The sequence below is a fragment of the Oncorhynchus masou genome, chromosome 18 (genome assembly GCF_036934945.1).
Source record: "Oncorhynchus masou masou isolate Uvic2021 chromosome 18, UVic_Omas_1.1, whole genome shotgun sequence".
NCBI classification, from domain to species: Eukaryota; Metazoa; Chordata; class Actinopteri; order Salmoniformes; family Salmonidae; genus Oncorhynchus; species Oncorhynchus masou.
Genome location: NC_088229.1, coordinates 21133016 through 21405515, shown reverse-complemented (window position 1 = coordinate 21405515; position 272500 = coordinate 21133016). Strand labels below are relative to the sequence as shown.

Below are 272500 nucleotides of genomic sequence, written 5' to 3'. Positions count from 1 at the left end.
AAAAACACACACACTCACATATGAACCCACTGTGATATCACACTCTGTGCACAGCTTACTAGAGATTAATTACAAAAATATTATCAAAAGGCTAGGAACACATTGGCTTCAAATATGTAGACCTATCGAATTCCCTTGTCCTAGAAGAGGCCTCATTAACACAAAAAAAGTGGTTAAATTGTGTGTCTATGTGTGTCATCTACATCCAAAGCAGAGGAACCTTGCACATAATTTATTAGGGGACACTGAGGGCCCAAAGTCAATATATTTTATAATGTGTAAAATGAACTGTATCGGGATCAGATTGAGGAGGCACTGGAGGCACTCCCCCATGGTCAAAGAAGCACTAAAATAACCACAGCACACAATCACTACTAAAAAAGTAGGTAAATTGGAGATATGGTTTGAGAGAGGCCTTGTTGCAGAATCATCAACATCAAAAGCAGTCTTTATTATAATGCCTTGTCCTTTTTATATTAAGGGGGAAATCTGCTTCATCCATTTTTGGACATCTGAATTTATGAAATGTATCCATTTATTCTTGAAGAATATTTGTTTTACCTTTATTTAACTAGGCTAGTCAGTTAAGAACAAATTCTTATTTTCAATGACAGCCTAGGAACAGTGGGTTAACTGCCTTGTTCAGGGGCAGAACGACATATTTTTACATTGTCATCTTGCAACCTTTCAACTAGTCCAACGCTCTAACCACTAGGCAACCTGCCACCCCATGATATTAACCTATAAATGTTTCATGAGCTTAGTTCAACTGTCGTTCCCCATCAGAACCCAAAAAATAAACTTATTTCACTCCAAGGTTTGATACAAAGCAAATGCAAACAAACATTATATAGCCTCAAAACATGGTTAAAGCTATAATTTTGATATACAGTATATCATGGATGGCCAATCCTTGCATCCATAGTTAAGTCTATGAATTTGAGAGTGGTTACATTTCTCCAGCCCTATCCCTCAGCTTTCTACAGAAACAGGGGTGGGGAGAACACTTTATTATTGTTTCAACTGCCGATTGCCGCTTTAAGGTCAATTCTCCCCCATCTCGCCAGGTGTGGTGAAGTGGTGTTTTTGGGTAAAGTATTCAGCATTTGGTGTAGACTTAATAACCCATGTGCCAACCCATAGAGACTAAACAAGAGGGATAAAACAATGGCGAGATTATGCTGGAGTTGTGCCATGCAAAACTGTTAGCATTAATGCAAATGTTGTTGAATGAAAGGAGCACTATTCTTTTGACTCCGTGCCCTTCTAACAGAGGGGAGCTCTCAGGAGAAGTAGAATAATTAATCAGATAATAATGATGATGTTCATGCTCCATTTTGATGGCAGAAAACAAATATTTTGTACTTAATTTCCGTTCCATGTCTGCCTCAGAGGGGGGACATACTCAACTACTCCAACACCGCTCAGCCTTTTCTTTCTGTTGTCTTTCATTAAGTTACAATAATATATTCACTGGTTTACAGCTCACTGGGTTACAGGATTACAGAGCGTTTAAGACGTCAATTAACCCTTTATGTCCTTTATGACAGCACTTCCTACAACCTTAGTCTCAACACGGGTAGCTTACATATGGAGTCCCATGCCTAAGGCTGTGCTGTTTGTGGTGAGAAAGTCCTACCAAACCCAGACTGTGAATGAGGAATATAGATATTTACAGGTTGCTGTTGGCATGGCAACAAAAAGCAACAGCTCTCATCCATTAAAAAAAATTCACTGCCATACTCTGAGCAACAAAAGAGAAATTAACACAACATTCCTCTTTGAAATGGAGGGCACACCTATTGCTGAATAAATGATTATAGGTGCAAACCAGATTAGTGTTAGACTATACTATATAGGGTGGCAGAGTATTTTATATCTGCTAATAATAATGTACAACTAAAATTAACAGGCCGGTATGAATTAATGAAGTAATAGTGGTGTGTGAATGACCACTACAGTGTGCATGTCTACAGTAGTGTATGACTGCAGAGCATCTCACCGTGCCATGGTCTATCTATTGTTTTATTCACCTCCTCTCTGCTTGGGCTCTAATTACGACATAATGAGAGTTAAACGAAGTTGCATCCCCACACTGGGTCCTGCTGGATTCTCTAAGCACGGGCTGTTCTGCTGCATTCACGACATTTTAGTTTTTTATTTAAACTTTATTTAACTAGGCAAGTCAGTTAAGAACAAATTCTTATTTACAATGTCGGCCTACCAAAAGGCAAAAGGCCTCTTATGGGGACAGGGACTGGGATTAAAAATAAAAATAAATGAAATAAAAATATAGGACAAAACACACATCATGACACGAGAGCCAACACAACACTACATATTTCGGAATCTCGGAACTACCGAGTTAAAACAAACGTAACTTATTTGCTAGAGCTTCTTATTGGTTGATTCTAAAACTTCCCAAGTTGGAAACTCGGGTATCATCGTTCTACAATTAGTAACCAATTCAGAGATGTCTCAGTTTCCGACATGACTTGAATGCAGCATTAGTCATACAGAAGGAGAGCAAGAGAGAGGACTGGGATATAGGCAGAGACAGAGAGTGTGAAAGAGAGATAGAGATTCCATACAATCCCATCAACTGTCTGAAATTAAGATTACACTAGGCCCATGCTGCAAAACTGTTCAAATCCACAATTCCCTTTAGTCAGTATCTGTCTCCTTCCTTCCACTCCTGGGCAATCCTGTATAACTATCTCTGTGTTTACACCAACTGAAAACAGGTTCCTTTCTGCCCATCAACTACCATGCCATCCCCACTCACACCCCCACCCCCTCGTTTAGACCCCACAGTGAAACTTGGCAGACCCCAGGAGCAGCTGCAGAGAGGCCACCAACGCACATGCTGTGGAAACACACCCCCACCACACAGGAGTGGTCCCGGGGGGCATTGGGCATTGTGGTTTTGTACTCTCTGTCTGTGTGTGTGTGTGTGTGTGTGTGTGTGCGCGCGCGTGTGTGTGTGTGTGTGTGTGTGTGTGTGTGTGTGTGTGTGTGTGTGTGTGTGTGTGTGTGTGTGTGTGTGAGACAGAGACAGAGACAGAGACAGAGACAGAGACAGAGACAGAGACAGAGACAGACAGAGAGAGAGAGAGAGAGAGAGAGAGAGAGAAAAAGAAAGAGGGCAGGTCTAGGCGTACCTTTTTCTGTATCTTGTGTGTGTTTATTTAGTTGGCACATGGCGTAGGCCTGAAGCAGACCGAGTGAGAGAATGAAGAAGAGAAGGAGATCTGAGGACTGATAGCACATGACCGTTAAATTGACTAATACACTATCAACCACTCAGTAAGGGAACAGTCCAGGATGACATGCCACTGGCTGACAAACAAGAGAACAGACACAAAAAAAACTCCACACTCACATTGATACACATGGACCTTTCTCACGTCTAATTGCACCTCAACTTCACTATTTGACCTTCTACTTCCCACTTTAATTAATGATTTAATTAATGCTGTAATTACTGCCTTGTGTTTGCTTATGTTTTTCTCTTTGTTGTGGAGTTTTGCACAGGTGGGGGCTGGACATGGGGGAGTCCACTGCTTTTTCCCATCAACAATTACATATGTGATATTCAGGAATACTCTCATTTAGTAGGACTGGAAATCCCACATAGTCCTCTATAACATCATTTGCATGCTCTTCTCACTCATGCATGGAGTAAAAAATTGTTCCCTGCCCAGGCTCCAACCTTGTATTCCTGTAGATCAAGTTACTGTACATTTACAAACTTAGCCCTTACAGATTGACTTCAGTTTAGCCATTTCTGGGTTTGTTCCTTGGACATCAATCTGTGTCAAAATAAAAGGCTGTGGCCCACAAGCAATGTAAGATTGATAAAGTGTTGAAAAAAGGGACATTTAATCACTATAATGTGACATAATGACACGTAAAGTGTAGACTGATTCCTGTGGGTAATAAATTTTGTTGCTCAAAAATCTATCATGTCATCGATAACAAACACAAAAGAAAAAGGTAATGTGACGCTCCATCATCAAAAGGTAATGTAACGCTCCATCATCAAAAGGTAATGATGGAGGTACACCAGCAGCATACCACCCTGCATACCACTGCTGGCTTGCTTCTGAAGCTAAGCAGGATTGGTACTGGTCAGTTCCTGGATGGGAGACCAGATCCTCTGGAAGTGGTGTTGGAGGGCCAGTAGGAGACACTCTTTCCTCTGGTCTAAATTTTTTTAAATATATATCCAAATTCCCCAGGGCAGTGATTGGGGACACTGCCCTGTGTAGGGTGCTGTCTTTCGGATGGGACGTTAAACAGGTATCCTGACTCTCTTAGGTCATTAAAGATCCCACTTATCGTAGGGGTGTTAACCCCAGTGTCCTGGATAAAATTCCCAACCTGGCCCTCAAACCATCACGGGCACCTAATAATCCCCAGTTTACAATTGGCTCTTTCATCCCTCAACTCTCCCCTGTAACTATTACCCAGGTCGTTGCTGCAAATGAGAACGTCAACTCACCTGGTAAAATAACAGATAAATGAAAACAGTCCATCATCAAAAGCTAATGTAACGCTCCATCATCAAAAGGTCATGTAACACTCCATCATCAAAGACAGAAAAAAAGAAAGACAAACAAAACGAAATCTCAGACTCTAGATGCACCTGCCAAGAGGCTTTATCATGAAAACAATATAACCTATTGGAAATAAGTGTTTAATTAAGCAGAAAAATAAAGGCTATGCATTTACACAGGTAACACACCTGAGGAAGAATCGGTTGAATAATCCACACCTTAGTGGTACTGATATTGTAATTTGAGTCTTTTGTTCACACTAGTCTTAAGGGTCCTTGGAGAGCTTGACCCAACACCATGGTGGGGGTTGGTGTGATTCCCTGAAGGCATCATTTAAAATGGTGGCAATCTCAATTGACACTAAACACACACGGAACCTCTACTATACTGTGCCTAAATGGTGTATGTATTCTTAACCTTTGGTCCATCATCCTAGACAATCACTGTATCAGAATGGCTATCCATCCATCTCCAACCCTAAAATAGCCTACCTAAATAAATCATTTAGATTATCACCTTAGATTAACACAGGATGAACAAAATCCAAATCAATGTCTATTGTATGAGATGATCAAATGGTGAAATCATTTGAATGTAAATCCTAAACAGAAGTGGTTTTAACTTTAATGGAGGGAGGATGCCATTATACTGATGCTGAATAGCCTACACTTTTGTTCCTGCCTGAGACCCTCAAAGACCAAATACACACGGTTACTGCGCTCATGTCAAACACTGTACAAATGCAATATCACTGTTATCTACCTATAAGATAACATCAGAATAGAATGTTTTATGAATGTGAATAAATGCACTAAGGGGGAGAAAGTCATAAAAATACATGCAATGTAGTGTACCAGCGCAAGGAGTGCATGTGGACCGATCTGCATCTATCCTGCACAGGAAAATGCTAAGTGGTGGGGTGCACACATATCCTACTATATCCTACTGTAACTATAGCTAGTTTTGCTTTTCATAGCATGACCATCTTGTCAATAGAAATTAATGTTTGTCAATTAGTTCAAGACATTCAAACTAAAAAAATATGCTAATGTTTACAATACATTTAGGTTAGGATGTTCAAGGCTTATGGTGCACAATTAGCCATCCCCATTGAAAATAGGATGGCTTTTGTGGATTTATGCTATCATACGAGGTAAAGGTGAACATGATCAAATATTTGGATAATCTATAAACCCTCACCTCCACCTTCCATACAACGCCCTCCTTCCTCCAAGGGACATACCAACCCCCGACATCCCCCATTTGGGCATGCTGCTGGCACCCAAAGTATGCCCGTTCACTCAATTGTCCTACATGGCAGGAGTCTGGACCAGACATAGGCTACTAGGCATATACCTACTTTTTATCATTGTTTTGTGAATGGGCTATTAACTCATAAATACTGCTTAGTAGCATAACGCACTGCATCTCAGTGCTACATACACCCTGGTTCGAATCCAGGCTGTATCACAACCGGCCGTTATTGGGAGTCCCATAGGGCGGCGCACAATTGGTCCAGCGTCGTCCGGGTTCGGCCGGTGTAGGCCGCCATTGTAAATAAGAATTTGTTCTTAAATTAACTGACTTGCCTAGTTACATAAAGGTTACATTTAAAAAATAATAATAATAAATAAAATAATGATAACGATTCGTTAACAGAACATTAACCAAGTCATTCGCGAGACGAGCACAGAAAGATACCACACACTGGCGATTTTGCCTCTTTATGCACCAGCGTTGCTATGGCAGCTTATGGGGATGGGAGTATGACTGCTCTGTTCAGAGGATGAGAGTCGGAATAGGTTAGAGTCTGTGAATAGGTTAGGGTGAGGAGGGAAAACCAAACACTGAAAAGTTGTAATCAAATAGCCTATGACAGGTACATGTGGTTGTGGTGAAATCAAATAGCCTAGGTTTAACTGATAGCATGGGACGTGTCATGCGACCGCGCGCATACACACACAAACACGCACACTTTACCGTTGACTTGACCGGGACATATAGGACCGGCTTCCCTGACGCTCCTTTCTTGTGCTCCCCGAGGATGTTGCTCCCGACCTGAAACCCTTTCGACTTCACCCAGAATTTGAATTTAGCATTGATGTGACTATTGTCGACATACATGCTGTCCGACTCTTCGTTTTGCAACAATGTCTGCATGATTTTGTTGTATTTTCGCCGGGTGACGGTCTTTGTTTTACCGGAGTCCCCATATGTCCGGAGGCACCAGTCCTGAAATTCACGGAACATCTCAACCTCTAAAACGACGGGACTCTGGCTCCTTTTCGTTATATCAGTGCATGATGATTTTTTTGTTGCCATAGCGTTCGCTCTTGTAACACGTTTGTCCCTTCAAATAATAGGCTATAATAGCTAGGCTACTAAAATGCAGATTTACCCCTCCTCTGCCCGTCCCGCGTCGAGGAGGATGGTTCCGCAAATGGGATGGCTTTCTGCCTTTCCTTAAACTGGATTAAAGGCGTAGGAAACTGATTCGGGCAGCAGCTGCACACCTGTTTGCAGAGACGCGTTGCCTGCTGTCCCGAACCGCCACGGCAAAATGTCACTTGCTCACATATTCCGATGAGGAATTGAGGGAGGGGGCTGTCCTATAGAGCGGGTATTTCCCACCTGTGCGTAAACGGTATCTTGACTGGAAGCTGAGATATGGATAAAAAAAACACAGTGCTCACTAAACAATAAAGAACAAAGGATGAGGGAAAACCTTGGACTGTGGTTTTCTAATGACCTATATTGGGCATCCGAGCTGATGCAGACTCAAGTGAAAACCGTGACAATTCTCAAACATTTAGGCTACTCGGTATTGAGCCATGTAGGCTATCCTATCATCACAACCAGTCACGCGCACCGGGGATGTTTCCCTGCTTCCCACCTGTTTGAATGGGACCTGCGCGTGCACCATCCCGAACCGCCTATCCGTAGAAATTATATTCTCAAAGAAGCAATAGGATATAAAGGCAACCTGTAAAACCAAGCATTTTAGGTTGATTTAAAGGCGTTATCTGTAAGGGAATTACAAGGTGCATTATAGGCAGCAGCCTAATCGTAGAATGTCCGATACACCGACGACGCCTCTGCATCAATAAAGACCTATGATTCTTTGAAGAATTTCCTCAAATATGAATAAGACATCTTAAATATACACTGTTAATTTGGTGGTCATGAGAAAACAGTCTCTTATCTTCACTCACAAAAATAGACTGATATCAGATCTGGTCCGGACAGAAGATTGAATTATAGACCTATAGGAAATATAAATTGTGCATCTGTCCCACCCAAAAATTATAACTATCGCACATAGCCTACAGTGAGAGATTCACGAGCATGTAAAGTATCAACTCTGTCTGTCTATGTGTTATTCCACCCACATTGACCAGAAGAAAATCCATGGAGTTCAATAGACTCCGATCTGAGGTAAAAATGCTCTTAATGCTCTCTATGTTTTGGCATTCGCCTGGCTAGTGTCCTATAATGTTCCAGTGTGTTCTCTGTGTCCATATGTGTGTGAGGCCTCTGTAGAACCATGCTGGGACTGCTGCTGGTGGTGACTGCTCCTGTTGCCATGACAGCAGGGCAGCAGAGGTGGGATGCCCCATCCTCATCTCTCCATCCTCCCTCCCTGACTCACACCAACACACAATGGAATTCTGGACAATAATACCACCCCTCTGCTCTCGCCTCCTTATCCTAACACTGAATAATGAACAGCTTCAACTCAATCAATAGGTCCCTGACCAAATAACAACGTGTGTGAGAGAGAGTGAGTGAGAGAGAGAGAGAGAGAGAGAGAGAGAGAGAGAGAGAGAGAGAGAGAGAGAGGGAGAGTTTTATCCAGCCACACACAGATGAGACTATTTCTTTTAGTTTGTTCATGTGGTATTATTTTGATACACATCTCTCTGGCAGGACTGGCCTGCATTAGTAAAGGTTGAGTGGATTAGCCAGCCCACTGGATGGCCCGGCTCAAGGCTACATAAGTCCCAGCATCTGCTAGGGACCTGGTTTGAGATGCCACCGGAGTAGGAATGTTGTTATTTCACAGTTTTTCTTGTTTGTTAACTCTTGATGTCACAGGAACACTGATGTAAAGGCTGCTCAATCTGATAAATCACATAACCAAAGGCAGTGTGTGTGGGTTTGGTATACTTGAACCTGAAATGAATTTGGATTAAACATAGACACACCATCACTGAGCACAGACATGGGCGAGGATACATGGCACAAGCACACACGCACGTGCGCACACAAGACAAGACCTCTGACTGAGAGGACCTTTAACCTGGTCCAGCACCCCATTCCACAATCAAATGAGGTTCAGCTGGTGGCAAGTCACACTTTCTCACTCCTAATGAGGCGATATAGTGCTGGAATTATTGCCACGATCCCCCACTACAATTCTCCACCCCAGGGGTGGCCAGGGGTGACTCTGGTACTGACAGGCTGAGCTTACAGTGTGTCAGGCAGTGAGGGAGAGAGACAGAGACAGAGAGAGAGAAACATAGAGACAGAGAGAGAGAGAGAGAGAGACAGAGCGAGAGCGAGAGCGATGGGGAGAGAAAGAGAGAGAGAAAGACACAGAGAGAGAACAAAAGAGAAAGAGACACAGAGAGAGAGAGACAGAGAGACAGAGAGACAGAGAGAGAGAGAGAGAGAACAAGAATGAAAGAGGAGAGAGAGTGTGGCTGAGATGGATGGAGAGACAGTGTGAGACTGAATGAGAGAATAAGAGGCTGCTGAATCAGTTTCAGTTAGAATGACAAGTTAACCTTGCTCTGCGCCGCTGATCCCAAACATACTGGTAACTGCACCTTCTTCTTTCTGTGCTGATCTTCTCCATATGATACTCCACTCTCAGAGAGACGATCTGTTGACTGCTGCCACCTGGAGGTCATTCTTTAGGACTCCTGCTGTCAGATTGGTGGGGGAGATTGGGTTACCTGTTTATTCAGACATGGTATCATGGACCAGAAATTAGTAATCTAACTTCTGGACCACCAGAATTTAGATTACTGATCTGGAATGTGGGTGAGCTCAGGGTTGCGAAATCAAACAAACAATCTCAGTTCATCTAATTATGTTTTTAAATGTACTTATTTCTATAAAATATACAGTATGAGTCAAAAGTTTGGACACGCCTCCTCATTCACGGGGTTTTCTATATTTGACTATTTTCTACATTGTAGAATAATAGTGAAGACATCAAAACTAGGAAATAACACATATGGAATCATGTAGTAAACAAAAAAGTGTTAAACAAATAAAAATATATTATATATCTGAGATTCTTCAAAGTAGCCACCCTTTGCCTTGATGATAGCTTTGCACACTCTTGGCATTCTCTCAACCAGCTTCACCTGGAATGCTTTTCCAACAGTCCTGAAGGAGCTCCTACATATGCTTCACTCTGCGTCCAACTCATCCCAAACCAGGACAGCAAAGCCAGTATGCAGCCTGGAGACAACAGAATGGGCACAGTTACCATGGAAACACAAACGGCCCAGGCAAATCATGGCAACTGGTAACTAAGTAACAGGAAATGACAGACCATAGTGGCCGATAGGCCTGGTTAATCATGGAGGGCAAAGAGGTATGGGAGAGAGGGAGATATAGACAATTATGCTTGCATATTTCTTTTCATGCTTTAGAACAAAATTAAATATTGAATACCTTTGAGCATAGTCTGGTAATTGTTTGTGTGTGTGTGTGTGTGTTGTGCTTGTTCTTGCGTGTGTGTGTGTGTGTGTGTGTGTGTGTGTGTGTGTGTGTGTGTGTGTGTGTGTGTGTGTGTGTGTGTGTGTGTGTGTGACAAAGAGCTAGAGCATATACCGCAGGCCAATTATTTCTCCCCCAACCCCATTGCAGCTGTTTATGGGCTGGGCTCTGATTGTTTAAGAGACTCTTATAGGCTGATTAACTCTGGGTCTGTTTACTCAACTCTAATTGTGCTCCCAGAGAGAGGCTGATAACACAAAGAGGGGGCCTTAGCTTTGCTCTATAGACTACAGAAGAATCTTCAGTTGGAAACCACACGGTATTAATACGCAGGAAGCACTTTGTGGAGAGGAGAGAAAGGAGTAAGCAATAGGTGTCATAGGCTGTTGAATTGGAAGAGCTACACTTTTCAAACTGATAAAACCCCACAAACACATACAGTCATTCTATTTATATCCATGCAGCAAACACTTAGCCAATAACACCTGCATTGAGATTCTCCAGTTTCTTCTGGCCATTAGAGAAATAGAATTTCCACTTATAGTATTTGGACATTACAGATAATCTTTCTGATTTATTCTGCCAAATGTGTGAAATAAAAGGTTATAGAATAGCAAAAGATAAAAATGGATAGATAATACATTTGATAATAAATATTATATTTTCTATCATCTGTATTATATATTTAATTGATCTATATATAACCATGGGTATCACAATTCTTAAAACATCTGTGATTTTATTTCACCATGGGGGGAAAACCTACAATACTGTGTAAATACAACAACGTGGGTTTCATTGAATTAAGTGAGTCAGAACCCAAGACGATAGATGGCGCTGTTCAACAATCCGAAAGTCTTAGTGAAGTCTACAATGTGAGGACTGTGTGTCCAAGTGCATGCATGTGCATGTGTGCAGACTGTAATTTTTTGGGGACTTGTGTGGTTCCCATTGTAACTGAGACTCAGAGCCAAGGAGGTATTTGAGGTGTGCATCAAGTCCCTCTCCAGGCTGCAAAGCTATGTCCTCAGGAGGCTGCAGACATTCGGCTTGGCCCCTAAGACCCTCACAAACTTTTACAGATACACCATTGAGAGAATCCTGTCGGGCTGTATCGCCGTCTGGAGAGCCCACAATCGTACGGCTCTCCAGAGGTTGATGCAGTTTGCCCAAAGTATCACCGGGACACTTACAGCACCTGATGTCAGTATCCGGCCTGTTCACCCTGCTATCATCCAGAAGGCGATGTCAGTATAGGTGCGTCAAATCTGGGGCCGAGAGACTGAAAACAGCTTATCTTTCAAGGCCAGCAGACTGTTAAATAGCCATCACTAGCTGGCCTCCACCCAGTACCCAGCCCTAAACTTAGTCACTGTCACTAGTCGGCTACCACCCGGTTACTCAACCCTGCAGCTGAGAGGCTGCTGCCCTATGTACATAGACATGGAATATCCAGTCTCTTTAATAATGGAACACTGGTCACTTTAATAATGTTTACATATTGTTATACTAATTTCATATTTATATACTGTACTCTACTGTATTCTAGTCAATGCCACTCCAACATTGCTCATCCTAATATGTATATATTTCTTAATGAAAAATTTTTACTTTGAGATTTGTGTGTGTTGTTTTGAATTGTTAGATACTACTGCACGGCGACCCAAAAAAACGACTTCATAAAAGAGGGAAACGTAGCGGTCTTCTGGTCAGACTCCGGAGACGGGCACATCGCGCACCACTCCCTAGCATATTTCTCGCCAATGTCCAGTCTCTTGACAACAAGGTTGATGAAATCCGAGCAAGGGTAGCATTCCAGAGGGACGTCAGGGACTGTAACGTTCTTTGCTTCACGGAAACATGGCTCACTCGAGAGACGCTATCGGAGTCGGTGCAGCCAGCTGGTTTCTCCACGCATCGCGCCGACAGAAACAAACATCTTTCTGGTAAGAAGAGGGGCGGGGGCATATGCTTTATGGTTAACGAGACGTGGTGTGGTCACAACAACATACAGGAACTCAAGTCCTTCTGTTCACCTGATTTAGAATTCCTCACAATCAAATGTTGACCTCATTATCTACCAAGGGAATTCTCTTCGGTTATAATCACAGCCGTATATATTCCCCCCAAGCAGACACATCGATGGTTCCGTGGATTGATGGCAGCATTCATGTGAAACTGAAAGCGCGAACCACTGCTTTTAATCAGGGCAAGGTGACCGGGAACATGACCGAATACAAACAGTGTAGCTATTCCCTCCGCAAGGCAATCAAACAAGCTAAGCGTCAGTATAGAGACCAAGTAGAATCGCAATTCAACGGCTCAGACACAAGAGGTATGTGGCAGGGTCTACAGCCAATCACGGATTACAAAAAGAAAACCAGCCCAGTCACGGACCAGGATGTCTTGCTACCAGGCAGACTAAATAACTTTTTTGTCCGCATTGAGGACAATACAGTGCCACTGACACGGCCCGCAACCAAAACATGCGGACTCTCCTTCACTGCAGCCGAGGTGAGTAAAACATTTAAACTTGTTAACCCTCGCAAGGCTGCAGGCCCAGACGGCATCCCCAGCCGCGCCCTCAGAGCATGCGCAGACCAGCTGGCTGGTGTGTTTATGGACATATTCCATCAATCACTATCCCAGTCTGCTGTTCCCACATGCTTCAAGAGGGCCACCATTGTTCCTGTTCCCAAGAAAGCTAAGGTAACTGAGCTAAATGACTACCGCCCCGTAGCACTCACTTCCGTCATCATGAAGTGCTTTGAGAGACTAGTCAAGGACCATATCACCTCCACCCTACCTGACACCCTAGACCCACTCCAATTTGCTTACCGCCCAAATAGGTCCACAGACGATGCAATCTCAACCACACTGCACACTGCCTTAACCCATCTGGACAATAGGAATACCCATGTGAGAATGCTGTTCATCGACTACAGCTCAGCATTTAACACCATAGTACCCTCCAAGCTCATCATCAAGCTCGAGACCCTGGGTCTCGACCCCACCCTGTGCAACTGGGTACTGGACTTCCTGACGGGCCGCCCCCAGGTGGTGAGGGTAGGTAACAACATCTCCACCCCGCTGATCCTCAACACTGGGGCCCCACAAGGGTGCGTTCTGAGCCCTCTCCTGTACTCCCTGTTCACCCACGACTGCGTGGCCATGCACGCCTCCAACTCAATCATCAAGTTTGCGGACGACACAACAGTAGGCTTGATTACCAACAACGACGAGACGGCCTACAGGGAGGAGGTGAGGGCCCTCGGAGTGTGGTGTCAGGAAAATAACCTCACACTCAACGTCAACAAAACTAAGGAGATGATTGTGGACTTCAGGAAACAGCAGAGGGAACACCCCCCTATCGACATCGATGGAACAGTAGTGGAGAGGGTAGTAAGTTTTAAGTTCCTCGGCGTACACATCACAGACAAACTGAATTGGTCCACCCACACAGACAGCATCGTGAAGAAGGCGCAGCAGCGCCTCTTCAATCTCAGGAGGCTGAAGAAATTTGGCTTGTCACCAAAAGCACTCGCAAACTTCTACAGATGCACAATCGAGAGCATCCTATCGGGCTGTATCACCGCCTGGTACGGCAACTGCTCCGCCCACAACCGTAAGGCTCCCCAGAGGGTAGTGAGGTCTGCACAACGTATCACCGGGGGCAAACTACCTGCTCTCCAGGACACCTACACCTACACCTACACTATGTCACAGGAAGGCCATAAAGATCATCTAGGACAACAACCACCCGAGCCACTGCCTGTTCACCCCGCTATCATCCAGAAGGCGAGGTCAGTACAGGTGCATCAAAGCTGGGACCGAGAGACTGAAAAACAGCTTCTATCTCAAGGCCATCAGACTGTTAAACAGTCACCACTAACATTGAGTGGCTGCTGCCAACACACTGACTCAACTCCAGCCACTATAATAATGGGAATTGATGGGAAATTATGTAAAATATATCACTAGCCACTTTAAACAATGCTACTTAATATGTTTACATACCCTACATTATTTATCTCATATGTATACGTATATACTGTACTCGATACCATCTACTGCATCTTGCCTATGCCGCTCTGTACCATCACTCATTCATATCTTTATGTACATATTCTTTATCCCTTTACGCTTGTGTGTATAAGGTAGTAGTTTTGGAATTGTTTGTTAGATTACTCGTTGGTTATTACTGCATTGTCGGAACTAGAAGCACAAGCATTTCGCTACACTCGCATTAACATCTGCTAACCATGTGTATGTGACAAATAAAATTGGATTTGATTTGACCATCTGTTAAATATGCCTTTGTGACCTATATCATTTGATTTAATGTGATTTGATTTATATACAAATGTTCATGATCTGAAAAATTGTGTTTCAGTTTGTAGAAGTTTTCCTGCTTCTGACCCCTCTGAACCCCATCCCAGTGGAAAGACAGGTGTTTGCTCAAGTCCAATGTTTTACAACCCGTCACATACCATACCTTCCACACTTCCTGTGAAGCCAAATCCAACCCCTTACACTCTCGTTGCACTGCCATTGTGAAGGGTATAATGCACAACATATTATAAGTGTGTGTGTGACCCTGGTGACCCTGCCCTCACTTACCAGAGCACATTAAACTTTGACATAACATCTGGTAGAAAGGGTTGGCAAGCTCAAGACAATAAATCACAAATCCTGTTGGACAAGAAATAGTCTTCCTGGTCAGTTAGAAGGCCTACCAGAAAACATTTATACTATACCTATGTGTACTTCCTGTGAAAAAATATTTACCAAAGAAAATTTTCCAATTCTGTCAGATGCGTGAAGGGTTCATTGCATTTACTCACTACTCGTTTGTTCATAATATTGTTTTTAATAAGAAGTTATTTCTTTACTCTACCAACATGACACAAACATGATGCAAATGCCACAAACTTTCCCTTCCTCTTACCTAATCTCATACATACAAAAAGCCACTTAGATGTCCATACATCTGCTTGTCTTACATACACAGGTACACTTTCACACTTTATCATGGCTGTCTTTTTCAACTGTTGCAGCCACCTGTGTTTGTCCCTTCTCCCCTGTCAATCCCAGCTCTGATCCGTGGCAATAACAAGTTCACTGTGGTGGGGACACAAACACTCCCTGCACCCCTAATCTAGCTCCCTGATTGGTTGTGACATGCTTATAGTGACCCCCCATGGTCACACTAACAACCACTTTGGCCTGGACATGTGACATGTCTGATCGCACCTGACAGTGCTTATCCTTAAAGCATTATCCTACACCACAACCCTTCCTTCTCTCTGACTCCTGTCTCTGTTTTCTCTCCTTTTAAGACTCCCCTTTCCCTTCCCTTTTTCTCGCACTAACGAATACAACCCATTCTCTCCCACCTCCCTCTCTATTTAACTGAGAGTTTGAAAGAAGTTATTACCTAGGTCCACCTACTTACCTCTGTTTCTTAAAGGGATATTGCACGATTCTGACAATTAATCTGTTTTTCTTCTTACCCAGAATGGTATCCACCAGTTCATCTGACTCTGGGTAAGTATAAAAATGTCTTAATTACCAGAATCTCGCAGTATCCCTTTAAAGCTCACTCTTTGATGGTATGCATTAGCAATGTCTACAGTAACACTGCTAATTCAAACTTTTCCTACAGACTATTGCCTTAGAAGCCTACCACAGCCAAGCAAACAAACTGTGTTTGGGCACCATGTGTTTGTCTCAAAGTCAAATCATTTACAACAGGGGTGTCAAAGTCAAATGGACGGAGGGCCAAATAAAAAATTTAGCTACAAGCCGAGGGCCGGACTGTTCGAATGTTCATTGAAAATTTTTTAAATGACGCATATAGTCTAGTGAACCTAATTGAACCTACTGAAAACCTAACAAATATATTCCAATATGATCAGATAAATAAAGCAATATTTTCTTATGGCTCTGTCAGTAATCTTTAATTTTCAACAGACACAAAAGACAAATTTCCTTTATATAAAAATCCCCATAACATGAACATTAAATGAAAGAAACCGGTATTCAAGGCACCATCAGTAGCCTATATTTTCTATTTTAGCAAAAGTGGGCTAAATTTACTTCAAAGAAAAAAACAATAATAGCAATTTTCTATCATCCACTCAACTGAAATATTTTTAAAATATAATTGGATTGAAATACAATAAAATAAAGTGCAAAAATCTATTAATCAAAAACAACACTTTGTTTAAGGAGAAGTAACATGCAGTGAAAACAAATATTAAACTTTAACTTTTAAACTTGAACTGAGTAAAAACTCTAAATATGTGATTGCACAGTAATGTTCACTTGTTTGAGGTTGAGGGTGATACTTGGTGGTGTCCCATCTTTTCCACAAGTTCATCAATGTTCGGGGTAAGGCTCTGAGCTGAGGAAATCCTCAGAATTGAGTGGAGGTGTTCAGCAGTAAGTCGACTTCTGTGTGATGTTTTGTTCAGGTTCATCAAAGAAAAAGTTGTTCACACAGGTATGTGCTGCCAAACATAGACAACGTTTGAGTTAACATGAAAAAAATGTATATTTCAGCCTGGATGCGCAGCTGGGGCATTGTGTCGGGGAGGAAACGGGCGAACTCCGCAGCACCCACTGCCGCATATTTTGCCCTCAGTGCATCATTGCATTGGAGGTCAATCAACTCCATTTGGAGGTTTGGTGGTGAGCTTTCACGTCAACAGCAAATGGGTTACCGAGCAGTTCCAACCTGCTTTTTTGTGCTTCAAAGTCAGCAAATCGGCGTCGAAAGTCAGCGGCAAGCATACCTATTTTATCAGCCAACTGTGCGCTCGGGAACGCACTGGTAGAGAGCTTCTCTTTCATGGTCTGGCAGCTGGGAAAGTGGCTCAAATTTTCTTTCCGCATCTGCGTCTCCCACAGAGTCAGTTTGGTTTTAAATGCCTTCACTGTACTGTACATATCAGAGATGACATGATCCCGACCCTGCAGCTGCAAGTTCATTGCATTCAGATGACTCGTAATGTCACACAGAAAAGCCATTTCACACAGAAACATTTCGTCTCGGAGTTGTGTTGTGTCTTTCCCTTTGCTGTCCAAGAACAGACAAATCTCCTCACGAAGCTCGAAACATCTTTGAAGCACCTTTCCCTGGCTTAGCCATCGCACCTCTGTGTGATAAGGCAAATCACCATGCTCCGTTTCTAACTCCGTCAGAAATGCCTTGAACTGGCGGTGATTCAAACCTTTGGCTCTGATAAAGTTAACTGTGCGCGTGATGATGCTCATTACATGCTCCATTTTCAAGGCTTTACCGCACAACGCTTCCTGGTGTATGATACAATGATAAGCTGTCAGCTCACCTGTCGCGTTTTCCTCTTGCATCTTTTCCCGTATCTTCGCCACCAGTCCGCTCCTGTGTCCACACATCGCAGGTGCTCCGTCGGTTGTCAAACCCACGAGTTTTTCCCAAGGCAGCTCCATCTCATTTACACATCTTGACACCTCTTCATACAAATCATGCCCCGTAGTTGTGCCATGCATAGGACGTAAAGCCAAAAACTCCTCTGTCACGCTTAGGCTGGAGTCCACTCCGCGGATGAAAATTGACAACTGGGCAATGTCAGAAATGTCGGTGCTCTCATCCACAGCCAAGGAATATGCAATGAAATCTTTTCCCTTTTTCACAAGCTGCTCTTTTAGATTGATGGACAACTGGTCTACTCTCTCGGCAATGGTGTTTCTGCTCAGACTCACATTTAAAAAGAGTTGCCTTTTTTCTGGGCAAACTTCGTCACAAACTTTAATCATGCAGTTTTTGATGAAATCCCCCTCCGTAAATGGCCGGGCTGATTTAGCGATCTCTTCTGCCAAAATAAAACTGGCCTTGACAGCAGCCTGGCCTTGTGATTTGGCTTTTTTGAACAGAGCCTGTCGAGATTTGAGGCCTCGTTTTAATTCCTCTGCCTTTTGTAGCCTTTGTTCCATGTCCATATTCTTGTTTTTGTCCGCGTGTTTCGTTTCATAATGTCGTCTCAGATTATAATCTTTCAGTACCGCCACACTTTCTCCACACAGAAGACACACAGGTTTTCCAGCTACCTCCGTGAACATATACTCCGACTCCCACCTTGTTTGAAACCCCGGTTCTCAGTGTCCACCTTCCGTTTTGCCATTTTTGATGGGTATCTGAAAGTTAATTTTACTGTGATGCTGACGACTGCTGTGCCAATAAATATTGAAATGAAGCAGCCTACTGCTCGGTGCGTCACCGTTGCATTGTGGGAAATGTAGTATTGGTGCGTGTAAAAGATCTGCGGGCTGCCGGCTTGCTGCGGTCTGCGGGCCGGTTCTAATAATAAATCAAGATCATCCCAGGGGCCGTAAAAAACCTTCTCGCGGGCCGGATGTGGCCCGCGGGCCTTGACTCTGACATATGTGATTTACAACAATGGCTAAACGCACATTTATTAAGTCTCTGTGGGTTAACACACTCAGGTTGTGTTGGACAGGGGAGCTGCATGCGCAGTTTGGGTAGTGATAAGCCACCTTCTGTAGTGTTTAATAAACTGGTAATTGTTGTGGCACTGTTTTAATTTTAAAAACACTCTGACAAAGACTGTTGCAGCCACATCATATTAGTGTCCTCCTTTCCAAATGCATGAAAATGGATCTCACCTTGCTTACTCTTCATGGTGTGCAAATCTTCCTCCTTCTGTGTGACTCCTTTATGTTTGTGTGAATCTACACTTTCTGACTGATTTCATCTCTGTGTTAGAAATGAAAACACCACCCACATCTTGTATTAGGAGGAAACTTACAAGAAAAATAATTTCTAACATCTTCCACTTGTCTGCAAGACAATAATATTCAATCATCCTATTGGCAAGGTAATCATTCACAGAGTCCTTTAAGATTGACCGGCTGTTCCACACCGGTATCAGTCATAGATAACTATTAGAGAGTATGTTCTGACAGCCGGCCGGTAGTGAGGAATTCTTCTTCTGTTCCACTGGTTGATAAGGACATCTCTAACAAACACTTCACCGGTGACCTTGTATCATTTTAGGTACAGGCCTCGGGTCAGGGGATATTGCTGCAGCCTCAGAAGGTAGATACTCGTAATCTGTAACAGAGGGAAAAAGAGTGAAAGTTTACATGTCCTGGTATCAGGAAAAATGTATATTTCACTTAGATCTCCATAAGTAAGCATGTCCCGATTCTTTGGAAGATATCCCTAACATGATGACTGTGGTGTACAACATAAAAGCTTATCAGGTTCTGATTGGCTTACTATACCTTTTCACCCGAGATCGGCCCCCGACAGCTAATCAATTAGTATTTTATTCTCCAGGCTCCACTTTGTGATCAAAATGGACAACCTTGCAATGAGTGCCATGTATCCATTGTGACTTGCCCTGTACTTTCACTGCTGACCTCGGTATGAGCAAACCTTGATAAGGACCTTCCCATTTTGTCCCTAATGTTTCTGTTACGTATTTGTTTACCATCACCCACTGTCCTGGCACTATGGCATGTCTCCCCTCGAGCGTATTTCCCCATGCCTTTTTCACTTCTCTGTCTGCATCCCCTACTGCATTAGAAAGTTGCATGCAGTAGTTAAGCATTGTGTCACTCACAATGTGTGCGTCTGCCTTTCTAAAATCAGATGAGCCTGGTAGTGACATGGGTCGACCTGTGACAACCTCAAATGGACTCAAACCTGCGGTTTTGTTGTGAGTGCCCTGTATACTACATAAGACCGTAGGCAATGCATCCAGCCACGCTATCCCTTCTTGATGTATATTTGACAGTCTTTCTTTCAAAACCCGGTTTGTGTGTTCTACCTGACCACTTGATTGAGGATGGTAATGGCAGTGTAATTGCCTGTCTATGTTCAGAAGTCGAGCTACCTCCTGACACACTGTTCCTGTGAAATGAGTGCCTTGGTCTGAATCTAGTTGGTCCGGAAATCCCCATCTGGGAATTACTTCTCGAATCAGGATTTTGGCTGTGTGTTGTGCGGTTCCTTTCCTAGTAGGATAGGTTTCAACCCATTGTGAGAAACAATCAACAACAACCAGCACATCTCCCGGCCCTTTATATTTGGGCAGTGTGATGTAGTAGTAGTCTGAAGGAACTGATAGAGACATACCCCAAGCGACTTACAGCTGTAATCGCAGCAAAAGGTGGCGCTACAAAGTATTAACTTTAGGGGGCTGAATAATTTTGCACGCCCAATTTTTCAGTTTTTGATTTGTTAAAAAAGTTTGAAATATCCAATAAATGTTGTTCCACTTCATGATTGTGTCCCACTTGTTGTTGATTCTTCACAAAAAAATACAGTTTTATATCTTTATGTTTGAAGCCTGAAATGTGGCAAAAGGTCGCAAAGTTCAAGGGGGCCGAATACTTTCGCAAGGCACTGTAGTTTGGACCAATGAGAACTTGCCACACATAGCTATGAGTCCAAATTAGAACCCCTACACAGATTCTAAACAGATGTTGAACTAAAAAACAACTACTTCCATTGATCTCTAGTTCTCTATTAGAGAAAAACAACTAGTTCTATTGATATTTAGTTCTCTTGATCTCTAGTTCTCTGCGTTGTATATTTATCTTTGAATGTTCTTACAGCAGTAAGACTCTACAAAAATATAAATGCAAACTTCCAACAATTTCAAAGATTTTACAAATAGTGTAACCACTATTTGCCTCATGCAGTGCGACACGTCTCCTTCGCATAGAGTTGATCAGGCTGTTGGTTGTGGCCTGTGGAATGTTGTCGCACTCCTCTTCAATGGCTGTGTGAACTTCGTGGGAAATGGAACACGCTGTCGTACACGTAGATCCAGAGCATCCCAAACATGCTCAACAAGTGACATGTCTGGTGAGTATGCAGGCCATTGGACATTTTCAGTTTACAGATCTTGTGTACAGATTCTTGCGACATGGGGCCGTGTATTATCATGCTGAAACATGAGGTGATGGTAGTGGATGAATTGCACGACAATGGGCCTCGGGATCTCGTCACGGTATCGCTGTGCATTCAAATTGCCATCAATAAAATGCAATTGTGTTCGTTGTCCGTAGCTTATCCAAGCCCATACCATAACCCCCCCCCCATAGGGCACTCTGTTCACAACATCTACCATCTGCCCAGTACAGTTGAAACCAGGATTCATCCATGAAGAGCACACTTCTTCAGTGTGTCAGTGGCCATTGAAGGTGAGCATTTTTCCACTGAAATCAGTTACGATGCTGAACTGCAGTCAGGTCAAGACCCTGGTGAGGACGAAATATTTATATTTCACCAAATAATTGATTGATATCCATTGTTTTGCAGTGAATGTATACACTAACTTCAAAAGCACTGTCTGGGGTAGCACCATGGTGTAGCCTGGAGGACAGCTAGCTTCCATCCTCCTCTGGCTCGTAGGCCTCACCCGCTTCCATAGACATACATGGTAATTATGACAACTTCAGGAGGACGTCCTCCAATCAATGAAAGAGTTTGCAGTATTAACTGACATGTTGTCCATCCAATCATAAAATTAGGATCAGATAATGAACCTAGTGTGTTGTATTGGGATTGTGCCACAGAGTATTATGGGGGTTCTATGTGTTGAGAATCTTGGTGACATTGTTGGATAGAGATTAAGAGTGAATAGTGATAGGTGAGAATTTTTGGGATATTATTCAATTCAAATTAGTTTTTTTAAATACAGGAGATGGAAGAGGTATATTATAAATTGTTTTCTTGGTTTTAGAACTTTATTTTTGTGTCCAGTTAGCGCAATTTATTTACATTTTCCTTCATTAGCTAACGTTAGATAGCTACCAGCGCGAGTGTGCAGTTTTCTCCGCCAGAATAGTAGAATGGCCAACACTAGAAAATGTTGTAAACTTTTTGTTGAAGAACACAGAAAAGGTGCAGAAAAGGTGCGAATTAAAAGCGAGGGTCAACCTCTGCGTGTCCATCTGGTCAGGGTAAACTAATTGGTAACGTAATGTATTTATAGTCCATTTGTGTGTCAGAAGAAAATGTGAATGTGATCAAATTTAGTTTATAATTCAAAATTGGGCTGGCTAGGCTGCCTATATGTTTTTAATCCAATATTATTAATTGGAATTAATCAATCAACATAATAGTGATGACAGACGTGAGTAAATATTTTATAAGGTCTACCGTTGCATAGGCCTGCATGATGCAAACATGCATAAAGAAAGCTCAGCCATGTGAATTATATTGTCTACCGGTTGTTGTCTATGTGTCTGGGTAGAGGAAATCCCCCTTTTAATCTAGTCTAAATATAATTTATATGAACAAATATAAGGTAGTTACAGTGTGACAGGGGTTTCATCCCCCCAGGGCCAGGAGTTTTCTTAAAACCATGTTACCTGACTAGGAAAAACTGGTCCCATCATAGCCCATATAAAACATTTCACTGTCATACCTCATAGGGTGCAGAGTTCTCCTAGTTAGGTTAACAGGAAAAACTAAAGGCCCCAGGGGGTAAAAATTGCCCCACTGCTCTCGGACCTATGGTGCCATCAGGCTACTTGCAGTTGTTAGTTATTGTCAGGTAACGTTTCTTGGGCTACTTTGATGTGTCAAGTGGGCAAGATACGCAGTCTGTGTTTGACTTTATGAATTTTGAGTTGTCTTGAGTTAACCTTCATAGAGAAACTCATTGTCCAAACCTACGATGGCTCAGCTGTAATGGAATGTATCTGCTATTTGTATTTACAGCTAAGCCCCCTCCTATTCCCTGATTAAGAGGTGATGACCACTCCACTCCACTAGTATTGTCAACTCTCTCCTGACATGAACTGAAGCCACGTCTCATGTGCCCCCTCATCCACTGGCACATTGAATGTTTCCTCTCCAAGCACTGTGAGTACCCTTATCAATTTTATGTCAATCACATACACAAAAACAATCACATTATTATACATCAATGATTTTACTCCTTGCTAAGACTAACTCATTCTTAGCTCTTTTGTCTAACTGTGTAGTGTGTTGTGTTATTGTTTTTTGTCTTCCCAGTCAAATCCTGTCCTGCACTGGTCAAGCCTCTGAAAACCTCAACTCATGCCTCATACCCTCTTCCAATCACTGCTGTGATCCCTTTCCAACACGGTATAAGTAGCCCTCTCATTCCCATTCCCCATAATATTGTACTATACATGTACATGTCTTTATCAAATGCTTTAGGTTAAAATAAGGACAAATCATAAATGTTATGCTGAGAAGTAGATGTTCATTCTTCCCTGTCCTCAGTTTTTCTCCACAGAACAAAGGGACAGGATGTAATTTATAACCCCCAACCCTAGTCTGTGGTTGACCAATTAGAATTCCTTGCAGTAAAATTGGGTCTGACATTCCTACAGATTCTAAACAGATGTTGAACTGAAAACCAACTATTTCCATTGATCGTTAATTCCTTATTGACTGAACTCTGCATTGTGTATTATCTTAAAATATTCTTACTGTTGCATGCTGTCAGGGAGAGGTCTGAGGTGCTACTTGAGGCCAAGCAGGAGCTAAAACAGATTGAGCATTGGATGGAACAGCTCATGAGTTCACTAGCCAAACCACACCCACAACCAGATGAACTTCCAAGAGGAGCTACCAGAGCTCACCCTGGGAAAGCACCCTACCACTGTGCTCCAGCCGACACCCGTTGTGGAGTCCATCACAGTGACCAAAGAGCCTTCTTCAGGGACGAAGGAGCTAACAGAGCTCACCCTGGGGGAGAACCCTACCACTGTGCTCAAGTGGACACCTGCTCTAGTGTCCCTCAAGTGGTCCTACAGCCTTCAACAGGGACAGAAGAGCTACCAGAGCTCACCCTAAGAGAGCACCCTACTCCTACACCAGTCGACACCTCAGAATGTCAGTTTGTCCATACTGTGGGGGCTCTGCCTGCAGCAGCTGTACATGCAAAGTCCAGCTCATCACTCAGACCTCTTTGGACCTAGGATGGTGGGATCTGTCTAGTCCTACCTTTGACGTCCAGCCTGCTCTTGTTCAAAGACGTCTCCAAGCTCCTCCCTGGGAGCCCCTTCAAGTCTCTGCTGCAGTGTTTAAGTCCATGTCAGCTGTCCAGGCCCTGTCAGCCCCTGCTTGGTGGGACCTGCCTGTCTAAGGCTTGGGGTTCATGGTAGCCCCTCTGAACTCCCTGTAAGCTCCAGCCTTGGGAGACCCTCCTGACGTCCTAGTGAGGGACCCGCCTGACGTCTCTGTGGGGACCCTCCTGACGTCCCCATGGGGGACCCTCCTGAGGTCCTAGTGGGGGACCCTCCTCTCCGAGGTGTTCAATGTCCTATCGTAATTGCCCTACTAGGTCCTCAGTCTATAGTCCCTATAGATCCAGTAGGTCCAGAGCATCTTAGCCCTCAGTTCCCTGATCTAGTGGTTTCAGTTTCCTGCTATGCTAGGCCCACGTTTCCTATCCCAATAGGCACAGAGCTTTCTGTCCTGGTATGTGTAACATCCCCTAGATCATAGTCTGTAGACCAGCCAGGCCCCAAGTCACTAGCTCTGTCAGGCCCCAAGTCACTAACATCTGGGCACTCAATCAGTTTCTCCTGGACCAGGGGTCCAGTTTCAAGTGTGCAGCCATGTCCTGTCCCGGGGGGCTCTCCTGTCGCTGGTGTGGGGATCGTGCCATCTGCTGTTCTGAGATCACCGCTTGTCCTTTCTGTGGCGATCCAGCCAACCTCAACTCCAATCTTGGAGCACTCTCCTGTCGTCGCTGTGGGGCCCCAGCTCTGCCCTCCTGCTGCGGCCTGGCCTCGGGATCCAGGGCCTTTGTCTGGTTGTCCTGCTGTGGCCTGGTCTCCGGATCCGAGGCCTTCACCCGGTCCCTCTGTCTGAGTTCGCCGCCTGTTGCTGCTTCCTTGGTCCAGCCACCAAAGTATCCAGTCTTTAGAACGTCGTCAAGCTCTGCTGCTGCGACCCTGATGTCTCCAGTCCCTGTGTCCTCAGCTGGCTCCTCCTTTTGGGGCCCTTACCAGCCCTCATTTCCGAGGAACAATTTTCTACCGTGAGCTTATTTTCTGCCCTTAATAAGCGCATTCATACTGAGACTGTCTCTCTGTTGCCTTAGGAGATGATTGAAGAAACATCATGTAATTGGATTAAGTATTTCAAAGACCCCTGGCCCTAACATGATTATATAGGTCTGTTGACCAAAAATGTTGGACTGTAACAAACTGAAGTTAAACCATGACATATCATCAGAACAATTATCTGTAAATAACTGACCAGATAAATGCAATACCCTTTCAATGATTACTTATTGATTTAATACTGTAGACCTAGCTCTAGTTTAGATCCCTGTAATAATGGATATTTTCCATATAGGGTTCTAGTGCAATGCACCCAGAAGAGTGTAATGCCACTACATGAGTTACTTTATAAGTCGATACTTGTAAGAATGTACATTCTTTAATGTTTTCCTTCTATCTATGTTTGTCCTGTGTAAATAGAGCTTTTCTTTGGGTGCTGAAATAAAAATAAATTAAAACGTCACATTGAGTGACGTCTGTCAAACTGCTCCTTGTAATCTACTGTTTTACAATGGAGTAGGAAGTTACGACTTCAAGCGTGCACTACCATTCAATACTTTTATAAATATCCATTCGTACACGCTTAGGGTCTTCTGTGTACCTGTGCTTGTCCTGATTGTTATAGAGTTGTCACTTGGATTTGGAATACATAATTTCTTATGTAAAAAATATATTCTATGCATCCCCTGCCCAAACTAAAATATCTGCTGTACAATTATGGGCTGCTCCTCTGTTAACAAACAATGGCTACCTTGGCAGGAGTCGCATAAAATGCTATTTTTTTAATCAACAACTTCAGATTTCAGCACACAAAGAAAATCTTGCATTACACAGCACAAACATAAGCACAAGGGAAGCATGAATTTTTTTTTTTACAAGTATCTACAGATGGCGAACTGGATGTAGTTGGAGGTAGTTGCCCAGACTCACTGCAACTCAACTCTATTAAGGTGCAATATATCATGGAGTTGAGTATACTACTCTGAATAATTAGGGTCTACTTTCTGCCAATTAGTGACTGACAAAAGTTTTTAATTTATCAATAAAAAATGGCTGGTCCATCCATATGATTTAATGATCCATCCCAAAATTGACCATTTGTAGCCCACATGCAAGAACCCGGGCCAACTCCCCGAGCACGCACTGCCATCTTCTAAACCACGGGATGGACATGTCAATAATGCCTGGCTTTGCAATTTAGCCTAGGTGGTGTACATTTTACAATGCTCAAAGAACTGCTTCAATTTAGTTAGTCTGTTTGATTTCCTTTTATTTCATGGTAGTCTGGTCTTTTATGCTAGGCCTAGGCTGTATGTTGACCTTTGTGATATCGAGTGCTTGACTTAGACAGGAGATCACCAGAGCCGAGTACCAACACCTCAAATGTTCTACTGATTGAGCTCCTGTTCCTCTTATAGAATGTTAGCTCAAAAGTACTGTGGAGCTCCTGCGTCTAAATATAATCAGTACCAGCACCCAAAATTAGTTCAGGAATTTTTCTTTTTTTTCTTTTGGAAAAGTTGTATTGTTGCATTTCCTTTAAAAACAGCTCAAATATATTTTTGTATGTCATTTCATCACACAACTTCCTCACCATCTTAAATAAGTGTACCCTTTAAAAAAAATGTAGAATGAAGAACAGATATAGCCCTTGGTTCACTCCAGAGTTGACTGCTCTTAACCTGCACAAAAACATCCTGTGGCGCACTGCACTAGCTTCGAATAGTCCCTGCGATATGCAACTTTTCAGGGAAGTCAGGAACCAATATACACAGTCAGTGTACACAGCACCTCCTCTCAGCTGCCCACTGCGCTGAGGCTAGGAAACACTGTCACCACCGATAAATCCACGATAATGGAGAATTTTAATAAGCATTTCTCTACGGCTGGCCACTCTTTCCACCTGGCTACCTCAACCCCGGCCAACAGCTTTGCACCCCCAGCAGCAACTGGCCCAAGACTCCCCTTCTCCTTCACCCAAATCCAGACAGATGATGTCCTGAAAGAGCTGCAAAATCTGGATCTCTACAAATCAGCTGGGCAAGACAATCTGGACCCTCTCTTCCTAAAACTATCCACCGCCATTGTCGCAACCCCTATTACTAGTCTGTTCAACCTCTCTTTCGTATAGTCTGAGATGCCTAAAGATTGAAAAGCGGCCGCGGTCATGCCCCTCTTCAAAGTGGGAGACACTCTAGACCCAAACTGTTACACACCTATATCCATCCTGCCCTGCCTTTCTAAAGTCTTCGAAAGTCAAGTGAACAAACAGATCACCGACCATTTCGAATTCCCACGGTACCTTCTCCACTATGCAATCCGGTTTCCGAGCTGGTCAAGAGTGCACCTCAGCCACGCTCAAGGTCCTAAACGATATCATAACCACCATCGATAAAAGGAGGTACTGTGCAGCCGTCTTCATCGACCTGGCCAAGGATTTCGACTCTGTCAATCACCGTATTCTTATCGGCAGACTCAACAGCCTTGGTTTCTCTAATGACTGCCTCGCCTAGTTCACAAACTACTTCTCAGACAGAGTTTACTGTGTCAAATCGGAGGGCCTGTTGTCCGGACCTCTGGCAGTCTCTATGGTGGTGCCACAGGATTCAATTCTCGGGCCGACTCTTTTCTCTGTATATATCAATGATGTCGCACTTGCTGCGGGTGATTCTTTGATCCACCTCTACGCAGACGACACCATTGTGTATACTGTACATCTGGCCCTTCTTTGGACACTGTGTTAATCAACCTCCAAACAAGCGTCAATGCCATACAACTCTCCTTCCGTGGCCTCCAAATGCTCTTAAACGCTAGTAAAACTAAATGCATGCTCTTCAACCAATCGCTGCCCGCACCCGCCTAGCATCACTACTCTGGACGGTTCTGACTTATAATATGTGGACAACTATAAGTACCTAGTTGTCTGTCTAGACTGTAAACTCTCCTTCCAGACTCATATCAAGCATCTCCAATCCAAAATTAAATCTAGAATCGGCATCCAATTTTGCAACAAAGCCTTCCCTCACGCATGCTGCCAAACATACCCTCGTAAAACTGACTATCCTACCGATCCTTGACTTCGGCGATGTCATTTACAAAATAGCCTCCAAATTGGATGCAGTCTATCACAGTGCCATTCATTTTGTCACCAAAGCTCCATATACTACCCACCATTGTGACCTATATGCTCTCGTTGGTTGGTCCTCGCTACATATTTGTCCCCAAACCCACTGGCTCCAGGTCATCTATAAAAGTCTTTGCTAGGTAAAACTCTGCCTTGTCCCAGCTCACATGGTCACCATAGCAACACCCACCCATAGCACGCACTTCAGCAGGTATATTTCACTGGTCATCCCCAAAGCCAACACCTCTTAGGCAGCCTTTCCTTCCAGTTCTCTGCTGCAAATGACTGGAACAAATTGCAAAAATTACTGAAGTTGGAGACATATCTCCCTCACTAACTTCAAGCATCGGCTGTCAGAGCAGCTTACCGATCCCTGCAGCAGTATACAGCCCATCTGTAAATAACCCATACCAACCAACTACCTACCTCATCCCCATATGTGTTTTTGCTTTTTTCTGCACTTTTGCACACCAGTATTTCTACATGCACATCCTCATCTGCACATCTATCACTCCAGTGTTAATTGCTAATTTGTAATTACTTCGCCACTATTGGCCTATTTATTGCCTTACCTCCTTACTTCATTTGCACACACTGTATACAGATTTTCTATTGTGTTATTGACTGTACATTTGTTAATCCCATGTGTAACTCTGTGTTGTTGCTTTTGTTGCACTGCTTTGCTTTATCTTGGCCAGGTCACAGTTGTAAATGAGAACTTGTTCTCAACTAGCCTACCTGGTTAAATAAAGGTGAAATAAAAAAAGACAAAATGGCATAAAAGCATAAAACACAGCAGTTGAATATTACATTTACATTTGTTAAAAATTACAATAGAAAACAATAGACACAATAGAATAGAAAACAATAGAAACAACCATGAATAAAAGTATTTTTCTTGTAAAACATCCAAACTGTAAAAGCCATTTAAAATGTGTACAAATGTCTTCGGTCCTTTGTACAAGCTCCCTCCTGCTCTTCCGAATCAATAACCGTCCTGTCCCTCGGGCCAAGAGGAGATCACTCCCCTAGGCGCTGCAAGGCTGTCAGGCCGTGGCCGCCGGTACCTTGGGTGTTGTAGGGGACCCTTCTCCTGGGGTCGAGGCCCCCTTTCTTCTGTACCACCCCAGGGCTTACATGGGTACCATGGCTACGGCCTGGGGGATGGTCTCTACTCGAATTTATTTCAGATCAAGTCTAGCAATGGTGATATCCATATGGTCAGGAGGTTTTTCAGTCGTACTCGAGGCCCTTTATAGCCCACGACTGGTTTTCCCTGGTCGGCCAACTTAGTCAAGAACTGGCAATAAAGTTTGCGCCGATCAATCGGTCGCCAACGGGACATTACGCACAAGCTTTTAACAGTGTTTCCATAAATCGTCGAGCAAACGCGAATAAAATACAATTGTATCATTTTGCACAATTTCAACATCCGGGCCTTGTCTTTTTTTCTAACTCGAGCTGCGGTTGTATGGTACAGCCATACCGGACGTCCCCTTTTCGTACAGTCCGCCAATCAGAATAGCCAGGTTGGGGAGACGTCATCAGAGAGTATTGGGGAAGTAGCCCGTGGTTCTCCATCCCGGTGGCAGTCTACCATGAGGAAGGACAACAAAGGTAGGTAACCCATGATTCATATTTTAAAGCCACTAGTTATCATTCTCCACTGTACGACTTCGCATGCGACACGAATGGTGACGCTATGATTAAGTGTATATTTATTGCTTATAGCCAACATTGTGTATGCCAATTAGTCTACTACCACCTATTAACAAAAGCGCAAAGCCTGGTTGACGACACAAAAGACAAGTCAACAGCCTAGGAACTGGCATGCGTACCCCGATGTTACTGTAGCCTACTGTATTTGATCATACAATGTCAGTAGAAGTAATGCCCTGTATTTTAGAATGAATAGGCCTACAGTATTTGTTTACATGTCTGTTAGGGAATATTAGATTAGAGGGCAATGCTGAAGAACAAGGTAAGATTAAAAAAGTACAGTGTTTATAGTGTCATAATGTCTTGGATTACCCACCAGTATAAAGGCAACAGCTTTGTTGACAATAGAAGCTAGGCTACAGTATTACCAAATCCTGAGCTGCAGTGTGCATGTCTGGCAGTAACCTGTATCGGAGAAAAGATCAAGAAAAGACTCCTGCTCTTCCTTTGCATGGAACATTCGCGGCAAAAATTACCCCGCGAGAGTTCTTTATACACATAGGAAGGGGGAGAAATGAAACCAGCTGGCGGTTATCATTAGTTGCCACAAAGCTAAATGGGCTATATCTTTAAAAATGGGTGGTTCGGGCCAGGGTTAGGTTTAAAATCCAATTTTAAGAAGATCAATTGTTGAAAGAGGCGGTGTTTAGCCAAAATTAGGACTGTGGCTATGGTAACTAGTGATGACCCAGCGTGTCGAACTCAGAACTAACAGACAGGGAAAGCAATGTGGGTTGCACGTTTTGCAAACGTATGCCTGCAATATTCTCCCATGGATCTGATCATTTGAATTCGCCTATGTAACACACCCATATACTTACACAATAATTAAACCTAATAAACTACCTGTTGCATTGGCAGTTTCCCTTTTCCGAGTCCTTCAGTCAGTCTTATGATGAACCCCTAAAGGGGTCTGTTTAATGTTGTACAACCATTATGACTTTATAAAGGATAGCCTAATATTACTGAAATATGTTGTGTAAAATAGTAGGATTGATTTGGAGAAGAACTGTCCTTTGACTATTGCCACACAACAACAAAAAGTCAAGCAGCCCTTTGTCTGTAGAACAAAAGATTGAGTGGCCCCATCCATTGGTCTGTTGTCTACCCCAATACCCCATGCTGCCCCCTGAAGGGGAACCGGGTTGGTTTAATTATGGAATAGGTATGATAGTTGATATGACAACATAGAGCTTTGGACCTTCCTATGAAAGAGTGGTCCCCATCTTCTTTTTGCCTGATTGGGGGCTGTTATGGCTTCAGATGACAGATATACTGTTGTCAATAAATCAAAATGTGACACTGGTAATTACAAATTTGACCCAAGAAAATATAGGCTTAAATACAGAAGGATTGTCATTTTGTTGTTGGTGTATAACATTTGAAACCAGTACTTTTATTTAAAAAATATTACAGAGGTTCAAATTTTATATTTTGAAAGAAATGCTATGATGTCCATGTGAAACGTCTCTGTTTTTATGTCAGTTTTTAAATAACAGAAAAAATGGCGACAAATGTGGACCTGGACCAGACCCCAGATGCCACTGCAGAGAAATGCAGCAGTTTTGAACTGCTGGACTGGCTCAATAAGACCCTGGACATCAAATTCACCCGGGTGGAGCACATATGCTCAGGTACTGTCTCACTAGGTCACACAGCTTCATTGCTATGCTACAACAAGAATCATAGAGCCGTCTACAATGCTTTTATCATACAGAACAAACGTAGACTCCTGACGCTTAGTGGACAGGTACTTTTCTCTCTAATGTCTGATGAAAAGCACACGTTTCACTATAGCAGAGGTCTCCAACCTTTTCTAGCATGAGAGCTACTTTAAAAAATAATTAAACCTGTTGTAATCTAGTCATTATTTTCTAGCTTTTAAATAGGCACGTTATTTTCTCTTCCTTTCCCCTGCAAACTCTTCCCCGGGTCCTTAGTGTGCAAGAGAAAGTAGTGCACCATGTTCTCTGCCATTTAATTGGCGGATATTGTGTTCGGTTTGTCTTTTTAAGCCAATAGTGACTAATCAGGAGTGGGATAATGTCAGTGTTACATTAATTAGAAAGTAGCTGGGAGCTTGCAGTGTCTGATACTTGTGAGATTTGATTATGACAGTTTGCGGTGGAAAATGTGAAAATTGCATGTACTTTCAGAATTGTTACTCTGGTAGCTCGTGATTAACCTGTTGGAGACTACATGCTATTCTGTCCTGCTGTCCCTGGTTACTAAAGGGTCTTAATATATAATAATATATCCCATTTAGCAGACGCTTTTGTCCAAAGCGACTTACAAGTCAGCTGGGGCCACTACTTTTACATATGGGTGGCCCCAGCGGGAATCGAACCCACAACGCTTGGCGTTGCAAGCGCCATGCTCTACCGACTGAGCCACACGACTGAACCTCTTTTGTGTGGCTGTGGTGTGAAGGTTCCTGCTACTGCCAGCTGATGGACTGGATCTTCCCTGGGTGCATCGACCTCAGCACAGTGAAGTTCCAGGCCCAGGACACGTCAGACTTCCTCCACAACTACAATATGCTCCAAGCTGGCTTCAACAAGACTGGTGTCACCAAGGTTTGACTACACCCCATTTTGTTTCCGTAAATAAATGACTTACACCCATAGCTTTTTGTCCATCACATTTAAGTCAAGGATCTTTTTTATTGTATGTTAATATTTTATATATGAGCAGAGGGATTCTCCCTTAGTTTATTTGTGGTATCTGCTTATTGTTCTAAATCCCTCCCCTTTAGACTGTTCCAGTGGAGGAGCTGATAAACGGAAAGTTCCAGCCCAACTTCATATTCCTGAAGTGGTTCAAGAGGTTTTTCCAGGCTAACCTGGCAGGGCAGGTGTATAACCCTGTAGAGGCTCGCCAAGGCCAGTACATCCAGCCTGCCAGATTCCACTTACATTCTCCTCAGAGACTTCACCTCAAGGGCCACAATTCTGCCAGCCACAGTCCCAGTCAATCAGGTGTTCAGTATTTTACATATCATGGGTTGAAATATTATTTGTGCTGTTTCTAACCTTATACTCAAGATAGATTATTGTTGATCTTTTTGTGTTAATCAATTTGTGTTTTCCTTTTTTCGACAGGGGTGTTGGAAACCGACACGGAGGAAGAAGCTTTAGGGAAGTATCAAAGGAAAAGTATTATTTATGAGGATATATGGAGGGAGACTTACTCCTGGGTGGGGGCCAGCACTCTGGGAGAGATCTATGCCTACTGCAGTCTGTGCGATCTTAACCTCAACATCTATCACTCAGGTCTGTTTGACCTGAAGCGTCACTCACAGTCCAAGAAGCACTGCAAGCTTTCCCTGGCTGCCAGTGATGGCACCCTAACGCCAGAGCCAGGGAAAAGCAGTCAGGGCAGCTGCAGTGACCTTCCACCCTGTAGTGAGTTGGTCTTTCGCTTCATTCAAGCCAACTGTGTCTCTGGTCCCTCCGCGGCTGAGGACCAAGTGTCTAACAGATACGGCCAGTATGTCCTGGGACTACAGTACCCAGAGGACATAGTGTCTGCCTGCCAAAAGACTCCTTACTGCATATACATGTACGGAGGAGTGGTGCTAGGGCAGACTGACATGGCTTCTGTAGTTCTAGTGGGGTATTTTGATGTAAAGGAAGCCAGGCACTGCATCAGGCTGTTGGATGTTCTGCAGCCTCCAGATGATGACAATGCTGGAGAGAAAACAGCTGCAGCTCTGGTGGAGACCTTGGAGAGGTTTGGGCTTCCTGCAGCTAACCTCGCTGCTCTCTACTCAGATGGTAATGGTTCTGCCTCAGAGCCAATATGCTCACAACTCAGGGAACTCAACACCAACATGTTGGTGCTAAGTGGGCTGTATGGAGTGGCTGATGCAGCCTGCCATGCTGGGGTGTCGGAGCTCTCCACTCAGGCCCAGGAGCTTATTGTAGATATCTACTCCCACTACTCCTCCTGCTCCACCAAGGATGACAACCTGAAGGAACTGTTTTCCAGCATTAGCGGTACTGATGGCCTCACCCTTCCCCTCACCACCTGCTGCCTTAACTTCTGCATGTTAGTCAGGAAGGTTTTGGGAATGTGGACCGATCTCACCTCCCACTTCAGCTCCTGTAATGAAGAGGATAACATAGATAATAAGGCTAAGCTGATCTGCACACAGCTGCAGGACCCCAAACTCAGGGCAATCTTCATGTTTCTGGACCAGGCCCTAGAGCCCCTCCGTGTCTTCCAGGAGCGACTGCATCACCATGAGGGCTCAGCCCGGGCTGACTTGGTGCAGATCCTACAGGATGCCAGCGGCCTCCTGCGCTCCTATGCCTCCAGTTTCCTCCGTCCTCAAGCCGTCGTGCTCTTCCTCAAGGAACGTGACACCTTTCTCCTCAAGACCACAAAGTTCCACCTGCCAGGGGCAGAGCTGAACGTGGGTGGGGCTGTAGTGGAGGACTTCCTGTGTGAGTCATCAGAGACAGGAAGTGAAGCACTCCAGTTATTACAGGAACAGGCTCTGTCCTTCTACACAGCGCTCACAGCCCGCGTGGCGGAGGGGCTGCCTCTTAGTGACGGTGTGTTGAGGAGCATGGCTCAGCTACTGAGCCCTCAGGGCAGGCTGAAAGTGACGGGGAAGGCTGTGGGAGAGCTGGGGGCCAAACTGGGGCTCTGCAGCTCACCTGAGGAAATCAGCCAGCTGAACAAGGAGTTCCTGGAATACCAGCTGGCAGAGGAGGGAGAGGGGGAAGAGGTAGAAAAAAGATGTGATGGAGGGGTCCAGAATGACTCAGCAGCACCTTCGCTGGAGCAACATTGGAGCACTGTGCTGAAGGCTTCTGGGTCGACCACCATCTTCAGGAAACTTGTTTTGACCCTCTTAGCCATGCCCTGCCCCCCACTTGAAGCTCAGAAAGTCTTCACACAGGTATGTGAAAGATAAAAAGCATCACACACGTGTGTGTCACTGCATGCCTGCATGGAATTTATTGCGTTGGTACTGTCCCATTTATGTACTTACAGTGCCTTTGGAAAGTATTCAGACCCCTGGACCTTTTCCACGTTATATTACATTACAGCCTTAATCTAAAATGGATTAAATAAAAACATTTCAGAATGACAAAGCCAAAACAGGGTTTTAGATTTTTTTAGATACGTTATTTACAGTATTCAGACCCTTTGCTATGACACTCCTGGAAACCTGGCACCATCCCTACGATGAAGCATGGTTGTGGCATGGACTGGGAGAATAGTCAGGATCGAGGCAAAGATGAATGGAGCAAAGTACAGAGAGATCCTTGATGCAAACCTACTCCAGAGCGCTCAGGACCTCAGACTGGGCCGAAGGTACACCTAAGCACACAACAACCCTAAGCACACAGTCAAGACAATGCAGGAGTGACTTCGGAACAAGTCTCTGAATGTCCTTGAGTGGCCCAGCCAGAGCCCGGACTTGAACCCGATCGAACATCTCTGGAGAGACCTGAAAATAGCTGTGCAGCAACGCTCCCCATCCAACCTGACAGAGCTTGAGAGGATCTGCAAAGAAGAATGGGAGAAACTCCCACAATACAGGTGTGCCAAGCTTGTAGCGTCATACCCAAGAAGATTCGAGGCTGTAATCGCTGCCAAAGGTGCTTCAACAAAGCACTGAGTAAAGGGTCTGAATACTTATGTAAATGTGACATTTCGGGTTTTATTTTTATTTTTTATTAGCAAAAAATTCTAAAACCCTGTTTTTGCTTTGTCATTATGGGCTATTGTGTGTAGATTGATGTGGGGGGAAAATGTAACCACTTTTAGATTAAGTGACCTAACAAAATGTGGAAAAAGTCAAGAGGTCTGTCCAAAAGCTGTGTGTCAGTCAGTCAGTCAGTCTCTGCATCTATATTATTTGTGTCTGTGTTCTCAGGCTGTGGAGAATGGGGATGCTGACCAGTTCGCTGACAGTGTGACAGAGAGTGAGCTGGACTCCATTCGGGAAGTAGACCTTACCAATGATAGCACTCTCTCAGACAACAACAGTGTCAACGGGGTTGGCAGAAAGAAGGAAAGTCGAGGTCGTTCCAGAAAGATTCCATCAGGTACGTTATTTCATTAGGGGACTGGGATAGGAATATAATAGAATGTGATATAATTATAATAATTAAGTATATTAATAATGTGTTGAGTTGCACCCACAAGAGCACTCAAATGCTTTTTTAAAGGTACAGTTCCATTTTGGTTTAGCATTAGTTTGTGTGTGTGTACCGGCAAGCAGCTTATCACGTGGATTAACACATGAAAGGGTTAGCTTTAATGGGTTGAGATGCTCAGGACGTTGCCAGCTCTCCATTGTTGGGGTAGGTTAGTGTAGCATGAGCATGCTTCAGGTTTACATTTCTGGACAGTCTTATAGAAGTTGTTGTGTATGTTTAACAGACTGAATAGACAGATGTATATATTTTTGTGAGAACTCATTATTATTATTTAAAGGGGATGGTATTATCATAGAGGGGATGCTATCAACATACCATACCATTGGTTGAGTTCGCTATAATTGTATGCCTCTCATATGAATTTCAAAACGTGTGCATGCAAATACCCTGACATGGGCACTGTCACATATTAGAAACCATTTGTCATCATCTCTGCATGTGTGTGGTGCCCTTAGCATTGTCTGATATGCACAAGCCCTGAGAGCAAAAGTGCATTTTGACATGACACCCTACACAGCACCAAAACAGCTACTCATCTTGTCATCTAATATTGTAGTCATGATGGCAGAATTCAGTATTATATGGGTTGTAATCTTACACTGTCCATTGATTCAGTGTTTCACATACTTCTATTACAGGATCCCTGTTAATAATGGAAGCATCAATGTTTTGTTTTCCAGGGGTGAATTACCTTAATGGGACAGTGAAGCCATGCACAGTGCGGCTGCAGAAGATAATCAGTAAGATAAGCTATTGACATTTACAGAAGATGATCATTGGTAATCATCTAGATCACTTAAAGGGGAAATCAGCAGTTGCTACATCCACATTTGGACTTATAAATGAATGATATGTACCCATTGATTCCTGAAGAATATAACTTCTAAATGCCTCATGAGCTTATTTCAACTGTCTTTTCCTGTCAGAACCTAAAATATAAGCTTGTTTTACTCCAATGTTTGTAAACAAAGTAAATGTAAGCAAACACTTTAAAGCCTTAAAATGATACTGTTGATATCATGGATGGTCAGTCCTTGAATCCATAGACTTGTCTATGAATTTGAAAGTGGTTACATTTCTCCAGCTCCGTCCCTGTTATTGTTTCAACTGCTGATTGACCCCTTTAAAGCCCAGTGCAGTGATTATTTTTCCCTGTTTTCTATGTATTTCCATGCTATAAGGTTGAAATTATATTGCGAAATTGTGAAAATGATAATACTGCCCTTTTAGTTTAAGAGCTGTTTGAAAAGACTGCCTGAAAATTCAGCCTGTTTTGGTTGGATGGAGTTTTGGCCTGCTGCTTCTTCTTCTTGACCATTTTAATTGAAAACAATCACTCTAGGGTACTTAAGAAATTATTTGTTATTGAGATAAAAACCGCTGTATTGGACCTTTTATACTCGATTTAAGCAGTGTACCGGTGACACATTACCAGAGAATGCTTCACAATCCGCGTTTTGCTCTTCCCATGGTTGGGGTTAATTTCATTTCAATTCAGTCAATGTAAACTGAAATTAAAATTTCTCTCAATGCTTTTCAATGAAACCCTGTCTCTTTAGTTGTCTATGCGCTGTCTTTTCACCTTTAGACAATTTCAGGCAAAAATAAATAAATAAAATGTTATTTGGTTTAAAACAATTTCTGTTTGTAGATGGACCAAAGAATGAGGAACATACTGTGTTCGTTGAGGATGATGTCATTTGGACAAATACTATGGAGGTAATGTTTAGTATTCTTTTTCTTTCTTTTTTTTTTACCATATTTCATGTCTGGCAGTATTGGGTGAACCAATTCGATGTATATGGTAATGTAAGATTTAGCTAAGCGTGACGTTATTGTTTTCTTGGGACTCATAATCAACTTCGCATAACAGAGCTTCCCAGTAGAAAACAGACATAGATATTGGAGCCTATGCTTGTTTTTACCTTGCTGAAGTGGGGGGGATGTGTGACAAATTAAACCCCAAGTAAACTGCATGTGACAACACCTGACAATGGAAACAATATAATTATTTCAAATCAAACAAAGCAAAGTGTTCATGAATCTTTTGTGTACATGGATGTCTCCAAATCTTGACATTATGGTAAACTTTTCTCTACAGGCCTTTTTAAATAGAGGTCAGCAGTATGCTTAACTCTGCTGTTGCTTGTCCAATCAACCATTCTCTAAGATTTGACATTCTTTGAATTCAAAACCTTAAACTATTCCTAGGACAAGTGCATGCCAGCCTTTCACCCTTGTCTCACAAACTAACCTCATCAGTAGATTTCTTTATCTTCTTCTTTTTCTTTTCAATTTTTTTCACGTGATCTGCTTTATGGTTTGTAGTAGTGGGCTAGTTATTGGATGTGAGAAGGTGAGTGTGTGTGAGTGCTTGAATGCGTAAATGTGTGTGCTCGATGTGTTTAATATGTGTGTGTGCATGTGTGTTGTCCCTCAGGGCAACATTAAGGGCATTTATGGCTGGGAGAGCAGCTTACGCCAGAAGCCACAGGCGAGAGCTGTATTTCAGGCTGGTGCTGGTGCCTGGGCCAAGCCACAGGTTCTTGACAACTACAGCAAAAAGGACCAGGAGTCTGAGGCTGTGACGGTAGGTACTCTCACCTGTGCTCCTACCTGTGATGGCTGGTGGGCAGAGATACCTGAGGACAGGCTCATTGTAATGGCTACAGTATCAAACACATGGATTAATTCCATTCCAACCATAAGAATGAGCCTGTCCTCCTATATCTTCACCCACCAGCCTGTAGGAGAGCCCCTCTGGCGAATGGGACAGTGAAAGGCGCAGTACTGTCAAAACAACAGAACATGTATATTTCGTTATAAAGGTGTGCTTGGCTGTCATTGGCACATCATAATTTTTTTGCATGGCTCTTGTGATTCGGATTCTAACGTTCTGACTTCCCTTCTAACACTTTTTATGGACATGGTAGTCTCCAATTTCCTCACCTTTATCATTCTCAATTGTGCACCATGGTCAGCTGGATTGGGTCGCTTAAATAAATGCTGACAAACCAACTACCAGAGTAGCGTATTACATGTAAAAAAAAACGGATATTTACAATTGCAGTCACCCATTAGACACCCTTTCAAATGTCTTTGTTTACATTTTTCAGGTTAATCTGTGAATGTGTTTGTCATTGTCTTCAGACTATTTTATCTGTGTATTCAAGCATAAATATTTTTGATTTTCAGCCCCTGAAGAATGAGAATCAAACATCAACATCCAATGTGTCTACTCCGAGTCGCAGGGCAGCAAAGAAGGGAGTTGATTACCAGGTTCCTACTTTCATGACAATTAGTATCACAAATATTTGCTATGCATGGCAAAATACTTCCTTATCATGTAAACCCATGTGAATAACCCTCCATCTCCTGGGGTCTCACCCTGTAGGATGGGAAGGGTTTCCCCACTGGAGAGCTGGTGTGGGGAAAGGTGAAGGGCTTCTCCTGGTGGCCTGGAGTGGTGGTGCTCTGGAAGTCCAACAAAACACCGCCTGATTCCATGCGCCGGGTAGAGTGTTTTGGAGACGGCATGTTTTCCGAGGTGAGGACTTGACTTGACTCGTTGTAAATAACAAGACTGATCTGCAGAACAGATTGATGTTTGATCTGAATCCTTCCTTCGTTTTGTGTTTCAGATCTGTACAGAGAAGCTTCTGTGTTTTGCAGCTTTTGCAAAGGGCTTCTGCAAGAATTCCTATGCCAGCTTGCCCACCTACAAAGATGCCATCTACCAGGTCCTTGAGGTAGGGCTGGAATTATTTTATCACTGTATAACATTCCATTGTAAAGCTCTGTACATCCCTGTTTGTTACCTTAACATATATATCACAATATTCCATACTGTATAATACCACCAAGCACCACATTACTCACCACTCATATTTCATGTCTGTGCAGTTGGCTGGTGAACGCTGTGAGAAGTCCTTTCTTGCAGCGGGGAATAAACAAGAGGAGCTTAAGTTGATGCTGGACTGGGCCCACAGTGGATTCCAGCCCACTGGACCAGATGGGTTCAACCCCCCAGCCCCTGCAGGTATGTGTGGTTTAGAGTGAAGTTGCTCCTAGACGGTGATCTCCCCACAAATGGTTAAAGTTAGGATTGGGGGAGGGGAAGCTGACCGAGCTCTGTACCTAGGTGAAACTTCACCCCGTAGTGCTTTGCGTTGCTTCTATTATATTTCCACAACAGGGTAACACTTATTCCTGTGTAGTAACACTGTAGTTACACTTCTATTAGCAGGTCATCTCAGTTCCTTTTTGTTTTGTTTCATTCCCAAAGATTTGAAGGCAGAATCTTCAGACTCAGCTCTGTCAGACTACAAACCCCCAGCTAAGAAGAAGTATGTGAAAAAGAACAGACCATCCTCTGGGAATCAGGGCTACAGCAGAGGTAAGTGCTAATCCCACCGTAATCCATATTCATTAATGAGGGCAGTTTTTCTAATTACTCTGTCACTAAATAATTATATTTACATCAATTCAATTCCTTTTTTGTTGTTCATAGGGGCAATGCTACAAGAGGTTATGAAAGGCAAGAAAATTGAAGGTATTTTGATTTCTTTACCACTGTAATTGTATTTTCTTGCTCTGTATTTCTCTGCGCTTTTGAAATATGGCATATAATGGAATCAGTAATTTTACTATACTAATGTATACAATTAATGATTGTATCACCTCAGAATTCTGTTTATCATGTGGAACCCCCCACATCCACACCTTCCACCCACTGTTTGAAGGGAGTCTCTGCCAGAAGTGTAAGGTAAACCAACTACGTCCTTTAATGACTGTTCAGTTTATTTATGTAAACGTAGACATGTTAGATCATGTCTGCTTATCATTTGAAAGATTGTTGTCATTAATTAACCTCATCCCCATGGTAAAGCTGTTCCCTTGTAACCTTTACAGGAGAACTTTATTGAGACTTTGTACAGATACGACAAAGATGGCTACCAGTCCTACTGCACTGTTTGTTGTGCTGGCCAAGAGGTCATTCTGTGTGGCAATGCCAGCTGTTGCAGGTAAGCACGGCTCAAGAGTACATTTTCCCCTCTTTTCTTTCACTCCCATTTCCTCTTTTACATGCATATCCTCTCTGTCATTCTCTCTCTCTCAGGTGTTTCTGTAAGGACTGCCTGAACTTTTTGGTTGGCGATGGAACCTTTAACCAACTGAAGGACGTGGACCCGTGGAGCTGCTTCATGTGCTTACCATCCCAGTGCAACGGATCACTCAAGCTACGGCCTGACTGGAGCGTGCGTGTTCAACAGTTCTTCGTCAACAACAGTGCCCTCAAATTTGAACCCCACAGGATATATCCCTCTGTCCCTACACATCAACGCAGACCCATCCGGGTATTGTCTCTCTTTGATGGGATTGCCACAGGTTTGTACATTCTCAATATGGGCTTTCATTCTTCTTGGGAAGATTGTTACAGATGAGTGATTGTGATGTGTTGTATGAGGATGTATGCAATGGCAGGTGTTTCTTCTGTTATCTGACAGGTTACTGTGTGCAGAAAGGTTAGGGTTTGGTCTTTTTTAGGTGTGGTTAATGGTGTTGGATGGCTATGTATGATCATTGTGCTCCTGCAGGGTACCTGGTGCTCAAAGACCTAGGCTTCATCATAAAACGCTACATTGCCTCTGAGATCTGCGGGAAGTCAATTGCTGTGGGTATGATCAAACACCAGGGCCAGATAGAGCATATCAACGACGTACGCACCATCACCAGGAAACATGTGAGTTCAGCATACACACACACACACACATTCATGTTAGAACACATTACAACACACACACACACACACACACACACACTCCTATGGTCATTCTCTACAAAAAATGTGCTATCTAGAACCTAAATGGGTTCGACAGCTGTCCCCATAGGAGAACCCGTTGAAGAACCCTTTTTGATTCCAGGTAGAACCCTATTGGGGTCCATGTACAACCCTTTCCTTTTGGAACCCTTTTTTTCTAAGAGGGTAACCTTTGTGTGTCTGTGTGTTTGCTTTAGCTGGCTGAATGGGGTCCTTTTGACCTCCTGATTGGAGGAAGCCCCTGCAATGATCTGGCCTGCGTCAACCCTGCTCAGAAGGGCTTATTTGGTAAGGAACCTCCTGACTTCAAAGTAAAAAGAGTGCTTCTACGAGACAATGTAGAGAGCAAATGTCTGAAGCACTTTATCCAGTCCGTTTTCACATTGTTTTATCAGCAGTTAACAGAGTAGCCTACTGTTACATGTACATGCTTACCTTTCCATTGGCCTAGTAAACGTGTTTTAATGAAGTTTCATTGGTTTTCTCTGTCTCTGTTTCCAGAGGGCACAGGCAGGCTGTTCTTTGAATATTACAGGATGCTGACCATGATGAGGCCAAGGGAAGATGATGATCGGCCATTCTTTTGGCTCTTTGAAAATGTGGTGGCCATGAGCGGTCATGACAAGGCTGACATCTGTCGCTTCCTTGAGGTAAAGATACTAGGTATTTCTATAAGAATACGCTAATCCATGGTCAATGAGGCCTGTCTCTCTCTCCTTCTTTCACTCTCTGGATCTTTCTCACTCTCTCTGGTCAATACATTTGGCTGTATGTTTGCGTATTCATTTCATAATGACTAATAATCTCATCTGTGTCCAGTGCAATCCCATCCTGATCGATGCAGTAAAAGTGAGCCCAGCTCACAGAGCTCGCTACTTCTGGGGAAACCTCCCGGGCATGAACAGGTAAACATACAGTTGAAGTCAGAAGTTTACATACACTTAGGTTGGAGTCATTAAAACTTGCTTTTCAACCACTCCGCAAATTTCTTGTTAACAAACTAGTTTTGGCAAGTCAGTTAGGACATCTACTTTGTGCATGACACAAGTAATTTTTCCAACAATTGTTTACAGACAGGTTATTTCACTTATAATTCACTGTATCACAATTCCAGTGGGTCAGAAGTTTACATACACTAAATTGACTGTGCCTTTAAACAGCTTGGAAAATTCCAGAAAATTATGTCATGACTTTAGAAGCTTCTGATAGGCAAATTGACATCATTTGAGTCAATTGGAGGTGTACCTGTGGATGTATTTCAAGGCCTACCTTCAAACTCAGTGCCTCTTTGCTTGACATAATGGGAAAATCAAAATAAATATGAAATCAGCCAGGACCTCAAAAAAAAAATGTGTAGACCTCCACAAGTCTGGTTCATCCTTGGGAGCAATTTCCAAACGCCTAAAGGTACCATGTTCATCTGTACAAACAATAGTATGCAAGTCCATGGGACCATGCAGCCGTCATACCGCTCAGGAAGGAGAAGCGTTCTGTCTCCTAGAGATGAATGTACTTTGGTGCGAAAAGTGCAAATCGATCCCAGAACAACAGCAAAGGACCTTGTGAAGATGCTAGAGGAAACAAAAGTATCTATATCTATACAACATTATCTATATCCACAGTAAAACGAGTCCTATATCGACATAACCTGAAAGGCCGCTCAGCAAGGAAGAAGCCACTGCTCCAAAACCACCATTAAAAAAGCCCGACTACTGTTTTCAACTGCACATGGGGACAAAGATCCTACCTTTTGGAGAAATGTCCTCTGGCCATAATGACCATTGTTATGTTTGGAGGAAAAAGGGGGAGGCTTGCAAGCCGAGGAACACCATCCCAACCGTGAAGCACGGGGGTCGCAGCATCATGTTGTGGGGTGCTTTGCTGCAAGAGGGACTGGTGCACTTCACAAAATAGATGACATCATGAGGTAGGAAAATTATGTGGATATATTGAAGCAACATCTCAAGACATTAGTCAGGAAGTTAAAGGTTGGTCGTAAATTAGTCTTCCAAATGTACAATGACCCCAAGCATACTTCCAAAGTTGTGGCAAAATGGCTTAACAACAACAAAGTCAAGGTATTGGAGTGGCCATCACAGAGCCCTGATCTCAATCCAATAGAACATTTGTAGGCAGAACTGAAAAAGCATGTGCGAGCAAGGAGGCCTACAAACCGGACTCAGTTTCACCAGCTCTGTCAGGAGGAATGGGCCAAAATTCACCCACCTTATTGTGGGAAGCTTGTGGAAGGCTACCTGAAATGTTTGACCCAAGTTAAACAATTTAAAGGCAATGCTACCAAATACTAATTGAGTGTATGTAAACTTCTGACCCACTGGGAATGTGATGAAAGAAATAAAAGCTGAAATAAATAACTCTACTATTATTCTGACATTTCACTCTCTTAAAATAAAGTGGTGATCCTAACTGACCTAAGACAGGGAATTTTTACCCTGATTAAATGTCAGGAATTGTGAAAAACGGAGTTTAAATGTATTTGGCTAAGGTGTATGTAAACTTCTGACTTCAACTGTATATACAACTAACACATAGACACATCCCCATACATCTACACACACGCCTACTGATAAACACTAACACATGCACTCAATATCATGTTGATTTTCTTATATTCAAGTCATCTATATGAAGTAAAATTACTTTAAGATGGTTTGGCAGAGAGTTCACTCATCTGTATGTGTTTATCTCCTTAGACCTCTAGCTACCTCTCTGGATGACAAGGTGAACCTGCAAGATTGTCTGGAGCTTGGACGCACGGCCAAGGTAACACTAATAAGCTTTTCTAGATGGTTTTAGCCATCAGTACTTCACTGGCAAGAGAGGTTGAAGTTAAAAGTTTGAAGTTCAGATTAATTCTAATGCATATTTTCAAATGTATGAATGAGTTTCTAGCATCAGATGGGATGTCCATATTTGAAACATGGTTAAAGCTGTGATTGTTATCCGTCTGTTCTTTCCCTTATAGTATAACAAAGTTCGTACCATCACCACCAAGTCCAACTCCATCAGACAGGGGAAGATGGGACGGCTACCCGTCGACTTTAATGGCAAGGAGGACTCCCTTTGGTGCACAGAGATGGAGAAGTAAGCCTTTATTATTGAGTGAAGTGATTACAGTGTAATTACATTGTTTATAAGTTGTTATAGTTACCATTATTCTAATACCATAACTGTTCATGGATACGGCTCTCACTTGTCTAAGTGATGGTCTTATAGTGTGGTAGTTAAGTGAATGTCATCTGTATTTTCTGCTACAAATACACTTACACTCAGGTTGTTTTTACATTGTTCTAACATTTTCCACGTTATATGATTGACCTTCCTGCAGGATCTTTGGCTTTCCCAAGCATTACACTGATGTCAACAATATGGGTCAGAGCCAGCGGCAACACGTGCTGGGCCGATCATGGAGTGTGCCAGTCATCAGGCACCTCTTCGCTCCACTCAGGGACTACTTTGCCTGTGAGTAGGAACCTCACATTCCTGTATGCTGCACTGTCAACAACAGCAACATGAAATGGCAGATTGTTGGAGAGGGGAGGATAAAAACAGTATACTTATCCTTCCCTGCTTTTCAGTGAATGAAACTATCCTGTGTTTATCAGACTGACCTCAATCATATTAGTCTTTTTGTACTACTGTCTGTTTTATTCCTTTTCAGTTAATGAGCAGCTGTTTCAATGCATTGTGGTCATGTGATCACAGTATTCCCAGAATGCACTGACACTTTTTGGTTATTTCGGTTTGTCTGGAGTAGTTCAAGTTTGTCAATCATGTATTTGATGTTTTGTTTACATTTGGTCAATGATGGTGAGATCAGACCTCAAACCCTGCCCACTATCTACCTCAATACTGATCTGTGTCTTAAATCTGCAGTTTTCTGTATTTAATTGGATTTTATAAATAGTCATAAAATCATATTCACTTGTAAATATGACTGAACCTTCTAATGTTTTGTTACTTGTTTGGAAAAAAAGATCCTCTGAGAATTGAAAATCTGAAATTCACGGCAGAAAATGTGCCTTGTTTGTTTGTATTTTAACTTGCCCAATATTCACCATTTTTACTCTCTCTGTGGTGCTAGAGTATGTTTAGGTTTTTAATGATAGTTGGTCACAGGACACACATTTTGACTTACATTGTCTCACTTGCCATTTATAGACTTTAATTTGGGTGATATAGTCAAGCATGTGAATGCTATATAAACCTGCATGCTTATTTTCTTCAAAGAAAAAATTGCTGAAAGCCAGTCCTAACAGCTTTGATTTAATTAGTAAGATGTGTACATTCTCCCTCTCTCTTGGAGCAGTGGGCAGAGGAACGGTTTTAATTGCAAGTGCCTACTAAACAATTGTTTTAAACCCAGGAACAACACGTCAAACTATTTTTCTCCTGTAATTATTATGAATTCTTTAATATTTCAAAGGGAGCTGGACAAAGCTCTGAGGAAAGGAATACATCATAAACGTTGTCTCAATCCTTTCAGTAAATCAGACAGGCAGCGTGTAAGTTTGTGAAAGCAACTATTTTAAAATTCCCTTGTATGTTCTTAGGGTGTTGATGAAGGTCACATGGAGGGCCTACTCATAAAATACCCACTTCGGTTTCATGCCTGTGTTTGACGTGTGCTGTTATGACCAGTAAACTGTGTGTTAAGTTGAAGTGATGGTTTTAACTTCAGTGTTCTGTTCACCTCTCTCAGCAAGTTTGTTGAAATATACCACAACCATCTCTCATAGAACAACTTACTCTACTCTCTCTTACTCTCTCTCATAGAACAACTTACTCTACTCTCTCTCATAGAACAACTTACTCTACTCTCTCTTACTCTCTCTCATAGAACAACTTACTCTACTCTCTCTTACTCTCTCTCATAGAACAACTTACTCTACTCTCTCTTACTCTCTCTCATAGAACAACTTACTCTACTCTCTCTTACTCTCTCTCATAGAACAACTTACTCTACTCTCTCTTACTCTCTCTCATAGAACAACTTACTCTACATTCTGAAATCATAAGTACTGTTTATCATTTGGGGTTATTGAGATTCTTAACTAATAATTAAGTTTTGAACCCTTGTTCCCCTCCAGCATCCATACCTTCCTCTCATGCTGTCTGTCAGTTCCATACCTTCCTTTCGTGAAGTGTGTCAGTGTGGTGACTGACGTCAAACTTCTCTTAACTCAGAGACCGAACACATACTCGATACCAAATGGGGTTTTTCTTACCATCTGTTTTTAATAAGCACCATCAGTTGAACACCTTCTGGACTGTGATTTACGTACATAAGATGCTGGCCTTTTTAATTTGTTTGTTTTTTAATAACACAAAGGGAATTCACAATATCGTTCTGTGTACTGTATGTTTTGATAACATTTGAGGTATTGGTATAAAAGTATTATGTTATTAGGGTCTTCACTAGACTCCTGTTGGTGCTATATTATTCAACTGTTTTCTTATTTTCTTGCATGGTATGTTTTAATATTGGTCAGGTTGTATAAAACATGTGTAGTTGTCCACAGACTAGTTTAATGTATAGTTGTCACAGTCTCATAACTGCATGTAAAGCTTTTGTCCCACATCTACAGTCATGTTAGATTAGAAATAAACTTCCCAAATTGTATTATTTGTACTTTGTCCTTGTCAGTCGGTTAATTTATTGATTTTATATTATAGTGTGTGTGCACTTAACTTATAGGTGGTTGTGAGGACGTTGGTGAATGGAAAAATGCAGAGTCAGGCGCAGGAGACCGATATGAGTAATAGTCCAAAATGTACTCAAATAAGTAAGATTCCAACAAGGAACAAACACAATAATCCAGAGAACTAACAACGAGAACCCACATGACAAACAATAACGCACAAAACAGAGAGGGAAGTCGGAGGGTTTAATAAGGAACATAATTAATGGAATGGAAACCAGGTGTGTTTGATCAAGACGAAACAAAATGAAAATGAAACATGGATCGGTGGTGTCTAAAAAGCCGGTGAGGCCGAACGCCGCCCGAAGAAGGAGAGGGACCAACTTCGGCCGAAGTCGTGACAGTGGTCTCTGGGACCATAGCCTGTTGTGTACACTCCAAGCCTGTAGGTGAAATGTGTGGATATGCAGGAGCAGCTTGGTAGAGGAGAGGTTAAAACATTGATCTGAAAGACAGGGTTGGATTGCTGGCAGAGGCAATAGGATGCAAGTTCTAAGGGGATACATTTTTATAGTACAAGGAAATCTGTATGGGCGGTAAACTAGTGCCATGTAATGGGAACAGAAGGGAGGAAGTTACGTTGAGTAGGATGTTATTAGGGCATATGGGATTGAATTCTTCTTTGAAATTGACATGGTACTGGAATGTGTGATGGGTGTATGGTAGAGGAAATGGTTGAGCATGTATTATTAGTCTATTGTGAACTGAATGATGTATAAAGGGAGAGTTTGTTTGATAGGGTCAGGGGTTGGGGGGGGGTTAGGGAGGTTTGTATGGAGCACAACACTGGAGCTCCCCAGGGGTGCATGCTTAGTCCCCTCCTGTACTCCCTGTTCACCCACAACTGCATGGCCAGGCACGACTCCACAACACCATCATTAAGTTTACAGACGACACAACAGTGGTAGGCCTGATCACCGACAACGACGAGACAGCCTATAGGGAGGAGGTCAGAGACCTGGACGGGTGGTGCCAGAATAACAACCTATGCCTCAACGCAAAGACTAAGGAGTTGATTGTGGACTACAGGAAAAGGAGGACCGAGCACGCCCCCTGTCTCATCGACAGGGGCTGTAGTGAAGCAGGTTGAGAGCTTCAAGTTCCTTGGTGTCCACATCAACAACAAACTAGAACGGTCCGAACACACCAAGACAGTCGTGAAGAGGGCACGACAAAGCTAATTCCCCCTCAGGAAACTAAAAAGATTTGGCATGGGTCCTGAGATCCTCAAAAGGTTCTACAGCTGCAACATCGAGAGCATGACTGGTTGCATCACTGCCTGGTACGGCAATTGCTCGGCCTCTGACCTCAAGGCACTACAGAGGGTAGTACATACGGCCCAGTACATCACTGGGGCTAAGCTGCCTGCCACCCAGGACCTCTAGACCAGGCGGTGTCAGAGGAAGGCCCTAAAACTTATCAAAGATCCCAGCCACCCCGGTCACAGACTGTTCTCTCTACTACCGCATGGCAAGCGGTACCAGAGTGCCAAGTCTAGGACAAAAAGGCTTCTCAACAGTTTTTACCCCCAAGCCTTAAGACTCCTGAACAGGTAATCAAATGGCTACCCGGACAATTTGAATTGTGTGCCACCCCCAACCCCTCTTTTTACACTGCTGCTACTCTCTGTTTACCATATATGCATAGTCACTTTAACTATACATTCATGTACATACTATTTCAATTGGGCCGACCAACAAGTGCTCCCGCACGTTTGCAAACTGGGCTATCTGCATTGTGTCCCACCCACCACCCGCCAACCCCACTTTTACGCTACTGCTACTCTCTGTTAATCATATATGCATAGTCACTTTAAACATATCTACATGTACATACAGTGGGGCAAAAAGTATTTAGTCAGCCACCAATTGTGCAAGTTCTCCCACTTAAAAATATGAGAGAGGCTTGTAATTTTCATCATAGGTACACTTCAACTATGACAGACAAAATGAGGAAAAAAATCACTGTAGGATTTTTAATGAATTTATTTGCAAATTATTGGTGGAAAATAAGTATTTGGTCACTTACAAACAAGCAAGATTTCTGGCTCTCACAGACCTGTAACTTCTACTTTAAGAGGCTTCTCTGTCCTCCACTCGTTACCTGTATTAATGGCACCTGTTTGAACTTGTTATCAGTATAAAAGACACCTGTCCACAACCTCAAACAGTCACACTCCAAACTCCACTATGGCCAAGACCAAAGAGCTGTCAAAGGACACCAGAAACAAAATTGTAGACCTGCACCAGGCTGGGAAGACTGAATCTGCAATAGGTAAGCAGCTTGATTTGAAGAAATCAACTGTGGGAGCAATTATTAGGAAATGGAAGACATACAAGACAACTGATTATCTCCCTCGATCTTGGGCTCCACGCAAGATCTCACCCCGTGGGGTCAAAATGATCACAAGAACGGTGAGCTAAAATCCCAGAACCACACGGGGGGACCTAGTGAATGACCTGCAGAGAGCTGGGACCAAAGTAACAAAGCCTACCATCAGTAACACACTATGCCGCCAGGGACTCAAATCCTGCAGTGCCAGATGTGTCCCCCAGCTTAAGCCAGTACATGTCCAGGCCCGTCTGAAGTTTGCTGGAGAGCATTTGGATGATCCAGAAGAAGATTGGGAGATTGTCATATGGTCAGATGAAACCAAAATATAACTTTTTGGTAAAAACTCAACTCGTCGTGTTTGGAGGACAAAGAATGCTGAGTTGCATCCAAAGAACACCATACCTACTGTGAAGCATGGGGGTGGAAACAACATGCTTTGGGGCTGTTTTTCTGCAAATGGACCAGGGCGACTGATCCGTGTAAAGGAAAGAATGAATGGGGCCATGTATCGTGAGATTTTGAGTGAAAACCTCCTTCCATCAGCAAGGGCATTGAAGATGAAACGTGGCTGGGTCTTTCAGCATGACAATGATACCAAACACACCGCCTGGGCAACGAAGGAGTGGCTTCGTAAGAAGCATTTCAAGGTCCTGGAGTGGCCTAGCCAGTCTCCAGATCTCAACCCCATAGAAAATCTTTGGAGGGAGTTGAAAGTCCGTGTTGCCCAGCAACAACCCCAAAACATCACTGCTCTAGAGGACATCTGCATGGAGGAATAGGCCAAAATACCAGCAACAGTGTGTGAAAACCTTGTGAAGACTTACAGAAAACGTTTGACCTCTGTCATTGCCAACAAAGGGTATATAACAAAGTATTGAGATAAACTTTTGTTATTGACCAAATACTTATTTTTCACCATAATTTGCAAATAAATTCATAAAAAATCCTACAATGTGATTTTCTGGATTTTTTTTCTCATTTTGTCTGTCATAGTTGAAGTGTACCTATGATGAAAATTACAGGCCTCATCTTTTTAAGTGGGAGAACTTGCACAATTGGTGGCTGACTAAATATTCTTTTGCCCCACTGTACTACTTCAATCAGCCTGACTAACCAGTGTCTATGTAGCCTCACTACTGTATATAGCCTGTCTTTTTACTGTTTTATTTCTTTACCTACCTATTGTTCACGTAATACATTTTTTGCACTATTTGTTAGAACCTGTAAGCATTTCACTGTAAGGTCTACACCTGTTGTATTCGGCGCACGTGAGAAATAAACTTTGATTTGATTTATTTTATTATAAATGCAGGGTTAGGTAGCTAAGAGTTCGACTTCTGAGTGGCGCAGCGGTCTAAGGCACTGCATCTCAGTGCTAGATGTGTGACTACAGACCCTGGTTTGATCCCGGGCTGTATCACAACTGGCCGTGAATCGGGAGTCCCATAGGGCAGCACACAATTGGCCCAGCGTCGTCCAGGTTAGGGGAGGGTTTAGCCGGGGTAGGCCGTCATTGCAAAATAAGAATTTGTTCTTACTTGCCTAGTTAGCAGAGTCAATCACCACCCTCCGGAGACACCTGAAACCCCACCTCTTTAAGGAATACCTAGGATAGGATAAAGCAATCCTTCTCACCCCCTCCCCCCCTTAAATGATTTAGATGCACTATTGTAAAGTGGCTGTTCCACTGGATGTCATAAGGTGAATTCACCAATTTGTAAGTCGCTCTGGATAAGAGCGTCTGCCAAATGACTTAAATGTAATGTAAATGTTAAATAAAGGTAAAATAAATAGAATATACAGGTAACTGCCCAAATAAAGGAAACGCTTGAGTAAACGAGGGACACAAAGTATATTGAAAGCAGGTGCTTGCACACAGGTGTGGAATTAACTTCCCATCATGCTTAGGGTCATTTAAAAAAAAATGTGTGCCCATTATTTTGTTTACCAGGCTAGAAAAAGAGATCTGTGACTTTTGAAAGAGGGGTGATTGTTCGCACACATTTGGCAGGAGCTTCAGTGACGAAGACTGCTCAACTTGCTGATGTAACACGATTTGCCATGGCCTTCTCAGTCCCCAGGTGTCAACCCAATTGAACACTTAGGGGGAGATTCTGGTACGATGCCTGAAACAGAGTTTTCCACCACCATTAACAAAACACCAAATTATGGAATTTCTTGTGGAAGAATGGTGTCACATCCCTCCAATAGAGTTGCTGACACTTTTCTTGTGGCTCGTGGTGGCCAAATGACCTATTAAGACACTATTGGTGATTCCGTTATTTTGGTAGTTACCTGTAGTAGTAGTATAGGCAAAGATTTGTATAACTAACTCAAGATAGACCAGAGCCCGTCCTTTCCAATGGGAGCAAATGAATCATAGAGGGCAGAACAAGTGAGGAGGTGGGCAGAGCCAAGCACGAGCTAGTGAGATGCTATTCGTGTTATAGCATTTATTTGCATATTTCCGTTAGGGAACGCCTACTCTGAAGTGCGCGTATGCAATAACTTAATTCGCCCTTGCGCTCCTTCCAAACAACGCAATTGTTCGGCAAATGGTAAAGTCAACAAAACGCAGTCCACTCTGTTTGTTACAGATTCTAGTTTTGGAAACAGAAAACTGTATGGAGATCAAATATTTCACACTCCTGTACCATAGGTGGCAGTGTATGCACCTTTCAGTTAGTTGCGATCTTTTTACAGTCTATGGTTGCGATCCCTTAATACATTTTAAAGAATAAGACGAGTTCGTGGGGAAGATCTCATTTGTATCCTCCTCGCGTCCTCTCTCGGCTCTCAAACTCATTGGAGGAGAAAGCCAGAGGCACCGCCCCTCTGACCTTCTCCTCCAATGGGTTTTGAGAAGGAGACGAGGATGCGAGGTGTTCAATTTGAGATATTCCAATGTTCAGGCTAGCTAGCTACATCACAACTGTGCAAGAGCCAAGACACTAACGAAATAAGCCGCCGGGGAACGGCGAGAAAGTATCTACAAGTTTTAACCTTTTTGTATTTTTGAGTAATTTGATATCTGTTGGAAAATTAAGACAATGTAAGTTCAAAAGCATGTGTCTTAAATGGTTAATTGTCAGTAAAACTAGCTAGATAGCTAACGTTAGCGATGATGTCGTTGAATGATGGGTGTGTTTGATTGCTAGCTCGCTGTTGTATCGGTAGCTAACAGTTCCGGATTAGCTGAAATGAAACTCGAATTTTTTTTTTATACCAACGTTAGCGGTATAACGTGTTAACATAATAGCTATAACTAATGTTAGCTCGTACTTAACTCACTGTCAACGATGGCCAACTCGTTTAATATAATGATAGCTAGTTTAGCTAACCCGATAATTTAGCAGGGCGTAACGTTAGCTAAAGCTTTGACTAGCGAGCTAATGTGCGTGTCTTAGCTAAAATGTAACGGGTTTCTAACTTGCTTATTTTACATTACCTAGATGTCTTTGTCTCCTTCCTTAACGTAACTTACATTCTCATGTCTTCCCTTACCAAGTTAACGTTAGAAGATGGCTGTGAACGTTTACTCTACATCTGTGACCGGCGACAACCTTAGTCGCCATGATATGCTTTCTTGGATCAACGAGTCTGTACAGATGAACTACTCCAAGATTGAGCAGTTGTGCTCAGGTCAGTAAGATGACGTCTGGGTCAAACCAGAAGTACGTTCATTGGCATGGCTAACTAGCTTGTGATGGCTGTTGATCCGATGGCTCATTCAAAGTGTGGTACAGTTATTTTCGACCAACCTTTTACTTGGAGATACTTCATTCGTTTTAGATTCTGAAGGCACCAGTGATTTATAAATTCATGTTTTCAGTTGCAGGTGGAACTCTAAAAAACGGAATATTCAGAAAATGTATAAATAGTATTTTTGCTACATGTGAAGTTATAAGCCGACATAGCGACCAGACATCTCGTATTTCCCATCTTTGCAGGAGCTTGTCATTTCTAAGCAAAGCAGCGGTAGCTTCATGTCGAACAAGATGACAGCACTTGACCCAAACAAATATTTGCACACATGCGATAGGCCATTTCTCACTTGATAGAAAAAGTGAATTGAATCTTTCTGAATGTTCATTTTTTTTTTTTAAGTTCCACCTGCAACTGGAAACTGAATTTTAAGACACCGGTGCCCTCAGAATCGAGAACAAAGACAGTATCACCAGGTGAAGGTTGGTTGAAAGTAGTGGTACCGTATTATCAATGGACCCTCTGCTCGACCGCTAGTTATGCGCTGGAAGTTTGAGCCTGCTTGGCCGCTAACTACACCACCATGGGCCACAGGTGGCTGGTGTCACCTTAATTGGGGAGGATGGGTTCAAAGTAATGGCTGGAATGATATCAAACACATGGTTTCCATGTATTAGATACCACTCCATTCCAGCCATAATTAGCTGTCCTTCCCTCATCAACCTTCTGTGCAATACCCCATATATGTATAGGCCTATATTTTAATCTACCACCATTTTAGAAACTACTCACCATCTAGGGAAATTGTACTCCCCACAGTAGCTTGGGCCATCACGGGGAATGTACTCTCTTGTGGCTGAATGGAAGCAAGTCCCTGCAGCAATGTTCCAACATCTAGTGGAAAGCCTTCCCAGATGAGTGGAGGCTGTTATAGCAGCAAGGGGGACGAGCTCCATATTAATATCTGATTTTGGAAGATGTTCGATGAACAGGTGTCCACATACTTTTGGTCACGTAGTGTACCTTGCAGTGGGTTGGGGAAAGGTAATGGCAGGAGCAGAGTATTATAGCCTATAGAAGTTGAAACCTGATTAGCTGGTAATTGAATTATGTTATCACATTCACACAGGTGCTGCTTACTGTCAGTTCATGGACATGCTTTTCCCTGGATGCATACCATTGAAGAAGGTTAAATTCCAGGCCAAACTAGAGACTGAGTTCCTCCACAACTTCAAACTTCTACAGACCAGTTTTAAGAAGATTGGGGTTGACAAGGTGAGCGCATAGTTTTTTTTTTTACCTCGGTGTACTGTTGGCTATTCAGCTATTCCTACATTTCAGCCATTGAGATTGTGACACTTTTTAATATATTTCCAGATCATTCCTGTTGATAAATTGATAAAAGGCAAGTTCCAGGACAACTTTGAGTTTGTGCAGTGGTTCAAGAAATTATTTGATGCCAACTACGATGGGAAGGAGTATGACCCGGTCAGTGCTCGCCAAGGCCAGGACACTGCTCCTACTCCCAACCCAGGGCAGGTCGCACCCAAGCCCAGGAAGCCCAGCACTGGTGAGGGAGACACATTTATAATTTCTACCATTTTGATTGTATTCTAAATACCTAATTGAAAATATAGCTGCAAGCAGCAATGAGGGGTCAAAGTCACGTTATAATCCAAGTTACTCTGTCAGCTGGTGGAACAAAAAAAATATTGATCCAGTGTCTTTGATGCTTGGACCCGTAAATGCATACTGTATGCATTTCTATTTCAGTACAGCCCCACAGCTCCCCACCTGTTATCAAACCAGCTGCGAGAGTCGGTAAGGTGGTTTAATGGTCAAACGGATCTCCAATGGGCACCTATGGTGGGCTGTCATGGTCACTGTGGAAAGGAATATTGCTGTAAGGCTAGACACTGGAGTCAGTAGGTGTTAATGTGCAGTTGTGTGTCTAAGGTTGAGGGCATACACAGTCCACAGCAATATTATTCTCTTCTATTTTTTTAACTGATTTGTGTTTGATCTAGCTCCCATGAGGTCTACAACAACGGTGACCAAACCCCCGCCCAAGTCAGCAGGGAGTGCCTTGCGTAGGCCCGGAGCAGCAGGGGATGTGGAGAGGGAGGAGCTATCCCAAGAGGTAGGATCTTTCGGGGTGTCAAAGCTAACATAAGTTGTTTTGATGAGACGGTGAGATTTTCCCTCAATCTCCTGTATGGCTTTTTGTGTGCTAGTTGAATAGTTTATTGAAATTGAAGCTTGTTTAGTTGTAACGTGAATATCATGACAGCCCCACCCATTCATTCTCCTATCACTCTATCACTCTGCTGCTCTCACTTCAGGTCAGTTCCCTGAAAGCCACTGTCCAGGACATGGAGAAAGAGAGAGACTTTTATTTTGGAAAGCTGAGGTCCATTGAGGTCATCTGCCAAGAAGTGGATGGAGAGGCAGATACAACTATGCAGAAGATTATGGATGTTCTATATGCCACTGATGTGAGTGACACCTCACCAGAATACTCTCTTTGACACACACACAAACAGCTGAGAGGCTCAGTGTTCATTTTCATATAATTTTTTCATAACCAATGATTCCGTAGTAGGAAACTAATGTAGTTTTGTATTTGAATATTTAAATAAAAATTGTTTCCTGCTTACAGGAGGGGTTTGTTATTCCTGATTCTGATGCTGAAGGAGAAGAACCAGAAGAGTTCTGATGAAAAATGGACACAACTCTAGTCCATGCCATAATCTCTCTCTCTCACACACACACACACACACACACACACACACACACACACACACACACACAGGTTAGTGAACACATGTTTGCGTGTGCTCTAAATGAACATGCACTTACTCACACATACTGCCACTGTGGATTAAGTTGCCTTTGGATCATACACTGGCTGCCCCCTTGGTCCAAGTCTTTGTTGGTCCAAGTGTTTTTTGGACCATAATACTTTTCAGAGAGCCTGCTGATCCAGCCGCCAGAGAAGAAGAACCCTGGATGAAATTCTAATAGGGCCATTCCTTTCTGGTTTCTTTTCTGCCTTGTTCTTATTCTGGCCTCTGCTGTGCCTTTCAACTTTGGCCTGTTACTTTTGAAATATGTTCAGGTCTTCCTATTCCTGATTTCCAATTGACCTAAACAAAACTGTACTAGGTGATTTTGATATATTTGCAAATATGATTAATTATTAAAGATATATGAATATGTTTACTCTGCCAATGGAAATTATTGTAATTTTTATGGTATGTTTACGCATATTCATTATACTTGAGTTCAAATTTGTGGTTTAGGCGATCAGCATTTGTATTTAGTTTCCTGTTTATCTGGGGAGGTATTCATCACATTACTTTTTTTGAAGTTAAAAAAGTAATGTTTTATTGATAACCTTTAAATAAAATACTGTACTTTTTACTGAAATGCTAAATTATAGACTCATTCTGACATTTGTGTGTTTGTATGTAGGCTAGTTTTACATTAGGTCGGTAGATGCTAGTCTCTATGTTCTAATTTACTTCCTCATGTAAGGCAAAGACCGGATGTATGGTTGCCTGTCCACACTGAAGAAATACTTCCTTCTAGTCTACAATAAGAGCAGAACTATACGCTCTTAGCAGAAGAACTGAGAGCTGTCTTTTAGACCTCGGAAGTCTGTTTTAAACTTGGGAGCAATATAAGGTTTCCATAAGCATCTCTTGTCTTTAGAAATAAAGTATTGATTGGAGAAATTAAATGTTTTTAGGTTGAAGGAATAACTTGTTTTGACAAGTTTTATGTTATTAAAAACTCAAATGTATACATTTTTCTAATTCAATTTATTTATCCATTAAAATGTCCTGACAGACTTCTGCATTGCTATTGGCAGTTGGTTCTTGGTAGAGTAACTGCAGAAATCAAAACCGAAATAGTGATATTGGCTGATCATTACATATAAATGTAAACACACCCAGAGTAAATGGCCATAAAAACAATAAAGGTCTAGAGCCCCACTGCGTGATGGGGGACCCAAGCAGAGACGTTGGTAGCAGGGTGTTTTTTTTGGGTGGTGTTGATGCTGCCATCATTGAGCAACAGGGCAGCCCTTTGGATGGGCCGGATGCTGTTCCTGAAGGGGCTCCCTGCCTGGTCTCTGGGGGTCCGCAATAGGGAGAACCTGCCTTGTGGCTGCCACTCTGAGACAGAGGACCTATTCGTGTCTTGATTCTGGTATGTTTCATTGAGAATCGCCAGCTCCATTGGCATCTTCATGTTTTCTTTCCCTCTGCTGTAAGCACCAGGATTCTCCTGACCTTCAACGGTTTCCTCATTCTGGCGTGTTCTGCCTTGTCATTCACACTGGTCAGTACGTACAGGTCATTGTCTAGATCTTCCATGCTGGGTTTGCCTCTTCATTCTGTTGTCCTTTACTGACCCCCATTCTTGCATTTTGATCTGGCTTCCGGTTTCTGCTTCCGTCTGCTTGGCCCAGGCCTTGGGCAACTGCAGAGGTTGTTTGTCTACAAGGCTATTCACTGGGTCATTGGACATGTTTTTCTGCATCTCTTTGTCCAGAAGCTTCTGTGTGTGTCAAGATGCAAAACAGATTTGGAAAACTGGTCAACTTCTTTTTGTGTAACAATTGTGTCAAATAGTAAGGAATTCTCCATCTCCGCTTCCTTTCTGTCTCCTGACTGTCATCTTTGTGCCATCAAGAGTAGGGTGTTTTTATAAACAGAAAAAAGCTTGGAAAACAACTTTTTTTATATCCCCCACATTTTGATTGCTGTAGTCAGAATTAGGTTGAATTGTTGTTGAAAAAGAAAAACTTCCTCTAGATACCATTGAGTACAATGTTATGAAGACCAAAAGAGCTTTACTCTTCTGTGAGAATTTGAGCCAGTGTCAAAGGTGTACAGCCATGGCCAGTGTGAGCTTGTGGACTCTCACAGGGGCACTGTGAAGAAGGTCAGACGGTAATATCAATTTAGGTTTAAACTGTAAATGCATGTGTTTGATCACAAAATCACATTTGGAATCCCTTGACTATTCATTGAATAAAATTGCCTGTGTAATCAAAACCTGTCACAGCTCCGCCTCTGATGACAAGCAGAAACACACCACAGCTCAGGTAAATCCAGAACAAAATAAATCTACATACTGGTGTGCTCCCCAAAGTGCTCTTTTTTTATTGGCACAGACAACATTTCCATTCTAATTTGGTTTTTGTGACCTTGTCACCCACATTTTGTTCACAGTTTTTTAAATTAATCTCCCATTCCTAAGACATTTTCAAGTGAAAAATGATCCAAGAAAATGTTGATATCAAATGTGGACTTAATCCTGACTGAGGTCCTCTATATGCTCCCTCTGCAGGGTATGGCGGGGGAGACGGAGCATTCGGGAAGAACAGTGACCTCGGGGAGGAGGACATGCAGGCTCAGGGGGGAGTGGAGAATCAGATCAACAAACAGCAACTTCGCCACATCGAAAGCATATTCAGAGAGTCTGACACGGATGGAGGAGGGGGGTGAGTGACCTGACCATATTTTTCCCCTTCCCCATAACTAGTGGTCTACCCAAGTATCAATTTTAGCCCCTAGTGGATCCCTGCCAGTTTCACCCACCAGCTGCACATTTTTACATAGTGTTGTCATACAAACACGCATAACATTGAGTCCTTCTCATTCTCTCTGTCAGGGTTGGATATGGATCAGTTTCGGGATGCGATGTGGATGATGAGGATCTGGACATTATCTTTATGAAGGTGGACACCAACTGTGATGGCAGTGTGGACTGGGTGAGAGAGGAAAACAAGACAATGGGAGTGCTGTTTTGTCATCAGTTGACCAACTCCTCTGGTATGTGAAAAACATGTTAACACATTTAAATTCTTACTCTCTTTAACAAAAGCTTTGTGTTGTTTATACAGGATGAATATCTAAACTACATGCTTTTAGAGTACAGACCACTCTACCTTCCCAAACCACTCAAGATTGTGCCTGTATAAGTGGCATTTAATAGGCTATATTTTACAGGTTCCTAAGTAGTGTGTGTGTGCACTGTGTGCATCCTTGAAATATTTGTGCCTGTGTAGTGCACACTGTGAGGTCATTGTCAGGCTGAAGTTCTACCCATTCAAGTCCCCAGCCAAAAAAAGAAGACAGACAGACTCTGGGGATCATGGCCGGACCTCAGGGGTCCTAAGGGCCGTGCCCACAATGGACGCTACCTGTCAATCAACCACGATGGTGTACTCAACTACTGGAACGAGAGGTTCTCGCTGCTGAGCACTGTCAATGTTAGAAATTTCTTCTTTTTTTACAGGGGCAGCAGTTAGCCTAGTGGTTAGAGAGTTGGGCCAGTAACCGAAAGGTTGCTGGATCGAATCTCCAAGCTGACATTGTAAAAATCTGTCGTTCTGGCCCTGAGAAAGGCAGTTAACCCACTGTCCCCTGGGCGCTGAAGGAGTGGATGTCGATTATGAGAGCCCCCCGCACCTCTCTGATTCAGAAGGTTGGGTTAAATACGGAAGACATATTTCAGTTGAATGCATCCAGTTGTACAACTGACTAGGTATCCCGTTTCCCTTTCCCTAATACATGATAACAGAAATGGAGAACAACCAGTATTAGGGAAAGGGAAATGGGGATACCTAGTCAGTTGTACAACTGGATGCATTCAACTGAAAGCCAACAAGTGCTCAGCATATGTGGGAACTCCATAAAGACTATTGGAAAAGCATTCCAGGTGAAGCTGGTTGAGAGAATGCCAAGAGTGTGCAAAGCTGTCATCAAGGCAAAGGGTCTCAAATATAAAATATATTTTGATTTGTTTATATATACACTGCTCAAAAAAATAAAGGGAACACTTATGTAACTCCAAGTCAATCACACTTCTGTGAAATCAAACTGTCCACTTAGGAAGCAACACTGATTGACAATAAATTTCAAATGCTGTTGTGCAAATGGAATAGACAACAGGTGGAAATTATAGGCAATTAGTAAGACACCCCCAATAAAGGAGTGGTTCTGCAGGTGGTGACCACAGACCACTTCTCAGTTCCTATGGCTGATGTTTTGGTCACTTTTGAATGCTGCCGGTGCATTCACTCTAGTAGTAGCTTCCTGGCCTGTCAAAGCAAGGGCTGATTTCAAGGTTTTACTGCTAACCTACAAAGCATTGCATGGGCTTGCTCCTACCTATCTCTCTGATTTGGTCCTGCCTACACCTACACGTACGCTACGGTCACTGACGTTCATCCAATTGTCCCTAGAATTTCTAAGCAAACAGCTGGAGGCAGGGCTTTCTCCTATAGAGCTCCATTTTTATGGAACGGTCCCGCCTACCCATGTCAGAAAAACTCGGTCTCAACCTTTAAGTCTTTACTGAAGACTCATCTCTTCAGTGGGTCATATGATTGAGTGTAGTCTGGCCCAGGAGTGGGAAGGTGACGGAAAGGCTCTGGAGCAATCACCACCCTTGCTGTCTCTGCCTGGCCGGTTCCCCTCTTTCCACTGGGATTCTCTGCCTCTAACCCTATTACAGGGGCTGAGTCACTGGCTTGCTGGGGCTCTCTCATGCCGTCCCTGAGGGGGTGCGTCACCTGAGTGGGTTGATTCACTGATGTGGTCATCCTGTCTGGGTTGGCGCCCCCTTGGGTTGTGCCGTGGCGGAGATCTTTGCGGGCTATACTCAGCTTTGTCTCAGGATGGTAAGTTGGTGGTTGAAGATATCCCTCCAGTGGTGTGGGGGCTGTGCTTTGGCATAGTGGGTGGGGTTATATCCTTCCTGTTTGGCCCTGTCCGGGGGTGTCCTCGGGTGGGGCCACAGTGTCTCCTGACCCCTCCTGTCTCAGCCTTCAGTATTTATGCTGCAGTAGTTTATGTGTCGGGGGGCTGGGGTCAGTTTGTTATATCTGGAGTACTTCTCCTGTCCAATATATGTCCTGTGTGAATCTAAGTGTGCGTTCTTAATTCTCTCCTTCTCTCTCTCGGAGGACCTGAGCCCTAGGACCATGCCCCAGGACTACCTGACATGATGACTCCTTGCTGTCCCCAGTCCACCTGGCACTGCTGCTCCAGTTTCAACTGAACCCGGCCCTAGGACCATGCCCCAGGACTACTTGACATGATGACTCCTTGCTGTCCCCAGTCCACCTGGCCGTGCTGCTGCTCCAGTTTCAACTGTTCTGCCTTATTATTATTCGACCATGCTGGTCATTTATGAACATTTGAACATCTTGGCCATGTTCTGTTATAATCTCTACCCGGCACAGCCAGAAGAGGACTGGCCACCCCACATAGCCTGGTTCCTCTCTAGGTTTCTTCCTAGGTTTTGGCTTTTCTAGGGAGTTTTTCCTAGCCACCGTGCTTCTACACCTGCATTGCTTGCTGTTTGGGGTTTTAGGCTGGGTTTCTGTACAGCACTTTGAGATATCAGCTGATGTACGAAGGGCTATATAAATAAATTTGATTTGATTTGATTTGAGTAGCATGAGACGGAGTCTACAACCCACACAAGTGGCTCAGGTAGTGCAGCTCATCCAGGATGGAACATCAATGCGAGCTGTGGCAAGGTTTGCTGTGTCTGTCAGCGTAGTGTCCAGAGCATGGAGGCGCTACCAGGAGAAAGGCCAGTACACCGGGAGACGTGGACAAGGCCGTAGGAGGGCAACAACCCAGCAACAGGACCGCTACCTCCGCCTTTGTGCAAGGAGGAGCAGGAGGAGAACTGCCAGAGCCCTGCAAAATTACCTCCAGCAGGCCACAATGTGCATCTGTCTGCTCAAACGGTCAGAAACAAACTCCATGAGGGCCCGACGTCCACAGGTGGGGGTTGTGCTTACAGCCCAACACCGTGCAGGATGTTTGGCATTTGCCAGAGAACACCAAGATTGGCAAATTCGCCACTGGCACCCTGTGCTCTTCACAGATGAAAGCAGGTTCACACTGAGCACATGTGACAGTCTGGAGACGCCGTGGAGAACGTTCTGCTGCTTGCAACATCCTCCAGCATGACCGGTTTGGCGGTGGGTCAGTCATGGTGTGGGGTGGCATTTCTTTGGGGGGGGGCGCACAGCCCTCCATGTGCTCGCCAGAGGTAGCCTGACTGCCATTAGGTACCGAGATGAGATCCTCAGACCCCTTGTGAGACCATATGCTGGTGCGGTTGGACCTAGGTTCCTCCTAATGAAAGACAATACTAGACCTCATGTAGCTGGAGTGTGTCAGCAGTTCCTGCAAGAGGAAGGCATTGATGCTATGAACTGGCCCGCCCGTTCCCCAGACCTGAATCCAATTGAGCACATCTGGGACATCATGTCTCGCTCCATTCACCAATGCCACATTGCACCACAGACTGTCCAGGAGTTGGCAGATGCTTTAGTCCAGGTCTGGGAGGAGATCCCTCAGGAGACCATCCACCACCTCATCAGGAGCATGCCCAGGCATTGTAAGGAGGTCATACAGGCACGTGGAGGCCACACACACTACTGAGCCTCATTTTGACTTGTTTTAAGAACATTACATCAAAGTTGGATCAGCCTGTCGTGTGGTTTTCCACTTTAATTTTGAGTGACTCCAAATCCAGACTTCCATGGGTTGATAAATTTGATTTCCATTGATAATTTTTGTGTGATTTTGTTGTCAGCACATTCAACTATGTAAAGAAAAATGTATTTAATAAGAATATTTCATTCATTCAGATCTAGGATGTGTTATTTTAGTGTTCCCTTTATTTTTTGAGCAGTGTATATTTCTACTATCGTTCAAAATTTTGGGGTCACTTAAAAACATCCTTGTTTTTGAATGAAAAGCACGTTTTTTTGTCCACTAAAATAACATCAAATTGATCAGAAATAAAGTGTAGACATTGTTAATGACTATTGTAGGTGGAAACGGCCATTTAAAAAAAAATGGAATTATCAGCAACCATCACTCCTGTGTTCCAATGGCATGCTCTTTTAGCTCATCCAAGTTTATAATTTTAAAAGGCTAATTGATCATTAAAAAACCCGTTTGCAATTATGTTAGCACACCTGAAAACTGTTGTTCTGATTAAAGAAGCAATAAAACTGGCCTTTAGATTGGTTGAGTGTCTGGAGCATCAGCATTTGTGCATTAGATTACAGGCTCAAAATGGCCAGAAACAAAGTACTTTCTTCTGAAACTCGTCGGTATATTCTTGTTCTGAGAAATGAAGGCTATTCCATGCGAGAAATTGACAAGAAACTGAAGATCTCGTGCAACGCTGTGTACTACTCCCTTCACAGAACAGCGCAAACTAGCCCTAACCAGAATAGAAAGAATGGCCCCGGTGCACAACTTAGCAAGAGGACAAGTACATTAGTGACTAGTTTGAGAAACAGACGACTCACAAGTCCTCAATTAGCAGCTTCATTAAATAGTACTCGCAAAACACCAGTCTCAACATCAACAGTGAAGAGGCAACTCTGGGATGCCTTCTAGGCAGAGCTGCAAAGAAAAAGCCATATCTCAGACTGGCCAATAAAGATCAAGATGGGCAAAATAACACAGACACTGGACAGAGGAAGATTGGGGAAAAAAAGTGTTATGGACAGACAAATCTAAGTTTGAAGTGTTCGGATCACAAAGAAGAACATTAGTGAGACACAGAAAAAAATGGAAAAGGTGCTTGAGGAGTGCTTGACGCCATCTGTCAAGCATGGTGGAGGCAATGTGATGGTTTGGGAGTGCTTTGGTGGTGGTAACGTGGGAGATTTGTACAGGGTAAAAGGGATCTTGAAGAAGGAAGGCTATCACTCCATTTTGCAATGCCATGCCATACCCTGTGGACAACTTGTGGGAGGTGCTTCAGGAAGCATGGGGTGAAACCTCTTCAGATTACCTCAACAAATTGACAACTAGAATGCCCAAAGTCTGCAAGGCTGTAATTGCTGCAAATGGAGGATTGTTGGACAAAAGCAAAGTTTGAAGGACACAATTATTATTTAAATTAGAAATCATTATTTATAACCTTGTCAACGTCTTGACTATATTTCCTATTCATTTTGCAACTCATTTCATGTATGTTTTCAAGGAAAACAAGGACATTTCTAAGTGACCCCAAACTTTTGAACTGTAGTGTAGATACTGTAAAGTAATGAGTAATCATTTTTAGAAAATCATGGGGCATATAGTCTTTGGTTGCATGCTATTTTATGTCAATCATATTGCTGCTTGTAGCCTATAACTGATGCTTTGTGGTCTTATGTATGCCATCTATTGGCATTATTTAGCAATTAAAAGTTATTATTTCATAGCAGACCATAAAGACATTGGAGAGGCATCTGAGAAATCAAGTGTATTTTTCTTATTAATTCCAAAGATTAGTCCGGCCGGCCATGTAGGTAGGTCCGGATAGGGTCTGCTGGCCAGATGGGCCCTGCTGGCGGTCCGGCCAGATAGGACCAGTCATAGTAATCTGTTACTTTTTCAGTCCTTCATATTGCGTTAGCGGTGTGGAAAGGGACAGAAAAAAGCATGCACGGGCGGTTTCCTGTGACCGCAAGCTGGCTGCTGATGAAGGGGTGTATCTAGGGAGAAAACTCATCTTCCTCAATGTCATTCGTGATCTTATGCTGCTATCTATTGGAATTATTTAGCAATTGCACTTCATTTTTTGGAACTGTCGATCAGATCAAAAAGTTTCAAACCTAAAGTCACTGAATTAAGTGTATATCCTTACTGAAGTAGTAATTACTTGATTTTATCACTTACAACCATAATATAACAATTTAGAGCATAACAATGAAACTGACTGGCTTTGCTCATAAATGGAAAACACCATACATTTAATTATAAAAATGTTTATATTTCTTTACATGGATAACATAACAAGTAATACCCCCTTAACATATAAACACAGACACTGGACACAGACATTGAAAATGAGCTTTTAAAATAAATCTGGTAGCTTTCAAAAAAATACTTTGCTTTGCTGAGCAGTTTGTTTTCAGAAGTGTGCTGACTGCCTGTCATCAGAGGAGTCTGCCTGCCTATCATCAGAGGAGTCTGCCTGCCTGTCATCAGAGGAGTCTGCCTGCCATGTCATCAGAGGAGTCTGCCTGCCATGTCATCAGAGGAGTCTGCCTGCCTATCATCAGAGGAGTCTGCTTGCCATGTCATCAGAGGAGTCTGCCTGCCTATCATCAGAGGAGTCTGCCTGCCATGTCATCAGAGGAGTCTGCCTGCCATGTCATCAGAGGAGTCTGCCTGCCATGTCATCAGAGGAGTCTGCCTGCCATGTCATCAGAAAATCTGCCTGCCATGTCATCAGAGGAGTCTGCCTGCCATGTCATCAGAGGAGTCTGCCTGCCATGTCATCAGAGGAGTCTGCCTGCCATGTCATCAGAGGAGTCTGCCTGCCATGTCATCAGAGGAGTCTGCCTGCCTATCATCAGAGGAGTCTGCCTGCCTATCATCAGAGGAGTCTGCCTGCCATGTCATCAGAGGAGTCTGCCTGCCATGTCATCAGAGGAGTCTGCCTGCCATGTCATCAGAGGAGTCTGCCTGCCATGTCATCAGAGGAGTCTGCCTGCCATGTCATCAGAGGAGTCTGCCTGCCATGTCATCAGAGGAGTCTGCCTGCCATGTCATCAGAGGAGTCTGCCTGCCATGTCATCAGAGGAGTCTGCCTGCCATGTCATCAGAGGAGTCTGCCTGCCATGTCATCAGAGGAGTCTGCCTGCCATGTCATCAGAGGAGTCTGCCTGCCATGTCATCAGAGGAGTCTGCCTGCCATGTCATCAGAGGAGTCTGCCTGCCATGTCATCAGAGGAGTCTGCCTGCCATGTCATCAGAGGAGTCTGCCTGCCATGTCATCAGAGGAGTCTGCCTGCCATGTCATCAGAGGAGTCTGCCTGCCATGTCATCAGAGGAGTCTGCCTGCCATGTCATCAGAGGAGTCTGCCTGCCATGTCATCAGAGGAGTCTGCTTGCCATGTCATCAGAGGAGTCTGCCTGCCATGTCATCAGAGGAGTCTGCCTGCCATGTCATCAGAGGAGTCTGCCTGCCATGTCATCAGAGGAGTCTGCCTGCCATGTCATCAGAGGAGTCTGCCTGCCATGTCATCAGAGGAGTCTGCCTGCCATGTCATCAGAGGAGTCTGCCTGCCATGTCATCAGAGGAGTCTGCCTGCCATGTCATCAGAGGAGTCTGCCTGCCATGTCATCAGAGGAGTCTGCCTGCCATGTCATCAGAGGAGTCTGCCTGCCATGTCATCAGAGGAGTCTGCCTGCCATGTGATCAGAGGAGTCTGCCTGCCATGTCATCAGAGGAGTCTGCCTGCCATGTCATCAGAGGAGTCTGCATGCCATGTCATCAGAGGAGTCTGCCTGCCATGTCATCAGAGGAGTCTGCCTGCCATGTCATCAGAGTAGATTTGTGAATAATGAAAAATTAATAAGTTATTTCCACACTCACATTGAGGCCTAGTTCAAACTACAAATTTAAACACTAAAAAGCAAATGGTAGCAGATAAATGGTAAGCCGGTTAAATAAAAGACTGCTCTTAGAACTTTCAGACTGCCGTTGTTTTGGGGAAATAGGGACATGTCTTTCTATTTTGCAAAATATCTCAAAATGTATGTGATGTTTTGAAGTTCTACACCATTTTAATCAGGATAATCTCTTTCTTATGACATACATTTGGGCAGCATACTCTGCTGTCATCGATTGCTAGATCCGAAATAGAAGTTATCATTTTTTCCTACTTCCTCATTACGCAGACATAAGCACACTTGACACCGAGGTGTGGATGTTTACTTTCTACACAAGTTTTATTTTTCCGTTTCGTACAAGTTTTATTTTTCCGTTTCGTCCTAAGAACGGATTATAGAGGTAAAATATGAAGGAACACATTTTTTGGTGCCATTTAGGGAAAATTGAATTCTAAGCATCAATCAAGTCCGAAGAGGCTCAGCAAAGGTTAGTTTCAATTCAATTTGCTATGGCCTCGCACTAGTGTTCCAGCTCAGCTAATGCTCTTGGCCATTTTTCAGATTTGGGTGAATTTTGACTCCTTCTATTGTTCCGCCTACTATTAGTGATGACATTGGCTGTAGCTGAGCATCTAGTTAAATCCAACTCTTTTTTTCAAATCCTCTTTGCTATATTCTGTTTGAAACATATATGGTTGAATGTCACCATGTAGCTAAAAAACTGCTCCATCTTCAAATTCGTGTTTAATCACTTGAAGCCATTGTGATAAACCTCCTGGCATTGACAACTTAGATGGAAAGCTACTGAGGATGGAAGCTGACTATTACCACTCCTATCTCTCATCTTTAATCTGAGCCTAGAGGAAAGTCTTTGTCGTCAGGCCTGGAGGGAAGTCAAAGTCATTCTGCTACCCGAGAGTGGTAAAGCAGCCTTTACTGGTTCTAACAGCAGATCTATCAGCTTGCTGCCAGCTCTTTGCAAACTGTTGGAAAAAATGGTGTTTTACCGAATACAATGCTATTTCTTTGTAAACAAATGAACAACATACTTTCAGCATGCTTATAGAGAAGGACACTCAACATGTACTGCACTGACACAAATGACTGATGATTGGCTGAAAGACAGTGATCATAAAATTATGGGAGCTGCACTGTTAGATTTCAATGCAGCTTTTGATATTATTTACCATAACCTGTTGTTGAGAAAACGTTTATGTTATGGCTTTTCAACCTCTGTCATATTGTGAATTCAGAGCTAATATAACTCAGAGGGTTTCATTTAATGGAAGGTTTTAATGTAAAACATATAAAGTGATGTACCGCACCAGCTCTCTTGGCCCTTTACTCTTTTCTATTTTTACCAATGACCTGCCACTGGCATTAAACAAAGCCTGTGTGTCCATGTATTCTGATGATTCAACCACATACACATCAGCAACCACCTCTAATGAAGTCACTGAAACCCTTAACAAAGAGTTGCAGTCAGTTTTGGGAAAAAAAGAAAACAGAAACCGCTCGGTTGGCGAGGCCATCAGAAGATAGATAGATAGATAGATAGGCATCTGCCGTTCAACTGTATTAGGGCAACATTTTGGAGTGTCAGTGTAATCAACCAATTACATTTTTACTTGAAATGGGTGGGACCGTTTTTACAAAAAATGTGGACATTTCTGTCTTCTCAAAGGCCAACAGGTCACTGCACAACAGCAGTTTTTCTCAAGGTCTAGCTAGCTATCCTTTGTTGTAGGCTCGTTTGCAGCGGCTGTGGCAGGTGTTATTGAAGAGGATGTTGTGGCTAATTTCTCATCATCATCTGGTGAGTGGTACTGTGTTTTTTTATTGGAGTTTGCTTGCTGTTGTTATCCATCTCTTTGAAAATAACTTGTGTGAAACATTGTTGCTGAGGAGTATTTTTGTAATAATAATGTATTCTTTTTTTGTTTTTGCTCAATCTTCCTATGCCCCTGATACAAACAGGCATGATGACTGAATTGGGCATCACAAATAGCCTACTAACAAAGACTTCGGACCAAACGTTTTCAATACCTGGTTTGCATACCCATTGTTGTCTTAGTTAGCATTTACTCTTAGATATAAGTTTGGTAGGTCTTTCCTACCTACCCTACCGCCTACCAATGTCATTCTTCTGTGAGCTGCTCCATCACCAGTTGAGAGCTGTTGCTATTGCTGCCTGCAGATGATATTCTGCTGAAACTAAGCTATGTGTGAGGTGTGCATGTGAATATATTTCACACGCTTTGTGATTGTTTAGGCTAATTTGTGCATGGGGGAGGCATACCTGCGTATAGCCTCCACTATGGCACTGGCCCTTTGTGTTTTACAAAAAGTGCACTCTCCTACATGAGTGCGCTGGTATTACTGTTGTTGTCCTTTCACCATCACGAACCTGTCACACATTGAAGGCCTAGGTTCAATAGGTTATCCACTGAGCAAAGATGGCTCTAATAGATATAAAGTCTGCAGGTATTAATGTTTCAAGAAAGGAGTGTATATATTTGGCCTGGTGAAGCGGTTTAATGGGCTTTCTGAATGGAAGCTGATAATTATTTGTTTTTACTCCACTGGTCTCGGCTAGTCTCCGGAAGAAATTAGGAGTCCTGGAGACCCAGTCAAGACCAAGTACAAATGTATCCAACACTGAGACGACCGAGAAACTCAAAATGTGGTCGAGACCGGAGTCTGGTCTTGAGTATGGTCTGAGTCCTGTCTTGAGTAATACAACACTGCATATGGTCAAATTCTGCAAAGAAATACCAAGTTAAGTTGCAGCTGGCCCAGAACAGAGCCGCACCTCTTTCTCTTCATTGGCTGTAATGACCTTCAAGGTCATCACACCATTGATATAGCACGGACGCTAATAGTTTATCAAATCCCATTGTGATGTAGGGGGACACACTATTTGTCCGGGGGACATTATTTGGCATGACAGGCCCAGCAAAAGCTTATCACCACTCCCATCCTCTCCAATCCCATTAACAGTACCATCATCTCCACAAACAAGTCTCCCCTATCCGACCTGCCCGTCTTCACACTGCTCAACACTGCAGCCGGATCAGAGTAGATCACCACTGAGTGTTTTCACCTCCTCCACCCATCTCAGACCTGTAATCATGGCCATCAACTCGGCTGCATACACTGTCACATAATCAGTTAACCCCTTACATACTCTGAAATCTGGGATATACACCCCTGTCCCCACCCTACCACTGACTGGATCTTTTCAACCATCTACAGTGGGGCAAAAAAGTATTTAGTCAGCCAGCAATTGTGCAAGTTCTCCCACTTAAAAAGATGAGGGCCTCACGGGTGGCGCAGTGGTTAAGGGCGCTGTACTGCAGCTGTGCCATCAGAGTCCCTGGTTTCGCGCCCAGGCTCTGTCGTAATCGGCCGCGACCGGGAGGCGACGCACAATTGGCCTAGCGTCGTCCGGGTTAGGGAGGGCTTGTTCGGTAGGGATGTCCTTGTCTCATCGCGCACCAGAGACTCCTGTGGCGGGCCGGGCGCAGTGCGCGCTAACCAAGGTTGCCAGGTAATTATTTGGTCACCTACAAACAAGCAAGATTTCTGGCTCTCACAGACCTGTAACTTCTTCTTTAAGAGGAACCGCTGTCCTCCAATCGTTACCTGTATTAATGGCACCTGTTTGAACTTGTTATCAGTATAAAAGACACCTGTCCACAACCTCAAACAGTCACACTACAAACTCCACTATGGCCAAGACCAAAGAGCTGTCAAAGGACACCAGAAAAAAATGTAGACCTACACCAGGCTGGAAAGACTGAATCTGCAATAGGTAAGCAGCTTGGTTTGAATAAATCAACTGTGGGAGCAATTATTAGGAAATGGAAGAAATACAAGACCACTGATAATCTCCCTCGATCTTGGGCTCCACGCAAGATCTCACCCCGTGGGGTCAAAATAATCACAAGAACGGTGAGCAAAAATCCAAGAGCCACACAGGGGGACCTAGTGGATGAACTGCAGAAAGCTGGGACCAAAGTAACAAAGCCTACCATCAGCAAGGGCATTGAAGATGAAACGTGGCTGGGTCTTTTAGCATGACAATGATCCCAAACACAGCGCCCGGGCAAAGAAGGAGTGGATTCGTAAGAAACATTTCAAGGTCCTGAAGTGGCCTAACCAGTCTCCAGATCTCAACCCCATAGAAAATCTTTGGAGGGAGTTGAAATTCTGTGTTGCCCAGCAACAGCCCCAAAACAGTTCTGCTCTAGAGGAGATATGCATGGAGGAATGGGCCAAAATACCAGCAACAGTGTGTGAAAACCTTGTGAAGACTTACAGAAAACGTTTGACCTCTGCCATTGCCAACAAAGGGTATATAACAAAGTATTGAGATAAACTTTTGTTATTGACCAAATACTTATTTTCCACCATAATTTGTAAATAAATTCATTAAAAATCCTACAATGTGATTTTCTGGATTTTTCCCCTCATTTTGTCTGTCATAAGTGTACCTACGATGAAAATTACAGGCCTCTCTCATATTTTTAAGTGGGAGAACATGCACAATTGGTGGCTGACGAAATACTTTTTTTGCCCCACTGTATATATATCCTTAAAAAGAAAGAAAAAAAACGATTATCTATATATCTCTACACACACCCTCTCACGTCCTCACCCCATTCTCTCCTACCCACAATCATATCTACACCTGGTTTCGGAAAGGGAGGAATGTTCTCCAATGCAATTGAAGGCCCCATCTTTCTCTCCCCCGGTCCATATTCTACCACTTTCTGCCCGATTGTCCACCCTGCTTACCCACTCCTCCCTCCCAGCGTTCCCCAGTTGCCGTGACCGCAGGATGTCCTTCTGAACTCCCTTTCAACCTTGCCCAGTACGCTAATGCAAGTTTGGCCCGCTTTATCCTCAGTGGCAGTTCCCCACTATCCACCTACAATGCCTCAACAGGTGTTGTCCTGAAGGCACCCACACACAATCTCAGGGCCTTGACTGTATCGTATCCATGCACTGGAGTACCGTTTTGGCCACCAATCCATATACAAAGCACCCATAATCCACAGATGACCTGATCAATGCCTGATACATATATAACAGTGTTTGTCTATCCGACCCCCAATCATATCCTGCCACTGCTCTTATGAGGTTCAGCACCTTCATATCTGTTATGGGTGTAAGATGGCACAGTGATGCCATCTGTTGGTAAATGTTCATTACTGCAACTCATGTGTTTTACCGGTGTGCTTGAGATACCCGGATGTATTGTGATGTACTGAACAAGACTGGTTACTCCCGTCAATGCCTCTGTCTCATCATTTAACATTCAAACAATATCCTTAATTTCAATATACTCAATATGTCGCTTCCATGTAAGCTTTTCATCAAACCACCTTCCTAAATACTTCAACTCACACACCCTACCTATATCCTGACTGTATATTTGCAGCCTAACATCTTTAACCTTCCTCCTAGAAAACACCATAAAGCAGAACTTGGCCACAGACATCCTAAACCCCCATGTTAGAGACCAATCTTCCACAACTCCCACAGCTTCTTGCGTCTTCCTCATCACATATTTCACATTCCCACCTCTCTTCCATACAGCCCCATCATCACCATACAAGGCCACACCCACTCCCTGTCCCACCTCCTTAAATATGTGATCTATCATCAGGGTGAACAACACCAGACTAACCACTTCCCAGAGGAGTACCATTGTCCACTTCAAACCACATTGACAATTCTGACCCCACTCTCACCCATATGACTCGATTGAACAGGAAGTCCATAATCCAGTTATACAGACGTCCCCCAATGCACTCAACATGCTCAACAACCCTTCAAAACTCATCACCTCTTTTATTGGCATCTAGGGAAATACTCCCATTGTTGTTTTTAATGCATACTTACTCAGATTTTGTAATGGGCATTAAAATCACCACACCATATTACCTTCCTACCCCTACACGTCTTATCAATCTGTTCTAACTGTAAAGGAGTGTTGTTAGTGTCCGCCTCCCTTTTAAAAAAAATGCCTGCCTTAGGGGAGTGACGGGGCCAGAGCACGAAGCAATGGCTCTATCGAACAAGGGCAACCATATCTACACACACAAAAACATATAGTGCGATGAGTATCACATAGAGCCTTCACAAAGCAGGACTACATTATTAAAGATCTATAGCAACAAATGGGACCTAAAAGACACACACCATTCTCATGACCGGTACTTTGGTATACCTAAAGATCTTGATCCTTTTTTGGGGGAAAATAAACGCAAGATGTCAATGTAATTTCACATATTTTACACACCGTTTTTTTATTAGCCCTTATTGTATGTGCAACAGACATGTAAAGCGTTTACTCTGCAACGCTGCCCACCCTCGAGCATTTGCTTTACACAGAAAAGTTCAGATTGATCCGTCTTCCCTCATGCCCCTTCAGTCACCCTCCTCCAAACTTGAGCAATGATTCTACACAGTTTCCAGACAGATGTAAGTTATAAGCTATAAATGTTCATATCTGGTGCCAAATAAAATAATAATATATCTGTCAGTGAGATATTTGATTTTTCAGGTTTGGTTAGCAGTCCTACGTTTACTGATGCTTCTAACTTCAGTGTGGATGGCTGCTTGATTTAACAGTGGGCTGTATAAACCATTTAGCTTGACAAGACCTTGGTTGACAAGTTTCATTATTATTTTCATGAATAGACATTTACACAGCAAATAAAATGAAGAACTACAGATCTCTGTGGATGGGAGCAGGTGATTTACCGTGTAAAATCTGAAGCTTCTGACAGCACTATTTTCAAGACCAAGGTCAAACCATCCTCGAGGGTTACTGACAAGCCTCACAACACCTGGCTGGCTGTTAAAAATGATGGGAAGATAAAAGCTGCTCACTGTGACAGCATGGCAGGGTAAGCAAAAAACAGAAACTACATACCTTTAAAGTGCACTTAAATTCAGAAAATATTAAAAGTTGACTTCATGTTGGGGGTCAATGCCATTTAAATTCCAAAAATGTACTTACTGAAAGAGCAGTACTTTTTCAGCATTGGAATCTGGATTGGTGGAAATGAAATGGAATTGGTAGCATAATTGACAGCCTTCATCTATTCTTTAGACTAGGGAAAGCTGTTCAAAAGTTGCTGCTGTCCTGTTGCAAGTTGGAAGCCTCTGTCTGCCTGGGTTACACAAGCATGGCATGTACTAGCATCGCTTGTGCCTGGTATCCACCTAAACAGTAGAAGAAAAAAAATTAACTAAGTATGGTGGAAAGTTTCAAGACTATGTTATAATACTTTTATTGCATCAAATTGTTGTTTTATTTAACAGAATATAGTATTCTCTTAACTATTGTGTGTGTGTGTTCAACTGAGGATGGGCCTCTGGGAGATAACACTGACAGACAAGATTTACAATGTATTTTGGGTGATAAAACCTAAAGAGCATTCCAGAGCATGAGTTAATGTTTCTGTTCTATACTGTACCAGGAAGCGATGGTTCCAGTTTGGAGTCGGAGGGCCAGACACTGGTCTCTACACAATAAAACTATTGACACATCAGATACTGTCAGCTATGTATTATAGGTATCTTTCATACAAATCTTAACCTTGTGACCCATTCAATATATCTGTTGTTCGTCATGTAGGTTGAAAGGGGTGTATCTTGGCTATAAAAGACCTTTGTACTTTTGTCTCAGGGATCTCAACAAATCATCTGAGCGTGAATCATCGGCCAGCTATGACCAGCCATCATAATCGTAGAGCACTCAATCGATTCACTTTATATGTTTGCGTTGTATTGACCGGCTCCCTTATTAATAAGTGATTAAAGATTTAGTTCAAGTATAACTCTGACTTGTGTGATAAGTTTGTCTCTCCTCATTTGATAGTAAAGAAATTAACCAACATAGAAGAGGTAGGGAAAGGAGACCCATCCCCAAAGCTTTAACTTCACAGGAAAAGCAGCTGCTCCAGATCCTCTCAATGATAAGGGACCATTCAAGGACCATGTTTTCACAACCAAACCCTGGTTCAATACTGTCATGTCTTTACTAGGGATTAAATGATATGACATGCTATTTTATAAAATCAATTCTCCGTAATTAATATTACCTGATTAAACTAATCATGTAAATATGATTAACTAGGAAGTCAGGGCACCACGGAAGAATGTTTACAGAGCTGTTGTCTTCCAAATAAACCCTTAAAGACCTGGTAATATTTTATATCAATAGCAGTCAATTTATTCATCGTCACCTTATTCAGTCTCATCTGAATGTCGTAAAATTCTTCACGAACCCTGGCTAACAAGTTGAATCAGCAATACATTTGGTTTAAATATTTATTTACTAAATACCTAAATAGTCATACAGAATTACATATACACAGGATGGATCATACATTGATTATTAATTATGTCATAAAAGAAAATGTCTCTAGTGGACGAAAATCGATATGACGGCTGGTTACACAAAGAAAGGGGGTTGGGTTTGAATGAAAGTGGGAAGACTGAGGAACAAAAGCATTGGGTCTCTATCGGACCATATGAAGCTATGCTATCGTAAATACAGAATTTTATGCATTCTACATAACCGCCCATTTGGAAAAGGAAAATGCAAGAAATAAATTTACTCTGAGCTGCGCTTTGATAGATTGGTCGAAGATGGAAGGCTGGGTTGCCCAGCAGAGATCTCCCTTGTCTTTTGAAGAATATTTCTGGGCGGATACGTTGTAGTCTGTCGTCGTGTGGTAGAACAAATACTTTGTAGTACCCTGTCGTTCTGAAGAAATTGTCCGTCCTTTCCTAGGACACGCACATTTACAGCTGCTCCTGATAACTCAATATCTAGGATGTATCACTTCTTTAGTGAATAAGAGTTCAATGTTCATACCAAGTTGACATACTATAATCTCATGGTATATTCTGGCTAGTATAGTCCAAATTCATCCTTCCAGCGTGGTGATCGTCAACTCCACGTTGAAATTCACCCTTTAAAATGTATGGACATCAGTCCTGACATCATCGAGAACACAATGTTAATTTTGTTAGGTTATAGTCGTTCAACCATTCGCAACCAGAGCTCACGCTGAGGTTGGCTTAGTCAGCCATGAATTGGGTCACGGGGGCTCTTATAGAAATGTAGAAAAGAGGTTGGTTCATAATTTCCAACCAATGCCTATTCTCATGGGCGTGGCCACTGAGTGAGCATATTTCACTTATGAAAACAATTCTCCCATTTTAAAACTAAAATGACATTTAATATTTTCACAAACAGTTTCATATTTAAACATTTAAATTGCACGACAATTTCATGTGAATCTGATAACTAGAATGTGTAGACTTTCCAAGATACAATTTATGTCGTCCTATCATCAGCAATAATGTCTCAGACGACAACTGATCTGACATCATATTCTTCAACCTCTTAGAGCTACCCCCTACTTTTTTCAATTTCCGTCTGAAGACATACCCAAATCTAACTGCCTGTAGCTCAGGCACAGAACCAAGGATATGCATATTGTTGGTACCATTTGAAAGAAAACACTCTGAAGTTTGTGTAAATGTGAATTGAATGTAGGAGAATATAACACAATAGATATGGTTTAGATAATACAACAAAAAAACTTTGTTGTATCATAATCTTTTAAATGAACAAGATAAAACAAACATTCAGATAGGATGATGGGGACAATTTCAGTGAAAAACATAAGAGGGCAACAGTACTTGTCAAAGTTTCAGAATGATAACTTCCAAAATGAGTGTTCTACATGACATTTATCATGAAGTCACCCAGGTGTACCACACAAGTAGCCCAAATGTACCCAAGTGGCCAAATTGGTGAAGTTATACATTTTGAATGGAATAACTATATACAAAATACCAAAATATATATACATTTACAAAATAACACTTTCAATATTTGGAAGACCCTCAGTCCTCTACACAATATTATGCTGCTGATGCCAGGTGCCATAGCACATCCATGCCTGCAGAAATAAATTTGGGCAGATGAACACCACTTGTGGCAGGAGCTGGATGTACCAGCTTCAGTGGGGGATGGACACCTTAGCACTGGGGTCTCCCATTCGGAGTCAGTGTCACTGTGAAAGAAAATGTTCAGTTAGAATAGTTTCACATATGAGCCCTGTATCAACAGGTATAATAAACAGATATACATATAGAGTACAGGGAACATAAGGTTGAATATATTATTATAGACCTGCTAGATCTACTGTCTCATTTATATTATGACATTTCAGCTAGATCTACCGTCTCTATTATATTATGACAGACCAGCTAGATCTACTGTCTCCATTTCACTTTGGCCATTGTTGTGGGCCTGCCCTCCCCTCAACAGCCTCAAATAGGCTATTTCATTTCACAAATAATATTTTATATTATTAATTTCAAACAACGGCATTAGCATGAGAAGAACTTACCAGTTCAAAACGATGTCCTCTCCGTTCAAAAAATATTCCTCCATTTGGGAATAGCTAAATGAATCGTCTTCGATCAATTTCTTCTAAAATTGTCTGTACATCTGTATATCTAGACTTAGATTTAGCTTTTCCTGACTTAGTCATCATGCTGATTGATATATAAACAGCTGAATATGCGCTTTACCAAAATAGTGCTGAGCGTAACATCAAATCAAATCAAATGTATTTATATAGCCCTTCGTACATCAGCTGATATCTCAAAGTGCTGTACAGAAACCCAGCCTAAAACCCCAAACAGCAAGCAATGCAGGGGTAGAAGCACGGTGGCTAGGAAAAACTCCCTAGAAAGGCCAAAACCTAGGAAGAAACCTAGAGAGGAACCAGGCTATGTGGGGTGGCCAGTCCTCTTCTGGCTGTGCCGGGTGGAGATTATAACAGAACATGGCCAAGATGTTCAAATGTTCATAAATGACCAGCATTGTCCAATAATAATAAGGCAGAACAGTTGAAACTGGAGCAGCAGCACGGCCAGGTGGACTGGGGACAGCAAGGAGTCATCATGTCAGGTAGTCCTGAGGCATGGTCCTAGGGCTCATGTCCTCCGAGAGAGAGAAAGAAAGAGAAAGAGAGAATTAGAGAGAGCACACTTAAATTCACACAGGACACCGAATAGGACAGGAGAAGTACTCCAAATATAACAAACTGACCCTAGCCCCCGACACATAAAATACTGCAGCATAAATACTGGAGGATGAGACAGGAGGGGTCAGGAGACACATGCGTTGCTCCTTCCGGTATGAATCATTAATGGCGAATGAACCTCTTTACGCCGGAGTTTACTACATGGGTTGGTCATGGGTTGGTCATGGGTTGGTCTTCCAACACATAAACATTACATATTGCCATTTACCTCAGCTCATTGGCTATCTACCCAGCTAGATTTCAAGACGATCAGTGGTCATTGGGTTAAAATACAGTCAATCAACGAAACAGCGGGCAAATCATTGGTGCACAATGATGTCATTACATGTCTTCAAATCGGTTTCTTTCAGTCAATACGTCCCGCGAAATGACCCATCAGGTTTGGTTGTGTTACAAACAAACCAAACATGACTGGAAAAGTCCCGTTTTGTGTGTGTATTTACCTCAAATGTGTCGTCGAAAATGGAATTCACGACACAAGCGGTTCACAAAATGTTTCGTGTTAGGCTATAAAAATTGATTTTATCAAACAAAAGACCATTCATTGTGTAACAATGAGCATTGGGATTGCAAACAGAGGAAGATCGTCAAAGGTAAACGATTTATTTTATTGCAGTTTGTGATTTTGTTAGGCCTGTGCTGGTTGAAATAGTTGTTTTTTATGGGGCTCTATCCTCAGATAATTGCATCGTATTCTTTCGCATTAAATCCTTTTTTAAATCTGACGCAGTTGGATTAGAAAGATTCTAGGCTTTCGAAACATGTGAGACACTTGTATTTTCATGAATGTTTAAAATGACTATTTATGTAGCGATCACCATATGTTGTTGAATTTCATCCTGCTACCGGGTTCCGTGCGCAGAGGTTAAGTACCAACGGATAACTTAAACTGGTTGGATTACCGAAATATTGTTCCATTCCCAACCTTTTGATGTTACCATACTCTCTCTATGTTAACAAAGGGCTTTTCAAGAGTTTATTCTGTAGAGTAGAGAGAGAAAAGGGGGAAAGGTATTTATATGGGTCATAAACCTCACAGACAGGGCAAAGTCATGACAATAGTCTACAAGGTTTTACAGATGAGCAAGTTTCTCAGGTGGAGGAAGAAACAAAAGATCAGGCTGCCTGTAAGGCTTGGCACCAACATAGAGCAGGACGGATCACAGGCTCCTCTGCACACATGGTTATTCACACATCACCGGAAGAACCATTCCAAGCACTTATTAACGACCTCTGCAAAAGTCAATCAGTTGACAACCAACTCAAAACACCATGCATTCAATGGGGCAAGGACCATGAGGTGGACATACAAATAAGTGTTAGGTCTGAGCACTGCCATATAACAAACCACTACAAAGATAGTATCAGACCAGGTATACAAGATGCATTTTAACTTGAAAGCGGAAAAGGCAGGCTGTAGAATTTGAAAGACATGCCATATCTAGACTTTTCTTGTGATGGATCCATATCATGTGAGTGCTGTGGAGAAGGAGTACTTGAGTCAAAGTATCCCTTTAAATGGGCAAATGACCACTCAACTGACCACTGGACAGAAGACAACAGGGGACATCTCAATACTTTATTTTCCTCCTTCACACTCAGGTATGGTCACTGTGCAATTTTAATCTTATTACCATTATACGTCAGCGTGAAAGCATCATATAAAATTAAGTGGAATTACACCAGCCTGAAGGTCAGCCCCATGATAGAGCCTATACTGTTAGACTGTCATGGGGCTGAGGTGCATGCTACTTTTTCCCATTTGTTTTCACAGGTGCAGCTGAAGATGTTTGTCTGTCAAGCTGATTTTTCACCTGGACTCCCCAGCAAAGTTTCATTTTCCGTGTCCCACGATATGAGGATTTTATCATTAAGGCAGTGGACACCATCAGCAGATTGTGTGCAAGGCACATTTACCCGTGGCTTGTTGGAACTTCAGCACAAGAGATGGACAAGGAGGTTCAGGTAAAACACATTGTGGTTCATTAAAAGACTATTCTGTATAAATAGAAAAAGTATAACTAAGGTAAAACATGATCAGGTTTTTATTGAAATTCATTGTTTTGTCTGAATCACATGACAAATAACATAATAAATGATGTCACAATTCATGTTTTGTCTGAATCACATGACAAATAACATAATAAATGATGTCACAATTCATGTTTTGTCTGAATCACATGACAAATAACATAATAAATGATGTCACAATTCATGTTTTGCATTCTCAGGAGATAGAAGTAGAGTCTACAAAAATCTATTCAAATTTTATTTATCACATGCGCCTAATACAACAGGTGTAGACCTTACCGTGAAATGCTTACTTACAAGCCCTTAGCAATGCAGTTCAAGAAATAGTGAGGAAAATATTTACAAAATAAAGTTAAGTAATAAATAAAATAAAAAGTAACACAATAAAATAACAATAACAAGGTTATATACAGTTGAAGTCAGAAGTTTACATACACCTTAGCCAAATACATTTAAACTCAGTTTTCCACAATTCCTGACATTTAATCCTAGTTAAAATTCCCTGTCTTAGATCAGTTAGGATCACCACTTAATTTTAAGAATGTGAAATGTCAGAATAATAGTAGAGAGAAGGATTTATTTCAGCTTTTTCTTTCATCACATTCCCAGTGGGTCAGAAGTTTACATACACTCAATTAGTATTTGGTAGCATTGCCTTCAAATTGTTTAACTTGGGTCAAACGTTTCAGGTAGCCTTCCACAAGCTTCCCACAATAATTTGGGTGAATTTTGGCCCATTCCATCTGACAGAGCTGCTGTAACTGAATCAGGTTTGTAGGCCTTCTTGCTCGCATACGCTTTTTCATTTCCGCCCACAAATGTTCTATAGGATTGAGGTCAGGGCTTGGTGATGGCCACTCCAATACTTTGACTTTGTTGTCCTTAAGCGATTTGGCCAAAACTTTGGAAGTATGCTTGGGGTCATTGTCCATTTGGAAGACCCATTTGCGACCAAGCTTGAACTTCTTGACGGATGTCTTGAGATGTTGCTTCAATATATCCACATAATTTTCCTACCTCATGATGTCATCTATTTTGTGAAGTGCACCTATCCCTCCTGCAGCAAAGCACCCCCACAACATGATACTGCCACCCCTGTGTTTCGTGGTTGGGATGGTGTTCTTCGGCTTGCAAGCGTCCCCCTTTTTCCTCCAAACATTACGATGGTCATTATGGCCAAACTGTTCTATTTTTGTTTCATCAGACCAGAGGACATTTCTCCAAAAAGTACCATCTTTGTCCCCATGTGCAGTTGAAAACCGTAGTCTGGATTTTTTATGGCGGTTTTGTAGCAGTTGAGCGGCCTTTTGGAGCAGTTGAGCGGCCTTTCCTCCCTGTGGAGGTCTACAATTTTTTTCTGAGGTCTTGGCTGATTTCTTTTGATTTTCCCATGATGTCAAGCAAAGAGGCACTGAATTTGAAGGTAGGCCTTGATAAACATTTACAGGTACACCTCCAATTGATGACAATTAGCCTATCAGAAGCTTCATGACACAGTCAACTTATTGTATTTAAACATCTGACCCACTGGAATTGTGATACAGTTATAAGTGAAATAATCTGTCTGTAAACAATTGTTGGCAAAATGACTTGTGTCATGCACAAAGTAAATGGCCTAACCGACTTGCCAAACCTAAGCTTGTTAACAAGAAATGTGTGGAGTACTCCAACCTAAGTGTATGTAAACTTCCGACTACACCTGTACACGGTACCGAGTCAATGTGCGGGGGTACAGATTAGGAGAGCCAATAATGTACATGTACAGTAGGTAGGTGTGAAGGGGGGGAGTCAATGTAAATAGTCCAGGTGGCTATTTGATTAATTGTTCAGCAGTCTTATGGCTTGGGGGAAGAAGCTGTTAAGGGGCCTTTTGGACCTAGAGTTGGCTCTCCAGTACCGCTTGCCGGGCGGTGGCAGAGAGAACAGTCTATAACTAGGGTGACTGGAGTCTTTGACCATTTTTTGGGCCTTCCTCTGACACCGCCTAGTATATACAGTGCCTTGCGAAAGTATTCGGCCCCCTTGAACTTTGCAACCTTTTGCCACATTTCAGGCTTCAAACATAAATATATAAAACTGTATTGTTTTGTGAAGAATCAACAAGTGGGACACAATCATGAAGTGGAACGACATTTATTGGATATTTCAAACTTTTTTAACAAATCAAAAACTAAAAAATTGAGCGTGCAAAATTATTCAGCCCCTTTACTTTCAGTGCAGCAACCTCTCTCCAGAAGTTCAGTGAGGATTTCTGAATGATCCAATGTTGACCTAAATGACTAATGATGATAAATACAATCCACTTGTGTGTAATCAAGTCTCCGTATAAATGCACCTGCACTGTGATAGTCTCAGAGATCCGTTAAAAGCGCAGAGAGCATCATGAAGAACAAGGAACACACCAAGCAGGTCCGAGATACTGTTGTGAAGAAGTTTAAAGCCGGATTTGGATACAAAAAGATTTCCCAAGCTTTAAACATCCCAAGGAGCACTGTGCAAGCGATAATATTGAAATGGAAGGAGTATCAGACCACTGCAAATCTACCAAGACCTGGCCGTCCCTCTAAACTTTCAGCTCATACAAGGAGAAGACTGATCAGAGATGCAGCCAAGAGGCCCATGATCACTCTGGATGAACTGCAGAGATCTACAGCTGAGGTGGGAGACTCTGTCCATAGGACAACAATCAGTCGTATATTACACAAATCTGGCCTTTATGGAAGAGTGGCAAGAAGAAAGCCATTTCTTAAAGATATCCATAAAAAGTGTTGTTTAAAGTTTGCCACAAGCCACCTGGGAGACACACCAAACATGTGGAAGAAGGTGCTCTGGTCAGATTAAACCAAAATTGAACTTTTTGGCAACAACGTTATGTTTGGCGTAAAAGCAACACAGCTCATCACCCTGAACACATCATACCCACTGTCAAACATGGTGGTGGCAGCATCATGGTTTGGGCCTGCTTTTCTTCAGCAGGGACAGGGAAGATGGTTCAAATTGATGGGAAGATGGATGGAGCCAAATACAGGACCATTCTGGAAGAAAACCTGATGGAGTCTGCAAAAGACCTGAGACTGGGACAGAGATTTGTCTTCCAACAAGACAATGATCCAAAACATAAAGCAAAATCTACAATGGAATGGTTCAAAAATAAACATATCCAGGTGTTAGAATGGCCAAGTCAAAGTCCAGACCTGAATCCAATCGAGAATCTGTGGAAAGAACTGAAAACTGCTGTTCACAAAAGCTCTCCATCCAACCTCACTGAGCTCGACCTGTTTTGCAAGGAGGAATGGGAAAAAAATTCAGTCTCTCGATGTGCAAAACTGATAGAGACACCCCAAGCGACTTACAGCTGTAATCGCAGCAAAAGGAGGCGGCAGCGTAGCCTAGTGGTTAGAGCGTTGGACTAGTAATCGGAAGGTTGCAAGTTCAAACCCCCAAGCTGACAAGGTACAAATCTGTCGTTCTGCCCCTGAACAGGCAGTTAACCCACTGTTCCTAGGCCGTCATTGAAAATAAGAATTTGTTCTTAACTGACTTGCCTAGTTAAATGAAGGTAAAAAAAAGTATTAACTTAAGGGGGCTGAATAATGTTTCAGTTTTTGATTTGTTAAAAAAGTTTGAAATATCCAATAAATGTCGTTCCACTTCATGATTGTGTCCCACTTGTTGTTGATTCTTCACAAAAAAATAGTTTTATATCTTTATGTTTGAAGCCTGAAATGTGGTAAAAGGTCGCAAAGTTCAAGGGGGCCGAATACTTTCGCAAGGCACTGTATATATATATATATAATATAATATATTTATTATATATATATAATATATATATTATATATATATATATTGCTTTTTCATTGTTGGACATAAAAAACATGTGAAAACACCAGGAGATCAGCTCCAAGTGTTTTTCATTTGGGAAATCTGTTCCTAAGTATTTCCACGCATAACAGAAAGACACCTGATCAAATACAAATATAAGCAAGGTTTGAAATTATTATGTTTTAGTCAAATATTGTATCTGTTTGGGTTTCTTGTGGGCAATTTGCAGTCTACAAATCATTTGTAATTATGTTCCAGTCCCCCAACCATCCACTCAAGAAAAAAAAATGGCACGCATGAATCTAGTTGATCATCTTTGCACTATATATACGAAAGTATGACTGAATGGAAGCAAGTCCCAGCAGCAATGTGCCAACATCTAGTGGAAATCCTTCCCAGAAGAGTGGAGGCTGTTATAGCAGCGAAGGTGGAACCAACTCCATATTAATGCCCATGATTTTGGTATGAGATGTTGACTATGTCCGCATACTTTTGGTCATATAGTGTATGTTACGTTTTGTATGGTATGTATTAATTTGTGGATGTCCATCACGTATGATATGTTACAAATTACAATTCAAATTGTATTTAACAAATTTGCAAAATGTACTATAAGTTACAAATTTCAAATCTTAGCTAGGTAGCTAATTGACCAACATTAGCTAGCTGGCTAACTTTAGCTAGGCTAGGGGTTGGGGTTAGGATTAAGTTTAGGGTTATCTAAAAGTGTTAAGGTCATAGTTAGTGAGGAGGATTCAGGATGAGGATGCCCCATCCGCCCGACCCACCAACTCCAATACCGGAAGTGTGAGTGATGTTGTTTCATGTGTGCGGGTCTGACTCTCCTCCCTTGGCCTACTGTAACAATATATGTGAATGAGTGAGATGTTAGTGAAATTCCTGAACTAAGTGTTTTCATCATTCTAGATTGCAGCCGGTAGCAACAAGAAGAAGCGCTACAATGTGCGTGGACCCAAGAAAGACAGGAAGACACAGTACACATGCAAAGTGCAAGAAATACATTTGCAACACACACGCAATAAAACTCTGTTCCTCGTGTGGTGTGTAGACCAGCCTTAATTTGTTTTCAATGGGTCTCATTTATCATTTCCATAAAATACAGTATGTAAAATTTGTCCTTCCAATTTGTTCAGTTCAAAGCCTGACCTCCAACCTTCAGCAGTCAGGAGCAGGTAAGAAGACATATAGTAAAGACCCTACATCTGACTCTATGGGACCGTTTCCTGGCCTCAGATGTGTAGTGCTCTGTCATTTTTTAGAGAGTATTAGTCACTATCTCTGTTGTTCAAAATCAAAAGGGATAAGGATGTGCCTGTTTATTTATTGTGTCATTGTCTCTCTGTAGTTGACAGTTTACAAGGCCATGCCCTACAGCATTCTGCTCCCCATCACCCAGCCCCCCCAACCCAGAGCTTCTGAAGGACCATCAGCACAGGTCACGAGGGCAGATACTGCCACCAAGCAGAAGATGAACACTAAGCGCTGGCCCCACTCACACTACATGGCTGCTCCTTCACAACCAGCAACTCCAAGGTGCTAATATCACCCTCGCTGAATACACTATCCTCGGAAATAAAAGGAGTCAAACTGGAACTATTTAACATGTTTGGTGTAGTTGTTTTAGACAGATCAGATTGAAAAGTTCTACAGGAACAATGCAATGCAATGACGATTTTTATCTTATTTGATCAAATGGTGAAAAGCAAAAAATTAAATGTTTTTATTGCAAGTTTAGAGGATATTAACAGCTTGGTAAAAATGAACTTTTCTTCAAAGGTGGACAGTAGGGGAAAAAGTAATGTGTACAAGTCACATGTGTGTCTTAGAGTTCTCCCAGGGTTTTGGCCTCCTCTCCATCTGCGAGGGAGTTGGAGTTTGATGATTAGGTTTTATGTCCAGCTTTGACAGGCCTGGGACCTCCTCTCCTGCTTGGACTAGCCGGAACACTTCCTCGAATGAAAGGGCTGCATCTGTCTTCACTGAGGTCCCACCAGTGGTACTTTCACAAATATCAGAATTTGAATCTGCAATAGTCAAGTGGTCAAACTTCTCCAACTGTACAATGTTGTCACCCATGGAGGATGTCGAGGACAGGGCAGTAGAACTTACACGCCATTGTTTGTACCCATCCAAGTCAATGGGCTCGACAAATCTAGCAAGGATAAATGAAGAATGTGAAAAACAAACAAATAGTCACAATCTTTAAGATGTATAGCCATGGTCATTTCAATACCTCATGGTTTTCGAAGAAAATGGCTTACAGAGGAGAGTACAACTGTTTTACTTTTGTCAACAGAAAAACTTAGGATCTACTATTGGGAGACTTGTAAACAAATGATCCTGTTGAAAATAAAAAGTACATTTGCTCTTATGAAATATCCCATTACAGGGTTCAAACAGACAGTGGCAAGTCAAATTCAAAGACTTTCAAGTACTTTTTCAAGCACTAATATTTATTTTAAAGGACCATCGCTTTGTAATAGTTCCTATATGCAATTGTTTAGTCACCACAAGATGGCAGTATATCGCAAAAACCTAATGAAAACGTGTTATTGATCACTAGCTTACATTCTGACGACACCGCTCACGTCGTGTGCGTGAGCATTACAAAATACATTTACACATACACTGTTATTCAATCATTGCACCCACACTGCTCACGCGCGCCAATGAGTGTCTGCCTTGCCAAGCGCTAAAATATTAGTCAGTTATATTTGTGATGCTGAACGTGGTGCAAGTCCTGCCTCTCCATCTCCTCCTTGGTTATACCCACGTGGGTATTTTGAAAGATGAACTGAGGTCGGACGGTTGTCGTGGTAATACTATGAATGTTAGATGCCAATCCCCAAATAAAGTCCAAAGGAAAAGTCGAAGGAGGAGAGTTTACTAGAAACGATTCGGTTGACTGTTTTATGTATGGATTCATTGTCATAGTAGAGGACCTTGTGCATTTCGGGTAAATTAACAACTCAACATTTATAGCCCAGGACAAATTAGCTAACTACAGCAAGCTAACTAAATAGGACAAATTAGCTAGCGTGCTAAATTGCTATCAATGTTTAATGCTTTTCGACCTGTTCCCAAATTAATATAATTGGTTCAGTTTGTTTTGATATTTCGTGTCGTGATCGCGTTTTGTGTGGAGGGACAAAATCTATTTGCACACAATGGCGCACGTTTGGTCTGGGAATGGTGTTAGATGTTCTACTCAATAATACGTTTCACTACTTATTTACTACATATATGAGTGGTAAGTCAACACTGAAAATTGTTCCTTTTATATTTTTGTTTCCGAGTACATAAGAGTCTTTATATTTCACTAACTTCTAGCTCACACAGGCTGTCCCAACACATCATGACATGAAAGGAAGTTCTGACAGTGTGAAAGGCCCTTAGTTCATTCTAAAATGTTGTATTCCTTACCCATTTGAAGAGAAACAAATTATTAATGTGTTTTATTAAGATTAACGATTCTCTCAGGGGACACTTAACATTTTAGGGGACCTCACATGGGTCCTGGAGCCCAAATTTGAGAAGCACTGTACTACTAACCTCTCTCCCTACTTGCTTCAATGCTACCTCTTGCTGTGTATCTCCTTTGCCTCCTTCATTGCAGCCTGACTCACCACTGTGTGTCTCACTACTCACTGTCAAGAAAAGCTATTTTGTTATGAGAATTTATAGTAGTCCATCTTTACAGCCAAAGAGCTCTTTAGCTACATAGCTAGCTAGACAGCAGACTGAAATATCAACGACTTTTACTAGTTGTACACTCATTCTCCGAGTCAGGAAGAATGGGGATGTCTATTGACACCCCAGGAGTCGATGGATGTTGAAAAAATATCCCACTGTCAGCGACCTCTCACCCGCTTGTCACACGATAGGCCTGGCCCAAGGTAGTTCGTAGGCAAATTTTCCCGTTGGACAGAGTGATAAGTGACGCTATAATACGCAGTTAAAAGTATAATTAACTAAATAAAAAGGCGAGTAAAAGCTATTTCACAAATAAAAAAAGGTGCGTAAACGGCGTTTATCCTCTACTACATCGCTGGACGGGTATGGCAAAACCATTAATAAACATAAATATTCTGCAGGTGGGCTTTTATTTACAGTTGCCGGCATTTTAGCTATCGATGTGACATTTGGCGGCGCCGAATCCGTCAGTTTTATGCCCCACGAACAAAAATGTAAACAATTGAGTTATTGAGCGTACTCTTTGATAATAAACAAATAAAGTACTATGTATTCACCATTTAGTGCTCGTGTATATGATTGGTGAAATGATGTCAGCAGCACGTACCGATTGTAAAATAATAATTTAATCCCCAAAACAGTTTCCTCGCTGGTAGCCTGAAGATTTTTCAAACCACTCTGGAAATTCAAATCCACCTCGAAGTCATATGAATCGAACCGATTGTAAGCAGACTCCATTTCACGCGTAGAATGTTATTGTCGCTCATGAAGCTGATACATGTATTGAAATGTGCAAATATATACTTTAGTCGACTACACCGTGTGTCTGTGCGATGTTTTCTTGTCCAACTGAAAGGAAATACGTCTTCTTCTGTGGGGTTCATCGGCAGTTGGCCGTCAACGTTATGGTGCATTACCGCCACCTACTATACTGGAGTGTGGGCCAGCGACAGGGAGAAACGTGCTTGTTTAGCCAGTACATCAGTTGCCTCATTCCCCTCCACCCCACATGGGCTGGGACTCAAGTAAATCTTGTCTGTATACCACAGGAAGTTGGTGGCACCTTAATTGGGGAGGACAGGCTTGTGGTTGGAGCGAAATCAGTGGAATGGTATCAAATACATAGTTTTACATAGTCCTACACTCAGCAGACAGGAATGATCTTTCTATGATGACACTCTTGTTTACTGCACTATGCATTTGGATAAGATCTGGGAAAACTGTTATTGACATCAGGAGGGGTGAAAGTCAGAGAGGAATGTAGAGCGGGAGGCAGGAACCGTAAGTCTTCCATGACTACACAGTGACAGGACATCTGATCTCATTAACTGCTTAGTGTGATTTCCGCTTTGTTTGTGTGCATGTGACACACAATGAACAGCTGGCCATAAACCCTGTCCTTCTCACCCCTTCTAAGACCCACATTTCTGTGGCTGAGGTAGGTCTCAAAGTGAGCTGTCAACTTTGCTCTTATATCCTGCTCAGGCCACTGATCAGAACCAGGGCCAGCAGGTTATGACTTTGTAACACTGGTCAGACATGCTCAACCAACACAGAGTACCAACAGACAGCCACATGGCTATGGTACATATACAGTACCTTCGGAAACTATTCAGACCCCTTGACTTTTTCCACATTTTGTTAGGTTGCAGCCTTATTCTAAAATTGATTAAATCGTTTTTTTCTTCCCCCTCATCAATCTACACACAATACCCCATAATGACAAAGCAAAAACTGTTTTTCAGAATATTTTTGCTATTTTATTGAAAATAAAAAATGGATATCACATTTACATGAGTATTCAGACCCTTTACTCAGTACTTTGTTGGCAGCGATTACAGCCTCAAGTCTTTTTGGGTATGATGCGACAAGCTTGACACCTGTATTTGGGGAGTTCCTCCCATTCTTCACTGCAGATCCTCTCAAGCTCTGTCAGGTTGGATGGGGAGCTATTTTCAGGTCTCTCCAGAGATGTTCGATTGGGTTCAAGTCAAGGTTCTGGATCGGCCACTCAATGACATTCAGAGACTTTTCCTGAAGCCACTCCTGCGTTGTCTTGGCAGTGTGTTTAGGGTCGTTGTCCTGTTGGAAGGTGAACCTTCACCCCAGTCTGAGGTCCTGGGCGCTCTGGAGCAGGTTTTCATCAAGGACCTCTCTGTACTTTGCTCCGTTCATTGTTGTCTCGATCCCGACTAGTCTCCCAGTCCCTGCCACTGAAAAACATCCCCAGAGCAGGATGCTGCCACTAATATTCTTCACCGTAGGGATGGTGTCAGGTTTCCTCCAGACATGACACTTGGCATTTAGGCCAAAGAGTTCAATCTTGTTTTTATCAGACCAGAGAATCTTGTTTCTCATGGTCTGAGAATTCTTTAGTTGCCTTTTGGCAAACTCCAAGCAGGCTGTCATGTGCCTTTTACTAAGGAGTGGCTTCCGTCTGGCCGATCTCTACCAGTATAGATTGATGAGAAAAACACATAATTTAATACATTTTAGAATAAGGCTGTAACGTAACAAAATGTGGAAAAAGTCAAGGGGACTGAATACTTTTCCGAACAGCACTGTACGTACAGTACAAGTATGGACAGCATTAATTACAGTACAGAATTGCATAGTATAGTAGTTTATTAATTCCGACAATATTCTTACAGATGTAGAAAATATTATTTAGTTCTATAAGATAATACAAAATCAATGAGTACTGACAATTGTAAGTGCCTTGGTGTGTCCAAAAAGGTTGTTGCATATTGTAAAAAGGTGAAGTGCCATGGGCTGAACTAAAAGAAGAAAAAAATAGTTTTTCTAGCACAGAATTTCTTACATAACTTCTTCTCTTTCAAAAAGGACATGCTACAGGCAGATAATAGACATGTATGTGTCTCAAATAACTATACCCCCTATCATAATGGGTTCTAAAGTACTTCCCTCTATCCATTCATCCTGATGACTGAAAGCAGAATTCCAGAACACAGGCCTTGGATTCTCCATGTCCCTTGTAATCTTTATGAGCTGTCCAGTGGTGTCAAGGTGATACTGCTCCACCCCCTTACTCACAGGTGGAGTTGGGCTCTCCTGACCCACAACCATTTACAGAGGAGGAATATATATTATGCTGTAGCTTGGTCAGGGCCAAGGCGAGATGATCAGGCAAAGCAGAAGGACAAGGACTTGGAACTGCTACAGTCATAGTTCCCATCCTGAGAGAGAGATGGATGGAGTGAGAGAGAGAGAGAGAGAGAGGGGGAGGGAGAGACAGAGGAATAACATACATTAGCCAGTAAGTTGAATATGAGAGTGAGGCTCAGTACAGTGAGTACAGTATTTGTTTAGTTTTTGGATCCTTCTCAAAACCAAGCAAGCTAACTAGTATGTGTGGACAGACATGAGCCACTAGCCAGTAAGTTGAATATACGTGAGGTACAGTATGTGTTCAGTGTGTGGATCCTGTGTTGGGTAGGCCTACAGTACTCACCTCCAGTGTCAATTTACTCTCCAGGTTCAGGTCTCTTCTGAGAGCCTGGTTCTGACTGTGGGCCTGACTGGGGCAGTTTTCCTCCTTCTGGCCGCGGCACGCTTCCTCTCTCTGCTTCATGAACCTCTGGTTCCCAATCCTGGCGACACTGTTGTTCCTGTGTACTGGTGCAGCAGGGCGACGAGTGGGCACAACCTCCAGGGTTTTATGAGTTGGACTGCATTTCCCCTTTTGTCCCCCGCCCGGTGCTGTTGCTTGTGCTGGCTTGTCTGTTCGACCACTCATTTTGCGCAAGAACTCTGTGACTAGGCCATACCGGTTGGCACCACCAGGTTTTCTGGTGGGTTTAGTGTTGTTCCCTCCACTGCTCAATTCACTGTTTATTGTGCTATGGTGAATAAGCCTTGGACCAGCTCTGGGATTGATGGGGCGGGCCCAGGTTGGCCCAGCAGGACCCCGATGGGAAAGCCTCCACAAAACACCCTCCCTGCCAGGAGTGGCAGAGGAGGAGGTGGAGGAGATGGAGGTGGTGGTGAAACCAGTTGTGGAGGAAGGGGAGATGGACGATGAAGATGAAGCAGAGGCAGAGTATCTGCGGTACATTTTTGGGGAGGTGGAGCCTGACTTGGACCTCTCGGTCCTCCCTGGGAGCCTCTCAAGGGAAGTCGAGATCTGTTGAGTGCGGGCAGAGAGGCGTAAAGGGTTGCCTCTCACTGCACATACACTGTAGGGCCCATCCGTCTGTAGACCCACACTCACCATCTGTGGGTGCATCTGGGTCTGAGTCCCTGTGGTGGCCACATCCACTGTCCATCCCCCACTCACAATCACCCTCCCTTTCCTCCTCTCCGGCGAACTGGAGTTAACTGCCTGTCGTAAGCTAGCTGTCATCTCTTTCATGTCGTCGCTCAAGTTAGCGGAGACCCTCAGACATAAGGGAGTGAGAGAGTTTTGGGATGTACTAAGCCTGGCAGAGATTACACTGGTAGTAGAATTTCTATCAGTGTTGGTAATGTGCCTCAGATGAGCTAGATGGACTCTCCGTGCAGACAGGGGACTGTAGTAGATGCGGAGGACAGTCTTCTCTGGGGCAGTGCAGCTACTGTCCAGGGTCAACTGGTCCAAGTTTAGATTAGGGAAGCTAGGGGGCATGATGGGGTGGTCCCAGGTCTTAAAGGGGTCTTCTCGGTCTAGCTGGGCAGCCTCTTGGCTGAGGTAACACCAGTTCTTCTTCTTGGAACCTAATATAGAGCGGTCTGGTTTGGTCTTATTTCTTGTCTGTGGGGAAATAAGAGTATCTTCATATTATGGTGAAAAGAGCACAGAAACCCAGGGGAAGCAGCCATGTAAAGAAATAAATCTGCTCTTCCCAATTCAAAGGATCACTGGGCCTAGCAACACCACGGGCTAGTAGCTAGCTAGTCGTCTCGTATTTCTATCTGTCTCCTATCAACAGCTGAAATATTTGCAATTGATCTTTTTGATTTAAATTGCTATTCTGTTTGCCAGAAAAATGATCTTCTTTACATTAAAATGTAATAATGGTAACCACAAACCTGTTTTAAGTTATTGTTCAACATGTGGAGGAAAACCACTTCCCTGTTTTGAAACAACGGGATGTGATGAAGAGATGTAGATGGACTATAAAAAAAGTGAATGTTTTACTCATTGTTTTTGGACAATGACACACCGACCACGAGTGAGTGAGTCATGAGTTCAGTGCGCTTTCTTTTCTATCCACACACACCCAGACTTCATTCCAACTTTCTCTCCCCCACACTATACCATTCTCTCTCCCCTTTCTCTCTCTCTGGCTCTTTCTTTTTCTATTTTTCTCTTCATTGCTCACTTTCTCCCTCTCACATATTCCCTCTCTGGGTCTGTCTGGGTATTGTAATGCTGTGGATGCACATGTTAGTTCTGCTTTTAGCAGTAGCCCCCACAAGAGCTTAGCCTAAATACCGTGGCACCGTTGATCTCATGATGTCTGTACTGTATGCATGCAGGCCAGGGAGAACCCCTGCCAGATAGAAGACATCAGCTGGGCTTACTGCTGAATCACATCCAATCACATGCTCCCAAACACAACACAACACAGGACATATAAACATGGGAGCCTGGTGGCTGGAGGAAACAGAAAATAAAATACTTCCTTACCTCAGTTATCTCACTCTGTATTCCTCTAGGATGGCCTGGCTGGTCTGGATACTCCTGTTATTAAAAGAAAGAGTGAGGTATTACAGTCTGTGATGATTTCTCAGAATCAGGATATCTGTCTGATCCACTTGCCTTAGAACATAATAGTGGTGTATCCCTCATTGTAAGGGATAATGATCTTAAGTATCAACTTATGTAATTGGACAGTGACTTCATAGGCTGAGCCCACAGCGGGACAGTGGCATTAGCTCACCTTGGAGACTAAGCCTTTCCAGTCTGATGCCCATGTGGCCTTCGCATCCTGTCCTGCCATGTTGTCCTCTGAGTCCTGCAGCTCTGTGCCCAAGTACTGCAGCAACCCGTGTAGTATAGACATAGTCGTAAGATCTCTGCTCTGTAAAAAAAATAATACAAGTTTAACATACTTGAAATCTTGGCTTTCATTGTTACTTACTAAAATAAAGTGATTTATGAACATTTCAGTTACAGTATGTTGCAATTCATGTTCCCCTACATTCCCTTTCCCTCATACCTCTTTGCCCTCCAGGCCAGATCTCTTCCCCATAAAGCGCTGGTGGAGGACCCAGAGCACCTTCAAAGTGAGCCTCATCATGGGGTCCCTGCAGATGTCGAGGTGGTCTGACTGTGTTGCTCGTCTTACTCTCTCCTTCAACACTGCTGTGTGCAGGCCTTCACCTGTTTCCTTCTTGGCTGGGACCTCTGTGTTGTTTTGTGTGTCCTGATCAGCCAGGGATGGGATTGCGGTGGGATCCCAATTTCCTTCAACCCTCAACTCTCCTCCTTGTGTCACCAATAACTCCACCCTCCCCATTAAGGCTAACAGCATTGCCTGCAGAAGCTCCAGAGCCTCATGTAGGTGTCCTGGCATGAGTGGGTCCAGAGCCAGAGGCTGGGCTTTACCCTGAGGGTAAGACTTTGCCCGAGAGATGTGGGGAGATAAGGGAGGGGAGCTGTGGCCATTCTTGGCCGGTGAGACAAAAAGCTGGATAGCTGAGGTCACAAGGCAGGCATGATCTCGCAAGGCAAGGAGGGCCTCATGGTCTTTCATATTCAAGGCATGGGCAACACTGCCTCTGCATGTATAACTCTGCTGGTTGTCCAGGGGCTTCCATTCCCCACCTACAGACCCCTTTCGAGGGATCTGACTGAGGGGGCTCAACCTCTCCGTCTGAGGTTGGTCTCTACGCTGTATTTCCATCACCTCCTCCTGAAAACACTCAATCACACTCCTTCTCTGCTCTTCCCTCTTCTCCTGCTCAAACTGCATACACTCCATCCTCAAGCTCTGTTCACAATCCTCTACATCCCTCACATAAAGCAGTGGTAGATCCCCATTGTCCCTGGCCCCCTTCTGTGGCTGCTCCTCTTTCTCTTCTCCTCCTCCTCCTAATACGCTCTCCCTCATGTCGCTCATCTCTGCCCGGAGGCCATGGTTCTCCACCTCCAGCTCTACAATACGGCGGCTCAGCAGCGTCGCTTCCTCCTCCACCAGCCGCAGGTGAACCTTGACCTCTGCCTCCCTGGTGTGGGGGGACTTGGCAGTACCACCCTCAGAGGAGTGGGCAGCAGCATCTACGTCTCCATAGGCCGAGCGGTACTTTGACAGAACCTCACGCATGCACTCAATTTCCGACACCATCTTGCTCAGCTTCTTGCACATGAGAGCTGATTCCTCCTGGGCAAAGTGAAGCTGGCACTTCAGATCAGCACTGTCATCCTGAGGAGTCAAATGGCACAACAATGTCATTAAAGATGACATAAATGTACTCTAATGAAGTCACTCATATGAAAATATAATATTAGATCTTTACCTGGGGAGACAGCATCTTCTCAGTCTTGATGTTTGGTGATCTGACATTTTTCCTCTTCAGAGAACTCTGAGAAGTAAAGTAAAACAAATGTCAAAGAATTCTGATGGTTCAACAGTATCATAAACGGCATATTTACCACCCTATGAAAACATGACAGAGGAGGAGAGGATATAGATGTCATCCTAATAAACCAACTTTCTTTCAGCTTTCCACCCCTGTCTCCTTCCTGTCTGTCACTCCTGTCTGTATCTTAGAATATTCTTCGAGATTCTTACAGGATATCAATGTTTACACACAGCATTTAATGTCCAAGAGAAACAAACCAAAAGAGTCAAAGTACATGTGTACACAAATGAATTTGTTCCATTACAAACACACTGTTTGTCTATGTCTTATAACGTCCCAACATTAACATCCTGTATGAGTTGTGAATGTTTGCACTGCAGAGTATGAGAGGAATGTAGGTTGGTGTCACCGTGTCAGTCTCTGTCTTTCTCATGTCTCAAGCAGGGATCACTGGGGTTAAAGTACTCAAAATAATCATCTTACTGAGGTATTGCAGTGGGAATTGCCCCATCAAAACTAGGTCTGTAATAAATAGACCCCAAGGCAGTGAACAGTGGATGAGTCTGGTGTAAAAGAACAACAATAAACGGCATTGTGACAACCAATATGATATTACTATCACCAACCTTAAGGTCTCAGTCTCAAAGCAAGGCAGCAACCAAGACAGGCAAACTGCAGTAACAGTGGTGGTCGTTAAAATGTCAATCTTCCTTTACACTGATCTTGACTAGGTTCCCTGGTAATAGTCTACCCAGATTAGGTCATCTAAGTGGATTTCCTAGTCAGGATCAAAAGGAGTAGCAGCTGTCTCAGATGAGCAGACTAGGCTGAGCTGACGACAAAGCACCGAATCCTGGATTAAATTTAAACACGGGTAGCTGGACTGCACTGCACTGTCATTAAGAAAGACCTGCATGGGTGACTCCATGGCCACCAGTTGATGACATGGAATTCAGTGATAGTATGGCAGTAAGCCAGTAGCTAAGCCACAGCCTTTTTGATGCTGTAATTCATCCTCCTGACCCAGATGTACCCATGCTAAATAGGACCAGAGGGGAGAGAGAGAGATAACTATTTACCTATTTTGGTCCCTCTTTCTCTCTCTCTGCAGTCCCTAGTGAGAAAAATGTCAACTGTGTCCCCCAAGTTCAGCCTCCTTTACATCTAATCAAATGGCTACCCAGACTATTTGCATTGCCCCCCCCCCCCTTATTTTACGCTGCTTCTACTCTCTGTTATTATCTATGCATAGTCACTTTAATAACTCTACCTACATGTACATATTACCTCAATTACCTCAACTAACCAGTGCCCCCGCACATTGAAAACTGTCAAAACTGTTCGCTGCTCTGGCCCCCCAATGGTGGAACAAACTCCCTCACGACGCCAGGACAGCGGAGTCAATCACCACCTTCCGGAGACACCTGAAACCCCACCTCTTTAAGGAATACCTAGGATAGGATAAAGTAATCCTTCTCACCCCCCCCCCTAAATGATTTAGATGCACTATTGTAAAGTGGCTGTTCCACTGGATGTCATAAGGTGAATTCACCAATTTGTAAGTCGCTCTGGATAAGAGCGTCTGCCAAATGACTTAAATGTAAATGTAATTGACTCTGTACCGGTACCCCCTGTATATAGCCTCGCTATTGTTATTTTACTGCTGCTCTTTAATTATTTCTTACCTTTATTTTGTACTTTTCTTTTCTTCTTTAAACTGGGTTATTGGTTAAGGGCTTGTAGGTAAGCATTTCAATGTAAGGTCTACCTACACCTGTTGTATTCAGCGCATGTGACAAATAAAATGTTATTTGATTTACATGCAGTACCACTCTACCTCACTCAGTGCCCACCGCCCAGCAGTCAGATACTAGCCATGCCCTGAGCCTTAGGCCCAGCAAAGTCCTAGGATCCAGTCAGGGTCATGTGTCACCTCACTTCAGAGTGACAGTAGGATGCATGGGGAGTAACTGGTTGATATGGGATAACTGAAGTGTATAGAGTACTACATGAAGGAATAGGACTCTTATACATGAAAGAATTCTGTAGTATGCTATAGTATAGATATTATAGTATTCACTGTAATGTTTTTGTGGACTTAGTAGTATTCACTGTAGTGAATAATGTAGTATTTACTGTACTATACTGTAACATGTACAGGTAACTATAGTATAAATACTGTAGTAAAAGAAAACTGTAGGATATACTAAAGTAATTAATGCATGTCATTGTGGACTGTAGTATACACTGTAGTGTTTTTGCAGAAATTACTGTAGTATTTACTATAGTTTTTTTGTTTTATTATCTTTGACATAGAGTGCAGGTTTTCTCCTTGAGGAAACCCATTGGAGTAATACTAAAATGACACATTTTCAATAACCTGTAGGTGGGACTGGGGTCTGAATGGATAGTTCAGAGCTTCTGCTCTTTCCTATCATCTGTAAGGAACACAATATATGGTCTATACTTGGCATGTAAGTTTCTCAATTATGGGTGGCACAAATTGGTCTTTGGGGAGGGAAATGGGCAGGGTATATGCTAATTAAACTAATACAGTTGGTGGTGGTGTGTAAAAGCAGTACTTCTCTGGCTTTCTCCATCTCGCCCTGCTGAACTTGCTTTGCCACCTCCAGCTCCTGCTGCCTCTCCCGAAGCGCATCGTTCTCCCACTCCAGCCGGGAGTTCTTCTGTTGCACGGACTCCAACTCATTGTGCAGGCGGAGGGATACACTCTTTGCTACCTGTGAACAGAAGTCAACCACAACAAACTTTCAATACTATAAAACACTAACAGACACCTGTCTTTGTTGGAGGGAATTAGCGGTTGTTTTTGACGTAATAGTGCATTAGATAACAATAATTTTGTGTCTTTGTCATAGAAAATTACAAGACAATTATCCAGATATCAGCCTTCAAAACAACAACCCTGTGTTTTCTGCATTGTAATAAGGTGAATGAAACATCCCTTGAGGAGCAACCTAGGGCAGGTCCAGATGATGCATGTGATTGTAAGGTGGTGTTCAGTACATTATTATATTGTGCTATTTACTCTCCAAGAGAAACTATACTGTATCTGTATTTTTACATCTTTTGGCAGTAATACAAAAAAACATATCTCCGTGTTAGAATGTGAAGATGGGAAGAGGGGGTGAGGGGGAAGCAAAAAGTACCAGATTCTCTGCCATGCTACTGGTAGGCATTCTATCACCACACACAGCTGAGCAAAGAAACTGAGCATTGCAGCCTCTAACAGAGGAATCAGCCAACATGCCAGTAAACTTTCCACAGTGATCTACCCACTCACCCCTTGAGGCTGGTCGGTCGGAGTAATTGTATTTGTCATAATGTCTCTTTAATGTCTTTAATTGGGCAGTTCACAGCAAGTGGCAACCACAAAAATGCCACTCCACCACAACAAAACCCAAACAAAAGCACACACACTCACAGATACATTAAGCAGACATACTTCACATTTCTTGAAGCACATCTGACAGGATGTAACAGTAAGCTGAGCCATAAAACATTGTTAAATACTGTAAAGTTAAGTGTGCACTTAAAAAACTGAGTCATATGATGTGAGCAGTGTAATTTATGTAAAATACCCTGAACTCATGAAACAGTAGAGTGGAATGTACAGCCATTCAAAGGGATTTTTTCAGGGTTTGGTACATTGACTGGAATCATAATGAATCACTCGACCCTGTTGATAACACTATGCAACAGAGCAAGAGAAGGAAGGATTACAGTACAGTCCCTACAGGACAAAGATGCCTGAAAATGAAAAGTTGCTTTGAGTGAGCACTCCACACACATAAACACGCAGACCCCTCACCTTGACGTCATGCTCCAGGGAGCGGACCAGTCCCCCTTCCACCTGGCCAGTCTGGGCCACCCTGAGGCTACGGCGCTCGGCCTTGTGGAGGCGGTACTGCAGGATGCGACACAACTTGTTGGCCTGCTCCAGCTGCAGCCGCAGCTCCTGAAGCTGACACACCTCATCCTCCAGGAACAGATCCCGCATCTCCAACATCTCACAGCGCATCTCCTCCATCTCATCCTGGACAGGACAACCAACAATCATCATCATCAACAGCATCATCGTGTGTGTGTGTGTGTGTGTGTGTGTGTGTGTGTGTGTGTGTGTGTGTGTGTGTGTGTGTGTGTGTGTGTGTGTGTGTGTGTGTGTGTGTGTGTGCGTTTGTGTGTGTGTGTGCGTGCGTGTGCGTGTGTGTACTATGTAGGGGAGGAATGGGACCAAAAATCGACTCTGGCATTTCTAACACATGGCCCATTTTTTTGAGGGCCCAATTAATTAGCCAGATAATGATAATTTTGCCCACTGTGAGTGATGACTTTTGATGGTCCTTGTGCGTGCTGCGGCTCCTGCAGTCGCATGCTAGTAATTAAGGTTGACACGGCCAATTACAGAAAGTATCTAAGCTGCTCTGCTAAGGAATGTCTGTCTGTCTAACCTTGACAACAACTGATGTCATGTGCGTGCCTGCGTTCTGGTTTCAATCCTTCAGTATTCATCTATATTCAAATCAGTCGATATTCAACGTATTTTCTTTATGATAAGAGGGACCAAGCCCTTGGGGCAATGTGTGAAATAATAAATAAAAAACACATTTTACGCGTAATGACATGTAGATTTAATGAATTATCTTACTTTCAAATACTGATTTTCCGATCTCAAATCGTCGTTTTCTCTGACAAGATCCTCGTGCGTCTCGTCCACGAGATCCCGGGTCGGTTCTGAATTAACCATGGACGCTCCACTGCCATTCAGCGAGGGAAGGAAAGCAAGAACGGACCCTCCGCATCCAGGAGAATGGTTTCCATCCCAGACAGAATGCATAATAGAATTTCCCTGTGATAGGCCTAGCCGTTTGAATGCGCTGCCTCCAGTGCTCATATCACGTACACTGATTTGTGCATTCCCACTCAACCTGTCTCTATTTGCCTCTCTTTCTCCGCCACTTGGTCCTGCCTCGCAGCTTGGAGACGGAGTGTCCGCGGAAAGTTGGTTTCCCTCCGATGCAGTCAGAAATCCTTCCGTCCAGTCAGAAATGTCAGAACTTCTGTCCGAGTAGGATAGCTTCCCCGTCACACAATCTGAATCATTGCTCAAATCCTCCGAAGCATTGCTAGCTTCATATCGTTTTCTCGGTGTGCTTAGATTTGTTGGGCACTCCGTAACGGATGGTGCGCCCCTTCCTGTGCGCTTCCCTTTCTCCAGTTGAATCTCTTTCCCTTTGCCCATGATGCGCCGGACAGTCCCTGTTGACCTGGATGAGTCTGGGGCATGTTTGGGCGACGCATTCGATGGGGTTCGCTTTTTCTTCATCCTGACACCCTGTTGTGCCTTGGGCTGTTTTTCTCCCCTGTGCGTCTGTCTTGGCACCGGACTGTCAACATCTCTGCTGTTCATTTCTTTTCCTTTTTTCTTAATACATAGCCTAGTGCATAAAATGAAGAATTGCCCCTAATTAATTAATACAGTCTATTATTCTTTGCTGAGTCCATCAAAATAAACGGAATGAGTTATAACAGAATTTCCACGGCTATTTTCTGTAGAAGCGAATGACAGAAGGAAGGAGAGACCAGCGCACTTCAGTTCATCCTTCGGCCAGTCGGTCAAGTGTGTGCTGTCACATTGCTTGATTTAAACCTGACCAGAAATGTAAGCATACCCCGCCCATCTTTTACGCGCGCACTGTGGCAAAGTATGGGGTTCGCCAATGAAATTGCCAGCTTTGCACATCATGCATTCTGCACTGAGCATAACACAACTTCATAGGCTACGGTCTATTGGTCATATGTTAATACCATGGGCGCAACTTTGGTTTTAGAAGTGGGGGGACATATTTTTTTATTTTATGTATCAAGTCGTTGCCTCGTTTTGTATCACATCCCAATGATAAAACTGTGGGGATAAAAAGTAGATTTCAGAATGTGAAGGGGACATGTCCCCCCGCCCCCAGTGAAAGTTGCACCCCGGTTCATACTGTTTATTTTATTTAACCTTTATTTAACAAGGCAAGTCAGTTAAGAACAAATTCTTATTTACAATGACGGCCTACCAAAAGGAAAAAATGCCTCCTGCGGGGACAGAGGTAAAAATAAATTTAAATATAGGACAAAACACACATCACGACAAGTCATGGAGTAATAGCCTAATTAATTATGAGGCTACCCACTGGACACACACTTGTTGAATCAACGTTTGTTGATGTTGAACCAACATGGAATAGACGTTGAATTGCTATAAAGGCGGTTCCAGTTATTCCTCAATTTCATTCCAAAATAGAATATAATGGAATGTTATATTGAAATCCCAATTTTCATTTATTCTATTTCTGTGATGGGCTACGTCATGCAAACATCTTATTTTTTTATAGACAAATTTATGGGAAAATGAAACAGCCCTTCCAATGGGTGTACTCAATTCAGTTCTGGGCGGCTGAGGTTCCGGGTGACCCCAGTGCGTCCGGTGCGCCCATGTTCTTTTTTGATAAATGACTCCCTCAAGTGGCCAGAAAATAGAAATTACAACTCTTGCAACGCTGCCACTGAGACTATCAGATGAGGTGATGTATCATAGCACCCGTTATTCTGGTCGTCACTAGTTACCACATCCACAAAGTCGTATTTATGTACAATTTCTCTTCTTAAACTCTGATTTTAAACCTAACCTTAGCCACACTGCTAACGTTATTCCAGACCCTAACCGTAAATTAAAACCAAAAATCAAATTTTTGATTTCATGAAAGTTTATGATATAGACAATGTTGACTTTGTGGCTGTGGTAACTAGTGACAACTCGTTTCCTGGCCTTTATCAGTGCTGTGTCCTCGGAGCGACACCGTAGTCCATCATTTTTAAAATTCTGAATAAAACAAATACAAAACAGAAATATACAAACAAGAGTACATAAACCCAACAGACAGCGGTATTACATATCGAGATATACAGTATATTCAATTTGTCGAAAAGTTTTATGTTACGAATTGCTTTTTTGTTTTTACACTTACTGATCATTACAAAATAATATTTCACCTCTATCTTAAACAATGTGAAGAGGGGTTTGTTCTCCGCCCACTGATAAATAAAATGTATTACATTCCTAAAAATATGTCAATTGTATTTAGGCACTTTCAGTCATTAGCTGAATCTGTGATTCAGCACCCGTTTAGCATCCGGCTGTCGAAAAAAAAAAAATTTTTTAAACATTGGAGTGTAGTAACACAGAACAATGAGACAGATATTTCACCGGGTGTATAAATGTGAAGCATCCGTTTTGCATTTCCTCTCACTACCTAGTGAGAGGCCGGGTCACCCACAATACCACCCCATCAACCTACCTGTGTCAAGGAACCACAGCGAGATGATCCAATTCCTGCTTATTAAGTCTCCTCAGGTTCCCGTGGTATCTGGATTCTCTTGGCTCCAGTGACATATCCCCCTTAAAGACTAGTCTGCTGGTGCCATCATGGGCTGGAGAACGTTCTGCCAAACTCATTGCCTGAAGTCAGCGTAGCCTGCCCCGGGACGTGTTCCTGGAGGTTCGGAAGTTCCCCCAGACCTCTCCGCCATTCCCACAGAGTACCAGGACCTCTGGGAGTTGCTTAGTAAGGCCCAGGCCACTTAACTTCTGCCGCAAAGACCCTATGACTTCGGGATCGACCTTCTCCTGGAGACCAAGGCTATGGAGACCAACATTGAGGACTCCCTAGCTGCAGGGTTCATCTGTCCTTCTGCCTCCCTCGCCGCCGGCGCAGGGTTTTGTCCTTCTCCACAAAGAAGAACCCTGCGCCAGCGGGGGAGGCAGGACGTGCATCGACTACCGTGGTCTCAACGACATCACGGTGAAGAACCACTACCACTCCTCCAAACTTGTCCCCAACCCGTGCTCCCGTTGGACCCTGGCCTTTGTGCAACAACGCTTTTGGTGGGCTACCATGGTTACAAGCTGGACGAAGGGCACCCAATCAGGATGGTACAAAAACTGACGGACAAACACATTAATCTGCCACCCTTCACAAACATGCGAATGAAGCTGGCAACACAGGTGTTTAGCCACACTGTCTCTGCAGGTAAAGAAGCACACAAACATAAATATCGACAATAATTTACAAATTCATACACTATACATTCAAGACTCTACACTAACCTGTTATTGCTTGAAAGTACTGTACTACCACATAACTATACTAATATTAATACATGTTGGCATGAAAAGATGGAACATCATAAAACATGTAGTAATAATAAGGAATGCTTCTTTTATTTGAGGAATGCAAACTATGTGGCAGCTAGGAAACTGCCTAAGGAGGTGGAATGCACAGCCTTGTTCCTGGAAAAAATGAACAAGTTGTTTGATGTTCTGAACTCAAGGTATGTTCAATCAAATGTAAATGCAATCAGTAGGGCTCCCGAGTGGCACAGCGGTTTAAGGCACTGCATATCAGAGGTGTCACTACAGACTGGTTCGATTCCAGGCTGTAACACAACAGGCCATGATTGGGAGTTCCATAGGGCGGCGCAAAATTGGCCCAGTGTTGTTAGGGTTTGGCCGCGGTAGGCCGTCATTGTAAATAAGAATCTGTTCTTAACTGACTTGCCTAGTTAAATGAAGGTTAAATACGTAAAAGGTGTATTACACAGTTGAAAACCTTGCACATAGAAATCACTATCAAACTAACGCAAACGTTTTTCTTCTAGATCTTGCTGGGATAGAAATCTGTTATGTACTTGAGTGAAGACCCAAAAGCGGTTTAACAGAAACAGAGTTCTTTTAATGAAAAAACAGGAATGGCATAGATCCTCTTCCAATGTTGTCAATGGCACAATAGACTACCCGCAGAGAGGGCGACAAATGAAACTAAAGTCCCTCTGATGAATAGCTGGGTAGCGGCGACAGGCTGCAGGTCGCTCTGGGTCGGTGCGGGTCACAGAGGAACGGTGGTAGCTGATCACACGTAGCAAATGATGAACTGGACACGGTGCAAACAAAAGATAGTTAGTAGTGTACAGGATGCACCTGCCAGGCAGACTCCGACAGGATAGGACTAGGAGGAAGCAAACGAGACGATAGCTTGCTTCTGGCATGAGAAACACAAACGAGAATCTGACACCGAAAGTAGCAGGAACAGAGAGAGAAATAGAGACCTCATCAGAGGGAAAAAAGGGAACAGGTGGGGAAAGGGTGAACGAGCTAGTTAGGGGAGATGAGGAACAGCTGGAGAAGGAGAGAAAGAGAAGGTAACCTAATAAGACCAGCAGAGAGAGACAGAGTGAAGAGAAAGGACAGGAACAGACATAATAAGACATGACAGAAATCCATGGAAGAGGGCTCTCAGACAAGAGAACAGCTTCAAGCTGGATTTCCTTCGGAAGCAATTTACGTAAGTTGATTTAAAACTAATACATTAAATATGCCCAAGCTTCTTCCAACTCAACCTAGACTAGGACTCACTCACTGTCATGCTTTGCAGAAACCCGGATTATATTACTCCTGTGATGCAGGACTATTTGGACTCCCATTCTGACCACTAGACACACTATTTCATCGGTGGAGGACGGCTCATAATAACATCTGGAACGGTGCAAATGGCATTGAACACATAGACATGTGTTTAATGTATCAATACCATTTCACTTATTTCACTCCAACCATTATCACGAGTCTGTCCTCCCCAACTAAGGTACCGCCAACCTCCTGTGTATTTGACAAAGTATAATACATCCAAAACAGGATCATAAAAAATATTCACCAATTTCTTTTTAGGTCAGGAACTACTCCACCATGCCAGCAAGGCTTTTAACTAACCCTACGGAGTGTCCTAGAAATAATGAAATAACAAATTTAATCAGGACAGGTAAATTGTTAGTTGTAATGTAATATCATGTCTGTTTATGTAGGGTAATCATGAGTCTTACATTGAATTAGAGGTCCCAAACCCAGCCGCGGTCCAATATATGTAGGCCTAGGCTAACGCATACAAAGCAGAAAGACGATTGTTTCCAAATAATCTATGGGACAATAAAAAAAAATGTAAACCCAAGGTAGTCTGTCTGACCGCTCACTCCCACCCGCAGCATGAAAGATGCTGACCATGCTGCAATGATTTCTGTCAGGACCCGCAGCCCTCTACATTGAATCACTCGCTCATTGTGCTAGTTGTTGTAGGTGCTCATTCTCCAATGTTCCCTGCCATGTTTTCTTGGGCCTTCCTCTTCTGCCTTCATCTCCTGCATTCACCTTCAGATGACAACATAAAAGGAAATAAGGAGATGAAAAATCAGAGGGTATTTCAAACATTTATCCTAATGTTTCAGTTGTATTTTTTTTCTAAAATCTGTTCTTAGTTATTATGGAGAAAGGTGGGCACAGGTTCAACCCCTCTGCCTGTACTAGTAACACAAACTGCCAGATAGATCCAGATGACAACCTACTGGGCTCCCGAGTGGTGCAGCAGTCTAAGACACTGCATCTCAGTGCTAGAGGTTTTCACTACAGACGCCCTGGTTTGTATCCAGGCAGTATCACAACTGGCTGTGATTGGGAGTCCCATAGGGCGGTTCGCAATTGGCCCAGCGTCATCCAGGTTTGGCAGGTGTAGGCCGTCATTGTAAATAAGAATTTGTTCTTAACTGACTTGCTTGGTTAAATAAATAAAAAACTACTCCACGGCAAAGACACCACTTTTCCTACCCCACTTGCTTCCGGCTCTAGTCCCGACGAAGCAGGCCAACTCAGAGAATCTTCCCACTGCTTCAGACAGTGACCTTACAGCAATTACAATGGTAAACAATTTCAATAAGACACAAACAACATAAAAAATAGGTGTTTGTATTACTCACAAATATGATTTCCACAATACACAGATCAACACAAGGGGGATGCAGATGGTGATTGGTTGATGGATGAGATCCTGAGCTATATAAGCGGATGGCGTGCACATGAGGTGCAAAGAGCAAATCCTCCATGACTGCAAGGCATGTGAGAGGCTGCTGGTCCACATGGGTTCTGAGCATAACTATGCTAAAGGATCTTCTGATGCAACATCCTTTATCAACAGGAAGTGCCACACTGAGAACACTAGACTGGTGGAGCCATCTCATCTGCTGAGGGTGATGGTAACAAAAATGGAGGACATAATTGACAAAAACCTTGCCCGTTTTTTTGCCCAGAAACACAAAGATATAAAACTGTATTTTTTTGTGAAGAATCTGGGACACAATTGTGTCAGGACTAAAAGTCCTCTTACTTAGATCTAGTCTCGAGAGACTGACATTTTTTCCCATTCCTCCTTGCAAAACAGTGCCTTTGATTGTATCCTGGAAGGCCTTTCCACAGTCGATGCATGCTGGACTTTGACTTGCCCCTCCATGGATATGTTTATTTTTGAAAAAGATTTTGCTTTATAAAGAAAATAGTCTCAGGTCTTTTGCAGACTCCATCAGGTTGTTTTCGCAATGGTCCTGTAGAAAAATAAATTGTCCCTGCTGAAGTTAACAGGCCCAAAAATGCCACATGCACAGCGTAAACTGAATAATTTCACTGAATAATACGTTTTTGGGGGTGTTTTATAATATCAGACATCGGTAACTGTATGGCGCCACTCTTCCATAAAGGCCAGATTTGTGCAATATACGACTGATTCTTGTCCTATGGAAGTGGACAGAGTGTATGTACAGTGTGGAGCCTAAAGTGTATGAATCACAGTGCAGGTGCATTTATACGGAGACTTGATTACACACAGGTGGATTGTCAACAATAAGTCATCCTCACGAGAGTTTGCTGCACTGAAAGTAAAGGGGCTGAATAATTTTGCACGAGAAGGGGGATACTAAGAAAAAATAACACAAGCTAGTGCCTTTGATTGAGCAAAAATATAAATAAATACACCAAGTGTAGAATGCACCTGTGTTTTATAATATCAGACATCGGTAACTGTATGGCGCCGTGTGCTGTATGGGAAGTGGACAGAGTGTATGTACAGTGTGGAGCCTAAAGTGTATGAAGTCAACAATAAGTCAGAGAAGGGGGATACTAAGAAAAATAAACAAGCGAGCACACAGACCTGTGATTTGTCCAAGCGAGCACACAGACCTGTGATTTGTCCAAGCGAGCACACACACCTGTGATTTGTCCAAGCGAGCACACAGACCTGTGATTTGTCCAAGCGAGCACACACACCTGTGATTTGTCCAAGCGAGCACACACACCTGTGATTTGTCCAAGCGAGCACACACACCTGTGATTTGTCCAACTGTTTTTAAACAATGGCAAAACATTTTTCTTAAACAGTGTTTCTTCCTTTTACATAAACATGCAGTGGTTTTAGGGGAAGGTAAGGTATAAGTGTATTTGTAAGTACTGTTGACTTAGTGTGCTACAGCAGTCCTAGTTATTATGGTTATATATGTTGCTTTAAAGTTTGTGTGAATGCAACTGTCTGTAGATTGTAGTAGGCTAATGTGTATAGTATTGTATGTAGGAGCAAGTGCTGGAGAAAAGGAGACTGAGGATATGCCTGAGGTTCGAGAGACCGTCTCTGTGATACCAGGAAGTGTGTAACTGTGGAGAATAACTACATGACCTGCATAGATGTATAATTTCACCATGACTCTGAATGAACTGGAGCCTGGCATGGTGAGGCTATTGGCAGCGTAAGAATGCCATCGAAGACCTGACGTCAGAGCCATGGAGAATGGAGACCTGGGTATTAACTCACATTGGAACACAGATACTTACACACGATTCCATAACATTTAAGATTCATTGATAAACACACAAAATGGAGCACATGGGTTTGTTTTATAAGGTGGTTTTATATATTGCAGATGCAGCAAGTGTAGAAAAGGACAGACTAGAGGAAAAACAGAGAGCTGCATGCAAATAACCTTCTAAGGATGGAGAAGAGTGGTCAACCAGGTGTTGCAACAATAAGAAGTATGCCCAGAAATGTGAATGTATTGTCATGTTAATATATTCCAATTTGAATTCAATTATTTCTCTAAAACATATTTCTGTACCATTTTATGTTTTACTTTACAGGTGGTTTCGGTTGGGAACAAACCCCCAGGACTGGCTGTACACAGGGATACTTTGATAGGAATTACACTGTCCCAACATTTACTGATTGTTAGGAGGGACTAGAAGGGTTTCCATTACTACCCATAGTGGATGAAGGCCTGATTATCCTGTTCATTCTCAGTATTACAATGTGAAGCAGCTGAGGACACAATTACGACAGTTTTCCAAACTTAGTCAAACCTCTCCCCAAAAGAATGTCTGAAATCATGAAATTATTTATGTGACTAAAATGATTCTTTTCATTTTGCAAGTGAAAAATGTAACATTTGAACAACCTGAATGTGAAAGACAGAAAATTGTGTCTAAAACAGTTAGTTACATGAGGGAAGCAGAATGTTCTGATTTCTATGTTAGTTTTCACAGGTGTCAGTCATCCTAAATGGCCTGGCTAATTTAACTGAAAGAATCTCACTCATTTCTGATCGTTATTTATTGTACCCATGGTTTTATAAAACTAGGGGTTAGTAAGAACAGTGGTTAAAAACAAATGGCAAGAGTTGTGGAACAGGGAGGGAAAGGGAAGACACCTGTATAAGATCCAGGAAGAGGTGGAGGCAGGGAGGTCCCCTGGTCAGGAGAAGGGAGGAAAGTTTAATCACAAGGCTGAGACTGGAACACACAGGGCTCAGCAGTTCATTGAAATTGGTAGGAAAACATCTCATTGGGAGGTGTAATCACTGTCAGGAGATGGAGAGAGTGGAACATATGCTAGTTCTTCGAGATGAGAATAACAGGTAGGATTTAGATTTTTCCTGTCTCTGGTACACACACCAGTCCGGTTGGTGGCGGTAATGGACCTTAAAGGTGGTTGCCCACTGTCACATAAAATCCACAGAAGAAGAACAACAACAGCAACAACAGTACAGTCACAGATAGAACAATGAGCCAGATTTTTCACCGAATGTATAAATCTGAAGCGTCAATTTGGCATTTCCACTCACCACCAAATACAGTGCATTCGGGAAAGTTTTCAGACCCCTTGACTTTTTCCACATTTTGTTACATTACAGCCTTATTCTAAGTATTCAGACCCTTTGCTATGAGACTCGAAGTTGAGCTCAGGTGCATCCTGTTTCCGTTGCTCATCTTTGAGATGTTTCTACAGCTTGATTGGTGTCCACCTGTGCTAAATTAAATTGATTGGACGTGATTTGGAAAGGCACACACCTGTCTATATAAGGTCCCACAGTTGACAGTGCATGTCAGAGCAAAAACTAAGACATGAGGTCGAAGGAATTACAAGACAGGATTGTGTCAAAGCAAGGTCTGTGGAAAGGGTACCAAAAAGCATTGAAGGTCCCCAAGAACACAGTGGCCTCCATCATTCTTAAATGGAAGAAGTTTGGAACCACAAAGACTCTTCCTAGAGCTGGCCGCCCCGCCAAACTGACCAATCGGGGGAGAAGGGCCTTGGTCAGGGAGGTGACCAAGAACTCCATGATCATTCTGGCAGAGCTCTAGAGTTCCTCTGTGGAGATGGGAGAATCTTCCAGAAGGGCAACAATCTCTGCAGAGCGGCCAGACGGAAGCCACTCCTCAGTAAAAGGCACGTGACAGCCCACTTGGAGTTTGCCAAAAGGTACCTAAAGGACTCGGTCTAGAAGAAAAAGAAACGCACACCTATTTAGGCGAGGTGCTGGCTAGCAGAGTAGAAAACTTGAAAATAAAGGAGAGCCGCACACTCTCTAGGAGCTCAGATGCAAAAATGTAATATCCAACGTTTCGACAGCCAAGCTGTCTTCATCAGGGTATATGAAGGACTCAGACCATGAAAAACAAAATTCTCTGGTCTGGTGAAACCAAGATTGAACTCTTTGGCCTGAATGCCAAGTGTCACATCTGGAGGAAACCTGACACCATCCCTACTGTGAAGCATGGTGGTGGCAGCATTATGCTGTGGTCATGTTTTTCAGCAGCAGGGACTGGGAGACTAGTCAGGATCGAGGGAAAGATGAACAGAGCAAAGTACAGAGATCCTTGATGAAAACCTGCTCCAGAGCACTCAGGACCTCAGACTGGGGCGAAGGTTCACCTTCCAACAGGACAAGGATCTGCAGAATAGAATGAGAGAAACTCACCAAATGCAGGTGTGCCATGCTTGTAGCATCATACCCAAGAAGAATCAAGGCTGTCTAAGGTGTCTAAGGTGCTTCAACAAAGTACTGAGTAAAGGTTCTGAATACTTATGTAAATGTATTTTTTTATTATATATATATACACATTTGCAAAAATGTCTAAAACTGGGATTTAAAAAAAATCTAATTTAGAATAAGGCTGTAACATAACAAAATGTGGAAAAAGTCAAGGGGTCCGAATACTTTCTTAATGCACTGTATGGTGATGAGAGGAATCCCAATGGACGGCAGTGGGAGAAGATGGAGCGAGATGGATTTTGGCCGACATTCTTCAAATTTTCTCATCGATGAAACATTTGATCTCAATACAGTTCTGTTCACCAAACTACAATCTGTTACGAACAGAATTGGCAAAGTTTTGTAGACTTTACCCTTTGCCAAAGTTTCAAAAAATGACATTGTTTAGAAGGAACACAAGAGCAAATTTAGTTATTGCACTCGCACATCCCAGAGTATGTGTTCCTAATGGAAATATATGCTAGAACACGCCAATAGGTTCTTGCTAGCTCGTGCTTGGCTCTACTCCTTGATTTTTCTGCCCACTATGATTAATATGCTCCCATTGGGCGACAGGCTGTGGTCTGTTTTAGGTTAGCTATGAAAAAATATATATATTTGGTACCGATTAGTGATGGGCATTCCCAAGTCTTTTCGGTGAGCCGGATCATCTGGCTAGCAAACGGCTCTTCGTTCAAGATGCTTAACATTTTACTAAGAAACAAGAATCGTCGTACTGGTCGGGTGTTTGTGCTGAACTTCAAGGCCGGCTCCAAGAGACTGTTCTTCTGGATGCAGGTGTGTATAGCATGATGATCCCATGGCTGTGTTTACACAGGCAGCCCAATTCTGATATTTTTCCCCACAAATTGGTCTTTTGACAAATCACATCAGATATTTTAATATCAGATCATTTTCAGAGATGATCTGATTGGTCAAAATATCTATTAGTGAAAAATTATCAGAATTGGGTAGCCTGTCTAAACACACCCAACAACACACCTGCCTTCTTTGTATATTTATCTGGAGAGGAAGGTAATGTTATCAGCTGCCAATTGTATGAGAAAAATAAGTTCCTGGTGTAATAAAGTGTTATTTCTATTTCCCTGTTATAGGAGTCCAAGACTGATAAGGATGAGGAGTACTACCATAAAGTGAATGAGTATCTTAACAACCCTACTATGCCTGGAGCCCTGGGCTTGTGAGGCAGCAGCGGGCATGAACTGTCTGCTCTGAGGGGTAAGGATTAAAGAAGGGTACAGTGCACACGCTCATAGAGTGCAACAGTACTGTGGCATGCTGACACAGGAAGCAATGCATTCTCAGAGACGATAGTTCCTTCCCCACTCAGCCTCTCCTTTGTGCATGATGTGCTGATCCGTTCGGGAACATTTAGCATTCCTCTGTCCTAGGCGAGGGTGGACTGCAGAGTCTCCTCGGTAACATGAGTCACAACCAGCTCATGCAGCTCATTGGACCTACTGGGCTGGGAGGTCTTGATAAGTAGTTATTGTTTAGTGTACAGTCTTTTTTTACCAATCGTAGCAATGTGCTTTAAACAGCCGATAGCTGGATTGACTGAGAATGTGTTCTGGACTGGAGTGCCTGACTATTGAGTTGTTATTAATTGCAACAATGTCTATCATAACAGGATTCTTTGGTAGACAAATTAATAATCCACTCCCTATTTCTGTCATGTGTCTGTCTGTAGGAGGTTTTGGGGCTCTGGCTGGACCGGGCCTGGCCAGCCTGCTAAGTAGTGGAGGTCCTGCAGCCGGCAACTCTTCAAGGTACCACAAGCCAACAGACTCACTTCAGTACTAAATTAATGAATTTAGTACATTTATACACTTGTCTCTCTTCAGCCTAGACTACACACTCAATACTTAGCCAACTTTTACAGATAGCTTATTCTACATTCATTACAACCCCTGTGAGTTTAGTTTGTCTCTCGGTCTCGCTCAGTCCATCTCGGTCTCCGTGGTCACCCCCACCTCTGCTGCCACCTAGCTGGGCTCCTCCCAGGTGCCAATCACACCTATCACCCCATCTGCCACCAGTGCAGTGTCACCCATGGCCTCACCTGCCACCCCTGTTGCCCCCTCCCTCACAGCCGGAGCAGCCAGCCCCACCCAGTCAATCCAGCTGAGTGACCTGCAGAGTATCCTAGCAACCATGAATGTACCTACTGCCGGGCAGGGAGGTGAGGGAGTAAACTAAACTATAGAGCAGCTCAACAGTTTAGAACAGTTGACAGAGCAATAAGGAGTCTCTTGAAGACATTTACAATGAAATAAGGGACTGTAATCATGCTGTTACCAGAGAAATAAAGCCTTGCAGCAGTAGATACATGACTGAAGTTGAGAATGGCCCTCTGTATTTATCACCTGTGATGTCTGTATGAATGACTGTTCTCTCTACAGTGAACCTGGCCAATGTTGTGACCCCTGAGATCATGGCTCTTATCCTGGCCAATGCGGAGGTCCAGGAGAGGCCCTGCCTCAGAGCACCAACAACTCCACCACATACTCACCTCCCCACAGTTTCAGCAGATATACCACACACAAAAACTGCTCTATGTTGAGCACACTTGAGTATCAGGGTTTTCTCAGAACACTTAAAGTATGATAAAGTGATCCTGGTCTTTTTTAGTTACCACTTGAGTGCTAAATTTCATATACTACTGTATGAGTATGTATGATGTAAAGCAGTGATTATTCTCTTTGTAGGCCATGGGTCTGTTCAGTAGTGCCCTGGCTTCAGGGCAGTTGGGGCCTCTAATGAACCAGTTTGGGCTGCCAACAGAAGCTGTGGATGCAGCTAACAAAGGAGGTCCGTGTCCAGTATCGGCCCACAAAACATGAACCCAGAGACCTTGTTTGTATGTCATTTCATTGTTTAGAGAACACATAACATGCAAGTCTGCCTGTGCAGATATTCCTACATAACATTGTCTACCATTTTGAATAAGATTTCCATAAGAGGTTATGACCTGCTGTTTTCATGAGTGAAATTCTAATTGAACTTTCCTCCATTCCAGACTGAGGCTTTTGCTAAAGCCACGGAGACAGACAGCATGTCTGACCATGAGGACGATGATCCCAAAGACAAGGATGATGAGATGAGTGGATTTGTACCTGTGTTAGTCCAGTTTCATTAAATATTTTATTAACACTATTTACTAGCTGATTTGTTATTTAGAGCACTGAAGCGGTCTACTATTTCCTATCAGAATAGATATTTAATGGAATGTAAGACACATACCCTCAATTGAGTGTTAAAATTATAACAAATTGATGCACACATGCTCAAATCAGAGCTTGAATCAACACATTAAAATGTTCTCCCTGATATTGCAAACCAGAATATTGTGACTCTTTAGGATTTGGGCCTTGATAGACTAGTGACAGCTACATGTGCCAATGTGACCTGTAACTTCCTGGCCTAAAAAAAAAAAAACTCCAGTCATGTGGTCTTAATGGTTAGAAAATGTTTAAATATATTTTCTGATTTAAGAATAAAAATATACTTTTACAAAATTGACACCATCCATGATCACAACATTGTCAAAAGTTCTACCATTTCACATTCTAAACCAATTACGAGGTGATTTAAGCATACATTTGCAAAACAAAGACATCCAGTCACACCACAGCAGAAATCTGCACATTACCGTACAAAACATTTTTTCCAAGATCACTCAAAGAACAATGAGCTTCACATTATGCAGAGTCCAATTTTCCATGATATTCACAGGTACGGTGAAACACCAACAGCAATAAGAGTGAAATACAAGAGGGAATCATATCTGGATAGGACTGATACGTCATTCAACTCATGGTGGTTTTAGGCACTTCTTACTGTTTTGTCAAGTGGCATAATACAATGCAATTGAAGAGAAATACACAAGAAATACTGTAAATAAATACCAGTTATTTGTGTGTCCTAAAAAGTGTTTCTACCTGCTCTCATTCCAGAGTTTCTGTTTGATAAATCCCATGATCTCAGAATGATCAGTGGAAAATAAAGCATTAATTGAAAGATATTTCCTGAGCTAAAAAAAAAATATGACAACTGGCTTGTGGCTGATCCAGTACTTTGAACAATATGATAAGAATACTTATTGCAAATCCTATACCTGGGTGTTGATATACAATACCAACCAAGTACTGATATGAAGTTTGACTGAACATTAACCATGCAACTTAACAAAACCATTCACAGCAGAAAAGTAATTTGTGTAATAGAACATCAAAGAGGCAGTTGATTGCACAGCGGTGATTTACAGTCTACACAATTAGACTGATTGCTAGCTACAGAACTGACATGATCAAAACTGTTGATTCCAACCCAAGAAAGGGTAATAAATACCATCCAAGCCCTAAACAAATTATACAATAAAAACAACTGAGGATGAGCGTTCTGGGCTGGCCAGACTGTCATCTCAATCACATTTGAGGCCTTTTAAGTCCAATGACTGATGTGTCATTTTCAAAGTGAGTGAATAAATAGTAAGATCAACACAAGCTATAATAAGCAAAGATACCAATACCAGGCACCATTTACACACAAAAAACAACATGTCTCTACCTTTGGACAGGGAATTACTTCAGGGCGTCTAAATTATTTCAAACTGATATGGCAACCATCAACATCACATCATGAGGACCGTATCAGACACATACTTTAAATAGAGTTTAAGTTAAAACTTCTTCCCACAGTTAGAAATGAAAGTACAGAGTATTAGAAGGAACAATCACCACCTTTAACGTGATCTGTGACATCATCTATAACAAAGCACTGTTATGCGTTTTGAATGCACTGCAAGTCTTAATCTGGTTTGATTTTTTGATTTAAAAAAACAACTTTGAACAACAAGTCAACCCTCGGGAGATCTGTGCTCTCACCTTCAATCATTAGCCCTCTTCTCACAAGCAACCAAACCAGTACAATGGACACAAACAGATGCGTGTGCTGACAACTAAAACCATCTACATCTGTCATCTGATCACATGTAACCCATCATTGCCAATCATCCGAGCACCGATGCCTTTATGACCGAAAGAGCTAAACTAGAGAATAGTAAAAGTCCTGTGTTCTTACAGACACCCCCATCGGGTTGCCATCCTACACTCAGTTTGAGCTAATTTAGCAAATATTTAAGGTGTACTTTTTGTACAAATAAACATGGTTTTGAACCCTTCTATGAAAAAAATATTCACATCAGAATGCCATATACCACCCAGAAAGAAGTTCAGAACAAGCTGACCCAACAAGAATCAAAACATAGAAGAAAAAAGTCCAATAGCTTTGCAGAAAATATTCTTAAAAATCCTTCATTCTATTACCAAGTTATTATCATGTCAAGTTATCAAGATATTGGATTGCATTCAATCAAATAAATAGAGTAGCTAAACTTTATTTTTATAAAGAGCATTGTAGGCTGGGCTGGCCTGCTACACCTGAACATATTCTAGGGCAGAAGGTGCATCTCTCAAGGTGCTGATTCAGGGTCAGCATTTCCAATCAATATCATCAGGACATAAATATCAAAACTGTCACAGGCCAGTTCTCCGGGCCACCTCCAGTCTAGCCCTGCTGTACCAGCCTGCGGTAGTGCGGCATGACCTTGCTGTCAGGGAGGTAGAGCCCCATTTCCAAGGCAACCAGGACAGGGAACTCCAATGGAATCAACTCCCGGCGGTTTATACGAAAACGCTCCTCCAGCTTCTGCTCAACCATGGAGAAAGAGAAGGGGGGCAAAGAACGAGAAGACAACCTCATACGATACTGCCCAATGCTCTGATTACCGTAATAATTCAATTATTTCAAGTGATCCTGACGTGAGCAAAATTATCCATACATTTTAAAAACACACAAGGTACTGTATTTTCAATTCTTTAAAAAATGTATGCAATGCTCAAATGGGTAGGTTGAATAACACAATTGCATGTTAGGAGTGCTACTTGATTGTAAGTTGCTCTGGAGAAGAGCGTCTGCTAAATGACCAATATGTACAGTTGAAGTAGGAAGTTTAAATACATTTAAACTCTGTTTTTCACAATTCCTGACATTTAATCCTAGTCAAAATTCCCTGTCTTAGGTCACTTAAGATCACCACTTTATTTTAAGAATGTGAAATGTCAGAATAGTCGAGATTTAAAAATAAAGAAAATTATCCTGACAGAGTTGGTGTAACGGAGTCAGGTTTGTAGGACTCTTTGCGCGCACAAGCTTTTTGAGTTCTGCCCACAAATATTCTATAGGATTGAGGTCAGGGCTTGGTGATGGCCACTCCAATATCTTGACTTTGTTGTCCTTAAACCATTCTGCCACAACTTTGGAAGTATGCTTGTGGTCATTGTCCTTTTTTGGAAGACCCATTTGCCACCAAACTTTAACATTCTGACTGATGTCTTGAGATGTTGCTTCAATATATCCACATAATTTCCTCACTCATGAAGCCATCTATTTTGTGAAGTGCACCAGTCCCACCTGCAGCAAAGCACCCCCACAACATGATGATGGCATCCTCGTGCTTCACAGTTGGGATGGTGTTCTTCGGCATGCAAGCTTCCCCCTTTTTCATCCAAACATAACAATGGTCATTATGGCCAAACAGTTCTATTTTTGTTTCATCAGACCAGAGGACATTTGTCCAAAAAGTACAATCTTTGTCCCCATGTGCAGTTGCAAACAATAGTCTGGCTTTTTTATGGCGGTTTTGGAGCAATGGCTCTTCCTTGCTGAGCGGCCTTTCAGGTTATGTCAATATAGGACTCATTTCACTGTGGATATAGATATTTTTGTACCCGTTTCCTCCAGAATCTTCACAAGGTTCTTTGCTGTTCTGGGATTGAGTTGCACTTTTAGCACCAAAGTACGATCATCTCTAGGAGACAGGAAGGAGATGCGTTCTAAGTGGTATGACGACTGCGTGTTCCCACGGTGTTTATACAGATGAACGTGGTACCTTCAGGCGTTTGGAAATTGCTCCCAAGGATGAACCAGACAAATCTTTTCTGAGGTCTTAGCTGATTTCTTTTGATTTTCCCATGATGTCAAGCAAAGAGGTACTGAGTTTGAAGGTAGGCCTTGAAATACATCCACAGGTACACCTCCAATTTACTCAAATGATGTCAATTAACCTATCAGAAGCTTCTAAAGCCATGACATCAATTTCTGGAATTTTCAAAGTTGTTTAAAAGCACAGTCAACTTCGTGTACAGTCGGGCAAAAAATTATTTAGTCAGCCACCAATTGTGCAAGTTCTCCCACTTAAAAAGATGAGGCCTGTAATTTTCATCATAGGTACACTTCAACTATGACAGACAAAATGAGAAAATGTATTTGCAAATTATGGTGGAAAATAAGTATTTGGTCACCTGGCTCTCACAGACCTGTAACTTCTTTTTTTTTCTTTTCTTTTTTGCCCCCACTGTATGTAAACTTCTGACCTACTGGAATTGTGATACAGTGAATTATGTGAAATAATCTGTCTGTAAACAATTGTTGGAAAAATGACTTGTGTCATGCACAAAGTAGATATCCGAACAGACTTGCCAAAACTATAGTTTGTTAACAAGACATTTGTAGAGTGGTTGAAAAACGAGTTTTAATGACTCCAACCTAAGTGCATGTAAACTTCCGACTTCAACTGTACGTGTAAAAAAAACGACTTCACTCACGTCAATCAGCTGTCGGACCTCCTGCTTCTTCAGGTCACTGCTGATCTTGGCTGCCAGTAGGACGCATGCTGCAGACACCAACTTCCTATTCTGCTTGTTCAGGCGGCCCTGCAGCACCAGTTTCTCAAAGTACACAAATGCCATGGCCACTGTGACCGGCTGCAAACTGCACTCCTCTCCCACCGCACGCATTTCCCACTTCAGGCTGTCAAACAGGAGGGAGGTTACAGGTTACTCATGGGTGTGTATGGTAGGCAGATATGCAGGATTTGCATATGTAAATGTGTGGTTTGAAGACAGATACAAATGTGATTTTCAGAGATTGAAACAGACAGTAGACAAAAATGCACAACGTGTTCATGCACCGTGCACCTTCTTATCTTGCTGAGGGTCAGTATAATGTAGGGGAACTTCTCCTTAAACGTCTCATTCATGTCTTTCTTCAGGTCCGACGGCTTTACATACTCAATAACAGTCGTCTGGAAGACAGGGAACAAGATAAATATGAGAACTTTGCTTTCATCCTATTCATAGATATTGCATTATGATGGTGTTTACTATGTGCAGTAAAGTTTACTTGTCATAAAATCCCTTATGATATGGATTGTTTTAAGTTGATAATGGTGCTACTGAACAAAATCAGAGCATTCTGGATTGTCAGTGTGTCATATTGTCTAGTCACAAAGTAATGTGGTGAGGTGTATGTAACATGTATAATGTTATAGGAATGCTTACCACATATGATGAGAATATAAGAACTCTCTTGTGTCTCCCGCAAGGCCACTGAGGGTCACTGAGTAGGTAGGGATCATAGTCTGCCAGGTCTTCTATATCTGTAAAAATGATATTAAATGAGAAGACAGTAATAATTGCAAAAACAATTTGCCAAAGAGAGAGTGCATGTAACCTGTATTCTAGTGAAGTGGAGCGTACTCAGGTCCTGTCCTATGGTGCTGTTGAGTCGAGACGGGGTGGTGTAGTTCTTCTGGCCGTTGCATTGGTAACGTGACAGGGGGGTCTGTGTTGTGCTAGGCTCTAGTGCTCCACTGCTCTTCGGTCTCACCAGGGCATTAGTGGGGAAAAGGAACTGTGCGTACGATACCGTCTGATGAGGAAAGAGACGTTTACGAACACAAAGCACAGACAGACAGTGTGCAATTACTCTCCAGTTCAACCTTACCTTTCCATATGCACCTAGCTCCACCCCCAGGCCCTCCAGGCCAGGGAACAGGTCAGATGCCACCCCAGAGGACAGCTGTAGTTTGTGCGCCTCCAACTTTGGGTCACTGGGTGTGCAGAAAGAGAATCTACTCATGTCACCATCATGCCTCGTAAAATGTATGAATGCATGACTAAGTCACTTGGATAAAAGTGTCTGCTAAATGGCATACATTATATAATTATTATGCAGCTCCACATTAAAACCTGTGATCATCATAACACAACTCCTTTCCTGATGGCGATTCAGGACACACGAGAGGATGGCTGGGTCATATAGTGAGACAGCGGGATAGAGGTGGGCTGTAGTTGGTTAGGGCTATGTGTCTGTACCTGAGGTGAATACGCTCTCCATAGGGCAGCACTGAGAAAGCAGCACATAGAGACCGCTTGGCACAAATCATCATGATCCTGCAGGATACAGATAGCAAGTACAAGCACACCGAACATCTGCAGTGTCAGTCTACACAAACAACAGCTACAGTCACATACTACAAAACGGGTCGGGTCGCCCACAAAGGAACATACTGTATTGCAGCCCTAACCATATCACTGAAATACATTTTTAAAGGGTTAATGACCTTAGATTTGAGTATCTGGGCTACAGTTTAAAAAATCCTGAATAACCAAAAATGTCTCACTGGTGTTACTACTCCTACTGGTGGCACATTATCCTAATGTAAAAAGAAAAAGCATATTAGTTGATTTAGAATGGAAAGCCTTTTTAAATTTAAATGTATGTAGTGCCCAAATGCCACCGCAATTCAAGAATGCCCCAAACTACAGTTAACTACAGCATTAGTAATGCACTTATTAGTACAATGTGTATGGTGCCGTCGGAAAGCATTCAGACCCCTACTTTTCAAAACATTTTGTTACATTACAGCCTTATTATTAAATGGATTAAATAAAACAATTTCTTCAGCAATCTACACACAATACCCCATAATGGCAAAGCGAAAACAGGTTAAGAAATTTTTGCAAATGTATTAAAACCAAAAATCTGAAATACCTTACACAAGTATTCAGACCCTACATAAATAAGTATTAAGACCCTGCTATGAGACTCGAAAATAAGCTCAGGTGCCTCCCGTTTCCATTGAACATCGTGGAGATGTTTCTCATGGTCTTAGAGTGCTTTAGGTGCCTTTTGGCAAACTCCAAGTGAACGGTCATGTGTTTTTTACTGAGGAGTGGCTTTTGTCTGGTAACTCTACCATAAAGACCTGATTGGTGGAGTGCTGCTGAGATGATTGCCCCTCTGGAAGATTCTCCCTTCTCCACAGAGGAACTCTGGGGGTCTGTCAGAGTGACTATGGGTTTCTTGGTTACCTCCCTGACCAAGGCCCTTCTCCCCCGATTGCTTAGTTTGGCCAGGCGGTCAGGTCTAGGAAGAGTCTTGGTGGTTCTAAACTTCTTCCATTTAAGAATGATGGAGGCCACGGTTCTTGGAGCCATTCAATGCTGCAGAAATGTATTGGTGCCCTTCCCCAGATCTGTTCCCTGACAAAATCCTGTCTCAGAGTTCTTCGGACAATTCCAAAATTTTTGCTCTGACATGCACTGTCAACTGTGGGACCTTATATTGACAGCTGTGTGCATTTCCAAATCATGTCCATCAATTGAATTTACCACAGGTGGACTCCAATCAAGTTGTAGAAACATCTCAAGGATGATCAATGGAAACAATGTACCTGATCTCAATATCAAGTCTCATGGTAAAAATAATTTATAGCAACCCCAGGTGTAAAATAGTAAATAACGGCTACTTCTCAGAGAGTTTTGAATTGTCAAGAGGAGTTTAAAAAAAACGGTGTCCGCTGTCACCATATCTATTCGTTATGGCCATCGAAATGCTAGCTATTAAAATCAGATCCAACAACAACATTAGAGGATTATAAATCAAAGGCTTAAAAACAAAGGTGTCCATGTATGCCGATGACTCAAGTTTTATGTTAAGTCCGCAAGCTACATCCCTGCAACGTCTCATTAAAGATACCTTTTCTCTACTCTCTGGACTAAAACCTAATCATGATAAGTGTACAATATTACGTATTGGATCCTTAAAAATACAACTTTTACATTACCTTGCAGCTTACCTATAAAATTGGCTGATGGTGAAGTAGAGATACTCGGTATTCATATCACAAAAGATATAAATAAACTCTCCACTATGAATTTCAATAGAAAACTTGTAAAAATAGACAAGATCCTGCAACCGGTGGTGGATGAAAAAGAATTAGTGGGGTAACATAAGTAATTAAGATGTCATATCTGCATTATATTCTTATGTGATACTTTTTATTAGAGTGTATTTCTAATAGACTAGTGTTGGCAGTTGCATTTCTTCCCTCAGGTGTGGCTCAGTCACTTGGGGCCCAGAGAGGGGAGAGGTCAGGCTTGTCTTTCACATATCCCTGGTGCTATGCAGAATATCAGAAAGGGAAGAGGACAGGATGGAACATTGTCTTCATGTGTGAATGTATCTGTTAAACCATGTGAAGGGATGGCGTGATTAAGGGGGAACCAATTACTTGTCTCCAATGTCTGTGCAAGTCACTCCCTCCTTTTGCATTGGGGTGTAGGGCAGTGTCTGGAACCATTTTATGTCCTCTCTGAAGTTGTACTTATTCTGGGATAGTGTATGACCTAGAGGCTCACTCTCCTCAGTGAGCTTGTCCAGGAGTGGGGTCAAGAGGGGGTTTACTTGAGATGAGAGTATCTAGAGTTTACAATTGATTTATGCCATTGGATGAGATGGTGTTTTTGTGCTATGAAGTACCAGGAACAAGATTAGAACCTTGTCTTAGGGACCAAACTGAACGATACTATATAGTGAATGTTATCTGGAAAAGGGATACTCCTTTCTCAATTATAAAGTCCCTTTGTGAACTGTTCCTAAGATCTGTGGTTCATCATGTAGGTTGAGAGGGGTGTATCTTGTCTGTAAAAGATCTTAGGATCTGTACTTTTCTGTTGGTACTTTCAAATGGTTCATTAGAGATGGCGCATCATTGAAAGTCAAATTGTTATTGCAAAGCTCTTCTTATTAAAGATGTAGTTTAAGTATAACTCTGACTGGTGTGTGAAGTTTGTAACTCTCCTCATTTGGTAAAGCAGAAATAAGCCACCACAAACCATGGAGAGGTAAATACCTGTCTATTTATGGAAAATTGCCCTGATTATCTCAGTTTACTCAATTATGGCGCTGCCTACTCCTGATGATTCGTTTTTCAAATCATATGAGCAAAAAATATTTTGCTTTATCTGGGACGCTAAACAAGACAAAATAAAACGAGCCTATCTTTATAATGAATATGAATTGGGTGGGTTGAGATTATTAAATATAAAAGCACTAAACCTCTCTAAAAGCTTCACTCATTCAAAAGTTTAACCCTAAATGGTTCTCAAGTAGATTAATAAGAAAAGCTCATCCATGGTTTAAAAATTGCCTTTTTGCAGATTGCCATGTCTCTTTTTCGATTAATTGAAAGTTAGATACTTTTTTAAAAGTATGTCTTTTTCAAACAAGCATTGTAGTGCTGGCTACAATTTCATCCCCCTGGAAAGATGGAACAAATATTATGGCTGAACTCAAATGTGCTGGTTGATAAAATACCTGTATTTATGGGAAAGATGTTTGAAAAGGGTATTTTGTTCTTAAATGATATTGTAATGGTATGTTCTTCATGGAGTTATCAGAATTGTATGGGAAGGTCTGCTCAACCCAAGAGTACAACCAATTTATTACAGCATTGCTCCAAAAATGGAGGCGGGTGGCAGCGGGAGGAGGTAGGGAACTGGTCTGTCTGCCTGATATAAAGGATCAAAACTGGCAGAGGAATAAAAATAGCATAAATAGGAATCTATACTAGTTTCATTTGAGGACCAGGATGTTGACAACTGTGCCATACAGATTGCAAAATAGTTGGGAAGAGATTTTTGATGTACCAATTCCATGGTACAGGGTGTATGAGTTGATATATAAAACAATGCAAGATTCAAGACTTGGTGCTTTTCAGCTAAAATGATTATATAGAATTCTTGCCACCAACAAAATGTTGAATATTTGGGGCATAAATCATCAAGGCATTGATGTTATGATTTCAGTTGTCCTTGATGTCCTTTGTTTTAAATGTATTATTATTTTTTTGCATATTGTTGTTTGCTGTTTTCTTCTGTCTTTCCCTTTTGTTCATTCTCTTGGTTGTTTGACATATTTCATATCACTATCATGCACACACTCCCTCACACATAAGGATGGCTCTGTTGCTGAAAGACTGATACATGTTTGAAAGTGTCTTGATGCTGTATTGTTTGTCCTTCATGTTCTAATACTTTAATGTTACCCCTTGTGTTTTTTGTAATAAATAATTATAAAAATGTTAAAAAGTCTCATAGCAAAGAGTCTGAATACTTATGTAAATAGGGTATCTGTTTTTTATTTTTAATACATTTGCTAAAACCCGTTTTTTCTTTGTCATTATGATGTATTGTGTGTGGATTGCAGAGGGAAAATAATTTTATCCATTTTAGAATAAGGCTGTAACGTATCAAAACGTAGAAAAATTCAAGGGGTCTGAATACTTTCTGAATGCACAGTATATTAAGAGAGTTGGGCCAACTTTGATCATTTTGAATATTGTTCTAATTCTAGACATTCAGTACATCACATTATTAATATAACACACATGTAACGTTAAAGCTGGAATCCTTAACAGTGAAAGTGACACGTCCGTTTGCAATATTACAACTGCAAACAAAGGACACATTTGTTTCCCCCTCGGACATCATTGCACACGCAATAGAACAGCAGCATATGCAATTCACTTTAACTTTTTTTTAACCAAATCCACGCCGCTCCCAGTTCTGCTTCGTTAACAATACAGAAACAATAACTACGGCTGTTGGGTGGTCAGTGGCGCAGTTTCCCTACTGCGGATTCCATCTTTACTGGAGGTCTAACAGGACTGCCATTTCATTTTTAAGTGTCATGTAAATGCACCATAATGCTCTTTCTAGGCATTATATTCCGCACGTAATGTTAATTGTGCGCCAACATGGCTGCAGTGCCACGTAAATGCATTATGATACAGAAACCGCAATGTCCCATCTCTCTAAATACATGGCTCTGGTTATTGCAAAACATCTTATAACATGCCAGCAACGTGCGATACTGTATTTGCATTTTGCACTAATTTCAGGAAAACATGCAAAAACGACTATTGATGTGATATTGTCTATGATTAAGTAATTTTCAGGTAGGGAGAAATGAGGGCTTCTAAAACGGTTTGCCTTGTTGAAACATAAGTTTAAAAAAATGTGTGTCTTATCTTTGTGTCTCCAGGAAAACTTCTCTTTCTAAGACAACCTGACTAAGCTGTAGCCCTATAAGCCTCATCCAGGTTCCTCATTCATAAAAAACACATTGAATAAGAGACTAAGTTAAACATAGTGAGAATAGGTTGAGTGCAGCTTGAGTGTGATAGTTCAGTCCCATCTTACATAAGGGATATTTTACTGTGAAAGCCAGGGAGGGTTATATTTCCACAGGACACCTCTGATTTGATTAAATGCGCTGTTGCAATCCACACAGTCGTTCTGTTACTCATTTAAGAGCGTTATCTAAGTTCCAGCAGGTCTCTTTGCAATCTTCTTCCCTCTTCTCTATAAAGCCTATGCTTATGAATGCAATTCATTTCCTGTATGTCATGGGTGACTACAATGCCATCTAGAATTACTTTTTTGATACCACTTGTTGAGCCTATAGAAGAATGCTTTATACATTTTGTTTTGGTTGTTCACTTCATTAGAATACACAGTTTACGCCACACATCTCCTGCACCCCCTGATCTACTACTTAAACTCACCTGCTGCCTCTTGTGTCGTACTGCCTCATATTCTTGATAAAGTGGACCTTCTTGGCCACCCTTGCAGGTTTTGGAGAGCCCGAATGATTCCGTGATCTAAGACAAAATGGAGAACAAACATAATTGTCAATTAAACATCAACATTAGTAATGTCTAATATCTGGACCAAAAGGTCGCAACAGTACCATATAATTTGTCAGTGAGTTTTAGAATATGGAGGTAGACAAATATGGAGGAAGAATGAACCATTTTCTTGAAATAATAAACTAAGGAAGACCTTAAAGATGAATTTACATGACATGTCTGAATAATAATGCTAAAATCACAATGTTGTGTGAGAGGGAGTTGAAGTAATATGTTTGTTTTTCTAAACATGTTCAGAGAGAATGATGGAGAGGGAAGATGCAGAGCAAGACAGATGTGGTGGCAGGATAAGGTGAGATGATAACACAGGCCTGACAGCAATTCATGTCATGTTTACACAAAGCACAGCATTACAGAGAATGATAAAATAAACAAACCAATACCAACTAAATATGTTTAATTTAGGACTCAATATTTTAATTTAGTGATGAGTTGTGCAGCACTTGTAGCTGAGGAAGGCTTAGCTGTTTTTAGAAACAGCTGCTAAATATGTGTATGTGACCAATACAATTTGATTGCTAGTATCTTACACACTAGCATTGCTAGGAATTAGCTTGTAAAAAACTAATAGTCCTCAGAAGCGAGAAGTTTAATAAAATTCAATTTTAACTTACTCCTAGTATGTCCTGACGACTCCCCATAGGGTTGGTCCTTATGCAGGGGGGGAAATTGAGAAGAAAAAAATCTAATAGAACATAAATTAAAGAGATTTCTCAAACATGGGTATTTTTTAGACCTACTTCCTCTGATAACCTCATGTCAAAATAAAAGTCCAGCACGTGCGTCAAACCTGAACAAATAAATTGTAGGGGACTTTTACTTTGACACGAGTAAGGAGAGGAACTTCATAGGTCTACAGCAGACTCACGTGTGGAAATTCTGTTTCATTTTAAGTTCCATTGTGTGTTCTCAAATTTCCCTTTGCACAAGGACCAACTATACAGACAATGGACAGAATATTTTAACTTCTGGCGGACGATTCAGTTTTTTTGCAAGCCAATTTCCAGCAACCCTAGTGTGTAAATACTGGCGTTGCTATAAGCAGCGAATCGATCGTCCAACTGCTCTCTTATATCAAGGCAGGGTTGAATATTCATAACTGGGCGCAGATTTGCTCGTAACAACATTGAGTTTGCCAGCAGTCAGTACTTGAAAAAAGTTCAATTCTGAAACGCTTACCTGTAGGCCAACATTACGTATGTTTGTCCTGTACAATCGCGGTCTTTCCGCGCTGTGCTAAAATTCCTATTTATTTTATAACGTAAACGATACCTACTTTTTCTCACATTTGTGTTGTTCACGTAGCGTCCTCGATGTAAGCAGAGATACAATTGGCACATGAGCATTCGCGCTGAGTTGAGCAACCCAAATTAGGAAAAGGTCGGTGGTTGTATTCGATAAGGGTTTATTAAACGTGTGAATTTCGGATCCCGCGGATGGAACGCGATTGTACATGTACAGGTAAGCGTTTTCAGAATTGACACTTGTACATGTATCGACTGATGATAAAGCTTGTTGCTAGTAAATCACGCGACCAATTTCCCCCTGCATAAGGACCAACCCTATGGACAATCTGCAGGGCAGACTCGCAGTAAATTGAAATTGAATTGCATTTAACCTCTCGCCTTTGACGGGCTATTTCGTTTTTTTATACAAGCCAATTCCTAGCAATACTAGTGCGTAAGATACTAGCTTTGCTAAAAGGAGCTAAGCGTTTCTCAGCTACAAGTGCTGCACAACTTATTGAATCAACTCAACTCCGCCTTTATACTAGAACAGAGTTGAGCGTTCCTCAGCTACATTTGTCGCTGCAGTTTTTTTTTAAAGGACTTTGACAGGGAAATATTTTTTTCCATTGTGACAGCTGACAATTAAGAAGTTCTAATGATTGCTTTGAGAAATAGATTTAAATAACTAAAATTGACTTAAGGTCTAGTCTGTGGCCATTTGCGTTACCGTAGATTTCTATATTGAAATGAAATATGCGGAAGTAAATAGACCACATTTATAAATCAGGCCTATTCTGTCAAACTTTGAAACAGCCAATGTTGGTTACAATGAATATAACAGCAGAGTGAGTAACACCTAACGTTAGTCGTGACTGATAGTTATGACAGATTAATCCATTATTTTTTACCACCCTATAATACAAACGTAGTAGCTAGATACTATTTCCCACCTTTGTGTATCCCCCGGAACGGAATTCTGAGTCTGGAACACAAATGATGATTTGGCACTTGGATTGAATGTCTGAGGTCCAGAGGTGGGGGACAGGGGGTATCTGGTGGGACCATGGGGTCAACTCCCTCAAAAAACACCTCACTACACCGCACAGCAGTACTTGAGCCAGTGTCTGTAGACAATACCAAATTAGGAGGGACCGGGCTCAGTCCACTGATCCCCGCCACAGTAGGAGCAGCGCCACCGGCCAAGGAGGGTGCCACAAGGGAGACGGTTCCGTAGATACTCGATGAGAAAAGAGGGTGTCCAGTCGCCTGTGCCCCGGTGACGTCTCGACTTCGGAGCTCGGCGGCCTCCCTTTGACCGTGGTTTCCATTGCTGAGATGATACAAAGGCCTTCCGTCTAAAGATATGTTGTTGAGGAACAAAAGAGCCGCCTGTCTCCGTCGTGTATCCTTACCTTTTCGCAGGTGTTCTTTGTGTGATTTTCCAGTATTACTGCCTGTTGTACATTGACGACCGAAAACAGCAGTCGCCATTCTAGTATAATAGAACGATTGTGCTCGTTTAGGAATGAATTTAACCGGCGAGAGGACCTCTCCACGCCCACCATAAGCTGATTGGTTCAAACGTATCATTATTGAAATAAGTACGGTTTGGTTTTAGGGGATTGGCTGTGAGTTGAGGGCGATGCATTGCAACAACTGATTGATACATTATTCGGTTCGTTTTGCGTGGGCTGGTGTCCCGGGTTAGCGGAGTTGTTAATTTAGGACCATTCCATTGGTCCTTAAGTGAAATAGCCATCCACCCGGGGCACCGGGCCATGCAAAACGAACTCCACCAATGTAACAACAGATAATAATATATTGTAACGGATAGATGCATAATAGTCAAGATATTGTAATACATTCGACCCTATGCATTTAATCAGCAAAACATTGGACATCTTTTAATAGATTTTTCTATTGACTATGGTCCTACTAATTTCATCCTAATCACCAATTTATTGGATAGGGATCTGTTACTTAATAGCCTGCTTTACCCAGAAGGTTGGTGATGATTTATATTGAATAACATTGTGCTGCAGAGAAGCAAAAATGTGTACATTTGGCCCTATTCTCCAGAATTTTGGATATGAGATTAAATGTTTCATATATATCTGTTTTACTGTTTAGATATCACTTTGTGTATCTAGTCCCCCCATTTTGAATAAGTTTTATTTGGAACAATGAAATTTTAGTATCTTAAAGTAGTCAAAAGTTTAGTATTTGGTCCCATATTCCTAGCACGCAATGACTATGTCAAGCTTTGCAGTTTGTTTTGGTTGTGTTTCGGATAATGTCTTGCCCAGTAGGAACTGAATGGTAAATAATGTATTGTGTCATTTTGGAGTCACTTTTATTTGAAATAAGAATAGAAGATCATGAATGAATCCTGAATAATGATGAATGAGAAATGCTAACCTCCCCTGTTATTGGTAATGGTGAGAGGTTAGCATTTTTTGAGGGGGACTAGAGACATAAAGTGCTTTAATTTCTAAACAGTAAAACCGGTGTGTATGAAAATACCCTCACATAAAAGGTGACATTCCGTACTGTCACTTCATATGAAACATTTTATTTATTTCAAATACAAAATGCTGGAGTATAGAGCCAAATGTACACATTTTTGCTTCACTGTCCAAATTAATACAGATGGGAGTGTATATGATATGGGAATGGCTGTTAAGTGAACCACTTTCAGTTGAAAATCATGATCATAAAAAAATGTAATAATTTTGTGTCGACAGCTTCACCTGACCCAATGACCTCTGCCTGGGCTCAGGTGCCAGCAGCCAGCGGGGTATTTCATAATCCACTGATCTACTTCTATATGAGACATGATTTCGCTTTTTACCACTGGACAATCTAATCAGAATAATCTGTCACTTTAGCAGAATAATTAGATGGATATGTCTGTTTCTTCCTGTTTCTTCCTATCTGTTTGATTGTCTGCTTCACATTTAAACTATTCTATTTTATTTGGATAACTGCATTTACCTGACCTGAAATCTGGATTTATGTTTTGGATAATTGGCCATATTTTGGATAACTGTGGTTGCATTTGGTTTCTGAAAACCACACATTGAAAGAATGAATTGGTCATGGAGAAGGTAAACACATTGCTCTTTATTTTCCCAACAACAACATAATGAAAGTCTCTGTTCTTTTTTTCTGCAGTCACCAGTAACCGTCTGGCTTGACCAGTTTAAGGCTTTCATTCGGGTGTGTGTATTTGAGGTACAGCCAACCCAAACCAGTATGGCTTGATGGATGAATCCAGACCACTGTATAAGGTAAGTTGTGGTGTTTATAAACAGACTCAACAGGTAGCACCAACGTGGAGCCGTGGCTTCATAGTTCTGTGGCTGTGTTGATGGTTCTGTGTGGAGATATTGTATTCATCTTAGTGCTAGCGGGATAATTGAATTACCTGGACAGCATTTAAGAACTAAAGCTTCATCTTTCTACAACACAATATCATATGAACCCCAATGTACAACATACAAATGTGCACGAACACGCGCACGCATACACCTCATATACAAATGCTCCCAGTTTCAAACTTGTTTCCACTTCTCAGCCACATAAGGTTTCTGTCTTGTTCTGGATTTAAAGTTGATACAATGCACTCCATTTTTAGTGTTAGACAGATAGAACATTTCTTTATGGAGCAATGACCACCTAGATACACACGAAGCACACACTGTATCATCATCATGAAGATTGAAAGATATCTAAACTATTTTCTACAGGGCAACCAGAGTCCAGACAAGTTAGACATAATACAGCAATCCTGCACATTCAGTATCCAGCCTCATATTTGTTATACTACACAAATCTTGTCATAATACCACACTAACTGTATGACAACAAAGAGTATTGAACATTCATCCCAATACATCTTCTCAATTTCTCTCTCTTTAGGAATTGTCCTATGGATTTTAGACCACTTATTAAGGCTTTGAGATTACTTAAACATGCATAAATAGCTATGACAAATCACACACAGCAGTCAAAATGTCCTGTTCCAGTAGCTCAATTAGACGGGTATGTATTAACCATGTGACTTATCTACTGTTATGGTGTATAATCATATAAATTAACAGAGGTATTGTCATAGGTATTCATAAATGTTTAGGTATTGTCTCTGATGGTATTTGCCTTGGCTTGAGAGGACATTATTTTGGAGCAAGTTCATTGAGGATGGTTTCCCTCTGACAGCTATCCAGCTCCTCTTTCTGTGTCCCTCTGCACTTTCACTGATCTCTGACCCCTGGCCCATAACTCTCCCTGTACCGTCCCCCTAACCGGAGAAATTATACTGACACGGCACCAAAATACAAACCTCAAGTAGTCACCTACTTAGGCCACATCAGACATTGTATTTCTATCCCAGACATTTGATGTGAAACCCTTTCCACGCACTCCCTCTCTCCCAGCCAGTGTACTCTTGATGCTTTACAGCACAGAGCGGGACTAGAGCAGAACTGATCCTCAGAGCGAGTTAGTCAGCTGTGTGCCACTGTGGGGCTTTGCCGGCTGGATGATAGCCAGTTGAGTAACTGTACTCTAAGCGGTTCACACTGTGGTCTCATACTCCATCACCTCTGTGGCTGAGCCCAGACAGCGGTACTGGATCCTTGGTGTGACCGGAGCAGCAGCCTCTAGCACCAGAATGGTTTTGCGCAGACGGCGGTCGATGAAGTGGGCATCCCAGGCAGGGTACTTCTTCCTTGGCAAGTCTATACGGATGACTGGCCCTTCTGTCCTAGGGATGAGGGGTGGGAGATTTGGCTTGGCACCTCTTTTAAGTGTTCGTACCAGAAACACGTCTGCATTAGCCCCTCCCATCTGCTCACGGTCTCCCCCTTTAGTCCTCTGCAGAGTCCTGGGGGGGCTTGCTACTACATCTGGAGGAAGAGAGGAAGCTGGGGAAAGGCAGGACTCCACTGCTACCTCCTCTGGTACCCCCCATAACCACCCTGAGATAGGACCGTCAGGGTGCAGCAGGCAGTAGTAGACTAACATAAAGAAGGTGCCCAGAGCGTAGCTACTGGCCACCATACACACTATGATCAGGGCACTGAAGTCAGAGGAATGTGGGCCACGGTACACATACCAGAATGTGGTGAGTGCCACATTCTCAATGAATACAACCACACTGTAGATGAGCATACGGCAGCGTGTGCGCCCCTCCCTCACGCTGAACCAACAGAAAACATACACTATGCCGACCATCATGTTATAGATGACCTCCTCCCATTTGGACATGCAGAAGTCTGTTTCGCCTTGAATGATCCAGAATGTCATGATGCACCAATGGGCCACGATGAAGATACCGAAGTAGAGCTGGAATACGGAGGCGAACAGGGCGAAGGCCATCGTACGGGCTCCGATGGTAAACAGGTGCCACAGGATTTGCACACTGACGGCCTTGTAGGACATGGGCAGCTTATCATCCCGGGAGTCCCTTAGAACCTTCTGGTAGGAGGCGATCATCCAGGACAGGGACACCAGCGAGGCAGAGGCTGAGAGGCCTGGAGAAAGAGGGAGAGGCAGGGAGAAAGAATAATTAAGATTGAGCAGGGTAAAATGTGCTGAATATCATGAGAACGCTGCTGAGTCTGTGTGAATCAGAAGGCTCTATTGTAGGTTAAGGAATTCTTTAGAGCAGGTATGGGCAACTTTGATGGGGGTGGGGGCAACAAAAAATATGAACTCATCCTTAGTGGCTCTGTGTGAAGGGATTTTTTTGTTGTTGTAAAATTAAGAATGGTGACTAACTGCATGGATTGAAAATCTGGCAGTTGTGACTATGTGAGGTCATTATATGGGGGAGTTTGAGAGGGTCATTATCATTAGTAGGTGATAAGGTACATGACTAACAGGAGCAATTAGAGTTAAGTGCCTTGCTCAATGGCACATCAGATTTTTCACCTAGTCGGCTCAGGGATTCAAACCAGCGACCTTTCGGTTAATGGCACAATGCTCTTAACCGCTAGGATGCCGGCCATCAATGTGAAGGTCACAGTGGATTGTATGGGGTAGTTTGAGATGGTGATGTCACTGGTAATTATTAAGGTTCAGGTCAGTATTTGTGTTCAGACCATGACTCACCCTGCAATGGGAGGACCTGGCTGGCCTGGACCATGATGCTTAGCTGCAGGACCAGCTGGGGGGCGCTCTTCAGGAACGACTCCAACAGACGCAGCATGCTGATGTCAGCACTCTCAAACATCATGCGCCAGTAGAAGTGACGTCTCTCGTGGTCCCCACGCCAGCGACTCTGCACCCCCAAGTACAGGGCATGGACATACCTGTGGAACATCAGAGGGGAGGTGGGGGGATAGGGACAGAGAGAGAAAGGCATGAGTATGATATTAGAATTATGTCATAATTTGTGCGAGAGAAGAATCTCCAGCTATCGAGAGACGCTCCATATCAATCTGTTTCATCCACATGCCAGCACCATCCCAAGAGAGATGGCTCATTGCAGCCTCAGTCCAGCCTCATTCTAGCAACTGAACATCAAACTCTCCAGACAGCCTGGGAACTGTCACTCTATCCAGACAGAATAACTGGTAATGGTATGTCATCTCTTGGTAGAGTGCCACTGAGCGGGTCTGGTCACTTCATCCTTTCCTCTCCGGGCTACAGAAGTGATTGCTTTGACAATATAAAATTATACTTTCTCATTTGACCTCTCTAAATGTAGTGAAATGCAGGGACTGTTTTTGTTACTTTATTACCTCTGTCTGATTTTGTGAAAGAGAAGTGTTTCTCTGTGATGGCTAGAGGGATGATGGGATCATGGGACAGAAGAGAGCTCTACACTACAGTATCTCAATGAGCCCAGTGAACAAGGAGTTAGTATAACAGTTTTTGTTCTGGTTTCCTCTGTCATATACACATGTCATATACACACAGTACACACATAATTGTTATAGTTGCCCACTAATGATTATGCTCATTCAAAGTAATCCAAAAGCATCCTGTTCTGGGACTCCTAACCAACTGTGCTATTTATTTATTTAGTTTTACTTATTTTGTACATAAAGCTGCTGCTACCATCTCTTATGTCCAAAAAGAGCTTATTTTCCATTTAAAAAATATATATATTTAACTTTTACCCCTTTTTCTACCCAAATTCAGGGTATCCAATTGGTAGTTACAGTCTTGTCTCATCGCTGCAACTCCCGTACGAACTCGGGAGAGGGGAAGGTCGAGAGCCGTGCGTCCTTCCAGCCAAGCTGCACTGCTTCTTGACACAACGCCCGCTTAATCGGGAAGCCAGCCACACCAATGTATCGGAGGAAACACTGTCACCTGGAGACCGTGTCAGCGTGCATTGTGCCCAGCCCGCCACAGGAGTCGCTAATGGGAAAAAAGCATCCCTGCCGGCCAAACCCTCCACTAACCCAGAAGACCCTGGGCCAATTGTGCGCCGCCCAATGGGTCTCCCGGTCGTGGCCGGCTGTGACAGAGCCTGGACTCGAACCAGGAGCTCTAGTGGCGGGAGGCCACCCAAACAGAGCTTCTGGACATCAGAGCTTCTGAGCTTCTGGACATCAGAACAGCAATTTGCTCACCTCAAACTGGATGAAGATTATTTGTTTAATGAGTCTGATGCGAAGGTTACACTGCTTTCCCGAGGCCAGGCCCAAATCCCCGTCATTCGCGTAAAGAAAAGACTGAGATACCGGGGACGGAGGTTGGGGTGCCTTGTGAGAATTCATTGGCAAGTGGGTAAACCACCTATTGGCCAACGTTTTCACTGGAAAATAAACTGGATGATCTATGATCAAGACTATCCTACCAACGGGACATTAAAAACTGTAATATCTTATGTTTTATGAGTCGTGGCTGAGCGACGACATGGATAAAATAGAACTGGCTGGCTTTTCCGTGCATTGGCAGGACAGAGCAGCTACTTCTGGTAAGACGACGGGCGGGGGTGTACAAGACTAAGACTAAGATTGATACAAGACTAAGATTGAATCCTATTTCACCGGCTCTGACACTCATCGGATGTGGCAGGGCTTGCAAACTATTACGGACTACAAAGGGAAACCCAGCTGCGAGCTGCCAAGTGACGCGAGCCTACCAGACGAGCTAAATGCCTCGCTTCGAGGCAAGCAACACTGAAGCATGCATGAGAGCACCAGCTGTTCGGGAGGACTGTGTGGTCCCGCTCTCCATTGCCATTGTGAGCAAGACTTTTAAACATCACAAGGCCACAGGGCCAGATAAATTTCCAGGACGTGTACTCGGAGTATGCTTAGACCAACTGGCAAGTGTCTCACTGACATTTTCAACTTCTCCCTAATAATTCCACCACATTTACAGTTGAAGTCGGAAGTAGGAAGCTCTCCACAAAAGGTTTGTGAACATGCCTGCTATCAAATACATTTAATTCAATTATACAGATGAAGCAGGAAGTTTATATAAATTAAGGTTGAAGTCATTAAAACTCATTTTTCAACCACTTCACAAATTTCTTGTGAACAAACTATAGTTTTGGCAAGTCGGTTAGGACATCTACTTTGTGCATGACACAAGTAATTTTTCCAACAATTGTTTACAGACAGATTATTTCACTTCTAATTCACTGTATCACAATTCCAGTGGGTCAGAAGTGTACAAATACTAAGTTGACAGTGGCTTTAAAAAGCTTGGAAAATTCCAGAAAATTATGTAATGACTTTAGAAGCTTCTGATAGGTTAATTGACATCATTTGAGTCGGAGGTGTACTCGTGGATGTATTTCAAGTCCTACCTTCAAACTCCGTGCCTCTTTGCTTGATATCAGCCAAGACCTCAGAAAAAAATTGTAGACCTCCACAAGTCTGGTTCATCCTTCGAAGCAATTTCCAAACGCCTGAAGGTACCACGTTCATCTGTACAAACAATAGTACGCAAGTATAAACACCATGGGACCGTCATACCCCTCAGGAAGGAGACGCATTCTATCTCCTAGAGATGAAGGTACTTTGTGCGTAAAGTGCAAATCAATCCCAGAACAGCAGCAAAGGACCTTGTGAAGATGCTGGAGGAAACATGTACAAAAGTATCTATATCCACAGTAAAACAAGTCCTATATCGACATAACCTGAAAGGCCGCTCAGCAAGGAAGAAGCCATTGCTCCAAAACCGCCATAAAAATATAGACTACGGTTTGCAACTGCACATGGAGAGAAAGATCGTACTTTTTGGAGAAATGTCCTCTGGTCTGATGAAACAAAAATAGAACTGCTTGGCCATAATGACCACCATTATGTTTGGAGGAAAAAGGGGGAGGCTTGCAAGCCAAAGATCACCATCCCATCCGTGAAGCACGGGGGTGGAAGCATCATGTTGTGGGGGTGCTTTGCTGCAGGAGGGACTGGTGCACTTCATAAAATAGATGGCTTCATGAGGGAGGAAATTATGTGCATATATTGAAGCAACATTTCAAGATGTCAGTCAGGAAGTTAAAGCTTGGTCGCAAATGGGTCTTCCAAATGGACAATGACCCCAAGCATACTTCCAAAGTTGTGGCAAAATGGCTTAAGGACAAGTCCAGGTATTAAATGTCAGGAATTGTTAAAAACTGAATTTAAATGTATTTGGCTAAGGTGTATGTAAACTTCCGACTTCAACTGTATGTGTGAGGAAACCATGAATAAGGTCTAGAGCCGTGCCATTATTCCGAATTTTAAAACCTCTTAGATGTAAGGTCCCTTTTTAGCGGACCTGTGTGTTTCTGGTACCGGTTCTGTCTGACATTTTTGCTTATAAGTTGATATGTGGATACCATAGTGGATATCGAAATGGCTTGCATTGAGCGATAGCCCTGGTTCCCACATACACAGTAATATATTTTCTGACCCCGTGTGACGTATGATGTGAAATCTGAAACCACTTGAAGCTGGGATGTCCCTCCTACCATTTAATTTGCTCTTCCGACTGTCCATCAACTCCTGGCTGAACCCTACATCACAGCCACTGACAAAGCACATGCCTGTAAGCATTCGGTCGTAGCGCAGCAGGAGGGAGTGGTTTCATCATGATAGCACATTCAGAGATCGATTTATATCCATTAATCAAAAATAAATAATCGATTTGAAACAAATATTTTCTGTTTGCCACAGACGGACAATATTAACATGAGATGAAAGGTGAGTTCTTAGAGCTCTGTGATATGTTCACAAAGATGGGGGCAAAAGTTTTGATCAAGAGAGACCTTTAGAAAATATGCACATTTTGTCTAACACTAAACATACAAATATGTATTTACAGTTATAAGGCAGGTGAAATCTTATAGTTAGTCGTTTTATCATTTCATTATGCTATATTTAGAAAGTATATGTAATTTCATTCATTTTGTTGAATAGGAAGTACATCATATCAAATATTTCATATTTTTATAATATTTGTACTGTGTACTTGAGCTTGTGTCCTCAATAGTGACTAAACCTCAGCAATTTACAACTATTTTTACCAGAAAGGTAAGATTTTAACCTTTTCTTTGAGTATACAACATTACTAGTTATTGTTTATGATAAATAATTACTTTTGGGGATTACATAGATGACATTTTCGATTACATTTAACTGGATAATATGCATGGATGAAATTTTGACATCCAAGCTAAGTAATACCCATATATATATATTTATTACTGCCACTTTGGTGTTAGTTTTCTTCAATGAGTTGCTTACATTTTGCATCCTTCTATTCCATTTACATTTATTTCCTCTGCCAGGGCCGTTTAAACAGTTCCTGAGGGTCTTAGTATTAGTGGATCATATTAGGCTAATGTTGTGCTATAATTTGGGACATGCAGTGGTGTGTATTCATGGGGCCAAGGGAAGCCAGGCTTCCCTCTGTATGCGTACAGAGACACGACTTTGGTCCTGCGGTTTTACGTCCCTCACCCATGCTTGCATCGTCCAATGGTCCCCCGCCCACTTCGCTTCCTTCATTAAAAATGTATGGACTTCCAATGACCACGTTCACATGCACACAGTATTCTGGATAGTAGCTCATATCCCACTTAAGGTCTTATTCGGGATAAGCTGTTTCAAACCAACGTTTATTTATCACATGCTCCAAATACAACAGACCTTACAGTGAAATGCTTACTCATAGGCTCTAACCAATAGTGCAAAAAAGATATTAGGTATTTATTTATTTCAGCATCTCTTGAGAAAATGCAAGTGTAATGTGTTATCTTTGACACTGTTATGCAAGCAGACACTATTTCAACCCCAAATATGCACCTAAAACAAAGTGATGTCTTACCAGAAACATGTTTAATAGTTTTCTCAGATTTTAATTTCCCTAAAACCATTCAAACTGATGACATTTTGCACAGGACCAATCTTTCCACTGTTTTGGAGTTAGTGAGTTTTCTTCCCGGTCCCTAAAAGAAATATACAACTTTACTTGTGTTAATTTTATTACTAATGTATTAATTATATCAGTGTAAAACATTATTCAGGTGAGAACTACTTTATTTAGTCTTCTGGTGCAAGAAGTTATGACAAAAGAGAAGCTGCATGTAACTATAGTTAACAAACAAATGGTCTACCAAATGTAGGAAATTATCATTTGGTCTACCAAATGTAGGAAATTATAATTTGGTCTACCAAATGTAGGAAATTATCATTTGGCCTACCAAATGTCGGAAATTATAATTTGGTCTACCAAATGTAGGAAATTATAATTTGGTCTACCAAATGTAGGAAATTATCATTTGACCTACCAAATGTAGGAAATTATAATTTGGTCTACCAAATGTAGGAAATTATAATTTGGTCTACCAAATGTCGGAAATTATCATTTGACCTACCAAATGTCGGAAATTATCATTTGGTCTACCAAATGTCGGAAATTATCATTTGGCCTACCAAATGTCGGAAATTATCATTTGGCCTACCAAATGTCGGAAATTATAATTTGGTCTACCAAATGTCGGAAATTATAAGCAGAAAGTTGTCTAAATGAAGGGTGAAAGTAGCCAGTAGGCTATACTGTCCAGTACGGAGTATCAGCAAAATACATTATTATGGTGGATCCAACTGTGCAGGTAGCCTACTTTTTGAAGTGATTTGTTTGACAATCAGATGAAAATATCATCACACAACACCAATGATATGCGAAACAGAGCTTGTGCAGACCCAGAAAAAAAAACAGTAAAGTAGATAAGATTTTTACATGCCAGTTTCCCGTCTAAAATCAGCATATCCCAGGCATTTTATACGGGTTTCTCAAAACTGAGATACGAGCCTTTTTCGGGTTATTGTAAACGGGATATGATGTTTAGGTGTCAACTCCAAAACAGAATACTTGAGTATCCCTAATAATAACGGGATATTGGTGTGCATGTGAACGTTGTCATTGTTTCATCGACCCCAATGTGCTATGTGGACCTCCTGTGTAAATCTGAATACGAATTACTGAGAAGTGTGCAGGATAGGCGTAAATTCCTAAATCGGAATCGGCCCTATTGTGAATACAGTAGCCTTCTCTCTAGATGAGTTTAAATTCGTTTAACAATTAGGTCAAGATTGAGCTGTTAAGACGAACCCAGACATCGTAGTCTAGTAGGGCTACTAGGGCTTTTAGAATGCTTTGATCACCATCTTCGCAGAACCCTGTCACACACGCTCAAGCCAGTACAGTATCCGTATATGAGAGAGTATGGGTGATCTTACCTCCAGACCTGTGCTAGCTGAAATATATGGATGAAGCATTGAAAGAGCCACATAAAGGCTCTGCAGCAACCTCGGGCTCCTCCCATAGTGCCCGTCGTATGCAATTTCCCGAACTCAGCATCGCGGCCAGCGCCCGTTTGATCGCTGTCCTTGGTGCTGAAATGGCTCTCGGCGCCCGATGCTGCGACCGCTGCTGCGGCTGTGCTACTATCGTTGGTATCCGAATAATCATAGGCGAACCACCTAAAACTCAGCACCTGAACCACCACAGATGGGACGATCACGAAGACCAGTGTCAATGCAAACCACCAGTAGTTCCGGCTGAGGTAGTAATCCGCTGCCAGCCACAGGTCTGAGGCCCCGTCCGAAAAGAACACCAAAAGGGCACATAGCGTCCAACTGCAATCGTGGAGTGAGTAGCGCTTCCTATCAGGGTGGCACTGAGGCGAACGTTGATCTGAACCGGGCAGACCCTCGGGCAGGATGTCATTTCGCAACGAGACGGGTGCACCATCAGATTTAGCGGCCATGTTTGTTGTAGAGAAGAGAGTGGGTAAGGGAGATGGGGAAATTATGGAAGGGAGGAGGGGGTCGCGTATGTGTGTGAATGCATGCATGTGTGGGGGAGAAAGGAAGGGAGGAATAAATGGCGAAGGGAGGTGAGAAAGCGAAAACGATATTTCATTTTAAAAATCCTGACAAAAAATTGATTGATTTAGCTCTACCATATAACGGAAATTAAGTGTGAAATTTTAGCAAGCTAGATCATAAGATTAATGATTGTGCAGTTTTATTAAATACTGCATTTGCACTGGCAGGGGAGCCATGACGAAACAGTTGGACGTTCCATCAGTGCCGAACCGAACAATACTGAGGTGGCCGTAATGAGAACACATCAGATGTTAAAATGTCAATTTACTATGATTTATTATGAAATTAGTTATATGGAGGCTGTGTTGTTGCTGTGTGTATATATGTAGTGCGTGTATGTGTGTGTTTTTATTTTTTTGTTTGAACATTTCCCTTGGGAAAAATAAATACAAATATGACTGGGATATGTATATGAAATGTAATATCTTTCCTGCTAAAATATATTAAATTAAGTCACTTTACAAGTACATTCAGTCCTTTGTTTCCTACGAGTAATTTGCTGTAAAGAAGCTGGTTCCTCCTCGGTGTAATTTAGGCCTACATGATCCATGTGCCACAAAGATACTGTACTTTTAAAATGTCTTCATATGATGATGTGACAGACACAGGTCTATTAAAAAGCAGGCGCCTATGGATCCTGGTACAGTCTCTTATTATACTGACACCTACTGGTGAAAATGTGAAGCAGAGTTGTAAAAAATCTAAAAGTTCATCAGTCGGGCTAAGATTGTTGTATAAACATGTATGATGTATGAGACAAAGCACGACAGAACAATGAAGTTGATTAGCTTGGACAGGCTCAGTGTGGGTATTTTTTATTAAGAGAGCATGTTCATCTCCGATTGTCATCCCATCACCACCTTCTTTCCAGAGTTCCCCAGCTCTTATCCAGTAGCTGCTCAACCCTCTTCCTCTAAAAATATACAGAAAGAACTGAATGAATAGGTGAGTGTTTTATTTGTTGCAATTTCCATGATTCACATACTCGTTATATTTTTACTCTGACAGTCATATCCACAGTACCTTGCCTGGTTCTTGCAGAAGAGTCATGTTAGTATGAGGTCAGGCTTTAGCTCAGTATGCTAACGTTGTCTTTAGATATGGCTTTGCTAACCTGGAGTTTGTCAAAAGGATCCTGAACATTGAGTCCTGTCTCTTCTTGTGGCAGTAAAAACTCCAGCCGTACAGCCCTCTGAGCAGTGGGCTGACAGGCGATCATCAGACTTATATCTTGGGTCTTGAGAGCAATAATAAAACAAGCAGGTAGAGGTAAAGAGAAGACTGGAAGATACTGTATAGGCCTATATTTTCACATTCAATGTAAACAGTGGAACACACTGTAGCAAAGAAAACAAAAAGTACTATGGATGCTATGGAGATAGATGTTGGTGGCTTGTTGTAATTTGAAAAAACGTCTATACAACTTTTATGGTCTTACCCTGATGTTCTGATGACGCAGCCTCATAAGGCGAACCCTGTTGCGCGCCTCTGCAGCCTTCAGTTGACCGATTATTGTGTCTCTCCTAGCTCTTTCTGACTGTTGCGCAGCATTCACAGTAGCCTGTCTGCCTTTCCACTCTGTTAGCCTGGCACACACCCTCTGCCGCGCTACAGCCATCACACCCTGCGCCTCCTTAGGTGGTTCCTCATAAGCCAAATAACGGGCCTTTTGCTGTGGGCACATCTCACGAAGTTCCGCTGCTGTCGCATTTCTCCAATTCCTGCAGGCGACGGTAGAGGGCTTGGCTGGTGCGTCGGTCATTTTCTAAGATAATCTTTTGGCTTTTAAGCCATTTGAAGTTTAATTAAAAGAAACGTCTAATCATCATGAATAATAGGCCTGAATTAGTTGGAGGATGGACTGTGACAATTGGGGACAGCAGTTAGCGCATTACTAACGTTGCAAACATTGTTGTATTTCAGACACGCGGGAAGTTGATAAATGTTAGGCTGAGGGCCGATTCCATGGAAGTAGAACGAATTGTTTTATTCTAATTCTATGAGATTCGTTCTGTTTTCTCTCGTCACAACAGAGACGTTACCGTGACATATTGCATTTGCAACGTGTAAAGATGAGGACAGATAGCCTGTCCGTTAGAGCATTAGTCCAGTAACCCAAAGGTTGTTAGTTCGAATCCCCTAGCCGACTAGGTGAAACTTCTGCATTGAGCAAGGCACTTAACCCTAAACGCTCCAGAGGCTGATCCCTGGCCGTGATCCCAAGGGTGTTTTAGAGAGGTGGGGGGAAACACCCGTGTTGTGATCGAGACCTGGACGGTCCGAGTTAAGAGTGGAAAAACACAAGTCCAATTTTATTTTTCCGATCGGCGCCGTAATAAGAGCTCAAAATGTAGGCTACAGTAATTCTTTGTCAATATTTCAGAAGAAATCTTTAGTCATCCAGAATGGGGAAAAAATATATATTCCGATGACAAATAGAGAGCCACTCTGTAAATTATCACTAACCATGGTCTCTCTAATAGCCTAGAAACACATACAAAATAGGTTATAATTTCCCACGGTCTCCCCTAAGCGAGTGCACAACTAAAACAACTTGAGGTTTGAGGGTATGTTTCAACAAAAATATAGGACAGTAATGTTATGACTAAAGTAGAGAGGCCAGGTTTTAGTAGGCTATAAGATGTTGCAACACAATCTCACACTCAAAAGTATTTCAGCAGATTTGTGCGTTTTTATGTGGCTTAATTCGAATGAAAATATATATATATTTTTGTGTTACTTAATTCGTAGGAAAAGACACATTTTTGTGCAACTTCCTATGAATGGACTAACTTCAGAACAATCTTTTGAAAGTCATTAGAGAAATGCATTTTGAGCAAACATGTTAACAACATATTGTTAATGTTTGGTTTAGATTCCCAAGGTGCAACTGCATGGTATTTGCAACTATAATGAGTCTGGTCTATGATTAATTAAGCCATATCAATGCAGTTAAACAGGTTAATGTAAAATCATTTATTTTGTTGGGTGACACTTACAGCCGTTTCATGATGATTATTATGGTTGTGTCAAACATTTTCTATACTTACGCTATTGTAACAAGGCCTACTGCCTCTGCCCAGAGGACTACTAAGCTTTCATGGCAATGGCCACTCACTTTGCCACGCATGCGCTCTGGTTAGAGTCCCTGTTGCAGCTTTCACTTTCTTCTGCTACACTGGTGGCAGCGTTGAGATCACATCCAGCTCACGTCTAGTTATTTGATCTAGTGGTGGGAAGCGTTCTGTTTTTCAACATTGTATTGGGCTTAATAACCCTTGAATGAGTAGGTGTGTCCAAACTTTTGACTGGTACTGTATATATGTTTTGTGTGGCCTGTTTTCCATTTTATTTAGGCATTAATACGTGTCACATATCAGTTTGCAAACAATGTAAAAAAATAAATAATAATCTACGAGTTAATAAAGTTGCATACAAACATGGTTTCTTCTTTGCTTTCTTGAGTAAGGCAACTCCAAAATGCAGGTGTTTCAGTCGAGCTCAGTGCTTTCTGTTGTGGTGGGGTAGCCAGCGGAAAATACACAGAGTAGGGGTTGGTAATGTTCTCGAGTTGCGCCGTGATTGGCTCAGTGTTCTGTCACTCTTTGGGGCTCTACGTCACTGCAAAATCTACGGGGAGAGCTCGAAAATTCAAGCCCCTTGGGTGCTGCCATAGATGTACATTAGAAGTGCCCATCCCATTTCCTCCCAAATCTGTTCTCACTCACCTATAGTATGCAACCCAGACTTGCCAAAAGCCCTGAGTGATGCCAACTTTAATCTTTGGCATACTCTAGGGATCAGGACCTTTTCAGACCTATTTCATCAGAAAACCACTACACTGAAATCCTTTCAAGAGCTCTGCGGTGAATTCAATGTGCCAAGATCCAACTTTTTAAAAAAAATCTTCAAATTAGACATGTCATTTCCTAATTTACTTCCAAGAGGAGGTTTAGAGCTCAGCTGAATGAAGTTGAAACCCTTCTTGCTACAGCACAATCCATTAAAGGAAAAATCTTGTATCTCCTATAAACTCCTTTCTGAGAAAGGAGGCTCCTCCTTTACTCCTTTTCAAATAAAATGGTGAAAGGACCTTTGACTGACTATCAGTGATGAGTTATGGGCGGAGGTTTGCGACAGGGTATTCTGCTCCTCTACTTATGAAAAAATGAAAGAATCTAATTACACATTTTTGTACAAATTTTATTACACCCCACTGAGACTCCATAGAATGAAAACAGACATTTCTCCTAACTGTAAAAGATGTACCTCTGAAAGTGGAACCTATATGCCTGTATTTTGGAGTTGTAGAGAGATTGCCAGATTTTGGCAATCTATACATACTGCTGCACAGAAAATACTAGATGTTCAGTTTAATATGACCCCGTGTCTCGATCTTCTTAATGCCCAGCAGGACTTTGTTCTTGATCCTGACAGAGAAAATGTGTTTATGACTATCACATACTTTGCTAAGACATGTATTCTTCTATTGTGGGCTTCTAATACTTCTCCTACATTTAAAATGTGGATTGACCAGGTTGTTGACTTTCTTCCTCTTGAAAATCTCACTTATGACCTCTGCAAGAGACAGCCCAAGTTTGATAGACTCTGGTCTCCACTACTTAACTATATTTGAAATTGGACAGAGTGAAGGGGGTGATTAGGGAAATCAGCAGATACATGTTTTGTAAGGTGCTGTAAAAACTAATTATTTGCTTGTCATCTCAGCTAAGGCTGTAAATAGCTAATAAGAACATTGATAGTGCTGTTGCAAGGTTTTTTTGTTTATTATTATAATTATTTTTATTATTGTTAGTTATTATTTTTTAAAGTCTGTCACATCTGTGAACATGGAATGTGTTTTGTTGGTTGATTGAAAAATAAGAAAACTTTAAACTTTAAATTGAAAATAAAGAAGTGCCCATCCAAGAAGACTCAAGGTCATTGGTCCCAAATAAAATGACGTCAAATCACGTTATACCTACGTTAGCTTTGATTGGACTGATCATCAAATCACGTTATACCTACGTTAGCTTTGATTGGACTGTTCATGTCAACATCATACTCTCAAAAATATTAACTAGCAAGCTAGACAAGCAGTCATCATCATGAATCAAGTTGACAATCTACTTGGGCAAATCGTTGTCAATGATTTTCATATGAAGAGAAATTCTAGATAAAATGTATCGGTGCATTGGACATAAACATTACACAACAAGTTGGAAATCACAAATTCAACAATGAGTCGTTTGGAAGGAATCAGTGGCTAACTGCAAGCGTTGCAAAGCAATCACTAGCCTGCTATTCAGTGGAGAAGATGTGTGGTCCAAGTCTGGGTTTAAGGGTTTCTTTTCCAAGCTTAAAAGCATAAATATTCACATGCAACACCATGGGCCAAAAAAGGTCAAATACATTGGCCATGCTGTCAATCCAGCATGACTACTTACGCATTCAAAACAACTCGGAAACTCGGAACTGGAAAATCTCAGACTGGGGGAAAAACGAGCTCAGACTGGGAAAATTCGTTTTAAACGGTCATCCAACTCGGAATTCCAAGTCTGGAACTCAGGGCTCTTTCTAGAGCTCCGACATGAAGATCACTGACGTCATGATTCAACCTTGTTTTTTCTGAGTTTCCAGTTGTCTTGAAAGCACCATAAATCCAGAGAACGGCAGACTTTGATGACAAAGTTTGATGACAAAGTTTGCCCACTAGAAGGTCCGTTGCGCCACGTTCTTGTTCAAGTGAGCACAGCACAATAAGGTGAGTCCAAAAATGTATTGTATGCTGCTGCATGAATGATGTAATATGCCAGGGAGATATGTATACTGTAGCTGAGAAAGTAATACTAAGTGTATGTTGTGTAGTAAGCTGCTAGAAGCCCATGTGCCTCACCCTAATGATTTGGTCCATTTCCCCCTCATAACATAGCCTACTGTTCTGAGTTGGTGGTGGTGCACATGTAACCCATAGTCTGTTTTAGAGAAATGTCATAATCAAATATCGTAAGAGCTTTCATTGTCTGCTTATATGCCCCCTGTATTTATCCTACGGTTCTGACTTGGTGTACAGGGAGAATACTGTAAGAATGGTCCATGTTCTGAATTCTATTGCTGTACATTTTAAAAGTGCTGAACAAATAGTTATATTGACTACGTTCATCTTAGCTTGCTCATTGCATCTTATCTGCTCATCGTTCCCTTATGCCATAGTTTGTACATCTCGGTAGTCAGTAGAAGCCACATTTGTTTAAGCAAGTCAGCCATGTTTTTAGAAAAGGCAGTAAGAGGCATAATAACTGTTTCGCTGCCAGACAAGGCTCTCCTGATAGCCAGGTGTAGCGGTGGTAAGGATTCACACAATGGTGCTGAAAAGAAAGCTCTGCTAATGGAACAGCGTTATGTACAGTCATGGCCAAAAGTTTTGAGGATGACACAAATATTAATTTTCAAAGTCTGCTGCCTCATACAAACTGATGGCAATTTGCATATACTCCAGAATGTTATGAAGAGTGATCAGATGAATTGCAATTAATTGCAAAGTCCCTCTTTGCCATGCAAATTAACTGAATCACCAAAAATAATTTCCACTGCATTTCAGCCCTGCCACAAAAGGACTAGCTGACATCATGTCAATGATTCTCTCGTTAACACGGGTATGAGTGTTGACGAGGACAAGGCTGGAGATCACTCTGTCATGCTGATTGAGTTCGAATAACAGACTGGAAGCTTCAAAAGGAGGGTGGTGCTTGGAATCATTTCAGAATATATGGATAAAAGTCACCTTGTTTGAGAGAGATTTACATGGTTATCAAAACATCACACCAGGGTAAGATATCACATAACACAGCCCTTATTTCAAGTGTTTCTAAAATCCCCTATGGGAAAAATGTATGGTGGAAAAACGATTGCAACCATTTCGGTTTGACTGCTAGGGTATTATGACACCTGCATTGTGGGGCTCCATAATCATGGGTGTCCATAATGATGGGTGTTTTCAGGTGGTTATAATTCTCATTCACACAGTTTTATAACAGGTCTGATCTTGCACCAAGTTTATGAATCTCAATATTTGTGCGTGCGCAGTCTTCCAGAAATGACCCATGCATACATTTATAACTTATAAATGAGGTCCCTGGTCTCGTCTGCTCTCAAAATAAATTACATGTCCTCATTGTCCAAGACCGTGTATGAATGGATCCGAGACCAAGACACTGTAGTCCCGAGACCAGACTCTACAAACACTGAAAAACAATCCATTTCACACCACACACCTGTTTAAACCAGTGTTTCCCAAACTCAGTCCTGGGGACCCAAACATGTGCATGTTTTGTTTTTTTGCCATAGCATTGCACAGCTGGCTGATTCAAATAATCAAAGCTTAATAATGAGTTGATTATTTGAATCAGCTGTAAAGTGCTAGGGCAAAAAACAAAACATGCACACCTTGGGATCCCCAGGACTGAGTTTGGGTAACACACTTGTACTTGTATTTTTCTATTGAGAGAGAGCATGTTCATTTCATATTGACCTTTTGACTTAATTACTATTATGTAGAGGAATAAAAAAAGGCATTGACAAAATATAATGAAAATGTACTAAAATTTAATCATTCATAAAAGCTTGAAAATCTTTTGTGACAGGGTAACAAGAAGCAATATTAGAGTTGGTTTTTAGTACAATATATTTCAGCCTCAAGACAAACAAATCAAGTCTCTTCATTTCCCCCATTCACTAAAATATACATTTTCCACAGCTTCATTATGCAAAAAAGTAATCAGAATATATTATGGGAAATATGAAAGCCTTACAGCTTCCCATAAAACAAAGTCACTTAGGAAATATGTTATTTGATGAATAAAAGTACTTAAAAGTAGGAGAAAGAAAACATATGGACATTGATGCATTACTGTAGACACAATTAGTGCAGAAGGGTATGGTAATGAAAAAGGCCAACATTTCCCATGATGTATTTTACAAAAGTTTTGTCATTTGAAATGTGCCAAAGATCTGACAATATTTGCAATCAAAACAACCTAATTCCCCAAATCCACATGGTGGTCTCTTCTTTTAAATTGTAATTTCCAAAACAGGGGAAAGGCAAAACTCTTCATCACAAGGCTGACTCATTGACAACAAAAAAAAGAATAAAAAAAGAGAAAAAGGTCTGTAACCATTAAGAAGCAGAGAAGAGTATCCAAGAAGAATAATCCTCCATTATTAGAGTGGTGAGGAAGAGAATTACTTGTCTGCCTTTGTCAAACTTCTCCAAATGTTGTTGAAAGGTCTTGGAATGCTGGCACCTTCCAAATGGGCAACAGTTGTGTAATTCAGTTTCCTACAGGTAATAGAGACACAGAGGAATGGTAGTCCAGAGGTGCTTTGATTTACACCCATACATATTTATTTGGACAGTGAAGCTAAAACTTTGAATTTCTGCTCCATACGCCAGTATTTTGGATTTGAGAAAATGTTTTATGTGGCGACAATACAGAATGTCACCTTTAATTTGCAGGTTAGCATTTTGTGTCATGAAATTCACTTATAGTGTATTAAATATAGTCAAAAGTTTAGTATTTGGTCCCATATTGCTAACACGCAATGACTAAATCAAGCTTGTGACTTTACAAACTTGTTGGATGCATTTGCAGTTTGTTTTGGTTGTGTTTCAGATTTTGTTTTGCCCAATAGAAATGAATGGTAAATAATGTATTGTCATCTTGAGTCAATGTAAATAAGAATGTTTCTGAACACTTCTACATTAATGTGGCTGTATTGCTAACGTGATTACAGATAATCATGAATGACGAGTGAGAAAATTAGAGACATAAATATCATACCCCCCCAAAAAATGAGTCACAAGCTTGATGTAGTCATTGCGTGCTAGAAATATGGGCCCAAATACTAAACTTTTTACTAAATGTAATACACTAAGTGACTTTGTCCAAATACTTATGACACTTTCAAATGGGGGGGGACTAGAAACAAAGTGCATTAATTTCATAACTGCAAAACAGATGAAAATACCCTCAAATAAACAGGTGACATTCTTTAATGTCGCCTAATAAAACATTTGACCGCAAATCCGAAATTCTGGAGTATAGAGCCATATTAAAAGGTTTTAGCTTCACTGTCCAAATGAATACATAGGGGAGAGTACACTCCATGTGAGAGTAATTGTACATGGAATGCGTGACTGTGAAGAACGTGGGTTATTCTGATAGAAAGCAAAAATATCAATGCAAGTACATACTCATGGGATTATGATGAAATTAGACTCAGTAAAAAAACATAATACATATAGGTTCAGGATCTCACCTGGCTCAGAGCTGCTGCAAATAAGAACTTTAGAGCAGTGTGCAATTTGACTTCTTCTTTGCTTTCTTCTTTTCTATCGGCGTTTTCCTATTGATCTGTCTGACCAGGTCATAGAAAATCTAAATAGGAGCAAAGGAGCTGGTAGTTAGAGATGCATTAACTAACTCTGTCATAGGCTCCAGATAATCACACTTGTTAACTTGACAATAATTACTTTTTTGTTGTTGTTGCAATTCCTCTCAACTAAGAGATATAAAACACTTTAATTCTGTCCAGGTGACTGGAAGTGAAAGCAGTGGGACTTACCTCATTAACGTTGATCTTTGATTTAGCGGAGGACTCTAGAAAGGCACAGTTGTTCCACTGTCTGGCCAGGTTCTGTCCCTGCTCTTTGCCCACCACACGCTCATCCTCCAGGTCACACTTGTTGCCTACCAGGATCATGGGGACCTGATACAAAATAGTGAGAAATAGAGGGAAGATGTTGACAGTTTTTTACTCATTCTTTTCAAAACAAAAAATATAAGCCATATCAGTCTCCATAATGTGACAATGAATCAATCATTTACAAACTCTGCATGAGGCAGAAATAAGAGCATGGCTGAAACTGGCAAACATCAGCTATGACATTTCTATCTCAAAGCCACCACCTTCTCTGACATGCTCCCCCAATGTCTGTACAGGATTGCTTCTCACTGTCATTTAGGATAGCAACACTGAAACATGCATGAAAGCATTAGCTGTTCCGGACGACTGTGTGATCACGCTCTCCGTAGCCGACGTGAGTAAGACCTTTAAACAGGTCAACATACACAAGGCGTCGGGGCCAGATGGATTACCAGGACGTGTGCTCCAGGCATGTGCTGACCAACTGGCAGGTGTCTTTACTGACATTTTTAACATATCCCTGATTGAGTCTAATGCCAACATGTTGTTTCAAGCAGACCACCATAGTCCCTGTGCCCAAGAACACAAAGGCAACCTGCCTAAATGACTACAGACCCGTAGCACTCATGTCCGTAGCCATGCAGTGCTTTGAAAGGCTGGTAATGGCTCACATCAACACCATTATCCCAGAAACACTAGACCCACTCCAATTTGCATACCGCCCGAACAGATCCACAGATGATGCAATCTCTGTTGCACTCCACACTGCCCTTTCCCACCTGGACAAAAGGAACACCTATGTGAGAATGCTATTCATTGACTACAGCTCAGCGTTCAACACCATAGTACCCTCAAAGCTCGTCACTAAGCTAAGGATTCTGGGACTAAACACCTCCCTCTGCAAGGGTAGGTAGCAACACATCTGCCACGCTGATCCTCAACACTGGAGCCCCCCAGTGGTACGTGCTCAGTCCCCTCCTGTACTCCTTGTTCACCCACGACTGCATGGCCAGGCACGACTCCAACACCATCATTAAGTTTGCAGATGACACAACAGTGGTAGGCCCGATCACCGACAGCGATGAGACAACATATAGGGAGGTCAGAGACCTGGCCGGGTGGTGCCAAAATAACAACCTATCCCTCAACATAAGCAAGACTAAGGAGATGATTGTGGACTACAGGAAAAGGAGAACCGAGCATGCCCCCATTCTCATCGACGGGGCTGTAGTGGAGCAGGTTGAGAGCTTCAAGGTCCTTGTTGTCCACATCAAAAGCAAACTAGAATGGTCCAAGCACACAAAGACAGTCGTGAAGAGGACAAGACAAAGCCTATTCCCCTTCAGGAAACTAAAAAGATTTGGCATGGGTCCTGAGATCCTCAAAAGGTTCTACAGCTGCAACATCGAGAGAATCTTGACTGGTTGCATCACTGCCTGGTATGGCAATTGCTCGGCCACCGACCGCAAGGCACTACAGAGGGTAGGTTTTATTTATTTATTTCACCTTTATTTAACCAGGTAGGCAAGTTGAGAACAAGTTCTCATTTACAATTGCGACCTGGCCAAGACAAAGCAAAACAGTTCGACACATACAACGACACAGAGTTACACATGGATTAAAACAAACATACCATCAATAATACAGTATAAACAAGTCTACATACGATGTGAGCAAATGAGGCGAAATAAGGGAGGTAAAGGCAAAAAAAGGCCATGGTGGCAAAGTAAATACAATATAGCAAGTAAAACATTGGAATGGTAGATTTGCAGTGGAGGTGTCAGAGGAAGGCCCTAAAAATTGTCAAAGACCCCAGCCACCCCAGTCATAGACTGTTCTCTCTACTACCGCATGACAAGTGGTACCAGAGTGCCAAGTCAAAAAGGCTTCTCAACAGTTTTTACCCCCAAGCCATAAGACTCCTGAACAGGTAATCAAATGGCTACCCGGACTATTTGCACTGTGTGCCCCCCCCGAACCCCTCTTTTATGCTGCTGCTACTCTCTGTTCATCATATATGCATAATCACTTTAACCATATCTACATGTAAATACTACCTCAAATCAGCCTGACTAACCAGTATCTGTATGTAGCCTCGCTACTGTATATAGCCTCGCTACTGTTATTTTTCACTGTCTTTTTACGGTTGTTTTTATTTCTTACTTACCTATTGTTCACCTAATACCTTTTTTGCACTATTGGTTAGAGCATGTAAGTAAGCTTTTCACTGTAAGATCAACAACCTATTGTATTCGGCGAACGTGACAAATAAACTTTGATTTGATTGTGGGGTAACTACAATGTTGATCCATCCTCAGTTCTCTCCTATCTCAGCCATTAAACTCTAACTGTTTTAAAGTCCCCATTGACCTCAGTGAAATCCCTAAGCAGTTTCCTTCCTCTCCGGCAACTGAGTGAGGAAGGACGCCTGTAACTTTATAGTGACTTGGTGAATTGATACACCATCCAAAGTGTAATTAATAACGTCAACATGCTCAAAGGGATATTCAATGTCTGCATTCTTTACTTGTACCCATCTACCAATAGGCACCCTTCTTTGCGAGGCATTGGAAAACATCCCATGTCTTTGTGGTTGAATCTATCATTTGAAATTCACTGCTCGAATTAGGCACCTTACACATAATTATGTGTGGGATACAGAGATGAGATAGACATTCAAAAATCATGTTAAACACTTATTGCACACATAATTCATGCAACTTGTGACTTGTTAAGCAAATAAAAAAATTCCCAAAATGTATTTTAATGTTTAGGTTTTTCTATAACAAAGAGATTGAATACTTATTGACTTAAGACATTTCAGATTTTACATTAATTTGTAAAATTTCTAAAAACATAATTCCACTTTGACATTATGGGGTATTGTGTGTAGGCCAGTGACACAATCCCAATTTAATTCATTTTAAATTCAGGCTGTAACTACAAAATGTGTGGAAAAAGTAAACGTGTGAATAATTTATGAAGGCACTTTAGAACATAACTGCATACAAATCATAGTGATCGTAACAGCTGTAATAAATGCATTGACAACAAGGCCTAAGTGTTGGAAGCACATCAACGACAGTGACGGAGCCCTGAATAGCTACAATACTCACATCCTCCCAGGCTGACTACACCAAGGAGAAGGGAGAGGCAGGACTTGCAGAGCTATCTGCGTCACAAATAGAACTGACTTCTATTACGTGGTTATACCCACGTTGCAAAATAAATGTAGAAGTCTACATTATTAAATTATTGCACCCACACTGCTCGCGCGCGCCAACGAGCGTCTGCGTTGCCAAGGACTAAAATAGAAATCAGTTCTATTTGTGACACAGATAGCGCTGCAAGTCCTGCCTCTCCCATCTCCTCATTGGTTTATAGAAGCAGGTACCCACATGCCATCTCCTCATTGGTTATACCCACGTGGGTGACTGAAAGACGAACGAGGTCAGAGACGGTAATGCAGCTAATTTATGAAAGTTGCCAATCACAATATAAAGTCAAGAGAAGAAAAAGGCTGGAAGGAGGAGAGATGACTAAAAACAATTCGGTTGACTGTTTTATGTGTGGATTAATTGTCGGAGTAGAGGACCTTTCAGGTAAAATAACAACTCAATGTTTATATCCCAGGACAAATTAGCTAGTAACAGCAAGCTAGCTAAATAGGACAAATTAGCTAGCAAGTGCAAGCCAGCTAGCTAAATTGCCATAAATGTTTAATGCTTTTCGACCTGTCCCCAAATTAATGTAATTGGTTCAGAGCTTGTTTTGATATTTTAACCTGCGTGTTGTGATCGCGTTTGGTGTGGGGGGACAATATACATTTATGCACAATGGAGCACGCGTGCAGCCGGTTTGGGTCACGTGTCAGTGTCAACGACAGTGACTGAGCCCTGAATAGTTACAATACTCACATCCTCAGTGTCCTTTACTCTCAGGATCTGTTCCCTCAGGTCCTGTAGGTCGTTAAACGTGGACTGTGCAGTGATGGAGTATACAAGAGCGAAGCCTTGACCGTTCTTCATGTACAGGTCCCTCATTGCTGTGAACTGCTCCTGTAAAACAGTAGACGAAAGACTCCATGACATACTGGTCATATTTACTGCCGTCATACAATCTGTTACCACGGCTAACGTTTACTGCCGTCATACAATCTGTTACCACGGCTAACGTTTACTGCCGTCATACAATCTGTTACCACGGCTAACGTTTACTGCCGTCATACAATCTGTTACCACGGCTAACGTTTACTGCCGTCATACAATCTGTTACCACGGCTAACGTTTACTGCCGTCATACAATCTGTTACCACGGCTAACGTTTACTGCCGTCATACAATCTGTTACCACGGCTAACGTTTACTGCCGTCATACAATCTGTTACCACGGCTAACGTTTACTGCCGTCATACAATCTGTTACCACAGCTAACGTTTACTGCCGTCATACAATCTGTTACCACGGCTAACGTTTACTGCCGTCATACAATCTGTTACCACGGCTAACGTGGACATGTTCTACTTACTGTTCCAGCTGTGTCAAGGATTTCAAGCATGCATTGCTGCCCGTCCACTTCAACTTGCTGTGGGAGAGGGAGTAAAGTTTAGTACCATTTTGACACTTGAGTGGTGGCAATGGAGCTCTTAGTAACTTTAGGGCAGCAAACCTTTCTGTAGGAGTCTTCTATTGTGGGGTCATATTTTTCCACAAAAATACCTTGTACAAATTGGACTGTCTGGAAGAGAATAAGCAAGGAAAGAAGAACATAATAGTGATATCAATTCTCAAAAGCAAATGCCCACTCAAATCACTTACGCCCAGAATGCCTTAATAGAAACCTAGGCTAGGCACTACTCACCAGTGCAGATTTGCCGACACCTCCGGAGCCTAACACCACTAGCTTGTATTCACGCATGGTGGGGTTACTTTACTAGACAGCAGAAAGGTCTGCAAGAGGAGAGACAAGAGAGAGAGCATTGGTTAGGCCTACTTACGTCACTATTTATATAAATTAAACACATTGCCAGCCACAGATGAGAACCCAATAATGTCTTTCAGCTTTCATCAGATCTAGAAGTAACATCTGGCAGTTGTTCATTCCCCTCAGCTTGCCCATTATCTAACTACTCATACATAGCTCAGCCGGAACATAACGGTCTGCTTGTGGTATCCCTTTGACAACACATATTCAGGAACTGAAACTCCTCTCCCTCTGCCAAAAAAATAATCCCTCCATCCTACCCACTACCCAAGGACATCAGCTGACATGACGAGGCCATGTTCCCTTTTCAAAAGAAGGAAACAAATAGACAAGAGCAAAAATAACTCAGAGATTTGTTCCACCCTCAGGATTATGCACTACATCTTTAACACTTGAGTAAGTGACAGTGAGCTGATGCTAATTGTCACACAGCTCAGTCTCTATGGAGTTGGTGGGTAATAGCCGCAGTACCACAAATAGCTTAATCTCATTAGCATGCTTAGGAGCAGGCTGTGTGGGGCGAGGAGTCGCCACCATCAGCTTGGCACAGTGATAAGTAGCGCTTGTAAAATTAGCACAACATTATAAAAAAACTCTTAAAACAGTCAGGCATTTATGACTTGATATTCTTGGTGCCAGCCATGTAAATGTGAGGCACCTGCCAAGAGAGACACTTAACCCCCCAGAATATTATCCCCACAAAACTTATTTTGGTTTTGTCTGCATTGTGCTTATTCCATTGGGGATCATATTGGAAACAACGTGTTTAACGTGCATCTTTTCCACCAATAAATCAACATGTCTTATGTCAAATAGGGATAACCACCAAGCCATGGCAAAAGCTACTCCATGAGAAAATGTTGGTTTTATGTGCAGAGAAACAATCCTAACCCACGACGCAAATCTAACAAATTGCAAAGGACAGCAGCACCACAAGCCTACAATGGACAGATGGGCAGTATGAGGGATATTACAAAGGTCCATTCAATCCTCAGGCCATTGCAATACACCCCCCCTGTGAAAATGTTGTGCATATAGAAAACAGAACAGGTTAGAGTAAGAGAATGACCACTGATGTAAAATAATGACCAGACCAAGAAAGGCAGCGTGTGTTTGATTCCGATATCAGCTACAATCTAGAAGCACACTTAGAACCCACAGACTCAGTAAGAACGCTTAACAAAGTGCCAGCCAAAAACACTTCAAAATGGCATTTCATTTCTATCTGACGTGGCCACAGCCTTTAGTAGCCTCTTTCAGATTAGAGATAACACATCTGGAGTAGCACTTAAGCAAATAAATGCTTGTAGAACTTCACATGGTCAATCCCAATCTTAGAATTCCTGCAAAGCACAGCTGATATGGAGAGTGTTTCCATGTTGACAGGACGTTGGCACATCCACCATGCCCACTGGCAGTGAGAACACTAGCCTCTTGAAATCTTGCAAGTCATTGAGGGTTCAGATCCAGTTAACACAGTAGACAGCGGTTAACTGGACTGAAAACCTGTAGCTAGACAACTTTTTGTTGTTCTTTTTACTAACGCTATGCGAGTTGATCATTCCCAAGCAGCATATATCCTAATAGCATAGTATCTGCACAAACACATTTTCCAGCAAAAACACCCACTTTAAGGACATAACCTACCGTGTACAAGGCTGGAAACGACAACTCCCCACTTCATCTGGTGAGGGAAGGCTAGCAGTTCCCAGGACACACAGGTGTGGAGGCTGTGGTGGGAGCCAAATGATTTAGGTTATGCCAGGGAATCCCCACAAAGATAGGAAAATACAGAAGAAATATAGAAGTTGCAGTTCACTTTAAAACAAAATAATCTTAGGCATGCACTTTGAGGGAGTGGGAAACATTTTGTCAAACGGTAGGCGTACATTCCTCATCACCATCAATATGGTCTCAAAATCCTCACTTAACTTGAAAAAGGCCTACATGATAAGAAAACCAGACCATTGTTAGGACTACAAAAGAAACCCATGCAGAATGTGCCAATGAAAGGGCAACATAAGGTTATCTGTGTTTACTCAGATTTCTGTACAAAATTGAGCTGCAATTTACTGCATAAAAGCTGACTTTGCTTATCAGTCAGACAGCCAAATCATTCCTGTCTTCTTTCAGACTTCTGAGTGAGAGAGTTTCTGGCAGATTATAAAACATTTGCCACTTTAAACATGTTAGAGTTCTCTAAATTGAGAGACAATTATTTTATCTATGGATAACATCTTTTCGACAATCTTAACTGCATACAAAGGGGCACCTGATGGGAATGTGGTTAATTATTTGCTTTTATTGCACATGGGTGTTCTCCTGAATGGCATGTCATGCATCAAATCATAATTCTCAAAAGACAACACTAGCCACCCTTGCTATTTACATACAGTACTTTGCCAGAAAGTATGTGGACACATCTCATTCCAAAATCATGGGCATTAATATGGTGTTTATCCCTTCCTTTGCTGCTATAACGGCTTCCACTCTTCTGGGAAGGCTTTCCACTAGATGTTGGAACATTGCTGCAGGGACTTTCTTCCATTCAGCCAAGAGCATTAGGGAGGTCGGGCACTGATGTCGGGCCTGGCTCACAGTCAGCATTTCAATTCACCCCAAAGGTGTTCAATGGGGTTGAGGTCAGCGCTCGGTGCAGGCCAGTCAAGTTCTTCCAGACCAATCTCTTCAAACCATTTCTGTATGGACCTCGCTTTGTGCACAGGGGCATGGTCATGCTGAAACAGGAAAGGGCCTTCCCCAAACTGTTGCCATAAAGTTGGAAGCACAGAATCATCTATAATGCCATTGTATGCTGTAGCATTGAAATTCCCCTTCACTGGAACTAAGAGGCCTAGCCCAAACCATGAAAAACAGCCACAGGCCATTATTCCTCCTCCGCCAAACTTTACAGTTAGCACTAGGCATTGTGGCAGCGAGCGTTCTCCCAGATTTGTCCGTTGGACTACCAGAGGGTGAATCATCACTCCAGAGAACACGTTTCCACTGCTCCAGAGTCAAATGGCGGCGAGCTTCACACCATTCCAGCCGACGGTTGGCATTGCGCATGGTGATCTTTCCACTTGCCAATAACAGCACATACAGTTAACCAGGGCAGCTCTAGCAGGCAGAAATTTGACAAACTGACTTGTTGGAAAGGTGGCATCCTATGACGGTGCCACGTTGAAAGTCACTGAGCTTAAGTTGTCCTTATGTTAGGCTATGATCTGGCTATACAATAAGGCTGTGGTCTACACTAGTTAATTTAGCAGACAAGATTTGATTCGAATTCCATGGCATTATTTTATAGTACGAAGAATAGAATTGAACAACTGAATAAAATAAAAAGGATATTTTCTTCGAATGATTTCTGGGAGTGCGCACATGCAGCTATTCTGTGTTGAGCGGTTAACAAAGAAACAGGTACTCCTATATGCTTAATTTAGAGTTATGTAACTTTAGTTGTGATACAAATGCTAGGTTATATGTTTTGATTTTCAATACAGTCTATCACTGCATGATGCGACTATTGATTTGAATAAAGTCGCATGAAAAGGCAGGAGCTCAGCTTTGTTTTTTTTGCACAGGCTGTACACATTTCATCAGTCTCTCATTTACAATTTGACAAGCACGTGATAAAGCCTCAAATTTCCTGGTTGCACCCCCTTTGTGTGGCCATAATGCCCCCTAAGAGAATCCATGCCTTTTGCGGCCAGTGGCCATTGTGCCCTTGGGCTAAATATAATAAATTATAATTCCCTTCTTTGGGCTGCGTGGCAAAGCACCTCTCACTCACATGGCTCTTCTTCACGTGATCAGATCTTTATCTAAGGCTATAAATGAAGACCGACATCGGGGACGCAACCGCGTGCGTCCTTATCCAAAATCAAATCAAACTTTGTCACAAGCGCCGATTACAACAAGTGTCATGAAATGCTTATTTACAAGCCCTTAACCAACAGTGCAGTTCAAGAAAGAATGAAGAAAATATTTACCAAATAAACTAAAGTAAAAAATGATAAAATAACAATAACGAGGCTATATACAGGGGGAACTGGTACCGAGTCAATATGCGGGGTACAGGTTAGTCGATGTAATAACGGTCCATATTTACTTGGTCAGCCAACAATATGAGTAGGCCTAAAATACAGCAAAAGCCTAAGTCAATCTACTATCCCCCATAGTTCAAAAGCTGACCTATTCGAGAAAGAAATATTCCAAACAGACCACTAGCATCAAAACTGTTTTAATGCAATGAGCCTGACGCAACTAATCAGAACGGTCTAGCTTAAAACGTTGATAAACTATTAGGCTATTTCTTCACATTAAGAGTGCAGCAATGTGCACATAGCAGTGGGCTATAAGCAAAAAATGTTCCATTAGCATGAACACACCATCAGCAAAAGTGACCGCAATTGCAATTATGCATGTAGTGCTTTTATTATAAAGGTACATTTATATGGTGAAAATGATCTTCTCCAAACTTGAAACTCAGGCACTGCGCATGTATGCCAGTTAGGGTCTACACCCGTTGTAAAGCAGATTATGTGCTACATTTTAAGAAGTTATTTGGCAACTTTAGTTGTGATACAAACCTTAACAAAACATATAAGCCTATGGGCTAGGCTCCATGAGGTGTGCGACTATGATTATTTTTAAAGTCACAAAAAACACAAAAAAAGGCATGCGCTATTTCTTGCCTTAACCTAGCCATCATTCACAAGTGAAAGGCTAATATTGTCACCCATCAGACTATTCTTGACTTAATCTCATCTTTACATATATTAATAATATGTGTGAAATTTGTTTGGATTTAGAATGGACCATTATCATGCAGTTGTGTAAACAGGGACAATAGAGTGCTGAGTACCAGGCAGTTAGCAAGTTTGGTAGGCTACTAATGACCATCAGCAGCATCAGAGTTGGAGAAGCCTAATTACCTTGACTAAACGGACACGTGGAATTTGATTGTCATCATTACCCGTGACCACCGGTGTGGCGGTAATACGGTCACCGTAACAGCCCTATCCATTAGTGGGAGTTACAGGTTAGGTACTGTTTGGTGGAGCCCAACATTTTTACCAACCTTTACTTGGCGATACGAGCTTTGTTCTCGATTCTGCCAAAGATGCATCTTCTAAAATGTCAGTGTCCAGTTGCAGGTGGTGCATTTAAATTTAAAAAAGGCTTTGTTACTAAAACAAAGAAATGTTTTGCTCCATTAAGTAATCAAACAATGTGTACGTCGCCATCTTCTCCATTGAATTTTTTCCCCCCTCATTGATTGAGACAGGTGGTTCCACCCCAAAGTGCAGCATGTCATGATGACACTCACCTGTCTCGATCAATGCACTCTCCACGGAATCGGAAGAAAGCGGATGTTTCTGGTTTTCAGGGATACAGTATTTTCAACCCAACTTCAGTTTCCCATAAAAAAACAGAAGTAGGGACTCCGCTCAGGGATCCTTCTATGCCTGCTACGTTTGATCATAACCTATGAGAGAAGATTTGAAATAGACAAGATGGCGGCATACACATTGTTGGATTACTTTCATGTTGCAAAACAATTATTGTATACTGAACAAAAATATAAAAAAGTCACGTTTCATGAGTTGAAATAAAATATCACAGAAATGTTCCATATGTAAAAAATGTATTTCTCAATTTTTTCACATCCCTGTTAGCGAGTATTTCTCCTTTGCTAAAATAATCCATCCACCTGACAGATGTGCCATATCAAGAAGCTGATTAAACAACATAATCATTGTACAGCTGCACATTGTGCTGGGGACAATAAAAGGCCACTCAAATGTGCAGTTGCCATAAAAAAATGTGACACTTCTCAAGTTGAGGGAGTGCACAATTGGCATGCTGACTGCAGGAATGTCCACCAGAGTGGTTGCAAAATAACTGAATGTTAATTTCTCTACCATAACCCACCTCTGTCATTTTAGAGAATCTGGCAGTACGTTGAACCGGACTCACAACCGCAGACCACAGTTAACCATGCCAGCCCAGGACCTCAAAATCCGGCTTCTTCACCTGCGGAATGGTTTGACACCAGCCACCCAGACAGCTGATAAAACGGTGGGTTTACACAACCAAAGAATTTCTGCACAAACTGCCAAACGTCTCAGGGAAGCTCATCTGCGTGCTTGTCATCCTCACCAGGTTCTTGACCTGACTGCAGTTCAGCATCATAACAGACTTCAGTGGGCAAATGCTAACCGTCGATGGCCACTGGCATGCTGGAGAAGTCTGCTCGTCACAGATTAATCCCAGTTTCAACTGTAGTGGGCAGAAAACAGTATGTGTTGGCGAGCGGTTTGCTGATGTCAATGTTGTGAACAGAGTACCCCATGGTGGCGTTTGGGTTATGGTATGGGCAGGCATAAGCTATGGGCGACGAACACAATTGCATTTTATCAGTGTCAGTTTGAATGCACAGAGATACCGTGACTAGATCCTGAGGCTCATTATCATACACATTCATCCGCCACTATCACCTCATGTTTCAGCACGACAATGCACAGCCCCATGATCTGAACAATTCCTGGGAGCTGAAAATGTCCCAGTTCTAACCAGACAGGTCACCCATTGAGCAGGTTTGGGATGCTCTGGATCGACATGTACGACTGCGCGGTCCAGTTCCCGCCAATATCCAGCAACTTCACACAGCCATTAAAGAGGAGTGGGACAACATTCCACAGGCCAAAATCAGCCTGATCAACTCTATGCGAAGGAGATGTGTCGTGCTGCATGAAGAATATGGTGGTCACACCAGATATTGACTGGTTTTCTGATCCACACCCCTATCTTTTTTTCTAAAGGTCTCTGTGACTAACAGATCTGTATTCCCAGCCATGTGAAAGCCATAGATTAGAGCCTAATGAATTCATTTCAATTGACTGATTTACTAGTGATGCACAGATATGACATTTTTGGCCGATACTGATATCCAATATTTTCCTTGCAAAAAACCCTGATACCGATAAAAAAAAATGTTGCAACCTTAAGCATTCTAGTACAGTTAAATAGTTACACGGGCGCAGCGGTCTAAGCCACTGCATCTCAGTGCAAGAGGTGTCACTACAGTCACTGGTTCAAATCCAGGCTATATCATATCCGGCAGTGATTGGGAGTCCCATAGGGCGGTGCACAATCAGCCCAGCGTTGTCCTTGTTTGGCCGGGGTAGGCCGGTCATTGTAAATAAGTATTTGTTCTTAACTGACTTGCCTAGTTAAATAAACGGTTATACACACACACACACACACACACTCACACAGACCATAAAGTTATTTTGTTCGCATTTACGTATGTCCCCATTACCAGTAAAACATCATCAAAACCTATTTATTTCACTTACTTGCTGTGCTGTTTTGTTGTTAATTTGTTCCATTCTCAACCAGGATTTCTATGGAACACCGTCTGAGTCTTTGCGTGTCAAAAAAATATACTATTTAGCGTGTCAAATAAGCTTGTTGACCAATCAGGACCTGAATATGACTGCACGTTACATAATAATTTAACGCGTTCATACATTTCTTTACATAGTTATTGCACATTGATTACGCTATCACTCGTATTCCATACGTCACAACGATTCGCCAATACGTATGCTATGATGCTCGTAAAGTGCTACAGTGCTGGTCATAAAAAAAAGCTAGCGAGCTCATGGATTTAAACAATGTCGTTTTGCTATGTTTTTGGGGAAGAACAATCTGTTTCAGTAGCTATATAGTTAGCTAGCTAACTATATAGCGAGGTGTAATCTAAAATAACACTTATTTGATTAATGGTGGTTGGACCCATCTATGTGAAGCTAGCTACAATAAGGATAAAAGTCTGGCATAATTCTATTCGTATTCATTTGCATCACTGTCAATGACATACTTTTATTTTGAAGGCAAACCGCAAATTCCGCTATTGTGCCTAATCCTTATTGTGGCTTGCTTCATAACACATAACCCGGTCCGGTCGAGCCTCACTAGCCAGATGAAGCTAGCTGGCTGCTTATAACATTAGCTTTGGCCAACAGGGTTAGCTGGCGAGCTATTTATTTTTATGAACTGAAGTTCAAGTTCAATAGGCGAACAACACGTGGCAAACAAGCTAATACTTTCTCACAATGATTCCTAAATCATTGCTAAGAATGATGAAAATGACTGCATTTTTTTTATTGGTCATTGATTTCAGGCTGGTTGTATTGGTACTAGGTAACAAGCTAAAACTAGTTAACCCAGAAGTTACGGTCGAACAAATGATGCGTTATTACCAACGCGGTATTGTAAACATAATTCGTGGCTGGTGTTTGCTAACTTTTTTGTTCAGCTTTGACATGGCTACTGTATAATTTTTGAGACACGCAAAGACCCAAACGGAGTTCCATAGTATATGTGTCGTGAAGCTAATAGCATTGACGCTATTACTGTGCAACTCCGTTAGGGCAACATCGGAAAATAGCGCACTTGGTAGTGTTAACCGGTGCTTGAATTGTCGGCGAAAGCCAACATCACCCACGACAGAGAACGGTTGATTGCAAAGGACAATAAATTCCATTATCTTGGTTTTAATGGATTTCTCATTTGAGTTGTCTCGGTGAAATTGTGTTACTCTTTCAAATGACTGCTTGACGGCTCGATCCACACAGCGGACACTGTGAGCTAATTTAGGAATGCTGTGTTGCAAGTATAGCGCAAAATTTTACGTATTTTTGTGAACAAATGTTAAGTTTAGTAGCAGCATGTGAAAATTGTGGAAATCTGTTGCAGCTCAAGTCAACTACTAAATCCACAATGCAATGCTCTCTGGGCTGGCTGGCTAGCTAAGTAGCAAACTTAACTACACACAATAATACCAGTTAATATCCGCATATGAAGTAGCTTGCTAGCTGTAAAATCGCCTAAACAAACTGCACTATCAATTTAGGAGTCTCTCACCCAGAGTGCAAGAGTACGTTGTTATGGCAACAACGGCCCGTTCCCACAGATACACACTGTTTAGATTGAGCACATCGAAGCGAAATATATACATTGTCATGACGATATAGGTGGATGGATGTGTTCTAGACAAGTATGCCAATACCATTTATTAGCTGATTTGGTGATCTGAAAAGCAGGTAATTGTTTAAAAAGCGTTATTAAAATGTGATAGTGTGTTATCCCCCATCTCCAGTGACGAGAACTAGCCTCAAGGCCGGCAGATAGTAATATTGATGGTTTGTACCTAAAAAAAAAAATTCTCCATTCAGGCTGCTATGGCGTCAATTTCGTCCTTAAGTAGATTTAATGGCGAGAATGAGAGGAAATAGGAAAATATGCATACTTTCTTTTTGAAACAATTTTCCACTGCCATGCTAGTGGCTAATGTTACTGATGTTGCGCCTTGCATTCAGCCAGGGGTAAACAGACTGCTGCAACCTGATTGGCTGAACGCAATATCCAGGACTAGCATTCCTAGGCATTAGCCACTTTTGCGTGGTGGTGGAAAATGGTGTTTCATAAAGAGCACAAATTGTTCCTGTTTTTTTTTTCACCTTCTCACCATTAACTACAGTTAAGGAGGATATTGAGAACCATGTATTTTGAATAAAATATAAAACCAACAATTTTACTGAGTCACAGTTTATAGAAGGAAATCGGTTAATTGAAATAATTCATTATGTCCTATTCTATGGATTTCACATGATTGGGCAGGGGCCCACCCAATGGAGAGCCAGGCCCTGCCAATCAGAATTAGTTTTCCCTACAAAAAGGGCTTTATGACAGGCAGAAATACTCCTCAGTTTAATCAGCTGTCCGGCTGGCCTCAAGATGATCCCGCAGGTGAAGAAGCCTGATGTGGAGGTCCTGGGCTGGCTTGCTTACACTGGGTCTGCAGTTGTGAGGCCGGTTGGTCGTACTGCCAAATTATCTAAAACGACGTTGGAGGCGGCTTATGGCAAGAGCTCTGGTGGACATTCCTGCAATCAGCATTCCAATTGCACGCTCCCTCAACTTGAGACATCATTGGAATTGTGTTGTGTGACAAAACTGCACATTTTAGAGTGGCCTTTTATTGTCCCCAGCACAAGGTGCAACTGTGTAATGATCATGCTGTTTGATATGCCACACCTGTCAGATGGATGGATGGATTATCTTGGAAAAGGAGAAATGCTCACTAACAAATTTGGGCACAACATTTGAGAGAAAGCTTTTTGTGCATGTGAAACATTTCTGGGATATTTTATTTCAGCTCAAAAAACATGGATCAAACACTTTACATGTGTTTATATTTTTGTTAAGAATATATATGACAAGTTCCTACAAGATTTCAAACAGACCACTTACAAGTTAAATCATGGAGATAATGTTTTTACCCACTGAACATAGGCTTTCATCAAATTGATTGTATTTCTGGGGTGGATTATTCCTTTACTTGGTAGGAAATTCTATGTATCACACCAAACAGTACCTAACCTGTAACTCCCAGTATTGGATACCAAAAATCGTTGGTTAAATCGCATTATCTGGTGTAACAATCTGTATCTAACTTAGCCAGCCAAGTTACTATTTAGTTAGCTGTCGAAGTTGCCTTCCTAGCTATTTAGCTAAGCTAACCCCTACGTTTGCCACCCTGGACCGATTTAAAGTTACAGCTAGCTAACAGTCCACGATCTGGGTGAGCCAACCATGTAGTGGCTAACTTGTTAAATGGTATGTCCATCAATTGCCAAATAGCTAGTAAACTAAGACGAATTAGCTACAGCCAACTCCCTTCTGCTTGTTATGCTAGCTGTTGTAACTAGCTGCTTTAGCTCGCTAACGTTAGCCTCCCTTCCATCCGGCCTAGACTTTTGCTGTAACTCGCGAGCAACTACCATAGTTAGCTGTCCTACTTTGCCATCTGACACATTTCTAACATTTTCACCGATCTATATTGGCGTATTGATTAGACCAAAACGGTTGTTATGGCCAGATATAATCGTTACTCACCGTGTTTTGGTCTCCCCGCCGCCTCACAGGAGTTGCTGACTTCGATGAATCTAGGTCGAAAATATACTTCAACCAAGACTTCAATGAACCTCGTTCGGCACTGCAAACGTCACTCCCTAACAAACGTCACTCCCTAGCTAACCTCTCAAACCATAAATGGCAACGGACGGTGCACACTACTGTAGTTTCAAGGCGACCTGGGTATTCACAATGTTGTAGTCCAGGCATAAAACCATATGGGTCATCTGATTATTTTGGCGACCATGCACACACTGAGTGCACATAATATTAAATAAGAGATTACAAGTTTGTTGCCATGGTCTCCACAATATAAACTGAGGACTGTGACAAAAACTATACAACAAAGAAATAAATAGCCTATAGTTATCAAGTAGGCCTACTGCCATACGAAATGTGTTTGGATAAAGTGGGCAAGCAGAATGCTGTAGCGTGCAATTAGATAGCATACTTTCCCACTGGAGTTCTCACAAATAAACAATCTCTACTTGTTCAAACAGACATTCAGTCCCTAGTACACAGCCCTTTCACAGCACCCCTCCTTTCCTTTGTTTGTTGAAGCGCACTAGGCCCACCTGAACTCTCACGGTCTTCACATTTTTCTACCTTAAAATTAAATCTCAAAAGGGAATACATTGTATTATTTTCCTACCTACAGTTGAAGTCGGAAGTTTACATACACCTTAGCAAATTACATTTAAACTCAGTATTTTACAATTCCTGACATTTATTCCTAGTCAAAATGCATTGCCTTAGGACAGTTAGGATCACCACTTCATTTTAAGAATGTGAAATGTCCGAATAATCGTAGAGAGAAATATTTATTTCAACTTTCATCACATCCCAGTGGGTCAGAAGTTTACATACACTCAATTAGCATTTGGTAGCATTGCCTTTAAATGGTTCAACTTGGGCCAAACATTTCAGGTAGCCTTCCACAAGCTTCCCACAATAAACTGGGTGAATTTTGTTCTCATTCCTCCTGACAGAGCTGGTGTAACTGAGTCAGGGTTGTAGGCCTCCTTGCTTGCAGACACTTTTTCAGTTCTGCCCACAAATTTTCTAAAGGATTGAGGTCAGCGCTTTGTGATGGCCCCTCCAATACCTTGACTTTGTTGTCCTTAAGCCATTTTGCCACAACTTTGGAAGTATGCTTTGGGGTCATTGTCCATTTGGAAAACCCATTTGCGACCAAGCTTTAACTTCCTGACTGATGTCTTGAGATGTTGCTTCAATATATCCACATAATTTAGCTTCCTCATGAAGTCATCTATTCTGTAAAGTGCACCAGTCCCCCCTGCAGCAAAGCTCCCCACAACATGATGCTGCCACCCCCGTGTTTCACGGATAGGATGGTGTTCTTCAGCTTGCAAGCCTCCCCCTTTTTCCTCCTAACATAACAATAGTCATTATGGCAAAACAATTCTATTTTTGTTTCATCAGACCAGAGGACATTTCTCCAAAAAGTACAATGTTTGTCCCCATGTGCAGTTGCAAACCATAATCTGGCATTTTTATGGCGGTTTTGGAGAAGTGGCTTCTTCCTTGCTGATATAGGACTCGTTTTACTGTGGATATAGATACTTTTGTACATGTTTCCTCCAGCATCTTCACAAGGTCATTTGCTGTTGTTCTGGGATTGATTTGCACTTTTCAAAGTACATTCATCTCTAGGAGACAGAACGTGTCACCTTCCTGAGTGGTATGACGGCTGCGTGATCCCATGGTGTTTATACTTGCGTACTATTGTTTGTACAGATGAACATGGTACCTTCAGGCGTTTGTAAATTGCTCCCAAGGATGAACCAGACTTGTGGAGGTCTACACATTTTTTTTCTGAGGTCTTGGCTGATTTCATATTTCTTTTGATTTTCCCATGATGTCAAGCAAAGAGGCACTGAGTTTGAAGGTAGGCCTTGAAATACATCTACAGGTACACCTCCAATTGACTCAAATTTTGTCAATAAGCCTATCAGAAGCATCCATGACATCATTTTCTGGACTTTTCCATGCTGTTTAAAGGCACAGTCAACTTAGTGTATGTAAACCTCTGACCCACTGGAATTATGATACAGTGAATTATAAGTGTAATAATCTGTCTGTAAACAATTCTTGGAATAATTACTTGTGTCACGCACAAAGTAGATGTCCTAACTGACATTCCAAAACTATAGTTTGTTAGCAAGAAATTTGTGGAGTGGTTGAAAAATGAGTTTTAATGACTCCAACCTAAGTGCATGTAAACTTCGGACTTCAACTGTATCTTCACAAACTACTCCACATTTTTAAAAGTTAAAGAAAAATTATAGAAAATATTCAGATGTCTTTATTGCGCTATATAAAATTGCTCAAGCTCAGTAGATTATGTTAGAAACCTTGTCTCTGATTTTCAACAAATTTAAGTCAGGACTAAGGCTGGACCACTCAGGAACATTCAACCTCTTGGAAAGCCATTCGGTGTGTCTTTGACATAAAAAAATGGTGTAATTGTCCCTCTGAAAAATAAAACTCTAGGAGCAAGGAGCAAAGTTCAGATAAAAAGTTAGACAAAGCCCTGCATCAGTCTTCTGAATACCTAAACCTGGGATAGAGTTTTATTTTTCAGCGGGGACATAACAAAAAAAAAATTATGCCAAAGACACATCAGAATGGCTTTCCAATAGGTATTGAGTCTTCCTCAATGGTCCAGTCTCAGTCCTGACTTAAATCAGCTTGAAAATCAGAGACAATGTTTGAATATTGCTCTCCATCAATGACTCCCAAACAAATTTACTGAGCTTGAGCAATTTTGACAAAAACAAAGGAAAGTATTCAGACCCCTTGACTTTTTACAGAATTTGTTACGTTACAGCCTTATTCTAAAATGTATTAAATAGGTTCCCCCCCCCTCATCAATCTACACACAATGCCCCATAATGACAACGCAAAAACAGGTTTGTAGAAATGTTTGCTAATTTATATTTTATTTAATTTTTTCTCTGCAGATCCTCTCAAGCTCTGTCAGGTTGGATGGGGAGTGTCGCTGAACAGCTATTTTCAGGTCTTTTCAGAGATGTTCGATTGGGTTCAAGTCCGGGCTCTGGCTGGGCCACTCAAGGACATTCAGAGACTTGTCCCGAAGCCACTCTTGCGTTGCCTTGGCTGTGTGCTTAGGGTCCTGTTGGAAGGTGAACCTTCACATCAGTCTGAGGTCCTGAGCGCTCTGGAGCAGGTTTTTCTCTCTGTACTTTGCTCCGTTCCTCTTTCTGTACTTTGCTCCATTCCTCTTTCTCTCGATCCTGACTAGTCTCCCAGTCCCTGCAGTTGAAAAACATGCATCACCGTAGGGATGGTGCCAGGTTTCCTCCAGACGTGATGCTTGGCATTCAGGCCAAAGAGTTCAATCTTGGTTTCATCAGAACAGATCATCTTGTTTCTCATGTTCTAAGAGACCTTTAGGTGCCTTTTGGCAAACTCCAAGTGGGCTGTCATGTGCCTTTTACTGAGGAGTGGCTTCCATCTGGCCCTTCTACCATAAAGGCATGATTGGTGGAGTGCTGCAGAGATGGTTCTCCTTCTAGAAGGTTCTCACATCTCCACAGAGGAACTCTGGAGCTCTATCAAAGTGACCATCGGGTTCTTGGTCACCTCTCTGACCAAGGCCCTTCTCCCCGATTGCTCAGTTTGGCTGGGCAGCCAAAGAGAGTCTTGGTGGTTACAAACTTCTTCCATTTAAGAATGATAGAGTCCACAGTGTTCTTTGGGACCTTCAATGCTGCAGAAATGTTTTGCTACCCTTCCCCAGATCTGTGCCTCGACACAATCTTGTCTCGGAGCTCTACGGACAATTCCTTCGACCTCATGGCTTGGTTTTTGCTCTGACATGCACTGTCAACTGTGGGACCTTATATAGACAGGTGCTTGCCTTTCCAAATCATGTCCAATCATTTGAATTTACCACAGGTGGACTCCAATTAAGTTGTAGAAACATCTCAAGGATGGTCAATGGAAACAGGATGCATCTGAATTCAATTTCGAGTGTCATAGCAAAGGGTCTGAATACATAAGTAAATAAGGTATTTCTGTTTTTTATATTTAACAAATTAGCTAACATTTCTAAAACCTGTTTTCAATTAGTCAATATTGGGGTATTGTATGTAGATTGATTAGGACATTTTTTTATTTAATCAATTTTAGAATAAGGCTGTAACGTAACAAAATGTGGAAAAAGTCAAGGGGTCTGAATACTTTCCGAATGCACTGTACTGAATGTTGTTCTAAGAGTTGTGCAAAGTTGGTAGAATCTCATTCAAAATGTTTCACAGCTGTAATGGTGTGAAGACATATGCAATCAAGACATCTTCGTTTAAAAAATATAATACAATATTTTGGAAAATATTCCATATTTTTTATTTTCACTAGGCACTGTATCAGAGGAAACAGATGCAGGGTAACAGTGCAAACATCTGACAATCTTCAACTGTAACCCCCTCACCCACCCAGACACACACACACGCACACACACACACACACACACACACACACACACACACACACATAATAGCAATAATGATACCGCACATCCACCATCAATGTGTTGGCAGTGTTGTGCGAATGCCCTCTGTTGATTAAAGACTTGTGACCCTCACTGAGGTCTGTTCATTTAGTGTCAGGAGGGAGTAGAGAGCATTGTCTTCTATTTCCGGTGGGGTTTCACAAAACCTAATGGTGCAGTACAAGTCACTGTTGGAGCTGTACATAACTATCTCATCATACACATGACAAGTGTCCTCTTCATCCTGAGAGAGAGAGGAGGGGGGGGGGCATTGGGTAGAGTTTATTTGTTGAGTGAGTTGGTGCATTTAGCCTAATGTCTGCTGTCTGATGAGGGCATGCAAAATTTTATTTAAAATATGATAAAGCTTCAACTTAAAACAAATATCCAATTCACCTGTGCAATATCTACAGGATCTGATTCAGATGATGGAAATGCTAAGGGACACAAATTATAGGCTTCAACATATCATAAACAAAATAATAGTATTTTCATAAGTACAATATGATATGTAGGTAGGCTATCAAAGAGAGAATACTTGGTCTTACTCAGTGAGCGTGACATTGATTGTTTTCTGAGAAGTAGACCATGTGCAACCACAGTGCAACACATCAATAGTCCAAGGACAGCTCCCACAACAACGTGGACACGTACAAAGCCTAAATTACAGTGAGAATAATTCAACAAAATCTCAATGAAACCCATGTTTTCCATTGTGTGTTTGGAACAAAACAGAGTAGCCTAAAGTTCAGGAAGAGGGGTCCAGAGAAGTAGAATCCGCAGACACTCCGAATGTTCAATTACCTGGGCTGCCAATCTGAATAGTTGAGGTTGTTGGAGGTGTGACATCCCAATCTGCAACAGGTAACGTTTTGTATGGCACCTTTAAAATGAGCAAAAACAAAAGTATACAGAAAATATATATATATTTTTTAATTTACTAGGCAAGTCAGTTAAGAACAAATTCTTATTTTCAATGACAGCCTAGGAACAGTGGGTTAACTGCCTGTTCAGGGGCAGAACAACAGATGTGTACCTTGTCAGCTCGGGGATTCGAACTTGTAACCTTTCGGTTACTAATCCAACACTCTAACCACTAGGCTACCCTAGTGGTTAGAATATAGCAAAAATGTACAATAGGAGCTTCTTTTTTAAAGCTATTCAAAGTTATATCAACCTGTGTAAAGGTGGGGACCTCTGAGGAAACATATTTGTTATTTTCAGTGGTGTCCTTCCTGTCAATCACAGGAGCAGGTGTAGACAGTGAAGTGACCAATGGAGCTGTGGGTACACATAGTAAGTAGAGGGTAGACCAGGTAAAATGGTGCATTCAAAGATAATCAAAAGGGAGATCAAAGCAAAATAATATGCATACCTTTACTCACAGAGATCTCTACTTTTGTTAAAACATCTCTTCCCCACTTATCAAGTCCACAATAATAATGGCCAGAGTCCTGTAATTCCAGGTTTTGGATGCTGACAGTGAAAGTACATCCATGGACATTGTCGTACACTGAAAATCTTCCTACTGGGACAAATGCTTCACCCTTCACACTTCTGATGAGAATGTCACTGTTGGAACAGGGATGGCGACACAAGTATTTGGGTTTATATTGATATCCGTCTGGATATGAACACTCAATGTCTAAAGCTCCACCTTCATATCCGTGCACTCCAAATTTGCTCAATTTTGCATCACAGCATAGAACTTGAAAAAATAGAAAAACAATGTTATTTTTTATCGGTATAAAAACAAATAGTTGAAACATGAAATAAATAATAAAAACATAAAATTGTTTGGTAGAGTTTTATTCTATAAAATTTGCAGTATGCAGTGGTCTCTTTCACAAATAAAATAATCAACAACAACAAAAGATTTCTGCAATTGTAATCAACAACAGCAAATCTACAATAACAAAAAGTGTCTGCAATTGTATCTGAGTGTTAAAATCTCACCTGGCAAGTAAAGGAGAAACTTCAGATAGATTTTCATGTTTTCAGTTGTAAAATAATTTCACCACAGATAGTCTACATGTGAGGACAGACCCACTTTTCTCCCGAATGCCCCTACTGTCACCGTATAAGTCTCCATTGACCAGCATCATTTGCAGTGGCTCAGGGCTGTTTTTTATCTTACCTAAGGAAGTGAAAAATATAAACGGATTGCAACATTTCAGGAAGGAAGTGCTACAGACAGGAGCTACTTTTGTTGAATCAAAAGCCTCTATAAGGCGGATGTAGACATCTAAAACAGACGGAATATTCCACAATTGTTCATCTGGAGGAATTTAATGACCTGGCTATTAATATATTTTGTTTGGTTCTGTAAATACATTTCAGAATGGTCTTGGTATATTGTCATGACTTAAAACATCTGTATGGTACACCCCATGAGTGAATTCAAAACACAACATTCTCAAAAGGTCCTTGCTATCCGGGAGTTTTGCTATTTCAATTACCCCATTGAAGATGAAATGTAAAATACTTAAGGTAAGAGTTAAGGTTGGGGTTAGGATTTAGGGTAGGGACTTGATGTCCCAAGGATCCCAGATAGCACTAACTATTCCCAAAATATATTCCCTTCCCTCTCAGGACACAATCCATTATAGTTAAATGCTTGCAAAGTTCAAGATGTCTCCTGCCAGCTCTAGGGAAGTGCCTCAATCATGCATGTTGTAAGCAGTTGGTATCCCTATGGACTAACAGAGAGATTGTCTGCTGTTATATTACACATTGACCAGATTATGAACCCACACGCACTTCATATACAAGTTGTGTGTTCAATACTAGCTACAGTATGTGTTTGGTTAAATGTTTAATTACATCTTTTGACAGTGACAGTGGAACATGGTCTTTAAATAAACATCAAACAAATGCCCTCATTCATTGCGCTTATGGCCACATAACTGTTGAAAATAAGAAAATATGGTGACTTGCAATGTGTAAGCATTTCCTTCCAGTTGCTCGTCCCCTTTTAACTATTCCCTTTCCACCGTGCACCTCCCCCATTCTCCCCACCTCTTCGCCAGACAAAGCCTCACATGAAAGAGCAGGACATCCAACTGGCCATCATCCAGTAATTAAAAAGAACAGAGGAGTTATTCTTACGTCATACTGTATCTTCAATGCAATGACCAAATATGGGCATCTCGAGAGAACAGGAGGGAGAGATTCAACTGAGGGAGGCTGAAGTCAGCAGGCAATGTAGCCTAAGATGCTTTCACTTTGTATGATTACAAACCACCATAACCACCTTCTGGCTCGAAGTACCAACTGGATCAGATATCTCTCCATATCTCAGCAGCAACAACAGAGGCAGGGTTTCACCCCGGTCTACTACTGTAAAACAAATGCTGTTCTGTTTTTGTATCAAGTCCAACCTCTTCTTGCTGTCATCCCCACCTTTATTGAAGCAGCTTTGGAACATCAACCTGCCAGAGAGTAAAAGATTTAGATTTAATTTATTTACCAATACACTACATTCTTCCTGACTGTAATTTCAAGAGAAATGCTGGATTCATATAGATGTTACAGTAATTTACAGTCTACAGATGTAATCAAAATTCCTGTCATTCCTCATACTGCTGGCTGCTCACCACATTAATAACATTGTATTGATATTATTAGGATGCTGCTTTCACAAACAACTTCCACTCCTCTCCTTTTCCAACCTTTTTTAGAGCTTTCATTGTGCTGTTGCGAATGGAGTCCAGCAACTGGTCCCTAGTGTTCCTCTCTCCGTGGCGTGAAGTCTGCCCGTTGAGTTTTCTCTGTGAGGCAGGCATGAGGGCTTTCCTTAGGCCCTCCAACACTGGGGCAGGGGGAGGAGGTGGAGCTGGTCCAGATCGGCCAGCCTTAAGAGCCTGAGGTGGAGGTGGTGTAGATCCAGGACCAGATACACCATCCTCGGCCTGAGGTGGTGGTGTTGTAGACCTTGGTCCAGACCTACTACCCCAAGCCTTAGGGTTTAGCTTACCCACAGCTTTGGAGCTCCCCTTGTGGAAGGGTTCAGGTGAGGGGTTAGGGGGAGACAAAAAGGGAGATGTTTTCAGGAGGTTTCCTGTCCTCTTAGTCTCACCAACAGACTTGGATTGGGGTTGAGTTGAAGGTTCGCAAGAAAACTTCCCCAAAGGCAATGTGTTCTTTTTTGTGTTGGTCTGTGGTTGTGGTGTCTGACATGTTGGCTGGTATGGCTGAGGCTGCTGGGATGGCTGGGCTTGTGCTTGTTTCTTCTCCTCCAGTCGACGTTGCCTCTGCAGGTCCATGTTCCGACTCAGGATGTTGGTCATGGTCATCCTTGGGCCGGCCAGTTCAAAGCCGTAGCCCAGCTTCAACAACCTGGTGTTGTTTCTCAATACATTGGCCATCTCCATCTCTGTCTTGCCTCCACAGATGTGTCGCTGGTTGTGGAAGCGCAGTTCAGTGATGGTTACATTTTTCTCTAAGGCGTGTACCACGGCCAAAATTCCCTTGCCAGTGAGGTGGTTGGAGTCAAGGATGACGTTGGTCAGAGACGTATTGTTCCGCAGAGTGCCAGCAATGGCATAAGCCACATGGTCGTCAGCTCGGGTGTTGGCTAAAGCAAACGTCTTGACATGTGTGTTGTGTTGTAGTGCCTCTGCAAACTGGATGAGGGTGTGGGTCTTGATGACGTCTGAGTTGTTGACATTGAGCTCAGTCATTAAAGGGTCATCTTTTCTGACATGCTCAAGGAGCTCATCAAACATGCTGGCCTCCTCGTCCTCCTCGCCTCCCTCCATGACTTCACCAGCTGAGCGTTCTTCCCTACTACTGTTCTCTAGGTTTACATTGCTGGCTTTACTGTTTTTATTAGGAGTCCTTTCTGTCTTCTTTTCACTGTCTATCTGTGTCTCATCCTGGACTCTACTTGGTTTCCTGTGTGATTTGGTGTTTTCGCTATCTTTGTCCTTCTCATTATTCCTCTGTTCCTTCACCTCAGTACCCCTGATTTCTTTCTGCTTTTCCTCTACTTTAGAGAAAATTCCTCTTGCGATCTTGCTATCCTTCATTTTTGTAGGTTTTTCTTTCTTCTCTTTCTCCTTAGTATCGTCGTTATCAGCATGCCCTTGGAGCTTTGAAATCAGATCCTTGGTTTTAGAGACAGTCTTTTTTCTGATATCTTTTTGCTCCTTTTCTTTTGTATCTTCTTTTTTTGTTTGTAATTTTGAGATAAGATCAAGTGTTTTGTTACTACCCTTCTCCTTTTTTATGCACTCCTCCTTTTTCTTCTCTTTCTCATTTTCTTCAACCTGTACTTCATTGCTTTTTTCAACAATCTTATCTTCCTTTTTTTCATGGTCTTTGTCCTCATCTCCCCCTAACCTACTATGTGGCCTTTCCTCATTTCCCTCTCCACTCCCTCCCTCACCCTTCAAGTTCTTGCTCTGAGGTTTTTCCTCTTCGTCCTTGGATATGTCCTCCTTAGGGGTCTCCACAGCAGAGAAGTTTAGGTCCATGACATCCTGGTCATCCTGGTCATCTGACTTGAAGTAGAAGAAACTATCACAGCTCTTCCCCATCTTCTTCAGGCGTTCCCGTTTCACTCTGTCAGTTGTTGGCTCCTTCATTATCAGGAACATAAGAAAGATAGTTGCATTTATCATACAAGCCCACATGAAAAAATACTATAGTATACTATGGTATAAATAGTATACTATTCACTGTAGTGTTTTTTTAAGTCTGCAAAAACACTATTGTAAATACTATTGTATTTACAGTTCGCTTTAGTGTAAATACTGTTGTAAAATAACTGTAGTATATAATATAGTAATGAATGTAGTATTTACTGTAGTGTTTTGCAGACTGTACTATACCATAGTATTTACTGTAGTGTTTTTGTGGACATTACTGTGGTGTTTTTGTTTTATTATCTTCGACATAGAAATTGCACCTTTGTCCTTCAGGAGATCTACTGGAGAAATTTATTATTTTCTATAACCTGTAGGGATACAATTTATGGTCTATACTTGGCATGTAGATTTTCCACTTAGGGTGTAACAAATTGCAGTATGGGGGAGGGGAATAGATATATGCTAATTAAATAATTAAGTATTTACTACAGTTAAAAAAGTGTTTTTACAGACTGAAGTGTTTTTGTGGACATTACTGTAGTATTGACTAGTGTTTTGTGTGGATAATACTGTAGTATTTACAACATTCTAATAAGCACTACACATGATCAAGGGATACTAGAGTGTGTAATATAGTATTCTACAGTATACTACACATTTCTAGTAAGCAATTCACGATGTAGGGAAGGAAAGGGAAAGGAGGAAACCTAGTCAGTTGTACAACTGAATGCATACAATGTGTCTTCCGCATTTAACCCAGCCCCTCTGAATTGCTAGTGTGTAGTCTAGTATTCATTATTTAATAAAGAATGTAACATCTATGGATGTTTTGTCAGTTTGGAAATATTTTCAGAATGCATCTGGAATGTTTATGTCCTTAACAGCCTACGTAAAACCGATGGAACATTGCCTCTACGAGCACCATCTGTTTGTTTTGTAAAATTGTATATCTTGCATATAGGAATCATGGTTTTTGCATCCCTTACAGGCTGAAACGTCTGTAGGGATCTGTAAGCCACTGTGTAAGTAACTTTGGCAGATGTTTCCTTAAAAGGCAGTATGGGTCAGAGCGAGAGGAGCGTTCGCTCTGGAATTTAATTTGTCTTAGCACTGGAACCAGAATGCCAGCATTAACAAGACGCATTATTCTATGAGCATGTCTCTTACCCTTTTCACCAAAACCAGATTTCAAGGGGCTTTATGAAAACACCATACAGAAGGTCAACACCACAGAGGCCCATGTACAGCTTTGTAGGATGGATCATTTAGTATTTATAACTAATTATGTAGCAGTCTAGTTAACATTTGAATAGCTAGAATCACATATCCTGCTATTTATACATGGCATGGTATAGTGGTCAATATACTTGTCAATGAAATACATTTAGATCCTGAGATAGCACATGTAAAATCAATTACATACACTCAACAGAATTGTATTCCCTCAAATACACACTCGGACTCAAAATCCCAGTAATCACATCACACCTTCATCACATTACTTGTTGCAAAGTAATGAAAACACTTCTCCGAGTCTTGTTTGTGTGCTGAAAAGAAAATCTCAAGATTATGTAGTGTCTTTTTTCTTCAGGGCTCCAGGGGCTCATTTGTTTATAATAAAAATTGCACTGCCTAGCAACTGTTCAGAGGGATGATTTTGCCTGTTCAAACTGGGTCCTGTGTACCCCTGATCTGGATACTTTTCAAACAACAAGACATCACATTAGTCTCTACACACTTGGGGCGGCAGGGTAGCCTAGTGGTTAGAGCGTTGGTTGCGAGTTCAAACCCCTGAGCTGACAAGGTACAAATCTGTCGTTCTGCCCCTGAACAGGCAGTTAACCCACTGTTCCCAGGCCGTCATTGAAAATAAGAATGTGTTCTTAACTGACTTGCCTGGTTAAATAAAGGTAAAATTAAAATTAAATTTAAAAAACACATGACTGTTTCAACAGGGCTTATGTTTCCTTACCGGCCAGCTGTTGGAGCCTATATCCAAGAGCTGGGTGCCAACATACATTAACAGATAAGCTCAGTGTCTAAGCTTCTTTATTATTATTAGGATATCACTGTGGCATTTTAAAACAAATTAACTCTATGAAATAGTGGTATTGTCACAGTCAAGATCTGAGACCTGTGTGGTATCTCATATTTACTTTCATGAAAAAACAACCTATATAGGAGTACACCCTGATCATTACAGCATGTACTACATGATCATACATCTGTCTGTATCCCCACTTTCTGTTGAACTCCATACAATTATTATTTATTTATTTCCAGAAGAGACAGAAGTTATATTTTAAGTTTGTGAAACATTGCCCACAATAGTATCTTCATCTGCCTGATAACCCCCCATCATCCTTGATGTTGAATCCTGAAATCACTGCACCATGTCTGGAAGCCAGGGTCCTTGGGCACTTTAATAAACTGTCAAATTGGTACTTGAAGTATTCGATTGACAGCTACATCTAGGCTACACTATTCCTACTGTAATAACACCTCTTCAGGGTTCAAACAGCAAGAAACTCTTGGTTAGAAACGGCCCTTTACGCACAGTTAACAATGACATTGGCGGAAACAGTGTCATCATACCTCAAAGGACAGCTCCCTTTGAATGAGTTTCTTGGTTTCGCGCTCACAGTAGTCAAGCATTGCCCCCCTATTGTATTTTATTGACGGCTGCTTGTCTGTCTGGTTCTTCTGCCGGAGTCCGACTGGCACAGTTGGATCCGGGTCAATAACGGTCAGTTCGCTCTGCAGCTCTTCCACCTCGGCGAGTGTCAGAGCGGCTAACAGGTTGTCAATATCGGAGTCCTCCTCGCTTTCGGCGGGGCGTTGATTCCGCACTTTCCTCCTCGACATGATTTCCCACAAAAATGTCCTGTTGCGCAACTCGATTAGTAATTTGCACTGCTGGTCTCAAAAATACCTTTGACAATAGTTGTATTATATCGGTACACTAAGTTCAGGTTCATTGACCTCACCAGTATCTATTTGAAATGGGATTTCAATGCGATTGAAATAGTTTGGACAAAGAGAGGGTACTGGCCTATCAGACTGCCTGGACCGCCTCTCAGAAGAACTGTTTAGCTCAATGCCCAATTTGAGATCAGAGCACTGGAGCTGGACTGAAGCCATATGACAACACAAGCGAAAAATGCAAAATGACAGTTATTAATCGTCTCTATGCTGTATGGCCCCATTATAAGAATGATTGTACATGTCATCAAAAGAGAATTATACTTTTGTAGCCTATTATGTCAATGCAAATGTATTTCAGATTCTTTAAATCGGAGTTTGACCAAACACTAAGTACCCTCATGCATTCATCATGTAATAATCCTGCTTTTATGAGTTTTTACTACATGCTATAGTGTTGATATGAGGTCATCCAGTGGACCAAATGAAAATATGAAAACCTTCCCTTTGCTATTAGAACAAAAATGTTTTTATTCCACAATATAAACTGCAATGTCAAATTACCCCTCTCCCTTCCTTCCCAAAGTAACCCACCCAAGCACATATGTGGCAGTTGATAGGGTTCCTTCTTTCTGCTACATTACTAGTCCACAACTGTAACTTACCCTACAGCATATACACTTTGTTTCTGTACATCAAACCATTGCTAAAAGCACCAACACGTAGTTCAGAGGAGACCAACCCATTGAAATCAATTCAGACAAATATTATTCCTCAGATAAATAAAACAGTCTACCAAAATTGTCTGAATAATTATATTATTCAGATGCATGTACTAAGCACTGGGTTTCCTGAAAAATACAGTTCTTTCTATTACATTATTTATATATATTTTTTAAGGGGGAGGGGGAAGAAGGGGACCTTAACCCACATCCTCTGAGTCTCTGGTTTTGTATGCAAGGAAGTTCCATGTACAATATACTGTATTATAAACTGGGTAGTTTGGGTCCTGAATGCTGATTGGCTGATAGCAGTGGTATATCAGACATAAAAACTGGGTGGTTCAAGCCCTAAATGCTGATTGGCTGAAAGCCGTGATATATCATACAATATACCACTGGTATGACACAAAATGACTTGTTTACTGTTCTAGCTAATTACATTGGTAACCAGTTTATAATACCAATAAAACACCTCAGGGGTTTGTGGTATATGGCCAATATACCACGGCTAAGAGCTGTATACAGGCACTCCACATTGCGTCATGCATAAGAACAGCCCTTAGCCATTGTATATTGGCGATATACCACACCCCCTTTGATCTTTACAGGGTAACTTATTGTTTAACTCCTTTGCGCCACCCAATGCAATGGAAACCCATGCAGCACACCGATCCACATTCTGTCACAACAACCAACAGATCAGAGGAGGAAAGAAAAATAGGTAAAATACTAAAAAAAGTAACCAAGCAGTATAGTTCTGGACAACAACCCAATAAAGAGCAGATAGCACCGTTGTTACAAAGGGGATGGGGACATGAAGGGCTGGGTTGGGGTGTATGATGGCAGGGTCTGTGACTCATCCTGACTTGTGTGACTGAGTTGCTAACGGAGTAAACTCCCCATCCAGTCCCTCCTCATTTCCTCAGCGACCATCGCTTATTGTGCAGTTGTCACACACATAGTCTTCTTTCTCAGCCAGCTCGGCTGTCACACCCACACAGACCTGGTGGAACCACTGGTTACAGCTGCCATCACACTGGACCCAGTCGACCTGAAATAAATCAAAAGGCCAAATAAATAAAGGCCAAATAAATCTCAAATAAAATCTAACCCAAGTGACATAAGTCAAACAAGGAACTGAACATTCAGTACATTTTACAATCTCTTCTACAAACAAACTGCTAGGCATTCTGTCCCCCTCTCCTTTATTTAAACACCAACACTCTACTAGTCATAAGGTTGTCAGTTAAAGTATTGCTTATCTTTTATTGTTATCTTGTCAGTGAGTGATTTATCAAAAAAGTTAAACTGACCTCATCTCCTTCAGGTTGCTGGCATCCCTCTGCTGGACACATCTCCTCTTCAGAGTCATCTGACTGGGAGAAGTCGGAGTGAGACGAGGAGGTTGACAACGCCCTGCGTTCCAGGTTCTTGTCTTTGTTCATTTTCTGTCTCTTGTTCTGGAGCTTCTTGGCCTTGTCCCTGCGCTCTGGCTCTACAGCCTCCCTCTCCAGGTGTCGCTTAGCCTTCTTCTCTGCTCCGTTCACTCCTTCCTTTATCAACCCATCCTGAAGAGATTAAAAACACCTCTTAAACTAAGAAAAATGTATTTCTTCTTTTCAACAGTCGTGACACCGTCGTAACAGTAATAAACCAATACTTTTCAATCATATAAATACATACAGGTGAAGTCTGAAGTGTACTTACACCTTAGCCAAATACATTTAAACTCAGTTTTTCACAATTCCTGACATTTAATCCTAGTCAAACGTGTCAAATGTTTTGGGTATCCTTCCACAAGCTTCCCACAATAAGTTGGGTGAATTTTGGCCCATTCCTCCAGACAGAGCTGGTGTAACTGAGTCAAGTTTGTTGGCCTCCTTGCACGCACACGCTTTTTCAGTTCTGCCCACAAATTTTCTATAGGATTGAGGTCACGGCTTTGTGATGGCCACTCCAATACCTTGACTTTGTTGTCCTTAAGCCATTTTGCCACAACTTTGGAAGTATGCTTGGGGTCATGCTTGGGGTCATTGTTCATTTGGAAGACCCATTAGCGACTAAGCTTTAACTTCCTGACTGATGTCTTGAGATGTTGCTTCAATATATCCACACAATTTCTCCCTCATGATGCCATCTATTTTGTGAAGGACACCAGTCCCCCCTGCAGCAAAGCACCCCACAACATGATGCTACCACCTCCGTGCTTCACGGATGGGATGGTGTTCTTCGGCTGGCAAGCCTCCTCTTTTTCCTCCAAGCATAATGATGGTCATTGACTTGTTTATTGTGTTATTGGCATGTTTATTGTTTATTCCATGTTATTGCATGTGTAACTCTGTGTTGTTTTCTGTGTCACACTGCTTTGCTTTAGAACTTGTTCTCAACTAGCCTACCTGGTTAAATAAAGGTGAAATATTTATATTTATTAAAAAAAGGTCATTATGGCCAAACAGTTATATTTTTGTTTCATCAGACCAGAGGACATTTCTCCAAAAAGTACGATCTTTGTCCCCACGTGCAGTTGCAAACCGTAGTCTGGCTTTTTTATAGCGGTTTTGGAGCAGTGGCTTCTTCCTTGCTGAGCAGCCTTTCAGGTTATGTCAATATAGGACTCGTTTTACTGTGGATATAGATACTTTTGTAACGGTTTCCTCCAGCATCTTCACAAGGTCCTTTGCTGTTGTTCTGGGATTGATTTGCACTTTTGTCACCAAAGTAAGTTCCTCTCTAGAAGACAGAACACGTCTCCTTCCTGAGTACTATATGACGGCTGCATGGTCCCATGGTGTTTCGACTTGCGTACTATTGTTTGTACAGATGAACGTGGTACCTTCAGGCGTTGAACCAGACTTGTGGAGGTCTACAATTTTCTTTCTGAGGTCTTGGCTGATTTCTTTTGATTTTCCCATGATGTCAAGCAAAGAGGTACTGAGTTTGAAGGTATGCCTTGAAATACATCCACAGGTACACCTCCAATTGACTCAAATTATGTAAATTAGCCTTTCAGAAGCGTCTAAAGCCATGACCTCATTTTCTGCAATTTTCCATTCTGTTTAAAAAGGTTGTCAACTTAGCGTATGTAAGCTTCTGACCCACTGGAATTGTGATACAGTGAAGTATAAGTGAAACAATCTGTCTGTAAACAATTGTTGGAAAAATTACTTGTGTGTGTCATGCACAAAGTAGATGTCCTAACCGACTTGCCCAAACTAGTTTGTTAACAAGACATTTGTGGAGTGGTTGAAAAACAAGTTTTAATGACTCCAACCTAAGTGTATGTAAACTTCCTACTTCAACAGTTTGAATTAAATGTATTTGAAACCTTTTGTGGAAAGCTTTTTCCCTGAGAGTTGCACTGCTTGAGTTTGTCACAGTCTGAGGGGTCGTCATCTTGCAGTGACGTGCGTTCGTTGGTATGATGCGTTTTCAGCCCGTTCAGTAACACATGGTAGAGCTGTGTGATCTCTGGAAGAGACACCTGCAGCAGCAGCCCTTCCACCATCAACTCCTCCAGCTCCACACTAAGATCTGCAGCAGCACAGCACACACCAGGTTGTTCATGCAAAAGGTCATGTCTACAACCTACTGTAGATGCTTAAATAAATCAGTAGTCATCAGTAGAGTGCATTTCAAATACTAAATTAATTAACTAATCAATAAAATAATGTTATCAAGAAGTCCAGTTGGTGATATGATTTAAAAATGATTATACAACACTGCTTTATACCACAGAACTGACCTTGCAGAGGAATGCATCTTTGCTCGGTGTAGAAGACCATCTGATCATGAGTTGTCCTGTTCCACTCTGGAGTTAAACATGTTGGCTGTATACATTTTATTAAAAAAATCTGGTCATTTAGCATTACAATGGTCTTATTCAGAATTATCACTTTAAAATGGATAGATAACTCTACAATTCAGAAGAGGGGTATGACTGACTGACCTTTCCATCCGTAGATGGTGTAGTTGCAAAGCTCTCCTCCAGGTCGGGTAGTCCACAGGAGGAAGAGACCTGTCGTGCACGCTGTTGCCAACTGACTGTTCTCTCAACCAAATAGTGAAGTGCATCCCCTTCCGGCAGACGCACCTGGATACGCTGCAGCGATGCCAGCAAGGGCAGGACCTTGTCCAGGGAGGGCTTCTCAGAGCGTCGGCAGTGCGGGCACAGCCAGGCCTGGGCTGAACGGGAGTCTGAGGAAGCCCTCACACACACGCTGTGGAAGGCGTCCCGGCAGAGCTCACACTGTAACATAGCTCCCATGGGGGGATTCTGACACACACACACCTTCAGGTCCATGCAGTCTGCCGTGGGAAGGAGCTTGGACTCGTTAGCTGCCCGGAGGGAGGAGAGGGCCCCCATCTCCTGTAACCGCACCTCCCCGAGAGTTGCCAGCTGGTAAAGAAATGTAAAAACATTTTAATTCATATAATTTCACATCCAACATGAATTGAGGTAGATCACATATCTAGTACTAGTGTACAAAAAGTAGAGAAAGAGAAGGTCCACACTCTTTAAATTGAGTAAAGAAAATATATATATATTAAGTTGAGAAATGGCCAGTGTAGGTGTACTTACAGCAGAAGCAGAGTCCTTGGTCTCTGAGAGGGCTTTTTCCACATCACTGAGACAGTCAAGCTTCACCATCTTCTTCTTGCTGTGCTGAGTGATGTCTTTAGCTTTTTTGGACTTCCTTTTCGGAGAACCTGCTTCAACTTCACATCTTGGACACAGAACCTGTGGACAAGAACAAATTATCAATTCTAATGACTGCATTTCTTGGAAATAAACTGCTATATACTGTTCATCACTTATGGAACTTTCAGTGAGTGGTGCATTACAGCCATTAGAACATTACCTCAAGCAGAGTGAAGTGAGAGTTTTTCACAAGGAAAGTTTTAGCTGCAGACTCTTTCCAGGCCTGCACCTCTGCCATCAGAGACTCCAGCTGCTTTAGAGGGCCAAGCTGGACTGGGATGTCTTGTCCTCGAATAACCATATCAGAGAGGTTGTAAAACAATGGAATGGAATCTTCATCCTGAAAGAGTCCACAAAATTCAAGTTGTTTTCTATACAAAGTTGACACATTATAACATGTCAACCTGGAAGCATTGTTTCTATGAAAGTCATATATAAAAAAATATTATTCAACTGACATCTGTGTGAAAACCTGTTGTATTATTCTGTACCTGAAGTGCCTCAGCTTCCCGAAGCCACTCTCTGGCCCTACTGATGGAGTCCTTCAGCATCAGACAATTGGGGAGGTAAGCAGGGATCCCAGCCACCTTCTCAGCTGTTTCAGAGAGGGTTTCTATAGAGAGGGGGGGCCTGGTGGAGTAGAAAATACAACAGTTAGGTCAGAAGACTGGTCAGTCACCAGCATAAGGGGGCCCAGTTATCCAGCTGCCAGGAAGCCTAAAAATCATATTCATCAATCTGTATGGACTATGGAGACATTTTCTCAGGTGTGTATTAATAATAAATATATGCATGTACTATCATGATCATTTTTGGGGGCAATTCCTGAGACACTTCACTTCACTTGTTGGACAATATGTTTCTACTCACTCCATATTTTACAAAAGGTAAATTAAAGCTTTAACCCTTGATAATTCTGATGTAAGCAGACATAACTGCTGTGATGGTTGTGAACCATGCAACGTTTTCTTCTACTACTGATAGATCATTTAGTCTAAGTAGCTTCACATACAGGCAACTGACAAAATAAAGGAAACATTTGAGTAAATGAGAGACAAAGTATATTGAAAGCAGCTGCTTCTACACAGAAGTGGTTCCAGAGTTAATTAAGCAATTAACATCCCAGCATGCTTAGGGTCTTGTACAAAAATGCCCAGTTGTCCATGATTTTGGCTACCATTGCTATAAGATACATCAGTGACTTTGAAAGAGGGGTCTCAAAGACGCATAGGGGGTTTAAAGGGTGTGTGTGTGTCTATCAGTCACCCAATTGAACACTTATGGGAGATTCTGAAGCGGTGTTTGAGACAATGTTTTCCACCACCATCAACAACAAAACACCAAATGATGGAATTTCTCATGGAAGAAAAGCGTCGCATCCCTCCAATAGAGTTCCAGACACTTGTAGAATCTTTGGAAAGGAGCATTGAAGCTGTTCTGGCAGCCCGTGGTGGCCCAACGCCCTATTAAGACAGTTTCTTTTGGTGTTTCCTTTATTTTGGCAGTTAACTACAGGTAGGCTATCTATACTGTCCCCTTGCAACCATGGTACACTTTGAAACCATTGCATAGGCTACATATACAGTTACCGTGATATGGGCTTTGCACAATTATATAATAAAGGAAATGTTGAACATACTGATAATAAAATCATAAAGAAACAAAACTATCCAGCCATCCTTGATGAGATAGAGAGAACAGTACTTCTCACCATATTAAGCTCTAAAATGACAAATACATTTTTTTATGAACTCTAGCTTTAGAAAGATGCAGACAATTAAAGGGATAGCTCACCCAAATTACAAAATTACACTGATTTCCTTAACCTGTAAGCAGTCTATGGATAAGGTATGACAACGAGTTATAATTGAATCAACAAATCACGAAACATACTTGACAATCACCAATTTTTCCTGACAATTACTTGATGAGATGTCATGGGAAAAAAACAATTAAAAATTCCTTTTCATTTTAGTTTATGAAAATGTGACGACGAGAAAAGAATTCCACATAAGATTAATGGACATTTAATTTGACAAAGCTCCTCTTCATCCATTCTGTCCAATCCTAAACATGCATGGAGTATATTTCACGCAATCCTCTCATTGGCAGAATTGACATCCTTCAGTTGTGGAGTCTGAGCTGATCTGCCCGGCTCTCCCACACAACTCCCAGGTCACTTCAGTCACTCGTTAATCTTTTGAACTGATGCGAAGGCAGGACACTTCACTTGTAACTAACCTCAACTGGAATCAATGTTTACTCTCTCTTACATTCATGTAGGCTATTATTTTGATCACATCAGAAGCCTTATTTTCCCATGTGCGCTGTTATTCATCCGCGTTGCCGATCTTGTGCCGCGGTCTGCTAATGCAAGTTGCGGTTGCTTATTTCCTATGGGAAAAACTAATGCCATTTGTTGAATATTAGGAGTACAGTAATAGTCCTGTCATTTTTGAAAAGCTCGAATTCTCCCATTTTCAGGGAAACACTGTTATTTACCCCCCTTGAAAGTTATGGGGTTAAAAATCTGAGCCGTAAATTGTTAACCGTAGCCAAGGTTGTATAGCCTATATGGTTGATTATGGCTGGCATTGGTTATAATCTGACACAATATCAACGTTGCCGGCCAAGGTATACGAGGAGAAAACCTTGTCCAACTAGGCCTACTATCTGAATGTGCACAAGATGGAAGTTCGAGGTAGCCTAAATATTCATCATCAATATTTTTAAGAACACACTGTGTGACAAAAATGGCTGACTAAAACTAGACTAAAATTGACCAGAGTTTTAAACAACATAAAAAACTAATGAAGAATGAAATTACTAAAATGTGACTTAGACTAAAGGGTATTTTAAGACTACAACTAAGACTAAATCTCTGGCCCCCCCCCGGCCGTACGGAGCAGCACCATCTTGTTAAAATCCCTGGGGATAACGCTGGAAACTAAACCAAAGCATGGATTGCTGTCATACCTTGTCCATTGACTGCTTACAGAGTAAGGAAACCAATGTCTTTTTGTAATTTGGGTGAACTATCCCTTTAAAACTGGACTGAAAAAGACTCAAAGGTAAACCGTGGATATGTGGAGCGCACAGAATAGATGCACATTCCTTGGAGAGCCATGCCATTAAAAAAGCTGTTTGAAAACGCTGGTGACAGTGGTTATTAAAATGCACTGGATACCAATGGGATGAAGCAGAACTAGATATGCATGCTCACTTTTTGTAGATCTTGTTGAATATTCTAGCAGCAGCATTTTGCACTAGCTGGAATTAAAATGAAGCAAAATCAGGGACACTGACATAGTTCTGCTAATGTACAAATCAGTAATCTAGTCACCAATGCTAATGTTTGTACATTAGTTAAAGCAAAACCTCACTAGCTTTAATACAAGTGATATAACCACATGGCTCATTTTGTAGAGAAAGTTCAGTAAAATTCAAGACCCAGAGTTGAATCACTGTGTGAGGATAATTTTTGTAAATTCACGGTCTAAATGATCCAGAATAACAAAAACCAGAAGATGACCTTAAACCATTTATATTTGTTTACCTTATAAGGTGCTACACATAGGATTTCTGTAGAATTTTTACATTGTAATTTCAGAAAATGTCTATAGCATATCTGCCGCTATTAGTGGAATCATAGTGTTTCACAGTATTACTTATCCGCCAGTGTTTTGATTGGCTGTGATATTCACCAATGTATTTCTCCCGCCGGAGCGGCATCTGTTATCAAACTGGGAAAGTTATTCTGACTATGTGGTTGAGTTATCTAGTGGAAAACGCTGTAATTTCCTGGTTGCTAAAATTCTACACTGTTCGCTCAATTTAAGTACATGTGAGAAAACAAGCACTGAATGGTGTAGGGAATTATTGTGATCACTGTGACATTTATTTTCAATAACAAAAAATATAGTTTTACAGATGTTTAAAGCTGGACCACCAGCTTAAAAAAACAACATTTTTGTTATTGAAAAGCTATTTCACAGTAATCAGAATAAATCCCTACACCATTCAGTACTTGTTTTATCACATGTACTTAAATTGAGGGAACAGTATAGAATTTTAGCAACCAGGAAAATAGCTATTTCCACTAGATAACACAGCCAAGAAGTCAGAACAGCTTTCCCAGTTTGACAATAGATGGCACGCCGGCTGGAGAAATCAATAGGCGAATATCACAGCCTATCACAACACTACCATAATACTGTGAAACACTACCATTACACTATTAGCGCAAGATATATTATGGAGATTTTCTGAAATTACAATGCAATCATTTAAAAATAAATCCTGTGTAGTACCTTTAACTACATTTAGGTCTCTTCTTTCAAATCAGATACACAACCCACCAAAAAAACCTGGAATCCCTGGTTTACAGATTACAGATGTAAAAGAGAAACCCTCAGTGTACGGCCCTCACCTGGCCTTGAGGAGGCTGCTGGTCTTGTCCTCCCAGTGTTCAGACACAGTTAGCAGCTCCTGCAGGCGAGCCATGGCCTTCTCCACAGAGGGGTGAGGGGTCAGACCCACGCCCTGGTCTATCAGCCTCCGCATGGTCTCCAGGGTCAGGGTGGAGCGCTGGGTGCTGGCCTGCTGCACACCCTCTAGCCAGCGGGCTTGTGCCAGCCTCTCCCGTAGTAATGGAAGTTCTGGCAGCTCCACGTCAAAGTCAAAGCTAACATCCAAAAGACTCTGGATCTCTTCTGTGCCGGTGGTCTCATCTGCCAGGAGCTTCTCACTGTGTTGCTGGAAGTCTTCGATGCAATTCAAGAGCTCCTAAGAAAAATATAACATAATTCAGATTCAGTTATGATCAAAAAAACTATTGAGATTTGTTTTATTCCAATATCCTCTGATCAATTGATTTAAACAGAGGCCTGTTTTCTAATGGCTTCAATATCATGATGGCATTGAGACACTGGCTTACAATACCTTTAATTTGGGGGCTTGGGGAAGGCTGCAGGGGAGGTTGTACAGTTGCCTGACAAATGACCTCAGCTCCTCCACAGTCAGCAGGCTCTGTGTCTTCCCTCCACCACAGCGATACCTGGGAGAAGCAATTATGACAAACCTTGAATCATACTGATTCATACTCCAATAAGCACATGTTTATACATCATTGGTGAGAAAATTAGAATAACACTGTTTATTGAGGAATACAATAAAGACACAGGCATAGTGGATCATGTTTGCGGCGAGGGAGGAAAATTAACCAGTGGTACTCCTCTTTCACTGGACTGTGTAAGTTACCTGGTCTGCCTTTTGCCATTGAGTAGCTGCTGGGCAACTGAGGAGCATTTCTCTGCATCCTGTGTGACTAAACGGAGCTGACGCAGGAGGTCGTTGTCAGGGAACATCTTCAACTCTGATTTATTGATGAGGGAGCGGAAGACTGACAAGCCTGAGGAGAGACGGTTACAATAATTAATTACACAGCCACAGTGCTTTACAACGAGAAGGGTGTGAGGCCTAATTCACTACTAATTGCAGTCTCTGGGCCAGTTTCCAGGACCCATATTAAGCCAAATACGTCACTAAAAAGCACTACTAATGGGAGACAAGTACATAGACAAGGTGAATTCATCTCTCACTTTTTTTCTTGTCCAGTTTAGCCTCCAGAGTCTCTGTCACGTGGGAGGCCCACTCGTCATAGAACTCAGCTCGCTGCTTCACCGCGTTCATCATGGGGTACAGATCATCCAGTGTAAATCTATAACTGCAAGCAGAGAAACTAAAATAAATATCTGTGGAGATTGAAGCCATATCAGTGTGGACAAGAGAACAAGGCATATTTGAGGCATCTGACAAAACCAGAACCACATAAATGTCCTGCATAGAGTGGACATGATTTCTTATTCTACATGTTTTCATAATATATCATGTATGCATTCATATAATGTTCCCCCTGCTGAATGTGCTCCCTGGACTTATGTTGTTCACACCAACTGCACACTGAACAGGACACAGATGTCAGATCTTAATATGAGCCATTTCGTCACAGGACGAAAATAATCATCCAGCAAGACGATTTGAAAGGATATTTAATATTTAGAATCACCGCCAGGGGGCAGCTGGAAGCAGTGTTTGTAGGCCATACAATAACTTATTCTGCAGGTCCACTGTGCATCAGTTTAATAAGCTTTCTAAGCAGGCTACTGTGCGTCTCGTGTGAATTCTTATTTGGAATATAGTAAATAGACAATATTTTTTTTGGGGGGGGGGATTGATGTATTTAAAAAAAATGTTTTTTATATGTTCAAGGCAAGAATTAGACAAAATAGCTTCATGTTTATTTTAGAACCTGTGTGATCCAGTGGGTACAGCTGCTGACAAAAGCACACGTCAGAGTAGGCATGAGTTTTGAATCTGGCCCACTACGGACCTTTGAGTTTTTTGAGAAACTAGTACTTCTCTAGTTACTCTCTGTGGGCAGTACCTGTACTCTTACTCAAGTAATTTTTGAAGGAAGTAACTTACTTTTTACTCCTTTACATTTGACCAAATCACTAAAGTTGCATAGATTTATATTATTATATTGTCGGTGTCGGGTGAGCAACCTAACCAAAATTGTATTTTTATTACCCCCCTTCACATGAATCAATACTATTGGTTCCCCTTTACTTCTGTATGAATGTTTCACAACCCCTTGATATAGGACTGTGGCGTTCATTAAATTGTCAGACATTTATTGTCATGCAAAACAATGCCGGTCTCATGGTAATTGACCGTTAATTAACACACATTTAGCATCTCCAGGCCTCCAAGCATACAAGCTAAGCTGCATTCAAGCCGCTGATGCCAGCCTTTGGAACATCTACATTTTTAAAAGTCTAATAAACCCATGTAATACAGCCCACACAGTCAAAATAAATCCATTAATACATTTTAGGAAGGTCTAAAGAAACATTATGATATAAAGAAAATGTATTTCAGAAGAACAGAATACGAGTTGGCCTACTGTATATCTACAGCCAAGCTGTAGGCTTGTTCATTTAGCTGACAAGATATGCTTATTAGTCCCCATGCCCTTATTTTATATGATTTTATAGTAAGAAAAAATATTCAGCTAAAGGTAATGTCAGCCTATAAATTATGGAAGAAAACACTATCACTAAGCCATCGTGCACAATCAATGAACCAACAGCATCGCCTAGGCTTATAGGTACTCTCCCAGACTCATGGAGTGGCATTTTTGAGTATAGGCTAGACCAATTATGTACCAAAGACATGAAATCATTTTGTCATTTTGTTTATTCCGTCTGTAATATGGGGTAGGCTATGTATTGTATAACGAATGGCACAATCATACATTCTTCATCCCGCAGTCTTCTAAACACCCGTCTCCATTAAATGCCAATATGTTTTATTTATTTTACTTTTGTAATGCTTTTTGTGACGTGGATCATAAGACAGTTACAGTCTATCAGGTTGCGTGATACTCGTAATGTTACATGGAAAATACAACTAATGGGATGCTAAATTAAATGTATATCACACTCGCACAAATGCGACCAGTTATTTTTCGTATATGCATTTCAACAACTGCCACTTTAGAGCCCACTGAATGTCCATCTTATGTTCGCTAAAATTAGCTTGAAATAATTAGTATTTACCTTTCCACAACACACGGAGTCGAAAGGGTGTCCATGTGTTTACGTACAGCTGGTGTTTACGTACAGCTGACAGTCGGCAAACTCAGCATCACAACAAATACTAGGGGTAGACACCGGGTAGCTACGGCGAATTAATCTCCATGTCCGTTGACACACACTCCGTATATGTCTGTGTGTTGCAACTCGAGAATCGGGATGTTAGATTTACTCAGTGGATTTATTTTTGTATTAAAATGTAAATATGAAAAAAAAACATCGGGCCCTATTTATTTCTACCTACGTTTAACTCGGAACTTGTACCTGCGTACATGGACAGAGAATTGCGTAGATGGTACGCACAATGCGTGCATGTTGGCAGGTCTGCAAACAAGATTGGTAAATTATTACAGCATCATCAGTACTACACACATTTTCTATTCACATTAGTACACAATTCCCACTGAATGACTGACTGTATTGTATTTTTATTGGGAAATTGGGAATATACTACTTAACAGCTACAAAAAAAGCGCATTGCTTCCGACTGGCAGCTTTAAAGTCGCCGGTTGGGAGAAGGGCGAGTGGGCTGTGTGATAACGGAACGTGAACGGCCACCAGAATGGCAGGAGCACGGCTGCGCTTGATCAAGTGGAATATCGCAGGCGCCCATTGAACGAGACAAACAAGCTCTGGAGAGAAAAAGTCAATGTACAACTGGCGTCAGCGCAGCGTTGTCTCTTTCCCACTTCAGGGCTGATTTAAAGTCTGATTCAAAGTCTGGCACATTTTTTTGCACCTTACACCGTGTGGTTTGGTCCAGTGATGTAGTGGTAAAAAATGTTTGGGGTAAACTATACTGAACAAAAATATAAAAAGGAACATGTAAAGTGTTGGTCCCATGTTTCATGAGCTCAAATAAAATATCCCAGAAATGTTCCATACGCACAAAATGCAGGCTTGAATCTACATTTGCTCTGCATTTTAGCTATCGATGTCACGTTTGGCGACGCCTATTCAGTCAGTTCTGTACCTTCCTGGCTGAGTGGCAGTGTGGGTTTAATGAGCTCGCTCGCCTGGAAACCATAGCCCGAAACGTGAGGAAATTAAACTCAGCAGTCTGCCTGGAAATTAATAAGTAAGATCAATACATTTTTCTAACATATTTTATCATTTTCTGTTCTCTCATTTTAATATAAATACTTGTCAAGTACCAACGAGAAAATGTTTGATTAAGGTATTCCAGTACTTGAATTTCAGAGTGCCAAATTCAAGTACTATAAGCACCTCAAGCATCTTGTGCGAACCCTGCATATGGTGTTTTGAATTAATCGTCACCCTAGAAAGTGCTGTCCATTTAGTTGTTAGGATTTTAAACATCCGCATGTTGTTTTGCACTCGGATTCAAACAGTTGTTTGTACTTTTTCAAACTGATCAATCAAAGTGAGGTGAGTTTTAAAAGTAAGATGCTTTGATGTGAGTGCATTTTCATTGATGATGTCAGAGGGACAATGAAGCCCTACCAGGCCATTACCGAGCTGGGTCCTATGTAAATAGCTCACAAATGAGCAAGTCATGATAACTTTGTTGGTACTGGCTCGCACATCAGCGGTGGAGCTCGAATGCTTGCTCTTCATCTCATGGAAATAGTTGCCGTGTTTAGCTGTTAATATTGTCAGCTAACTAGTTGGTTGTTTTGTCTTATTTCTACCAATGTAATTCATATGGAAACGGCCCAAGCTGCTTGCTTTAGCAAGCTAGTTAGTTTGTCAGGCAAGAAAAGGTGTGTTTGTAGCGGTAAATTTGGGCTGCGCTCAGGAAGCGTCAACCTCAGCTGTCACTTAAACCTAGCTAGTCATACAGACAACCAACTAACTAGCCACCGAAATGAAGGCTAAAGTAATGTTTATCGGTTGGACTTAAGTTATGGTTTGTCATGTTTTGCTAGGTGCAGATATTCATAGGCTATACATTGCCTCTTATGTCGTTAGGGTAGTAACGTAAACTCACCCCATTCCGTACAAATGTGCGCAACTGCAACATTCAAACGAGGCTACAAAGAAACCTAATGGAACTGTAGCGACTGTGTTGACGTCAAAATCGGGTGTGTGAACTAGGTTTCTATTCAAGCGTTGATCGATATGGTAATGGGTCTATAGTATTGGAGAAAAGTTTAAAAAACGGACCCTTTATTACATCTTGACGTGTCATGTCGTAAAGTACAGCATGCATATAGCAACTTTGTCTTACAATTTCTCTCCACCAGGTGTAGCACTTCTATCACACTTTAAAAACAAGAAATGGACAGTGAAGGGGTAAGGGGGGATACCGAGTCATTTTTTTCGTCATCATTGCATGCGATCATGATTCTCAAAGCCGCTGTTTACTTCCAAGATCACTTTAGCACCTCCCTAAAAACCCGATTCAAATTTGTAGTATGATATGATCTAAAATAAGGAGGCGCCACAACGAGGTTCTAGCTCCAGCCTGTTTATTAACCTAACCCTGCATGTCCTACATAGGTACGGATACCCCCAAGGGACATCCTACTACATCTTCCCCTCTCCCATGAACAAGAACTCAACATGCATAACCACTGAAGCATAACTGAAATGTAATTTGGAAACCAGTATTATTCTCTAACATGCTACTTCCCATCCTGAAACAGTATGAAAGCATTAAATCACACAGTATGAACATTAACTTAGGTACAGTCTCTTTTTGCTGGGTATGGTCCCCAACAGTATGTTCTCTTCACATAACAGTCTTTCAGCAACTCTGGTGGCTTCATCCCTTTTTGGGCATGCTTGTGGCTCTGTGAGCATTCTCTCTCCTTCACCCTCTTTTTGTGCATTTTCTGTGGCCCCCGTCTGTGTGGCTGGTAGATCTGGAAGAGCTCTGAGGTGTGTTTTGTTCCTTCGTACCTCTCCTGAGCCTGTGTCCACCACATGGAGCGTGGGGCATCCGCTTTCCTCAGCACTATTGCTGGTGTCTTTGAGTTTGTAATCCACACACGTTGACCTTCGGTCAGCTCTGGCCTCTCCTTAGCACGGTGGCTCCGATTAAAGTCTCCGGTTTGTGTTTGTTTCACCCGTTTGTCCCTCTCAGCGAAGGCCTTCCTGTTAGGCCATCAGGGTTTAAGCTGAGCTGGCGAGACAGGCAATGGGGAACGCAGCCTCCTGCCCATCAGGAGCTTGGCAGGCGACAGCCCATGATGCAGTGATGTAACTAAGCTAACAGAGCCCTGTATGGATCCTTGTTCTTTTTCAGCAGTCCCTTGATTGTTTTCACAGCTCTCTCTGCCTCACCATTACTCTGTGCATGGTAGGGGCTACTGGTCACATGTATGAAGTCATATTCTGCGGCAAAAGCAGAAAAGGAGCTTGCAGAGAACTGGGGAGCGTTATCTGTAACCAGGACCTCAGCGACCCCTTGCCTGGAAATGTTTTTACTTTAATCCATTGACAACACCAGCTGATGTGGTTATGGGTGTCTTTGCTATTTCAATGTATCCTGAGTAGTAATCTACCACTAGCAGATAAGTGTAATTTTTCCAATAGAACATATCCGTCCCTACCTTTTGCCATGGCCGTTTTGGCAGCTCCGTTGCCATCATTGGCTCTGGATGACAAGGTTGACATTTTGTACAGACCTCACACTGGGCCACTAGCTTGGCAATCTGAGTACTCAGACCAAGCCACCACACTGAATGTTGAGCCCTCAGTCTGCATTTGGTTATCCCCACATGTCCATCATGCACTCTGTCTAGCATTTCTGGTTGTAGAGTCTTTGGGATAACAATCAGTTGTCCTTTCATGAGAAGGTCTCCCTTACAGTGGAAGTCACTTTGGTGTACCCAATAGGGCTTCAGCAGTTGGGGCAGTTCCTCCTGCCTGGGCCATCCCTGTTTGCACTGCTGCACTATCTGTTGGCAGATGTGGTCTTGTTGTTGCTCCTCTGCAATCTGCTGCAGTTTGGTCTGAGATGCAGGTCGACTGTCCCTTATTGCATTAATGGACACTTGTACCTCACCCTCTAGACATTGCTCCTCCTCTGATAATGGACGTTTAATTGGGGCCCTGGAGAGTGCATCTGCTGTGATCAGTGCCTTCCCTGGCACATACACCATCTTGTAGGTGAACCTCAGTAATCTGAGGCGGAAGCGCAGAACTCTGGGAGGCAAGTCGTCCAGTGCTTTTGTCCCCAACAGTGGTTTGTGATCAGTCTCTGCTGTAAACTGCAGGCCAATAAGGTATTGGCTGAGCCTTTCACATGCCCATGTGATAGCGAACGCCTCCTTCTCCACTTGAGCATATCTTTGCTATGTGTCGGATAAGCTTCGGGAGATGTATGCTATTGGACGCCACTCCATGTTGTCCTGCATCTGTGTGAGGACCGCCCCTAGCCCAAAGGATGATGCATTTGCTGATACTTTTGTCTTGGCGTGGGGACGGTATTGGGCCAGCACTCTCTGTGAGGCCAGATCTCCTTTGATTTGGTCAAATGCTACCTGTTGCATGTGACCCCATGACCAGTCATTCTCTTTGGCTAGTAAGTCTCTCAGAGGTTTGGTTGTATCAGAACTGTGGGAGGAACTTACCCACATATACAGTGGGGCAAAAAAGTATTTAGTCAGCCACCAATTGTGCAAGTTCTCCCACTTAAAAAGATGAGGCCTGTAATTTTCATAATAGGTACACTTCAACTATGACAGACAAAATGAGAATGTATTTGCAAATTATGGTGGAAAGTAAGTATTTGGTCACCTACAAACAAGCAAGATTTCTGGCTCTCACAGACCTGTAACTTCTTCAAGAGGTTCCTCTGTCCTCCACGCGTTACCTGTATTAATGGCACCTGTTTGAACATGTTATCAGTATAAAATACACCTGTCCACAACCTCAAACAGTCACACTCCAAACTCTACTATGGCCAAGACCAAAGAGCTGTCAAAGGACACCAGAAACAAAATTGTAGACCTGCACCAGGCTATGAAGACTGAATCTGCAATAGGTAAGCAACTTGGTTTGAAGAAATCAACTGTGGGAGCAATTATTAGGAAATGGAAGAAATACAAGACCATTAATAATCTCCCTCGATCTGGGGCTCCACGCAAGATCTCACCCCGTGGGGTCAAAATGATCACAGGAACGGTGAGCTAAAATCCCAGAACCACACGGGGGGACCTAGTGAATGACCTGCAGAGAGCTGGGACCAAAGTAACAAAGCCAACCATCAGTAACACACTACGCCGCCAGGGACTCAAATCCTGCAGTGCCAGGCGTGTCCCCCTGCTTAAGCCAGTACATGTCCAGGCCCGTCTGAAGTTTGCTAGAGAGCATTTGGATGATCCAGAAGAAGATTGGGAGAATGTCATATGGTCAGATGAAACCAAAAATGTTTTGGTAAAAACTCAACTCGTCGTGTTTGGAGGACAAAGAATGCTGAGTTGCATCCAAAGAACACCATACCTACTGTGAGGCATGGGGGTGGAAACATCATGCTTTGGGGCTGTTTTTCTGCAAAGGGACCAGGACGACTGATCCGTGTAAAGGAAAGAATGAATGGGGCCATGTATTGTGAGATTGAGTGAAAACCTCCTTCCATCAGCAAGGGCATTGAAGAGGAAACGTGGCTGGGTCTTTCAGCATGACAATGATTCCAAACACTCCGCCCGGGCAACGAAGGAGTGGCTTCGTAAGAAGCATTTCAAGGTCCTGGAGTGGCCTAGCCAGTCTCCAGATCTCAACACCATAGAAAATCTTTGGAGGGAGTTGAAAGTCCGTGTTGCCCAGCAACAGCCCCAAAACATCACTGCTCTTGAGGAGATCTGCATGGAGGAATGGGCCAAAATACCAGCAACAGTGTGTGAAAACCTTGTGAAGACTTACAGAAAACGTTTGACCTCTGTCATTGCCAACAAAGGGTATATAACAAAGTATTGAGAAACTTTTGTTATTGACCAAATACTTATTTTTCCACCATAATTTGCAAATAAATTCTTTCAAAATCCTACAATGTGATTTTCTGGATTTTTTTCCCTAATTTTGTCTGTCATAGTTGAAGTGTACCTATTGATGAAAATTACAGGCCTCATCTTTTTAAGTGGGAGAACTTGCACAATTGGTGGCTGACTAAATACTTTTTTGCCCCACTGTAGGTCCATGTTATTCTGAGGCTGACCGGAACACATCCCAGTCTGCGTGATCAAATTCTGAGGCTGACCGGAACACATCCCAGTCTGCGTGATCAAAACAAACTTGAAGCGTGGATTCCGATTGGTCAGACCAGCGTTGAATGGTTCTCATCACTGGTACATCCTGTTTTAGTTTCTGCCTATAAGACGGTAGGAGCAAGATTGCGTTGTGGTCGGATTTGCCAAAGGGAGGGCTTTGTATGCATCGCGGAAGTTAGAGTAGCAGTGGTCGAGTGCATAACCTCCGCAAATAGTGCAATCAATATGCCGATAGCACAAGGCTACCTAAATTCTTTGTTAAAATTAATGTGGCATCATATTAATGAAGAGGTCGTGCTCTTTAAAACTGTCATTAGTTTTTTGCTATGTCTGTTTGAAATGTGTGAGAAAATTAGCTTCCATCATAAATGATCAGTAATCTACAGCAGAATTCTAGAATTCTATTGGGGTCTAAAGGGTTAAAGGACAAAATTTAAGTGCCTTTGAACGGATTATGGTAGTAGATGCCAGGCACTCCGTTTTGTGTCAAGAACTATAACGCTGCTGGGTTTTTAATTCACAAGTTTCCCGTGTGTAGAATGGTCCAGCACCCAAAAGACATTCAGCCAACTTGACACAACTGTGGGAAGCATTAGTCAACATGGGCCGCTTTGTAGATATTAGGAAGGTGTTCTTAATGTTTTGTATACTGTATATTTCTGGAGTAAGAAATATTTCTAAGATATAATTCTGCTGTTGAAATTGTGTTTTGAGGACAAGTGCAAATCAAATAACTAGGTAGCTAACTAGTTAGGTAGTTTTGGCTAATCCAGAATCTGACAGAAAAAAAGTTATTCTATTTTTAGCTCCCCATATGTATTTTTTTTAATTAAAAAAATAAAAAACAGGGTAGATAATCTTGATATTGCGGAAAGAATGTTGCTTCCAATGTAATTGTCTGCATCATTTCCAATCCCCCATATAAACATACATACTTTTTTATAGAATACCTTTATTGTTCCCCGCAAACCCTACCGCTGATCCCCCAATTGAAGTAAACTAAAACACTTCTTCTACCTTCAATCCATACATCTTATACACATTCTACTTTACAATAGTTCTCTCGTTTGTTCTTACTCCTTCCTCTATTTCTGATGTCCATCCAGTTTGATCTATTTGTAACTATGCTATTTCACAAAAGTTCCGAACCTATATACATTTTACAGATCCCTTATGCTTTACATTGTTTCTTATTAGTCCCACCCTTCAACTCCATTCAACCCCTCCCATCAGTCTCTCATCATCATCCATTTCGGATTTCTACTTGCCATATATTTTTCAACTGTGCTGTGATGCTTCACAAAATAATTTAACCTTCCTATTCTCATAGCTTCTACAGATTTGTAAATTTAAAAAACATTTTTGCTAAAATAATTATTATTGATTATGGCTTTTCAAATCACCCAGTATAGCTATCTGTAGTGTTAGTTCTAAGCAAATGTTGCAATTCTTCAGCCATTCCTGGACCGGTGACCAAAAATGAGCTACATATGGACAATACCAAAATAAATGATCTAATGACTCTGCCTCCTCACAGCAGAATCTGCAGAGCTGAGAAGATTGTATCCCCCATATATATAACATTCTATTAGTTGCAAGAATTTTGTATAGTAATTTATATTGAAAAATATAAGTACATTTTGAATCCGGCATTGTTTTGCGTATCAATTCATAAACCATGTGCCATGGAATGGGTACATCAAATCTCTTCCCAACTATTTTGCAATTTATATGGCACAGCTGTCAGTTTTTTGGTCCTAAAATGAAATTGGTATACGTTTTTATTTATCACACTTTTCTTTAACCATTTGTTCTTTAATACAGGGCCGACATACTTTTTTCCCCTTCTACTTGCCTCTTCCATTTTTGTGGTAATGCTGCAATTAATTGGTTGTAATTCTGGGTAGAGCAGACATTTCCATGTCTGTGTTAGCTGCATGTGTGACATAACTCCACTAGTCCTATTTATGATATCATTCACTAAAATTATACCTTAAAAAAAAAAAATTCGATAAATAGTTTAAAATTAATTAGTATATTTGAATTTAACCTATTTATTGTACTATTTGTTCCGTCCTTTCAGGTGGATTAAACTGAAATTGCAACCAACTTTAAGGCTTGTTTAAAAAAATAAAGCTATTTTGGAGATTATTTCCTTTTCAAACAACCGAAAGTGAGCAGGTGTAATCTGAATAAAGGGGAAAAGACCCTTCCTGAATATAGGATGAGACATTCGTACCAATTGACTAGCGAACCAGTTTGGATTTAAGTACACTGCTCAAAACAAAAAGGGAACACTTAAACAACACAATGTAACTCCAAGTCAATCACACTTCTGTGAAATCAAACTGTCCACTTAGAAAGCAACACTGATTGACAATAAATTTCACATGCAGTTGTGCAATGGAATAGACAACAGGTGGAAATTATAGGCAATTAGCAAGACACCCCCAATAAAGGAGTGGTTCTGCAGGTGGTGACCACAGACCACTTCTCAGTTCCTATGCTTCCTGGCTGATGCTTTGGTCACTTTTGAATGCTGGCGGTGCTTTCACTCTAGTGGTAGCATGAGACTGAGTCTACAACCCACACAAGTGGCTCAGGTAGTGCAGCACATCCAGGATGGCACATCAATGCGAGCTGTGGCAAGAAGGTTTGCTGTGTCTGTCAGCGTAGTGTCCAGAGCATGTAGGCGCTACCAGGAGACAGGCCAGTACATCAGGAGACGTGGAGGAGGCTGTAGGAGGGCAACAACCCAGCAGCAGGACCGCTACCTCCGCCTTTGTGCAAGGAGGAGCAGGAGGAGCACTGACAGATCCCTGCAAAATGACCTCCAGCAGGCCACAAATGCGCATGTGTCTGTTCAAATGGTCAGAAACAGACTCCATGAGGGTGGTATGAGGGCCCGACGTCCACAGGTGGGGGTTGTGCTTACAGCCCAACACCGTGCAGGACGTTTGGCATTTGCCAGAGAACACCAAGATTGGCAAATTCGCCACTGGAGCCCTGTGCTTTTCACAGATGAAAGCAGGTTCACACTGAGCACATGTGACAGACGTGGAGAACGTTCTGCTGCCTGCAACATCCTCCAGCATGACCGGTTTGGCGGTGGGTCAGTCATGGTGTGGGGTGGCATTTCTTTGGGGGGCCGCACGCCCTCCATGTGCTCGCCAAAGGGAGCCTGGCTGCCATTAGGTACCGAGATGAGATCCTCAGACCCCTTGTGAGACCATATGCTGGTGCGGTTGGCCCTAGGTTCCTCCTAATGCAAGACAATGCTAGACCTCATGTGACTGGAGTGTCAGAAGTTCCTGCAAGAGGAAGGTATGGATGCTATGGACTGGCCCGCCCGTTCCCCAGACCTGAATCCAATTGAGCACATCTGGGATATCATGTCTCACTCCATCCACCAACGCCACGTTGCACCATAGACTGTCCAGGAGTTGGCGGATGCTTTAGTCCGGGTCTGGGAGGAGATCCCTCAGGAGACCATCCGCCACCTCCTCAGGAGCATGCCCAGGTGTTGTAGGGAGGTCATACAGGCACGTGGAGGCCACACGCACTACTGAGCCTCATTTTGACTTGTTTTAAGGACATGACATCAAAGTTGGATCAGCCTGTAGTGTGGTTTTCCACTTTAATTTTGAGTGTGACTCCAAATCCAGACCTCCATGGGTTGATACATTTGATTTCCATTGATAATTTGTGTGATTTTGTTGTCAGCACATTCAACTATGTAAAGAAAAAAGTATTTAAGAATATTTCATTCATTCAGATCTAGGATGTGTTATTTTAGTGTTCCCTTTATTCTTTTGAGCAGTGTATAACTTTTGCATGACTGATGCCTTTAGTGAGAGGTCTAATGCTTTAATATTTAATTTCTACCCACCGAATTCATATTCGTTATATAAATTGGCCCTTTTAATTTTCTGGTTTGCCGTTCCAAATAAAATTGAATTTTTTTTGTTCATATAATTTAAAAAGTAGGTCACTAGGTGTAGGCAAAATCATAAGCAAATAGGTAAACTGATATAACTAAGGAGTTAATCAGGATTATTTTTTTCCACAAAGACAAGATCTTGCTACCATGGAAAGTACCTGTCTGTTTTTGCTAACTTTCTATAAAAATGTATTGGAGTGAGATCATTTCTTTCTTTTGGGATTTGTATACCGAGTATGTCCACATCTCCGTCAGACCATTTAATTGGTAAACTACATGGTAAATGTAAAATGTGCATTTTTTTTAGTGATCCAATACGTAATATGGTACATTTATGATGTCTTCTTGGTGGCTAACTAGCCACCTTGTCATTGGCATAAAGAGTGAACAGATGAATCAGATGTGTGTGGCAATAGTTTACTAACTTTCACATTCGGTTGCCACTAGATACACTGGTGTAGCTTGCTGCTGTGTCAACCATGTAGCTAGCTAACGTTACCTAAATCAACGGGTCAGTCCACAGCAACATCCTCCCACACATTTTGCTCTCCCACTGTGTGTCTATAAATGTCATTGTTTTTATGACAAGGTCTATAAGCACCTCAGTGTATCATCTCTGTAAGCTTTGTGCCATTTACTAGAAAAATGCATTTCTATTTACAGCTTGTAGCAGCCCAACTGAGGGGGCGGAGAATGGGCAAGCCAAGAAAAGAAAATCCTCTTCAATGTGGAAAGGAGAGGTTCTGAAGAGGAGGGTGGAGTATAACTCCAGTTGTCTAGAAGGGACACAGTTTGTCCAAAATTGACTTTTTGTAGCAGGTTAGGAGAATGAATGTAGCATGTTAAAATGAGTAGATTAAGGTTTGGAAAAGGGTTAGCTAAAATGCCCAAAAATGAACTTTTAACATCAATTTAATTCCATGGTGAAATATGTCTGATTTGCATCTGGGTTGGCCCCCCCCCTTGGGTTGTGCCGTGTCGGAGATCTTTGTGGGCTAGACTCGGCCTTGTCTGAGGATGGTAAGTTGGTGGTTGAAGATATCCCTCTAGTTGTGTGGGGGCTGTGCTTTGGCAAAGTGGGTGGGGGTTATATCCTTCCCGTTTGGCCCTGTCCGGGGGTATCATCGGATGGGGCCACAGTGTCTCCTGACCCCTCCTGTCTCAGCCTCCAGTATTTATGCTGCAGTAGTTTGTGTCAGGGGGCTAGGGTCAGTTTGTTATGTCTGGAGTACTTCTCCTGTCCTATCCGGTGTCCTGTGTGAATTTAATTATGGCTGGGTTTCTGTACAGCACTTTGAGATATCAGCTGATGTACAAAGGGCTATATAAATAAATTTGATTTGATTCATACTAGTAATATGATTGATAATGACATTGCAATATTGATTGTTCGACTTACCTGTTCATTCTGAGTGAAAAATTAAACGTCCCACTTGGTATAAATCTTTTTAGTATGCATTCACCATCACATATAATTGACATGATAATGAAATTCTGTACATTTTCATTAATGCAATTGAAAATTTTAAAGTATTCCAATGTCTCGTACAATATACCTTTAAGAAATTGTACACATTGATAAAGTCAACATTGAATGACCGTAATTGAAACTTCATAGCCTACGGACTTTGTTTGTCAGTCTTCATTGACATACCTGTGCTGGGGGACTTCTGCAAGATGGTGCTGGCAGGCTTTAATAATAAATTAATATCAGGTCAAATTGCACTAAGTTGTTGTACTTTTTTTTTTGCAGTCACAATTTACCATAAGCTGTACATTTTTTTTACACAACTTTGTAACTAGTAATAAAGTAGCTCTGACCGGATACTTTTTTTACTCGGATACTTGAGTAGTTTAAGGTGGCTAAATTTACTTGAGTAAATTACAATCTAAGTAACAATACTTTTACTTAAGCACAGATTTTCAGTACTCTACCCACCTCTGGAAAATTATACATAGCCTAACTATAAAACATGGGCGAGCATCAACACTGGAGGAAAGTCTATCATTCTACAGTAGGCCTACATCTGTCAATTGATGGCCCAATTTAGCCAGGGAAACAAACAGATTATCGGTTCTCTCACCTTTCATTATGTGGCTAAATGTTGCCTACAAAATGTAACCTATTGAAATATCAAATAAGGGGCCTAGTGCAACCAACTGATGTCACTAAATTATCACCAACTGATGGTTTAACAAGACATCTGTGCTAAATTCACCCACACAGCTGATCTCAATTGCAACCATTATTGATCACATCATTACCTCTCCCTAAGATGCCAGTGTTACCTTAGTCAGATCTGTAAATAATGACGAGATGCTCATGTCTCCGCCCTAACAATGCGAGTCGTCCCAAAGGCTGGAAGGCAGGCAACATACTTTAGAACAGACTACGGGTGATCTATTTGACAATAGAAATAAAATATTTCCCCGTTTTATCATTGCTAATTTGTGGCAATTTATCTGATACTTTGTATGAATGGGCCGGAATTTAACTCAATTTCCTTCGTAATCTTAAAATACAAGTGTATGTAATAGTAATAGTGGAGACCAATATCTATCTTATGTTATTAAGCTATATAAAATGACAGTTGTTGATGTGTACGGCTGCATTTCAGATAAATGTTTGCAGATTTCAATGTTGCAGTAATAGCAAGAAAGGACATTTTAAGACGGCCTGCCCTGATCCCAATGACTTGACTGCCCCCGCATGGAGAGAACAAGAACTGCTATTTTTTTTTGCCAAACACGAGGCTCATTTGAATTTCCCAATGCAGCAGGAAAATAATCAGCAACAAAAGAGTAATCAAGTAAATGTCTGACATCTGTAGATGGCATAGACGGTATATCGGTGGACATGACTCACTTCAGTGTGTAGTTGGTGAGTGGGCAGGAGCAGAGGTCCTGGATGTGGTGGAGACAGACCAGTCGGCCAGGGCTGCAGGGGCAGGTGATGGCAGACAGGTAACACGTGGTCCTGCACTTGGCACACTGCCGCTCGTCATCCTGCAGGAGATTGTATTCCGCCTGCTCACAATGCTTCACCCCCTTGGGGAACAATACAAAAACACAACCATGTTATAAAATGGAGACCGTATTGATGTATGCATTCACAGACATTTCTCCTTAATTGGAGTGAACAATTTCCCATTAGTGTTTGATATTCCTGTAAATTCATACATCAAAACAGTGTTCTAATGTTTAGGTCTGATTCCTCTGCCTATTAATATTGATATATTGTGTTCTGGAAAATACAAATATAAAGCAATGACATTTTCCTCTAAGAATGTCTTCTTTTTGAGACTGACTTAAAAGGAGAAAAGTCATGTGTTTTGATATACATTTGAAGTCGGAAGTTTACACACCGTAGCCAAATACATTTAAACTCAGTTTCACAATTCCTTACATTTAATCCTAGTCAAAATAACCTGTTTTAGGTCACCACTTTATTTTAAGAATGTAAAATGTCAGAACAATAGTAGAGCGAATGATTTATTTCAACTTTTATTTCTTTTATCACATTCCCAGTGGGTCAGAAGTTTACATACACTCAATTAGTATTTGGTAGCATTGCCTTTAAATTGTTTAACTTGGGTCAAACACTTCAGGTAGCCTTCCACAAGCTTCCCACAATAAGTTGGGTGAATTTTGGCCCATTCCTCCTGACAGAGCTGGTGAAACTGAGTCAGGTTTGTAGGCCTTCTAGCTCACACATGCTTTTTCAGATCTGCCCACAAATTCTCTATTGGATTGAGGTCAGGGCTTGATGATGCCCACTCCAATACCTTGACTTTGTTGTCCTTAACCCATTTTGCCACAACTTTGGAAGTATGCTTGGGGAGCGAATTTGTAAGTCGCTCTGGATAAGAGCGTCTGCTAAATGACTTAAATGTAAATGTAATGTAAATGTAATTGTCCATTTGGAAGAACCATTTGCAACCAAGCTTTAACTTCCTGACTGATGTCTTGATGTTGCTTCAGTATTTCCACATCATTTTCCTCCCTCATGGTGCTATATATTTTGTGAAGTGCACCAGTCCCTCCTACAGCAAAGCATCCCCACAACATGATGCTGCCACAGTTCTATTTTTGTTTCATCAGACCAGAGAACATTTTTCCAAAAAGTACAATCTTTGTCCCCATGTGCAGTTGTAAACCGTAGTCTGGCTTTTTTATGGCGATTTTGGAGCAGTGGCTTCTTCCTTGCTGAGCAGCCTTTCAGGTTATGTCAATATAGGACTCATTTTACTGTGGATATAGATACTTTTGTACCGGTTCCTTCAACATCTTCACAAGTTCCTTTGCTGTTGTTCTGGGATTGATTTGCACTTCTCGCACCAAAGTACGTTCATCTCTAGGAGACAGAACGAGTCTCCTTCCTGAGTGGTATATGACGGCTGCGTGGTCCCATGGTGTTTATACTTGCGTACTATTGTTTGTACAGATGAACGTGGTACCTTCAGGCGTTTAGAAATTGCTCCCAAGGATGAACCAGACTTGTGGAGGTCTACATTTTTTTTTCTGAGGTCTTGGCTGATTTCTTTTGATTTTCCCATGATGTCAAGCAAAGAGGCACTGAGTTTGAAGGTAGGACTTGAAATACATCCACAGGTACACCTCCAATTGACTCAAATTATGTAAATTAGCCTATCAGCCATGACATAATTTTCTACCATTTTCAGAGCTGTTTAAAAGGTACAGTCAACTTCTGAATTGTGATAGAGAATTATAAGTGAAATAATCTGTCTAAACAATTGTTGGCAAAATTACTTGCATGCACAAAGTAGATGTCCTAACCGACTTGCCAAAACTATATTTTGTTAACAAGAAACTTGTGGATTGGTTGAAAAACGAGTTTTAATGACTCCAACCTAAGTGTATGTAAACTTTACTGTATAATTCTGTTGTGCGGGCGCCTTACCATCTTGCGGACATTATCTCGTAGGTCCTGCTCCTCTCTGATCATATCCTTCATATCTTTCTGGACAGCCGACGCCAGGACCACATCCAGACTGTTGGCTTTGGAGGCCATCTGGCAGATCATCTCGTCGTGTGAGAAAACACAGTATCGATGCAGTAGCCTGTAGTGTTCAACGCACTGGCGGCCTAATGCCATCTGAGATTAACCAAAGAGACTATTAGTAAACAGTCCACTTCACATAAAGTACCCTTCCAAAATAATGGCAATGAGAAGCTCAGGTAAAGGAAGAGAAAATTCTCAGGTCTATCCTCTTGAAGCCAATGAGTATCTTACCCAGTCCACAGTGCAGAAGTTTACAGCCTCAGCGAAGTTGAAACCCTGGTTGAAACCACTGTGATAAGCTCTGGGGAAGGTGATGACAAACTCACCAGCACACTGGTTTGTTCTGTAAATCTGAGGACACAGAAAATATTGATTTCAGAAAAAATGTATCTGTTAGTGGAATTATATACTATTCTATGGAAATACATGGTTGTAAGGCTAGTTACACAGAAACTTACAGGGACCCCGTGAGACATGAGGGTGTTGGGGTTCATGATGGTGACCAGCTGGTGGAGGAGGTCAGGCTGAATCTGAAACAGCTCTGGAGCCAGTTTCTTCATCACAGCCTCAAGCTGTTCTGCAGCAAAGCCAGGTGCTCCATACCACGTCTTCGGCTCCCCCCTTTCAAAAACAAATACAGAGCTTGATTTAGGAATATCATGCAAACAAAGCATTTAAAGTCAAATTCTAAACTTGAAAATATTGTCTTGACTCCATACAGGAAATGTGGAAAACAAAATAGCAAAGATCATAAGCAAAATGGCACTTTGATTGTATGTAACTACTTTACTTTATTTTTTAAATTTCAACATCCCTAAACAAAAATCAGTACCAGTGCAGGTAGTTGATGGAGTAGCTCCAGTGGTCCTCGATGTGCCAGCAGAAGGAGGAAAAGCACATGCCTACATAGAGCCAAGGTAGAGTCATCCCACAGATGTCTGCTGTGACATGAGTCAACACTGACGGGTCCATCATTGCCATGTTGTTCAGGTTCCAGCCACACTTGAGGTACATCTACAAGACATCATGGGAAAGAAAGCATTTTCAGCATTTCAAAAAAATATGTATATTCTGATACAATGGTACATTGACAAGCCATGAGATTGAACGAAAGGTTTAGCCATTTTATCCTGAGTCTACTGTGTGATATACTATATTGGTTGGGTTAGTCCTTCATTTGAATACAGGTGCCTACCTCATCCTTTTCTGAAACCTTAAATCTTCCATTCCTGATGGGGAATCCGCTCCCAAACTCCTTGGAGGCTATATCTGCTCCATACTCCACTGTGACATCCTCCTCGATGGTGCTCACCAAGCGCCAGAACTCTTTTTCCACCAACTCTGTGGGAACCATCTGAAACAAATCCACAATTACATGCAGGGGCGGACTAGGACTAGAAATCGGCCCTGCCATTTCTAAGACAGGCACATTTCCCCCCCACGCGGGGGGGGGCCTTATTAGCCAAGTAATGATCATTTTGTAAAGAAAGAAAAAAACTGAAGCTCGACAGGCCCACTGGGCTAACAAATGGACCAGCCCATCTGGCATTTGCCCAAAATGCCAGATGGCCAATCCACCTCTGACGAAATGTTAAAAATGCTATTTCATATTCCATTTATGACAGTTGTGAATAAAACAGGTCAAAAATCTTAACTTCCTTGATTAGACATTTTCTACTTACATGAACTGGCATGTTGAAGTAATCAGATTTGAAGGAGTCTGCCATTTCACCAAAAGCCCGCAAAGAGTAGTCCCTGTATGCCTGCTCAAAACCAAATGCCTCCTGAGGTTTGCTGCACTCCTATTCAAAATAAACAACAAGGGGTAGAAAGCACACCTTAATAAGTTTTTTTTTCTCACAGATAAACAAAGGTATTCTGTATAAATAAGAGCTGAACACATTCAAATCATACATTCACAGAAGCCAGTACAGATTGACTGTGAAGTGTAAATGTGGTTATTGGTGTGATGAGGTGAATAGACATCACTACTCACTTGAGCCAGGCACTTGGGGCACCTCCAGTCTCCTTTGGGGATGTCGTTTAGAGGGGGTATGAGACAGAAGGTGTGGTAACTGTCGTCACAGCCATCACACAGCAGAAGACGATCCTCGTCACTCCCGCTGCCACACACCAGACAAATATACAGGTCCACCTACAGAACAGAGGAGGGAAGAAGGGCTTTGTTCCAGTCATTCCTGAGAGAAGCATTCTCTTCACTCCGGTTAATACATAACTAATGAACTATATAATAACAACAGAACCATCTACAAAAGACATGACACATTCTTGAAGTGGAATAACCAAAGGATCTACAATTCAACTTTTTTTAAACCTATATGCTGCACAAAAATGTATAAAATATGTTCTGGTGTAAAGATGCAATAATGTTGATAATCCATTTAGAGTATTCTCTCTCATCCAAAGAATGGATCAAATAAATCCACACTTACTACACTCACTGCAGGAGATGGGACATCAAGACTGGGTTTTTTCTTATATCGAGACTTGTTTTCATCTGCCTCGCTGACCGGCTCGATGGGTTCTTGTTTCACTAGAATGGGAATTTCTTTTTCTGCCAAAAAAAATTACTTATGATGAGCATAATGAGGAACACCAGATGATTTAACTCATGAATTACCCATGGTGCATCTTCCTCCCTAGCCTGAATATCACACACTACATTCCAAAATGCCCACTAGCGTACATATTGGATATTGGCACCGATCACAAATATTGTTTTAACTCTTTTGTGGTTAAAGTAAAGTCTTGTTGGTACTGACCTGGCTCGGGCTTGGCAACAAAGGAGCCCATCCTCCTCCTCAGATTTGGTCTGTTCTCACAGGGTTCAGCTCCTGGTTCGCTCTTCACACAACTGGACTGTGAATGGAAATAGAGTTCTAGTTAACTATTGTAACTACCACTAATGATGTTACAAAGTTGATATGCAATAGAGAGCAGTGATGTGCCAATGCTTTCATGAATAATTAAGATAACACAAGGCTTTAAGCTAATCACACTCCATTTTGTGACTTAAGGATTTGAAGGAGATAGAGTAAGGTAGTTGGTTACAGGGTAGTTTCTGCAATCTGAATTACTGGGTTTATGAGGAGTTCTTCTGACAAGTGTGTGAGGCTCTGTTCGACAAGAGCATCCACCTCAGCTCTCATCCGCTTTGCTCTGCGGGCGCTGTTGCAGCAGGACTCGGCTGGCTGGACAAACTGCTGCCTCTCGGCCAGGTCATGGGGTTTGTACTCCTTGTCACTTGTGTCAAGTGGCAGGGTTGGCTTCTGGACAAACTGCAGGCATAGGCACCATAGAATAGGAACATTAGTAATGTTATACAATACATGCAGTTAATCTATTACAAATGTTAGACAAAACATACAAACAATAATAGACATGGCACACATGCCTATGGCAGCAAGGACACCCAGACTATATCAACGGTGCACAGACAAAGCACAATGAGACTATTTGAAGCAAAGAATGATCTGTAACATTTCTGTGTAACCAAAAACTCCAGACTATGCCATAACCACATGTGCCATTTTTTTAAATTCTTAGATAATAACCATGAGGCAGCCATACCGTGTCAAGTTCAGGGGCAGACACTAAACGCATCAGCTTGGAAGCAAGATCTGGTGCCTAAAGCAAGAGAGAGCTTGCAAAGTTAACAACAAAGACCCAATCTATATTGACTCAATACACTTTCTCTGCAGTTTTCAATCCATTTATTCAATATTGAAAATGATCCTCACATTAGACAAACATACAGTACTTCCACAATAACAGCACTAGAACTATGGTTGAACAGTGCTTAACTTGCCTACAGATGAGCCAGCCAAGCGCTTAACACAGCATTAGCTAGTGCATAAAGCCCTGAGTACAATGTGAACAGACGCAGACAGATTAACCATGAGTGTTAGGGCATTTGTCCAACTTACCAGGAGGTTAGCTCCACTCTGGAAGAGGTTGTAGGGGTAGAGGATTCTCTCATAGTGTGACCGTAGGTGAGAGCCCACAGCCTTGCCTGGAGCAAAGCCCATCTTAAGTGCAATCGCTGTCCATCGTCTGTCGCGACACACAATATCAAATCCACCCTCATCTGCAACATTCTGAAATAAAATGTGTCAAAGTGAATTATAGTCAGTGGATGCTGTTAAATACCATTTAAGATGGAATAAATGCATAGCAGTTTGAAACAATACTAAAACACCCAACCTTGTTGAGTTGATAAAGGTCCAATATCTTCCTTTCTACATGAGGAATCTTCAGAGAACACCCCTGCAACTCCCAGAACTTTGCAATCTTGTCCAAGAAGTTAAGCTTGACTCTGGTCTGTGCCTAGGAAAGGGGAACATACACTAGGTGATATCTGACAGCCACTGTAGGAATTGAAATGTAGAAAATCACAGAGGTGATAATCAGTCTCCTGACTCAGCAATGTGATGCAACAAACAAATATTTGCAAACTGAAAAGACAAGATTTCTGCTGACCGACTCCTGCACAAGCAACCTTTGACCTTCCTTTCACTCAAGCTTCTGAAAGGGGTGATTAATAATGGTAGGCACAACAGCAACCTTCAGTGCTTCGTCAACTAGACAATTGCATTGACCGAGACCCTGACCAATCAGTTCTATTCCCCTCTATGGGCCTGGGTTTCAAAGGGATGCATACTGCATATCATCAAGGGTATTGTATATGGAAACTAAGACCTAGGTTACACATAATGCAAAGTGACCTCCTTACCTCCAGTTCATTGAGCCTCTGTATCCGAGGAGTGAAGTGCAGTCTGTCAACATTACATGCAAATGGTGGCTGCCAGCCCTGTGAGCATACAACAACAACATTATTAGAATTTGCATTCCATAGGACACATAATATCATAAAATGGCCTATTGTCAGTGTTGGGGAAGCTCCTCTGAAAATATAGTTTACCAAGCTTCCAATTACTTCACACTGGAAGAAATTAAGCTACACTAAATATACTCTTAAGAAAAATAGTTTACTTAACTGAAGTTACTTTGAAAAAGTAGCTCACTACATCTTAACTACTTAGTGATAAATTATCATATCTTAATTTGAAATGTCATATACTACACATTGCAAGACAGATCGTGAAATTTATCAAATTAAAAAATATATCTTCAAGTGAGAATTGGGCAGGTCTGTAGCTGAAAAAGAAAGTTAATTATTGCCTACTTCACCCATATTTTAGTGTAGTTCCAGTAGTTGGCTACATCACTACATTGCAAAACATTTACTACCAAAAACCGTACCAATATTTAAATTTAGTTCAACTACCACTAAGCTACTGCAAAATGTAGTTAAATTACTAGCTGAAATACACGTAGTTCACTAAATTATACAAACTGTACCACATCTACCCAGCAGTATGGGGATATCTTACAATAAACCAGTCATTGTCCCATATGGAACACCTGTCAGTAACAGATGTTTAGCCTACAAGTCTGAGTCTGTCTATGGGTCTACTGTTGTCACTGAGTTACATCAAAATAAAAATAAAAGGCTTTACATTGGCAGGACCTAAGTCATTTGGATTTATGTAGGGTAGATGGAGTCTCTTTGAAAGGAGGTATTGCAGACATGTAGGATTATTTTAATTTCACATATAAATAGGTCACGGTACTTTTCCCCCTTCAATATAATTACTTATTAAGGGTTACAATATAAGCATTGTAGAGCATACAACATGATTGATTTATTATCTTAAAAACACACTAGCCTAACTAACATCACCAACAAAATGGCCAGATGGAACTCAACAGCTCCGGTTTACCACAAAGCCAACATGGAGGACAACACCCAAAAACTGTCGGGCCTACTGAGTGAACATCCTATTTCACCAGGATATCTCCAGACATCTATCCAATTACTTAGCTATTAACACTCATTTTTGACGCCATTCGATATTGATTGATAGTTATAACCAATAATGTATGCGTAATGAGTTATGTCTATTATTCATTTATGGATTACTTCTTTCTTTGGTTATTAATGGTTTTTATTTCAGTTTCCAAAAAGGTCAACACAGGTTTAAAAAATATATTTTCCGATGAATCATTTAAGTTTAGGCTAAACCAAACAAGACTAATGAATACAGGTGATCCTTCGTTATGGGGAAGATAGAAGTTTGTCTGAATGACGTCATCAAAAACAACATTCAACAATAAACATCACCCGTCTCCGTAACACTAACCGTACGACTGTTTGGCTTTGGCATTACCAGTGATACATAGTCAAGAAATTTTAGTCAAGAAAAGTTTTCCTGTTACTAACAATGTCTATTGTTTTCTCCCCTAACGACACAACTAGCCAATTTAGCAAGCTAGCTAGACATTAATACCCACCTGCCAGTCCAGTTAGCTACTGTAACGTTAATGGACCATGTCAGTCTGTAGCTAGCTAATGTTATGTAAATGTACATTTTATTTATTGAAACGCTGTTTTAGGTAGTACTAACGTTGGCTCTTTTGTCGTTTTTACACTAAACTGGCTGATTTCGCTGACGGTCATTGTGCCAGATACTACTAGTTTGATCAGTCGATAGCGAAAGATACATCTCACGACTCGTTCAAATCAGTTAGCTAGCTAGCTTGCCGGTGTTGTACCGTTTCGTTTTCAGTTAAGCACCAAGATACATTTTTACCAACGTTTCCTGTTGCTACACAAATACACTCCGCTGGTCAGGTAGCTAGCTAATGTTATTAAAAACTAGCTAGATTATGTAGCTAGCTAAATAAACATTTGAATGATACACAAAAGAATCAGCAAAAAAACCTTAATCCGCCATGTTGAAAATGTCCCTTTAAACCCCCCCAGTGTATGGTAGATGTCAGTCTTCTTGCTGTTAAAATGGTTTTAAAAGATTCAGTTGAACCATTCAGCAACTCGACCACACTTACCGGAGGCGGGCGGACCTTACAAATGCCAGTTTTTTCCGCAATTGGACGGATTTTATTTATAAAAGCAAAAGGATCGACAAATTCCTCCCAGCTTGGTTCGAAGACTGGGCACTCCGGAGGTGGCTTGAACTCGTCCGGTCGAGGCTGGGTCATCTTCGTGGTCCAATCTTAGAGCTCAAACACAGGTAGGCTGATCACAACAATGTCACCTTGCTATGATCTGTCGGGAGGTCTATCCTTCTAATTTTCCAATGTCAGGTTCTCCAGAAGGCAATCGGGATCAACATACGAGGCAGTTCAGTCAAACACATACACACGCACAGCGAAACGAATGTTCTCAGGCAGTGACTACGTCCGCCTAAAAAAGTAGATACCATTTAGTTTTTCTAACACCTCTTTATGTTTGCCAACTCATTTCTATGACCTTAGAAATCAACTCTACTTCATGTTAGACATTTTAAATCAATATAAATTACAGGATTTTACTACATAGATTGGGATTACTCTAAGATATAGTTCTAAAATTATTCCAATTTGTCATGCACACATGAATATATAAATATGCAAATACAAGTTTTTTTTGACACACCATTGTGTTGAATTTAGTATAAATGTAAAAATAATTATGTAATGTTGAAAAAGATGGAGGACATACATTATATATACAAAAGTATGTGGACACCCGTTCAAATTAGTGGATTTGGCCATTTTAGCCACACCCGTTGCTGACAGGTGTATAAAATCAAGCACAAAGCCATGCAATCTCCATAGACAAATATTGGCAGTAGAATGGCCTTACTGAAGAGCTCAGTGAATCAGATTTATTTATAACTCCCTTTTTACATCAGCCGATGTCACAAAGTGGTCTACAGAAACCCAGCCTAAAACCCCAAACAGCAAGCAATGCAGATGTAGAAGCACGGTGGCTTGGAAAAACTCCCATAGAAAGGCAGGAACCTAGGAAGAAACTGTGCCGGGTGGAGATTATAACAGTACATGGCAAAGATGTTGAAACATTCATAGATGACCAGCAGGGTCAAATAATAATAATCACAGTGGTTGTAGAGGGTGCACCAGGGCAGCACCTCAGGAGTAAATGTCAGTTGGCTTTTCATAGCAGATCATTCAGAGTTAGAGACAGCAGGTTCGGTAGAGAGAGAGTCGAAAACAGCAGGTCCAGGGCAAGGTTGCACATCCGGTGAACAAGTCAGGGTTCCATAGCCGCAGGCAGACCAGTTGCAACAGGAGGAGCAGCAGCACGACCAGGGGGACTGGGGACAGGGACTTTCAATGTAGCACCGTCATAGTATGCCACCTTTACAACAAGTCAGTTCGTCAAATGTCTACCCTGCTAGAGCTTCCCCGATCAACTGTAAGTGCTGTTATTGTGAAGTGGAAACATTAAGGAGCAACAACGGCTCAGCCGTGAAGTGGTAGGCCACACAAGCACACAGAATTGGACTGGCGAGTGCTGAAGCACGCAGCACGTAAAAATCATCTATCCTCAGATAAAACATTCACTACCGAGTTCCAAACTGCCTCTGGAAGCAACGTCAGCACAATAACTGTTTGTTGGGAGCTTCGTGAAATGAGTTTCCAAAGCCAAGCAGCAGCACACAAGCTGCTGCCATTGGACTCTGGAGCAGTGGAAACGCGTTTTCTGGTGTGATGAATCACACTTCACCATCTGGCAGTCTGACGGATGAATCTGGGTTTGGCGGATCCCAGGAGAACGCTACCTTCCCCAATGCATAGTGCCAACTTTAAAGATTGGTGGATGAGGAATAATGGTCTGGGGCTGTTTTTTTTATGGTTTGGGCTAGGCCCCTTAGTGAAGGGAAATCTTAACGCTACAGAATACAATTACATTCTAGATGATTCTGTGCTTCCAACTTTGTGGCAACAGTTTTTTATTTTTCAATTGAACCTTTATTTAACTAGGCAAGTCAGTTTGGGTAAGGCCTTTTTCTATTTCAGTATGACAATGCCCCCGTGCACAAAGCAATGTCCATACAGAAATGGTTTGTCGAGATCGGTGCGGAAGAACTTGACTGACCTGCACAGAGCCATGAGCTCAACCCCATCGAACACCTTTGGGATGAATTGGAACCCGACTGCAAGCCAAGTCTAATCACCCAACATCAGTGCCCGACCTCACAAATGTTCTTGTGGCTGAATGGAAGCAAGTCTAAATATACTTAAGTATATCAAAAGTAAAAGTATGAATCAATTCAAATGACTTATATTAAGCAAAGCAGACGTCACCATTTTCTTATTTTTTTAAATTTACGGCTAGCCAGGGGCACACTCCAACACTCAGACATAATTTATAAAAGATGAATGTGTTTAGTAAGTCAGCCAGATCAGAGGTAGTAGGGATGACCAGGGATGTTCTCTTGATAAGTGCGAGAATTGGACCATTTTCCTGTCCTGTTAAGCATTCAAAATGTAACGAGTACTTCTGGATGTTATGGAAAATGTAGGGAGTAAAAAGCACATTATTTTCTTTAGGAATGTAGTAAAGTAAAAGTTGCCCATGGGGCACTCGGTTCACAACGTTGACACCAGCAAACCGCTCACCCACACAAAGGACGTACATGTTGGTCTCATGTTTCTTAGGCTGACCTAAAAGATCCCAGAAATGTTCCATATGCACAAAAGGCTTATTTCTCCTATATTTTGTGCACAAATTTGTTTGCATCCCTGTTAGTGGGCATTTCACCTTTGCCAAGATAATCCATCTAACTGACAGGTGTGGCATATCATAAGCTGATTAAACAGCATGATCATTACACAGGTGAACCTTGTGCTGGGGGCAATAAAAGGTCACTGTAGGAATGTCCACCACTGTTGCCAGAGAATTTAATCTTCCTTTCGCTACCATAATCTGCCTTCAACTTTGTTTTAGAGAATTTGGCAGTATGTCCAACTGGCCTCACAAGCACAGATCATGTGTACCCATGCCAGGCCAGGACCTCCACATCTGGTTTCTTCACCTGCGGGATGGTTTGAAACCAGCCACCTGGACATCTGATGAATCTGTGGGTTTGCACAACCAAAGAATTTCTGCACAAGCTGTCAGAAACCGTCTCAGGGAAGTTCATCTGTGTGCTCGTCACCCACACCAGGGACTTGACCTGATTGCAGTTCGGCGTCGTAACCGACTTCAGTTTGCAAATTCTCACCTTTGATGGCCACTGGCACACTGGAGAAGTTTGCTCTTCATGGATGAATCCTGGTTTCAACTGTATGGGGCAGATGGCAGACAGCGTGTATGGTGTCATGTGGGCGAGTGGTTTTCTGATGTCAACGTTGTGAACAGAGAGCCCCTGGTGGAGGTGAGGTTATGGTATGGGCAGACATAGGCTACGGACAAAGAACACACTTGCATTTTATTGATGAACCTGAGGCCCATTGTCGTGCCGTTTTTCTGCCGCCATCACTTCATGTTTCAGCATGATAATGCACGGCCCGTGTCGCAAGGATCTGTTCACAATTCCTGGAAGCTGAAAATGTCCCTGTTCTTCCATGGCCTGCATACTCACCAGATAAAGTATGTAACCCATTGAGCATGTTTGGGATGCTCTGGATCAACGTGTACAACAGTGTGTTCCAGTTCCCGCCAATATCCAGCAACTTCGCAAAGCCATTGAAAAGGAGTGGGACAACATTCCACAATCAACAGCTTGGTCAACTCTATGCGAAGGAGATGTGTCGTGCTGCATGAGGCAAATTGTGGTCACACCAGATACTGACTGGTTTTCTGATCCATGCCCCTATTTTTTTATAAAGGTATCTGTGACCAACAGATGCCTATCTGCATTCCCAGTCATGTGATATCCATAGATAGGGCCGAATGAATTTATTTCAATTGACTGATTTGCTTATATGAACTGTGACACAATAACATCTTTGAAATTGTTGCATGTTGCGTTTAGATTTTTGTTCGGTGTATCTGAAACGAGCAACTTACGATTTCCCACATGGCCGTTCTGGACTTCTGCCACATCAAAGCGTGCACACGGTTTTCGTGACGTTGTCAGAAAACCCATCTATAGTATTCTCTCAAATGATACTCCTCGCGTCCTCTCTCCTCGTCTTCTTCTCCAATGGGTTTTGAGAAGGAGACAAGGGAGGACGGCAGGGGTATGCATTGAGATCGTCCCATTGTTTACTACCGCGGAAGGATATTTTCAGGTGACTCCACCACTGCCGGAACTTGTTCTTTAAATAGCCCCGATGGAGTATTTTGATTGGATGTGGCCACTAAGTGGGCGAGCACTGAGGGGTTTGTAATCATGCATGATACATTGTAACAGTTTTGAGGCGAGTCACAAATTATAACGTTAGCGATCTTCGGTAGGCTCTGCGCTCCACGGTAATGATCCATAGACCAGGATCAACAGTCATCAGCTCACTGAATGCAACCAGCAATGGGTTACTGTTTATTATAAACTCATAATATACTTATAGTAAATTAAATATAATCCCTTAATAAATTATTACTGAAACAGAACATGTCACCAGAATGTGGGTGAGGTTATACAGTCTACTCCAGGTAAAGCTTGGCCCAGCTGTAACATGTTCTTCATCATGAATTTCAATGAAATATGCAGAGAAAAAAATATATTGCGCAATATTGTACACAGACGGACTTTATTCAGAAGCTGAAAGCCATTGCGATTGCAAAACATGGCACTTTGGAATTGACACATTAACAGGGCATTATTAAACAAGTGTATTTGGCTGTCCGTACGTTTTTTACAACTTGTTTTGGTTCAGGGCAGGGAGATGCAACAATGAATTGTTACAAATAGAAAGAATACAAAGAAGACGGAATAATACATTTTAATAGACAGGTGGGACATCGTGGTTCTTTGGTTCTTAATATTCCTCGCCTGCTTCATCATCATCAGATTCTGTGCTTGTTCTGCCCAGCTCTTCATAATCCTTCTCCAGACAAGCCAGGTCTTCTCTGGCCTCGGAGAACTCTCCCTCCTCCATGCCCTCACCTACATACCAGTGCACAAAGGCACGTTTGGCATACATGAGGTCAAACTTGTGGTCCAAACGGGCCCAGGCTTCAGCAATGGCAGTGGTGTTGCTCAGCATGCACACAGCCCTCTGGACTTTAGCTAGATCACCTCCAGGTACAGCAGTTGGGGGCTGATAGTTGATCCCAACCTGATTAGATGGAATAAGAAAAATAAATCAATTACTCCTTTGACCGAGGACGAAATATAGTACTTATCTATTGCAATAGATATGCGGGAGGCAATTATGTTCCTTACCTTGAAACCGGTGGGGCACCATTCCACAAACTGGATGGAACGTTTGGTCTTGATATTTTGAATGGCAGCGTTCACATCTTTGGGCACCACATCGCCACGGTACAGCATACAGCAGGCCATGTACATGCCATGGCGAGGGTCACACTTGACCATCTGATTGGATGGCTCGAAACAGGCAGTGGTGATCTCAGAGACGGTCAGCTGCTCATGGTAAGCCTTCTCAGCAGAAATGATGGGCGCGTAGGTGACCAGGGGGAAATGAATGCGGGGGAATGGGACTAAATTGGTCTGGAACTCTGTGAGGTCAACATTCAACGCACCATCAAATCGTAGGGATGCAGTGATGGAGGAAACAATTTGACCAATCAATCTGTTGAGATTGGTGTAGGATGGACGCTCAACGTCCAGGTTGCGGCGACAGATGTCATAGATGGCCTCATTGTCCACCATGAAGGCACAGTCGGAGTGATCCAGGGTGGTGTGGGTGGTCAGAATGGAATTATATGGCTCCACCACAGCTGTGGACACTTGGGGAGCTGGGTAGATGGCAAACTCCAGCTTGGACTTCTTGCCGTAGTCAACAGACAGGCGCTCCATCAGCAGAGAGGTGAAACCAGAGCCGGTGCCTCCTCCGAAGCTGTGGAAGATGAGGAATCCTTGCAGTCCTGTGCACTGGTCAGTCTAGGGAGAAAAACTATTGATCAACACTAGGGATGCACAATATATTGGCCTGAGCCAATATATTTTATATTAGCCTATATTATTAATATATTATGACTCAAATCCTTCCTTTGACTGTATGACAAAGATCAGGTCTTAATGTGATACCATTTTACGGATACGCTCCAGGACCCCGTCAATGATCTCCTTCCCCACGGTGTAGTGTCCACGGGCGTAGTTATTGGCTGCATCCTCCTTTCCAGAGATGAGCTGCTCAGGATGGTAGAGCTGCCTGTACATCCCAGTCCTGACCTCATCTAGGGGGGAAAACAATTACTCTTCAACAAATATAGTACATCAACAGGAAATGTCACCTGAATTACCACAATTGTTGATTTGCTCTTGGTTCCCAGTCTTGTGCTCAGATTCTTTTGTAGTCTGTAAAGCTGTACTTTGCGTCTTCCAGCAGTGTAATGTAGATGCACAATTTTCAGTGGCGTAAAGTAACCAAGTAAAAATACTTTGAAGTACTACTTAAGTAGTTTTTTGGGGTATCTGTACTTAACCTTGCTATTTCTATTTTTGACTACTTTTACTTTCACTCCTCTACATCCTAAAATAAATATGTACTTTTTACTCCTGATACATTTTCCTTGACACCTAAAAGTACTAATTTCATTTTGAATGCCCAGGCAACAATATAGTCCAATTCACGCACCTATCAATATAACAGGTAGTCATCCCTTCTGCCTCTGATCTAACGGACTCACTCAATCAATATAGCATGTTCTCATCCGTTCTGCCTCTGACCTAAAGGACTCACTAAATCAATATAATATGCTTTTAAATGACATCCGAGTGTTGGAGTGTGCCTCTGGCTGTCCGTTATTTAAACGAAACAAGAAAAGTATGAACATTGTGTACTTTTTCCACCACAATCAGGATTTCTAGTATTTATTAATGTTCCATAGAACACTTGTAGATGTGTTACAGTGGAGTTTGTGTTTTGATTAATGCACACTACTTACCATATACTGGAGCTTATCAGCAGCCCCACCATATTATGTAACACGAATTTAATTATTTATTACTTGGCAAGGGCTACTGCAGCCAACTTGTCTGTACTTTGGAGCAGCATATGTTGTGTGTGTGGGCTTTCTTTATTAGTTCATTTTATTTGTTGTTGGCCCAGTTGTTATTGTTGTGAAAGTTTGGGGTGTGTATCATTAACAAACATTTAATTCATTCAACATTTTAAGATGTACTATGCAGAAATCATTCCGCCATTTCCTGTTTGCAAAAATTCTAATAGTTGGCATAATTTCAGTTTATGTGACAAAACAAGCAAGTATAGTGTACCATCTAAATCGCTGTGAAATATATTTTCCATAACAAAAAATATTGTTTTCTAGCTGTTTGAAACTGGTGTACAAAACGAAAGTAAATGATGCAAAAACTAAACATAAAAATGGGAAGCATAGAAACGCCGCACATGCAACAGATCTACCACTTCTTCGACTTGCGTTCAATGAGAATGACAGATCTATAACTCCCATTTCTATGTTAATTTTGTTGGTCGCCCAAACAGTTAAATATTTCAGCTTTAACTTAAACTTTCTTTTTATCTTTGTATCAATATTATACACCACCACTTACCAATTACAGCTGGCTAGGTCCACACAAACAGCACTTTCTACACATTTTCCTGAGTCACGCTCACTGAAGAAAGTGTTTAAAGGGGTCATCACCGCCACCACCAATGGTCTTGTCGTTTGAATACCATGCTCCATCCAGCACAGGTCCCCGCCCACATGAATTAATTCCCAATTAGCACTCCTGACTGGCCCATGAATATGGATATGCATTTACACTACACAATCACACACAAACAAAACATGGATGATGGATGGCGAGAAAGAGGAGAATAAAACAAAAGGTTACAATTGACTTTGCTTACCAACCACCGTTGGCTCCAGGTCCACAAATATGGCCCTGGGAACATGGCGGCCAGAACTTCCGGTGTGGAAAAAAGTGTTGAAGGGGTCAGTCCGGGAATTAGGCCCCTGATCCTCTTCATTGAACACTCCATCAGGCCCCACACCGTGTTCCAAGCAGAAGAGTTCCCAGCATGCATTGCCCGTCTGAACGCCTGCCTGGCCCACGTGGATGGAGATACACTCTCTCTGTTGGCCAAAAACAACAGCACGACTACATTCTGTTCTTCAAACAGTCTGTCTGAAGTGGAAAATACACAAACAGCAAAGCCCATTTTACCCAGATACTGTAAATCTGACTATATCAACACACAACAGTACAAGGAATTAAAGTATGCTGACATGTAGGATTTATTATTAACAACATTCCTGTATGTTATTTTTTCTAATTTTGCTGGTTGGTACAGCTCAGTAAGCACAGTCATAACTGAAGAGGGCTGAATTAAATGTTGATCGAAAAGGGCAAACCAGAAATAAATCTATCCAGGGAAAAATCTACATGTATCCATTACCACATGGTTCAAGTCATTAAAAGTGATTCCAAAAGTAGAGCGCAATACAGTGGCTCCATATTTAAAGTAACCATGGCACTCTAAATAATGATCCTAAAGGTCCTGAACTCAAATAAGGTCAAAGGATTTATTCCTTTGATGGTCGGTTTCCCACACACAAATTGACACGTTTTTAGTCCAGGACTAGGCTTAATCTCTCTGGGAAACTGTACCAAAGTGTTTATAAGAAATCTGACAGACACATGTCTCAGCATGTCCAGATTTGTTGTCTTGGCTCTGGATCCCATGGGGAGGGGATTCTAGGTTCTCAACAAGGTGGTAATCAACTGACATTTGAAAAGCAAGTGGCGTCTGTAAAATGTAACACTAAAATGCTGTGTAATAACACATTGTCACAAAGAAAAATAGAACTCCTAAATCGTGAATAGAAAGTAAATTATTGTATGAGGATGACACGAAAGGGACTTCGCATGCTTGTTATACTTTGAATGGCTGATTCTTGAGAAAGCAAATGGCCTCTCTTTGGTAATCATGCATTGGCCCATAGACTGTACACTAGTCTACATTTTCCTTTATGTACACAATTGGTATAGGAAGATAGTGTATCACGACATTGCTCTCCTAGACTATTGCCTAAATATAGGTAAAGTAGGCTGTTTTAACAAAATAATCTGCCATTTGAAGGTTAAAAACTTCATGAAAGTTTGTCAAGCATGTGACCCAACCAACTGCGTCTGCCCCATACCACCCACCTATCTGCTTCTTCACCAAGGTTCAACAGATTCCTAGGATTCCTCTCTTGCAGCCACAGTATGCATTCCCGCACATACTGCATTACATTGTTATAATAACGTAGTAACAAACGATAAACTTCATAAACGTATACATTCAAACGGAATGGATAGATGGTAGGACCAGGTTGAGGTTATGGACATAAGGCAATAAAAAGCTGAATGTTTTTCATTTTTCAAAGGAAACCTCTCAAATCGTCGAGTAAAGGTTGGTCTAAATTTTCAGACTGCGTGAACATTACATTTGCCAATGAGGATGGCAAATATTAATAATAACACCGAAATGGGGAAACTTTACTTCCCGTATTTAGAATTTCAATGCAAAAAGTAAAAAATTAAGAAGTTATGTAAATTGCGCACATACCATTTTCCCCTGTCAAGATTCAGATGATTGAAGACGCGTAAAAACGGTTGAAATGTTTTATTCTCAACACACAGTAAAGGCGCAAAAACTTTTGCTCCAGCTCCGTCGACAAAGACGAGTTACGTGTCTCCGCCAACACAGCAATGTCATGCACCAGTTGAATGTGAGGAGTGAGTTTATAGCCTGGGTCTGCGATGCACACCGCCCACACACTACTGAAATACCTGAGCACTCTAGTCGAATTGTCATTGGATCCCAGTGGTGATGTGACATCAAAAAAACATTGATGTTACTGACCTCAACATTATTTTAATATATGTGATATGGTTCATACTCCATCTACAGTACCAAAAGTTTGGACACACCTACTCATTCAATGGTTTTTCTTTAACAGCTCAAATAAGCAAAGAGCAATGACGACAGTTCCATTACTTTAAGACATGAAGGTCAGTCAATGTGGAACATTTCAAGAACTTTTAATGTTTCTTCAAGTGCATTTGCAAAAACCATCAAGCGCTATGATGAAACTGGCTCTCAAGAGGATCGTCAATGGAAAAGAAGAGCCAGAGGTAACTCTGCTGCAGAGGATAAGTTCATTAGTTACCAGCCTCAGAAATTGCAGCCCAAATAAATGCTTCACAGAGTTCAAATAAGACACATTTCAAAATCAACTGTTCAGAAGAGACTGCGTGAATCAGGCCTTCATGGTCAAATTGCTGCAAAGAAACCACACCAGCTTAAGTGGTGACAAGGTCTGCGATTTATTTAGAATTCAAGGCACACTTAACATGGCTACCACAGTGATATGACATCCCATCTGGTTTGGGCTTAGTGGGACTATCATTTGTTTTTCAACAGGACAATGACCCAACACACCTCCAGGCTGTGTAAGGGCTATTTGACCAAGGAGAGTGATGGAGTGCTACATCAGATGACCTGGCCTCCACAATCACCTGACCTCAACCCAATTGAGATGGTTTGGGATGAGTGAAGGAAAAGCAGCCAACAAGTGCTCAGCATATGTGGGAACTCCTTCAAGACTGTTGGGCTTCCGAGTGGTGCAGCAGTCTAAGGCACATCTCAGTGCTAGAGGCATCACTACAGACCCTGGTTCAATTCCAGGCTGTATCACAACCGGACGTGATTGGGAGTCCCATAGGGTGGAGCTCAATTGGCCCAGCATTGTCTGGGTTAGTGTTTGGCCGGGGTAGGATGTCATTGTAAATAAGAATTTGTTCTTAACTGACTTGACTAGTTATTTTTTTAACACTTTTTTGTTTACTACAGGATTCCAAATGTGTTATTTCATAGTTTGTCTTCACTACTATTCTACAATGTAGAAAATAGTCCAAATAAAGCAAAACATTTGAGTAGGCGTGTCCGTTACTAAGCACTTATCAAGGATCACAAGACTACACCCTCTTTTGGGAAACACATCCCTGCCCCCCCGAACATCCTCCCACACCCGACAGTCCCACAGTAGTGTCATTCCACTTCTGACATCAATGCAGCTAGCTTGGTGATTAGCCCAATCAGGACTCAAACTCGGGTCCCTGCGAGTGTGACAGTCAGTCCAACAACTTAGCCATTAAACCAAGAGGTCCGAAACCCTTGACAAATTCACTGGGCTTTTACTAGAGGTCACAACAGTTCACTTAAACATTGAATTCCACATTGCATTACAGGAATAACTGAAAACAAATAAAGTCATACATTATCACAATGTTTATTCACTTTTTCAAGTAACAACAAAAGACTCCTCAGGATTTTGTACTTGCCCCGAATAATAGAAGTCAAGTCATTTTGCTTGTCCAAACAAATCCACTATGGACAAATGCATGCACCATACGCACATCTTCAGAGGAGTCAATTGCAGGGGACAGAGATTTTGACAAGATGACAGAAACAGCAAAAGAGCAAGGAACCATCTGCAGTCCACAATACAATTATGGTGCTTTCCCTAAAATGTCATTCATTTGAATATCTTTGATACATTGAAAATAATTACTGTCAGGTAAATGACAATTCTTCAATAAGTGATTTGTTTCTAAAAGCGCTTTATACAGAATTACAAAATCTACAAAGGGTTTACTGTCTGACTGAAAACCTGGCAAATGCTAAATAATCATCATACTTGATGGCATGACAACAATCACAGTCCTAATGAGGCATCATGGATGTTCAGTTCAATGTGGGCCACAAGGGCATAAGGCATATAGCAGCAGAAAACTGGAGTCTCTTGTTTCTTCTGCTCCAACGGTTCATAACATAAGTAGAGAAATATATTGCACTTTAAAAGATGAGTCAAAAATCTCACGGGTAACCACGGCAACAGCTACCACAAAGTGTGTCATGCGACCGAGTGAGTTGGGATGGATGTCTTCTTGGAAGCAACAACTGTTGATGAAGAGACTGAAACAACTCTAATCACTGTTGTACACCCCCTGTCCCTTATCACACAGAAGTAACTAAGCTCAGATGAGAAAGTCTGATGAATAGAATCAAGAGACTTCCGGGAGGACATATAGCACACTGGCCACCAAGTGAATAATCCCTCTGTCGTTCCATAGTAGTGGCACGTAAATATCAGATTCAGGACTAGATGACTGCCCTCCTCTGCTTCACCCAACCTTTGAGGTTGTGCTGAGGTAAATCTCACTTCTCTCGGAGGACACACACTCCTGCATCACAGCGCTGTGTGGCCATGGACGTGACCACCTCCCAGCTGTCAATAACAGGGTCATAACACTCGATACTGCTCAGAAGGGAGTTTCCATCATACCTAGAGAGGGCAAAAGAGTACAGGGGAGGATGAACAATACATCATATGGCTGTGTTCAATGACATAAGTCGCATGCTTATCGAGAACTGGACCATAAGGAGATTGCATTCATGATTCATTACAATTTTATCTAAGCAAGAATAATATAAAACAATTAAGAGTCATACATAATGTATATTAATGATCCCTTCAGTATCTCTTAATACTGAAGTCGGTTGCAGAGCCGTGGTCGAGTGATAACACTCCCGGGTCTATGCACATGTACAACGCTTAGCCGGAGACAGGGGTTCAATCCCTGTGTCCTCCCTTCACTCTGAATCTCCTCTTCACCTGTCTCCCTCATTGTTTCTCATCTGTCTGTCATTAAAAGCAATAAACATATGAAAGGAAAGTGAATTTACACTTTCCTAAAAATAAATGTAAAAAAGATTCTGAGCAGGGTTGGGATGTTTAGGCTTACCCAGCGATGGCGTAGAGTCGTCCCCGGAGGACGGTAGCTCCTACGTAGCAGCGGGGAGTGGTCATACTGGCTACCGTGGTCCAATAGTCAGTCCTAATGTTGTAAACCTCCACCGAGTCGAGGTGCGCTGTTCCATCGAAGCCTCCCACCACATAGATGTGGTCATTGAGCAAGGCTACACCGGCCCCTGTAACAAAGGGATACAGGGACGGCAGGGTAGCTTAGTGGTTAGAGTGTTGGACTAGCAACCGGAAGGTTGAAAGTTCAAACCCCCGAGCTGACAAGGTACAAATCTGTCGTTCTGCCCCTGAACAGGCAGTTAACCCACTGTTCCTAGGTCGTCATTGAAAATAAGAATTTGTTCTTAACTGACTTGCCTAGTTAAATAAAGGTAAAATATATACATTTTTTTTAAAGAGTATAGGCCCTTCAGACATAGCCATATGTAAAAGAGCCATACTGTATATAATCTATACAGCCCTCATACTTTGGAGAACTCACCTGAGCGTTTGGTGGCCATGGGGGTGACATTCGTCCAATGACCTGTGTGAGGGTCATACCGCTCTACTGAATTGAGGATATTCAATCCGTCGTACCCACCTGCAATAAATTACATACACTACATGACCAAAAGTGTGTGGAAACCTGCTCGTCAAACATATAATTCCAAAATCATGGGCATTAATATGGTGTTGGTCCCCCTTTGCTGTTTTAACAGCCTCCATTATTCTGGGAAGGCTTTCCGCTAGACGTTGGAACATTGGTGTGGGGACTTGCATCTATTCAGCCACAAGAGCATTAGTGAGGTCGGACACTGATTTTGGTGATTAGGCCTGGCTCACAGTCAGCGTTCCAATTCATCCCAAAGGTGTTCGATGGGGTTGAGGTCAGCCCAGTCAATCTCTTCCACACCAATCTCAACAAACCATTTCTGTATGGACCTCGCTTTGGGGCATTGTCATGCTGAAACAGGAAAGGGCCTTCCCCAAACTGTTCACAGTGAAGTGAAATCTTAAAGCTACAGCATACAATGATATTCTAAACAATTCTGTGGTCCAACTTTGTGGCTTAGATGCAAGGCCACAAAGTTGGACCACAGAATTGTTTAGAATATCATTGTATGCTGTAGCTTTAAGATTTCACTTCACTGTAAGGGGCCTAGCCCGAACCATGAAAAACAGCCCCAGACCATTATTCCTCCTACATCAAACTTTAACAGTTGGCACTATGCATTTGAGCAGGTCGCGTTCTCCTGGCATCCGCAAAACCCAGAATTGTCTGTCGGATTGCCTGAAGCGTGATTCATCACTTCAGAGAACGCATTTCCACTAAGCTTGTCCAATGTCTATGGAGATTACATGACTGTGTGCTTGATGTTATACACCTGTCAGCAACTGGTGTAGCAGAAATAGCTGAATCCACCAATTTGATGGGGTGTCCACATAGTGTAGATGCTTACTAAGGTCAGTGGGGGAAATGGGAGATATTTTAAATATTTATACACCAACACCATTACAAACTTAAACCAAACATCTTTAATACCCACCAAGACAGTATATAAGTCCACTAGCAACCACCAGGCCAGCCCCTTCCCTGGCTGTCTGCATGTCCCCAAGCATGCTCCACTGGTCAATATTGGGGTCATATCGTTCCATGCTGGTGTGACGGCGGCTACCGTCAAAGCCTCCAGCAACATAGATCATGTCTGTGGGCAGAAAAGTGAGAAAAGAAATGTAAGGAAATGTTCCAACAACTTTTTGAAAGTCTGCATTAGAAAACACTTGCAGGGTTTTGTTACACCTGAGGTCAGTCAAACTCACTTCAGTGCTATTTGTTTTTGTAAACCCCATGACAATGAGGGCTGTCAATCAGAGAAGATCCTCTACCTCCGAGTGTTGTCGCCCCGGCAAGGCCACGCCGTACATTCATAGTGGCGACGGTGTACCAGACACCATCCTCGTCTGCCGTGTAGTCCAAGCACTCCACCGAGCTAAGCCGCGATCGACCATCGTAACCGCCAATCACATACACACGGTCATTGAGGGACACGGTTGCTACATAACGCCTTTTCCGAGCAATGTTCTGTAAAAACATGCTTGAGATAAGTTAACCAAGATCAGAGAGCCAAAATATTTCATTTAAAAAAAAGATACTTACAGGTAAAAAGCTCCACTCCTGAGTTTTAGGATCATACTTCTCAACGATATCTATAGGGGATTGTTGACTGCCAAATCCTCCAATAACCAACAGGACCTCCTTGGCACCTTGAAAGAGCAACACGGTAATCACTTTTTCCACATGAATAAGGTAGTAACTTCCACTAAGCTTGTCTTGTATCCCTATTATTAGGACAAGAAAATAAATCCAAAAAATGGAGGTCAGTACTGTACCTAATCTGGCTTGGGTGCGTGGCCCCTGCATCTCACTCCTCAGCTCTGGTCTAAGGTGGAATTTCTTGGCCTCATCCACAAGGTCTCGGCAGGGAAGACTGCATCGAATAAGGGGCTGGAACACATCACAACATATACAGTACTTTATCAAGACAGTAATAACACATCTGCGCAACACTTGAGGCCTGTTTTCCAGACGCACACCATAAATCATTCTCAATGGAGAATTTCCATTGAAAGTGGATTTCAAATCAACTGTTATTTGTCACGTGCCAAATAAAACAGGTAGACCTTACAGCGAAATGCTTACTTACAAAGCCCTTAACCAACAATGCAGTTAAGAAAATACCTTTAAAAAAAGTAATAGATAAGAAAAAAAAATAATTAAAGAGCAGCAGTGAATAACAATAGCGGGGCTATACACAGGGGGTACCGGTACAGAGTCAATGTGCCAATGTGTGGGGTCACCAGTGTCGAGGTAATAATGTACATGCAGGTAGGGTTATTAAAGTGACTATGCATAGATAATAACAGAGAGCAGCGTAGGAGGGGGGGGGGGGTGCAAATAACCTGGGTAGCCATTTGACGAGCTGTTGTGGAGTCTTATGGCTTGGGGGTAGAAGCTGTTTAGAAGCCTCTTGGACCTAGACTTAGCGCTCCGGTACCACTTGCCGTGCGGCGCAGAGAGGACAGTCAGTCTATGACTAGGGTGGCTGGAGTCTGACAATTTTTAGCGTCTTTCTCTGACACCGACTGGTATTGAGGTCCTGGATGGCAGGAAGCTTGACCCCGGTGATGTACGCACTAACCTCTGTAGTGCCTTGCGGTCAGAGGCCGAGCAGTTGCCCTACCAGGCAGTGAGGCAACTCGTCAGGATGCTCTCGATGGTGAAGCTGTAAAACCTTTTGAGGATCTGAGGATCCATACCAAATATTTTCAGTCTCCTGAGGGGGAATAGATTTTGTCGTGCCCACATCACGACTGTCTTGGTGTGCTTGGACCATGTTAGTTTGTTGGTGATGTGGACGCCAGAAACTTGAAGCTCTCAACCTGCTGCACTACAGCCCCGTTGATGAGAATGGGGGCGTGCTCAGTCCTCTTTTTCCTGTAGTCCACAATCATCTCCACAATCATCTCCTTTCCTCTTGATCACGTTGAGGGAGAGATTGTTGACCTTGCACCATACGGTCAGGTCTCTAACCTCCTCCCTATAGGCTGTCTCATCGTTATCAGTGAACAAGACTACCACTGTTGTGTCATCAGAAAACTTAATGATGGTGTTGGAGTTGTGCCTAGCCATGCAGTCATGAGTGAACAGGGAGTACAGGAGGGGAACTGAGCACCCACCCCAGAGGGGCCCCCGTGTTGAGGATCAGCGTGGCGGATGTGCTGTTACTTACCCTTACCACCTGAGGGTAGACCGTCAGGAAGTCCAGGATCCAGTTGCAGAGTGAGGTGTTTAGTCCCAAGGTCCTTAGCTTAGTGATGAGCTTTAAGGGCACTATGGTGTTGAATGCTGATATGTAGTCAATGAATAGCATTCTCCCATAGGTGTTCCTTTTGTCCAGGTGGGAAAGGGCAGTGTGGAGTGCAATAGAGATTGCATCATCTGTGGATCTGTTGGTGCGGTATGCAAATTGGAGTCGGTCTAGGGTTTCTGGGATAATGGTGTTGATGTGAGCCATGAACAGCCTTTCAAAGCATTTCATGGCTACAGACGCGAGTGTTACGGGCCAGTAGTCATTTAGGCAAGTTACCTTAGTGTTCCTGGGCACAGGGACTATGGTGGTCTACTTGAAACATGTTAGTATTGCAGACTCAGACAAGTAGAGGTTGAAAATGTCAGTGAAGACACTTGCCAGTTGGTCAGTGCATGCTCGGAGTACACGTCCTGGTAATCCGTCTGGCCCAGCGGCCTTGGGAATGTTGACCTGTTTAAAGGTCTTACATCGGCTGCGGAGAGCGTGATCACACAGTCATCCGGAACAGCTGATACTCTCATGCATGTTTCAGTGTTACTTGCCTCAACGCAAGCATAGAAGTTATTTAGCTCGTCTGGTAGGCCCGTGTCACTAGCCAGCTCTCGGCTGCGATTCCCTTTGTAGTCTGTAATAGTTTGCAAGCCCTGCCTCATCCGACTAGTGTAGGAGCAGGTGTAGTATAACTTGATCATAATCCTGTATTGATGCTTTGCCTATTTCAGGGTTCGTCGGAGGGCATAGAGGGATTTCTTATAAGCTTCCGGGTTAGAGTCCCGCTCCTTGAAAGCGGCAGCTCTACCCTTTAGCTCAGTGCGAATGTTGCCTGTAATCCATGGCTTCTGGTTGGGGTATGTCACTGGTGCTTCCTGCTTTAATTTTTGCTTGTAAGCAGGAATCAGGAGGATAGAGTTATTGTCAGATTTGCCAAATGGAGGGCAAGGGAGAGCTTTGTACGTGTCTGTGTGTTGAGTAAAGGTGGTCTAGGCCTATGTTTACATCATGTGACCGTGTGTGGTCTAGCTGCCTTACCTCTGAGTCAATGACGTCTGTGATATAGCGTGGAGTGAGCAAAGGCATCCGCACATGCTCCAGCATCTCCGATAAATAAATCTCCCTCTCTTTCCTATTGTGTTTAACCCAATTCAACACTGCCTCGAATACAGGCTCCTCTGAGTCCACCTGCAAACAGAGACCACATGTATTCACAACCACACACCTTGACAACAATATGCTTGTTGTAATAACAGAAATCCCAAAGTATAACTACTCAAGGCCAAAAATGCATTCACTCAATCACTGATTTCTCCAAATGACTGAGATCAACTTCACTTCAAGAAGAACAAGTCAAAGTGACAGTTTTAATTAATGATAATGTAGATAGTTGACTAAGACAAATGGTTACAAAAAGAACAGAAAATTGTGCCTCTGACTTAACTACAGTGCCTTGCAAAAGTATTCACCCCCATTGGCGTTTTCCTATTTTGTTGCATGTCATTTAAATAGATTTTTATTTGGATTTCATGTAATGGACATACACAAAATAGTCCAAATTGGTGAAGTGAAAAAAATAACTTGTCTAAAAAATAATAATAATTTAATTTTAAAAATGAAAAATGGTGCGCGCATGTTTTCACCCTTTGCTATGAAGCCCCTAAATAAGATCTCGTGCAAACAATTACCTTTAGAAGTCACATAATTAGTTAAATAATGTCCACCTGTGTGCAATTTAAGTGTCACATGATCTCATATTCATATTCATAGTCATATATATATATAAATCAAATTTATCAACCCATGGAGGTCTGGATTTGGAGTCACACTCAAAATTAAAGTGGAAAACCACACTACAGGCTGATCCAACTTTGATGTCATGTCCTTAAAACAAGTCAAAATGAGGCTCAGTAGTGTGTGTGGCCTCCACGTGCCTGTATGACCTCCCTACAATGCCTTGGCATGCTCCTGATGAGGTGGCGGATGGTCTCCTGAGGGATCTCCTCCCAGACCTGAACTAAAGCATCCGCCAACTCATGGACAGTCTGTGGTGGTCTGTTGGTGGATGGAGCGAGACATGATATCCCAGATGTGCTCAATTGGATTCAGGTCTGGGGAACGGGCGGGCCAGTCCATAGCATCAATGCCTTCCTCTTGCAGGAACTGCTGACACACTCCAGTCACATGAGGTCTAGCATTGTCTTGCATTAGGAGGAACCCAGGGCCAACCGCACCAGCATATGGTCTCACAAGGGGTCTGAGGATCTCATTTCGGTACCTAATGGCAGTCAGGCTACCTCTGGCGAGCACATGGAGGGCTGTGCGGCCCCCCAAAGAAATGCCACCCCACACCATGACTGACCCCACCGCCAAACCGGTCATGCTGGAGGATGTTGCAGGCAGCAGAACGTTCTCCACGGCGTCTCCAGACTGTCACATGTGCTCAGTGTGAACCTGCTTTCATCTGGGACGAGCACAGGGCGCCAGTGGCGAATTTGCCAATCTTGGTGTTCTCTGGCAAATGCCAAACGTCCTGCACGGTGTTGGGCTGTAAGCACAACCCCCACCTGTGGATGTCGGGCCCTCATACCACCCTCATGGAGTCTGTTTCTGACCGTTTGAGCAGACACATGCACATTTGTGGCCTGCTGGAGGTCATTTTGCAGGGCTCTGGCAGTGCTCCTCCTTGCACAAAGGCGGAGGTAGCGGTCCTGCTGCTGGGTTGTTGCCCTCCTACAGCCTCCTCCACGTCTCCTGATGTACTGGCCTGTCTCCTGGTAGCGCCTCCATGCTCTGGACACTATGCTGACAGACACAGCAAACCTTCTTGCCACAGCTCGCATTGATGTGCCATCCTGGATGAGCTGCACTACCTGAGCCACTTGTGTGGGTTGTAGACTCAGTCTCATGCTACCACTAGAGTGAAAGCACCGCCAGCATTCAAAAGTGACCAAAACATCAGCCAGGAAGCATAGGAACTGAGAAGTGGTCTGGTCACCACCTGCAGAACCACTCCTTTATTGGGGGTGTCTTACTAATTGCCTATAATTTCCACCTGTTGTCTATTCCATTGCACAACAGCATGTGGAATTTATTGTCAATCAGTGTTGCTTCCTAAGTGGACAGTTTGATTTCACAGAAGTGTGATTAACTTGGAGTTACATTGTGTTGTTTAAGTGTTCCCTTTATTTTTTTGAGCAGTATAAATATCTGTACTGAAATGCCCCAGAGTCTGCAACACCACTAAGCAAGGGGCACCACCAAGCAAGCAGCACTATGAAGACCAATGAGCTCTCCAAACAGGTCAGGGACAAAGTGGGGGAGAAGTACAGCTCAGGGTTGGGTTATAAAAATAAATAAAAAACTTTGAACATTCCACAGAGCACCATTAAATCCATAATTAAAAAATGGAAAGAATATGGCACCTCAACAAACCTGCCAAGAGAGAGCCGCCCACCTAAACTCACAGATCACGCAAGGAGGGCATTAATCAGAGGCCAAACCTGAAGGAGCTGCGAAGCTCCACAGTGGAGATTGGAGTATCTGTCCTTAGGACCACTTTAAACCATACACTCCACAGAGCTGGGCTTTTTTTTTTAACCTTTATTTAACTAGGCAAGTCAGTTAAGAACAAATTCTTATTTTCAATGACGGCCTAGGAACAGTGGGTTAACTGCCTGTTCAGTGGCAGAAGGTCAGATTTGTACCTTGTCAGCTTGGGGGTTTGAACTTGCAATCTTCCGGTTACTCGTCCAACGCTCTAACCACTAGGCTACCCTGCCACCCCTTTACAGAAGAGTGGCCAGAAAAAAGCCATTGCTTAAAGAAAAAAATAAGCAAACATGTTTGGTATTCGCCAAAAGGCATGTGGGAGACTCCCCAAACATTTGGAAGGTGGCGCTCTGGTCAGATAAGACTTAAATTTATTTTTTGCTACTGTCATTGACTAGTTTATTGTGCTATTGGCTTGTTTATTGTTTATTCCATATGTAACTCTGTGTTGTTGTCTGTCACACTGCTTTGCTTTATCTTGGCCAGGTTGCAGTTGTAAATGAGAACTTGTTCTCAACTAGCCTACCTGGTTAAATAAAGGTGATTTAATTATTTATTTATTTTTAGCATTTTGCCAATCAATGAAAACACTGTCTGGCACAAACCCAACACCTCTCATCACCCCGAAAACACCATCCACACAGTGAAGTATGGTAGGGGCAGCATCATGCTGTGGGGATGTTTTCATCAGCAGAGACTGAGAAACTGGTCAGAATTGAAGGATGGCACTAAATACAGGGTAATTCTTGAGGGAAACCTGTTTCAGTCTTCCAGAGATTTGAGACTGGTACGGAGGTTCACCTTCCAGCAGGACATTGACCCTAAGCAAACTGCTAAAGCAACACTCGAGTGGTTTAAGGAGAAACATTTAAATGGCTTGGAATGGCCTAGTCAAAGCCCAGACTTCAATCCAATTGTGGAATCCATGGTATGACTTAAAGATTGCTGTACACCAGTGGAACCCATCCAACCTGAAGGAGCTGGAGCAGTTTTGCTTTGAAGAATGGGCAAAAATCCCAGTGGCTACATGTGCCAAGCGTATAGAGACATACCCCAAGAGACTTGCAACTGTAATTGCTGCCAAAGGTGGTTTTACAAAGTATTGACTTTGGGGGGTGAATAGTTATGCATGCTCAAGTTGAGTTTTTTTGCCTTATTTCTTGTTTGTTTCACAATAAAACATATTTGCATCTTCAAAGTGGTAGGCATGTTGTGTAAATCAAATTATACAAACCCCCCAAAAATCTATTTTAATTCCAGGTTGTAAAGGCAACAAAATATGAAAAAATGCCACAGGGGATGAATACTTTCGCAAGCCACTTTAAGTGTATATTACACACATTTTGATCACAAAAACCGTGACAAGCAAAAGTCCTTTGAATGAATTGGAAAACTACAAATCAAGTCCCATGGTTACAATTATGTTTTTATACAGCAAGATATGCGCTGTGCGGTTAAACACGGGAATTTCCAGAGCACAAAGGTATACTTAAATCAGATTATTTTCTCCATAATTTCAGAGCCAAGTAAATATGCAAAGGGGGCCCCATTAATAGAGATTACTGCAGGTCTACACTTGCACCTTTTCTTTCAACTTCAGGTTTTTGAAGGACAATTTGAGACTTGTGAAAAGTATCCCCCTGATCATTCAAAGATAACCGCGAATAGAGATAAAATATGCACCTGAGGCAACATGACAGTGTGCTCTCTGAATTCACAAATAAATTCCATACACTATTCGACTTTGGTAACACTTTACATCAATCTGCTCTTATATCTGTAGTAACACCATAATTACACTAGTAACATTGTATTAACATATTGTTACTTTGTACTTAAGTAATTGTAGTTTAATTGCATAGAAATTGTTGTAATTACAAAAACGCAACTCCATTAATATGCAATTACAAGGCTACCTAATGAAACAACGATTATTTCTATCGTAATTACAGCGTTACGACAAGTATAATAATACCTCACCAAATCCACTTTACTTACCTGGATTTCATCACATTTAACTAGTTTTTCAACCTCGTTCTGGCTGAGCAGCATAAACTCCTCATGTTGAACCACCTCAGGGAAGTGCTTCTGGGAGAAGAGTTCAGCGGCCTGCATCAGGTCAAGGCAATTGTGGGTCTCCGCAAAGTCACGAATGCCCAGGCAGTTTGTGGGATCAAGCTGACTATCCAGAAAGTCACAACAAGCTCTTTTTACTCCTGAGGAATACAAAGAAACATATACACACATTAAGTGAGTGCAGTACTTTAATTTTGTAAAATAATGTTGAAGTATTTAATTTGCTAGTTTGTCTCAAGTAAAAACTTCTTGACAAATTAACAATGTTTCCACTATATTAGCAATACAATATAGCCAGTCATATTGCACAAACCTAATAAGGGAAGATGATGGGTGTGCATTTCATTTTACAAAAGAGCAGATTTAGATTTAACTGACATACCGGTAGTTTATTCCACAGAGTAAATACAGTGGATGAACAGTAAAGTGCAATGGTGTCCAATGGTTCTCATATTATTTTTACATTTCTCAACTTACCTTTGAGCTGCAGCAGACAGGCAGCAGGAAGCAGTTCCTGGACATTCTCCACTGTGACCAAAACAGTCTCTGTGTAAACAAAGTCCAGCAGGATCTCCATGGTGGACGCAGTCAACCCCTGGATGTCTACAAAGGATTTCCCTTTCTCTGACAACTGCAAAAGCACAACGGCAAAGACAGACACATCAGTTTAAATTACTGGTTAGTAGTCGCTCTTGCCAGACACAGGGCACTACGCACTCATTGCAAAAAACATAGGCCTACTGATTCCTTGTGTTTACTATTTGTCATACTTGTGTAGGCAGCTGTGGATTATAGTCAGCTTTGTTAGTAAAAGAGCAATGCTCACCTGGGGATTCTTAGAGAGCTAAAAATGTTAAAGGAAAGAGAAACTAGGTCAACCGAGCTACAGAGAAATAATTAGCATTGGACTATTTCTGCTATGCACTTTCATTGCTGTTTTGTGTTTGGGAATAGCCTAATATTTGAGGTAGGCCTATATAATCCACTCACGTTTTTATTAAGATATAAATAACCAGATGGCAGTCACACTGAAAGACATATTGCTCAAGGAAATGAATATCAGTTTAATTTCAGCCTACAAAAATCTTAGCTGGGTTCTAAGCACAAGGGATACGTAGAAACTCTTTTGGGCATTGTCAACCTATGAACCAGTCAAACAACTATTACCTGTCTCTTTCTGCATACAGAGAGAACCACCAGCAAACGTATTGATAAAGTTATTATCGCTGATGACACTGATGATCAGTCATCATTGGTCTTTTGTGGAAGTGCTGTCTCATATGTGTCTATCTAGGCCTAAATTAACTCCAGTCTTGTGCTTACTTTTTATTTGTATTTATTTAACCATTATTTAAATAGGCTTACAGTTACCTCGCTGGTGAACATGGCGCAGAAGTAGTCACTGCAGGCTGCCAGGACAATGCGGTGCACAGGAAAGTCGGTATTCTCCACTCTCAAAGTGATATCACAGAGTGTGTTGCTCTTACGAAGTGTGTTCATGGCATTGAGGATGGATTTGGCATGGGAGTTGGTCATGATGTCTTTGGGAGCCATTGTACTGTACTTAAAGAGTTCCTCAAGTTTCAAGAATCTCAACGTGCTGCAATATCTGTCAAAAAGACAAAAGCGTCAACATAGTTTGGAGGCGAAATGCAAAGATGTCAAAGTGATGACAAATTATACGGGATCTCAACCACTGATGTTCGCAGCTGCTCGCTGTGCTGGCAAAATACATTAATGTACATTTATTACAGTGAACAACATCGATATAACTAGATCTATTAGAAATCACTGCCCTGTCCCACACAGATGACCCGGGTTTAAATCCAGGTGGTCACATTGGTGCCTTGACCTGGATTCACGCAGCTTGTAAACTTTCCATTGTTTTGGCTAAACTGGCATATATCCAACTTGAGTTGAATTAGCTTTACTTTAGCCAACGACTTTAAACAACATGTCACATTATAACTCAATATGTAACCATCGGCTGGTTATGAAAAGGCCAAATAGCCGCGGCTAACCGTAGCTAATTAACTAGCTAGCTACGAGATATGCTAGCTGGCTAGCTACATTTCAAATATTCACAAACTATGGGTAAAAGGTTTGAACGAATGTGACAGGTAAACTGTCAAACAATCAACACGAATGGCACACCCAGTATCAATCAATAAAAACACTACTCACCACCTAGCTAGACAGCATTAGCAAGCAGACCAACTAGCGAGCTTGTTTGCTAGCTAACTCCTATGGCACAAGACTAGTCCAGACGTCCTAGTCACATTGGAGGATGCCAAATGTGATCCATGGTAGCGTGTGACTTCCTGCAATAGTGTGGGCTATTGCTCATTCGTTTTTCTAATTACTAACGTAAGCTAGCGGAAACAAAATATTAATTTCAAGAATGCCGCAACAACTGTATCTAGCTAGCCAGCTATCCGCAGTCAATGTAGCTTTAGACAAAAACACTATACGTCACATACGTCCGCACACCTCGAATGTGCATTTTTAACTATTTAAAGTCAACTCTGAGCCACTGCAAAAAAACACTCAAACACTGAGAATTAAAACAATAGGAAAACGTTTTTCCTTAATCACAAATTAAGCTAAGGGTTTTTTGATTTACTGTTGTGACAGCCTGCTTGAAATAGTTGCGCTCGATTTAGACTACTGGATATGTGGGGTTTCGACCATTATGAATGGTGCCAAAAGTGCAACATCGTGAACCTCATTTGATTTATAATTTTTTTATTATTATTACGTTTCAAGATAATATTTTGTCCCAGGGATAGTTTGATTGTGATACAAATATTTGTAAATGAACTTGTGGATCTACATTTCTGACATATTGGCAGATTGAGCCATTTGACACAGCCATTTGACACAGTAAACTACCATTTACAAAATATAATATACGTTTGTGAATCCTGTTATATATTTTATTCAGAAACCAAGGTGTATGTTTGTCAATCTTGGTCCGATAGGCCCATAGCATAGACGTTTTAGGCACCACCCCCGTTATTTGACTGGATTTGTTAGCCTCATTCCTGACAGTTCAGTAATCTATTTTACTAGATAGGTAGGCCAATGTCAAGAAATGCCATACAACACTCCTTCCGTGGCCTCCAACTGCTCTTAAACGCTAGTAAAACCAAATGCATGCTTTTCAACCGTTCGCTGCCTGCACCCGCACGCCCGACTAGCATCACCACCCTGGATGGTTCCGACCTAGAATATGTGGACATCTATAAGTACCTAGGTGTCTGGCTAGACTGTAAACTCTCCTTCCAGACTCATATCAAACATCTCCAATCTAAAATCAAATCTAGAGTCAGCTTTCTATTCCGCAACAAAGCCTCCTTCACTCACGCCGCCAAACGTACCCTAGTAAAACTGACTATCCTGCCGATCCTCGACTTCGGCGATGTCATCTACAAAATAGCTTCCAATACTCTACTCAGCAAACTGGATGCAGTTTATCACAGTGCCATCCGTTTTGTTACTAAAGCACCTTATACCACCCACCACTGCGACCTGTATCAAATCAAATCAAAATCAAATTTTATTTGTCACATACACATGGTTAGCAGATGTTAATGCGAGTGTAGCGAAATGCTTGTGCTTCTAGTTCCAACAATGCAGTAATAACCAACAAGAAATCTAACTAACAATTCCACAACTACTGTCTTATACACACAAGTGTAGGGGATAAAGAATATGTACATAAACATATATGAATGAGTGATGGTAAAGAGCGGCATAGGCAAGATACAGTAGATGGTATCGAGTACAGTATATACAGTGTCTTGCGAAAGTATTCGGCTCCCTTGAACTTTGCAACCTTTTGCCACATTTCAGGCTTCAAACATAAAGATATAAAACTGTATTTTTTTGTGAAGAATCAACAACAAGTGGGACACAATCATGAAGTGGAACAACATTTATTGGATATTTCAAACTTTTTTAACAAATCAAAAACTGAAAAATTGGGCGTGCAAAATTATTCAGCCCCTTTACTTTCAGTGCAGCAAACTCTCTCCAGAAGTTCAGTGAGGATCTCTGAATGATCCAATGTTGACCTAAATGACTAATGATGATAAATACAATCCACCTGTGTGTGATCAAGACTCCGTATAAATGCACCTGCACTGTGATAGTCTCAGAGGTCCGTTAAAAGCGCAGAGAGCATCATGAAGAACAAGGACACCCAGCTTGATGACGAGCTTGGAGGGTACTATAGCATTCTCACATAGGTATTCCTCTTGTCCAGATGGGTTTGGGCTGTATGCTCTAGTCGGCTGGCCCTCGCTACATATTCGTCGCCAGATCCACTGGCTCCAGGTCATCTACAAGTCCATGCTAGGTAAAGCTCCGCCATATCTCAGTTCACTGGTCACGATGGCGACAACCACCCGTAGCACGGGCTCCAGTAGGTGTATCTAACTGATCATCCCTAAAGCCAACACCTCATTTGGCCGCCTTTCGTTCCAGTTCTCTGCTGCCTGTGACTGGAACAAATTGCAAAAATCGCTGAAGTTGGAGACTTATCTCCCTCACCAACTTCAAACATCTGCTATCTGAGCAGCTAACCGATTGCTGCAGCTGTACATAGTCTATCGGTAAATAGCCCATCCAATTTTGCCTACCACATCCCCATACTGTTTAATATTTATTTACTTTTCTGCTCTTTTGCACACCAGTATCTCTACTTGTACATGACCATCTGATCATTTATCACTCCAGTGTTAATCTGCAAAACGGTAATTATTCGCCTACCTCCTCATGTCTTTTGCACACAATGTATATAGACTCTCTTTTTTTCTACTGTGTTATTGACTTTAATTGTTTACTCCATGTGTAACTCTGTGTTGTCTGTTCACACTGCTATGCTTTATCTTGGCCAGGTCGCAGTTGTAAATGAGAACTTGTTCTCAACTAGCCTACCTGGTTAAATAAAGGTGAAATAAAAAAATAAAAAAATAAAATAGAGCTTCTTGGGTCAACTGTAAGTGTTATTGCGAGGTGGAACCGTCTAGGAACAACAATGGCTCAGCTGCAAAGTGGTAGGCCACACAAGCTCACAGAATGGGACTGCTGAGTCTTGAAGCTTGGAGTAGGTAAAAATCATCTGTCCTTGGTTGCAACACTCACTACTACCTCTCAAAGCAATGTCTATCAGGAATCAAGGTAAGACCCAGATGTGTCAAATTGACAATGGTTTAATATTTCAACAGGGGCAGGCAATATACAGGTCAAGGCAGGCAGGGGTCAGTAAACCGGGGCGGGGCAAGGCAAGGCAAGGCAGGGGTCAGTAAACCAGAGGTGGGGCAATGGTACCAGACAGCAGGTCTGTTAGGAAGGCCTGCTCACAGAAGTGTTTTAGGGAGCGTTTGACAGTGATGAGGGGTGGTCGTTTGACTGCGGCTCCATAGCGGACACAGGCAATCAGGCAGTGATCGCTGAGATCCTGGTTGAAGACAGCGGAGGTGTATTTGGAGGGCCAGTTGGTCAGGATGACGTCTATGAGGGTGCCCTTGTTTACAGATTTAGGGTTGTACCTGGTGGGTTCCTTGATGATTTGTGTGAGATTGAGGGCATCTAGCTTAGATTGTAGGACTGCCGGGGTGTTAAGCATATCCCAGTTTAGGTCACCTAACAGAACAAACTCTGAAGCTAGATGGGGGGCGATCAATTCACAAATGGTGTCCAGGGCACAGCTGGGAGCTGAGGGGGGTCAGTAGCAGGCGGCAACAGTGAGAGACTTATTTCTGGAGAGAGTCATTTTCAAAATTAGTAGTTCGAACTGTTTGGGTATGGACCTGGAAAGTATGACATTACTTTGCAGGCTATCTCTGCAGTAGACTGCAACTCCTCCCCCTTTGGCAGTTCTATCTTGACGGAAAATGTTATAGTTGGGTATGGAAATCTCCGTATTTTTGGTGGCCTTCCTGAGCCTGGATTCAGACACGGCAAGGACATCAGGGTTAGCAGAGTGTGCTAAAGCAGTGAGTAAAACAAACTTACGGAGGAGGCTTCTGATGTTGACATGCATGAAACCAAGGCTTTTTCGATCACAAAGTCAACAAATGAGGGTGCCTGGGGACATGCAGGGCCTGGGTTTACCTCCACATCACCCGTGGAACAGAGGAGTAGTAGTATGAGGGTGCGGCTAAAGGCTATCAAAACTGGTCGCCTAGAGCGTTTGGGGACAGAGAATAAAAGGAGTGCAGACATTTGACAAACGGACTTGTTGGAATGGTGGCATCCTATGACGGTGCCATGTTGAAAGTCACTGAGCTCTTCATTAAGGCCATTCTACTGCCAATGTTTGTTAATGGAGATTGCATGGCTGTGTGCTCGATTTTAATATACCTGTCAGCAATGAGTGTGCCTGAAATAGCGGAATCCACTAATTTGACAGGGTGTCCACATACTTTTGTGTGTGTATGTATATGGGTGAATTTTCAAACTAGTTTTCATTGGGAAGGCAGATATAACGTTATCAAAATCAATCACTTTTGCATGTGAAAACACAGAATCGTACTGATTACTACATGTGCTTAATCTCGCCTAGGCTACCCCACTTTTGTTTTGAGACGATTTTACCCTGGGCTCTGAACGGGGCACCTGGTTCACGCCCAGATTCTAAAACGAATGTAATCACCTTTCACCCGGGGCAAACTCCTCCGTGGTTACCCGGTCCAGATAATCGAATTCCCTCAAGGACAGTCTTGATGAGGAGGAGCGTAACTGGGGTTGTCACAGCGTGTTTCCGGTAAAACCAGGCCGAGAGAGACGACAATGATCTATGTAGCTAGCTAGCTACTGAAAATAAAGAACCGTATAGAAATAGTTGTCGACTTTGTTCGACAACGTCTCAAATTTGCTAAACCTTTACAAATAGATATCGACTGGTCGTCGGGAAAAGAGGAGGCTGTAGCACGGCAATGGAAGCTGAGTTTCGGGGAATCGATGAACCCGGGAGTTGGAACGCCATTTACCAGGTAATGTTAGGTTCGTCTTGGAAAATCAAGGTGGATTTGAAGTTGCGAGTTCTGTTTGAGTAGGCTAGATTTGAACATTGTGCCTACAACTACTTATTACACGTGTCTCGTGGTTATAAAGTATTCTGGCTTATTGGGAACCAATTTTGATATAACTAGCTAGGCTACCCTGTTCCGATTTTGTTGTAGTTAACGTACCAACTTCCACGGCGCTGTCGGATGTGTGAAGTCTTCTAGAAAACCTCACTGTTTCGAATGATACATTTGTAACATCGAGTAGGCTATAGCGACGGTTGTTACATTTGTAACGTTTACCTGCACGTGTTAGATGCATTGTAGCAGATTAGTGTTGTCACATTGACACTGTCATTGATAGCTAAATGCGAACAGATTCCACCCTACTTGTTCCATGCCACAATTCAGACATAATTATGCATGTTACTAGAAAAAGGGGCAAACTACAATTGTATTCACGTTTTATTAACGATCTATTTAACACACACTATTAGACTACTATGGATTACAGACAGGGCCTGAAGGTGGCTGTGACCAGATGTGTCATATCTGCGTTTGAGGTGATGGTGGACAATTATTTAGTGTCAGCATAATTTGTCAAACTGCGGACAAATGTGGTTCAGGAAAATATCCTTGACTGCATATTTACTGTAGATATCCCAAGTATCATGTTACTGTTTTGTAAAGAAAGACCCTCGTTTTAGGACATGGTATGTGCACCTCCAGACACAATGGATAAGCACAACATAAGTCTGCACCATAGTACATTCTCCTTAGGACTCTGTTAGGGTTGAAACTGGTTGTAATAGACCGAGCACCATTGGGAGAATACCAGTGAGCAAACAACCATAGGAACAACCATTTGCCTCCCAAAACAAATAAAACTCAAGTTAAGAAATGTAAGTAAATGTATTGTTTTGCTCACAGGAAATCCGTCAGCAATCAAGTGAGCTGCCCTGCAAACTTGCTAAATTACCTGAAAACAAAACTCGGAATCGCTACAGAGATGTCAGCCCATGTAAGTTTTGTGATTTTGATGCCATCTAGTTCAGGGATGGGCAACTTTGATGGGGTTAGGTCCACAAAAAGAGACAATTTAGCAATCCTGCAATTCTATACATTTTGCCGTAGGCTGGAGAGAAATGCTTTCTGAAAGTATTGACACCCCTTTTTGGTTTACTACTTGAATTTTAAATTGATTACATGCTTATTGTCACTGGCCTACATACACAATACCCCATGTCAAAGTGGAATTATGTTCATAATGAAAAGCTAAAATGTCAACAAGTATTCATCCCTTTGTTATGGCAAGCCTAAATAAGTAGAGGAATACAAATGTGCTTAATAAGTTGCATGGACTTACTCTGTCTGCAATAAGTGTTTAACATGATTTTTGAATGACTACGTCATCTCTGTATCCCACACATAATTATCTGTAAGGTCCCTCAGTTGAGCAGTGAATTTCTAAAACTGATTCGGCCACACATTCCAGGGAGCATTTCCAATGCCTCGCAAAGGAGGACGTCTTTTGGTAGATGGGTAAAAAGAAGAAATTGAATATCCATTTGAGCATGGTGAAGTTAGAAATTTCACTTTGGATGATGTATCAATACACCCAGTCACTACAAAGATGGATGTCCTTCCTAACTCAGTTACCAGGCCAGTGGGGATTTTAAAAAGTTTAGTTTATTGGCTGTTCTAGGAGAAATCTGAGGATGGATGAACATTAATTGCTCCACAATACTAACCTCATTGACAGTGAAAAGGAAGACTGTACAGAATAAAAATATTCAAAATCATGCATTCTGTTTGCAATAAGGCACTAAAGTAATAATGCAAAAAAATTACTTTATCCTTAACACAAAACATTGATGGGGGCAAATCACATCACTGAGTACCTCTTCATATCTTCAAGAATGGGGGTGGCTGCATCAATTTGTGTATGCTTGTCTTCAGCAAGGACTGGGGAGGCAAAATCCTAGAGGAAAACCTGGTTTTCTGCTTTCCGACAGCCACTTTCCGACAGCCACCTTTTTAGAAGGACAATAACCTAAAACAAGGCCAAATATACTTTGAGTATACCAAACATTAGGAACACCTTCCTAGTATTGAGTAGCACCCCCACTCCTCTTTGCCCTCAGAACAGCCTTAATTTGTTGTGGCATGAACTCTACAAGGTGTCAAGCACAGGAATGTTGACTCCAATGCTTCCCACAATTGGCAAGTTGGCTGGATGTCCTGGTGGACCATTTTTGATACACACAGGAAATGGTTGAGCGTTATACAAAACACAGAGGTGCAGTTCTTGACACAAACTGGTATGCCTGGCACATACTACCATACCCCATTCGAAGGTACTTACATTTTTTGTCTTGCTCATTCACCCTCTGAGACCCACAATCCATGTCTCAAGGCTTAAAAATCCTTCAACCTGTCTCCTCCCCATCATCCACACTGATTGAAGTGGATTTAAAAATGACATCAATAAGGGATCATAGCTTTCACCTGATCTCTGTCATGGAAAGAGCAGGTGTTCTTAATATATTGTATACTCGGTGTACACTATAGTTGCTTACAAAGATGACGTTGAATATGGCCTAGTTAGATTTTCAAGCCAATATAAGTCAAACTATGACAAGACTTGAAAATGCAATAATCAACAACCACCTTGACAGAGTCTGAAGAATTTTTAAATAATTCAGAAAGTATTGTACACTACGGGTGTGCAAAGCTCTGACTTACCCAGAAAGACTCGGCTGTAATCGCTGCCAAAGGTGTGTTGACTCACGGGGTTGAAAACTTGTGTAATCAAAATATATTAGTGTTTTATTTTAAACAAATGTTAGAATCTTTCTTCCACTTTGACAGAGTATTTTGTGTGGATCGATGACAAAAAAACAAACATTTTAATCCCACTTTGTAACAACTAAATGTGGGGAAAATAAAGGTATGAATATGATGTCTGTGAGTGACAAATCTATAGGGACCCCACGGTTGGTAATTCGGCCATGATTACTACAAGGTTAGATAGCTGGCCGCTCGACAAATTTACCAATAAAAAATAATATATAAATAATGCTAGCTTCTGATGCACAACCAAATTTCAAAACATCCCTTAGCTTTTTCTACTATTCTAACTCACAACAATAAGTTGAGAGTTCCCCCAATTTTGGGGGGAGGGAAATTAATCCGTGGGCCTACAAAAGGGGCTCTAGTTAGACTGAGCTGCTGCAATTCCTCGGTCTAGGTATACAGAAGCATAAGATAAGATGACGAATTTATAATAACAGGCTCAAACATTGGCTAAAGTTGACGCACTATGCAGGATAGTCTTTCTTGTATTTGGGTGCTACATACTGTGACTGAACCTGTGTTAAGCTGTAGTCTAAAACATCTCATGTATGGCAACGGATTGATCTTTCAAGGTCCGATGCCTCACAAGTAGTTAAACAGTTCAAGCTTTTACAGTTGTCATGTCTTTTTTTAGTCTTCCGTCATGTTAACTAGACACAGCAAAGCTGTTGTGGTTTCCTCTTGACACAGAGATGCAAAAAGTTCACCTAAACCCTATGGGATAGATTGGTCACATGTCAACCAGTGTGTCAATGTGTTTTTGTTTCCTGATTTGATGTGAAGTGAACATCAGACATTCAAAATACTTGAAGTATTTACTTTAGTACCATTCCAGCTCTCTTGATTTAGATGAGGAGAAATGGCCTAGATAGTATTTCCTGTTTGGTTGAGTGGATTAGAATAGAAGAGAAGAAATAAATACTGCTGTGTTTGTCAGATTGACCCTGTTGGATGCACTGTACAGCTGCACCAAAGTTCTTGTGTTTAGAGATGAAATCCTAAGTCCCTTGGGATATTGCAAAGTTGCAAGTGTTTTCTTTTCATCAGCCTTCTTTCATTCTCTGCAGTTGACCACAGCAGAATCCGCCTGCAACTGGGTACGAACGATTACATTAACGCAAGCCTAATTTCTGTAGAAGAGGCACGGAGAAGCTACATTCTTACTCAGGTTTGTACTTTGGTTTCTGTACTCTGGCTAAGAAGGGAGTATTGGGAATAAGTTGTCTAGATGTCAAGTAATTACAGCAATTTTACTACGTTCAGAATGTCAGTTGCGCAAGGGCATCTCTGATATAAAAATGTTTTAAATAATCCTATCCTGGAAGAAATGTTTTATTACATTTATTATTATCACATTGATTATTCTTTAAACTTTTTAGGGATAGGGGACAGTATTTGGAAGTTTGGATGAATGAGGTGCCCAAAGTAAACTGCCTGTTACTCAGGCCCAGAAGCTAGGATATGCATATAATTGGTAGTATTGGATAGAAAACACTCTAAAGTTTCCAAAACTGTTAAAATAATGCCTGTGTATAACAGAACTGATGTAGCAGGCGAAAACCCAAGGAGAAACTGTCAAGGTTTATTTTTATTTCTTTTGTGTAGAGGTGACACCATTTAAAATGCATGGTGTGCTTTCGCCATTAAGCTTCTTTTTTCTTTTTTTAAATCTGACGAAGTGGCTGGATTAACAAGAAGTTAAGCTTTTAAACGATCTAAGATACTTGTATTTTCATGAATGTTTAATATTACACATTTTGTATTTTGAATTTCGCGCTCTGCAATTTCACCGGATGTTGGCCAGGTGGCACGCTAGCGTCCCACCTAGCCCAAAGCGGTTTAAAGATGCACACCCACTGAGGTTTCTTTAAGTTTTCAGAACCCTGATTTTTTTTTCTCCCCCCCCCCCACGTTTTGTTACAGCTCTATTCTAAAATGGATAAAATATTTTTTCCCCTCATCAGTCTCTACCCAATAATGACAAAGTGAAAACAGGTTTTTAGACATTTTTGCAAATGTATAAAACATAAACAGATGCCATATTTACATAAGTATTCAGACCCTTTGCTATGAGACTCAGGTGCATCCGGTTTCCATTGTTCATCCTAAAATGTTTCTACAACTTCATTGGAGTCCACCTGTGGTAAATTAAATTGATTGGACATGATTTGGAAAAACCCATACACCTGTCTATATAAGGTCCCACAGTTGACAGTGCATGTCAGAGCAAAAACCAAGCCATGAGGTCGAGGGGAATTGTATGTAGAGCTCAGAGTCAAGATTGTGTTGAGGCACAGATCTGGGGAAGGGTACCAAAAAATGTCTGCAGCATTGAAGGTCCCCAAGAACACAGTGGCCTCCATCATTCTTAAATAGAAGAAGTTTGAAACCACCAAGACTCTTCCTAGAGCTGGCAGCCTGGCCAAATTGAGCAATTGGGGGAGAAGGGCCTTGGTCAGGGAGGTGACCAAGAACCCAATGTTCACTCTGAAGAGCTCCAGAGTTCCCAGCTGACCTGACAGCTCTTGAGTGGATCTGCAAGGAGGAATGGGAGAAACTCCCCAAATACAGGTGTGCCAAGTTTGTAGCGTCATACCCAAGAAGACTCGAGGCTGCAGTTGCTGCCAAAGGGGCTTCAACATAGTACTGAGTAAAGAGTCTGAATATTTGTGATATTTCAGGTGATGTTATTTATTTTTGTAAAAATTATTTTAATAAATTTGCAAACGTTTTATAAAAAAGTTTTTGCTTTGTCATTAGGGGTAATTGTGTGTTGATTGAGGGGAATAAATAATATATACAGTTTAGAATGAGGCTGTAACTCAACGAAATGTGGAACAAGTCAAGGGGTCTGAATACTTTCCGACTGCACTGTATATCAAAAGTTTCTAACACTTAATTTTATTTTAAACTGACATGTTCCTAGGACTAGTGTAGCCTGCCTGTCACATGCATTTACAGTGGGTGTGTTTTTAACTGCCTGATGTTTTTTTTTTATGAATAAGATGCTTAACATTACCTCTTCCTACAAAGGGGCCCCTTCCAAACACATGTGGTCACTTCTGGGAGATGGTGTGGGAGCAGAGGACCATGGGAGTGGTGATGCTGAACCGTGTCATAGAGAAAGGATCTGTGAGTATTACCATAATTAGCAGTATTTAAAAAAAATGTTTCATATAAGAATAATTATATGAGCTCCCTTTCACCACTATGGACCTCCAGTTGCACAGTACTGCTCTGTTTTCGGTATAACAGGGGCTTGTTCACCCAAAATATCAATATTGTACTTATTCAATGTAAACATCCCAGTAAAATGCATGCAGTTATGACATTTCTGACTATTTTTCAGGTGAAGTGTGCCCAGTACTGGCCGCCTAGAGAGGTGAGGGAGGCGGTTTTTGAAGACACAAATTTCAAGCTAACGCTTGTTTCAGAAGACATCAAATCCTACTACACTGTCCGTCAGCTGGAGCTAGAAAATCTGTCGGTAAGATTCCTCTTCGTTCGTTGTGTAATCTTCTGTTCTTCTCTTACCATCCTATTATAATCTTAAATTAGGTACTAAGGCATAAAATGTACAGTGCCCTATTTACTGATCTACACTATATATACAGAAGTATGTGAACACACTATCAAATTATTGGATTCAGCTATTTCATCCTCACCCGTTGCTGACAGGTGTATAAAATCTAGCACACACCATGCAATCTACATAGATAAACATTGGCAGTAGAATGGCCTTAATGAAGAGCTCAGTGACTTTCAACATGGCACCGTCATAGGATGCCACCATTCCAATAAGTCCGTTTGTCAAATGTCTGCACTCCTTTTATTCTCTGTCCCCAACGCTCTAGGCGACTACTGAAGTGATGTGGCTTTCAACATGGCACCGTCATAGTATGTCAGCTTTCTAAGTCAGTTTGTCAAATTTCTGCCCTGCTAGAGCTGCCCTGTCAACTGTAAGGTGTAAACGTTTAGGAGCAACAACTGCTCAGCCGCAAAGTGGTCGGACACAAGCTCACAGAATGGGACCGCCAAGTGCTGAAGCCCGTAAAATCGTCTGTCCTCAGTTAAAACGCTCACTACCAAGTTCCAAACTGCCTCTAGAAGCAACGTCAGCGCAAGAACTGTTCGCCTGGAGGTTCATGAAATTGATTTCCATGGCCGAGCAGTCACACACAAGCATAAGATAACCATGCGCAATGCCAAGTGTCAGCTGGAGTGGCGTAAATCTTGCTGCCATTGGACTCTGGAGAAGTGGAAACACATTCTCTGTAGTGATGAATCACTCACCATCTGGCAGTCCGATGGACAAATCTGGGTTTGGTGGATGCCAGGAGAACGCTACCTGCCCAGTGCCAACTGAAGTTTGGTAGAGGAATAATGGTCTGGGGCTGTTTTACATGGTTTGGACTAGGCCCCTTATTTCCAGTGAAGGGAAATCTTAAAGCTACAGCATACAATGACATTCTAGATGGTTCTGTGCTTCCAACTTTGTGGCAACAGTTTGGGGGAAGGCCCTTTCCTGTTTCAGCATGACCATGCACAAAGCGAGGTCCATACAGAAATGTTTTGTTGATCGGACCTGAACCCCCTCGAACACCTTTGAGATGAATTGGAATGCCAACTGTGAGCCAGGCTTAATCGCCCAACATCAGTGCCCGACCTCACTAATGCTCTTGTGGCTGAATGGATGGAAGTCCCTGCAGCAATGTTCCAACATCTAGTGGAAAACCTAACCAGAAGTGGAGGCTGCTGTCGCCACAAACGGGGGACCAACTCTATACGACTGCCCATGATTTTGATATGAGACGTTCGAAGCACAGGTGTCCACATACTTTTGGTCATGTAGTTTATATTTAAGTGATAATTCCAGAGAAGCCGGTGTTTGGAGGATATATTGGCATGGGTGTTTGTCTCGGGCTGGCAAACCATGCCAATATATTCTCCAAACACCGGCTACTGGTTACCACCATATTCACATAATTTGACATTTTCATTACATTCTATTTTGATGAATTTATTCATCCTATTTCATCCTTCCACAAGATATAGTCCTGAAACAGATTGTTTAGGTTGCCAGAGATGCGATGCAGCCGTTTAATCTTTCATTCTTTCTAAATGTTCTGCTGCAATGCTGGCCGGCAGCGTACTTATTCTTGGCCATGTTCTGTTATAATCTCCACCCGGCACAGCCAGAAGAGGACTGGCCACCCCTCATAGCCTGGTTCCTCTCTAGGTTTTGGCCTTTCTAGGGAGTTTTTTTCCTAGCCACCGTGCTTCTACACCTGCATTGCTTGCTGTTTGGGGGTTTAGGCTGGGTTTCAAATCTTTGCATTTGGTTTTCAACAGCAAAGATTTGTATAAACCTGGCTGTCTCTGACATTTGAAACATTGAAATTTAATCTCCAGCTGTCCCTTAGTAATGAACGTGTCGGGAGCTGAGATGACACAGGCAGCTTTTCTCAGCCAGTCAAAATCATGAATCGGCATTTTTATGGATATACAAAGAAATGTCAATAGAAAAACCAGTCAAACAAAACAAAATGCAGGTAGTTTGCAGTCTTTCCAGCTTCAGTTTGAGATTGCGTGAATCTGCATTTTTATGGATATACAAAGAAATGGGAGTTAATGTTTAGATGCTTTTTACAGTAGATCGAGTTTATAAATTGCTTGTCAGGGTTGATGAGACAGTGGATTGAACAGTGAATAGGCATTTCAATGTCATAAGCTTTGCCGGTGGTAACCAGTAAGCATCCAGGATTAGACACACCTGTTGTATAAATACCCACATTCATTGTAAGAGGACTGTACTTGTTTATTATCATTACTATCAGCAGAGATCCAGGCTATTCCTAGAAATCCTCCACACTGCTTTGAAGCAGCTTCGGTGGGTGTTTGATATCCTTCTAAAAGTGAACTCCGGACTATCATGTTCCAAAGTAATTTATAACATGATTCTTTGACTCGTGTCTGAGATTCCTATAAAGTTTTTCTTGACTTATGTTCATACCTAGTGGTGGTGGTGACCATACAGTAATTGATATCTCTGCTCTATTTTATACTTAGTGAGTTAATTTGTCCCCCTTCTACAGACTCGGGAAACTAGAGAGATCCTACATTTTCACTACACCACCTGGCCTGACTTTGGTGTGCCCGAATCTCCAGCCTCCTTCCTTAACTTCCTGTTCAAGGTGCGGGAGTCTGGGTGCCTCAACTCTGACCAGGGGCCTGTGGTGGTGCACTGCAGCGCAGGCATCGGACGCTCGGGAACCTTCTGTCTTGTCGACACTTGCCTGTTACTGGTCAGTACTGCACTGGGAATCTCATTCGAAATGTAAAACTTTATTCCTCCCACAAGCCAAAATTATGCAAATGTGGTATTGAGTTGTGCAGACACTCATTTCCAATGGCTTTATGAAGAATCATGACTTCATGTCAAGTAATTGTCAGTTTACCCAATTAAACTTGCTGTGAAATATCTGTTTGCAGATGTCCATGCGCAAGGACCCGTCATCTGTGCACATTCGTGACGTACTGCTGGAGATGCGACGATATCGGATGGGCCTGATTCAAACACCTGACCAACTCAGATTTTCCTACCTCGCTGTTATTGAAGGTGCCAGGTGCATCATGGGAGATGCATCATTGCAGGTAAGTTAAATCCATCTTTTAGTTGCTGCCATGAACCAAAGTGCTATAGTAGGTCAATGCACGCACATACAAATTGGGTCTCGGGTGTCTGTAAAATGTGTTTGCCTTTTTGTATATATTTTCAGGAACTGGTTAGCCACAATGTTCTTATACTTGTCCTCTAATGAATAATTTAAAGTAGGCCAATTGGGTGTTTTATTTGGGAAGCTCGAACTAGATACAGATGTCTCTCCTCATGTATGGAGAAAGGTCATATCTTCTCTGTAAAGCCTATTAATGTTTAAATAATACCCACATCAATCCATAAATGTTTAAGGAGTCGTGGAAAGAGCTCTCCAACGAAGAGGACATTCCTCCAGAGTTCACACCTCCCCTGCCCCGTCCTCCAGGTCTATCTGTCAACGGCATGGTTGAACCCATCTCATTTTTTCCTGAGATTGTTGTTGCGCAGAACGATTCCCACACTCGCAGGTAAATAAGACCCGCTCAATTAGATTTTTAGCAGTCTAGACTTCATACACGCAATATTCAGTGTCACTCTTCATCGTTCTACCCCTGGAATATCTCTCCCATTTCAGTGCCCCACCAGAGACTGAACTGCGATGGAGGGGCAGTGTTGAAGGTGCTACCGCCCAGTCGCAGTCTTCCACTGTATCCAGTGATCAACCTGATGGCCAGGCGGGAAGCAAAGAACCAGCTCCCAAAGCTCCTACGAAACCCCACCGGCTGCATGAGCCAGAAAAACAGCAGGGGCTGAACCAGGACCAGGCAGCTGAGCAGGCAGCAGTAGATGATAGCCCTGAGGCTCTAGGGGCCTGGAACCCCCTGCTGGCCAACGTTTGCCTCTGCACTGCCCTGGCCCTGGGTGCTTATGTCTGTTACCGGGCCTGTTTCCACTGATCTCCTCTACCCTCCTCCCTCTCTTGCTCCTCCCTTTCTCTTGTCTGTTTTTTTTGCAGGGTGAATTAGGCTGGCCAGCCGGCCCTCTCTGCCTATGGTTTTACTCTGCTGGCTGGGCAAGTGGATTGTTTAGACTTCAGAGAATCGATTGATTCAGACTCACTCGTTTTCTTTACAAATGCGGAGCAGGGGTGTGGGGGGAAGGGACTGCCTCTTTTTCCTCGTCACCCACTGTAGCTCTCATATGAACTGTCAGTTTGGACGCTCAGGGTCTCAATTTTCAGGTATCACATCCCAAATACACGTGTTGATTTTCAAAACAAATGAGTAAACAAATGTTTCTTTCTAACCGTCAGTAAATTAAGGTGTTTGTTCCTGTGTTCTGTGAGCTGAATGGTCTACTAGTAGTCTACCCTACTGGGACACACGCACCTTCTATTCAGTTACCAAATAACACGCAAATGTGTTATTCTGTTTCAGCCTTTGCAAAAAAATGTCCGTTGGCTATTCACCTTTCTCTCCCAAATAGTCCTTTCCTTTGCAGTTCTTTACAATTGTTCTGGAGGAGTTACAGTGCTTGGTTTGTGGCAACCCTGCAGTGCCAACGTAATGAATTGCTGCAGAGATGTTAGTGAAAGAATAGACAAACTTGAGATGATGGGGCAGTAATATACCCAGGAGTAAGCTGAGGCTAAGTGGTGGCCACCATCCGAGGGAGACACTGCACTCCTCTCCTTCCACTGGATGAGGGGTGCATTCAGTGGGTTATTTACAGGCCATAGGAGAGCTCCCTACCACTTCCCTGTTTAGGGTCTTTTGGCTAAAGCTACAGGAGGCACACTATGTGTGTGTGCGCAAGTGTTAAGTGTTATCTGGGCTTTCTACTGATGCATGATTTCCATTTGCTGTCTTAGTGGGAAACATCACAAGCTAATAAGTTATATTTTAAATATATTCTAGATTGTTTCCTGGTTCTTGACCCTGACCCCCACCACGTATTAATTTCAAACTTTACATTTAAACAGGAGTGTCTAGTTGATGATGTGCTTTGAATGGAAGTGCTGCACGCATGTATTGAGCTGTTCTTTTTTTTTTTTTTTGCATAGTTTGAGGTGTTGCGTTCACATTTTAGCCCGTTTTCAAAAAATGTACATGTCATATTTTTATGTATTTTGGCTAAAGTCTGCTATAACGGAGTCTCCAATGATTTTGCAACATTTGTTTAACCCATTAGATATACAGTTTTATTCAGGGATGGTGACTTCTAGTAGTCCCCACTTTGGATGAACAATGCAGAGGCTTTTTCATACTAAAGAAACAAACTGGGTGAAATGCATCAGGTGAGCATTGCATCTGAACACAGGAGGTTGCATTAAAATGCCAGCTCAGCATACTGTATGGAGATACAGGCAGCAGCTAACCCTCTCCCTTAGCTAGCAATACAAATACCATCAGCCTTTATTTTCCCAGCCTCTGAAACAAAAACCCATTCTGCCTGTCTGGACAGGGAGCCTGTGATCTCAAACCAATTTACAAACACCAGCACAGGGATTAAAACACTGTAATGATGATCAGTTATGGCCTGGGCTGTCAGTTTTAGTTAACTTTTTTCCACAAAGATGTCCTGCACTTGTGAATTAACATGTTTTTCATGAGATTAGTTCAGCTACTAGCATTCAGTTTACCTTAGTGACTCAAAAAGAACTACGTATATCCAGAGTCAAATGGCTGTACCTTTTCTCTGGAATGTATGATGTCCTACCCATGGATATGCCCTCTTGATACTTCTAAAAAGTTATTTAGATCAGATTTTAGTCTGACTTTTTTTTAAATGCATTTACAAGTAATGATGAACTCACAGTATCTACCTGGGCAGCTTTGTTTGCCCGGATGTTCCTGTTTTTCTGTACTTATGCTCACCAACCTTTTTGTTTTTTATTTACATCCATTGTATTCCTTTTTTTAAATAAAAACAAATCTGCTGATTTTTGTTCTGCTTTTTGGATCTGAGTCATATTTTAAGATTTTTATTTTCATACAGAATTATAAACAAAGGCTGTGGTAATAGTCGTGTCAGATTTTGTTTTTGACCTGAAGATCCATGACGTCATGATTTGACCTCGTATTTTTCCGAGTTCCCCGTTTTCTTGAACGCACCATCAATCTTTTGTATGAGACTGAATGATCATATTTGTCACTAATGAAAAGAGCATTACAATAGTTGGTTTCAAGACAACTGAACTCGGAAAAATAAGAGGTCAAATTATGACGTCAGTGATTTTCTGGTCACTAAATCGAAGCTGGAATTCAGGTTTGGATGACCGTTACAAATTATTTTTCAGGGCTGTTTTTTTCCGAGTTCACAGTTGTTTTGAACGTGGCAAATGCCCCACCTCAAAATGGTAATTGAAACTAGGCTCAGCCATGCCAGTCATACAAACGGAGCAGATTGTGTGTAACATATTCTGTGCATATCAGACATCGCTGAGCTGCTGCTTCTCCCATGAAGACCCCGATGGAACCCTCTGTACCCTAGACGTTAATTAAGCAGCTGAATCCGTTGCATATGAAGTGTCCAGCGTATGACCTGTTGCATGACATTTGTGAACTAATTCTGACTTGAACTGCTCATGTATTTGTCTCATGCTTCGTAAGGAACTGATGTAGATATAACATAGGGTACATAGCTAATCTGTCTGCAGTGGCCGTACATCATTTACTGATGTGCCGGTGCGGCCTCCACAGAAGTCAGTCAAGAAATTTAGTTTTTTTTTTAAACATGACCTCCCGCCCTCACCTACTATCAACCAATCATGTCAATGCGGAGCAATATGGAGATCTCGGCATTGTTACGAAATTTGAGAGGCGCACGGTAATGCAGTAATGGACTTTGTGTTGGCCTCTGCAGACTCCGCGATTGCGTCACATCCGCGATACAAAGCCTCTGACATTTTCAGATCAAGCGTAAGTTGGCTTTAACAGTGAAACGCTTACTTGTGCGTCATTTTCTAGCAATGCAGAATTAAAGAACTTGACAATTGACATGTAAAGCTGACCTGACAAAATATATTCCATTTTCACTGACAAAGAAATGTTCTAATTTTATCTGTATTATTTCACCGTGATGAATTTGGTAGGCGGTGTCTGTATTGCATACTGTGCAAGACCAGTGTTTTTAAGTTGCCACAAGGGGGCTCTTCAGAACACACAAACAGCTCAGGTTTCAACATAAGCATACAAGTCAAGATGTTTCTTTGTGTCATCATACAACTTTATGACTCACATACCTGGACACATAGTGTACAGTATAACCCATACTTTCCTGTTTTCTGTACCTACTCATCAATAATTATCTGTCTGTATCCATATATGTATCCTTATTTGAACCACTTATGGATCTGACTCATGTTCAGAATCTTATTCTCAGGCTGAACTCTGAACAGATAACATTGTGTCAATTTAGTTTTTTTTTGTATTTTTCCCTTTCTCCATTAGGATACATATTGGCAAAGCAATTTTATTTGTACAAGGGTACATCTACAACTAGTAGATTTCATTAAATTGGCTTTTCAAATCAAAGGTTATTTGTCACGTGCTTCGTAAACAACAGGCTAACCGTGAAATGCTTACTTGGGGGCCCTTCCCAACAATGCAGAGAGAAAGAAAACAGAGAAGTAATAGCACGTAATAATAACTACACAGTGAGTAACGATAACTTGGCTATATACATGGGGTATCAGTTCCGAGTCAATGTGCTGGGGTACGAAGTAATTGAGGTAGATATGTACTGTACATATAACTAGGAATAAAGTGACTCGGCAACAGGATAGATGAACAGTAGCAGCTATGTATGTGATTTCACAAAAAAGTTTGTGCAAAAAATAATCACTGCAGATATTCTGGGTAGCTATTTGGTTAACTATTTAACTGACTATTTAGCAGTCTTATGGCTCCGGGGTAGAAGCTGTTTAGCGTCCTGTTGGTTCCAGACTTGGTGCATCAGTACCGCTTGCCATGCGGTAGCAGAGAAAACAGTCTATGACTTGGGTGGCTGGAGTTTTAGAACATTTTTAGGTCCTTCCTCTGACACCTCCTGGCATAGAGGTCCTCAATGGCAGGGAGCTTGGCCCCAGTGATGTACTGAGCCATACACACTACCCTCTGTAGCGCCTTGTGGTCGGATGCTAAGCAATTGCCAAACCAAGTGGTGATGCAACTAGTCAAGATGCTCTCAATGGTGCAGCTGTAAAACAAAAATGGAGGATCTAAGGGCCCATGACAAATCTGTTCAGCCTCCTGAGGGGAATACTTTTAAAGTATTCACAGAAATAAATATAATGGTCATCCCTGCTTCAATATTGTATTCGGTCCAGAGTACCCTTACTTAGAAAACAAATGGTACTACGTACGCATGTAAAGTAACATTATACGCATTATCATGACAGCAGTAACATTGCCACACTGTACCACTACCTTGTGCCATATCACAGGAATACAACTAAGCAGTGAGTAATAGCAGCACTCCCAAACCACACGGCTCTGCTGACGTCAAGAAACAGGATGGAACAGGCTGCACCGATCGGCATTGGGAAAAGTACTACCAAGGTGTGGCCAGAGACAGGAAGTGGTCTTAAAGGCATAGCTGCTCTATTCAGAAGAAACTGTACTCTGAAAAAAGTTTACGTGCATGTGAACTGGACCTGTTTTTTTGCATATCAAAACCCCCCCTGAGTCACACTCAGAGAGTGGGGTTTATGGTGGTACTGATGATGCTGTTCAGAATGATGATTATGATAAAAGAAGCACAGTTTATGTGATAGTGTATCGTTCTGATCCTATGATTGACCACCTAATAGTTAATAAATAAAGCCGCAGAATACAGTTGTATAGTTTTTGCATATATTCATGGTCTGTGTCTGCTGTGAACAAATGTTGCTGAATGTTGATTAGTATTTATTTGCCTTTTACTAGGTCACTTCATTGGTCAATGTAAGCATAATCTTCATAATACATACTTACTGTGACACAATGAGATGAAAGGGATAACCTAGCTATTGGTTCTTTGCTTAGCCTCTTCTGCTGAACCTGTGACTCCATTATCAGTACTTATCGGAAAGGGAGTCAACCCTGCCCTACAGGCTTTTCCAATGTGTGTCCTTGGTTTAGTCATTAACCTGGAACTTCCCAATAGCCAGCCAGCCCTGAGAGACTAAAAAAGGAGGATATTTCTTATACTGTGGCTTACTTTCTCGATGCCAAGTGGGGTTCTGAAAATTCCAGAAACCAAACCCATCCGAGAAATGTTTAATGACTTGTGAGAGCTTGAGTCATCAGAACAGACACATTTGTCTAGTCAAGGTACGTACACAGTAGTATCTGGTAGTGATGCATGCAGGTCAGGCAGCTGCATGTCTCATAATACCTCCATCAAATGTTCTTCACTGAATAAATGATCAGTTCACTTTCATTATCTATCCATCTGAGAACATTATGTCCTTGTCATTTTTCATTAATAAACGTGGAAGTGTGACTGATCTTCAGAAAGTGGATGTTTCACTATAATAGTGTTACTGGCTTATTGCTATCCCGACCACCACAACATAATTTCTGAGTTTGGTCTCCTTGATGACGGTTGTTATGACACTAACCCATGAGCATTAGTACTAGTTCCTGTCCCTGGGTGTTGATGGCGTGGACACACCGTCACTCTCAGGCCTGCTAAGGCTGAGATGTCACATGCGGTCTGGCTTGGTGTAAAGAGGCTCAGTTCAGTCATGTAGGTCACAGCAGTTTGCTCTGCGTATAAACACACGTCCTCCTGAGTTGTTGGAGCTTGTGTTTCCCCCAACACGCTCTGCCTCTCCCACTTCCTTCCTGTGGCCCAGCGCTCATCGAACATGGCAACAACTGATGACGTTGACAACAGGGTGATAATGTAAACAAACCTCACTGAGCTGATTTCCCTGGGTATCCTCCACCACAACATTAGACACTACTGTATTGTTTTTTTTATATTGGTACATGTAATCATTATATGCAAAGTTGTACATACTTTGGTAGGGGCAGAAGAAATTGTCAATTTGTCAGTGGTTGTGCAATGTTTTTTTGAAGATATCCCCAGTTATTTGCCCAATACATGACATACTGTATTTACTGATACAAATGTACTGTTTTTTTTTTAGCTATGATACATTTTTACATATATCATCATTAGCTACACCCAGAGACATATACACTGTGTGTAAAAAAATATTAAGAACACCTGCTCTTTCCATGAGCCTTGAGACAGTAGGTGATAGGCGCACCAGTTGGTGTCAAGAACTGCAACACTGCTGGATTTTTCACGTTCAACATTTTCCTGTGTGTATCAAGAATGATCCACCATCCAAAGGACATCCAGCCAACTTGACACAAATGTTAACATGGGCCAGTATCCTTGTGGAACGCTTTTAACACCTTGTAGAGTGCATGCCCCAACAAATTGAGGCTGTTCTGAGGGCAAAAGGAGGACTCAGTATTAGGAAGCTGTTCTTAATGTTTTTTAAACTCAGTCTATTTAGAGAGTTAAGCCAACTTTGAGAATGCTTAATATTGTTCTAATTCTATACATTCAGTTACATAGCATTGTTTAATTTAATGTAAACTTTATTTAACTAGGCAAGTCAGTTAACCCTGGATGCTTCTGTGTGTCGCTCTGAATGGGAGTCTGTTGGATGACTGGTGTGGTGTAGTTGTGGAGCGGCTTCACTGCAAGTATATTGTATGTTTCGGATATATATATCCTTTTTAAAGTCAGTTAAGAACTAATTCTTATTTACAATGATTGCCTACTCCAGCCAAACCCTAACCCAGCAGCATACCACCCTGCATACCACTTCTGGCTTGCTCCTGAAGCTGAGCAGGGTTGGTCTTGGGCAGTCCCTGGATGGGAGACCTGATGCTGCTGGAAGTGGTGTTGGAGGGACAGTAGGAGGCACTCTTTCCTCTGGTCTAAAAAAAATATCCCAATGCCCCAGGGCAGTGATTGGGGACACTGCCCTGTGTAGGGTGCCGTCTTTCGGGATGGGACGTTAAACGGGTGTCCTGACTCTCTGAGGTCATTAAAGATCCCATGGCACTTATCGTAAGAGTAGGGGTGTTAACTCCAGTGTCCTGGCTAAATTCCCAATCTGGCCCTCAAACCGTCACTGAATAAATTACAATTGGCTCATTCATCCCCCTCCTTTCCCCTGCAAGTAATCCCCAGGTCGTTGCTGCAAATGAGAATGTGTTCTCAGTCAACTTACCTGGTAAAATAACGGATAAACCAATAAAATAAAACCCGGATGACACTGGGCCAATTCTTCGCTGCCCTATGGGACTCCCAATCACGTCCGGTTGTGGTACAGCCTGGAATCGAACCAGGGTCTGTAGTGATGCCTCTAGCACGGATCTAGATGAGCGTCCTATCCACCGTGCTTCTACATCTGCATGCATTGCTTGCTGTTTTAGGCTTGGTCTCTGTATAGCACTTTGACATCGGCTGATGTAAACAAAGGCATTATAAATACATTTGATTGATTGATGTAGTGCCTTACACCGCTGCGCCACTCTGGAGTTTAAATATTGCCCATATAATGTTAATGGGGAGCTAATATGGCTGCCATAGAATGTTGTAGTGTCATGTAAATGCATCATAATGCTAATTGTAGACATTCAGTTTGAAAGTATTTTTTTTAAACCCTCATGTAATGTTAATGGGGAGCTAACATGGATGCCATATAATGTTGAAATGTATAAACTGGGTTGTTCTAGCCCTGAATGCTGATTGGCTGACAGCTGTGCTATATCAGATCATATACCACGGGTATGACAAAACAGTTATTTTTACTGCTCTAATTACATTGGTAAACAGTTTATAATAGCAATAAGACACCTCGGGGGTTTGTGATATATGGCCAATATACCACGGCTAAGGGCTGTGTCCAGGCACTTCGCGTTGCGTTGTGCTTAAGAACAACCCTTAGCCGTGGTATGTTGGCCATATACCACACCCCCTCGGGCCTTATTGCTTAATTATACAATGGGTGGGTCTAATCCTTAATGCTGATTGGTTAAAACCGCATTCCAGCCGGTGTCTATTCCACAAGTTACCACCGGCTAAATCTTAAATCTATGACGTTAAAATGCTTATTTACTCTCTTCCATCTGACTGCGCAATCCACTGTCTCATCAGCCAAGCCAGGCACTTTATAAACTTGATCTCCACTATAAAAAGCATCTAGACATTATTTCACATTTCTTTTAGACTAACATTTTGCTTTCAACAGTGGAGATTTGTATTAACCTTGTTGTGTCTCTCCGACATTTGCAACATTGTTTCAATATTCAAATTCGATCTCCAGCTGTCCCACAGTAGTGAACATGTTGGGAGTCGGGATGAGACAGACAGGCAGGCAGCGTTTCTCAGCCAGTAGATATCATGAATCAGCTGGCATAATTTTTATGGATATATACAAAGAAATGTCAATTGAAAAAAGGTGCAGCTAGTTTGCAGTCTTTCCAGCTTCAGTTTGAAGTGATAGTGTTAGCTGTGTTGTTGGCTAGCTCCTCTGAACAACATTGTCCGGATGAGTAAGCACATTTTCTATGCCTATTAGCAAATTTTTACAGATGTATCCAAATAAATGTCACTAGAAAACATCATAAACGCAAATGCAGCTACTTTGCTGTTATTCTGGCTGCATTTTTTTGATGTGACTGTAAGTTAGCCGTAGTTGGCTAGCTAGCAAGCAAGGGATAAGAATGTTGCCAGTCAGTATGACAATGGAACATTTAGAATGAATGACTGGGTCGCGTCCATAGATACAGAACAAAAAGACTGAACAACTGGATTACGTCTCTAGCAACCGAACCGATAGAACGAACGACCAGTCGACTTGGGTAGCAACCCTAGATTTGTGTCGGGACTATATCTTGTGGAATAAATTCATCAAAAATTCATCACCTTAGTGTTTTTAATGAAAATATGTCAATCATTATTTGAATATTTTACATTTTATTTTCATATTAATTTCACCTTTATTTAAATAGGCAAGTCATTTAAGAAAAAATTATTATTTTATATAAAATGATCATGCCCTCGAAGCAGGTGTTTGGAGGATATATTGGCACGGTTTGCCGGCCCGAGACCTCCAATATCTCCTCTAAACACTGGCTCCTCTAGCATTGTGGCTACACCTAATCATAGAAATCATTTGAAAGGTTAAAACAAACGTGAGGTTTGTCACATTTTGGTTGATGTGGGTGGAGTGTTCATCCATTCAAACAATGTGTCAACACACCCCATTTCCTGTTGGGTAGCCTGTCTGTGCCAGCTCACCTGTACGTGGATGAGCGTCAGACATTGTGTAGGTGACAATGAAAGGCTCTTATTGCGTAACTATCCACAACTCATCTGGAACAGTAGGCAACAATGATGGAAAATAGTTAGAAACCTGTTGATCATTGCCAATTGCTAAAAATACAAACCTCCTAATCTTGAACACTTGTTTTTTTCCTGTATGCAAAGCAAAGTGACAAAAAGACTGACAAGCAGACTGTGACGATAAGACTGTGACAATAAGACATTTATTAGATATTTTGCTTCTGTTATACAGTGGGTTCCTGAAATGATTGACACCCTTGATAAAGACAATCAAAAATGAGGGTATAAAATAAATAATTAAAATACTATGCTATATATTATGCTCAAACAATGGCAAATTTATATTATTGTATACTAATACAATTTCTCAGAGAAAGATATTTTGTATTATGAGTAAATGCATTTTTTCTCTCAAAAAGATAGGGGTCAAAATTACTGACACCCCTAAAGATTCTTAAAAATAAAGTCGTTCAAGTTTTGTATTTGGTGCCGTATTCCGAGCACACAAAGACTACATCAAGCTTGTGACTCTACAAACTTGTTGGATGCATTTGTAGGTCGTTTTGGTTGTGTTTGAGATTATTTTGTGCCCAATAGAAATTAATGGCAAATAATGTATTGTGATATCTTGGAGTCATTATTATAAATATTCATATAATGTGTTTTTAAACACTTCTACATTAATGTGGATGCTACCATGTTTACAGATAATCCTAAATGAATCGTGAATATTGATGAGTGAGAAATTTACAGAGGTTCAAAGATCATACCACCAAGACATGCTAACCTATCATGCTAACCTATCAACAATTTCAGACTGGATTTAAAGAACTTGAAGATCCTGTCAAAAGGAAACTGGACCTTCCCTTTCAGTACCTGGTAATCTAGGAAGTTTTCAAGGAGTACATTGAGGAACAGAGCAATGACTTGATAAATGCTTAAACTTTATAGTTCAACAACATAATTAAGGATTTAACGTAAAAAAAATATGGTCAATATTTTCACTAATGAGTTACAGACAGGTGTTCAAGACCCTAAGCTTTTCTTTGTCTGATAAAATGTGATTTGTGTTATAGAAACTCAATTCACAGATCAAATATAATTTTCTGTATATTTAAGGCACACATTCATTCACCTATAACAATATAAGTACTGATAAGAGGCACAGTCTTTTTAACGTGTTCTCTATCTGTTCAGGAAGGAAAAGATGCCATATCTCGTTGCATGTGGGCTCATTGTGAGTCTGACGCCACAATAGTGGTTAATTTCCATCACGTGAGGTGGTGGCAGTTTTTTCTGCCCCTGCCTGCCTGCATATTGCCAATGTTGGGTTCACTTGCAACACCAATCTCATTGTTCAGTTGTTTCTATTTGTTTGCACACAGACCTATGAACTGTAATACTGTATGTGTAACATCACTGTTTGAGAAAGTGATACATTTAATTTAATTGTATTTGTAATTGTATTTTGGGTGGTATAGGGAGGGACATGGCTTGCCAAGCATCTCTGACCTCTACATACAAATTACAGTAGGACACTGTAATCATAAGTCAACTAATTGACACTTACATATGGTTTCTTTGTCACCGACCAGTGTTTCCTTGTGCAAGAGCAGGATGGCTTACTGTTTCACAAGACCTTCACACTTCACCCTTAACATTTGCTCTGCAGTGACCACAAATCCTTGCTACTGCACGTCAGTGGTGCCTCTGTAGTCGTCCACAGTAAAATAGGAGAAGTAAAGATGTTGAAATCTGGGTTCACTCCAAGCCAGATCATCCTCCGGCCTCTTACGGTATCTCAGCAGGTCTGAATTCCCCTACTAAGCCCCATGCTCCGGATATCCAGGGATCACGTCTCTCACATTACTGTCATTTTTATTTAGGTTAAGGCCTAGCTAGGTTTGTAGATTGGCATGTGTAAAATACAAATTAGTTATTTGGTCTGTAGTTGTCAACAGTTTGTTATAAAAAATAATCTTATCAGATACCGTGACAATCTGCCTCTCAATCTAACTGAATATCCTGCATGACTTTGCACTGTGTAGAGATGTTTGAACCTTTCACCCCTGAATTAGTAGTTAAACATTGACATACTCTACATACACCCTCGATGTACACTCACTGGACTCTAACCACACACATACTACATTGGCACACACACACACAACACACACACACACACACACACACACACACACACACACACACACACACACACACACACACACACACACACACACACACACACACACACACACACACACACACACACACACACACACACACACACACAGAAGGAAAAATACTAAAAGCTGATCCAGGAGGACCATAATTAATGGGCACTAGTAGAGAGCTATAGGTGCCAGTGGATACGGACTTCTCAAACTCCAAACTCTGGCCTGATCTGTTTGGTCTGTTTCTCAAGTGTTCCCGGAAGTTTTGCGATGTTGCGCCTCTGGGTTAAGAAACTCTGTGATGTACTAGGGAGACGCTATACGGACAAGCCTTGCCCAAATTGATGACGTATGTCGCGCAGTTGAGAGTCAAGAGGAGATGAACAGATTTGGTTCGGTCAGTTGTCCTGATGAACCCTTCACAGCCAGCTAGTTTATGCTCGTGGATCAAAACGTCTACTGAAGTTGGGAGTTGGGATTTGGAGTGGTCAGAATCTTTCAGTTTTTATCAGAGTAATTGTTCACCCATTAAATTATTAATATATTCATGGTTTCTGCAAATATGTAAATTCAGTAGAGAATTGAGTCAGAAAAACAATAGTTCAGCCCCATGTCTCTACCTTATATGCTTCAAAAGTTACCAATGATTTACTCTGAGAATTTAGCATGTTTAAAGTCAATGGAATGTCATTATGGGCATGATCAAAAAGTGGTCACTGCTCAATAGAACTCTGTGGGGCAGAATGGTGATAACTTCAAACGTCAACTGACAAGCTAGTGGCTGCAGGTTTGTGAGTGAAAAGTCTTTTTCTAAATGAATACTAAACAAAATAGGGACTAAGTATATATTTATTGACAAAGCTAAGTTCAATATCCTCCCTCTGCAATATTTTTGTGTCTTTCCCTTTAAATCACCATAGAAACAGCCCTTCTCATGTAGATTGATCAGCAATATAGCCAATGAAAGCCAAGGATCTGGAGATGAAAATGACTAGGGTATCACATTGATTGTGATTGTTCCAATCCACGGAAACACCCCAAAATCATACCAACTCCCAACGTCAAATATGGAAAAAGGTACAATGGTCACAGCAAATTAACGTTCTTATTTTATTAACACTGTCAAATACAAGTATATTAAGATTATAATATTGTAGAGAACAATCTAATGATTCATTATATGAATGAATGAATTAAATTAAATTTGTGTCAAATCGCCAATTAGCAACCCATCCCTTGGCACATAAACAAACATCACAATAAATCACTGTGGTAATTAAATGAGAATTATTCTTCCAGTGTTCTCTGCATTGTGCATCGTATAAAGAGTGAAAAAAATGTAAGGTAAAAATCTACACATAATAGGAAATAAGGTTATCCAAACAATAATTATATTCCTAGAGCAGTAAAATAATATACATACATACATACAGTTGAAGTCTGAGGTTTACATACACCTTAGCCAAATACATTTAAACTCAGGTTTTCACAATTCCTGACATTTAATCCTAGTCAAAATTCCATGTCTTAGGTCAGTTAGGATCACCACTTTATTTTAATTAAGTATATGAAATGTCAGAATAATAGTAGAAAGAATAATTTATTTCAGCTTCTATTTCTTCCATCACATTCTCAGTGGGTCAGAAGTTTACATACACTCAAATAGTATTTGCTAGCATTGCCTTCAAATTGTTAAACTTGGGTCAAACGTTTCGGGTAGCCTTCCACAAGCTTCCCACAATAAGTTGGGTGAATTTTGGCCCATTCCTCCCGACAAAGCTGGTGTAACTGAGTCAGGTTTGTAGGCCTCTTTGCGCGCACACACTTTTTCAGTTCTGCCCACACATTTTCTATAGGATTGAGGTCAGGACTTTGTGATGGCCACTCAAATAGCTTGACTTTGTTGTCCTTAAGCCATTTTGCCACAACTTTTGAAGTATGCTTGGGGTCATTGTCCATTTGGAAGACCCCTTTGCGACCAAGCTTTAACTTTCTGACTGATGTCTTGAGATGTTGCTTCAATATATCCACATAATTTAGCTTCCTCATGATGCCATCTATTTTATGAAGTGCACCAGTCCCTCCTGCAGCGAAACACCCTCACATCATGATGCTGCCACCCCCGTGCTTCACGGTTGGGATGGTGTTATTCGGCTTGCAACCCCCCCCCTTTCCTCCAAACATAACTATGTTCATGGTTTTGGAGCGGTTTTGGAGCAGTGGCTTCTTCCTTGCTGAGCGGCCTTTCAGGTTATGTCGATAAAGGACTACTTTTACTGTGGATATAGATACTTTTGTACCTGTTTCCTCCAGCATCTTCACAAGGTCCTTTGCTGTTGTTCTGGGATTGATTTGCATTTTTCGCACCAAAGTACGTTCATCTCTAGGAGACAGAATGTGTCTCCTTCCTGAGTGGTATGGTGGCTGTGTGGTCCCATGGTGTTTGTACAGATGAACGTGGTACCTTCAGGAGTATGGGAATTTCTCCCAAGGATGAACCAGACTTGTGGAGGTCTGCTATTTTTTTTCCTGAGTTCTTGGTTGATTTCTTTTGATTTTCCCATGATGTCAAGCAAAGAGGACCTGAGTTTGAAGGTAGGCCTTGAAATACATCCACAGGTGCACCAATGATTGACTCAAATTATATCAATTAGCCTATCAGAAGCTTCTAAAGCCATGACATAATTTTCTGGAATTTTCCAAGCTGTTTAAAGGCACAGTCAACTTAGTGTATGTAAACGTCTGACCCACTGGAATTGTCATACAGTGAATTATAAGTGAAATAATCTGTATGTAAACAATTGTTGGAAAAATGTATTGTGTCATGCACAAAGTAGATGTCCTAACCGACATTCCACAAATTTCTCGTTAAAAAAATGTAATTTTGGCGTGTTTGAAAAATTAGTTTTAATGACGCCAACCTAAGTGTATGTAAACTTCCGATTTCAACTGTAGATTGTGTATAGGCTTGTCTCCCATATGAATCTTCTCTTTGTGTCAGACTGGGTTCAAATACCTTCTGTTTCCTTTTTAATGTATTTTTTAAATCTTTATATGTTACGTGTGTACAGTGGGGAGAGCAAGTATTTGATACACTGCCGATTATGCAGGTTTTCCTACTTACAAAGCATGTAGCGGTCTGTAATTTTTTTCATAGGGACACTTCAACTGTGAGAGACGGAATCTAAAACAAAAATCCAGAAAATCACATTGTATGATTTTTAAGTAATTAATTTGCATTTTATTGCATGACATAAGTATTTGTTCACCTACCAACCAGTAAGAATTCCGGCTCTCACAGACCTGTTAGTTTTTCTTTAAAAAATGGAAGAAGATGACGGTCAATCACCCTCGGTCTGGGGCTCCATGCAAGATCTCACCTCGTGGGGCATCAATGATCATGAGGAAGGTGATGGATCAGCCCAGAACTACATGGCAGGACCTGGTCAATGACCTGAAGAGACCTGGAACCACAGTCTCAAAGAAATCCATTACTAACACACTACGCCATCATGGATTAAGATCCTGCAGCGCATGCAAGGTCCCCCTGCTCAAGCCAGCGCATGTCCAGGCCTGTCTGAAGTTTGCCAATGACCATCTGGATGATCCAGAGGAGGAATGGGAGAAGGTCATGTGGTCTGATGAGACAAAAATATAACTTTTTGGTCTAAATTCCACTCGCCATGTTTGGAGGAAGAAGAAGGATGAGCACAACCCCAAGAACGCCATCCCAACCGTGAAGCATGGAGGTGGAAACATCATTCTTTGGGGATGATTTTCTGCAAAGGGGACAGGACGACTGCACCGTATTGAGGAGAGGATGGAGGGGCCATGTATCCTGAGATCTTGGCCAATAACCTCCTTCCCTCAGGAAGAACATTGAAGATGACATCAAATTGAAGATAACATCAAATTGATCAGAAATACAGAGTAGACATTGTTAATGTTGTAAATGACTATTGTAGCTGGAAACGGCAGATTTTTTTTATGGAATATCTACATAGGCGTACAGAGGCCCATTATCAGCAACCATCACTTCTGTGTTCCAATGGCACGTTGTGTTAGCTAATTCAAGTTTATCATTTTAAAAGGATAATTGGTCATTAGAAAACCCTTTTGCAATTATGTTTGCAAAGCTGAAAACTGTTGTTCTGATTAAAGAAGCAATAAAACTGGCCTTCTTTAGACTAGTTGAGTATCTGGAGCATTAGCATTTGTTGGTTCGATTACAGGCTCAAAACGGACAGAAACAGAAGACTTTCTTCTGAAACTCATCAGTCTATACTTGTTCTGAGAAATGAAGGCTATTCCATACGAGAAATTGCCAAGAAACTGAAGATCTCGTACAATGCTGTGTACTACAGACCAGCGCAAACTACTATTATCCTGACATTTCACATTCTTAAAATAAAGGATTAAATGTTAAATGAAAAACTGAGTTTAAATGTATTTGGCTATGGTGTACAGTATGTAAACTTCCGACTTCAACTGTATATACACACACGTGCCATTTACCACATAGAAGCTAAATATTTGTACAAGTTAATTATAGGTAGCCCTTTTCTTTTATTCCAGGCTTGACCTCAATATTCTGCAAACGGAAATACACAATGGACAATGAAAAAAAAAGTATATGTGATTTATATGACATAGGGCAAAGAAAATGATGTTTTTACATTAATTTCATAGCACCCTCTTGAATTTCCCTGTTTTTCTCTACATTCTAGAGAATGCTTTCTTGGGTACAAGAACAATGGTGGACATCTTGACAACAGACTGGAATATGGAAAGATTGCACGCACATTTTCTATTCATATACTGCCCATACTGTCTTTACACACCATTATAAGTATACTGTATACACTTTTTGCAGACAGGGAAAATGTATGTGAGTAAAAAGTGCGTATTTTCTTTAGGAATGTACTGGAGTAAAAGTAAAAGTAATAAAAAATATCAGTAGTAAAATAAAGTACAATTCCAAAAAAACTACTTAAGTACTTTACAGTACTGTTACGGTAACATCCAGATGGTTACTGCTACCAGTATGACAAGTTATTTCTTGTGTAGGCTGCTATCCTACAAATTGGCCATGTTAACTACAATTACATTTACATTTTAGTCATTGAGCAGACGCTCTTATCCCGGAAGACTTACAGTTAGTACATTAATCTTAAAATAGCTAGGAGAGACAACCACATATCACAGTCATAGTAAGTACATTTTTCCTCAATAAAGAAATTGTTAGCAAAGTCAGTGCTAGTAGGAAAAGTCAGGTGCAAGTTTTTTGGAGGTTGGGTAAGATATCTTATTTATGTTACTCTTTGAAGACGTAGGGTTTCAGACATTTTCGGGAAAATGCGCAGGGACGCTGTTGTCCTAGCACAAGGTGGAAGCTGATTCCATCATTGAGGTGCCAGGACAGAGAACAGCTTTGACTGGGCTGAGCGGGAGCTGACCTCCAGTAGGGGTCAGAACAGGTGGCAGAACATCGGGTTGGGATATAGGGTTTGAGCATAGTCTGAAGATAGGGAGGGGCAGTTCCCCTTGCTGCTTTGTAGGCAAGCACCATGGTCTTGTAGTGGATGCGAGCTTCGACTGGAATCCAGTGGAGTGTACAGAGGAGCGGGGTGACATGGGAGAACTTGGGAAGGTTGAACACTAGACGGGCTGCAGCATTCTGGATAAGTTGTAACGGTTTGATAGCACAAGTAGGGAATAGCTGCTAGCCAACAGAGAATTGCTGTAATATAGACGGGATATGACTATTGCCTGGATTAGGACCTGCACTGCTTCCTGTGTGAGGAAAGGTCGTACTCTACAGACGTTGTAGAGCATGAAACTGCAGGAGTGAGTCACTGCTTTGATGTTTGCAGAGAACGACAGGGTGTTATCCAGGGTCACGCCAAGATATGTTTGCACTTTGGGAGGGGAAGTTGTCGACCGTGATGGCGAGGTCTTGGAGCCAGCAGGCCTTCCCCGGGAGGAAAAGCAGTTTCCTCTTGTCAAGGTAGAGCTTGAGATGGTGGGCCGACATCCAACCTGAAATATCTGACAGGCACACAGAAATGTGTCCACTTGGGTGTCAGAAGAGGGGAATGAGAAAGATAGATGAGTGTCATCCGCATAGCAATTATAGGAGAGACCATGTTTGGATGTGATGGAGAAAAGTGACTTGGTGTATAGAGAAAAGAGAAAAGGGCCTAAAACCGAGCCCTGGGGGACACCAGTAGTAAGTGCACGTGGTGCAGACACAGATTCTCTCCCTTCCTATATAAGCCCTTGACGACAATATAAACTCCTGTTCCGAGAACTTAAGGACGACGGTCCTATGTCAGAATGGTTCAGAAAATAACTACAGAACGAAGCCAACATCAGCGTGAGCTTTGGTTGCGAATGGTATGAACTTTGAACTCTTATTCACTACAGAAGTGATACCTCCTAGCCGTTGAGTTAGCAACAGCAGATGCAAACGAGGGTTAGGAAGGAACAGACAAGAGTATCCCGTCTATCACCCAACGACGTTACTACAACGTATCCAATTGACAACCAGAGACATTCTTCAAAGGACTAAGATGGGCAACACAGCCTTCCATCTACCACCAACCTACTGAAGCGCAGCTCAGAGTAAATATTTATTGTATTTTCCTTTTCCAAATGGCCGGTAATTTAGAATACATAAGATACTGTATTTACGATAGCACAGCTTCTTCCCTTTGTTCCCCAGTCTTCCCGCTTTTTCACTCAAACCCAGCCCCTTTTCTTTTGTGTAAACAAGCTGTCATATCTGTTCCGCCCGCTAGGGACGTTTTCCTTTATGATGTAATTAGTAATCAAGTTGATTTAATTATGTGTATGTGTAATTCTGTGTGATTAGTTAGGTATTTAATAA

At 41.9% G+C, this 272500-nt stretch overlaps 11 protein-coding genes, 3 long non-coding RNA genes and 2 pseudogenes across 19 annotated transcripts in view; 5 read left to right on the top strand and 11 right to left on the bottom strand.

The window, feature by feature from the left end:
* LOC135503647 (nucleolar protein 4-like) overlaps positions 1-6881 on the bottom strand; it is a 37816-nt gene extending 30935 nt beyond the window's left edge. Inside the window, exon 1 of the mRNA XM_064921800.1 lies at positions 6540-6881. Within this exon, the coding sequence (XP_064777872.1) occupies positions 6540-6881 (342 nt within the window). The remainder of the gene's footprint in view (positions 1-6539) is intronic.
* Positions 6882-30031: 23150 nt separating this feature from the next.
* LOC135504198 (DNA (cytosine-5)-methyltransferase 3A-like) lies at positions 30032-47845 on the top strand. Its single transcript, XM_064922545.1, has 25 exons — positions 30032-30099; positions 31687-31835; positions 32632-32777; positions 32957-33179; positions 33303-35110; positions 36095-36266; positions 37061-37120; positions 38032-38099; positions 38821-38970; positions 39576-39659; positions 39775-39927; positions 40022-40129; positions 40284-40419; positions 40666-40776; positions 40891-40932; positions 41066-41145; positions 41292-41404; positions 41500-41768; positions 41978-42123; positions 42399-42489; positions 42703-42851; positions 43021-43106; positions 44916-44985; positions 45188-45306; positions 45551-47845. Exons 2-25 carry the CDS (start codon positions 31706-31708, stop codon positions 45690-45692), a joined length of 4656 nt encoding a protein of 1551 aa, XP_064778617.1. The 5' UTR covers positions 30032-30099; positions 31687-31705; the 3' UTR covers positions 45693-47845.
* A 5308-nt stretch (positions 47846-53153) lies between these two features.
* Positions 53154-57768, top strand: LOC135504197 (microtubule-associated protein RP/EB family member 1-like). The gene is made up of 7 exons (XM_064922544.1): positions 53154-53310; positions 53767-53900; positions 55093-55238; positions 55341-55533; positions 55991-56103; positions 56306-56458; positions 56623-57768. Exons 2-7 carry the CDS (start codon positions 53780-53782, stop codon positions 56677-56679), a joined length of 783 nt encoding a protein of 260 aa, XP_064778616.1. The 5' UTR covers positions 53154-53310; positions 53767-53779; the 3' UTR covers positions 56680-57768.
* A 28363-nt stretch (positions 57769-86131) lies between these two features.
* On the bottom strand, positions 86132-89005 carry LOC135504196 (uncharacterized). Its single transcript, XR_010450100.1, has 2 exons — positions 88736-89005; positions 86132-86587 (listed from the first exon to the last, which is right to left on the bottom strand). It is a non-coding gene; the product is annotated as an uncharacterized LOC135504196 (long non-coding RNA).
* A 1738-nt stretch (positions 89006-90743) lies between these two features.
* LOC135504195 (microtubule cross-linking factor 2-like) lies at positions 90744-101277 on the bottom strand. Its single transcript, XM_064922543.1, has 9 exons — positions 100325-101277; positions 99488-99712; positions 98238-98396; positions 95590-95655; positions 94290-95495; positions 94011-94151; positions 93758-93811; positions 91601-92878; positions 90744-91325 (listed from the first exon to the last, which is right to left on the bottom strand). Exons 1-9 carry the CDS (start codon positions 101084-101086, stop codon positions 91272-91274), a joined length of 3945 nt encoding a protein of 1314 aa, XP_064778615.1. The 5' UTR covers positions 101087-101277; the 3' UTR covers positions 90744-91271.
* A 10314-nt stretch (positions 101278-111591) lies between these two features.
* LOC135559324 (proteasomal ubiquitin receptor ADRM1-like) lies at positions 111592-114052 on the top strand (annotated as a pseudogene).
* A 315-nt stretch (positions 114053-114367) lies between these two features.
* LOC135504193 (CDK5 and ABL1 enzyme substrate 2-like) lies at positions 114368-128532 on the bottom strand (annotated as a pseudogene).
* On the top strand, positions 126598-140854 carry LOC135504194 (uncharacterized). Of its 2 annotated transcripts, XR_010450099.1 has the most exons (4): positions 126598-127273; positions 129786-129838; positions 130216-130331; positions 134191-140854. It is a non-coding gene; the product is annotated as an uncharacterized LOC135504194 (long non-coding RNA). The 2 variants fall into 2 exon arrangements; XR_010450098.1 differs by lacking the exon at positions 126598-127273 and having other exon boundaries at positions 128585-129838.
* On the bottom strand, positions 130326-140353 carry LOC135504192 (XK-related protein 7-like). Its single transcript, XM_064922541.1, has 3 exons — positions 139737-140353; positions 133156-133355; positions 130326-132575 (listed from the first exon to the last, which is right to left on the bottom strand). Exons 1-3 carry the CDS (start codon positions 140351-140353, stop codon positions 131617-131619), a joined length of 1776 nt encoding a protein of 591 aa, XP_064778613.1. The 3' UTR covers positions 130326-131616.
* Positions 140855-147972: 7118 nt separating the features above from the next.
* Positions 147973-166160, bottom strand: LOC135504191 (ras-related protein Rap-1A-like). 2 transcript variants are annotated; one of them, XM_064922540.1, is made up of 10 exons: positions 166049-166160; positions 160410-160568; positions 156722-156804; positions 154952-155040; positions 154760-154828; positions 154619-154675; positions 154010-154150; positions 150012-150155; positions 149706-149824; positions 147973-148725 (listed from the first exon to the last, which is right to left on the bottom strand). In XM_064922540.1, exons 4-9 carry the CDS (start codon positions 155006-155008, stop codon positions 149735-149737), a joined length of 558 nt encoding a protein of 185 aa, XP_064778612.1. In that variant the 5' UTR covers positions 155009-155040; positions 156722-156804; positions 160410-160568; positions 166049-166160; the 3' UTR covers positions 147973-148725; positions 149706-149734. The 2 variants fall into 2 exon arrangements, with proteins under 2 accessions (XP_064778612.1, XP_064778611.1); XM_064922539.1 differs by lacking the exon at positions 160410-160568.
* A 4405-nt stretch (positions 166161-170565) lies between these two features.
* Positions 170566-171478, bottom strand: LOC135503646 (uncharacterized). Its single transcript, XR_010449980.1, has 4 exons — positions 171405-171478; positions 171149-171259; positions 170997-171037; positions 170566-170844 (listed from the first exon to the last, which is right to left on the bottom strand). It is a non-coding gene; the product is annotated as an uncharacterized LOC135503646 (long non-coding RNA).
* Positions 171479-172406: 928 nt separating this feature from the next.
* Positions 172407-179530, bottom strand: lmod1a (leiomodin 1a (smooth muscle)). Its single transcript, XM_064922538.1, has 3 exons — positions 178787-179530; positions 174272-176182; positions 172407-174031 (listed from the first exon to the last, which is right to left on the bottom strand). Exons 1-3 carry the CDS (start codon positions 179054-179056, stop codon positions 174005-174007), a joined length of 2208 nt encoding a protein of 735 aa, XP_064778610.1. The 5' UTR covers positions 179057-179530; the 3' UTR covers positions 172407-174004.
* Positions 179531-179624: 94 nt separating this feature from the next.
* On the bottom strand, positions 179625-214591 carry LOC135504189 (lysine-specific demethylase 5B-B-like). 3 transcript variants are annotated; one of them, XM_064922534.1, is made up of 28 exons: positions 214262-214591; positions 212085-212162; positions 211556-211678; positions 211279-211449; positions 210923-210979; positions 210430-210630; positions 210115-210211; positions 209785-209906; positions 209328-209486; positions 209014-209133; positions 208527-208685; positions 208164-208345; positions 207790-207952; positions 207563-207682; positions 207230-207424; positions 205175-205356; positions 190135-190259; positions 189794-189944; positions 189476-189590; positions 188964-189319; positions 185026-185164; positions 184695-184874; positions 184415-184573; positions 183782-184231; positions 183578-183662; positions 183161-183366; positions 181149-181403; positions 179625-180886 (listed from the first exon to the last, which is right to left on the bottom strand). In XM_064922534.1, exons 1-28 carry the CDS (start codon positions 214412-214414, stop codon positions 180758-180760), a joined length of 4632 nt encoding a protein of 1543 aa, XP_064778606.1. In that variant the 5' UTR covers positions 214415-214591; the 3' UTR covers positions 179625-180757. The 3 variants fall into 3 exon arrangements, with proteins under 3 accessions (XP_064778606.1, XP_064778608.1, XP_064778609.1); XM_064922536.1 differs by having other exon boundaries at positions 209794-209906; XM_064922537.1 differs by having other exon boundaries at positions 210490-210630.
* A 4307-nt stretch (positions 214592-218898) lies between these two features.
* Positions 218899-224064, bottom strand: LOC135504188 (tubulin alpha-8 chain-like). Its single transcript, XM_064922533.1, has 5 exons — positions 223874-224064; positions 222170-222395; positions 220381-220529; positions 219553-220233; positions 218899-219445 (listed from the first exon to the last, which is right to left on the bottom strand). Exons 1-5 carry the CDS (start codon positions 223874-223876, stop codon positions 219146-219148), a joined length of 1359 nt encoding a protein of 452 aa, XP_064778605.1. The 5' UTR covers positions 223877-224064; the 3' UTR covers positions 218899-219145.
* Positions 224065-225583: 1519 nt separating this feature from the next.
* On the bottom strand, positions 225584-239259 carry LOC135504186 (kelch-like protein 12). 2 transcript variants are annotated; one of them, XM_064922531.1, is made up of 13 exons: positions 238790-239259; positions 237977-238214; positions 237432-237449; positions 237083-237236; positions 236528-236745; positions 232016-232165; positions 229506-229620; positions 229273-229379; positions 229002-229197; positions 228662-228820; positions 227617-227715; positions 227116-227302; positions 225584-226655 (listed from the first exon to the last, which is right to left on the bottom strand). In XM_064922531.1, the coding sequence occupies exons 2-13, from the start codon at positions 238157-238159 to the stop codon at positions 226529-226531; spliced, it is 1713 nt and encodes a 570-aa protein (XP_064778603.1). In that variant the 5' UTR covers positions 238160-238214; positions 238790-239259; the 3' UTR covers positions 225584-226528. The 2 variants fall into 2 exon arrangements, with proteins under 2 accessions (XP_064778603.1, XP_064778604.1); XM_064922532.1 differs by lacking the exon at positions 237432-237449 and having other exon boundaries at positions 238790-239258.
* A 4110-nt stretch (positions 239260-243369) lies between these two features.
* On the top strand, positions 243370-256013 carry LOC135504185 (tyrosine-protein phosphatase non-receptor type 1-like). Its single transcript, XM_064922530.1, has 9 exons — positions 243370-243606; positions 244549-244639; positions 247542-247642; positions 249508-249606; positions 249824-249961; positions 252570-252779; positions 252967-253128; positions 253445-253599; positions 253707-256013. Exons 1-9 carry the CDS (start codon positions 243550-243552, stop codon positions 254026-254028), a joined length of 1335 nt encoding a protein of 444 aa, XP_064778602.1. The 5' UTR covers positions 243370-243549; the 3' UTR covers positions 254029-256013.
* Positions 256014-272500: the final 16487 nt, after the last annotated feature.

What these genes read in the sequence shown, in the direction of transcription:
- LOC135504185 (XM_064922530.1), top strand. Translation starts at nt 243,550, where the DNA reads ATGGAAGCTGAGTTTCGGGGAATCGATGAACCCGGGAGTTGGAACGCC. An exon ending in CTACAGAGATGTCAGCCCAT is followed by an intron (nt 244,640 to 247,541) that starts GTAAGTTTTGTG and finishes CATTCTCTGCAG; the next exon opens with TTGACCACAGCAGAATCCGC. An exon ending in TCGACACTTGCCTGTTACTG is followed by an intron (nt 252,780 to 252,966) that starts GTCAGTACTGCA and finishes ATCTGTTTGCAG; the next exon opens with ATGTCCATGCGCAAGGACCC.
- LOC135504195 (XM_064922543.1), bottom strand. Translation starts at nt 101,086, where the DNA reads ATGAACAGCAGAGATGTTGACAGTCCGGTGCCAAGACAGACGCACAGG. An exon ending in CTGGCCTGGAGGGCAAAGAG is followed by an intron (nt 94,152 to 94,289) that starts GTATGAGGGAAA and finishes TTTTTTTTACAG; the next exon opens with AGCAGAGATCTTACGACTAT. An exon ending in GGAAAGGCTTAGTCTCCAAG is followed by an intron (nt 93,812 to 94,010) that starts GTGAGCTAATGC and finishes TTTTAATAACAG; the next exon opens with GAGTATCCAGACCAGCCAGG.
- LOC135504191 (XM_064922540.1), bottom strand. Translation starts at nt 155,008, where the DNA reads ATGCGTGAATACAAGCTAGTGGTGTTAGGCTCCGGAGGTGTCGGCAAA. An exon ending in TCCTTGACACAGCTGGAACA is followed by an intron (nt 154,151 to 154,618) that starts GTAAGTAGAACA and finishes ACTGTTTTACAG; the next exon opens with GAGCAGTTCACAGCAATGAG. An exon ending in CAAAGATCAACGTTAATGAG is followed by an intron (nt 149,825 to 150,011) that starts GTAAGTCCCACT and finishes GCTCCTATTTAG; the next exon opens with ATTTTCTATGACCTGGTCAG.
- LOC135504186 (XM_064922531.1), bottom strand. Translation starts at nt 238,159, where the DNA reads ATGGCTCCCAAAGACATCATGACCAACTCCCATGCCAAATCCATCCTC. An exon ending in TTAAATGTGATGAAATCCAG is followed by an intron (nt 232,166 to 236,527) that starts GTAAGTAAAGTG and finishes CTCTGTTTGCAG; the next exon opens with GTGGACTCAGAGGAGCCTGT. An exon ending in CGACTCTACGCCATCGCTGG is followed by an intron (nt 226,656 to 227,115) that starts GTAAGCCTAAAC and finishes TGCCCTCTCTAG; the next exon opens with GTATGATGGAAACTCCCTTC.
- LOC135504192 (XM_064922541.1), bottom strand. Translation starts at nt 140,353, where the DNA reads ATGCATGCATTCACACACATACGCGACCCCCTCCTCCCTTCCATAATT. An exon ending in CAGCTAGCACAGGTCTGGAG is followed by an intron (nt 133,356 to 139,736) that starts GTAAGATCACCC and finishes GATGTTCCACAG; the next exon opens with GTATGTCCATGCCCTGTACT. An exon ending in CCAGGTCCTCCCATTGCAGG is followed by an intron (nt 132,576 to 133,155) that starts GTGAGTCATGGT and finishes CTCTTTCTCCAG; the next exon opens with GCCTCTCAGCCTCTGCCTCG.
- lmod1a (XM_064922538.1), bottom strand. Translation starts at nt 179,056, where the DNA reads ATGTCGAGGAGGAAAGTGCGGAATCAACGCCCCGCCGAAAGCGAGGAG. An exon ending in AAAGGGAGCTGTCCTTTGAG is followed by an intron (nt 176,183 to 178,786) that starts GTATGATGACAC and finishes CTGATAATGAAG; the next exon opens with GAGCCAACAACTGACAGAGT. An exon ending in CAATGAAAGCTCTAAAAAAG is followed by an intron (nt 174,032 to 174,271) that starts GTTGGAAAAGGA and finishes ACTCTCTGGCAG; the next exon opens with GTTGATGTTCCAAAGCTGCT.
- LOC135504189 (XM_064922534.1), bottom strand. Translation starts at nt 214,414, where the DNA reads ATGACCCAGCCTCGACCGGACGAGTTCAAGCCACCTCCGGAGTGCCCA. An exon ending in ACTTCTGCACTGTGGACTGG is followed by an intron (nt 207,425 to 207,562) that starts GTAAGATACTCA and finishes GGTTAATCTCAG; the next exon opens with ATGGCATTAGGCCGCCAGTG. An exon ending in CTCACCAACTACACACTGAA is followed by an intron (nt 190,260 to 205,174) that starts GTGAGTCATGTC and finishes CTCTGCTTGCAG; the next exon opens with TTATAGATTTACACTGGATG.
- LOC135504198 (XM_064922545.1), top strand. Translation starts at nt 31,706, where the DNA reads ATGGCGACAAATGTGGACCTGGACCAGACCCCAGATGCCACTGCAGAG. An exon ending in GAATCAGGGCTACAGCAGAG is followed by an intron (nt 40,777 to 40,890) that starts GTAAGTGCTAAT and finishes TGTTGTTCATAG; the next exon opens with GGGCAATGCTACAAGAGGTT. An exon ending in TGCTCAGAAGGGCTTATTTG is followed by an intron (nt 42,490 to 42,702) that starts GTAAGGAACCTC and finishes CTCTGTTTCCAG; the next exon opens with AGGGCACAGGCAGGCTGTTC.
- LOC135504188 (XM_064922533.1), bottom strand. An exon ending in CCTGGAGCCAACGGTGGTTG is followed by an intron (nt 220,530 to 222,169) that starts GTAAGCAAAGTC and finishes TTTCCCCCCTAG; the next exon opens with ATGAGGTCAGGACTGGGATG. An exon ending in TGGAGCGTATCCGTAAAATG is followed by an intron (nt 220,234 to 220,380) that starts GTATCACATTAA and finishes TTTTCTCCCTAG; the next exon opens with ACTGACCAGTGCACAGGACT.
- LOC135504197 (XM_064922544.1), top strand. Translation starts at nt 53,780, where the DNA reads ATGGCTGTGAACGTTTACTCTACATCTGTGACCGGCGACAACCTTAGT. An exon ending in GATTGAGCAGTTGTGCTCAG is followed by an intron (nt 53,901 to 55,092) that starts GTCAGTAAGATG and finishes ACATTCACACAG; the next exon opens with GTGCTGCTTACTGTCAGTTC. An exon ending in AGAAGATTGGGGTTGACAAG is followed by an intron (nt 55,239 to 55,340) that starts GTGAGCGCATAG and finishes ATATATTTCCAG; the next exon opens with ATCATTCCTGTTGATAAATT.